Here is a 288358-nt window from a genome sequence, read left to right on the forward strand (position 1 = left end):
CCTCTTTAAAAAAAAATATGTGTAATCGGACTTTCAACAAGAGAAACTTGAGATCACATCGGGGAATGACAGTGCAGTGGCTTGGGGTTTAAGTGCCTTGGTCAGGTTTGATATGGAGTTAGCCCACATGCCTGGGCTTCGATGCATGCTGCTTGTGTGGTAGATGGCATTCTCCTTACTTATACAAACTTGCTGCCTGTGCTTAAAGGTGCCAATGTTTTTCCAATTGCTTGACGAAGGCTGCATTGAGCAGCTGAAACATTGCACTACTTCATTGCACATATGGGAGAATAAATCCATCTATTTAATATTTTCAATTTGGAGCGCTGCCTCTTTCTCTTGTTCTTGTCTGCACACTGTGGGGTCTTCAAGTCGGATTCCTGGAGGCCGGCACCCGTTTGCCCTGGAGACTTTGCTGTTCTGCTGTGCTGCCAATACTTATAAACCTTTGAATGTTTTTCCAACAATTTTGTGAAGCAGCTGACGCTCAACAGGGCAATGCATTTCTCCTTTAAAAGGATTCCCCGATTTGTGAGCCTATACTGGTGAGAGGCTTTTAAGGCTGGAGACACAAGGAGCACAGCCTGGGGATAGAATCCTTAGGCTGAGCTCACACGGGGCGGATACGCTGCGCAAAAGCACTCAGCGTATCTGCCCTGTGCGCCGCAGGAAATTCAGGGCCAAATATCCCGTTTTTCGCCAGGAATGTCCACTGCTAGCAGCCCGGCCTGTACTTGGCTGCAGCGGTAGCCACATGGGATGAAGCGTCATCCCAGGAGGCCGGCCCTCTGGCATCATCCAGACCGGCCTTCTGGGATGATATTTCATCCCATGTGACCGCCGCTACAGCCTGTGAGTGGCTGCAGCAGTCACATGGGATGAAACGTCATCCCAGGAGGCCTCACTGGAGGGAGACTTCTGGGTATAAGACTTCTTTTTTTTCAGAGTTGCTTTTTTTGCGGTGGAATCGCTGCAAACCCGCTGAAAAAAATGCAACAACTGCTATTTGTTGCAGCATTTACCACCCCATAGAAATCAATGGGGAAAACCCGCAACAAATAATTTGCATTTACGCAAATACAACTGACATGCTGCGGAATAAATTCCGCACTGCAGGTCAATTTTCGCGTGTTTTTTCCGCTCAGTATTTACACAGCGTTTGGATGTGATTTGTTTTATCTCATCCACTTTGCTGCTACTGTATTTTCTGTGGATTTTCCGCAACAAATTCTGTTGCGGAAAAAACACAGTATTTACGCAATGTGTGAACTGACCCTTATGTTCCTGACTCTAATTTATTAGCAGAGAACTTTACCAGTGCGCTACCTCCGCTGTCCAGAGCTGGCTGCAGATTTATTTCAACCTTTATTTCTTTCATCACATTCCCAGTGGCTCTGAAGTTTACATACACCAAGTTTTTTTAGTTTTTTTTTCCAATTCTATTTTTAGTAAAGTTTTTTACATCGTGTATCAAGACAAACAATCGAGCACAGAGCCAATTGCTGATCACGCAATGCCGCTTAAAAAAACAAATGATCTCTCAAAAGCCTGTGTAGGAAAGAAATATTATGTACCAATAACAGTAGTTGAACAAAAGAAAAATACAAAAAACAAAATTGTATAGACATAAATATTATATGGTACAGAGTACAAAATACAAAATGTGGTTGAGACCAGACTCCATAATGAAACATAATGAAAAGAAAGGGAACAAAATAAAAAGACGGAGGATTACCTCCAATCAAGGTGTCGTCTGTTTTGGAAGATTATGAGAAGTAGCAGGAAAGTAAATATGTAGAGGCAATAACCGTAGAATTAGAATACCCCAAAAAATATCATCATATGTCGATATATGAGTAGGTGAGAAGGGCATCATACAGGTTAGAAAAAAAGCAGTCTAGATAGCAAGAGAAGCAGTATGAAAAGTCCCAACCTGTACATTTTTATACTTAAAGGGGTTGTCCAGTCCCTAAAAATGTATAGCCTATCGTCAGGAAAGGCCATCAATAGCTGATTGGTCCGGGTTCGGCTCCCGGGACCCCCGCCGATCAGCTGTTTTGAAGGGGGTACGAGCGCTGTTTCCCCTTCATTTCTACTTGCTCATTGTGAATTGTTGACACGGATGTAGCGGCAATTCACAGGTATTGCAGCTCTTTCTCCCATTCACTTCAATGTGAAAATGCTGCAATACCTTTGAATCGCCTAATCTTGTGCAAAAATGGCGGCGTTCTATTCCAAGCGGGTCAGTATTTTAAACAAACTCTCTTGAATCTTAACACACCTCGAGAAACTGTGTAGAGTAGACAGGATGGATTTAAGTTCCAACTCTGTGAATTGCTTATCAAGTTCATTCTCCCATTCCCTTATATTGTGTGGTTTTGGCCAGAGTTCTGTAATAGAAATAGCGAGTAAATATGGGACATAGATTTGGCTCGAGGTGTAGTATCAGCAAGGAGGTTCTCCAACCAATTCAAATTGCCAAGTGGAGAAGGTATAAGACGCAGGAACCTCGTACAAGTTTGTCTAAAAGATAAACTATGCAAAAACGTTAGTTCCATATTGTCACCTCCAGGTAACAAAGAAGAGATGTCTCGAAGAGTACGTTGGGAACAAATGTCTTTAATAGGGGAACTGAGAAGTTGAGACCAGGCAGCTGTGATGTCCACTAATTCATCCGTACACCAAGACGGGATAATTTCAATTTGCATTAAAGGTGAGGGCATATCCAGTGGCGGATCCTCATATGGGCGGTTCGGGCGGCCGCCCGAGGCCCAAGGCTCCCAGGAAGAGGCTCTGGTAAGTGTGGGGTGTATAATGTAAGTCTATATAGTGTGTGCTGTGTGTGTATAGTGTTTATGGTGTGTATAATGTAAGTCTATAGTGTGTGTGTGTATATAGTGCAAGTCTATATAGTGTGCGCTGTATGTGTATAGTGTTTATGGTGTGTATAATGTAAGTCTATAGTGTGTGTGTGTATATAGTGCAAGTCTATATAGTGTGCGCTGTATGTGTATAGTGTTTATGGTGTGTATAATGTAAGTCTATATAGTGTGTGTGTGTGTGTGTGTGCGCGTGCGTGCGTGCGCGCAGTGGCGTAGCTATAGGGGTTGCAGCGGTCACAATTGCGACCGGGCCCCCAAAGCCAAAGGGCCTGTGGCCCCACGCACCACATCAATAAAAAGTTACTATAGTAACTCGGGCCGTGGGCCCGTTACTATAGTAACTGACAGTACTTACCTTCCTGGTTCCGGAATCACAGCGGAGGTCCTGACGTCACAGCGTTGTGCGCAGCACATGACGTCACAGCACTATGCGCCGCGCACCACATCGTGATCCTGGATAGAGTCAGGACAGAACTTCCACCGCGTCTGAAGAGGAGGGTAAGATTAATATCCCTGTCTGCTGAAGCTGATTGGCGGGGTCCGACTCCCAGGAGCCGGGCAATCAGCTGTTTTAAAGGGGCCGCAGCACTCGTACGACAGCTGCTTCCCTTTCATTCCGGTCACTTGCTCACACTGTGAATCCTTGTCGGTGATTCACAGTGTGAGCGAGTAAGGGAAATGAAGGTGAAGCAGCTCTCGTACGAGTAATGGCCAGCGGCGATTACTAAGGCGGTAATAATAAAGTTTAAAAAAATACAAGCACATAGAAATAATATTTTATTGAAATAAAAAAACACAACCCCCATTAACCATTTTATTGAGAATAAAAAAACAGTAATTGAAGTCGTCCTCAAATCCGAAGTAGTCCAACAACCGAACCTGTAAAAAAACACAAACACACAAAAATAATTAGTAACACATAAAAAAGCAAAACAATTATTATTCTTACCTTTCCTGGTCCAGCGCTGGAGCCGCAATGTCAGCGAGCTGGGCCCTATATCTAATCCAATCATGTGTGATACTGTCTGCTGAGCCACTGTATCTAATCCTATCATGTGTGATACTGTCTGCTGAGCTACTGTATCTAATCCCATCATGTGTGATACTGTCTGCTGGGCAATATCTCTAATCCTATCATGTGTAATACTGACTGCAGAGCCACTGTATCTACTCCTATAATGTGTGATACTGTCTGCTGAGCTGTGTATCTAATCCCATCATGTGTGAAACTGTCTGCTGGGCCTTATATCTAATCCTATCATGTGTGATACTGTCTGCTGAGCCAATGTATCTAATCCTATCGATAGTGTATAGGGTCGTAGTGCTATAGATATGCTATGCTGTCTCCTATACACACACACACATTTTTTTGTGGGGGGGGGGGGGGGTATATGTATTGGGGCTATTTCCCCTGACATTTTAAGTCTTTAGTGACGCCCCTGGCTGCTAGTGCTGCATTGTTGGGTCACTTAGGAGACCCAGCAATGCAGCTGAAAGCCGCGGACCGTCGGCCATGAGAAGTTTGCGGGTGGGGGGGGGGCCGAATAAGAACTTTTGCGTCGGGGCTACGTCCCTGTTGTGTGTGTGTGTGTGTGTGTGTGTGGTGCAAGTCTATATAGTGTGTGGTGTGATCTAGTGTGTGTATAATGTAAGTCTATATAGTGTAAGTGTGTATAGTGTACATAATGTATAGTGTGTGTATATAGTGTGTGGTGTGAGTGTGAATTGTATATAGTGTTTGTTTGGTGCATATAATGTAAGTCTATATAGTGTGTACAATGTAATTATATATAATGTGTAGTGTGAGTGTGAATTGTATATATTGTGTGTGATGTACAAAAACAAAAAAGTACATCTCAAAAAGCCTAAGGGCCAGTTCACACGTTGCGTAAATACTGCAGATTTTCCAGTGGCATCCGTCACCCATTGGTTAATTTCGTTTTATGTCATGAGAACTTCAATTCCAAATTATACACTGTGCACTCACATCTCTATAACAACTAGCTCACCCGATATAAGCAACGCATTACAGTATAATATCCATAGGATTAATAATATGTAATAATCACAGTACTCGTATATGTCCGTGAACTTTACCGGCTGACATAGGTCGGCTTATATAGGGATGACGGCAAAGGAGTCCATCCGGATGTCTGATACTAACAAGATTTTCTGGTGCCAGATGTGAAAAGTTATATGTGAAAGTCAGATCTCAGTTTTATGTTACTTACCGCATGATTTTGAGCAGGGACCATATAGCAGATCTCCTCTGATGCCTAGAAAGTAAAAAGAGACATTAAAGAACAACTCTACTGCGAAAATGAGAAACAAAATCTATTCCCTATATCTCATGTACACAGCGCCAATGCTCTGCTGCTATATCTGCTATTGAGTGTATCCGGGGTAGATAGAACAGTGTTAGGCCGAGTTCACACAAAGCCTAAGAATGGCGGATTTTCCGCAATGGATTTAGTTATGGAAAATCCACAGCAAATACAGTAGCAGCAGAGTGGATGAGATTTGAACAAACCTCATCCACACGCTGCGTAAATGCTGCATGGAAAAAAAAACGCCCAGAAATTGACCTGCAGTGCGTTTTTTAATCCGCAGCATGTCAATTGTATTTGCTAAATCGCTGATTTTTTTGTTGCGGGTTTTCCCTCGTTGAATTTAATGGGGTGGTAAAACCCGTAATAAATAGCAAATGTTGCGTTTTTTTGCGGCGCAAAAGAAGACTTTCTGCCTCAAAAAAACACAACTCAGAAAAAAAATAATCTTAGAATTACCAGGAATTCTGTGTTTCTTTGTCCAGGCCTGTCTACAGGGTTGATGTTTCATCCCATGTGACCGCTGCAGCCAATCACAGGCTGCAGCGGTCACATGGGATGAAACATCATCCCAGGAGGCTGGGCTACAGGACGGCAGAGGGACGTTTCGCCATGGCTTTGTAAGTATGAAACTTTTTTTCTGTGTTCTGCTGCGGACATTCCAGCTGAAAAACTGCACCACAATTTGGTGAGGCTTTTTGGCCAGAATTCCCTGCGGCGCCCAGGGCGGATACGCTGTGTGCTTTTACGCAGCGTATCCACCCTGTGTGAACATAGCCTTAGGCTATATTTCCACACACTTGTTTCAGCTTTTTTAAAACGCAAGTAGAAAATTACATGTATTTTAAGCATTTTTTAATGGCGCTTTTAAACGCGTTTTTGGTGCCATAATTTGCAACTTTTTGAGATTAGAAAACTAGTCCTTCATAAATTCCCCCCTTGTTTCTTGCCTCCTCGGTCGTGTGAGTCTAGCCTTACAATGTGATTGGAACATGTATGTTTGTGAAAAATCTAAATCATCTTGTGAAAGTTGCAAAAACTCACCAAAGTATCTTACTACTGGTCTAACCCGTTTACAAGTGAATCCACCATTTATCTGCCAGCAGGACTAGTTCTGTAGGGTTTTCAAACAGACCTACATTTCCCAGAATGCACCACATCAGTACAATGTGGTGTGCAGGCACTGAACCAGCAGGGGGCTGACATATGTGTTGAGGTAGGAAAGGCCTCAGCACCAGGCAGCTGATAAGGTATGTTGTTCTACATAAGTGACCGGCCGGTGTACTGTTTCAGGAGATTTTTCTGAAAGCTGCCATAATTGCAGTCCTGGCGTCAGTCAGCAGCAGGTAAAGCTGAAGTTTTGCTTGTTTGTCTTGAGTAACACACAGTGCATGATAAACCTGCATTAATGATTAACTCCTTCCAGGTCTCTCGGACAGCTGCAAGAGACTTGCTGAGGGATATACTGCTCCAGAAATGCTTCTCAGGACTCTGCTCCCGGTCTGTATGAGGGGGTTTTGCAGTGCTGGGACCCCCAGGTTTATGCACAAGCTGGCCAGCACTTCAAAACCTACCCTGGACATCTCAGGCATTTATCCTCCCATATCAACCCCCTTCAATGACCAGGAACAGGTGGACTATGACAAGCTGGAGGAGAATCTGCAAAAATATTCAAGCATCCCGTTCCGAGGTGAGTATTTTGTTGCGGTATTTGACTATTAAGCCCAGCGGTGCAACGTTACAGAACGGGAATTTGTAAATGCAATATACTGTAGCCATTTATTGGAAATTTTTGGAGTTTTCTGTGTCTTTGCAAACCACCATTATTTCTGTGGTATATTTTTTTTCTCCTATTGACAAACATTGTATTGAAAACTCTGCAAGACCCTTATGTTACCAACCGACAGCGATTTCTCCCAAATCCCCCATAAATATGTACGCTCAGATCTGGATGTGTTTATTTCAAGGCGGACAAGGGAGTAAGCCGCTGCCTGAGGTGTGTGCTGGGGGTGAACTTCCTGGGAGAGCGAAAGACACCAACATGCCCTCTGTTCCTGGAGAGCAAGTGTCGGGGAACTACATTGCTATATATACAGATGTGTGCATATATATACAATGTGTGTGTGTGTATATAATATATATGTATGTTTTGTTTTTTTTACGTCTGCTAGTGATTCGGGAGTGACTGGTCCGCTTAAAATTCATCCATAGACTGGATTGTTTTTAAATGGCTAAATAAACAAGAATTTCAAAAAGGATTTAAGAGGCTGCAATTGCTTTTTGTGTCTACATAATACTGACACATTATCTTTAATGATATGTATAATTGTACCGGTGGATCATGGTGAATTGTTTTCAGGGTGGGTCCTTAAAAAAACAACTCCTCTGCTAGGCCCAAAATACCCCAGTCCAACATTAAATATTACCGCACACTGATTACATAAGTGTCTTCTAGTGCCCATATAATGCCATCATACAGTGCCTGAATAATACCACAGATCGATCCATGTTGTGAGTTTTTGAAAAGCTAGAGGATATATAAAGTGGGCCAAACGGTAGTAAGGCCTTGAAGCAACTGCCCCTTTCGTCCTTGCTATAATCTGGCTCCAATATCACTAAAAGAACCACGTGTAGGTTTTGATTGAATATTTTTTGTTGTGATACTGTACAGTTAAAGAGGACATATCACTAGGTTATATAAGTTGAACTGCTTATCTGACCTGAGTAGCGCTGTCTCCCTGATTCCAGCGCTGTTTTTCTTTTTTTTTTCTGCATCCCTGTGTTCAGGAGATATGGCCCACTGTTGTAGTGGCTCCCTATATGCTAATTTGCTGGAGTTAGCCAACAGGACTTGAACTACCCTCAAGCTGCCTCGCCCTGATTGGTCAGCATCAGAGGCAGCGAAGCTAGCTCCACCCCGTTGGCTAACAACAGCAAATTAGCATATAGGGAGCCAAAAACAGTGGGCCATAATTCCGGAACAGAGGGGTTCAGGAAAAAAAGGAAAAACAGCGCTGGAATAAGGGAGACAGCGCTATTCAGGTCAGATAACCTGTTCAACTTATATGACCTAGTGACAAGTCTTCTTTAAAGGTAGCACCGCTTATCTCCTAATGTCAACCTTACCGAAGTCTGAGTATTTTCATCTACAGATATAGTTTCTTCTAATTTTTGCTCCCGCCATACGTGACTAAATAATAAACTGATACTGGGATGTGACCAAGATGAGGTTCATCATTATTTAAAGTGTATGAGTAAGCTGAGAACGGTTACATAATAACGACTATCCTCTGGATGACGGACATGACATAGCTTAGATCCCTTCATGGTATTAGGCATTGCATAATAGAATCACGCTGACAAATGAGGAATTAGCAGGGTGGTATTATCACGTTATCACTTTGTAGAAGTATAAATGTAGATTAGGGCTCTTGGCCAAATTTCATGTGCGTTTGATTTCAGATGGAGCTTCTTTATTATTTATTAATTACTTTCTCTTAAAAGATATGTAAACCTTTAAAGGGCAATTTTTTATTTTTATAAAAATGTCAATCAGTGTGATTAGCGCAACGTTCTAAATAGTTTTTATTAAAAATTAGTTTTGCTTTTTGAGATACAGCTGTTCTATATGCTCTATACAGAGCAGCTGTATCATTCTCTAGGACCTGAATCCGTCAGTCCCGTGAACCTGACGGGTTCAGTGACAGCGGGTCCTGCGTGTCTGACAGGCAGAATACACCTGTAATCTATCACATCTGAGTTATGAATTTAGATGTGATAGATTACAGGTGGAACCCGTCAGTCCCGCAGGATTTAGCGAAAGATACAGCTGCTCTGTATAGAGAATCCAGAGCATCTGTATCTTAAAAAGTAAAAATTATTTTGGATAAAAATTATATAGAAAGTTGCACTAATCACACTGATTGACCTTTTTATTAAAAAAAAATGCCTTTGAAAGGTTTACAAGGGTGTAATCACCGGTTGTGGATAAATAGGAAATTGGATTTCTACTAATGCTCGGAAAATGCAGGTCAAGATTTGACACGGTAAATGTTTTATTATTCTAAATCCGTCTAATCTGGCATTTGATAATCCAGAAAATCTTCTAATCCAGCACTTGTTTCTACCACAGAACTGTAATATGTGACATTTTACAAGCCCTAAAACACAAGCTGTCATAATAAATAGGATGTTCTATTAGCCAATCTAACAAGTGAGTTTTAATAATTTTTCTAAAATATTTCTATGACTTTCCAATAATCCAGGTCACATTGTTGCCGGACTAAAGTGATTTGACTGCATTAAGTGGTCGTGTAGACAGTGCATAACGTAATAGTCATGTTTCCTTTTTACAGGCATAGTTGTCCAAGGGTCAAATGGAGAGTATGCTTATTTGAGCAGGGAGGAGAGACTGGAGGTCGTGCACAGGGTTCGTCAGAAGCTCCCGAAGGAGAAGATTCTCATTGCAGGATCAGGATGTGAATGTATGTATCACATAACCTACAACCAAAGTGTATCCTATACCCCATATATGTTTAAAGGCGGCCGTAGCGGTAAACATTGCACTCATCTGACTGGAAGGAGGATGTGTAAGATACTTCCAAATCCCTTCGAGCCACAAGGCCCCGCAGTCGTTTAGTCCTTTCTACCGGCTATTAATATATAATCCCTCCTCAATTTAGTGCATAGAAATTTTGTAAGACCAGGTAGAACAAATCCCAGGAGCCCTCTAAAAGGGTGGGAAATGCTTTTTTGGCACCCAACACAAAGTTGACAAATTCCCCCAAAATTCCACCATAATAATTCTAGTCAAAATGCCCTACAACGATACATGTCACAGTTCCCCCATACGTGTTGGCAACAATGCTTCCATAAGGCTGGGTTCACACGAGCATGTTACGTCCGTAAAGGACGGAATGTATTTCGGCCGCAAGTTCCGGACCAAACACACTGCAGGGAGCCGGGCTCCTAGCATCATAGTTATGTACGACACTAGGAGTCCCTGCCTCTTCGTGTAACTACTGTCCCGTACAGAAAATATGATTACAGTACGGGACAGTTGTCCCACAGCGAGGCAGGGACTCCTAGCATCATACATAACTATGATGCTAGGGGCCCGGCTCCCTGCAGTGTGTTCGGTCCGGGACTTGCGGCCGAAATACATTCCGTCCTTTACGGACCGAACATGCTCGTGTGAATCCAGCCTAATAGTGCCAGCCACAGTACCTCCATAACAGTGCCAGCCAGACACAAGGCCCTATCAGTGTCCACCCCATTGCTCCTATATCAGTGCCACTAACAGTACCTTCATAAAAGTGTTGACTACAAGGCTTCAATAAGTACCTCCATAACTGTGCCAGACACGATGCCCTATGAGTGCCAGACACGATGCCCTTACAACAGTACCAGCCACAGTACCTCCATAAATGTTGACAACAATGCTTCCATAACCGTGCCAACCAATGCTCCCAAAGTAGCTCTATCCCTAATGCTCCTATAAGAGTACCAGCCGCATTGCTCCCATGACTGCGCATGAATCCTGTAAGACGAGGCCAAAAAAAAAATCCCTGAAGCCCTCTAGAAGAGGTCAGACATTTTTTTTTGGCCCCCAATACAAGCTAGACATAATTCCCCCCCCCCCATTTTTTTTTTCCCATAACAGTCCCCGATTATTTCAGCCAAAATGCTCTATAACACTAACAGCCCGCAGTGCCCCCATAACAGTACTAGCCACGATGCTCATATAACTGTACCAAAGATATTACCGCCATAATAATACCGGCCAGAGTGCCTCCATTACAGTGCCAACCAGTGTGAGCACTCCTGTGGAGCAAGTTGGAGGTGAGAATTGGGGTCCATCTTCCCAGGCAGGGGAGAAAGCAATGCCCCTTGCGTCTGCTTACCTTTCATCCTGTCCTGTCCCCGATAATGGTCCTAAAGAAAAATCACATGAAGTGTAAGTAATAGATCAACATAAATAATATCTGAACACGACCAATGAGTATATTACCGACTATGATTAGATTTGGTCCGTCCTGGTGCATCTACATTGACGTGGGTGGAAAAGAGCGTCAAAGATGTCACCACAGATCAGAGAATCCACATCATTGGGTGCTCCCAAGAACAAAGTGCAGATTTGATGTGTAAATGACATTATAATCTGAGGTTCCTTCATCATCTTCCCAGTCTTAATAGTCGCGCATTCATAAGGTTATAAGGGCATATTTATAATTTAGAAGACGATCTATGATTGGTTATTATAGGCAAAGCTGCTATTTTTAAAGGGAATATCTGGTTTAGAAACATTTTTATGTAGTTAATTGAGGGACTTTCATCTATTGCCAGAATGGTTACAAAGTCTCTTGATATGGAGGAACCAACTCGTCCAGGTATGACCTGGACAGCCCATTGATTTCAATGTGTAATGCTTAATTTCCCCTGTGGTGGCGCTGTAGGAGCATTAAACACTTGCTGCCAGATTTCCTCTTCATCTATTTACAATATTGCAGTGGCTATGGCCAACCTAATACTATGTCTATTTAATGAGACCCCAGAAGTATGTGAGCATACCAACATGCCTCTTTTTAGGGCCCAGCATGCCTCCTTGGAGCCCATCTGCTTAAGCCCTGCCCACGCAGAACAAAAGGATGTTAGGTGGTATATGTTTGCGTAGTGTGTGTGTTAACCCTCTTTATTTAGCTGCATTGATTGATCACAAACGTTATTTATCAGCTGTCAGGATTCAAACTCAGGAACTCTTGTGTCTTAGGCTCCATGCACACTACAGTATTTTTCATCAGTAATTACAGACCCATTAATTTCTATTGGCCACGGACACCTTTCAGTATTTTTACCAATAGGTGTCCGTGCTGAAAAAAAATCACAGAACCTGCCCTATTCTTGTCAGTAATTACGGCAAGGACTCTCCCATAGAAGTCTATGGGAGCTTCCGTAAATACGGACGGCTACTGATGTGCATCCATAAACCGTCCGTATATATGGATGGAATACGGATGCAATACGGACCATATTTACAGACACCCTTCCCTATATACGGATGAAATACGAATGCCTACTGATCCGTATACGGCCAAAAAAGGGCTGAAAAATCGGAAGCAGAACGCCTACAAACATCTGCCCAATGATTTCAATGGGAAATACGGCGTTCTGTTCTGACAGGGCTTTTTCTATGGCTCATTTTCAAAACACGGCGCGTAAAAAGACGCCCTGTAAAAAGAAGTGCATGTCACTTCTTGAGACGTTTTTGGAGCCGTTTTAAATTGACTATTGAAAAACCACTCCAAAAACGGAAAATGCAAGTTTGCTTAAAAAACAGCAGAAAATCACAAGCTGTTTTCCCTTGAAACAGCTCCCATATTTTCAGACGTTTTTTACTAAGTGTGTGAACATACCCTTAAGTTTCCTGCCTGTAGTCTAGTTCCTTGCTGCTTGTCTACAAACTGTTGCTGCTTAACTGTGTACCGAACTTGGACTGTTTCCTGATCACATCTCTGCTTTACATTACATACTGCTGCCGATCATCTTTGCACAGATCGTGGATTGTTTCCTGACCCTGTCTCTATCGCACAATACAAACTATTGCCGCTATCCTGTATACCGAACCTGGACTATTTTCTGACCACGTCTCTGCCTCAGGCTACAAACTGTTGCTGCTTATCTGTGTACTGAACCTGGACTGTTACTATTATCAACCTACTGCCTGTTCCTTTCAGCCACTGGACTCCGAATCTGCTACAGACCTTGACATCAGCCCTCTTACAATTCCATGCACTGTAGCAGGCACTATTCTCTTGGAGTAATTTATAGTCCTGTTCATCCTGATCTGCCTGGTTCATGCATAGAGTACCAGAAGATTGACACATGGTCAGAGAGAGACCAAGGGGAGGGGTGTAATTGTGCATAACATTGCAAATTTATTTGGCATTTCAAATTTCTGGAAAGCCAAGAGGGAAACCCAATGGGAATAGTATGGGTATGTTCATACGGAGTGTTTTCAGGCGTATTTCGGGGCGTTTACGCCTGAAAAAACAGATGCAGAACGCCTCCAAACATCTGCCCATTGATTTCAATGGGAAATACGGCATTATGTTCCGACGAGGCGTTTTTGGAGCCGTTTTTCATTGACTCTATAGAGAAAACAGCTCCAAAAACGGAAGTAAAAAACGCTACATATCTTCAGATGTTTTTGAGTTTACGTGTGAACATATCCTAATAGTGACTTCTAGTGAATGCCACCCACTATCTGTAGTCATGTGTGGGATAAAGCAGACATTTCTAGAAAACTAAAATACTTCATGACTCAGAGATTTATATTTCCATTTATTTTTAAATCCTATGGGGAAATGTTCTTTAAGGCATTTACAACTGTTTTTTGTTTACAGCTCCCATGCAGACCTATGTATTTCTAAGGTTACAGATTACAAACAAACCCTAACATATATTCTGTGTATTAGCAAGAAGTGTGGAACAGATGGAGTGGAGTATGATGGCAGGATTTGTTTGTAGTCTGTAACTATGTTAACACATAGGTCTACACAGGAGCTGTATAAACAAATTGGTTGGGAATTTTTAATGAAGACTATTTGCAAATTGCTTAATTTTTTTTTTTCTTATTTATTTGTTTTGGGTAGATTAATGGTTGGAGAGGTGAACATACCCTTTAAGTATTAAAAAATCCCATTTTGCTGTTTTTGTCCCAAAGTCTCATTTCTATGGTATTTCTAGATGTCTGCTCTTCTTCTAGTTCTGCTTTAAATATAGTTTAATGCTGTTTTTTGATATGTCTTTTTATGTTTTTTGCTTTCTCTATTCCAAGCCACACAGGCCACTATAGAAATGAGCTGTCGAATGGGGGAGGCCGGAGCAGAAGCCGTTCTTGTGGTGACACCGTGCTACTATCGAGGTAGAATGACAAGCTCTGCTCTGGTACATCATTACACTAAGGTATTGTCATTTTTACTTATTTTACAGTGCTGGGGGCATACCTATAGTGGGTGAGGAGGTCTCAGTGGTACCAGACTCCAATCAGGTGGACGGCGTAATCTGGCATTTTCGGTTCCAACATGATTGATAATTATCAGAAATTCTTGACCCAATTTTAATACTTTGTCTTCAGGTTTTATTGTTAATTATTAAAGGGGTTGTGTGAGATTGTATGGGCTGTGTTTGGTATTGCAGCATTCAAGTGAATGGGACAGCTGCAATACCAGACACAGCCCATGCACGAGGGTGGCACTGTTTTTGTTTTTATTAAAGAAAGCAGCCATTTTTATCTAATCTCCTACAACCCCTTTAAAAATTATTTGGAACCTCCCTTCACAACTCCTATATCCCTGTGTCGTGTATACCAGGAGGCAATGGTATCATGCAGTCATTTCACAAGATTGCCAAGCAAGATATCTGCCCTTGTATTAGTCATACATGTGGCAACCAAATTACATTTTTGTTGGGCCAGGATGGTAGATGATATACAGTTAGGTACACACTTTTGATTCTTTGGGGACAATTTTTTTTTTTTTTAAACAGATCTTAACAGTCCTGCATCAAATTTTCATCTAAAAAGACATTATAATACTTTGCTTCTATGTCATAAGTCCGTTGTGGATCTATTTCCCTATTTATGTCAAGGGTAATGGTTTGAAAAGCATTTTCTGCATTATTTGTAAAATGAGTCAAGCAAAAAAAAATAAAAATTAATCCGTCAACAGGAATACAGCATGCTATGTTTTTAGAGTCTGCTGAAAAAAAATGGATCAAGACGGACTGCAGGCAAAATGAAACGGAAAAAATGGACATAAGTTTAAATTCCATAGAATTAAATGAGAGCTGTTGACGGATCCGTTCCTTTAGTACACTTGTTCTTATTTTGAAATTTCAAGACTGTTTACACTATCTGGCCAAAAGTATGTGGACACCTAACCATCACACCTATATAAGCTTGTTGGATATCCCATTCCAAAACCATGAACGATAATATGGAGATGGACCCCTTTTGCCACTATAACAACCACCACTCCTATGGGAAGGCTTTCCACAACATTTTGGAGTATGTTTGTGGGGATTTGCGCCCATTCAATCAAAGAAGCAATTCTGAAGTCAGAAACTGGATTTGGGGGAGAACGTCTGGTTCACAGTTTCGGCTTTTGAAATTATCTCAAAGGTATTGTATGGGGTTTAGGTCAGGGCTCTGTTCAGCCACTCAACTTTCTTCACCCCAAACTCCTCACCCAATGTCTTTATGGAGTTCACTGTGTACATATGGGTACAGTCATGCTAGAAAATAAAAAAGCCAAACCGTTACCACAAAGCTGGAAGACTACAATTGTCTTTGTATGCTGTAGCATTAACATTACCCTTCACTGGAAATACAAGGTAAACCTGGAGAACAGCCCTACACCATTATCTCTCCTCCACAAAATATTACAGTAGTCACTATGCATTTCGGCAGGTAGAGCTCTCCTGGCATCCACCAAATCCAGATTCCTCCATCAGACTGCCAGATAGTGAGCCGTGATTCATCGCTCCAGAGAACACGCTGCTCCAGAATCTAGTGGTGGCTTTATATCACTTCAGCCGCCGCTTGATCTTAGAATTGTGTGCAGTGACCATGAAAACTCACTTCTTGAAGCTTTGGATTCACAGTTTGGGGGCTGTCACTTCCAGAGGTAGTTTGGATCTCTGTAGTAAGTGATATAAGAGAGGATAGGCGATTTATATGCGCCAAATGCTCCAGCACTCGATGGCCCCCTTTTGTGGGTTTACCTGGTCTACCGCTTCATGGCTGAGCTGTTGTTACTCCTGGACACTTTACAACAATAGCACTTACAGGTGACTGGGGGAGATCTAGCAGATAATAAAACTTACAGGTGACCGGTGCAGCTATTAATAAAACAAACAGGTGATTGGGGCAGATATAGCTGATCAGAAATTTTACAAACTGACTTGTGGCAAATGTAGGATCCTATGACCGTGCCATGTGTAAAGTCACAAAGCTCTTCAGTACCACCCCTACTATTAGCAATGTTTGTCTATGGAGATAGCATGTGTTATACACCTGTTTGCAATGGGTAAGACTGAAACACCTTAATTCAATAATTAGGAGGGGTGTCCACATACTTTTGGCCATATAGAGTATCCTAAGGAGAGTAGTGAATAGAGTTTATACGAGGGTAGGTATGTTCTTGTACAGTGCTTGGCAGGATTTTTCAAATCTCTTCATTTAAGGTTGCAGATTCTGCTCCTGTGCCCGTTATCCTCTACAGCGTGCCCGGGAACACGGGGCTGGACCTCCCTGTGGATGCTGTTGTTGCTTTGGCTGAACATCCGAACATCATCGGAATCAAGGATAGTGGAGGAGATGTAAGTCACTAACCTTACATCCATGCCAGATGATGTGTGTGGATGTGTCCTAATATGCAGCAGTGATCTCTAACCTGTAGCTCTCCAGCTGTTGCAATACTACAACTCCCAACATTCCCTGACAGCCTGAATATTTATATATTTTAATCTGATCATGACTTTTCCTTTAAAGGTGTTGTTTGGTTAAGAAAAGCCATTTTGAAATGCCCTATTAGGCCATTCTGCGTTTATAGAAGGGGATCCCTTATTCGTAACCTCCATCAATTAGCTTATCCAGTGGACATGCCATAAATGTGGAAACTTAGAAAACCCCTTTAAATACTTGCTGTCAGGATCCACCACAGATTGCTGAGGGTCTCAGCAGGGGGACACCCTATGAGCCGCTTCTTTTCAAAAGGCACTTCCAACAAAAAATGGATTATTCAAAGCTCACAACTGTTTTAGGGTCAATGCACACAATGCGTATTACGTTCACGTTTTTTCCGTGCTGCAAAGCCGCAGCGTAATACAGTACCAGCAGAGGCAATGAGATTCCAGGAGATCTCATGTACACGCTGCAGTATTTTTGTACACGTAAATTGACCTGCGGTGCGGATTTTAAAATCCGCAGCATGTCAATTTATCTTCCTAGTGCTGAGAAAAATCGCCCGTAATTTCAGACCCATTCGTTTCTATGGCCGACGGACACCTTCCTGTATATTTACGGGAAGGTGTCTGTGCTGTTGAAACTTGTGGAAAAAAATAGGACATGTCCAATTTTTTCATTTTACGGACCGTTCTCCCATACTTTATAATGGGAGCAGGGCACGTAAAAACGTCCGGCTGTCCACGCCCGGCCGTGCCCGTAATTAAGGTCCTGTGCATGGGGCCTAAATTCAGATGTCGCGGATTTATCATGGATTTCCAACACCTCATCCACATACAGCGGAAAAAAATCCACAGCTTGTCAATTCTGTCACAGAAATTCAGCCAATTTGTACCATGTATTTAAAGAGGCTCTGTCACCACATTATAAGTGCCCTATCTCCTACATAAGGAGATCGTCGCTGTAATGTAGGTGACAGTAATGCTTTTTATTTAAAAAAACAATCTATTTTCACCACTTTATTAGCGATTTTAGATTTATTCTAATGAGTTGCTTAATTCCCAAGTGGGCATGTTTTACTTTAGACCAAGTGGGCGTTGTACAGAGGAGTGTATGACGCTGACCAATCAGTGACCAATCCGCATCATGCACTCCTCTCCTTTCATTTAATCAGCACATAGGGATCCTGCTAGATCCTTATGTGCTGTCTTATACTAACACATTAACAATACTGAAGTGTTTAGACAGTGAATAGACATTCCACGGGATGTTTAGTCAAATCTCTGCACTTCGTTACTCTGTCTGTGGTGGTTACAGCAGAGGAAGCGTAATCTCGTTGTAACCTGTCATTTACTGTGTAATCTCGCGAGATTACGCTTCCTCTGCTGCCTGTAACTACCACAGACAGAGTAACGAAGTGCAGAGATTGTGAATAGACATCCCGTGGAATGTCTATTCACTGTCTAGCAGAAAAATAAATGGCGATAGCACTCTGCGAACACTAATGCCACCTAAGCCACTAAATATAAATAAATATGCATTACTGCTAAATCTACTTACAAATAGGGAGGTTCTTAGTGCACATTTTGATCAAAAAGTGTTTGCCCACCTGCCACGACAAGGCGACCTCTGTAAAGTGGGGACCTGCTCTACACATACACCCAGAACTGGGACTAAGCCTACATATATATCTGGGGATGGTAGGAACAAGCACTAAACTAATTAAAATCAGCCAGGGCACAATGGGAGGAGTGCAAGAACAAAAATGGAGGCAGTCACTAACCCCACATATATGGATCACATAAACACAACAAAAATTTGAACAGCACATTATTCACTGTCTAAACACTTCAGTATTGTTAATGTGTTAGTATAAGACAGCACATAAGGATCTAGCAGGATCCCTATGCGCTAAGTAAATGAATGGAGAGGAGTGCATGATGCTGATTGGTCAGCATCATACACTCCCCTGTACAACGCCCACTTGGTCTAAAGTAAAAACACGCCCACTTGGGCATTAAGCAACTCATTAGCATAAATCTAAAATCGCTAATAAAGTGGTGAAAATAGATCGTTTTTTTAAATAAAAAGCACTGCGGTCCCCTACATTATAGCGCCGATCTCCTTATGTAGGAGACAGGGCACTTATAATGTGGTGACAGAGCCTCTTTAAGTTGTCACCAGGCTTTCTCAGATTTCTGAGAATTGTAAATCTTCCTAGTTATGTAGTGACAAACCTGCTGAATTGCTGATTAACTCAGCAGATTTGCCATTTACGGTACTGGGCGACCCCCTGGATGAGCTGGCGGGCTAATTTAACCCTTCACTTGCACAAGTCAGTCATAATATTCTAGCCCTTTATCTTTGGAATAACTACTGAGATATTTATTATTGGCTACATCGGTCACATGTGCTGGGACATCATCGCTGCAGCAGGAAGTAGAGACCAACAGGGGACCGGGCAGTGTTGGTACAGGAGCGGTGAGGGGAGTATGGCTTTATTTTTAATCTGTGCACACTATTGTGAGCTGGTTTCATTGAATTTTTAATTTGCTGGACATCCCCTTTAAGTTGCTCGTCGTTTATAATTATTCTGTCCCTGCTGTAATGGAAATCTGCTCTCCATGCACTGACTTGCTGCTGAGGTTGCTTTGGGCTTGTGCTTATACACAGAAGCCAATCAGAAGAAACTGAGCTGCAGTGTAACGCATGGGGGACAGAGAAGCAATCTGGGCCTGTAAAGAAACAGAAGGTGGATCTCAGACTCCAACAGACATTGCAGCTAAACTGGAGTCACTGGTCATAGTTGTGACCTAATGGAGCAGAGCAAAAAAAAGCATTGGAGAAAATGAACAGCCGGTAAGCATAGATAGTGACTTACACAGGATTTTTAAGTCCACCACCGCACTCCCGCTTTAAGCCTGCCCTAATACTGAAGTGTTCCGTTTTATGGGGTAAAAATTCTTCCTGGTCTATAAACAGTAAAGTGTTAACTGACAACCTGAGTCTAAACAGACCGCGCTCACATGGGTAGAAGCTATTAAAGAACTCTTAAAAATTCTCTGACGCGTTTCATTTTTACACTCGGTCCAGGGTGCAAATATTGTAACCACAAATTACATTATCACCCGATATAACAAGATGTAGATGAGAACATGTCCTTGGTCTACAACGTGTCAGTGCAAATCGTTGTGCTCAATGCAAACCGCTTTTCTCTCACCTGCATGCTGTGCCGTCTCTGAAGACAGAAAGGAGAGAAAAACTTAATAAAAATTTTTTTATCTATTATTATTTCATGGTCATTCTCTGTGCCCATGGTGGCACAATCTGTTGAGAAAATGTATTCGACATGCTTCACAGTTTTTTTGGCTGGTTGACATTGTAAGGGTATGTTCACACGTCTTAACAAAATACGTCTGAAATTACGGAGCTGTTTTCAGGCAAAAACAGCTCATGAATTTCAGATGTTTTTTCACAGCGTCTTTTACGGACGTAATTGGAGCTGTTTTTCAATGGAGTCAATGAAAAACTGCTCCAAAAACTTCCAAAGAAGTGACATGCACTTCTTTGACCCGGACGTCTTTTTACGCGCCGTCTTTTGACAGCGACGCGTAAAATTATGCCTCATCTGAACAGAACACTGTAAAACCCATTGCAAGCAATGGGCAGATGTTTGCAGACGTATTAGAGCCGTCTTTTCAGGTGTAATTCGAGGCGTAAAATGCCCGAATTACGTCTGAAAATAGGCCGTGTGAACATACCCTTAGGCTGCGTTCACATCTGCATAGGGATTTCCATTTGTAACAGAAGCCAAAATTCTCCCCCAGATCCTTCATATAACAGAAATCATCAGCGGCCGACCGACCCCATTGACTTGGATTCCTTTAGGGTTCTGCTGTGGTGTCCTTCATTTTGGCGGAAAGATGTGTGCGGCGCTACTCCTATAGTCAAATCCGACAGGTTCTGACACTAGTGTAAGCAGAGCCTTATGCCCTGTTCACATGGAGTTTTTTTAACACTGTTTTTGCCGCGGCGGAAACCGCTGCAAAAAATGTCTGAAATTGCCTCCCATTGATTTCACAGGAAAATGCGACATGCCCTATCTTGAGGCGTTTTCCGCCTCAAAAACCCCATTGAAGTCAATGGGAGACAGAAAAAAACACCATTAACCGTTCACGTTTTTTTCCTTTGCCTGTTGTAGAAAGAGGTAAAAAAAACGCAGCAGAATTTGCATCAGAAAACGCCTGTGGTGCAAAATCACTTAAAAAAAACCTGAGCTAATTTTTCCAGGCAGAATTTTCTGCATGCAAAAAACTGTGTGAACAGGGCCTAACGCTTATTAAGATTTAAGTGGGTCTATGTGGGTTCATATACTTTCATGTTTCACATTTCAGCTGCCTGACCTATTGAGATATGGCTTTCAGCCAAGGGATATTTGTACTGCACCAGTACGTCTCGAGATCTGTTTTATAGAATTTTTTTGTTAAGCCCCCTGAGTACTTGTATTTTATTGCTTAGGACTCCAAGTATTAAGAATCCATTCATTTAGTCCCCGACGTCGGTGGTTCGTAAGAGAATCTTTAGAATCGGTTTCAGGGTTGATTCACGTCACCTATAAATATAAATTATTCTTAAAGTCGTCAGATTCTATTTGGCCGTTAACAATCACCTAAGGATTTCCCATTTCGATTGCAAATATTCAACTGTGCAGACCTTGGAACATCGTAATAAGTCAGATCTTTCTTGGCAAAATATCTGTGCATACGAGTCCTTAAAAGTCTCGTGGCTGGTACCCCCAGCCATCAGTCTTTTATGACAGGTAAAAAAAATAAAAAAATATTTTTTGGAACCGTGACGGACCAGAGAAAATGATGGATGCTGTAGTTCTATAGGACAAGCTTCACATGGGCTCTTCTAACTCGGGACCTTATGGTCCCTGTTGGGTATCACCACCGTTGTCAATGATGACAGAACCTGCATCCACTTAAGGTTCCCCAAGTCCTCTGGTTGGCCATTCTGAGCCTGACCCCTGTTAATTTAGACATGTGAACCCCTTAAGATGAATCTTCATTATTCCTCTATACATTGACACTCCTCATGGACAGTCACACCTTGTCCTGTGCAGTTACAGACAGGGACGGACTGGACTACATTGAGCCTACCATAGGAGATGAGACTGAGAACACACCATCAAGCTATACAGAACATGCGCACGTCCCCTTTAATTGCATCACAAACTCTGTCGGACCTCATGGGCCCTATTATGGCAGTGGCCATTATCATTTCAGGACCTGAACCCACCTAGGGATCCTCTTGTCCACTGGCAGGCCAGTTACACCCAGTTTGGGCCAGCCCCTTTAAGGATCAATGCTTCAATAATGAGTACATGTTGAATCATTCATCAAATCTGGGCTACATCTCTCTGCCTATGGCCATGTTGGACTGTGTTTTCTCAGGCCCACCGGAGGAATTGACTAAGTCCACCCTCTATCTGTATAGAGGTAATGCGGGTCCACTTTTAGGTCCATGTATCCTGTACTTATCATTGCACACGGGTCATATCATTAAGGACTAATATGGTATTTGTGAAATAACTCAAACGTGACTAAACCCCAGCTGCAAGCGATCTGCTTCATTGTCCTCTTCTGATGATGTCATCTGGTTTAGGACCTTATTGGTTCTGTTGTGTCTGGGCCCTGTTATAGCAATCCTTGGCCCACAATAGGTTCCTTTACTTGGCAAGTGTGGTCCCAGCCATAAAACCAGAGGCTTATATAGGTCAAGGAGATCTGAGGTGAGTCCTATGTAGCTGATGGGGACAGTGATGACGTCATAACTAATTTATTATAATAAATTGCATTCTAACTTTTCTATTTATGCTTCAGGTCACGCGTATGGGACTTATTATCCACAAAACCCAGCACCTGGGCTTCCAGGTGTTATCTGGATCTGCAGGCTTCCTTCTGGCTGGATACGTCATTGGTAGGTACTGATCAGTACATTGTAGAGTAACATTAGTTTTTCTAATACAGTTGGTATAAAATCCCGATGTGTTTGATCTTCTCTTCTTGCTCATTGAGTATGGCACTAGGGTAAAAGTGGGATGGAAAGGACAAGCATATAACTACAATGCTCATTAGAGTGATCTCATCAGCAGGAGAAGAGTCCGTTGAGTTTGTGGGTGGGAAGTGACTTATTCACTAATGTAATTATGTTAGTGAAGACTGGGAAGTATATAATGGTGGTGATTTGACATGAGGGGAAATGACAAAGTATGATGTCACAGCCTGAGAGTTAGCTAGTTAAAAGAGCCCCCTAGAAGCACAGAGCATTTCAGGAGACATGCTATTGTTGTTGGAGGCAGTGGGATTAGGTTGGCAAGCACAGGACTGAATGTGACGCGGTTTCAATGACTGTAGTCAGATGCTGCTCTAAATTCAGATGTCCAAATAGGTTTTTTTGGGCATTTTATCCTTTTAGTCCAGGAGCAGCAGTTTATTGCAAAACTAGGGCAGAATTAAAAGCTGCTTAGTATAAAACTCTATAAATCTGCAAACTCAAGTACACTTGGAAACAACATTTTCTTCTGGGAATAACACACCGTACATCACCTGGCTCTCTCACTCTTTCAGAACATTAAGCCATATGGTGGTTTTCTCACATTTATTCTTTTAGCTCAATGATAAAAACATTTTTAACGCATTTTCATTATGGAAGCTGTCAACTGAGTGCTTAATTAGAGGTAAAAAAACACATTTAGGTTTTTGCATAGTTCATTGCAGATGTACTGCTTTCGGGTTGCATTATTAAATAAGTTGTGCAGATTCAATAAAAGGGTCTTATATTCTCCAGAAACCGCACCACTTTTGTTTATAGGCTGTGTCTGGTATTGCAGCTCAGTCATTTAAATTCGGATGAGCTGCAATACCAGACACTGCCAATAGACACGAGTGGCGCTGTTTCTGGAAAAAAAAATTGTTTGTTTTTCTAATCTCAGATACCCCTTTGACTGACAAAATAATTATTGATACCCCAAACAGGCCATAGATGGAATGATACCCCGAAGTATATTTGCTACAACATGTTCATATTGTTGGAAATATAATACTCTTGCTTTGCCCCATTCCTTGAATGGAAATGAAGAAAAATTAATTGTAGGATCTACTGCTATCTGTCTACGAAGGTTTTAATACTAAGACAAAATTATTTGGTTTACTTACAATAATCTTTAGGTGTATGATGATCTTTAAAAGGGATTTTTTTGCATTTAACAATGATGGCCTATCCTTAGGGTAAACCAATAATTTTGGGATTATTATGGATAATGAAGGGCCCACAACCCTTTACTTTAGTATTAACATAGTGACACTCTTGTCCTTGTTGCTGTGTCTGGTACTGCAGGAAAGCCACAGTTTGAATAAGGTGTAATACCGCACGCAGCCACAAGGACTGCGCTGTGTTAATTACTGCAATGAAGTGGATTAAGAGTGTGCCAAAATGTATGGTCATCTCTCCATTAACAACCGTTGCTAGACTCTGACCTATGTGACATATCTGTTATTGAAAAACCCCTTTAAGCTGATTTCCCACAATATGGTTGTTGAATACTTTTATTATTGTAAAAATAAAATTCTTGTGAATTTTAAGCAACGAGTCCCAAAGACTGCAGATGTTTTCAAGGGGTTATCGGATACACCTCAAAAGCTCATAACTAGGATAAGCTTTGATTGCCCGATCAGTGGGGATCTGACCAATGGGAGGAGTGCTGTGTAGAAGGAAACTGAAAAGGGCTTGGCATTGCGCTTTACCTAGCACTGTTGCCCTAGTGGCCAAACCTCCATAGATCAGACGTATCTTAGCAATATGCCATCAATGTCTACAGCCGGAATACCCCTTTAAAGAAAAAAAATCATACTTTTCTCTCATGGGATCCATTTCCAGTTTTGCCTTTGTGAACCTGTAAATAGATCCAAAATCCTGAACTGATTCATTTGTTATTTTTCTTTCAGCCGGAGCTCAATTTTTTCGGATACAGAGCTGTAAATCTATGCATAGATATAATTAAAATGCTGACATTCTAGCAGCCTGTAGCCACCACTAGAGGGAGCTTAATGAATACTGTTTATACACTGACCTCAATAATCAGAAAAAAAGCATACCGTTAGCTCCTAAGCTCCCCCTAGTGGTGGCTGTAGGCAGTCAGAATTGTATCATTTACTCTGCCTATATGAAGATTTGCTTTAAAGGGTAACTATACGTTCAAAAAAACTTCTGACATGTCATAAGTTTTGATCAGTGGGGGTCTGAGCACTGAGACTTCCACCGATCGCAAAAACGAAGCAGCAGAAGAGCTCGAATGAGCGCTGAGCCGCTTAGTCTCTGATCTGCATTTCTCGGAAAGCTCAGCAATTGGTGTACGGGCTCAATGGAAAGTCTATGAGCCTATACACCAACTGCTGGGCTTTCCGCAAAAAGCTTATCAGAAATGAAGCTGCTCCGTTATGACGTGAGCGCTTCTGCTGCTTAGTTTTTGCGATCGGTGGGGGTCTCTGTGCTCGGACCCCCTCCGATCAAAACTTCTGACTATGATATGTCAGACGTTTTTTGAACGTTTAGTTGACCTTTAAGGCTAAAAATTCATGTTACATTATATTAATACTTTTATTTTTCTGATGTAAATATAACTAGGACTTGAGAGATACAAGATGGATGTTGGTTGGGGGCTCTGATGTTGTTACTATATAGAAGCAGCATTCATTGCCATTTTGGTAGAATTCTTAAAACTTTTTAAATTACTTCAGAATAATCATTCGGTTTCGATATTTCTAAAATCTAATGTTAAAAATGTCTTGTTGGACATTTCCATTTAATGTTAAACGATATTATCCGACGCTGGCAGGGTACAAGGAAAGGAACGCTGCATGCTGCTCTGAAACTTAGAAGCAGAGGAATAAAATGCCCAGAATGTGGGGAAGGGAAATGGAGCAGATCTCGGCTGTACAAGCATTTCACAGCGCGATTCCCCAGCACCAAAACCTTGATGTTACCCTGACACTGCTGCAAATAGCAGAACATGATGTTCCCGGAAAGTCTCCTGGGACATTAAGATCATTATAAGAATGGCATTGTATAAGTATGTGACCCCCATCGCTCCATCTCCAGGCAAGTGATCTGCACAGATTCCAGGAGACACAATGTCAGATTAATATGTGGGCATGCTATCCGTAGCATGGAATCCATGTAGTCACATTCACAGCTTGTAAGCATCAGGGTCACCTCTATACCACCAATAATGAAATGCATACTAGGAGCTGGGGTCGGCAACATCAGACACTGTACAATGTCACATCATCTGGAGTCACAATAGTCATACATGGATATCGTGTGTTCTGACTTTAAGAAACCACTCTAACAAAATGTGAATATTCTCCATGTTCTTCACCATAGGGGGCAGTATTGTAGTAGTTATATTCTTGTACATAGGGAACAGTATTATAGTAGTTATATTCTTGTATATAGGGGCAGTATTGTAGTAGTTATATTCTTGTATATAGTTGGTAGTATTATAGTAGTTATATTCTTGTATATAGGGGCAGTATTATAGTAGTTATATTCTTGTATATAGGGGCAGTATTATAGTAGTTATATTCTTGTATATAGGAGGCAGTATTATAGTAGTTATATTCTTGTATATAGGGGCAGTATTGTAGTAGTTATATTCTTGTACATAGGGGCAGTATTATAGTAGTTATATTCTTGTACATAGGGGCAGTATTATAGTAGTTATATTCTTGTATATAGGGGGCAGTATTATAGTAGATATATTCTTGTACATAGGGAACAGTATTATAGTAGTTATATTCTTGTACATAGGGAACAGTATTATAGTAGTTATATTCTTGTATATAAGGGCAGTATTATAGTAGTTATATTCTTTTTTTTTTTTTTTCTCAAATCTGTTTTTATTTGAAATACAAATCGTAACATACTGCGCATGGTATGTATGCCCTCGTCTGATACTATAGGTAATGCTGCTATGTTCTCATGGGCAGTATATTACGTAATCTGATTTGCTTGCAGCAGACGCAAAGAAAGTTTGTGAACACTCCACATGGAGTTAAAGTATTTGCTCTCCACTCTGTACAATTACTATGAAAACCACAAGGCTGCCCCCTCAGCCCAGCAATTATGTCTAATGAAGCGGAGCTAATGATCAGCTCATCTTCTGCAGAAAATCATTGCTTCTGTTATGTTTAGAGAGAAACTAATAATACCGGCTATAATACAGGCTCCATTAACTTCATAGTAAATTTTAAAAAGCATTATGTAGGTTTCGGCAATTTACATGACGTAGATTTCACGAATAGTCAATAATGCATTTTTTTAGGTTCTTACAGAACATTGCTGTTTCATGAGTCAGAATTTGCATTTGGCTCAGTGACTTTCACATTGGCTACAATCACATCTGCAGGTCATTAATTGGTCTTTTATGGTTTTCTTAGGCTGATTTTTTTTTTTAAAGGGACAGTGTACTGTATATTTCAATACAGGTCGATATAAACTGAAATCTCCTAAAATAGTATTAAAGGGGTTGTCCACGACAGGACAACTGGACCTATCCATTGAATAGGTCATCAGTATATGATCGGTGGGGATCCGACACCCGGACCCTGCACCAATCAGCTGCTCCGGCTGCCGGATGTTTTGAGTGGTATGCAGTAGTTGGAGCCGGAAGCAGTTGGCTCGGGTCAAGGAATAGCGGCTGAGCTGGAGTACTGCAGCTCTGCTCTTATTCAAGTGAATAGGAGGCAGAGCTGCCGATCGGCCGATATGTAGTGGTCAGAGCCATCTGCTTCCAGCTCAAACTACTGCATACCAGTCATAACATCGGGAGCAGCTGATCGGTGCGGAGTGCGGGTGTCGGACCCGCACCGATCATAAACTGATGACCTGTCCGGTCATGGACAACCCCTTTAACATTGACCGTAAATATCTGCCCTTGTACCACCCTCTTCTTTGAAGGTATTAAAAATTATATTCAGCTGGTTCTTAGTTATATTCGTATTGGAGACAACCAATATGGCCACTTCTAAAACTTCTATATGGGTTGTTATCCAGTTTTCCTGGAATCTTGAATAGCAAATGTACCTAGTTATGGAATCAGGAGATATGGAATATATTCCTTACTGACTAGGTAGATTTTCCATTGAGAAGTCTGAGAAAGTTGGATAGCATCCTTGGCAACTATACTAGTTGTCCAAGAAATGACTCAAAATAATTTTTAACAACTTGGCAGCAAAAGGTCACTCAAGGACAAACCCTTTTTCAATTGAAACTGATACGCCGATCAGCGGATTGCCACAGGCCAAGTTTTGAAGTTTTGTCAACCCATACACTTCTGCAGTGGCCACTACAGGTGAAATGTGGTATTACATGCCGTTCATTTAAATGAATAGCCAAGCATGTAAAACAAGGGAGGGCCGGGTCCACCAGAGGGAGCTGCTCTCTGCTCGAGTCAATAAAGGGGGTCCAGGAATTTCTTTGTTCTACTCTAGTTTTATTTGCACACTTTCACTATCGAAACCTAGTTACTTCCTCAAATGGGAATTAGATTTGGATCAAGTCATCCCAATCTAAGATTGGTACACGGCCATTCACTGGGTTAGATTTCTAAGAGTGCTAGCCATTGGGAAACTGCACATACAATTCTATTAAGATGATCTAGAACGCCTTCCCAAATTGCTAAAATTAATCCTTTTTATTCCCCTCTTTGTTGGCGCGAGTGTGGCCTCCCAGGTAACTATATGCACGTGTGATGGAACTGTCCACTAGTGTTTAACTTTTAGAAGGCCGTGTCCACTCTTATTAGTTCTGTAACATCTACCAAGATTACTCCCTGTGCTTTATTGGCCTTTCGGATATCCCCTCATCAATCCAACATGTAGTGGGTCATATCATCCTGGCCGCCAGATTGATGATCGCCAGGTCATGGAAATCTCCTGTCCCTTTAACAATTGATGAATTGATCAATTTGGTAAAATTTGATTATACCATGGAAAAAAATTGTAGCAGTACGACTTAATTTAGTTGAAAATTCTCAGCCGGGTGGTCTATTTGGTGTGACTACATGACATCCGGTATTTCCCCCTCCTGTTTTGTACCACTCTGAGTGAAGGGTGTCTCTCTAAACTGATTTAATATATTAATCCTAATTTCATGGGGTATGCTTGGCTCTACCTGTGTAATATAAATTATGGGCCTGTCGGTAGATGGTCTTCTTCATCATTCTATTTCAGCATTATCTCTTATTTGCATATTGGGAGTTATACCCTTTAGCAATAGCTATCTCAATTGTCTCCAATACTTCCAATCGCATATGGGTTTGTTTCTAACCATGGGATACGGTTTGTTTGCTATTATCTTGTTATCTTACAGTACGGTGTCCACCGTGTGATGCAGCGTTTACTGTGTGTCTTTTGCTTGGCCATGTTGGCCTCACTGTTTAAAATGTTGTATATGCAGCTATAAGATTCTTAATAAAGATTAAAATGTAAAAAAAAATAATAAAGGGGGTCCAGTGTGACGGGAACCCCCATTTTTCATAGGAGATGGCATCGTTTGTAAGCAACATTTCATATCCTGGCAGTCCTGCAGGGTTACTACTAGAAGTGCTCCTGCATGAATAAGAAGTGATTGTAGCACTGATAATGCAGAATGCAGTACTTTATGTACCCCTGTCATGAGTAGAGATGAGACAAAATGCAATGATTCCCCTCCAAAAGTGATTTGCTAACTGGCCTCAAAGGTGATTTGCTAGCTGGCGAACCTCCTATTATAGAACAGTGTTCCCCATATAAAATACTAGTGTACATCTTATAGCCTCCATAAGTTAAAGGGTAACTAAACTTTGAGAAAACTTTTGACGTATCATAGTGACATGTCAGAAGTTTTGATTGGTGGGGGCCTGAGCACTAAGACGCCCACGATCACTAAAATGAAGCGGCAAAAGCGTTTGGGTGAGCGCTCTGCTGCTTCATATCTGATCGGCTTTCCAATGGAAAGTCTGAGCCCATACTTCGCTTTATCCAAAAATAACCGGCACAGTGCTCATCCGTTGCTTCGTTTTTTAAATCGGTGTGGGTTTCAGTGCTGGCAGCCAGCTCCACATTTCAAAAATTGATGGGTGACAATGTAATACATAGTCACACCGGTTCACCACAGCAGCAACTCCTTTTTGTAGCATGATTATGGCAACAGCCACATGGACCATAATAACCTGTGAACAGGAGGGGACGCACTGACTGCTATGGGAGAGTTTTCTGAGCGTGGCCTGTGTGGAGGTCATTGTTCAAGGAGGGGGAGGGGGAGGATGGTAGCGGTGTCCATCAATATTGTCAATAATAGAGCCTGTGTTCTCCATATATAGGTGTTACCTGTCCGTGTAATCCTGCCTGTGATGATAACGAGATAACTGGTGAGAAGTGATCTCTACAGAACAGGAAGGATCAGTCTATTATGAATGGTGGATCCTCTGTTATCTATATAGAGGTGTTACTTGTCAGTGTAATCAGTGTGATGATAATGAGATGATGTAGAGAAGTGATCTCTACAGAACAAGAAGGGTTAGTTTATTGTGAGGCAGTTTTTACTCTGGCCAGTGAGCAAGATTTCAGGAATATTTTTTGATATAGATAACATGTAAAAAAAATTGTTTTAAAAAATCACTATTCCTACAGTTTGCATCCAATTTCAAACCATAATTTGCTTTCTGTGCTGCAGAGCAGCTGTCCTTGATGTTTTCCCTGAAAAAAGCCCTTTGGTTAAAATAAGAAATACAGACTATTGTTGCGTTTTGAGATTAAAAAAAAAATCATATTTGTTTGTTTTTAACTTACTTTTGAACCTTTGAATATTTGACTCGCTTTTGAACCTATGATCACAGGATCCACCATTCACAATAGACTGACCCTTCCTGTTCTGTAGAGATCACTTCTCAGCATCATCTCATTATCACAGGCAGAAATATACGGACAGGTAATAAATATATGTATAAATTTAGTTATTACCTGCCAGTGTATTTCTGCTTGTGATGATAATGAGATGATGCAGAGAAGTGATCTCTACAGAACAGGAAGGTTTCGTTTATTGTGAGGCTCAGTGGCCAGAGTGAAAACGGCAAGATTTCTGGAATATTTTTCGATCTAGAGAACATGTAAAAAAAACAAAAACATAAAAATTCTCTTGTTTAGCTCAACTACTGGTGCTTGAAACTCCATTATAACCCTGCCTCTTAATATCATACTATGACATCTTCCACCTCTCATGTACATGTAGCTCTGTTTTTTTTTATCCAACCTATTTCTACACGACTTGGAGATATTTAAAGCCGTTATACATGATTAGAAGAACATGGCTGCTTTCTTCCAAAAACAGTGTCACATCTGTCCATGTGTTATGCGTGGTACTGCAGCCTAGTTCCATTCACTTGAATGGAGCTGAACGGCAATTCCAGACACAACCCATAGACAAGTGTGGCGCTGTTTCTTAAAGAAAGCAGCAATTTTTTTCTTCTCCCATACAATGCCTTTAACATCCCATATATTGTCATGTGTTATCTCTTGCTCTCTACAGGTGCAGTCGGAGGGGTTTGTGCTCTTGCTAACGTCCTTGGTAGCCAATTGTGTGAACTGGAGAGTCTGTGTTTAAATAAGCAATGGCAGGAAGCAAGAAAGCTGCAGTATCGATTACTTGAACCAAATGCTGCTGTAAGTTTGTTTTCTTACATGTACAAAATTTGCAGTATGACCAAATTCTCTGATGCACCAGGAGACCATTACCACGGCTGCCCAAACACTGGAAAATAGACATGGTAGAAAATGAATGGGGGTATCACCCACTCTATATATTTCACATCCTTGTGAATATTTCAGATGTCCCTTTTAGATTGGTTAAGTCAAGATAAATTAAAGGAAAACTCTAAATGGAGAATAAGACAAGTAAACTTAATGCTAAATTCAGAATTGTCCTGGCTTCCTGTTACCATAGAGCAGTGCATTGTGGGAGCTTAGAAGACAGGCTTGCGCTTATTGCGTATGCACAGGATCCACACCAATTACTAGTACGGGGGTCCCGAGTCCCTTGATCCTCCTCACCAGCACTCTTGTAGCCAGTATTATCACTTTTATGCCTCATTTGACAGTTTCTGGTTTAAACGCCAAAACCTAATTTTAACGTTAGTCCTCAATTGCGCCATTATTAATAAATGCCGACCAGCGTCTCCTGTCCGGTTTATGCCTTCTAAAAACTTAGTCAATTTAAGATCTGTATATATGATGCTTGGTAATAAAATACCAGACAGAACCTTTCTTAGAACCAGGACAGTGCCCAGTTGGCAGCACAGCTGGCATTTCTTTAAGTAATGAGATGTGCAGCTGTCCTGGCCCCCGTCCAGGTAACCATGTAGCGGGAGTGTTTTGCTTGTTTAAGGAAGACCTGGCAAATTTACCAGGGTCATTGAGTCTGCTGGGAGGTAAGGAACCGCTAGAACAGGGATTAGTAATTACTGCTGAGAGAAACTTCCTCCATGTTTTATTAGAATCTAGATAATACCAAAAACGTTGTTACCAAATTACCCCAACGGCAAATGTGATTTTTTTTTTTTCACAGCCACCAATTACTTCAGACTTCTATTTTTTATTTTTGTAGTGCAAATAAAATGAAAAGGAGAGCAACTTTGCAAATAGTATTAAGAATGGTTTTGTGTCTACAGCTCTTATGGAGATCTATGTATCTCCATGGTTACAGACAACAAACAAACAAACTGTGTAGCCGGATGCTGCAGTCGCACTTCCTTCAATTTGCTCACTAGGGGACAGATCGATGGCAACATGATTGCAGGATAAGACTACACAGGATTAGTTTGTAGTCTGTTACCATGGAGACACACAAATCTACATAGGAACTGTAGAAACAAAATGATGGGAGATTGTTAATGAAGACCTATATTTTTTTCAGTACATATTTATATTGATCCAGTGCATTTTAGATGAATAAAAAAAAAATTGGTCGTGAAGGCGCCCCATCCCTTTTAGTCCATCAGCAGCCATGCAATGTGCAGGCAGCAGAAATGTTAGTGAGCTGTATCTAGTGACAATATGCACTACCAGCCCTTCCATTCTATACAGGAACAGGCAGTGCTTGTTGCTAGGCAAACATGCATACGTATTCAGGCACTAACTAGCAAGGAACAGAGATTTATTGGGGTACAATATCATTACAACGGGAAAAGTTAACGTTCCTCGGCGATTACACATTATTATGTTCAACTGCACAAAGACGGGACTAGAGAACTATGGCGCAGGAGCAGAACGGAATAAGGTTAGGCTCACACCAGCGCTGTTCCATCTGGTTTCTGTTGCTTTTTGGCACAATAATAGGAAAGTCTGCAGCGCAGTTCTTGCATAGTAGAAGCTTAGTAGCTGACTGCATACGGATTATACATAGAACTCTATAATAAAGCAGTATGCAGTAAGCTCCCCCTAGAGGTGGCCGGTGCCATCCAGAATATTGCGATTAAAATTTTTGTCTACGAAGGGGATTTAGAGCTCTGGATCAGAAAAACAAATCCTTAACCACTACACAGCTATATTAACCCCTTCCCGACACTTAACGTACATGTACATCATAGTCGGGAGGGGGGGATGTGTATGGAGCGGTGCCATGGGCTATATTACATCTGACACTTCGTTCTAATGCCCGAAAACAAAAATAACTACAATCCCAACCATTTAAATACCGCAGTCAATAGTGAACTGAGCACCTAAGCTGTAAGACAAAGGATGGGCCCTCTGTCACCCCGTCGGTCCTGACACGATCACGGTGTGCCGATAAGTTCTCATGGCAGTCTGCGGGCTCAATCAAGACCCCAGTTCTGCCATCATGGTCCTCCTATTAAGCCCTGCCTAATACAGAAGTATTGCAGTGTATTGTGCAAGCGTGCTCAAGTTCTCTGGGAATAAAAATAAATGTAGAAAATCTTTAAATAACGTTTTTAGGAATAAAAATGTTAAAAGTAAAAAAATAAGTTACCATTTTGCCCCTAAAGTAATGAAGCCATAAAAAAATATAATTGGTGTAGTTATGTCCATAAAAGTACAATACTATATTATTGTCCCGCATGGTGAACGCCATAAAAAACAAACACAAAACCAGCCAGAATTGCCTTACCTTCCAAAAAAAATTGAATAAAAAGTGATCAAAAAGTTACAAGTGCCACTACAAACTACAGCTCGTCCCCCCAAAAAAATCAATCCCTCACACAGCGTCATAAATGAAAAAATAAAAGTTATGGATCTCAGAATATTGTGACAGTTTTTTTTAACAAATTATTTAACTAGTATGTAAAAAGTAGTAAAACATGAAAAAAACTATATAAATATCTCCATTATTATATTCACCTGCAGAATAAAGTTAACACTGCGTTGGCTGGTCACCTTGAAACCCTATTATTCGTGGTCGGCTTCCCTTTAAGCCATATAACACTGGTACCTCTTAAAATATCAATGTTGGCAATAAAACTTCACTGCCATACGTGGGATTGTTAACATGTAGTAACAGCTGCTATCATGTCATGACTTGCTGTATAACATGGAGAGAGTCTATTATACCCAGCGCACTGTCATTAATATGACCGGAGAAATGTACTCTACATAAACCTCAACCAGTTTCACCAATCATAAGACGCTGCTTGAATTGTTCCCGAGTATTTATAGAACATGACTGAATGTAATTAATTGAAGTAACGTGAACGTATGGAAGGTCGGCTACATAATGGACATTTCACATTCCATTTGTGAATATATTACATGACAGATTTAAAAGGGACACTTAACTCTTGACCAATATTTATAAACCTGCATAAAATGTTGAGTAACGGTTTAAATATTTTTCTTTATTCATCTGATATTGATTTCAATTTACACAAAGTTTCCCCCTCTATTTACAGACAAAGTTAAATTCACAATTCTGCTGGATTCCTGTTACTACAAAGCAGTGTATTGGGGGAGCTCCAATGATAATGACATAGTTATACCTTGGCTGTTAGGTCACATGTCTGGCAGTGGGTGGAGCTAAACTGCTGTCTGTTTCCAAGGGCAACCAGCAGAATTTTGAAGCAACTATACATATATATTTATATAGATTTAAAAAAAAAATGATTTAAAATGTTATTAAAGGGGTTTCCCACCCACTAAAAAGGGCTGGCTTTTCCTCCGGATAAGCGATCAAAAGCTGATGGGTCGGGGTCCGACTTTCGTGATCCCCGTCGATCAGCTGTTTTGAAAGGGGGGCACACGCACACACGCACACACACACGCACACACGCACACACGCACACACACACGCACGCACGCACACGCGCACCATCATTGGATCAACGTAAACCAAGACCGCAGAAAACGGACGGCACAGGAGCTGCGCTGGATTTAAACACCTATACAGTTAATTAAGAAAAAAATGAACAGAAGAGAGCGACTCATATGAGTTTTTAAAGTTTGGTAGAAATTCTCTTTGTGATCACTATTTTGTCAAGGTAACAAAAATAAACACATCTGATGTTGAGTACCAACAGGCGATGCACAGAAAAGTCGCATCTGGGCCCTGGTCTCTGATGGGTCTCAAAGGCCCCTCTACCACATAAGCAGACCCTGGAGTTACAAATAGCAAATGGTAGACAGGGGCCCTGTTATAGATTGTGCACTGGTACCCAGGAGCCTTACGTGACACCACTGAATACCAACACATGTCCCGGAGCAGTTAAAATAAAAATTAACTTTTTAAAAAAAAAATATATATATATATATAATTTCCTTCTACCTCTCTTTCCCAGGTGACACGCAGGTTTGGGATCCCGGGCTTGAAGCAGGCCATGGAGTGGTTCGGATTCCATGGAGGCAATTGCCGTTCTCCTCTTGTACCACTGACTGAGCCGGAGCTGAAGGAACTGAGGAACGTTTTTACTAATAATGGATGGCTTTAGTTATACCATAAAATATCAAAAAGCAGAAACTTTACATTGAAATCCAAAGTAAATCAAATGCTTGTAAAAGAAAACGAAATAAAGAAAACACGATGCATAGAGTTTGAAAATCCACAGCATGCCCTAATGTCCACTCTGAATTTTTAAGCTGCGTGAGAATGGGGTTTTGTAAAACCCACATGATCTGTACTTTTGTTGCAGATTTTGAGTACGGAATCTGCGACAAAAATCTGCAACAAATCCATCACCTCTGAACATGGCCTGAGACAACTGACCACTGCTTTGTTCTTGATTGGTTCTACTATAGCCGGTTATAATCGCTCCTGATAGTCACACTTGCATTAATGGGGTTCTTTGTACTTTATTCTACAAAATATACTAGAATGTATCGTGCAGTGCTATTCTTATCGAAAATACTGGAACACTGATGAACCCTTTAAATTCAGCTGGCATAGCTCTCTATAAGGACTTTATTAACGTAAACCATGACTCTAGTATGAACATAGCCTTCATTCTAAGGGCTCATTCAGATGAGCGTATATGTAGTCCGTGTGACGGCCATTAAAACAACGGCCATTACACGGACACTTGTACTTCGTTGAAACAAGTCGTGTGAACGGCCCCATTGGAGTGTGTGAAGAGCCATGAAAAAAATAGGACGTCCTATTTTTTTTTGCGCTTCACGCACTCCTCCATAGGCTCTAGTCTATGGGGGATGTGGGATAACGCGAGCAGCTTGGACATGAAAAACTGCAGTTTTTCACGTCCGATGTTGGCTACGATCATCTGAATGTAGCCTTAGAGCTGACCTAAAATATAAAGATATGACATTTGCCATACTACAGGATGTAAATACAGGTGGGACAACCCAAAGACATTGCCAGTGGCAGCCCCAGTTACAGAAACTACGGTTGAGAAAAAATTATAAAATTATATATTCCCCCAATTGACTTTTCTGAGCTATAGTGGACAGACTGAAAATACATTAAAAGAAGCAAAAAAATAAAAATTAATAAATAAAAATCAAATAAAAGTAAACTCTGTCCCCCTAAATAAAAACTGCTTACTTATCAATCCTTGCCATACCACTGGCTTCAGCCCATATACCCAAAATTTTACATATAGGAACTACAGGTTGAAATAGATATGATCTTTGTATTTGCCATGATCTGTTTTACAATATAGTACTACTAGAAAAAATATCTAGAATTTAAATTCTAAGCCAATTAAAAAAAACAACACGTACCTGTCCTTAATCCCCTGGTAGATCCCTTAAAGTGTAACTAAACTTTAAAAAACAAAACAAAAAAACTTTTGCCATGTCATAGTGTCATGTCAGATGTTTTAATCGGTGGGGTCAGAGCACGGAGACCCTCATCAATCGCTAAAACACAGCGTCAGAAGTGCTCTGGTGAGCGCCATGCCGCTTAGCTTCTGATTGGCCTCCCCCAGAGCGGTGTACGGGCTCGATAGAAAGTCGGAGTCCGTACACCGCTCGCTCGGCATTCCTCAGGAAGCCAATCAGAAACGAAGTGGCACGGCACTGTCCCAATCGCCTCTGCCTCTTCGTTTTAGCGATCAGTGGGGGTCTTGGTGCTCCAGACCCCTACTGATCAAAACTTGACATGTCCTTGCCGGAGCTTAGATGAGCTACACAGAACTCAGCTGTGAAGTCACATGACTGTCAACAGGGTGGATCCAAACTGCAGTCTGTTTCCAAGGGCAACCAACAGAATTAGGACAGCAGCTCTATACGTGGAGAAAATGACATGGATTAACTTGAAATTGCTACTAAAACAGTAAAGTAAAGTATTTGCAAAGTTATTTAACAACTTACATAGATTTTTATACCGTGAAATGTTTTAATGGATACATATGCTTCTGTCTTGGTTATTGACTTAGACATAGAAGGTGATTAATCCTATGCAACAAATTTTATCATTGATACAAAACAGAATGTCAGGGTGAAACAAGGTACTGTATCATATTTAGTATCCAGAGCCACGTGTCTCTTTTAGTACTTTGCTCCACCACTGGGCTCTATGAATGAAATATGATTCAAACTGAAAAGAAGCGTCACCGAATCTGCTGGGTGTGATAACATTAGCATTTTTAAACATGTAGCTGCCACTATCCATTGCACATAAACTAAGGCGTAATGATTACATTACAGTGCGATGCATTGCTACAAAATATTTCTAGAATTAGCCGTGCCCTTCTACCAATTCATACCCAGGATGATTAGCGACAGGCTTGATCTCACATTAGCAGGGTGTATAAACTTACTCATCATGAAATTCCCGCTGGATGATTTATGCCATGTTTGTCAGATGGGGAAGCGGAGGTAAAAAAAACAAAAAAAACTGATATCCCGAGGGCTCCTGCTGTCGAATATATTCTGTACACACATCTTTTAAAACTGCAGTGAATGGAAATAGGAAATGTACTGGTTGGTTGCATCAGATTTTAGGCGCTATTAGGAAAGGTTCTTCCAATTCGTAAATAGTCAGGTTCCGATAAATCTATATGGGATAATGTAGCCCTTCCTGTAAACTATAAGATTAGAAGTCACCAAGGAGTTTATTGAACATATAAAAACCATAGGTCAAGTGCTTTCATACAGGTCCTGGAGCTCCAAGGTAATTTCTAATATTCTTAAAGGAACACTAAACCTACAAATTATTGATAAAAGTAGACAGGACATAAACGTGCCCGCATTCTTTGTTTGAGGAATGTGCAGAAAATCCTGCAGACTGACAAACAGTCTCGTAGAACACAGGTGATAATGTCCTTCTTATTTGTTCCACCTCTGGCTGGAAGATGGCTGAGGGGTGGGGCTTAGCTAAAGGGGCAGGGCTTTACATTCCTGGTTGCTTACGACAAAGCAGTGGGGGAGGGCTCCTGCTGCAGCCAGTTGCCATACACAGAATTGGGAGGAGGAGAGGGGAAAATGGCTGATCTCCTGAACATTTGGAAGTTTGATTGATTGCAATATGAAACTGAATAAGATCAATGGATAGCAGGGTGTCCCTTGTTGTCTGCCACAATGTGTCCCAAAAAGACAGCCAGATACAATATCCACTACTGTTAGCTACAATTTTCCCCAAAAGTCCACCCATTTCATATACAAGTAAAGCTAAGTTTACATCTGCATTGAGGCTCGATTAGGAGCCTCCGTCCCATATTCTGATAAAGAGTCCCAGACAAAATAGTGTAGCATGCAGCAGTATTTCGATGGACACTACGTCGGAACCCATTAAAGTCAATTGGTTCTGTCGGGCGCTGTTGTTATCCATCATGTGATGGATGCGGTACTCCATTTTCCTTCTGCTCCTACGATGGAACAGAGCAACAGAAATAGAGAACGGAGATATGAACAGAACCTTACGAGTTATCTTCCGTTGTAGTTACATGTGTATGTGCCAATATATGGTTGCTCTGTTCCTCCCCCATGCACCCGTCTTCCTCTCTCATGTAATTCCATGCAGACTCATACTTGGAGCGTCTCCCGGTAAGGCAATAATGCTATTCATGTAGGACTCACCCCTTAGGACCAGCCGAGGATCCACATGCCAGGGTGCGGATATGAACGAAAAAAAGAGTTTGAAGTGACAGACACCAGACAAGTGGAGGATTCTGTATGTGACTTTAATGCTTTTTCAAGTATAGAAGAATTCAGACATAAGACAACCAAGGCACAATTCTCGAAACAGACAGATCGTGTAGTGTATTTTAGACATTCAATAACTGTAAGTGAATTTTTAAGTACACACATAAATAAGCAAAAAGTGCTGAACACACACAAAATAAAGTTACACGATAAACATTTACATCCATATAGCTTTAAAATAACAGTGATCCCATTCGAAATACCACTGCTCCTGAGAAACTTTTGCTGGAGCTCAGATAATTTACTTTAACCCTAACCTTTTACCTCAATTCGGTTTCCCTCAATAAAGTTTGTGACCCAAATACCATGAGTGGCGCTACCAAACAGTATCCTCACCATCTACACCTGTGACAAGAACGTCCAACTTACATAAGTTGATGTGGAAATTAGGTCACTATTTGACCCTTTTGGCCCACACTTAACTAAACAATACTGGATATTATTCATACTTTATACAAAGTGGTTAAGCAGATATGGGTCTGTACAAGAAAAAGACTAGAGCTGGGATTGGATTCTTCATTGAGTGACACAGAAGATGCATGCAACATCTAAAGAGTGTTGGGCAACTTGAGTTGGATGATAAATACTATTGTGTGACTCAATGTATTCTTACCGCAATAGCTCCATGGACTTGGATGGTGCATGTCATTGTAGGTCCAAATACACCATATGTAGTCCAGTCCTATATATCATCACCCTACTGTGGTCTCTTAGCTGGGAACTCAGTTGTTTTGTAAGGGGTGGGACACCAAAAGAGGTGATTTTTAATGGACATCCGAGATCCAGGGCCATCATCTACAAGATGTGCAAAATGCCGGAAACCAAGATGATATTGAGTTTCTATGGATTCCTATTTCAGAACCATGAAGCAGCTGGGCAAAGACTCAAAGACAAACATCCAACATATGTGCGCAGATATTTTATGACATTCGAATTATTTTCTCACCCAAAAATTTTGGATCATGGCCATAACTAGAGTGACTGAACGTTTTCATTATTCTGGATTCGAAAATTTTCATTGATGGAAAACCATTTGAGTCAGGAAATCTTATTGTTGAGTGAATAACCTGTGGGCAGCTCATCTAAATATTGGCGCCTATTCACTTGAACAATGAGATGCATTTACATAAAAAGTGGTGAAACACCCAACAATGGCTGCATCCAAGGTGAAGAAGAAAAAGGAGAACTTTAGGAAGGACCTGTCACCAAGAGAGACCTCTTTAAAGGGGTTCTAAAAAAATTCAGGATAGACCATGCATGAGTAATCGTTGGGGGTCCCATGGGTTGGACAAAGGGGCAACAGCACTCCAGCCACTTCAATGTTTATCTAGGCACTACGGCTCATCCATGGGGCTGTGAATGGGGCTGAGCTACAGTACCAGGCATAGTCGTACGTAAGGTGTCTGGAGCCTGTCAGGTGGTTCCTCTCAGCCAATCAGCCAAGAGGGATGGACTTTTAAAAATGCAGCACACACTTCTTTTTGGGCATCTAAAATGGATTTCAAGACGCTTTAGGGATCTAAGATGCCAGTAATATAGTAAACTAAACAAGGCGAATACAATGCAAGTATTATAACTACTAAACATTGTCATCTGTTACAATGGGATATAATAGGTGGGGAGGTTTATTTGGACCAGCCAGACAAAAGAATCCTTTAGCGCTGAAATATATAAATGCCCATGTTTATAAAAACAATAACACCTTTAGTATATATGTTTGCAATTTGTTGGTATAGAAAGTTCTTGCTCGTAAATCAAGAAGACCTGACACTTAAGTAACATAGCAATATATTAATCAAGTCTTAGGCCGGATACAGACAAACGTGGGGAAACTCAGAAGTGAAAAACTGCAGTTTTTCACGTCCGAGTTGCACCCGTGCGGGTCCTGTTTTCACGGGTCCCCATAGACTTGAGTCTATCAAGGGATCCGTGAAAACAGAAGAATAGGACATGTTCTCTTTTTCAAAGGACCCTTCACACGGTCCGTTAAAACAACGGCCGTGTGAATGGCCCCATTGAAATACATTGTTTTAACGTATACTACGGTCGTCTGAATTCTGCCTTAAAGTGACGCACCACCTTATTACAACTTTTCCTTAAACCGCACCTATCATTAGAACTCTTTTTGCCAGGGGCGTATATATAGGGGGTGCAGAGGCAGCAGTTTTACCCAGGCCCTGGGTACCTAAAGGTCCCTCTGCCATATAATAAAACGTCAGTATTATAAATGGCACAATGGCACAGGTGGGGGGCTCCGTTATAAATTTTATTTCTGCGGTTTGCATTATTCAGTAGTACATATCTAGAAGGTGTATATATAAAGAATAACTGGAATCTTCCTCACCTTCCAGCATGCTGTAGTCACACTTTCCTTGCCTGCAGACTCTGTAAATATTCAGAAACCTCCTCAATAAAAATCCATCTAGAATAAAAGAGTAAATAGAAGAGAGGGAAGAGGGGTATGCAGCTGCAGTTTCTTTTTTTCTTTGTGTCTGCAAAACTGCATGCTGGCAGGTCGACAGACATCTGATTGGCTCCAAGTGTTAAGCACATTACTAGCATCACACAAAGAAGAGCCTGGCATCAGCAGTTATATTCAGCAGAATAAGGCGCATGTTAGTTTTATCACAGCGCTTACTAGGTCAGGAACTCTGGATAGATCCAAAAGAACCATTAATCCACAAACGCTAGGGAGCCCCTTCCACCCAGGTGAATTCCCGACGCATAAAATGATTGTATCCAAAGGGCCACATTTAATCAACATATGACAAAAGGCTGTTATACGCCAGGTTGGTACACCTCTTTTTCCGCTGTATAGAATAGCGTAGTAGACTACACTGTTCTATATAGCGGTATACGGTTTTATTTTTACAATGGAATGGGAGATGTATGCTACCGTATGCCAATGCAGTGGTATATGTCGCAGCCTTCTATAGGAGGCATACGTTGTTAAATTCTCCTGATGTATATCTCCGACGGAAGCATCAAAGCGTAATGTGAATAGGAATAGGATGACCAATAATGAACAATCCACCACCAAAGTAGGGAATAAACGCATATTACAAACTCAAATTCACTTTCCACAAATCATTCATCTGATCATATAGATTAGATACCTCCAGCTCCCCTAATCTCGAAGGGCTTGGGATTTGAGGGGTACATTAGAATAATCTGCAAAAACTGCACATGGCTCATTTGATCTCCTCCCTTGAGGTTGTCTAGCAGTGCCCCATACCCATTAGATTGTCAGTAGATCCTGCAGTTAAAGGCATTTTCCCAATATCCCCCAAAATCTGTAAGCATTTAGGAATACAATTTTTTTTTTATATACTTCCCATTAATAGGCATCAGTGACTTTGCATCCATAGGGACATGACATCCAAACAGCTGCCACTGGACGCTAGGGTCACATCGCAGGCCTGACAGGGACCTAACGTAAGTAGCGGAAAGCATATTACAACGGTTTGTTTTTTTTAAAATCGGTTTGGGAATTTTGCAGAAATGTTCGAACAGCGCCTTTAACCTAATGTCTATTTTGGGCCTTAGCAGTCTCCAAAATCCAATTTTAATTTTTAGTTAAAAAATGTTGGCTAGGTATAGGCTTTGCTGTCCAATAAAACGGAAGACTGAATATGTATGGAGCAGGTACTGCAACCCTCATCAGGAGATAACCCCATAGATGTAACCGTCTGTTATCGGCAGTCGTCAGCCAGCTACACTGTAATGTTTATGGGAAGAGTAAGGACAAGCATTACATTTACTGTAAAATTCAGCGACTGTCAATGTACAATGCAGTGAAATACATTCAACCTGTCCAACAGACATATGATGAGGAAGATTTTCAAATCCTTCCTATTGGCGGATCTGCCAATTGGCCGCCATATATGAAACCTAGCGCAGAAGAAAAACAGTAAGTGCAGAGCTGGTATTTAACTGGTTACCAATGACAACGCAATTGTTCTTCTTTGCAGCAATTTCGAGTTATTCCAACAATTTCTGCATTCCTATACAAAGCCGATTTCAAAATTCTGCTGGTTGCCCTTGGAAACAGACTGCAGTTTATCTCCATCATGCTGTCAGACATGTTATCTGAGCTCCCAGAATGCACTACTCCGTTAATGATTATCTATGGTTACCTTACAACCACTTGACCAACTGGCCTAGATACAAGTTTTTATACGGACTTGGAGAGGCCAACATGAAGTTTAAAGAGGAACTCCACTTTGGAGACACTTGTATACTAAATTATGAACATTGCTAGTATATTTTGAAGAGAACCTGTCACCAGGACAGGCCCCTATTTATTAGGGCATACTAAAGATGCCCTAATATGGCTGAAAAAGTCAACTGCGCTATTTATTCCGTCCAACAGTGACAGAAATTATTAGCTTGAGTTCAATGGTGAGGGAAACGGAAGCTGAGGTTCACGTTTGACTTTCCACTGAGGGGTTAATCCGACGGAAACCTCAGACGAAACCCCTCAGCGAAACGAACGCTGATGTGAACAGGCCCTAATTTAAAGGGATAATGTTTCCCTTAACTGCTGGAGTTATTTACAAATAGTCATGTGACCATGTGTCAAATAAAAAAACCTTGCAGTTTCTTCTCCCTTCTAAATAAAGATGCTGCAGTCCAGTTTCGGCTAGGGCCTCATGGTGACTTTGGCCGCGACACAGGACGTGCATCTAAAGCTTGCATATCGCAGCTATGTAAGTGAATGTGGTGGCTTTTGAACCCGCAGGATGCCACTGACACGACACTACAGTCACAAGAAGTCCAGCAGGTTTGGATTCCTTGTGGTTGGTGTCGCGGTTACTTGCAGGTTGCAAAACGACCACATTGACTTTCATTACCTGTAATGCAGGCCGGGCGACACAGCGATCTTTGGACCTGCGACCTGTGCTGCGCCAAAATCGCTGTGTAGCTCTAACCTAACGTCTTTAAGTTCGTAGTCTGCAACTCCATGCAACTATTTTAAAATTGTGGTACAAGGCAATGGAATCGTATCAAGACTTTCCGTTACCCGAGGCAAAAATTCAGTTTGCTGTATTGTATCTAAATACACTGGCCAAGGCAGAGTGGCTTGTTGGCATGCCCCCTGGTACCCAGTACCTGAAGCGAAACCCCCACCGCAGCTACGCCCCTGAATGGAGCTAGAATCGGCATCCAAAGTTGCTTGTAGCCATAGAATCAAACTTACTAAATAAAGAAAAATTTGGTACAATTGATTCTGCAACATGATCGTTGTCAGCTAACTTCGATATTCTGCCCGTCAAATGAGCGCTGATACAATGCAGCATGTTAATCGGCGCTCGTTTTCTCTATTCAAACAAAGCAATGATTGCAAGTATGAGGACGAGTGATCGCTAATACGATCGCTCGTCCCCATACATTTTGCATCTTTTTGGCAGCACATCCCGTTTACATAAGGAGATGTGCTACAGACTATCTACCATTTTTATGGCCGCATTAAAGATCCGATCAGCCGACAAATGAGTGTTTGCTCGTTCACCGATGGACCGCTGCCCAGTATACACAGGATGATGATCAGGAACGAACGTTCATACGAAAGCTCATTCATTCAATCATCGGCCCGTGTAAAAAGGCCGTACACTTTATAGTAAACCTGTTTAGCAAATAAAATACACGACCCCATACATACATTACCTGAACATTCTTCAAAACCCCATGCAAGAATTAGCGGTTTACCTGTAATATCTTGCTTCAAGAAGGTGCACTAACTTATTGCCGATAATAACAATGCACTGTGGATTATTTGTATGTGACGGATACTTATACAGTAAAGATATCTACTACGTCAATGGAGAAATCAAGGGTTTTCATAGAGAATATATAGCCCCTTGTATGGGGGCATTACACCTGGCACTGGTTAATGCCACCATATCCTCCCATCCCAGGTCGAGGGCACCTTGAACCTTGAGTCCGATCTCCTCGCCTTTGTACGCCATTGTTGTGATGTCTATGGAAAGGATGGTCCAGTACAAAATCCTACCACCCATGAAAAAGCAGGATGGTACATAACTGCACCTGGCCACACTCTTGCCAAGGACCCCATGGCCTCTGCAGGGACTGCTTCTATGGGACATAGACCACTGGGAGAAACAGGAGTCCATTTTTTCATCAAAAGACTTCCAAGGCAGTGAGGATATTGGAGTATTTAACTGCATCTTCTCTTCAATGATGAAATGTGTAGTCCTCAAAATATAAATGTCCATGCGAATAACTTTGTTACTGTGCAAAGACAGAAAAAAACCCTGTGAAGAGGATCTAAGGGATTTGTGTCAGAACATACTGCAGGAATTGTATTCATTGCAAGCTGCTGAAGCAGAGGTGGGCTTTTTGTCACTGGAGGAGGCACTGTATAAGTTCCATTGCACTTGGAAGGGTAAGCAGCAGCTTATTACATATAAGAAGACTCTGTCCCCATATTAAACAAACATATATATATATATATTCATATAGAGCTATTGCAATTCAGAGCGTAGAAGGCAGCAGTCAATCTGCTTTTACCAGCAAGCAGTGTAAACAAGCCAAAGGGAAAAAAAAAATCAAAAGGTGAGTGCACTTGTAGAATGTGATCGGTGACACGTCCGTCCTCGGAGAGTGACATCGTCCTCCTAGACTTGGTTGACAGCCAGGCAGCAGGACGCTTTGGAGGCACTTATAGCCTTCTGGATTACAGCTTGACATTTCTCTCTCTTTACCAGTTTATTGTTCTCAAAGACACCTTCGTTTCTTGGTATTCCGTGGGAACCATCGGAAAATGTCAAAAGGCCTGCGAGTGTGAAAAGCAAATAATGAGGCAGATTTCATGGTAAAGGGTGAAAATTGAAAAAAATATATATAAGTCTGAGGTTCTAAATTATAAAAGCAAAAAAGAATAATATATTACATGACAGGGATAAAAACCCCAAAAAACAACAAAACGAACAAGGGATTTCATGTCATGGTCAATGGACAAAAGCATGCGGACCCCATTGTGTGTTTAGTTCCAAACCCATGTTCATTACAGGTGTGGTCTCACAAAGACACCCCTTTTCTGATGGAAGTCGGGCTTCTAATACCCCCTGTAAACAGCCGATTTGAAGAATGTAGTATTACATGGTGGGGGGAGAAACAGAATGTGGGGAGAGGACTAGACAACAAGATAAGGAGATCCTTTCGTTACAAAACATCAGTGTAAATAAAAAGGCCCAATTAATGTCAAATCACATTTCTGATAATAAAAGTGAAAAACTGACAGGCAAGTTAAAGTGTATGTTCACAAATGCCAGAAGTCTAGCAAGCAAAATGGGGGAGCTGGAGGTCTTGATACTGGAAGAAAATATAGATATAGTTGGTGTTGCTGAAACATGGCTGGACTCTTCACATGACTGGGCTGTAAATCTACAGGGTTTTACACTTTTTCGGAAAGACAGGACAAATAGGAAAGGTGGTGGTGTATGTCTGTATGTGAGAAGTGATATGAAGGTGAGTGTGAAAGAGACAATAGTGGATGAATACTGTGAGGAGGTTGAAACCTTGTGGGTGGAATTACAAAGGGAGGTAAAAACTGAAAAAATGACTTTTGGTGTAATCTATAGACCCCCCCAATATAACTGAAGAGATAGAAGGTCAGCTATATAAACAGATGGAGCGGGCTGCACAGGCGGGTACTGTAGTGATAATGGGAGATTTTAATTTCCGGGATATTAATTGGTGTCATGGTTCAACTTCAACTGCAAAGGGGAGACATTTCCTCAACCTGTTGCAGGAAAATTTTATGGGCCAGTTTGTGGAAGACCCGACTAGAGATTAAGCTCTGTTGGATCTGGTAATTTCGAATAATGCAGATCTTGTTGGGAATGTCAATGTTCGTGAAAACCTCGGTAACAGTGATCACAATATAGTTACATTTTACCTATACTGTAAAAAACAAAACGCAGGCTGGGAGGGCAAAAACGTTTAATTTTAAGAAAGCCAATTTCCCCAGGATGAGGGCTGCAATTCAGGATATGGACTGGGAAGAACTAATGTCAAATAATGGAACAAATGATAAATGGGAGATTTTCAAATCTACTTTGAGTTATTATAGTGCAAAATTTATTCCTATAGGTAACAAGTATAAACGACTCAAATTAAACCCCACATGGCTTATACCTTCTGTGAAAGGGGCAATACATGACAAAAAAAGGGCATTTAAAAAATACAAATCTGAGGGTACAGCTGCAGCCTTTGTAAAATATAAAGATCTTAATAAAATCTGTAAAAAGGTAATAAAATTAGCAAAAATACAAAATGAAAGGCAGGTGGCCAAGGATAGTAAAACAAATCCCCAAAAATTCTTCAAGTATATAAATGCTAAAAAGCCAAGGTCTGAACATGTGGGAACCCTAGATAATGGTAATGGGGAGTTGATCACAGGGGATCAAGAGAAGGCAGAGTTACTAAATGGGTTCTTTAGCTCTGTATATAAAACAGAAGAAAGAGCAGCTGATGTAGCCGGTGCCAGTGCTGTTAATATATCAGCTGATATACTGAATTGGATGAATGTAGAGATGGTCCAGGCTAAATTAAATAAAATAAATGTGCACAAGGCCCCGGGACCAGATGGGTTACACCCTAGAGTTCTTAAAGAGCTTAGTTCAGTTATTTCTGTCCCCCTTTTCATAATATTCAGAGAATCTCTAGTGACTGGTATAGTGCCAAGGGACTGGCGCAGCGCAAATGTGGTGCCTATTTTCAAAAAGGGCTCTAGGTCTTCCCCGGGTAATTATAGACCAGTAAGCTTAACATCTATCATGGGGAAAATGTTTATGGGGCTATTGAGGGACTATATACAGGATTATGTGACAATAAATAGCATTATAAGTGACAGCCAGCACGGTTTTACTAAGGACAGAAGTTGTCAAACTAACCTAATCTGTTTTTATGAAGAGGTGAGCAGAAGTCTAGACAGAGGGGCCGCTGTGGATTTAGTGTTTTTGGACTTTGCAAAGGCATTTGACACTGTCCCCCATAGACGCCTAATGGGTAAATTAAGGACTATAGGTTTAGAAAATATAGTTTGTAATTGGATTGAGAATTGGCTCAAGGACCGTATCCAGAGGGTTGTGGTCAATGATTCCTACTCTGAATGGTCACCGGTTATAAGTGGTGTACCCCAGGGTTCAGTGCTGGGACCACTATTATTCAACTTATTTATTAATGATATAGAAGATGGGATTAATAGCACTATTTCTATTTTTGCAAATGACACCAAGCTATGAAATATAGTTCAGTCTATGGAAGATGTTCATGAATTGCAGGCAGATTTAAACAAACTAAGTGTTTGGGCGTCCACTTGGCAGATGAAGTTTAATGTAGATAAATGTAAAGTTATGCATCTGGGTACCAACAACCTGCAGGCATTATGTCCTAGGGGGAGCTACACTGGGGGAGTCACTTGTTGAGAAGGATCTGGGTGTAACAACCTGCATGCATCATATGTCCTAGGGGGAGCTACACTGGCGGAGTCACTTGTTGAGAAGGATCTGGGTGTTCTTGTAAATCATAAACTCAATAACAGCATGCAGTGTCAATCAGCTGCTTCAAAGGCCAGCAGGATATTGTCGTGTATTAAAAGAGGCATGGACTCACGGGACAGGGATGTAATAATGCCACTTTACAAAGCATTAGTGAGGCCTCATCTAGAATATGCTCAGTTCAGTTCTGGGCTCCAGTTCATAGAAAGGATGCCCTGGAGTTGGAAAAAATACAAAGAAGAGCAACGAAACTAATTAGGGGCATGGAGAATCTAAGTTATGAGGAAAGATTGAAAGAATTAAACCTATTTAGCCTTGAAAAAAGATGACTAAGGGGGGACATGATTAACTTATATAAATATATTAATGGCACATACAAAAAATATGGTGAAATCCGGTTCCTTGTAAAACCCCCTCAAAAAACAAGGGGGCACTCCCTCCGTCTGGAGAAAAAAAGGTTCAAGCTGCAGAGGCGACAAGGCTTCTTTACAGTGAGAACTGTGAATTTATGGAATAGCCTACCGCAGGAGCTGGTCACAGCAGGGACAGTAGATGGCTTTAAAAAAGGGTTAGATAATTTCCTAGAACAAAAAAATATTAGCTCCTATGTGTAGAAATTTTTCCTTCCCTTTTCCTGTCCCTTGGTTGAACTTGATGGACATGTGTCTTTTTTCAGCCGTACTAACTATGTAACTATGTAACATGGCAGCCATGAGTTTGCTACAGGGAGAATCTGGCTCTGGCTCATAGAGGGGGGTGCTGAACAGGACTAGATGCCAAGATCGCTACTAGATCCCATCGGCTTTCCTCAGTGTGTTGAACACGGACTGGACAACCTGTCTAAGATGCCCAAAGCAGGGATCTCAAGAGGTTGTCCAGGTTAGAAAATCCAGTTCCATATACCTTATTAGGGAATTCTGAGTTAATAGAGGGGAGGGGGGGGGGGGTGTCCGCTGTTTAGGATCCTCATCTCTTGGGCAGTGTGGAGAACGGTTACAAAAAGCGTCCCTCGCTCTGGAGGACTTGTCCTGTCCTGCATTACACAGACAACCCATTGATATGAATGGGCACTGTGTAATGCTTCATTTCCCCTGTGGTGGCGCTGCAGGGAAATTGAACACACTGTTAGATTTCCTAACAGACAACATCTGATCGCTGGCGGTGCCAGCAGAGAGACACGTTGCGATGAGCTTATTGTCAAGTTGGGTTTGTTCAAAACGGAGGACCCCTTTAAGAATGCGCACGGCCACACTTGAGCGCTGAAGTTTAGCACGATGGTTAATGCCTTCGCACAATTATTCACTCGTTTGCACTAAAGCGAAGTGCTCATCAGACCCGGAACCTACAGCATTATGATCTGCTTGGACACAGTGGCCAATTGGTTGTGCAAAGAAATATAAAGGCAGGATATTGTTTCATTTTAAGCCATTAATTGTGTGTACCCCCTTCCTCAAATGACACCCTAAGCAGCTGCCTACCCTGCCAACTCCTTGTCCCACCCATGGAGTTGTATTTGGGTTATATACAGTCCATGGCTCACATTAAGCTCTTCGAGTAGGGATGATAGGAGCTGAGGCTCGGAACTGAGCAGATCGCTGCAGTCCCTTCATTCTAGCTATCGGCGACATATCAGAAGTTACTCAATGACAGTGACCCTTTATTACAGAGTTGGTCCCTTGCTGCTATAACAACCACTCAATTAGGCCCCATGCACACGACAGTAAAATAGTCTGTAATTACGGGCCCATTCATTTCTATGGCCGACGGACACCTTCCTGAATATTTACGGGAAGGTGTCCGTGCTGTAGATTCTCGCTGAAAAAAATAGGACATGTCCTATTTTTTTTATTTTACGGACCGTGCTCCCATACTTTATAATGGGAGCACGGCCCGTAAACACGGACGGCCGTATGCGCCCGTAATTACAGGTCGTAATTACGGGCACAGTCGTGTCCTCCATGCAAGCATGCAATGAATAATTATTTTTTTACAAATAAATTCTGTAGGATGCTCTGTTGGGCCGGTCAGGCCTTGGGGCTAGTAGATAACTTGGATCTACCATCCTATATCATTTTTGCTCTGACTTTGCACTGACCAGCTTACCATAACCTTCAACACGGCCACCTTTAAATTCACCCTCATATTTCATCTGGTCGTATCTGGTGAATACACCCGCTCCTTGGAATTTTCCTTGAAGGAACTCCCCTTCGTACCTGATTAGTACACAGAAAAAAATAAAATGTGCATCATTAATGTATAATAGGCAAAAAAAAAATATTTTTTTTTAAAAAATGCTTGTGAAAAAACTTGATCCTATCCATGCAGCTCCGCGAGCAACACTGTTTTCACAACGCTCAAATTGGGATCCTAACCCACCTTGACCCTACCTGTGGATATGCCATAAATGTATGAGATGGAAGTAATCCTTTAAGGGTAAAAAAAATTGCTGAAAATCATTTTCCTATTGTAAGAATTCATGAAGAAGTCCTAATAAATGGGCAGGAGAGACAATGGGGCCTTAGTAATTAAAACAGTCTAAAAAATAAATAAAATTGGCCTTGTTGCCCATAGCAACCAATAACAGCGCAGCTTTCATCTCTCCAGAGTACTTTAAGAAGTGAAAGCTAAGCTCTGATTGGTCGCTATGGGCAACAAGGCCTGTTATCTGTTTTGACAAAGGAGGCCCAAATGTCTCCCTGAGGTTTACTGAAACAAACATCAAAGGGGCAAATTCACTCCAAGAATTTTTTTTTACTCTATTCATTAGCGTAGTCGACTACGCTTTTAATTCAAAGGAGTCCAACAAAGCACATAGGGAGAGATTTATCAAAACTGGTGCAAAGTAAAAGTATACTGGTTGCCCATAGCAACCAATCAGATTGGTTCTTTCATTTTCAAAAGGGCCTTTGAAAAAATGAGAGCTGGAATCTGATTGGTTGCTATGGGCAACTACTCCACTATTCCTTTGTACCAGTTTTGATCAATTTCTCCCATACTTTACACCACGTGGTTTATGTGTTTGTTTTTTTTTGCAATGAGAGTCTTTAGGAGACGTATGTGCGGGATACTGCATATATCTGGACAGTACGTTTGCTGCATAGTGAATGTTGTATATGTGAATGTGTAGACTATTGTACAAAGTGTTTGCTTAGCTATTGGGGTATGTTCACACGCTGTTTTCAGACGTTTTTTAGGGGCGTAAATGCCTGAAAAAACAGAAGCTGAAAGCCTCCAAACATCTGCCCATTGATAAAAATGGCGTTTCGTTCAGACGGGGTGTTTTTTTTACGCAGCCGTTTGAAAAAACAGCCCGTAAAAAGAAGTGCATGTCACTTCTTGAGCCGTTTTTTATTGTATCTATAGAAAAACAGCTCCAAAAACGGCTAAAAAAAACGAAACAAAAAACGCTTTAAAACGTCTTAGGGTATGTTCACACGAGGGCGTCCGTTACGGCTGAAATTACGTGGATGTTTCAGCCTGAAAACATCCCCGTAATTTCAGCCGTACCGGCATGTGCAGGCGCTTGAACGCCGCGTCAATTACGGCCGTAATTAGCGCTGCTATTCATTGGAGTCAATGAATAACGGCTCCAATTACGGCCAAAGAAGTGACAGGTCACTTCTTTGACGCGGGCGTCTATTTACGCGCCGTCATTTGACAGCGGCGCGTAAATATACGCCTCGTGTGAACAGACAAACGTCTGCCCATTGCTTTCAATGGGCAGATGTTTGTCAGCGCTATTGAGGCGCTATTTTCAGACGTAATTCGGGGCAAAAACGCCCGAATTACGTCCGTAAATAGGCCGTGTGAACATACCCTTAAAATCAGAGGCTTTTCCCTTGAAAACAGCTCCGTATTTTACAGCCGTTTTTACTTTAGCGTGTGAACATACCCTTACAATGCTCAAGTTCTTGTTTTCTTACCTTGAGCCATCTGGAAAGGTCAGAACCCCATAGCCGCTAAAAAGTCCATTCTCAAACTGTCCTACATAGATCTCTCCATCTGCAAATAATAACTGGCCAAGGCCGTGCCTCCGACCTGCGGGTGAAGAGCAGAGTGCGCATTTCGTTCCCTGTATATTTCTATGCACTTTTTTTTTTATCAGTCTATAACATCCTCGACATTAACGCTCTGTTCTATAAAAAAAAAAAAAAAGACTTCGGCCTCATCCACACGGCAAAGCACAGAGCCTGTATGGCAACACACACAGTCCTGTGTGACCCTGTACAACGGAGCAATACAACGCTCTGTGTGCTGCCGTGCAATACTCCATCACGTGCTACATATACGGAACTATTTTCTTCTAAAGGATAGAATACCTCTGTACATAGGGAGTCTGATGTAGCATGCCACGATTTATCTCTGTCACATTCGTACGAAATTAAAAAAAACAACCACATTTATATTGCTTTTATAAGATTGGAAGCAAGCAGAGGTACAGTAGGAGCCCGTAGGCTCATATGTGTGCCATATTACGGCTCGGTACAACTTGGAGGTTGTATGGATCTGCAATACGGCGATGTGCATGAGCCCGTAGGCTAGTATTATACGTTATTATTTTGCGGAGATCAGATTTGCGATCCAATTATAATTCTAGAATCTCATATCGGCAAATACAAAACATTGATCACAGATATTGGGAGGCCAGTCATCACTTATTCTGGTGACACGCAGTTTACATGTAGCGATCAATACAATACGGCCAATCTGATGACATACATTTTTTTAGAATGTTACCATGTTTACCAATTTCTACACAGCACCTGGTTGGTCATGAAAGTGTTTTGGGTAAAAAATGAAGGGAATTGGTTGGAGTCCCAGCGTTTGGAGCCTATTTGTCAATGTCCAATCAATTATCACGACAAACCTTTTCCGTACTCACTATTAGGGCATATGGATGTCATGGAGGGATGACAGCTGATCGCCAGGAGTTTCTGAAGTTAGATCGGGCAGGTACCAGCTGATCATCAGGCCCGCATCAATCTGAAAACCGGATGCCTTGATGATGCAACCTTTGAAAATTATTTTTTTGTTTTTTATTTTTTAATACAGTGTGATTGGTGCAACTTTCTAATTACTTTTTATTAAAAATGTTTTACTTTTTGAGATATAGCTGCTTTGTATCCTGTTTATAGAGTATCTGTATCCTGTGCTGAGACCTGAATCCGTCAGGTCAGCGGGACTAACGGGTTCAAGTCAGCGGGTCTCTGACACGCAGGACTCACCCGTTATCGATCACATCTAAGTTATGAACTTAGATGTGATCGGTAACAGCTCGATCCTACGTGTCTCGCTGTCACTGAACCCGTCAGTGCCGCTGACCTGATGGATACAGGTTTCAGAGCTAGATACAGCTGCTCTCTTACACAAGATACAAAGCCTCCTTTGCAGATTCCATCAGATGTGCAGGGAGCTATTTTGTCCGTTAAAATTTTGGAAACCATGACGGAAACCCACGGGTTCCGTCAGGCACCGTTGGTGTCTGTCATTTGACGGATCCATCGATTCTGTTATTTTCGATATTCTGTTACTAAGACGGAACATAATAACGGTAAAAATTAACGCAGATCTGAACAGAGCATGAGGCAGCATTTAAAGGAACAGTGTCATGGCAAATAATTTTTTTTATATGTTAAAGATGTTAGTGCTTTAATAAAAACGTTTTTATTCATTTGTGTGTTTGTGTTTTACTTTTTCTTATTTTTACACTTTTTCTTCCCTATGGGGGCTGCCATTTTTTGTTCCATTTCTGTGTGTGTCGATTAACGACACACACAGACATGGAGTACGGCAGCCACAGTCCCATAGGGACTGTGAACGGCTCCCGTCCCATTCACGTCCGTGTACGGCGTCTGTGTGGGAACTGCGCATGCGCCGCTCCCACACAGTCCTATTCGAAATTGGCGCCGTCCGGCGCCATTTTCCTGTGGACCGGAAGTCGCGGCCGGACTGTAATATTACTACTTCCGGTCGCGGCTTCCGGACTTGTGCACATGGAACAGCGACAGCAAAGGGAGCGGACGGGCCGGAGGGAGCCGCGGCGGCAGGAGCAGGTAAGCGATTTCAATGTATGTTAGTGTTTGTGTGTGTTTACTACTGTATGTAAACCTACTACACTGTGGGTTACCTCAAAAAATGGCGACACACAGTGTAGGAGGTTAAACCTTTCAAACCCCTCGTTTATCCCGGCACTAGCTAGGATAAAGGAGGGGGGATGCAGAGAGCTCACTAGAGCGAGAGCTTTTAACCCAATGTTGCAATGCTGCAATTTTGGGAACTAGCTCCAACTAGCTCCATCTAGTGACCAAAAATGGGTAGTATTATAAATTTTGAAAAAATTTATAATATTTCCTGACTCGCGAAAAAAATTAAAAAAATTTGAACAATGTTTAATCACCCACACACTAAATGTTTAAATTTTAAAAAAAAAACATGTTTTTGGGGCGACACCATGCCTTTAAGGAACATCGCAGTTTGTACAGTATTAATATTATTGAGTAAAAAACAATTGTGGGGGGAAAAAAAATTGGCATTGTTTTTGTTTTTCTTTTCTTTTTCCATATGCTCAAATTTATTGCACATGTTGTAGTGGTTATAAAGATACCAAATGTATGTAAGTTATTTATTTATTGTCACAGTGCCTAATAAACATTATTCATAAAAAAAATGTTCGTGCATTTGCTTTCCTAGTTCTTTTTGTAACCTATCCAATAAACTGGGATTTTTAGGATGTTAGGGCATAGTAACTGCAGGCAATATTATCCCGGTCTCTGACATCGTCAAGGTTTTCTCAGTTAAGTCAGTCACTAACTTTCTCTGATTCTGTAAGACAAGAAATCTGACGTCCGCGACAACTTGGGGTTGTCCAGGATTAGAAAAAAAGGTGTCGGTAATCTTCCAGAAACAGCGCCACACCTATCCATGGGTTGCGAGTGGTATTGTAGCTCAGCTCAATCAAAGTGAATGGGGCTAAGCTGCAATACCACACACAACCTGTGGGTAGGTGAGGCACTATTTTTAGAAGAAAGCGTCCATGTTTTTCTAATACTGTACCACCCCAGTTTAGCGCCAGCATGGATATTTACATATATGATCAGATGTGCGACTAGCTTAAAGGGTATGTTCACTTGAAGTATCTTTCTATGAAAGTGTTTTTAAAGAAGTAGGATCAGGGGTAAGTAAACTCCTCTTTTTATAAGATTTCCTAAATAGTTTATGTGAGTTTTGTGCAGAGAAAATACACAGTTATTAGTGGGGATCAAGCCATGCCCTACGTAAATGATACCCATGTTCGAAAGTTTGTGCAGTATTGTAACTGAGTCAGAGAGCTAGCCATGTGATCTGTCTTGTCCAATCAGTTACGAGAGAGTCTGTACCACCCATGAGGACCGTTTAAGTATGGGGTCTAATAGATGTATTATCCTCAAGGACTGTCTGCAGCTTCCTCCAGTGATTTTAGCTGCCGGACCATGGCGGTCAGTTGTTTGCCAGAGGGTCTGCATTCAGAAAAGGGGTTTTCCTACCGTGGTCCTCACACTTTCCTGTGATTTATACTTGCTGCTCCAAGGAAGGAACTACTAAGGTTATGTTCACATCATATTTATTAACCTACGTTTGACGTATAGGCTGGGAAAAGCTCCCGACGAATACGTAAAGCATCTCTGTCCTTAGAGATGTCCATATACACTAATACAAAAATGGTTGCATAGTGTGAGTATATGGAGCGCTCACACATTGTAGTGTACACCCGGTAAAAAGAGGAGGAAGGAGAAGGCGTAGAGTCGATAGCGACATCTGTGCAAAGTCCCAGCTTCATATTCAATAGGGGAAATGTATTAACTTTAGTGGCGCAAGCAAAGTTGCACATTTTGGTGCACGCCATATTTGCGCCTTTTTGGCGTAAATTATAGAGCTAATCTACGCCCGCTCATAGGAAAAGTAGATATCAATTTCTGATGCATGGATATTCGAAGATGCGTGCGCCTCTTAATAAATTTGGGTCATTTTACTCCAACGCACTTTAAAAATACTGGAGTATCAGGTTGGTCCTTACCTTCTCTCCATTCTCCATGGTATTCCTCCCCGGTGGAATATGTAAAGGAGCCTTTAATCAGTGTCATAACTCCAGGTGGTCACAGAGAATGATGAAAGCTGTCATAAAAAGAAGATGTCGTGATATACGCCAGTCCTCAGGATAGGCCATCAATATTTGATTGGTGAGGCTGCGACTCCCCGCCCCCCACTGATCTGCTGAAAGGGGCTACGGTGGGTATACCCAGTCACAGCGCCGCACAAATGGTTGTGGCTGTACCTGGTACTGCAGCTCAGACCTATAAAAAGTGAACAGGTCGGAGCTACAGTACCAGACGAACCAGCCGCAGCCCCTTCATTCAGCTGATCGGCCGGGATGCTGGGAGTTGGACCCCCACCGATTAAATATTAATGGCCTATCCTAAGTATAGGCTATTATTATTATAAACACATTTATTAACTTGTAACAGGGATACAATATTCCTTATAAAGCACACAGCTGCTGCAGAACCACTTTTTTACAGGAAACGGGAGCTTCAATTACTGAGTATAGAACATGAAATGCTTAGTCAAAATAAGAATCTGCAGCAGCAGTGCCATTCTAAGTGCACCACCTATACAGTGCCAACCACAATGGCTCATAACAGCCTCCCTATAGTGCCCACCTTTATGCTGCCATCTACAAAGCCCCTCACAAAGTGCCCACCACATACAAAGTTATCCAAAACCTCATACAAGTGCCCCTATACAGTGCCACACACAGGGACCAAACCCTTGGATGTCAAATAACTTACAATAAGTTACAGCTTGCCAGTCCATGTCTGCCAATGAATTAACAGGGACAACTATTCAAAATTACCCTGGCAGCCCGATATATATTCTAATAATTCTGACAATAACATGGAATTGCTATTTAAGCGATTCCACAAGAAATTACAACACAATACCCCAGTATGTTTAATGGAATACTAATTTTTGTGCAGTAAAGTAGCACCACCTAGTGTAATATTTGGGAAAAACGTTTAACAAAGCACGCATCTTACACAATATTTAAAGAAAGAAAAGAATGTACCATATCTTTTTGCATTCAGAGAATATTAAAGTAAACAAAAAAATCGTTAGTAGATTTGTAACAGAATATAAAAAGTAAAAAAAATAAAATAAAAAAAATCTCCTTCGAGCCGGAATCGAACCAGCGACCTAAGGATTGCTGCATCGGAACACCACTACAGTCCTCCGCTCTACCATCTGAGCTATCGAAGGAACCTGAAAGCGAGTCCTTCTCCAGGCTTTGTGTACGTACAAACGCATGAAACGTTTAATCTATTGAATTTGATTGACTTCAGTCTGATAAACTAATCACACCACTGCAATCCACACAGCAGCTATAGCTCATCATCTCCATTGATACTCATTGTTCCAAGCCCTTCAACACATAACTAGTGAATATACTGGAGTATCAGGTTGGAATATCGCTGGTTAATCGGTTTATCAAACATTTCAGGAAAAGGTGATTAATTATGGAAACAACTAACATATATGTGAAATCTCATGATAGTAAAAAAACGACTAATGAGTAAAAAAAATATCTGCGTTGGCCGGGAATCGAACCCGGGTCAACTGCTTGGAAGGCAGCTATGCTCACCACTATACCACCAACGCTTCACAGTCCCAACGCTTGCTTTGCTCCTTCCAGTAGGAGGATCTATGAGTCAGAATATGGCAAAATGGAAAGTGCCTTGTAGTGTTCAACAAATTATTACACCTCTTGCGTTCACTAGTTTTCAGAGAAAAGTAATTTGAAAAATTTGAGCAGGAAATAATGAAAAATAAATATTTGGAGAATGCGGGCATCGATCCCGCTACCTCTCGCATGCTAAGCGAGCGCTCTACCATTTGAGCTAATCCCCCGTTCTGGTAATGCTTTGCACTAAACCGCTTTGGAATACATCACTAAACTATACAAAACCCCAAAGACAGAAGTGACCAATCAGTTTCCACTTTGCATTTTTGTTATTCAGGTTAAGAAATGAAAGAGGATGTCTGATTGGTAGCTGTGTTGGCAAGGGCAACAAAGAGCCTTTTGTCTCTGTGACGAGTTTTGAGCCCTGAAGTTTGAATTGATAATTATTCTAAAAGGGTTTTGGTCAGTTGACCAAAAAAATAAACAATGCGCATTTATTCCCACAGCATAACAGCGTAAGCGGATAGCAACACAAAATACGTATCAATGTTGGACGTTTACTAAGGCTCTGTTCACATTATGTTTAAGTGTTCCGTCACGTGAAGATTTTCCGACACATACAGTTGACGGAAGGCCGCTGAATAAGCAATCTCCATAGGACCCCATAGTGAAAAAAAAAATGCTTTTTGAACTGTATTCCTCTGTTTAGTGTAGTCTACTATTCTATTCAGCAAAAAAAAAACAAAAAAAAAACAACACATTAAAAACAAAGGAATGCCGATGCATACTGGCCTGGCATATGCCAGAAGGACACATGGCTACTGAATTCGGCCCTATGGATACGTTCAACGTATGCACCACGATCTTTAATGAATCACATGCCGAATGTAGTTGACAAATGTGATATGAAAACAGCCAAAGGGCCTGTTCACATCAGCGTTGGCTTTCCGTTGGAGGTTTCCGTCGGTAGAACCCCTCAACAGAAAGGCAAACGGAAACCTTAGCTTCCGTTTTTCATCACCATTGATATCAATGATGACGGAAACATTGCTAATGGTTTCCGTTTGTCACCATTCTGGCTGGTTTCAGTTTTTGTGACGGAGTCAATAGCGCAGCCGACTTGGCTATTGATTCCGTCAAAAAAAAGGAAACCTGCCGGATGGTGACAAACGGAAACCATTAGCAATGTTTCCGTCATCATTGATATCAACGGTGATGAAAAACGGAAGCTAAGGTTTCCGTTTGCCTTTCTGTTGAGGGGTTCTCCCGACGGAAACCTCCGACGGAACCCCTCAACGGAAAACCAACGCTGATTCACATATTTGTTCGGGCTCTATTCTGACATTCCATCTTTCCAGAATAGAGCCCTGTTTCCGTTGCCATCACCATTGATTTCAATGGTGACGGATCTGGTGCCAATGGTTTCCGTTTGTCTCAGTTGTGCAAGGGTTCCGTCATTTTGATGGAATCAACAGCGTAGTCAAATGCGCTATTGAATCCGTCAAAACCGACGGAACCCTTGCACAACTGAGACAAACGGAAACCTTTAGCAATGTTTCCGTCACCATTGATATAAACTGTGAGGGAAACGGAAGCTTAGGTTTCCGTTTGCCTTTCCGTTGAGGGGTTAACCCAACGGAAACCTCAGACGGAACTCCTCAACGGAAGGGCAACGGTGATGTGAACACAGCCTAAACCTGGCGTTTTTTGACACAATAAAAAGGGGGTTACATGTTCAAAAACAAAAATTGGGGATCAACCGCCATATATTTGGTATTGAAGCTAGTAGTGCAATGTGAACACGGCCATATACTGTTGCCCCGACGACCAGACCACCGCAATCAACCCCTCTATTTTTGGACTGTATGGTCCATAACCGGAGGAGGGTGAATAAATTACTACTAAAAGTCCATGCTGAATTCATTGACGGGAAAGAGACTGTAGAAATGACCAGAACAGCGCGTTCGGCGTGGAGCTCGGAATTGGGAATTGGGATGCAGGACTCGTACATGAGGAGGTCTGATAAACGCTCACTCACGTCTGCATTTTTTAATGTGTTTTGACTGGTGCATGAAAAATGCATCGAAGACATAAAAATATCCAGCACGGGAATAAATGGAAAACTATCTGAGTGAAATAATGATCTGATTGAACGTTTTCTAATAATGTGATGATAATTATTAACCGGATAATTTTGGTGTCGTCTCGGCAAAGAAATGTTATTCTTCGTAAAACAAAAAGTTATACAATTTTCCCATACACTTTCTGTATCAATCCTTCATATTTTTAAAGATCTCTGCTTGCTGCTATTCAATAGGAGCCTTTATGCATACTTCAAGGGGATACAAATCTGTTCTGGTCATGTAATGGACACACACAGGTGCATGGCTCGTTACAAGACACAGCTCTGATAACAGTACTGTCACGAGCTGTGCACCTGTGTGATCATCACATAAGCAAGATAGAACTTATCATTATACAAATAAAAAAAAACAACACTTTATTTGCTGAAACTGGAAACCCCTTTTATGATTATCTCTATTATGAAAGTTTTTGTTTCCGACAGATGGGTGGGACAAGCTCTCTAGGTGCACAAAGTAGGTTATAATGATGCCCCCTGTCGCACTATAAGGTAGGGTTCCCACAGGTCAGATACGCTGCATAAAACCCACACAGCGTATCTGACCTGGAATCCGCAACACTTTCCGCCTGAAAAATTGCACCACATGCAGTTTTTTGGCCGGAATTTCCGCTGCGGCAGGCAGCGTAGAAGTAATAATGAAGAAAAAGGGCCATACTTACCTAGGCCGTTGTCATGGTGACCGTCCCTCCTTTGCCGTTCGGTCTTCCTGAATGACACTGCAGCGGTCACATGGGATGAGACATCATCCCAGGAGGCCGGATTGGAGGAAGCAGGGAGTTATGGGTAAATTTAAAAATAAAATTCTGAGTTGCGATTTTTGCGGCAGAATCGCTGCGATTCCACCGTAAAAGTCGCAATACTTGGCTTTCTGTTGCGTGTTTTGCATCCCCATTGAATTCAAGGGGGAAAACCCGCAACAGAAAAGCAACAAAAACTCACATGCTGTGGATTTAAATTCCGCATCACAGGTCACTTTATTAACGTTTTCACTGTGTGAGCACGAGACATTCAAAATCTCATTTTTTTTGTGCGGCAAACCCGCAGAGTAATACAGTACCAGCAAAGTAAACGAGATTGCAAGAAATCTCATCTACACGTTGTATTTTATTTTCTGCACTTAAATTGACCTGCGGTGCATATTTTAAAATCTGCAGCATGTCAATTTATCTTACGTTTCCGCTTGAGAATTGTATCTGACTAGTTTTAGAAAAACGCACCAAAATGTGCAGCATAAGGCTGAGTTCACACAAGGGGGAAACGCTGCATAAATGCATGCAGCGCATCCGCCCTGTGTGTCTCCCGGAAGGTCTGCTGCGAAGTAGCGGTCACATGGGACGAAGCGTCATCCCAGGAGGCCGGCCTGGAGAAAGAAATACAGTCTTCTGGGTAAGTATAAGATCTTTATTTATTTATTTTTTGAGTTGCGTTTTGTTGCGGAAAATCTGCAGTATTTATGCAACATGTGAACTGACCCTACAAACGCACCTAATTTCACAGCATCAAAATGTAAAAAAACGCACCTAAAAATGCATTAAAAAAACACACTACTAGGTGCAAAATTAACCTGCGGAACTACCTGTGGTTTTGATGAGGAGTTTCTTCACCAAATTCTGCAACGTGTGAATTGACCCTGAGGGTATGTTCACATGCACTGTTTTAAGACGTAATTCGGGTGTTTTACGCCTCGAATTACGCCTGAAAACACGCCCCTAATGCGCCTACAAACATCTGCCCATTGCTTTCAATGGGAATTTCAACGTTCTGTTCCCACGAGCCTTTATTTTAGGCGTCGCTATCAAAATACGGCGCGTAAAATTACGGCTCGTCAAAAGAAGTGCAGGGCACTTCTTGGGACGTTTTTGGAGGCGTTTTTCATTGACTCCATTGAAAAACAGCTCCAAAAACGGCCGTAAAAAACGCTGCGAAAAACGCGAGTTGTTAAAAAAACGTCTGAAAATCAGGAGCTGTTTTTGCCTGTAAACAGCTCCGTATTTTCAGACGTTTGTGGTCACTGCGTGCGAACATAGCCTAAAGGAAATCTCTGGTAGAATCATTTGCTAAAGTCATTATTCTTTAGGATTTTTTTTTTAAGCTGTACCATTTGCTAAGTGGCACCACAAATGGACAGAGGCAGAGGCCGGCAGGTAACACCGATTTGCCACAAATGTAATCTGTGTCTATAAATTGCAACAAAAAAAATAAGCAAGAAAAAAAAAAAAAATTGACTTCAATGATAAATAAAAATCAAGAATGTGTACAAGTGTAAACCCGGCTTTAAATACATTACAACAGACTATATATCCATTACTAGACGGGGCAATTTTCTTTACAGGAGCCATAAAATCTGCAGCTCAGGGAGACTTAAGTGTGATTAAGTCCAGACAGCCGGATGGGATGATTTAATCGTGTAATGGATCCTGCAGCCCACTCCTGCTGTATGATGTCAGCGAAAAATTGCCTCACTATTCCCAAGACACCACTCGTCTTAATAACAGTAAAGAATAGAAAGAGCAACCAACCCCACCTCTATAATACCGACTCCCCCCCCACCTCTATAATACCGACTCCCCCCCCACCTCTATAATACCGACTCCCCCCCCACCTCTATAATACCGACTCCCCCCCCACCTCTATAATACCGACTCCCCCCCCACCTCTATAATACCGACTCCCCCCCCACCTCTATAATACCGACTCCCCCCCCACCTCTATAATACCGACTCTCCCCCCACCTCTATAATACCGACTCTCCCCCCACCTCTATAATACCGACTCCCCCCCACCTCTATAATACCGACTCTCCCCCCACCTCTATAATACCGACTCTCCCCCCACCTCTATAATACCGACTCTCCCCCCACCTCTATAATACCGACTCTCCCCCCACCTCTATAATACCGACTCTCCCCCCACCTCTATAATACCGACTCTCCCCCCACCTCTATAATACCGACTCTCCCCCCACCTCTATAATACCGACTCTCCCCCCACCTCTATAATACCGACTCTCCCCCCACCTCTATAATACCGACTCCCCCCCACCTCTATAATACCGACTCTCCCCCCACCTCTATAATACCGACTCTCCCCCCACCTCTATAATACCGACTCTCCCCCCACCTCTATAATACCGACTCTCCCCCCACCTCTATAATACCGACTCTCCCCCCACCTCTATAATACCGACTCTCCCCCCACCTCTATAATACCGACTCTCCCCCCACCTCTATAATACCGACTCTCCCCCCACCTCTATAATACCGACTCTCCCCCCACCTCTATAATACCGACTCTCCCCCCACCTCTATAATACCGACTCTCCCCCCACCTCTATAATACCGACTCTCCCCCCACCTCTATAATACCGACTCTCCCCCCACCTCTATAATACCGACTCTCCCCCCACCTCTATAATACCGACTCTCCCCCCACCTCTATAATACGGACTCTCCCCCCACCTCTATAATACGGACTCTCCCCCCACCTCTATAATACGGACTCTCCCCCCACCTCTATAATACGGACTCTCCCGCCACCTCTATAATACGGACTCTCCCCCACCTCTATAATACTGACTCCCCCCCACCTCTATAATACTGACTCCCCCCCACCTCTATAATACTGACTCCCCCCCACCTCTATAATACTGACTCCCCCCCACCTCTATAATACTGACTCCCCCCCACCTCTATAAGGCCTCATTTACACGAGCGTGTGCGTTTTGCGCGCGCAAAAAAACGCTGCGTTTTGCGTGCGCAAAAGGCAATTGACAGCTCCGTGTGTCATCCGTGTATGATGCGCGGCTGCGTGATTTTCGCGCAGCCGCCATCATAGAGATGAGGCTAGTCGACGCCCGTCACTGTCCAAGGTGCTGAAAGAGCTAACTGATCGGCAGTAACTCTTTCAGCACCCTCGACAGTGAATGCCGATCACAATATACACCAACCTGTGAATAAAAAAAAGACGTTCACACTTACCATGAACTGCCTGCTTCCTCCAGTCCGGTCTCCCGGCCGTTGCCTTGGTGACGCGTCCCTCTCTTGTCATCCGGCCCCACCTCCCAGGATGACGCGGCAGGCCATGAGACCGCTGCAGCCTGTGATTGGCTGCAGCCTGTGCTTGGCCTGTGATTGGCTGCAGCTGTCACTTGGCCTGAATTGTCATCCCGGGAGGTCGGACTGGAGGAAGGAGCCGGGACTTATCGGTAAGTCAGAACTTCTGTTTTTTTTTACACGTATATGTATATTGTGATCGAAAGTCACTGTCCATGGTGCTGAAACAGTTTAAGTCTTTCAGCACCGTGGGCAGTGACTGTCTCCTGACATCGCGTACCCAAACATTTTTTGCCGGGTTCGGTTAAAACGAGTTCGGCCGAACCCGGTGAAGTTCGGTGCGCTCATCTCTAATTTGACACTCCGTTTGGATGTTTGTAACCAGAAAAGCACGTGGTGCTTTTCTGTTTACATTCATCCTTTTGACAGCTCTTGCGTGATTTTCGCGCATGCAACGCAGGACCGTCAGTGTGGCATGCGTTGTTTTCACGCACCCATTGAAGTCAATGGGTGCGTGTTGCGTGAAAAACGCAAGAATATAGAACATGTCGTGAGTTTTACGCAACGCACTCACGCAGCGCAAAATTCACGCATCGTCTAAACAGCCCCATAGACTATTATAGGTGCGTACGACACGCGTGAAAAGCACGCGCGTCGCACGCGCGTATAATACGCTCGTGTAAATGAGGCCTAATACGTACTCCCCCACCTCTATAATACGTACTCCCCCACCTCTATAATACTGACTCTCCCCCTCGACAAGGCTGATGATACAGTCACCACATGGACACGTTCTTTACATCTATTCACAACTCAAAAGATACAAAAATGCAGCAAAAAACAGCAAAGATACAAGACTTACTAAAATACCTGCAAGAAGATTTTTCGTACTTTTTTCTCTTCGCAGTCGACAACTATAACGAGCTGAATTATACATCGCTAAAAATATATTATTCACTTTACGCCACTAATGTTTTTTTGTTCTTTACAATTTTGGGACATTTAATAATAATTATTATTAGTATAAAATCATTTGTATTCTATTATTTTCCTTTCCAACTATATCGTTTTTTTTTTAACATTTCATTTTATTTTGGCTTTATTATTGCACTATAATGTACTGGTATATTTCTATAAGACTTTGTTCGCAGCTGCGTCAGTGTGTTCCGTTGTTCTGCTCCGTCAGAAATGAATGGGTACGTAATTACGGACGAAATCTACTGTAGTGTGCATGAGGCCTTAGGGTATATTCACACGAGCAGTTTTTCTGCGGTTTCTGCTATATGGTCGAAAACTGCTTTTCTTTTAGATTAGGGAATTGTATTTGCTGCACTTCCAAATACAGCGCCAATATCCGACTTGCATATCAGAGCATGTTGAGAGTTGTAGTTTCCGAACAGTTGGAGAGTCACAGGTTTAAAGGGGTTGTCCAGGATTAGAAAAAAACATGGCTGCGTTCTTTTAAAACAGTGCCACGCCTGTCCAGAGGTTGTGTGTGGAATTGCAACTATGTCGTATTAATTGCAATGGGGCTGAGCTGCAATACCGGACGCAAGCGTTGGACAGATGTGGCGCTGTTTTTGGAAGAAAGCAGTTTGCTGTAATGCTCAGATTCCTTTATAGGACGGTGTCCTCCAACTAAACACTAATGTAAGAAACACTAAACCCCGCTGTTCTGTGGACAGTGCATTTGCATGAAAAACAAAACCTCAGAGTTCTAAATTATTCCAATACCACAGACAGGGGCAAAGGTCAATGTGAAACGGAGAGCGGTAAATTATTTCAAGAGTGGGCCCTGGGGACACAGCGGACGATAGGACAGTCACACTCTCTATAATGTAGTGTATTGTGGCGAGTCTGGATTCCCCATGGACATTACTCTGAGTACAGTCACCTGTGTGTACAATTCATTCACAAAGAGCGTGCGATACAAAGTAACAAAGAACAAAACAAATGTCGTTCTCCACCAGTGACTCACAATCTTTTACCATGGCGGAGCCTCCTATCAATGACAACGTTACTAGCAGTGAACACAAAGCAACTACCACTAATATATATATATATATATCTCAGTCTCTCAGTCACCCACTCTCCACCAGGGGTAGGCATATGTGGCATCAGGTCATTCCTATAACAATGCCAGCTAACAGTGCGGCAACCAGCCACATCACTTCATAAAAGAGTAATGGCTAGCCACAGTATAGCTGCAGTCAGCCACAATTCCCCCATTACAGCTGCAGCCAGGTCAGAGTGCCTTCATAACTGCAGCCAACCACAGCACCACCGTAACAAGTGCAGTCAGTCACAGTGCCCCCACAACAAGTGCAGCCAGCCACGGTCCCCCGAGCATAATAGCTGCTGCAAGTCACGGTGCCCCATAACAAGTGCAGACAGCTAAAGACCCCTAGAAAAACTGCAGCCAACTAGTGTCCCCATAACTGCAGAAAGGCAGTGTCCCATAACAGCTGCAGCCAGTCACAGTGCCCCATAACAGCTGCTGCATGCAACAGTCCCCCCCCCCCAAAAAAAGTGGCAGCTATGCACGACCCCATAATGGTTGCAACTATACACAGTACCCCATAACGATTCCCAGACAGCCTCAGTGCCCCCATAACAGCTGTAACAAACTTGCATGTTAGGACTAACACAGAGCACCAGCAGTACAATCAGGCAGTAGTACTAGTACAGAATATCAACTGCACCACAAGTCAATGCACAAAAGAGACACGGCAGTAAATAGACCGACAGGTGTCCAGTATAGTAATAATGCAGCGCCGGGATGTGTGACATGAGAATAGACGCGAGCAGCACTCACTGTGGCCTTCAGGGCTCCCCATACACCTCGCTGCTCACTCACTGGCTCCGCTCCCAACACTGTCTGCAGTCCTGTCTCGTTTCCCCACCACCCCCGGTATCTGTCTGTCGGGCCTGATGGCTGTTGTCATGACAACACACATCATCGACGTCTATGATTGGACGGATACTGACATCTGCAAAGAAATGTAGCCGCCATGTTTACTGATGGAAAATATGAATGTGACAGTCATTTGTTTCAGCAACTTTTATTCATTTTCACACTACACAAAGACAGTTGAGTGGAGATGACCCAGATTTCTATATTTTATTACGTGTATTTTAAAAATAAGAAGTGAATTTCAATGTATTTTACAGACCGTACTTTAGAAAGGCTGAGCGGACATTTTTGAAAAGGGCAATACGTCATCAGGGCGCCTGAAAATACGCCTCCAAATGGTTTGACAGTTTCGTACAGAGAGAATGCGGGGAATGCTGCTTGCCACGCCTCCTTTTCCTACTATGAGTCCCGGAAGTGTCTTCAGTCGTCATGTCAACGGCCACCATCGACCGCTATGATTGGCCGAAAAGGTTTTCCCTCAGGAAACAAGGACAGAAGCCATATTTAATGCGGGAAAACAAATAAACGTGATATCCACTGTTTCTCTTACTAGTTATTACAACCTGCAAATAATGTAGAGTGTAAATGGCGGGATTATGAAATTTACAATATTTCCTGGAAAATATTAAATTAGTGTTTAGATATTTTAGGAACAGTGGGGTGAAACGTCTCGCCATTTTTGAAAAGGGCAATACGCCATCTATAGGATCCTTTTCAGTGTTTAGTCGTGACACTGGGCGGGGCTCGCTGGTTTTCCCGCCCTCTCCCGCTCCCATTGGCTCTCAATCCCGGAAGTTTCCTGCAGCAGTTGTGAGTCAGCTGGTTGTCACCTGTCTTGTCGCCGTTTTCTCCGTCTGTCACTGGTGGTGCCCGGGCACTTGTTCCCACCTCCTCTTTTGGTGTCTGTTTACACCATGGACGAGAGCAGCCCGCTGGTCTCTCCGGTGCGGGACCAGCCTGACTACACGTTCCAGTCACAGCCTACTCCGGTGTCACCGGCACCGCTAATCCCCGCCGCTCGCCTTCCTATCGTGCCTGGAGTAGTGGTCCGGATCCCGCAGCCCTCCCCGCAGTGCGTCTCGGCGCCTTCTACACCCGAATCCCCCTCAGAAAGTGAGAGGCAGCCGCTGCTGGAGCGGTCACATCACCGGGAGAAGAACTGCTTCCCTGATGACCCGGAGTTCGCTGAGGTGGTGAGGAGGGCGGAGAGGGCGATCAGCAGGGGCATCTTCCCGGAGAGGATCTACCAGGGCTCCAGCGGAAGCTACTTCGTCAAAGACGAGCAAGAGGTGAGGAGATGGGGCCCCTCCAACTGTAACTGGGGTCAGGGGCCCAGGATAATGGCTGTAGACGGGCCCCTATGTTCTCAAAAGTACACATGACTATTCTCCCCATCTCTGCTTGCGGTCAGTGAATGGGATCATGCTGAGGTGGATAACCTGTATTCACAGCTGAGAGTTTGTTACAATTGTATATAGTCTAGACAATCCCATGTGGACCAATTAGATTATCAGCAGCACAAATCTTTATCCTGTCTGAAGCAAGAGGTTTTCCGTCTCTAAATGTAAAAATAATATTTCCATTCACTCACTGCAAACAGAGATTCTCAAGGACATTTGATGCGGTATTGAAACGCAAAGTAGCTGCAGAACTGTTTTATACAAGGACTTTACACCTGTAGGATCGTATTGTAGTGAGCTCTATTCACTGCGTCCTTGACGTGTGACGTCATAGTCGCGCTCCCGTACAAATGATGGTAGAAGCTGCTCCGTCACAGCGCGTTATTTGTTTACTTTTATGAGAAGATAGAAAAATTGCACTAAAGTTGCATCATGTGATTCACAAGACCGCCTTGTGATCGCGGTCACATGACTAATTCCAGCGTAGCTTTGGCCTAAGACTCCTTGGCTGCACTGGTGATTGGATCGCAGACTGTGGAAAGGATCCGTGTCATGAAGCTGGATGTGGATGGGATACTTGGATTCTCCTTTAGCTGGTGGCACACGGTGGACCAGGGTTCTCCTTTAGCTGGTGGCACACGGTGGACCAGAGTTCTCCTTAAGCTGGTGTCACACGGTGGACCAGAGTTCTCCTTTAGCTGGTGGCACACGGTGGACCAGGGTTCTCCTTTAGCTGGTGGCACACGGTGGACCAGAGTTCTCCTTAAGCTGGTGTCACACGGTGGACCAGAGTTCTCCTTTAGCTGGTGTCACACGGTGGACCAGAGTTCTCCTTTAGCTGGCGTCACACGGTGGACCAGAGTTCTCCTTTAGCTGGCGTCACACGGTGGACCAGAGTTCTCCTTTAGCAGGCGTCACACGGTGGACCAGAGTTCTCCTTTAGCTGGTGTCACACGGTGGACCAGGGTTCTCCTTTAGCTGGTGGTACACGGTGGGCCTGGGTTCTCCTTTAGCTGTCGCCACACGGTGGACCAGGGTTCTCCTTTAGCTGGTGTCACACGGTGGGCCTGGGTTCTCCTTTAGGTGGCGGTACACGGTGGGCCTGGGTTCCCCTTTAGCTGGCGGCACACGGTGGACCAGGGTTCCCCTTTAGCTGGCGGCATACGGTTGACCAGGGTTCTCCTTTAGCTGGTGGACCAGGGTTCTCCTTTAGCTGGCGGTACACGGTGGACCAGAGTTCTCCTTAAGCTGGTGTCACACGGTGGACCAGAGTTCTCCTTTAGCTGGTGTCACACGGTGGACCAGAGTTCTCCTTTAGCTGGCGTCACACGGTGGACCAGAGTTCTCCTTTAGCTGGCGTCACACGGTGGACCAGAGTTCTCCTTTAGCTGGCGGCACACGGTGGACCAGGGTTCTCCTTTAGCTGGTGGTACACGGTGGGCCTGGGTTCTCCTTTAGCTGGTGGTACACGGTGGGCCTGGGTTCTCCTTTAGCTGTCGCCACACGGTGGACCAGGGTTCTCCTTTAGCTGGTGTCACACGGTGGGCCTGGGTTCTCCTTTAGGTGGCGGTACACGGTGGGCCTGGGTTCCCCTTTAGCTGGCGGCATACGGTTGACCAGGGTTCTCCTTTAGCTGGTGGACCAGGGTTCTCCTTTAGCTGGCGGTACACTGGGGACCTGTGTTTTTCTGTAGCTGGTAGTGCACAAGGTATCTGGGCTCTCCTTTTAACTAGCTGAGGACATATTGCTGGTCACCCATATATAGCTAAGGACGTCATGTCTGATCTCCCTTATACTGGCTGCACATGGCTGTGGAGGGGTTACTTGGGTTCTCCTTTAGCAGGCGCCACACTGGTGATCTGGGTTCTCCTTTAGCTGTCAACGCATAAGGTTCCTGGGCTCCCCTTTAACTAGCTAAGGACATTGCTGGTCACTCATATGTAGCTAAGGACGTCATGTTGGATCTCCCTTACACGGGGTCCTGGGTTCTCCTTTAGCTGGTGGCACACAGGGAACCTGAGTTCTCCTTTAACTTGCTGCAGACTCGGTACTTGAATGCAGAAAACATAAACCTCTGGCCCGTCCTAGGAGATGCAGTGATTTCTGCGGAGATCTATATTAGTTTTTCTGCTCTGGTTCCACAAGTCTTCTCGCCCAGTGTCACTCTATAATGTAACCTCACGTTATAGTAATGAGAGGATGATCTCGCCCGTCTGTTATCTGCAGTGCGGGTCAGGTTCTCGCACGTGGCCGGCCTTGGCAGTGAGATGATAGAAGTTGGCAAGTGTGCCCATGTCGCACAGATTTCACACATCTTCATATGGACTAATATACCGTACACGGCTCTCAACCGGACACCGATGAATGATAAAAGGGGAGGGGGGACTGCACCAAACCATAGCAACCGGCCCGAAATAATAGAGATGCAAATGTCAAATGCAAAAATGTCCTGTAAGTGTCACTGGGCCAGTTTCGGTATATCGTTTCTGACCTTAATAATAAACTAACCTGTGGGTGAGGTAGTGCAGTAAGAGGCGCTTTCTACCTTTTTAGATATGGAAATAAGCGCTCGTTCAGACAGAAAATGTCAAAAAGTAGCAAATTGTGCTTTATATCATTTCAATGTCAATTGACAGAAAACAAATGCAATATAATTGCCAAATGTGATTCAAATATATCACCCAATCCGAAGGTTAGTCCTGGAAATGTCCTGGTTAGAGTTCCTCCATAGTCTTCTCAGTTAGATCCAGGGCTTTAGCCGATAGCAGAGACACCACGTGTGGAGGGTCGGCGTCTGACAACACCTGTGCCACGTTTCGGGGACCGCCACTTTTCTCAAGCATCGGATGGGTCATATATTTGAATCACATTTGGCAATTGTATTGCATTTGTTTTCTGTCAATTGACCTTTAAAAGATATAGATCCCAATTTTCGACTTTTTGACATTTCTGTCTGAACGAGCGCTTGTTTCCTTATACACTACGCGTGTTTACCAGCGGGAAAGTACGGGTCGTATTATTGCAGCTCATACTTGCCGTCACACTGGCCCAGCTCCTCCAGGTCACAGGTAATACGTCTGAATGATAAATTATTATACTGGGAATTTCATAACTGACAATTCCTTATTTTTAAAAGTTGAAATTCATCTTGTTACAAGTCGGTCACGTCTCCCGACATGTAAATACTATATTCTCATGAAATAACAATTCTGGAGCATCTTTCTAAGGCCGGATTTACACGAGCGTGTGCGTTTTGCGCGTGCAAAAGGTACTTAACAGCTTCGTGAGTCAGCCCCGTATGATGCGCAGCTGCGATATTTTTGCGCAGCCACCATCATTCTGACACTGTTTGTATGTTTGTAAACAAAAAAAGCACGTGGTGCTTTTTCTATTTTCATTCATACCTTTTTCATTCGCTGTTGCGCGAATCACACGCAAGTGCTTCCGTGTGCTGCGCGTGATTTTCGCGCACCCATTGACTTTAATGGGTGCGTGATGCGCGAGCAACGCAGAAATATAGGACATGTCGTAAGTTTTACACAGCGGACACACGCTGCGTGAAAATCACGGACTGTCTGAACGGCCCCATTGACTAACATAGGTCCGTGCGAGGCGCGTGAAAATCACGCGCGTTGCACGGACGTATTATACGTTCGTCTGAATAAGCCCTAAGGGTCAGCTCACACACAGTTTTTTTTTGGTCTGATTTTGACGCGGAAACCACATCAAAATCCGTGCCAAATAATAGGCCAAATTGCGCCCCCATAGATTTCAATGGGAGGCACAGGTGTTGTGTTTTTTTTTTTTCCCCCCCCCTCGCGGCTTTTGGCCGCTTGCTGGAAAAAAAAAGCGGAATCCTCTTTCTTTTAGCAGTTTCTGGCTCTGACCGGTCATTGAAATCAATGGGTGGCAGAAAAAACCTGCGGCGCTCGTTTTTGCAGCGGTTTTGCACAGCGTTCAACGTCCACAGTCAAGAAAAGGCGCAAAAAAAGGGGGGAGGGGGAAGCGTCAAACTGCTAGTAATGAAAAAGAAGGAAGGAGTTTTGAGGCAATTTTTTTTTCCTGCCTGTCAGCAAGCTATGTATGAACTAAACCTTTGATCTTTACGTTGTATCGTTCCTCTGTTATTCCTCCTAGAAATGTAAGAATGCATTGATAACTGGTTGTTACCAGTTGGGGGTGTGTCCCTACGCAGACTGACACTGACCAATCAGGGATGACATTATCAGCCAAGGGGAATGCTAACACCTAGATGTCAGTTTATTCATATATTTCTAGGAGGAATAACAGAGGACTGAGTTCTAAGTAAAATTGCACCAGAATTGTGACTTTATGGGAAAATAAACGTCTCCTGGCAGCAGTTGTCGAGGAAGAAAAGGACGGGGATTTTTTTTTTTTCAAAGAGCCTGGTGCTTTGTTCCTGTGGGAGACGTCAGGTTTGCAGCGGTCCACATGTTAATTCACAGGACTCGGGTGTGATCGTGGCACATTGACATGACGTAGCTCCTTGTGTCTCGCTCATCCTCGTGCACTGGACACGAGTGTTTACAGGACGGCCACGAGGGCTTGTTTGACATTCCCAGGATTCTCGCATCTACCTTCTTGTTTGCTTCCTCGCCTGTCAATTAAGGATCAGTCACTGGATGCCTCATTCTGAATTATTTATTTCAAGATCCCAGTCACCTTAGACATAGGGGAAAGTAAGGACTCCAACTTTCCATAATAAGAGTGCGTTCACACAGAACAGAAATGCTGCAGATTTTGGCTTACTTCACAGTTTCTTGCAGGTAGAAAAAAATCTGCCAGAAAATTCTTTCAGGAATTTTGATGAAGATTTTGACCTGCTTGATCTTTTTCGCTGTGGTTTTTGCTGTGTTCTCCACCCGCGGCCATTGAGGACCGCGGACACAAAACGCAGCGAGAAACGCTCGGAAACGAGCGCCTCAGGTTTTTTTCTGCCTCCTGTTAATGTCAACGGGAGTTCAGGGGTGGAACCACGGCAAGATAGGACATGCCGCTTTTCGTCTGCAAGCGGCTAAAAGCCGCCCTGGAAAAAAAGCGCCTTCTGCTTCCCATTGAAGTCAATGGGGGGGCAGTTTCAGCCGTTTTCTGGCGCGGTTTCCACGTCAAAATCCGCTCCAAAAAACTCTGTGTGAACAAGGACTCTCCATTTGTGCACGGAAAATCTGCAGCAGTATACAGTAGCAGGCAAGTGAATGAGATTTTCAGAAATGTCATCCACACGCTGCAGAAATTGGCCTGCGGTGCAGACTTTTTAATCCTATCAATTTATGCTGCAGAATAGTTGCCGATTTCTTGCGGATTTCCCCTATTGGCTTCAATGGGGAAGTTAAAGAGGACCAGTCACCAGGTCATATAAATGGAACTGGTTGTATGACCTGAATAGCGCTGTTTCCCTAATTCCAGCGCTGATTTATTAATAATTTTTTTTTCCTTCCACCCCTCCCCCGGTTCAAAAGACCAATCAGCATGAGGCAGCCCCAGAGCGACCAGGTAACGTGCGATCTCGCGAGATATGTTTGTTCTAGCGAGATTACGCTGTTCCTGGCTGCTCTGAAGCTGCCTCGTGTTGATTGGTCAGAGGCAGGGAAGCTAGCTCCACCTCTGGAGAATGAGGGTAGTTCACGCCCTGTTGGGTAACTACAGCAAATTAAAGTATATAGGGCTCCAACGCAAGAGGGGAACGGGGTCCCAGGAGAAAAACCGCGCTTGAATCGGGGATACAGCGCCATTCAGGTCGGACAACCAGTTCAACTTATATGACCTGGTGACAGGTCCTCTTTAAAACCCACAATTAAATCTTAATGTTGCAGATTTTGCTGTGTTTCTGCATCAAAATCCACAAGTGCGGATTTTAAATGAATACATTTTTTGTAATTGTTGTTAGAAAATCCGTAGGGCACATCCGCACCGTTGGGTACTGTTTTCCATGCGCAAAATTTCCATTACGTGTGGACCTTATACAGCCCTGTCCTTGAGTTCTCAGCTCGACCTCCAACCTAGAACAGGCCGTGTATTACAGAGATGCAGCATTCCCTGTTATCAGCCGTCAGATGAACAGTCCCCACTATGTGATTATATTAGATTTGTTTGGCGTCAGATGTCTTTGAGGTTACAATTTAATGGGTTTAGATTATATTTTCGGATAATACAATAAAGTCTAGAGATGCTGTTTTTAGATGACCGTGATACAGATCCTAGTATATAGGGGCAGCATGGGACATCACTGGTGGATATACAGCGGGACCATATAAAGCCATGCCATTTGTACGTTATAAGATGTTCCACTTTTTAACTTTTAGTTCCTCCTTTTGTGTTTATAAATAGAAATAAACTGGAATGACTTTACAGATTACGGATCTTGAATGCCGATCGCCACTTGGGATCAGGAGGGAACTTTTTCCTTTTTAGGGCAGATTGGTTCATAATTTTTTTTTTTTTTTACCTTCCTCTGGTTAAATAGGGGTGAAACAAAGTTCTTTTAGTTTTCCCTTCCCTTTCTCCCATCCCTTGGTTGAACTTTATGGAAATGTCTTTGGGCAACCACTATGTAAATAAGACCTGGCTATGGTTCCGACCTCAGGATGGAGGGGGGGTTTCAGGGGGGTCTGTGTTTTGGATGATTGATTCTCCCAACCGGGAAGATCTACTCCACCAGTAACCTGCATGTTGTATGGAGGAGGGTGGGTTTAGTGCCCCAGTCTCATATTGCCCCGTGCAAAGGGTTTGGCGGCTCTTCAGACATCCTTGAATGAGGGCCTTCCAACCCCTTAGTTATAGGGGTGATGCTGAAGATTGAGCAACTCCTGAAGAGGATGGGAAGGTGAGCAGCTGTTCTTTTACCATTTGGCAGCCCTTCAGACCTCTGCCTTCACTCCAGGCTCTATCAGTACCTTATGTGAAGGTCCTCAATTGTAAGTCTGCCAGTCCCTAAGATGAAAGCCCTTGAGCAAGGGTCTTTCAGCCCTCTAGATGAAAGCCCTTAAGGGTCTGTAATCCCTGTAGTGGTGATGATATGTATTGTTGAATCTCCCAACCAGTCTTGAGATTAAATTACTATTCCAATAATATATCATGTAATCTGGTTCGAGATGAGTGTCTACCATATTGCCCACTGTCCAGGGTTTTCCAGCCCATTAGATGAAAGCCACCCCAGTAGACATTGTATTGTTGGTAGAACCCTCCAAAGGTATCCGGATCTAGCGACAAGTCTAATTTCTTGGGAAGTCGATGAAATTTGTTCTCGGTACTATCTGATATTTTTACGTCTTTGTATTTGGAGCTCCGTGGTACTTTTGTTTGCGCAGTCCTCTGAAACAAGAGTAACTCCGTGCCCCCTTCCACTCCTATCTCACTTCTGTCATTTCTAGGGTTCAGGAGTAAAAGTGCCTCGTGTCTCAGATTTCTATCGCCTACTTTCTCACCTTACCCATCCTCCGGTTTCACCTTTTACGCAGTTATCATCCTGTCTTATGTTGTTGGCTGTTTCGCTGTTGTGTTATCGCTATTCTGGATCTGCTGAGTCTCTATTTTCGTTTGTTCTATCAGACCTGATGGTTTCTTGTTATTGATTTTGGGTTGGTGCCTATCATCTTGGTCTGAACTGAAGCTCCGCTATCTACACCTCCAATTTAGAATAACAAACAGCAGTTTGGAAGCAGAGCTGTTTGTTTTCTGCGCTCTCCTTTTGCCATATAGAGGCTTCAGGTTCCGTCCCACGTTCTTTCCATTCACTCCATTTTTATTTTTTTATTAATAAGGGGAGTGGAGGTGACCGGTGACGGAAAACTTTGTTACATATGTCAATCAGTCCAGGCATCCACAATTTTGTATAATTAAGAATAATTAGTGACTAGCTGTGTGTATGTGTGTGTGTATATGTGTGTATATATATATATATATATATATATGAATAATAAAGCAGCACAGCTACAGCGGTGGGTGCAAACCTCCTGGGTTGAGGCTAAGAACCCTTGTAGATACAAAAAATCTGTCTCAATGGGATCTTTGTCAAGGCTTGACAAAGATCCCATTGAGCCGGATTGAAACGTTGCCTGCCTGTGGGGTGATTAAAACACATCACCTTTTTCACCTATTTGCTTGGAGTGCTGTCTGTCTTATTTGAATTTTTATATATATCTCACACAAGAAAATGGCGACAGCACACTGCGAACACTAATGCCACCTAAACCACTAAATATAAATAAATATGTATTACTGCTGAACCTACTTACAATAGGAAGGTTCTTAGTGCACATTTTGATCAAATTGTGTGAGCCCACCTGCCACGACAAGTCGACCTCTAAGGTGGGTCCCTAACGCTGCACATACACCCAGAACTGGGACTAAACCTACATATATCTGGGGATGGTTGGAACCAGCATTAAACTAATTAAAATCACCCAGGGCAGAATGGGAGGAAAGCAAGATCAAAAAATGGAGGCCCCCCCCCATATATGAATCACATAAACAACACAAAAGTTTGAGCCACACATTCCAACAAAATGTGTATACAGGTGTAAGAATATATGTATAAATTTGCAATCCCTGGCGGTTTTGCCCCTGTATACATGTGAAGTTGTGTCCAGCTCCCCCCCGGTGTGAAGATCGAGATGTGTCCCACCCCGGTGTGGAGAGTAAAGTATGTGGCAGAATGAGGTCTTATCGTATATTAGAAAGATGCAATTGCCGGGGCACCACTTTACTGAAGTGTGGAATACTTTCATTTCCAATACAATGTCAGTGGCCCCCTTACCCTTCAGGCCCCTGTGGGGCCACACATGCCAGCAGTCAGCATTTATATGTCTCTATATGTGATCCTCGCGTGTATGAAGAAGATGTTGACTGTGACCACTGACTTATCAGTCACGAGTCCGGCCGCTCATACTTCTACTATGAGTCTCCTGATTCTTCCATGCGGTTATTTTCTTACACAATAGGAAGCTTGTCTCTGAGGTTCAATAGTATGTTTTGTTTTTTTGGGCGGGTTTTTTTTTCTATTCCATTTTTTTTTTAAATGTGCATATCTAAATAATTCTTTTTTTTTTTTATTTATTTATTTATTTTTTAAATCCTGTCCCATCAATTAAGACCCTTCTTCTTCTTTTTTTATTTTTATTTTTTTTTTCTAATAAATAATTGTCCAGATATTCGGTTCCTATTATTATTCTAGCGCCATGTACTGAGATATTGTAGTTTTCATTGATTAATTGTGGCAGCCGTGTTTCCCTATAGTAGAAAAACCATAATAGAATTACCAAAATCTTACCAAAAGTAGGTAGAGCCTTAAAGGGTTTGTCCAGTGCCGCTCATTGGTCTTTGTCTGGTATTACAACATTCCAGTAAATGGGGCTGAGCTGCAATACCAGACACAGCCATTGGTCAAGAGTGGCGCTGTTTCTGAAAGAAAGTAGTTATACATTTTTTTTTTTTTTTTTAAATCTCATACAACCCTTTTCTCCAATTATTCTAAATATTATTTCTAGTAAATCCAGGATATATGTGCAGGTTGAGATCTGTAGGTTTTATCTGTATCCTGTAGAATGTGTTTTCCATCATTGCAGTAAATCTCTGCTGTGTGAGTTGGGGAATAGATTTTAGTGATTTATTTTCTAGGATAGAAAAACATGACTGATTTATTCTAGAAACAGCTCCACACCCGTCCATGGGTTGTGTCGGGTATTGTAGCCCAGCTCCATTGAATTGATTAGGACAGAGCTGCAATACCACACACGACCTGTGGACAGGTGGTGTGCTGTTTTGTTTTTTTTGAAGAAAGGAGCAATGACTTTTAAAAGGTTCATCAGAGGAATTTACTAATTTGGATCTCATCTGGGGCTTTCAGGTCTTGGATCTTTTATATCCCATTGGATAGTCAATACCACAGAATCATTATGAAAATTAGACCAGATTTTGGCATAAATGGCATCGCTAAACCCTAGCAAGTGATAACGTGTGACTTTTTAGCAGTGTAAAATTTGGGGAAAGTGGGCGTAGTATATAAGTCAAATTTATTATGTGGCATAAGAGGAAATTGCCGGCGTGGATTTCATTTTCTCACTGTTAAATATGTGGTTGATTTATTAAGAAGCGTGCGCCGTTTAACATGTCACTACAACTGCCGCCTCTCGTTCCTTAGAGACGCAGACAATTTTTTTTATTTTTTTATCATCTTAGTATTTTCCATCGTTGCATTCCATGAGCCATAACTGACTTTTTTTTTTATTTTTTTATGAGGACGAGTTGTAGTTTTTAAATGTATTGAATGTACCATATAATATATTAGGATACTGAAAAAAATCATCTTTGTGGGTTGGAGTGTGAAAAAAACCTGATTCCTGTTAACTTTGTTCTGCGGGTCAATACGATTACGGTGACGCAAAATTTACACAGAAAAAACAATTTGTTAAAAACAATTTTTTTTTTTTTTGCTTCGTCATATTCGGAGACCCATAACTTTATTTTTTTTATTATTATTAGTTTCGAAGGGCGAGCTGTAGTTTTTTTTTTCGGTACATACGCTTTTTTATTCACTTTTTTATTCCATTTTTTTTGGGAGCGAGATGATGAAAAAATAGCAATTCTTGCAATGTGAACTTGTTTTTCCTACAGCGTTCACCAGGCGGGTTAAGAAAGGACTACCTAATGTTTGCTACCGGTACCACATTTTCTGTTACTTATATAGCGCCAACATACTCCGCAGCGCTGTACAAAGGTCCACGCTTACTGTCCGCATTGGGGCTCACAATCTAACTTCCCTATCAGTATGTTTTTGGGGTACCACATGGGGCAGTCTAAATGAGCTCCTAAGGGTCTATTTACATGAGACCTTTTTTTTTTTTTTCTCGTGGTTTCAGAGTCCTGTCCATCCCTGATATATTTCCTACTCCTACATCTTAGGCTGGTGTAATTTCATATCCTCCCCTGTAATTCCTGACGGCTGCTCTGTCCGTGTTCTTGGCGGCGGAGTGATAATTCCGTTTTATTACATTGCTGGGGTGATTTGCAGGACTCCCCTATTTTTCATACTCATATATTTCGTTTATACGACCTTGGACGTAGAATATTTATTTAGGGTTGTGAGAATATTGCACAATCCCGTTTGACCTGTGGTCACTATGAGAAATCCCGCACTTGTATGGCTCCTGCCTGTTGTGGGATTTCACATGAACATGTTAATTGTATTTAGCACTTGGGTGATCTATACGTATGAGAGAACAGCGCTGTCTGGGTGTAACGCTCCGTTCACATATTTACTGACCACCTTTACAATAAGCATTGCTCCTCCGCACGCACCTCCTGCGAGAGCCGTCAATAGGCAACAGTGACCGTCATTGCCCGCAGCGAGGATTGCCGTGATGGAAATGGCCATAAGGCTAATAATATCTGATCGTGGGGGTCTGACTCTCGGCAGGTCTGTGGCCCCTTCATTCAGCTAATCGGCAGGGGTGCCAGAAGTTGGACCCCCCCACAATCCGCAATCGATGACCTGTCTTAAGGAAAGTCCATCAATGTTACAGTCCTGGAAAACCACTTTAACTACCAGTCTTCCATAGAGCCTGTACTACCCCGACCTACTGTCTCTTTACTGTCAGCTTGTTTTGGGTAGGGCTGTCTCTTACTGCATCTGACTCTACTTTGTATGTTCTGTTTTCTATATTGTATTCAAAATCTGTTCTGCACCATGGAAGATGACGAAACAACCCCTTTAATGTTTATTCATATGAAGCCAAGATTAAATGTTATCCCCTAACCACAGGATAGGTGCTAACATGATGATTGGTGGGGGTCTGACCACTTGGACCCCCACGATCACAACCGTGGTCCCGTTCCTCCAAATGAATGGAGCGGCAGGTCGAGGGTGCACACTGCCGCTCCGTTCACTGTCTATGAGACTGCCGGAGTACAGTGATCGGCTATCTCCGGCAATGCAATAGAGAATAAATGGAACAGCTGAGCTCATACCCAACCTGGCGCTCCATTCATTCAGAGGAATGGGAGCCCCGTTCTCGTGATCGGTGGGGGTCCCAGCAGTCAGATCCCCACAGATCAACATGTTATCACCTTTTCAATTTAATCTTGAGACAACCCCTTTAATGGTTTGTTTGAAAAAAATAAAAAAAAAGGTGAGAGAGCGCCACTCTTGTCTATGGGTTGTGTCTGGTATTGCAGCTCATATCCATTCAAGTGAATACTGCTAAACTGCAATACCAGACACAACCTATAGACAGATGTGGTGCTTTTTTGGGGGGAAAAAAAACAAAGATCCTTCTTTTTCATTTTTTATTTTTATTTTATTCTGTACAAACTATTTTATAATTTTGCTTTATGGACTTTTTTATTTGTTTTGGTTTTTTGCATTTTTGTTTCATCCCCTGTCAAGTGGATGCACTGAATTACAACACGGCGCACATGACGTTGGTTACATTAGGCATGTTTTCCGGTCTTATGATGAGAATGCTGAGGATTTTTATTTTAGGAAGTGGCCGTATTTGATGACTCATTTATACATGACATTCTCCTTTATCTTTCAGGAAATCATTGCAGTCTTCAAACCGAAAACTGAGGAACCATATGGTCAGCTTAACCCCAAGTGGACAAAGTGGCTACAGAAGCTGTGCTGTCCCTGCTTTTTTGGACGGGACTGTCTTGTTCTGAACCAGGGATATATGTCTGAGGCTGGAGCCAGTCTAGTAGACCAAAAACTGGAGCTAAATATTGTTCCTCGGACTAGGGTAATGCCACTCTTCAGCTAGACTTGGGTTATGGGTCCACCGTGGTATGAAGTAGTCTGCGATTTACAGTAAAATTGTGGCATTTACCATGACTTGCACAAGACTTCAATGTTTCCTTATGGGAAGGAAAATAGTATCATCACAAAAAAATAATCTGACCATTCCCTAATCTACATTCAGCCTGTCCTGATGGTTTTATCCCCTTAAATCAGTATTAGGCCTCATGCACACGACCGTATTTTTTCCCACCCGTAAATACGGGTCCGGTGTCACACGTATTTGACCCGTTTTGCACCAGTATTTACGAACCCGTGCCCGTAAATATGGGTCCGGTGTCACCCGTATTCCACCCGTATTTACGGGCACGTTTTTGGCGGCAAAATAGCACTGCACTAATCGGCAGCCCCTTCTCTCTATCAGTGCAGGATAGAGAGAAGGTACAGCCCTTTCTGTAATAAAAGTTAAAGAAATTCATACTTACCCGGCCGTTGTCTTGGTGACGCGTCCCTCTCTTCACATCCAGCCCGACATCCCTGGATGACGCGGCAGTCCATGTGACCGCTGCAGCCTGTGATTGACCTGTGATTGGCTGCAGCGGTCACATGGCCTGAAACGTCATCCAGGACGTCGGGCCGGATGTCGAGAGGGACGCGTCACCAAGGCAACGGGCGGGAGACCGGACTGGAGGAAGCAGGAAGTTCTCGGTAAGCATGAACGTCTTTTATTTTTATTTTTTACAGGTTTATACTGATCGGTAGTCACTGTCCAGGGTGCTGAAAGAGTTACTGCCGATCAGTTAACTCTTTCAGCTCCCTGGACTGTGACTATTTACTGACGTCGCTTAGCAACGCTGCCGTAATGACGGGTGCACACATGTAGCCACCCGTCATTACGAGAGCTCCATAGACTTCTATGGACTGTCCGTGCCGTTATTACGGCCTGAAATAGGACATGTTCTATCTTTTTCAACGGCACGGGCACCTTCCCGTGAGAAAACGGGAAGGCACCCGTCGCCAATAGAAGTCTATGAGCCCGTTATTACGGGTCGTAATTACGACCCGTAATAACGGGAGTTTTTACGGTCGTGTGCATGAGGCCTTAATATGTAACTTTTGGTATTGACTGCTTTGTGCTTACGTTTCTGCAATAGGATATGAGTATGGACATTAGGGCGATATCCAAGGGCCATTGGCCACAAGAGATTCAGTTTACCCGTCCAAAACTGCATGTTACAAGGGACTCCCGACAATAAACTGATCTCCAGCAATCCGCTGTAATCTGTGTGGAAATTAGGACACATGGTTTCAATTTCCCTGCAGCGCCACTGCAGGAGAAAATAAGCATTACAGAGTTCTCACTGAAATCAATGGACTGTCTGCAATGCGTGGATATGCCGGGTCCTACAGAGCAAGAGATGCTCTTTGTAGTGAGACCATGATCAAGCTAATAGGTGAGGGTCCTGAATAGGGAATAAACTCTCTAAACGCAAGCGCAGGGCATTTAAAGAAAAAATTAAATGTATCTTTAAAAAAATATAAATAAAAGATAAACTAATTCCGCTCAAACCTAATGCGGTAACCGAAGTGTTACAACAACCGTTATTTCCTAGGGCTCCTCACCACTCTCTGACAGCCCCGTCACAAAGTCTATTCTTTTTCATTCTAGAGACTCGATCTATTGATGTGGATTACTGTAACATTTCTAGACATTAAAGTTGGTCTTTGTGCTTTTTTGCAGGTTGTATTTTTATCCAGTGAAACGTTTAATTACAGCGCTATAGACCGAGTGAAGTCCAGGGGCAAGCGGCTGGCGTTGGAAAAAGTGCCAAAAGTTGGTCAGCGGTTTAATCGGATTGGATTGCCTCCCAAGGTACGGTAGGAGAGCCAATGACTTGTGTTGCAGCACTGAGCCTGTTCCATGCTGCCCAGTGGGGACTAACAAAAACCTGGATTACATCTGATTAAAGAGCTGCTCCATATTTTTTCTCTTTTTTTTTTTTTTTTCATGATTATATATATATATATATATATATATATATATATATATATATATATATATATATATAATCTTTACGTCGCTGTACTCGTTTCGGGACGGTAAATAGAACTTTTTTATTTTTTTTTATTTTTTTTTTGAGGAACGTCAACAATAGGCCTCTCTGTATGTTCAACCACTTAGATGCCGTGATCGCTGTTGACGGCGTCATCTAATGGGTTAAACGGCCAGGATCAGGGTTCTCTCTGATTCTGGCTTTCGAAGCAGGATATCTGCTCTATATTACAGCTGGCACCCGCTGCTGAAGGCGCGGGCACTGGCGCTGTACATTTACAGCATTGGGTTGGATAGGAAAATCCCGCATGCACCGTAAATATGTGGGAAGGGGTTAACGTAATTGATTCGATTACACCCAACATCTCGATGGCTACACTCTTTCTGTTCTGTGGAAAGAAACGTTAGAACAAAAGCAAAACAAACTACCATATTAAATATAGTCAAATTCCTTTAGTCCAGAATCGGATTGTCTAGGAAATATTAGCTTATTTGATGTTCTAGTTACTATATTATTCGTTTTTTCATGATGCTACCTATTAGATCCCATACGTGCTGGATTACAGTACGCTCAGACAGTGGTATGAAGGATAACAATTTTAGTTTTTTGTGGACGATTGTAGTGAGTAGGGATATTTTACTGCAAGATTGGGGAGAGGGCGACCTCTCCAAGGGAAGAAGTCGGCACCTGACTGCTTGCGGCATGATTTTGTGACTCGTGCCCTGACCCCACTAAACCATATCACTCTAAAGCACTGCAGCGTTTTATAGACATCATAGTTTTAATAAGTGCCAGGCTCAGGGAGAAGTGTCTGCTGGGCGGCTCCAATCTGCCATCTCCCCGCCCAGCTCAGTGAGATTGACAGGTCTCTTCCTATTTGTGTTGAAAACGGTGCTGTCGTGTCTCATACATCCTAGTAATAGAGACAGAGCAGAAATCATTGCCTCGTCTTTGAGTAAATGTTATATTGAGACTGTATATATCTATATTCTTATTATTATTTTTTTCCTGTAGGTTGGCTCCTTCCAGCTGTTTGTTAAAGGCTATAAGGATGCAGATTATTGGCTACGGAGGTTTGAGGCTGAACCACTTCCCGAAAATACCAATCGACAGCTACAGTTACAGTTCGAGAGGCTGGTGGTTTTAGATTACATCATCCGAAACACAGGTATATTGTCACTGTTGAACCCACAGAAGCCCATAACATAAGTGCAGGGCAAATATTTGTTGCATCAGACACTCTGTATTTAACAAAATCATTGAATAGTTAAGGAGCTGGATCACAACCCCTCACCCACTAAGCTGTGACACGTCTGCTTCACCCACCTGCACAGAACTAACTTCCATTGTAGTAATCTGTCTCTTCCACCAACCTTTGTGACCTCCCGGGCCGGTCCAAATAGAGACCTGATGCACAATCTACGCCCCCCCCCACTCCATGCAACTTTGCTGTTAATTCTTTAGTATGCTTGCATGGCCAATGAACTACCACCTCTTGCAGTTTTCACTCTGGCCACTGAGCCTCACAATAGACTGACCTTTCCTGTTCTGTAGAGATCACTTCCCAGCAATCATCTCATTATCATCAAAGGCAGGATTACATTGACCGGTAACACCTATATATAGATAATACAGGATCCACCATTCATAATAGACTGATCCTTCCTGTTCTGTAACAATCTCTTCTTAGCAGTCATCTCGTTACCTGTCAGTGTAACCCTGCCTGTGATGATAACACTTATGAATGGTGGATCCTGTGTTATTTATATATAATAGACTGATCCTTCCTGTTCTGTAGAGATCTCCGCTCAGCAGTCCTCTTATTATCACAGGCAAGATTTCACTGACAGGTAACGCCTATTTATAGATAACACTGGGTACAGCATTGACAATAGGTGATGGACACGGCTCCCCTTCTCTGCCTCCCCGCACAATGACCCCTACACAGGCCACAGGGCATGCCTAGAAAACTCTCCATAGAAGTCAATGGGTCCCCTCCTGTACACCGGTTCCTATGGTCCTTGTGGCTGCTGTAAAGCAGATCTCTAAATGCTGTTAACAGCAGCTCAGGCATGATGATTGTCGCCATAATCACGTATAGAAAGTCGACTACGCTATTGATTCTGTCAAAACGGAACCCCTGCACAACTGAGACAAACGGAAAGCATAGGGACCGGATCCGTCAACATTGTGTCAGTCAGGGTCCCATTCCGACAGAAATCTCAGATGGAACGTTGGAACGGGACCCTGGCGCAGATGTGAACGAAGCCTTACTTCATACATAGTCACAATAAAGATGCTATCTTAATAAAATGTCCCATAGCCCATTGAAATCCGTGAGCATCCATTTATTTCAGGATTTGCTGTCAGTCCTCCAGAGCCACGTGGGAACCCCTCCTCTTAGCTGATCATGCTCCAATATGACATAGGAGAAAATGTCTATTTCCCACTAGAAAGATTGTGAATATGCCATAAATATCGGTTAGTTGGGAGTCTGACCATTTGGATCCCCACTGATTTCCAGTTGTGCGGACACTTTACATTTCAAGTTAATGGGATTGAGCGTGGTCCTATCAATATGGCATAGGTGTCTTTTCTGGAAAAAAAAGCCCTTTAACTCTTTCTCTGCCGGGAAAAGTTTTCACACTTTTGATGTACACAAACAAAGCCTAAATTTAAAAAATCCTAAAATACCACCACACCTATATGTTTTCTGAAAGTATACATCTGGCACATTGTGAAAATGCCCCCCAGGACTTTACACACATGAGCGCCTTCATGCAATTTTGCATATAAGTGTAAGAAAATGCATAAAAATTCAGTTCTGGCTAGAAGTCTGATCCAAGCAGAGCCTGAGACACGCACCACCTCTTGGCCTCATACACACGACAGTAGCCGAGTGCACGGTTCGTAATTATGGTACGGACGGCCTGAGGACCAAGCACATGCAATATGTACATTGACTTTAAGGAGCCCAGACCGCAAATACTGCCCCTTATGGAGTTGATAACATGAAGAATAGTCCCTACATCCCCCCCCCTGGGGTCATTGGAAGGCTATACTTGGGAGAGATAACAGTAGCTGGCTGTGATCCTTCTTCCTGCTCTCACTCGCTGCTCCCTCCTCCTCTTCACAGACACAGAACCAGGAAGTAAAACTTTACACCCAGTCTTCAAACGAGTGCTGCGTCCCGAATATTACACCGAGAGCTGTGATCCTGGTATCATTTAAAAGCTACACCCTTATATTCTAGTTCAGCAAGAGTGTAAAGTTGTGGCGTATTACATACGTCTTTGGTAGCAAAGGGATTAAGAACACAATCTAGATTGGGTGCAGATATTGGTGGACAATCATTATACAACTCGCTGATGTTTGCATTTTCTTGTTTCTCTAGATCGAGGTAATGACAACTGGCTGATAAAGTATGACTATCCCATGGAGAATGCAGCTTCCAAGGTCAGTATGCGCAGGGATTTGCGCAGACGTTTATAGTATTTACCAAAGCTTCGGTTGAGTTATTTAACAATTTACTTCTCCTTAGGATTCTGATTGGGTCTTGGTTAAAGAACCCATCATCAAGATTGCTGCTATCGACAATGGTTTAGCCTTCCCACTCAAACATCCGGATTCCTGGAGAGCCTGTACGTTTGTACCTCTAATATCTTCTTTCTTCTTTGCAAATCTACTTAGAGATATTTATTGATTGTAAAACTTCACCTATTGAATATATATATATAACAAACATAAATAGTAACTATATAACGAATATAATAACTATTAACAGAATCCTAAAGTACATACTTTACTGCCGCTTCAATACTATTGATGTAACCAAGGATTCAGTATCCACTCATCAACAGCTGGTGCCATATAATGGATATAATATAGCTGTCAGCCGACTGCTTTTCCACAATACCCCCCCCCCTCCCCCCATTAGCGTACCTGCTCGGCCAGATAGGCGTGTTATTTTAAGGGGCAACGAGCGTCGATCGACGAGCTGTATTGTCAATCTGCACTAGTTTTAAAAGTGGTAAACATGGGGCTATCTGCCCACGTAAATCCACCTTTAGGCTGTCTGTGGGCTTCAGACGTGACTCTATCTCTCTTAAGGTGGAACGCCTCCTTAAATTGGTTGACCGGTTCAGTAAACCCATTTTCAAATACGGTACCCCATCAGGGAGTTCTGAATTAATAGAGGGGAGTTCCTGATTCAAGACCCCCATCAATAATCTGGAGTGGAGAGCCGCTGCATAGCGCATCTCTCTCCCTGGAGGACCCAGCATATCTCTGCATTACATTAATACACAGCGCTTCATTTTTCCACTGGAGGCACTTAAGGAAAATGTATCCCTTGTTGCTGGGTTACCCTGCAGATTTCAGCCAGACTCTGGGGGTCCCAGTCGCGGGATAACCTGAGACCAGCTAATCATTGGGTGACTCTTCTAAGAAGAAGGGATTGTCCAAAGCTTACAACTCCTGTAACTGGTTTCCCGAAGCCGTGGTTCATAAAGGGGGTTTCTGAGAAAGACAGACATTGTTTGTCTATCCTTAAACCTGCTGATTGGGGGTCGGACCCCCACCGATCGCACGTTTATTGCCAGTACTAAGGATAGGTGCATTAAGGATTTTTCCTTTTAAAGTCTAACTACAGGCAACAACTGATGTAGCATTAACCCAAACTGATGGAGCTCTGCTTTTTCTTAAAGTTTCACTGACCCGTGTTCTAGGCTGAAGCCTGTGCTGGCCAGGACAGGGGGCTATATTACGCCATACTGGGGAATGAATGATTTTGGGACACCTCTCCATAATTTTTCTCGCATTAGGGCAGTATATTCAGCAGACAGATCCGTTATAATGTCTTGTTGTGTTGCGTTTTGTTTTTTTTTCTCATTCTCCTCCTCAGATCCTTTTTACTGGGCATGGTTACCGCAAGCCAAAGTTCCATTTTCCCAGGAGATCAAAGAACTCATCCTCCCGAAAATCTCAGACCCCAATTTTGTCAAAGATTTGGAGGAAGATCTCTATGAGCTTTTTAAGGTGAGATAACCGCATTATATTACAGTTTGTTGTTTTTTTTTTTTCCATGTTTTTTATTTATTTATTTTTTTTAAATTTATTTAGGGAATTGTTCATTTGCATCCTCTTAGGCTGCCTGTACACATAGCGGTAGTGTGTCACGTGGCAAAACGGCACACGGTTGTATCACAAATTCACGCAGATTTGATCTGCAGTTTTTGGATGTACGGCTTGTAACCATGTGCTTTATCTGTTTAAGCCGGGCGGCCAGAAACAGCAGCAAATTGCCGTGAAAAAAACATGTGCGGTTTTGCCTCACGGTCCGTGGCTGCTACGTGTAGAGGAACCCTTTAAATGGACTCTACCTTCTCTCCAATTTCTGTTCAAGTTAATCTATTGTTCCCTGAGGAGCATATGGCTGTACGCAGCTTATCCTATAATACTGCTGCCCTTCTATAGTCTATGTACTTTTGTGTGTAGCGGCGCTTTAATATAGGGTCATAGAATGTACCTGGTTTCATATCTTTATACGAAAGGGTCATGAGAGCCCCTTTATAAAAAGGTGGATTGACAATCGGCTCTGGATTCAGAAACCCCCGGGAGTCAGCTGTTATTTGTAGGGGAAGCTGCGGCTGGCCATACATATCCTCTAAAGTGGCTCCTTCAGGGGAAATTTAGGATTTACATGGCGACTATTAAAATCAATCTGCCGGGAGCCTCTGATAGTTGGTGGTTGTTTGTTGTGGATCATAGATGGTGATCCCAATTAGGGGCCACTATATGATGTCCATATGCTCTACTAGGCCATAGGGAAAGCGGTTATCTCAGTGTGACACCCCTTGTAAATGTACGGTAATTTTTTTTTTATTAAAACTAATGAACAGAAATGAATGTGGTTCATTTTGTGGGTCCCATTTGGTATCTTAATGTGGAATCTACCAGCGTAAAAGAAAGTGTTTGTTGGGCCGGCAACAATATGAGCCTCTGTTCTGTGGACGTGACTGATTCCTTCCTACGCTTTGTACAATCTGCTACAGTTTAAAGGGAAAAATCATCTCTCAAAAGATTGTGGTTCTTCAGTAAGAAAAAATACTTTGTAAACAAGATTCAGCAGAAAAATAGGAGTCTACGTGGAGGCAAGAGAATCAATGATTTACCCCGTGTGCTGACACAGCTTGACATGCTTCATGATAAGTATGTGCACCCTAATCCCTGAATAATGCAGAGTGTCAAGGGTCAACTACTTTGTTCCTGAGTTGTCTGGGTCCTCTACATGGGTAACCGATACTGTGTGGTAACCACTAATTGCCTTTATTACAGTGCCCATAGGGTTTGTACACAGGGCGATGATCAGTAGAGATCGTTCGTATGAGTGCTCGTTCAGCCAATCCTCTGCCCAGGTAAAAGGGCCTTGTCTGGTTCTGGGATAGTGTCCATCGTTTTGATGGAAAATAGCGCTGCATGCAGAGTTATTTTTCCCATGAAATATGATGGAATCTGCCATGGAGGCTCTGACTGCAGTGTGAATAGAGCCTTGATCTAAAAAAGTTCGGAGTGGATACTCTACATTGTAATTATGGAGGTGACTTTAACCTCTCACTGTTTACAGTAATCATGGTGATGACATAATAACCAATTATTAATGTCTGTCTGCTACAGAAAGATCCAGGGTTTGACCGCGGACAGTTCCACAAGCAGATCGCAGTTATGAGGGGGCAGGTAAGTCATTTACCATTCCTCGATCCATCACAATGAGTCTTGAAGGACATTATGTTGACAGACGTCTTTAAAGTATACATAATTTTTCAGATGGCTTTTCAGAAAAATTACTCTATTTCACCATAACACTATTTCTGGGCTAATTTCTGGTGTGAGATATAACACTTACTAGCAGCTGCAGCAGCGTCTCTCTCTCTCACTCTGCTCATGCTCATTCCGGCCCCTTTCTTTTCCATAAACTTCTATGGGCGGCGGGTCTGTCTTTCTCTCACTGCTCCCCTCTCCATAGACTTCTATGGGCAGCATCTGTCTTCCCTGCTCCCCCTCTCCATAGATTACTATGGGCAGGCTGTAAGGAGACACACCACCATTACTTCTTGCAGTCCGTTCTCTCTGCTCTGTAAGGTGAGACGGATTTTGCTTGACAACGGGAGGTGGACAGCAGATTACAGTAAGGGAGACAACTAGTGGCAGTAACTTCACGCAGAATTTGCATGGATAAAACAATAAAACTTTAAACGTAAGTAAATTTACAAAGTTTATCTATGTCAAGTATACTATAAAATCAGCATAAGTTGTTTGAAAAGTTAGTGTTCATTTAACGTTATGAAGGCAAACCAGCGGGTGCTACTGCCGTTTGGAGCCCCAGAACATTGCATGCCTTGTATGTAAATGACGTGTGTCTCTTTTGCTGATTGAGAGCGACCACATGGCTGCATCCACCCTACCTAAGAAAGGTGTCATAGAATTTAGCCATGGGGCCCTCTAAGTCAGTCCGCCAAAGACCTTGTGTTATTGCAGGGGGCCATTCAGCAGATGCGGTAGCAGGTATCCTAATTTAAAGCGGTCTGTTACCAAGGTAGATTATTTTAAAAGGGGTTGTCTAGCCACACAACCCTTTTTCAAATGCCCTTTGGGGATCCACCGATTCAGCACACCCCACTATCTGCCAGTGGGGCTCTCACTGTGGAGGAGTTGGCCCATCTGTGCATTACACAGCCAGGATCATTGATTTCCAAGTGTGCACAGTGTATTGCTTTGTTCAAACCGTATCTACCTAGTAGTCTCTTGTGGACCTAGGAATATACAGTTGAACGTGTTGGTGTACCTCCAGTTACAGAAAACATCTGATATATTTATCATTGGGGGTCCGAGCACTGCGATCCCCACCATTCACTAGAACAAAGATACTGCAGCTTTTCATTAGTGTGTAGCTTTTTGTATCCTGCAGGATCTCCTAGAAAAGCCAAAGACCACTCTCCATCAGGATGTGAATCTTTTTGCTCTAAAGAGACTAGCTTTGTCATAAACTACCTCCAGTTATGTGAACGATTATCCTATGATCTATTTTATCACTCCATAGTGGAGATGATTTCATTACGAGTCACCGATCTATAGATATGTAATATAATCATGTGTGTGGTTTCTATACAGAGACTTATCCTGCACATTTATATTCCTGATCATATGAGGCAGCGTGTCACCATGTGACGAAGGTCACATGACCATGATCCATGCAGTCCGCTATCCGTTGTCTTTGATGTCATGGCTGCCTTAATGATGCCATCTGTTATATATAGGTTACTGGTTGAAACTAAATGCTGCCTAAATTGTCTTAAGTCATCCAATTTTGAACCTTTTTTTTTATTTTTTATATTCAATATCTATATTTTTATGCATAGGTGGCAGTATTATACTATATAGTGGCAGCAAAGATATATTGAGGCGGTGACAACTAGTTTTCAAAGCCAGAACTATGCCCAAAGGAGTTGTCACTTTCCTTGCCCCGACTCGTCTTCGAATCTCATACAAAACGCATTACCCAGCAGGGGGCGACAATGAGAGAGAGAGAGAGCTCCTCACACAGCCTTATGCCTGTATTGTATTGTAAATACCTTCCATAATTTTTTTTTTTTTTTACTTAGATCCTCAACTTGTCTCAGGCATTTAAGGATGAAAAGAGTCCTTTGCAGCTGGTCCAGACTCCACCTGTGATAGTGGAAACTGCACGGTCACATCAGAAGAGCACCAGCGAGTCCTATACACAGAGCTTCCAGAGCCGCAAGCCATTCTTTTCCTGGTGGTAATAACTGACGTCTGCTTTTTTCGGAAAGGCCAGAAAGGTGTCAATGTGCTGCTGTAAAGCCGCTTCTTGGACATCAAATGAGATGGTAAAAAAAACTTTGTGGGAAACTGACAAGTGGAGAGAAGGTTCAGTCTGGATGTTGGGAGCACTGTTATCAATGACTAATTCACTGCCATGGAATGTATATCCAAACTAAATACATTCCAGGTGCATGCATATGGCATTAGGGATACTATACAACACAGGGTGTAATATCACAAAATTCAAGAAACGTCCGTGAAGCTTTTCCCTTTACTTGTACTATTACCGAATCCACCCAAGAAGTGTAACCGAGTGCTAATAACCATGGGAAAACGTCCACACTACCTGATAATGTACTACGCCTAGTACCTGTGGCTCTCCTCATAGAATAGATTGCTGGAACTTCTAATTCCACGAGATCTGGAAGGTCACCTGCCTCTTCTATAAACCAAACTTGAAATAACCTGGGCATGCACGCTAGCCTTGCAATGAATTAGCTGGAGCTCAAGATACCACGTAGGTATTGATGTAACGTGTGCATGTTCTAGATTATTAAGCAGCATATTCTACAGACTGCCACCTAATGGATGCCAAGGTTATTGCACGCACTGGTAGTTGAGCAAGGAGGGATCTTGCTTTCCCAGCATCTTGCTCTGTTCGTGTGTATTTGGGAAATATACACAAAGACACGCTCATGATCCCTGCACTTGTTCCAAAGTTTAAGTTACGAAGCCCTCAGTGAGGGTTGTATTATATTTTTTTAAAGCTACAGATAGGACTGGTTGTGTTTTTAGCTTTCTCCATAAAATCTGCTATTATAATTTCGGCAAATCTTTGTGGATTTGTTAAGAAAGAAAATAGACTGTTGTTAAAATAACTAAATTTTTAACCAAATCCCTGTGGCAGATTAAATAAATGTTAAACGGTACAGGTGTTATCTGTCTTTATTGTGCTGACTGTGATTGTTGTGTGCATGAGGCATTAGAAACACCACTGTGTGCGCTGGTCAGGTCCTGTCCTATCTTTCCGAGGATCGAAAAGTCGGGTCTGTTTTCACAGATTTGCACTCTGTCGTATGCAATGCCCATAAGGGTCTACTCTCGTGCAGTCCTATTGCGTATTGACCACATTGTATGAACAGACCCTAAGGGCATGCCCACACGTGGCGCATTTCCTCCGCAACTGTCTGCATCAATGCCGCACAGAATCTGCGGACTTCATTGCGGAATTTAGAATCTCCATTGAAGTCAATGGAGAAATTCCGCCATGAGTCCGCAACCAGTCCGCCACAACTCCGCAACATCCATTGTATGCTGCGGACACCAAATTCCGCACCGCAGCCTATGCTCCGCAGCTGAATTTTCCGCATCGTCTAAACGAACCCTGCTAAATAGAAGTGGAAGTCAATGGAGAAACGGCTCCGCTGCGGATTAACGCTGCGGAGTGTCCGCAGCGGAATTCAAGAGCACTTCCGCCACGTGTGGCTTTGCCCTAAGGCCTCATGCACACGACTGTGCTTTTGGGTCTGCAATTTATCCACATTTTTGCAGATAAATTGCGGACCTAATTCAATTCTATGGCCCCACGCACGTGACTGTGGTTTTCAGGGATCTGTGCAGGGTCCGCAAATCCAGGCCTCAAAAATTCAGGACAAGTCATTTTACGGTCTGCATTTGCAGCTTGACTAAACTGATGACATCAAAATTTTTGTTGCAGATTTGTGAATCCTGATGACACACGGATGCACAATATAAGGTTATTGGACCGTAATTGATCCATGGTTCTGCGGCTCGCAAAACCACTACGGTCGTGTGCATGAGGTCTAGGATTCATAGTTAATAGATTTAACGCTGTGCAGTCTTAGGGTTTTCCTGTTTTATGCAGATAAAGCGGTCATTATATAATGAAAGTTCTGCAACTTTCTAATATACTGTGAGTTTTTCACCATCTTCAAGATCTCTGCTTGCTTTAAGTGAATAGGAACAGTCGTCTTTACACCCAAAGACTGAAAACTTGTACGGATATTATATTTAATTTATCTTACACCAGAAAACGCCTTTAATTTTACTAAGCAAATAATTTCCATTACTTTTTGCAATTATACTCAATACTGAGAGATTATACTGCAAAGTAAACCTAGGGCTACATCTTTTTGAAAGCATATCTTCAATTTTGAACATGCATTTTGTTTTTTATCTTCATAGGTGTTGGAGCTTTGTTTTTCTAAGGGTATGTTCACACGCTTAGCAAAAAACGTCTGAAAATACAGAGCTGTGTTCAATGGGCAGATGTTTGGAGGCGTTCTGTTTCAGATTTTTCGGGCGTTTACGGCCCGAAAAACGTCCGAAAATAGGCTGTGTGAATATAGCCCTATACAGAACTCCAAATTATAGAGGTAAATTATTAAAGTACTGAATGCCTGCAGCCACCACTAGGGGGAGCCTACTGTATACGGTTTTATTATTGAGTCAATGTATAAGTTGCATGCAGTTAACCCCCCCCCCCCCAGTGGTGGCTGCAGGCAGAATTTTATCATATATAGTATGTAGGAAAGCAGAGGATTTGGAACTCCGTATCGGAAAAACCAAGCTCACACTCCTATATCAGTGACAGACACTATACTATATCTCATTACATAGTGTGTCCACATTTGTTGTTCAGGCATTTGCTACGTCACAGGAGTGCCTGTTGTTGTGACCCCCCCCCCCCCCCCCCGATCTGTTTTCGGGGTCCGAATTACTACATAAAATAAATTACAAGTACGAACATATAGTGTGCTCACTTCAGTACGTTTTATTTGTTCCGTCCTGTAGATATCCTGTGTTAATGATTTGTATAGCAAGACCCCCCTGCACATGCCGCAGATTTTATGCTTGTTGCAGAAACAACCCTGTTCAGATGAAAGAAACTTATTTTCAGTCGCAGAAATTTCTGCAACAATATCTGCAGCGAGTCTAATATTGGAGAGGGGAATGACTCTACTGGATCCATCCAAAACTCTTCTCCGTGCCTACAGATTGTATTCAGTGCACTGGTCCTTGTCCTACAGCAAGGATCTATATACTGAATATAAATTGCAAGCAGAAGGAGCTGCATGCACAGGCCCTGCACAGCGTCACCCAGAGTCCCTACTGATCCGCCATTTACTGCACACCAGAATACCCGTCCTGCAAGCAGCTCCACGAATAACAAGGCTTAAAGTGCATGAAAGTGTATTCGATTTTGGCACAAATAAGTGTAGTAACCGGTAGTCGAGAGCACCAGGCCGCTATTTTCTGTAGAGGAATACTGACGGCTCGAGGCGCTGCTCCTGCTGACACGATGGCGCCTCCATTGTACAGACGTTCGTATGCTCCGTTAATACTTCTCTCAGTGCTTTTTTCTAGGTCAAATTATGTTGAGCAGAAGGTTCATAGGAAGCCAATAGAGATATATGGAGGGTACTCGGCAATGTAGGAGGCTATGACTTACTTACCAAGCGCTATTTATCCCTAGGGCTTTTTTTTTTTTTTTCTTTTAGTGATTTTACTTCCAGTTTATGCTTCATGCACACGGTTGTGTCTGTGATTAGACATGGACTGCCGTCTGGTCCGTAAAAAGCAAAATATAGGACGTGTCCCATCTTTTGCGGAGCCTTTCTACGGCACGGACACATTCCCGTAAATATACGTGAAGGTGTCTGTGGGCCATAGAAGTGAACGGGTCCGTAATTGGGGACGAAATCTACGGTCGTGTGCATGGGGCATTCTACCCGGGGCCAGATGGAAAATGTTTGTGAATGAAAATTCTGACTTCCCATGAATACATCTAAGGGATTCTCCAGGACTTGGGGTAGGCCATCAATGTTTGACCGGTGGGGGTCCAACTTGCAGGACCCGTGCCGATGAGCACAATGAAGGCCCTGTCCCCTCTTATTGTTTACGCAGCGACTCATCCGTGGGAGCGATTTTGTATCTGGTACTGCTGCTTGTCCCAATTACTCGAACGAGATTGAGTTGGAGTAGCCGATACGGCCACTCTTACGGATGAGCCGCTATGCCTGTGTAAACCATGAGGGGGGTGTGGCCCCTTCATAGTGGTGACTGGCTGGGGTCTCAGAGGTTGGACCCCCACTTGTCAAACATTGATTTTGTATCCTAAGCAAGTCCCTGAAAACCCCTCCAGCAATGGCTGCAGGCGCTAGGCATGTTTTTTTTAAAATTAATATCTAGATGTCTAATGGGGGAAATGTTAAATATTGAAAAAATGCCTGTAAAACATCACATTACTGTTGAGGTAGCACTTACTAAAACTGAATGTTAAACAGCGCCACTCTTGTCCATGGCAGCATCTGGTATTGCTGCTCAGCCCCTTTAAGAAATCCTGTACTATGACCCTATTAAAAAAAAAAAAAATCTCAAGTGTAATTGCTATGGCATTTTAAGCGCAAAGTAAAGAGTTAATTCCATTAACCCCAAAACCACCACCCCTTCCCCCCCACCCCCTAGGTCCAGAAAACAAAGCAGGCCGATACCATACATATGTCTTGTTTTTACTTTTCCTTGTTTTTTTTTTTTGCATTGTTTAAATCGGTCTACGTTCTGTATATAACTTTATGAAATGTAAAGTCAATCGTTAACATTGAGAAAATCCCACGCTTTTAGGGGGGATTCACACGAGCGTGTATTCAGTCCGTGCAGGCCGCGTGGTTTTCACGCGCCACGCATCGACCAATACAAGTCTATGGGGCAGTACAGACAGTCCGTGCTTTTTGCGCAGCGTTTGGTCGCTGCGTACAAAACGCGACAGGTTCAATAACTCTGCGTATTTCGCGCATCACGCACCCATTGAAGTCAATGGGTGCGTGAAAACCACGCAGGTTGCACGGAAGCACTTCCGTGCGAACCGACTGAAACAGCGCACCAGCTGTCAAAAGGATGAATGTAAACAGAAAAGCACCACGTGCTTTTCTGTTTCCGAACATCCAAACGGAGTGTCTTTGAGATGAGCGAACCCGGACAAGCGAACCGAACTTCACCGGGTTCGGCCGAACTCGGCAAAAAAATGTCCGGTATGCGACGTCAGGACATAGTCACTGTCCAGGGTGCTGAAAGAGTTAAACTGTTTCAGCACCATGGACAGTGACTACCGATCCCAAAAAACATGAACCTGTAAAAAAAAACGAAGTTCTGACTTACCGATAACTCCCGGCTTCTTCCTCCAGTCTGACCTCCCGGGATGACAATTCAGTCCAAGTGACAGCTGCAGCCAATCACAGGCCAAGCACAGGCTGCAGCGGTCACATGGACTGCCGCGTCATCCAGGGAGGTGGGGCCCGATGTCAAGAGAGGCGCGTCACCAAGGCAACGGCCGGGAGGGCAGATCTCGGTAAGTACGAACTTTTTTTCTTTTTTTTTTAACAGGTTGCTGTATATTGTTTTCGGCATTCACTGTCGAGGGTGCTGAAAGAGTTACTGCCGATCAGTTAGCTCTTTCAGCACCTTGGACAGTGACGGGCGTCGACTAGCCTCATCTCTATGATGGCGGCTGCGCGAAAATCACGCAGCCGCGCATCATACACGGATGACACACGCAGCTGTCAAATGTTTTTTGCGCGCGCAAAACGCAGCGTTGTTTGCGCGCGCAAAAACGCAATGTCCGTCTGTATCTGCCCTTAACCCCTTAATGACCGGGCCATTTTGCACGTTAATGACCAAGGATTATTTCTTGTTTTTTCACGGTCGCATTCCAAGAGTCGTAACTTTTTTTTTTATTCCGTCGACATAGCCGTATGAGGGCTTGTTTTTTGCGGGACGAGTTGTATTTTGTAATTGCACCATTTTTAGATGCTTATAATATATTGATTAACTTTTATTAACTTTATTTTAGTAGAGAATTGAAAATAAGCAGCTATTTTAGCATTAATTTTCACGTTATAAATTTACTCCGTTTACTATGCAGCGTAAATAACATGTTAACTTTAGTCTATGGGTCGGCACGATTACGGGGATACCAAATATGTAAAGGTTTTATGTTTTCCTAAGTTTGCACAATAAAAAGCCTTTTAGAAAAAAATTACTTGTTTTTGCATCGCCGCGTTCCAAGAGCCGTAACGTTTTTATTTTTCCGTCGATGTGGCCGTACGTGGGCTTGATTTTTGCGGGACAATGTGTAGTTTTCATTAGTACTATTTTGGGGTACATAGGACTTATAGATTAACTTTTATTTTTTATGGGGGGAATGGGAGAAAAGAGAATTTTGCCGTTGTTTTTTGCGTTTTCTTTGGACGCCGTTCATCCGGCAGTTTAATTAATGTGTTCATTTTATTGGTCAAGTTGTTACGATCGCGGGGATACCATATATGTGTATGTGTGATTTGTTTTGACAGTTTTACTAAATAAAACCACTTTTTCGGCCAAAAAAGTAGTTTTATTTGACTTTGACTGTAATTTTTTTTTTTTTTCCACAAACTTTATTTAACTGATTGTCATTTTTTTTTTAAGTCCCATCAGGACACTTCACTATGCGATGTGCCGATCGCATATATAATGCTTTGGTATACTTAGTATACCGAAGCATTATTGCCTGTCCGTGTAAAACTGACAGGCAACCTATTAGGCGATGCCAGAGGCATGACCTAACAGGCAGATGCTGAAGACAGACCTGGGGGTCTTTGTTAGACCCCCGGCTGTCATGGAAACCCGACGGCGACCCCCGATTTGTTTGCGGGGGTGCCGATCGGGTGACAGAGGGAGCTCCCTCCCTCTGTCAAACACATTAGATGCCGCTGTCACTATTGACAGCGGCATTTAATGGGTTAAACTGCCGGAATCGGAGCGTGCTTTGATTCCGGCAGTTGCAGCAGGAGCCAGGCTGTGTATAACAGCCGTGCTCCTGCCGCTGATCGCATGGGTACGCTGTCAATACCCGCGCGATCACAGGACGGATATATCCGTCCGTCTTGCGCGAACTAGCAGCTGCTGAGGACGGATATATCCGTCCTTCGGCGTTAAGAGGGGACGTTCCCGCAAAGTGTGGGGCAACCTTTTGTAAAAAAATAAATTTTTTTTTTTTACATAAACGTAAATATTTGACTTTATTATTCTGCATCTTTTATATGGTGTTCGTTCATTGATTATGTGGCTGCGGTGTGTCAGAGCATTTCAAAAACTTATTTGGACTTTTAAGGGCTTATTTAGACGAACGTATAATAGGTCTGTGCAACGCGCGTGGTTTTCACGCGCCTCGCACGGACCTATGTTAGTCTATGGGGCCGTGCAGACTGTCCGTGAGCTTCACGCAGCGTGTGTCCGCTGCGTAAAACTAACGACATGTCCGATATTTGTGCGTTGTGCGGGAAAATCGCCCGCAGCACTTCCATGGGACGCGCGTGATTCACGCAACAGCAGTAAAAAGTATGAATGAAAATAGAAAATCACGCAGCCACGCATCATACATGGCTGACACACGGAGCTGTTAAGTACCTTTTGCGCGCGCAAAACGCACACGCTCGTGTAAATCCGGCCTTAAGTTTGTGATTTTAGGAGGAAGTGCTGAGATGTGTCCAGAGTCGTCCTCTTGTGTGAAGTATTTATATCCTATTCAGTTATTAGTTCTCTCTTGCTACAGGTCAGCAGATGCTGTGGGAACAGAACAGACGAGCGTGGCGCGGTTTTTCGGACGGAATTTCCGCTGCGTAAGAAAAGTGCTCATACTCACCCCCTCCCTCTTTTGACAGCCGCTCCAGCCTATTATGATGTTGCAGGCCATGTGACGCCTGTGATTGGCTGCAGCAGTCACATGGTATGAAACCTCATCCCAGGAGGCTGGACTGCAGGAAGGAGGGGGGCATTCTCGGTAAGTATGATTTTTCCTTTTTTTTTTTTCCTCGGTGTGATTATGCCGCAAAATTTACAACACTTGGCTTTTACTTGTGGGTTTTGCATCCACATTGCATTCAAAAGGGAAAACCCGCAACAGAGAATCAGCAAAAAACGCAGCATAAATTGACATGCTGTGGAATTAAATTCTGCACCGCAGGTCAATTTATTAACGTTTATGCTGCGCTTTTTTTCCCGCAGTGTGGGCATGAGACTTTTTCTAAATACAGTACCAGCAAAGTAAATCAGATTTCAATTAATCTCATGTACACCTTACAGAATTTTTGCACATAAACGGAGTAGCGATGCAAATGTTAAAATCTGCAGCGTGTCAATTTATCTTGCATTTCCATCTCCGAATTGTATCTGACAAGTTTATGAAAAGACGCATAAAATGTGCACTTGTTTCAAAATTTAAAATCCATAGTTAAGAATGAAATATGATGATCCTGTTCACACTGTAGATTTTGCGTGCCGAAACCAAAATTGGATCTAGGAGAGATCATTTAAGAACTTCCTTTATATATTTATTCTCTTTTCAATCCTGGTTTTGGCTTAAAAAATACCTTTAGAATCTGCAGCAAATCTGCACTGTGTGAACAAGGCCTTAGTGCAGATTTTCTGCATCAAATTCCACAACATCTGCCTGTAGCCTCCCAGTTATAATAGAAACAGCCTGGCCCATGGACGGAATACAGCTGAGCTACAATACCAGACTGGACGAGAGTGTCAGTTTCTGAAACATACTAGAAAATCCCTTTAGCATTTGTAACCCTGGAAGCTGATGATAGTGTCGATGGCTCAGTATCCAGAATAACCCTAATGTGAACGAAGTTACATGGAGTTCCACTCATTGATCAACTAGAACATTGAAACAGCTTGTCTAATATTGTGTAGGTCACACTTGTGCTGCCAAAACGGCTCTGACCCGTCGATGCATGGACTCCCCAGGACCTCCGACTGTTCCTGTGCTATCTGGCACCGAATCTTTAAGTCTTTTCACAGTTCAAACATCCGGCTAAAATCCACGCTGCAAAAAGTAAGCCTTAGGTTCTGTTCACATCTGCGTTGGGATCCCGTTATGACGGTACGTTGGAGCTTTCCGTCAGAACCCTGAACAAACGGAAAACAGGTTTCCATCACCCATGGTTTCCGTTAGTGTCTGTTGTGCACCGGATCTGTCGGTTTGACGGAAGCAATAGCGTAGTCGTCCGTCAGAACGGGACCCCAACGCAGATGTGAACGAAGCCTTATTTGACCGCACGGCACTCTACCGGCCAGTGTGAAGAAATTGCTTCTAATAGGCATTTACTTTTCTTCCCTGCAGTCTTGGTTCTGCTCATTGGTTGCACCATTCTGCCCCATGTGAATACATCCCAAAAGCAGAACTGATTGATACTCCATTATAAAGCTTCACTAGTCGCATGAACATGCACTAATTTTTATTGCGCAAGCAAAAGATGCTTTCCTAACACTTGATTTCATAAGAAAAGTTAATATTTCACTATGAACATTATATGGGGACATCATTACTTATACAGTGTATTTCTATGTATCAGCATGGACCTCCGTTTCTTCATTCAAGCATACTATATACTTGTCCCCCCTCCTCGTGTCTCATGAGTAGATCTCTTCCCATGGCAATGAGCGTAAGATCTGAAATCATCGTAATTCCATTAATAATCAGTAGAGAGATCCTTATATCAGGGGGCGGACAAGACACTAGCAGCCAATTAGATCCCACCAAGAGCCAATCTGTCTAGAGGGACATAGCCATAGGAATGGTCCTAGAGTTCAATAGACTATTCAAGGGTTAGGGGTATGTTCACACGCTTAGGCCTTATTTACACGAGCGTGTGCGTTTTGCGTGCGCAAATGGCACTTAACAGCTCCATGTGTCATCAGTGTATGATGCGTGGCTGCGTGATTTTCACGCAGCCATCATTATGACACTCCGTTTGGATGTTTGTAAACAGAAAAGCACGTGGTGCTTTTCTGTTTACATTCAGAGTTTGACAGCTGTTGCGCGAATCACGCAGTTCGCACGGAAGTGCTTCCGTGCGACCTGCATGGTTTTCACGGACCCATTGACTTCCATGGGTGCGTGATGCGGGAAAAACACAGAAATATAGAACATGTCGTGAGTTTTACGCAGCGGACTCACGCTGCACAAAACTCACGGACTGTCTGCACGACCCCATAGACTAAAATAGGTGCGTGAAAAGCACGCGCGTATATTACGCTCGTGTAAATCAGGCCTTAGGCTGGATTCACACGAGCATGTTCGGTCCGTAATGGATGGAACGTATTTCGGCCGCAAGTCCCGGACCGAACACACAGCAGGGAGCCGGGCTCCTAGCATCATAGTTATGTACGATGCTAGGAGTCCCTGCCTCGCTGCGGGACAACTGTCCCGTACTGTAATCATGTTTTCAGTACGGGACAGTAGTTCCACGGAGAGGCAGGGACTCCTAGCGTCGTACATAACTATGATGCTAGGAGCCTGGCTCCCTGCAGTGTGTTCGGTCCGGGACTTGCAGCTGAAATACGTTCTGTCCATTACGGACGTAATGTTCTCGTGTGAATCCAGCCTAACAAAAAAACGGCTGAAAATACGGAGCATTTTTTAAAGGAAAACAGCTCCTGATTTTTAGCCGTTTTCTGCTGTTTCTTTTACGCCCGTTTTTTCAGCTGTTTTGTCAATGAAAAACGGCACCAAAAGAGTCTCAAGATGTGACATGCACTTTTTACAGGGCGTCTTTTTATGCTCCGTTATTTGAAAGAGGCGTAAAAGAACGCCCCATCTGAACAGAACGCCGTATTTCCCATTGAAATCAATAGGCAGATGTTTGTGGGAGTTCTGCTTCCGATTTTCAGCCGTTTTGCGGGGCGTTTACAGTCCGAAAAACGTCTGAAAATAGCCCGTGTGAACATACCCTAAGTGTCCGTAGTAAACCCTGCCTGATACATCGTGACATAAATCCATAATAAGAAGGTAAATAGTGTTCTGCTCTGGCAGCTCTCTCATTATTTCCTACATCGGCGTGTAATAAATACCATAAATAACTGGCCGGATGGTTAGGCGTGATGCATGTTACTCTCCGGAATGTAAAGTTACTCTACTGAAGCCTTGTTTTGGAGTGTTAAATATATTGTATCTGTAGTGCAAAAATCCACAAGAGGCAGCCGGCCCGCCACGGTGACAGTCGGCTGCTTTTTCTTGCGTAGCAGTTTTATGGTTTGTGCCTGAGCGGCGGTTACATAGTCTTCGCACAGTTCATCGTTTTATTTGGTGCAGGTAGTTTGAGATTTGTCTCTTCTGTTGCTGGTTTAGTTTATTCTTTGTTCTCTGGATTCCAGATGTTTTCTTGGTTTCGGAGGGTGACGGCCGGTCTTGGGTATCACTGACGGGCTGGGCGGGATCCTCTTCTTCAGAAGTCCCATCTTCCTTAATGCTGTGAGGGAATAAAAGGAGACACTAGTCAGATAAAACAGCCCTTACATGTAGGTTTGTGGTAGTCATTCTGTCATATAGGTCTTCTGCCATAGAGGACATAACGTGCCCTGTGGTGGTGCCCGCTACTGTGTCCTGCTGACAACACGTCCTGTGTCTTGTCTAGTCATGTCGTAGGGACATTGTTTCAAGGATGTGTCTTTTATATATTTTGCCATTATTTTATTTCTTTGGCAATACCTCAAGTAACACCAGCTTTAATAAATGAGTACTTCTGACCATATAGGCTTTGTAGACTCGTGGCAAAACCTGAAGTGGATCATAAGGGTAAGTTAGGACATGGTGAAACTTTTCCCTTTTCCATTGCAAAGGGAAAAATGTGCGGCAAAACTGCAACATAGAGGGCATGATGTGGATTTAAAAATCTGCAGAATGATCTAAAATACAGGGAGATTTTTTTCCTGCCATGGCTCAGGCTCCAGAATCCCCTGGCGATCAGCTGTCATTGGGTGAAGTTGTGCACAGCCACACATGAATGGCCAACCATGTAATGCACGGACGGGCAGGGGCCACCCGAGATCCCCCTCTATGAGCCATAATGAAGAGAACCCATTCTGAATGGCTGCCAGGTAAGGCTAGATTCACACATCGCGTTTTTGTTGCAGATTTTTGAGCCCAGGACAGAAGCGGTTTCAGTAGGAATGGAAAATATAAAAAACAACTTCTCCTTCCTCCTGGATCTACTTCTGATTTTGTCTCAATCTTCATCAAAATCTGCACCAAATATGCGATGTGTAAATCCAGCCTAATACTACGTTTCCCCTGCAGCGAAATGTCTTGCCAGGGACTGCTTATCCAGGCAAAAATCAGCCATTTGCCAGGGGTGCCGGGAGCGCAACCCCTTTAAGTCACCCCATCGATCCGGAGAACAAAGATGCCTAGCTGATATGGCAGGGTCACTCTCCATTTAAGTCAATAGGAAATAAGTGAGTGCGCTGTTTCTGTATCTTCCATAGACTATAATAGGGGGTGACCGTCTCCTTTTGTCGACCACAATGGACTCAGAAAGGAGCCTTACCAGAGTTTACTGAACTTCTGCACAGACAGTCCTCCAATTCCATCACCGCTCAGTTTTGGATGTGATGAATGAAACCCCTTGTTCCTCTTCTTTCTCCGGAGCTTGATCAAAGCTTCTGCGATGCGCCTGTCTCCGGCATAATTGTAAATGATCTGAGCTCGTTCATCCGCACACTCATCCCCGCTGGTACGGAAGAGTGTCTGTATCTGCAGGAGGTCAATGTCTTTGAAAATGTTGGCGGAGGCCTTTTTCCTGGTCCGTGGTTCTGGGGCCTGCCATGCTGCTGGAGGGGAACTGACCACAGATGCTGGCGTGCCCATGATAGAACTGCCTGGCCAACACTGCAAGAGAGAAAATACATATATAAGATGCTCAGAAATCAATTTTTGGGTCCAATTGTGGAGTATGATCCATCCACCACCCACATATCCGTGCAGAATAAAAAAGTTTCACTTCTCTGTTCTAACTAGTTCTGTTTTTTTTGCCATAGCCAGGTGTGTTTCCAGCTGCGTTACCTTAGCAAGGAGGGTCACACGCACGTTGTGAGGATAATTTAATGAATGTAGTCCCTAAAAAGCAGTTATGGTGCATTCACATGTGCCACGATTTTGGAAAATCACAGCAAAAAAAATAAATAAAAAGCCAGTTACCCTTTATTTTTTTGTCACGCAGCCATACAATAAGAACGTCTACAATTAGAAACAACCCAACAGGTTCTGCCACTGAAGCTAATTTCTGGGTGCATCGGTTACCTGCCTCCTGGGATTTGTCCAGCCCTAACTTTAAACCATTGATGGCATATCCATCTACAGGGACACTGTGTCTGGTACTGCTGTTTAACCCATTCCTGGCTGCCTTTTTAAAAGCATAAGTTATGGCTGCTGAAAGGCACAGGCACAAAAAGAAAGAAAACTTAGCTGGTCATTATGGGGTTAAGGTTTTGGCAAAATCGGCCTACCATCTAATGTGTATGGGCGCCTCGCGACCTGTCGATGGGGGGGGGGGGGGAGGATTGGGTAGTTGGAGGATTCTGGCAGCAGCTTACTCCCTTCTCCCAATCCAGAATACACGTATGCTCAGCCAAACCAAGAGTGAACGTGTAGAGGGGGTTGGGGCGGGAAATAGAGAGGAATAGCGTACAACCCAACCGACCACCGAAGAGCTGGTGTAAGGTAAGTGTAACATGTCTATTAAGCTGTACCAAATTTATCATACAAAAATCGTTACTGTCATAAATTTGGTGCAGTTTTCTGCCGTCTAAATTTAAGACTCAATTTATTTGTAATTTTTTTTTTAACTTTCTTGGTGGCAGCCATAGTGGAGTCGCACACTTCCTTCCTGTGTTGCCTATATGGACAGCGCAGCAGGGTGTGCTTTATGGCAGCTGCAATAAATGGAAGTTAAAGGGGTTGTCCACGAATGCACAACTGATGACCTATCCGCAGTGGGTATGATCCTGGGGGCCTGACACCCAGACCCTGCACGATCAGCTGCTCCGGTCGTGGAGAAGCGGCCGAGCTGCAGTACTGCAACACGGCCACTATGTATGGGTACTGAATACCCTTCACAACATCTGGTGCCCGGAGACAGCCGATCGGTACGGGTCCGGGTGTCTGACCCGCACAGATCATATACTGATGACCTATCCTGCGAATAGTTTACCAGTTGTCTGTTCGTGGACAACCCCTTTAATGGACATTAAGTAATGTTAAGAGATAATTAGCATATGTTCAGACATGGCGGATTCTGCACTGAAAAAGCTGCAACAAATTTACAGTAGCGGATTTTTTCTATGTGGATTTGAGGGCAGACCCTGCAAAAATCTCTGCAGCAGAACAGAACCCCAGAGGAGAGCAGGAGTGAATGTTCATCTTGCATCATCTGCATGTTCTCCCCGAGTTTCTCCTAAGCACTTTTGTTTTATACTAAGAGGTTAATTGGCTTTCTATTAAATTGGCCTCTAGCGTGTAGGAGAAGGGGGAATAAGACTGAGACCCCGGGGACAGAAAATGGCTAACACGAAACAAAACAAAAACCCACAAAAACAAACTGTTGGCATTGAGGCAGCGTTTCTATGGTTTGGTTTATGTCTCTGAGCTGTGGTTGCCAGTACAGGATGTTACCCGTCCCGCATGATGTCACATTACGAGGGTACACATGACCGTGATATACAGTCACACGACCGCATTACCACTGAGTGATTGGCAGGAGTGATAACGAACCTTCCTGCTGCCGAGCTACACAAATCCTGGCTAACACTTCCTGCTGTATCTGTCATAATCAGGCATCGCACATCCTGCCCTGGCACCGTGCCAGTCTCATGATCCTGGGCTCAGCCCGTGTGAGTCACATCATTATTACACTCTGCACAAATAATCATACATCTGGGTTGGACCGAATAATCGTACATACACAGCACAGTCTATATCACCCTACAGGACGGTATGTGCCCCATGTTCTCTAATGGGACTTGTGGGGTGGAACAGAGGTAACTCTGTCCTATCTGCTGTATTCAGTGCCACTGTACGATGAAGTTCTGCAGCTTTCTAAATATATTTTGTGTTTCAATTTCTCACCATTTTTAAGATCTCTGCTTGCTGTGAGTGAATGAGGACAATCGTTTATATCAAGACGCTGAAAACCTGTACTAAGACTTCTCACACAGCTGAGGGTTTGTATCCAGTTCAGACAAGAGTACATCAGCAGCACAAATATTTCCCCTGACATGATTGTTTGCTACAATGTACATTTTTATTTAGGGAAAAGGTAAGGAGGGATAAGAGTTGTGGTTCCTATGGAAAATTATAAATAGTAGTGAAAATAATAAACAAATTTTATTAAAAGATTGTATAGAAATTTTTACAATTGTCCAATGTAGGTCAAATTTAATTGCAGTGCAGATGACCCCCTGTCCTACACCATGAGGGCACAATTTACCCTATGAATAATTGACTATCAATTGTTACTGTCGTACAATAACATAGCCAGACCAACCTGTTCTCGTTTGATGAGGTTGGTAAGTATATTGCTCTGTGGTGAGCTATGTGAGAATCTGATAACAGTGGCCCTTATTCCAAGTGTGCTGTATTGCATGCACTGAGTGTATCGATGCTTGCTGTTAATTAATAGATACTATATCAGTGTCTTAAAGTCCTCAAGGTATAAATGCGAGAGACGACAGGCAGTAGCACGATAAAGTATCGGGCTGAAAAAATGTAGCATTCACCGCTGATGGAACTCAGTGTGCGCCTACCAGCGGGATCACCTGGCGGCCCACACTGAAATGGTATACACCGCTATGGGTCATTTCTATGGCACAAACACATCGGTAAATATATGGAAAGTTGTCAGTGGCCAATAGAAATTAATGGGTCCACAATTTCATCCGTAATTACGGATGAAAACTACGGTTGTGTCAACGGGGCCTAAGTAATGTGGGCTGTTTAGCATTTTCTAGACTGGATACAATTGTAGCAAATCCTCAGCTGTGAAGAGTATCAGGTCTGTATGGGGAATATTCCACTATATGAATAGACATCAGGAGTGAGGGGTGAAGCTGTAGCGTCGGCTTCTATCTTCTTATACTAAATACAAACAACTCCTGACGAACGCTGGAAATAAACATTTGTATGACACGCGGTTAGAGCGCTGTGTGACGACCGTTCAGATTTCAGCTGTCATATTAACCAGCGCGGTGTCTGTTACGACAGCAAAGAAGAGTCTCACGGGTCATGACATCCCCCAGCGACCGACCGATGTGCTGACAAGTCTGTGACGTCAGTGCCAGAGATAAGAGGCTGCACCTAGGTCTGCTCCTGCTGTGTTTGTTCTTACTGCAGTGTAACTGCAAGGTCTTTAAAGGGGAAATCCAGCCTTTGATATTGTAAGCGCGTATTCAGACGATGCTGTTGAAATTGTATTAAAAAAAAGAAAACTGCAAGCGATTTTATAGCAATTTCGATGCGGTTGCCGTTTTTACAGGTGAAATATGTTAAGTGTTTAGCACCTGTGAAAACCGCACCAAATCGCTATAAGGGCTAGTTCACAAAGACTATTATTGGCGCGGTTTTTAGTAAGGAAACCGCGTCGGAAACGGCGCTGTTGACATAGATGGGAGGCAGAGAAAGACGTTTTTGCAGCGTTTTTTTGCCCGCGGCGCAGCAAAAAACGCGGCAAAGAGTGCAGGCAGGTCAAAAGTCATTAATGAACTTAGAGGCAGATTTTTCCGCCTGCAAAAAAACTCAGTGTGAACAGGGCCTAAAACTAAACGCTGCTTTTTTATGTGGTATCTATCGCACCGTTTGAATACACACTTAGGGCTCGTCCACACACAACGGAATTGCTGCATAAAATTTCTGCAGCAATTCTGTGGAAAAACGCAGACATTCCGCTGCAGCAAAAACGTACCATTTCCTGCATGTTTTTGCGGCAGAAAATGGTGCGTATTTTGCTACGTTTTTTCACAATGCCGGGTGACAAAAACGCAGCAAATCCGTCCACTTTCCATAGCAAGAATTTACGTGCTGCGGTACGAAAAATACGAACCGCAGATCAATTTCTGCTTGGAATTTTTACGCAGCGCGGATGAGATTTGTTGGATCTCCCCCACTTTGCTGCTACTGTATTCTGCTGCGTATTTTCCATCTGAAATTCCAGAAGGAAAAAAAACGCAGCAATCCGCAGCGTGGAGACGAGCCCTTGGATGTAAAAGGCGCGAATTTTGCTGTGGATACTTTACAGGTCTGTATGACTTTTTTTGATGCCACGGGGAGCGTCTGAAAACAATTGGCGCCGCCGCTAAAAATCTACGACAATATATTAAACCAGTGGTCTGCAGCTTATTAGAGCATGCTGGGAGTTGTAGTTCCACTGGTACTTGTTCTTCCGTGATAGAGATTTTCTCCTCCGACATCACCATGAAGCTCGGATGGCGGGGGTCAAGCGCAATTTTTCTTAATTAAGCACCTATAGATAAATTGTTTGACATTTACGTATGTGACGCGCGCACCATTGATAAATCTGACGTAACCTAAATATAACACTAGGTCGGAAAACGTTAATTAGTCGCACTCGGTGCAAATCCAAACCCTCCGGCCGTATTACAGATACGTAATTCAGTTGCGTGCATGAAGCCTAAATAAAGAATAAAGCAATAACCGCAGATTTCGTGTTAACCCTTCGTGTGCACATCTGCGTTCAGTGTACTCTGCTCAGTCATAGCAGAACGTAAATACAGGAAGCGCCGGATCCGTTGCATGACGGATGCCAACGGCACCCAACGTAACCTATCGACTTTAATGGGCTCCGTCGGGTTCCCGCCATGGTGGCTGTTGCTTTACCGGACCAAAAAAAAACCCTGCAGCGTGCTCCACTATTTTGTCCGCCATTTTTTTTTACTGGATCGGCTGACTGAGCTTTGTGCGATCTTTATACGCTCTCCTGTCAACATCCTATAATACAGAAAATCTGATAATCCGGCACTTATTATTGCAGGATTAATTTTACTTTACACTGGATACACAACAACTCCCTGCAAGTACAGTCATGGCATGCTGGGAGTTGTAGTTTCACAAAAGCTGGGTTGGAGACCACCGCTGTGCACCAGACATCTGGATAGTGAAGCTGCCCTTACACGGACATAGTGTGGAATAGCAGAGCAACACAGTACACACTACACAACGCCTGGGAAACTTGCTTGTATACTAATCATGAGTAGTGTTGCTCTGTTCTGCGTCTGTTGACATTTATGGACAATTCCTTTAAATGTGTATGAGATATATGATGTAATGTGTCTGTACATAGGGGGACACGATACCGTATATGTGTGACATCCATGCTACAGACCTCACGTCACACATGTAATATCACGACATAAGCCGCACCTACCCGTCCAGACATACGGCACAGCGCGGATCAGCGGGCAGGAGCCAGGGACATGACGATCTCCTCTGCACACACCGGCGGTGTCTACCGCTCAGGCCCTGCACGTAACCCCGCCCCGCACCAGGTGGGTGACGCGAGGACACGGTTCAGCCAATCAGCGCACTCAGGGGGCGTGGTCTTGAATTGGCGGGATACGTGGCTCGCAGCTATTGACGTCATGAGGGTGAGCTGAGGAGATTGTGTGAGGTGAACGGTTTGTCCCCCTCCCCTCAGCCGTGCGCACCGCAGCCACAGCCCGGCCTGACTGAGCCACATGGCACCTTCTCTGTGGTGATAACAGCGCAGTATCAGAGGGGTTGTTGACGCAGCAATGTATATTTTAATAAAGTATACAGACTTCCACCGACAGCAGCACAACAAATGCCAGTAAAGAATATGGCCGCCATAACGGTAGTGACCCCCATAAAGGTAGTGACCCCACTTATCCTAGAGTTATGAATAGCAAATGTCCCTTTCGTGCAGCTCTAGTCTGGGCTCAAATGTCACCGGAAAATTGTGTTAGTTTTTTTGTTGCGACTTATTTTTTTATTTTTTTTCGCTGTGCCAAAATGGTGCGGTTCTGCTTTTATATTCGCGGCACAAAAATAAGTTAGGCTCTGTTCACACCTGCGTTGGGGGTCCCGTTCTGACATTCCGTCTGAGTTTTCCATCAAAGGAGACCCTGACACCGACGGGAACCTGAGGTCGTAGTCGACTACGCTATTGATTCCGTCGGAAAACCGGAAACAAGCCGGAATGGTGACGAACGGAAAGCATTAGCGATGTTTCCGTCACCATTGAGATCAATGGTGACTGAAACGAAACCTCCGACGGAACCCCGGAATGGAAGTGAACGGTGATGTGAACAGGCCCTAACACAGTAATTGATTTGTAACTGCAAACTGCGCAGAAAAACAACCAACAATTTCTCTTGCAAAAAAAAAAAAAGGCACCATATAACCCCGTCAATGAAAAAATAAAAATGTTATGGCTGCTAAAAGGCAAAAATGAAAAACTTTAGCTGGTAATTAAAGGATTTATGTGGGGACCAAAATGTATTATCGGTGTAGTCCCTGCAGTATGTGAGTACACCCGCCAATATACATTCCGGTCCCCCGTCGCGCTGATTCTGAGATTTTCATCGATTATTATGGCGCTGTCGGGGGAGCGGAAGTCTAGTTGCACAGTCTTCTTTGATGATAATACGACTCTTCGCCATGTGACTGTCCCCGCTGTACTCCATGTAATCGCTGTACTACTGCTTATACATAGAGTACAGCGGGGCCAGTCACATGACGAAGAGTCGTATTATCATCAAAGAAGACTGCAACTAAACTTCCGCTCCCCCGGCAGCGCCATAATAATTATGAAAATCTCAGAATCAGCGCGACGGGGGACATATTGTCGGAGGGACTACACTGATAATAAGTTTTGGTGCCCACATAACCCCTTTAAGGCCTTTTCAGTTCTGGTCATTAAGTGGTTAAAGGGAAAATTCAGTCAAAATGCTCTCGAAACGTCTCGAAAGATCTAAGGGTATGTGCACACACACTAATTACGTCCATAATTGACGGACGTATTTCGGCTGCAAGTCCCGGACCGAACACAGTGCAGGGAGCCGGGCTCCTAGCATCATACTTATGTACGACGCTAGGAGTCCCTGCCTCGCTGCAGGACAACTGTCCCGTACTGAAAACATGATTACAGTACGGGACACTTGTCCTGCAGCGAGGCAGGGACTCCTAGCATCGTACACAAGTATGGTAGGAGCCCGGCTCCCTGCACTGTGTTCGGTCCGGGACTTGCGGCCGAAATACGTCCGTCAATTACGGACGTAATTAGTGTGTGTGCACATACCCTAAGGCTATGTTCACACGCTAAAGTAAAAACGGCTGTAAAATACGGAGCTGTTTTTAAGGGAAAACAGCCTCTGATTTTCAGCCGTTTTTAGGGTATGGTCACACGGCTAAGGCTGGGTTCACACGACCTATTTTCAGACGTAAACGAGGCGTATTATGCCTCGTTTTACGTCTGAAAATAGGGCTACAATACGTGGGCAAACATCTGCCCATTCATTTGAATGGGTTTGCCGACGTACTGTGCAGACAACCTGTCATTTACGCGTCGTCGTTTGACAGCTGTCAAACGACGACGTGTAAAAATACAACCTCGTCAAAAGAAGTGCAGGACACTTATATACATTATATGCGGGACACTTATATACATTATATGCGGGACACATACATTATATGCAGGACACTTATATACATTACATGCGGGACACTTATATACATTACATGCGGGACACTTATATACATTATATGCAGGACACTTATATACATTATATGCAGGACACTTCTATACATTATATGCAGGGCACTTATATACATTATATGCAGGACACTTATATACATTATATGCGGGACACTTATATACATTATATGCGGGACACTTATATACATTATATGCGGGACACTTCTATACATTATATGCGGGACACTTCTATACATTATATGCAGGGCACTTCTATACATTATATGCAGGGCACTTATATACATTATATGCGGGACACTTATATACATTATATGCGGGACACTTATATACATTATATGCGGGACACTTATATGCATTATATGCGGGACACTTATATACATTATATGCGGGACACTTATATACATTATATGCGGGACACTTATATACATTATATGCGGGACACTTATATGCAGGACACTTATATACATTATATGCGGGACACTTATATACATTATATGCGGGACACTTATATACATTATATGCGGGACACTTATATACATTATATGCGGGACACTTATATACATTATATGCGGGACACTTATATACATTATATGCGGGACACTTATATACATTATATGCGGGACACTTATATGCATTATATGCGGGACACTTCTATACATTATATGCAGGACACTTATATACATTATATGCGGGACACTTATATACATTATATGCGGGACACTTATATACATTATATGCAGGACACTTATATACATTATATGCGGGACACTTATATGCAGGACACTTATATACATTATATGCGGGACACTAATACATTATATGCGGGACACTTATATACATTATATGCGGGACACTTATATACATTATATGCAGGACACTTATATACATTATATGCGGGACACTTATATACATTATATGCGGGACACTTATATACATTATATGCGGGACACTTATATACATTATATGCAGGACACTTATATACATTATATGCAGGCCACTTATATACATTATATGCGGGACACTTATATATACATTATATGCGGGACACTTATATACATTATATGCAAGGCACTTATATACATTATATGCGGGACACTTCTATACATTATATGCGGGACACTTATATACATTATATGCGGGACACTTATATACATTATATGCGGGACATTTATATACATTATATGCGGGACACTTATATACATTATATGCGGGACACTTATATACATTATATGCAGGACACTTATATACATTATATGCAGGGCACTTCTTTCAGATGTAATTTGAATTGAATTGAACTCAATGAAGCACAGCTCAAAATTTACGGCTGTCAGAGAAGCCTCGCAAAATCCGAGGAGGAGCGTTTCGTCTTAAACGAGGCAGCTGGTTTCTCCTGAAAACAGTCTGTAATTTCAGCCGTAAATGCCTGCTATCGTGTGCACATACCCTTAGCAAAATACGTCTGAAAATACGGAGCTGTTTTCAGGCGAAAACAGCTCCTGATTTTCAGACGTTTTTGTAGCAACTCGCGTTTTTCGTAGCGTATACAGAGTCAATGAAAAACCGCTCCAAAAACGTCCCAAGAAGTGACATGCACTTTTTCGGGGGCGTCTTTTTACGCGCCGTATTTTGACAGCGACGCGTAAAATTACACCTCGTGGGAACAGAACACCGTAAATCCCATTGAAAGCAATGGGCAGATGTTTGTAGGCGTAATGGAGCCGTTTTTTCAGGCGTAATTCGAGGCGTATAACACAGTGCATGTGAACATACTGTCAAAAATATTTTTGATATCTTTATATGTGAACCTAAAAGTGCTATGTATTATCTACTTCTATGGACAGTTGTCACTGGAGCTCACAGATCTGCTGACACAAGAACCTACAGGGGGGGATGGCTATTCTATTTCAAGTCGTTTAGTTTATGACTTTGCATTCAGCTGTTACAAAGGCAACGTGAGAAAACGTGATGACATTGTATTTCTTATGGCTAAAGATATGTACTAAAGAGGGGATGGGAAGACTGCATATTACCACATTTAGAATGCTCATGCTTTGTAAGTATGAGGTTACCACCTACTCTCATTTTCCTATAAATAAAGATGGATCGCCCCCTGGGGGCAGAGACTGTTTTGAACACAAACCCATGCGTGTCATTGTCTCTCTGGCCGGCCACTCTGAACCTCCAGGAGAGAGAATATCATTAAATTTGAAACTCATAGACAAATGCAGAAAATGTCCGAAGTTATCTGACATACTAAATTCTGCAGCAACATTACCCTTAGGCCTCATTTACATGAGCGTGTGCGTTTTGCGCAGGCAAAAAAATGCAGCGTTTTGCGTGCGCAAAAGGCACTTGACAGCTCCGTGTGTCATCAGTGTATGATGCGCGGCTGCGTGATTTTCGCGCAGCCGCCATCATAGAGATAAGGCTAGTCGACGTCAGTCACTGTCCAGGGTGCTGAAAGAGTTAACTGATCGGCAGTAACTCTTTCAGCACCCTCGACAGTGAATTCCGATCACCATATCGAGTAACCTGTTTAAAAAAAAAGAGGTTCGTACTTAGCGAGAACTTCCCGGCCGTTGCCTTGGTGACGCGTCCTTGGTGACGCGCCTCTCTTGACATCTGGCCCCACCTCCCTGGATGACGCGGCAGTCCATGTGACTGCTGCAGCCTGTGCTTGGCTTATGATTGGCTGCAGCTGTCACTTGGACTGAATTGTCATACCGGGAGGTCAGACTGGAGGAAGAAGCCGGGAGTTATCGGTAAGTCAGAACTTTTTTTTTTTTTACACGTTCACGTATATTGGGATCGGAAGTCACTGTCTAGGGTGCTGAAACAGTTTAACTCTTTCAGCACCCTGAACTGTCTCCTGCCGGGTTCGGTCAAAACGAGTTCGGCCGAACCCGGTGAAGTTCGGTTCGGTCATCTCTAAGACACTCCGTTCGGATGTTTGTAAACAGAAAAGCACGCGAATCACGCAGTTCGCACGGAAGTGCTTCCGTGCGACCTTCGTGGTTTTCACGCACCCATTGACTTCAATGGGTGCGTGATGCGCGAAAAACGCAGATTTTTAGAACATGTCGTGAGTTTTTTTCAGCGCACTCACGCTGAGCAAAACTCACGGACTGTCTGCATGCCCCCATAGACTTGTATAGGTCCGTGCGACCCGCGTGAAAAGCACGCGAGTCTCACGGACGTATATCACGTTCGTGTAAATGAGGCCTTAGGGTATGTTCACACGTTTACGGCCGAAATTACGGGGCTGTTTTCAGGAGAAAACAGCCCCGTCATTTCAGCCGTAACTGCATGTGCAGGCGCTTGAACGCCGCGTCCATTACGGACGTAATTGGCGCTGCTCTTCATTGGAGTCCATGAATAACGGCTCCAATTACGTCCCAAGAAGTGACAGGACACTTCTTTGGCGCGGGCGTCTATTTACGCGCCGTCTTTTGACAGCGATGCGTAAATATACGCCTCGTGTGAACAGACAAACGTCAGCCCATTGCTTTCAATGGGCAGATGTTTGTCAACGCATTCAAGCCGTAATTTCGGACGTAATTCCAGGCGTAAAACACCCGAATTACGTCCGTAATTTGGCCGTGTGAACATACCCTTAAAGTTAAGGGTATGTGCACACACACTAATTACGTCCGTAATTGACGGACGTATTTCGGCCGCAAGTACCGGACCGAACACAGTGCAGGGAGCCGGGCTCCTACCATCATACTTGTGTACGATGCTAGGAGTCCCTGCCTCGCTGCAGGACAACTGTCCCGTACTGTAATCATGTTTTCAGTACGGGACAGTTGTCCTGCAGCGAGGCAGGGACTCCTAGCGTCGTACATAAGTATGATGCTAGGAGCCCGGCTCCCTGCACTGTGTTCGGTCCGGTACTTGCGGCCGAAATACGTCCGTCAATTACGGACGTAATTAGTGTGTGTGCACATACCCTAAACGTTATTCGATGTGTTTTTTGGAGCTGTTTTTCTATTGACCCAATGGAAAGCGGTTCAAGAAGTGACATGCACTTCTTTTTACGGGGCGTTTTTTCAAATGGCCACATAAAATTGCCCCGTCTGAACAAAATGCAGTTTTCCCATTGAAATCAATGGGCAGATGTTTGGAGGCGTTCAGCTTCCGTTTTTCCAGGCGTTTATGCCCTGAAAACACTACGTGTGAACACACCCTAAGGGTATGTTCACACGCATGTGGTTTCAGACGTAATTCGGGCGTTTTACGCCTCGAATTACGCCTAAAAAAACGCCACTAATACGCCTGCAAACGTCTGCCCATTGCTTTCAATGGGAATTACGATGTTTTGTTCCCACAAGCCTTTATTTTACGGCTCGTCAAAAGAAGTGCAGGACACTCCTTGTGATGGTTTTGGAGCCGTTTTTCATCAACTCCATTGAAAAACAGCCGTAAAAAACGCTGCGAAAACATTGCTCAAAAAACGTCTGAAAATCAGGAGCTATTTTCCCTTGAAAACAGCTCTGTATTTTAAGACGTTTTTTGTTAAGCGTGTGAACATAGCCTGATTGGTAAAGTTTGTCGTCTCTGAACAAACACTGATTCACATAATTAAAAGGGCTGTAATAAGTGCTCACACATGGTGTTTTTATACAAATGTCAGAAAAATATTTTCCTGTCATTTTTGTGAACAAAAATTATTTCCAGTTCTATAAAAAACAAAAACACAGCCAGAACATTTTTTTTCCTGCGCAGTTTGGTTTACAAATAAATTACTGTGTAATTTATGTAATGTTTTTTTGCGGCCTGAATATAGAAAAAAATGATTTTTCAGCGCTGTTTCTTTGATAATTTTTTATCCCTTTTCATGTTTCACGCTAAATAACCTGTTAAATTAATTCTTCAGGTTATTACAGTCATGTGGATACCTAACTTGTGTAGGTTGTTTTGTTTTTATGTGAGGTATGGGCAATACAATATATTTTATACTAAATAATGACTTTTTTGTGGACATATTTTTATTATTTGTTTTTGTTACATTTCTTACATTTTAGTAACTTTATTTTATACTTCTAATGTCTTAGGCCCCATGCACACGAACGTGCTTTTTCGGCCGCAATTCCCCCGAAAATCCACGGCAGAATTGCGGCCCCATTCATTCCTATGGGGCCATGCACACGACCGTGGTTTCCACGGTCCGTGCATGGCCCAGGAGCCTGAACCGCTGAAAGAACGGGCATGTCTTATTACGGCCGTATTCTGCGGTCCAGGCTCGTAGCAAATATTGGCCACGGTCATGTGCACGGCCCACAATTTGCGAGCGGCTTGCGGGTGACACTCCGCCCCCGGCCGACGCCGAAAATCACGGCTGTCCACATGGCCACGGTCGTGTGCATGAGGCCTTAGTATACTCCTGTCTGCTAATACATGATACACTATGACACAGGCTGCCGGTAGAGTCAGGGTATGTTCACACGGCCTATTTTCGGCAGTTTTTTGGGCTGTAAACGGCCGAAAAATCAGAAGCAGGACCGACGGAGCAGGAGCCGTTTTCCATAGACTATTGAAAAAAGCTCCAAAAACGGCCATAAAAAATGCCGCGAAAAACACCGCTGAAAATCGCGAGTGGCACAAAAAACGTCTGAAAATCCGTATTTTCAGACATTTCTGGTCACTGCGTGTGAACATACCCTCAGGGTACAGTCACTCGCTTGACAAAAAATGGCTGTAACATACAGAGCTGTTTTCAAGGGAAAACAGCCTCTGATTCTCAGCCGTTTTTTATACATCAGGCGTTTTTTGATGCGTTTTTAAGGCCGTTTTTGGAGCTGTTTTTCTATTGAGACAATGAAAACCGGCTCAAGAAGTGATATGCACTTCTTTTTTACGGGGCGTTTTTTTACGCGCAATTTTAAAAAAATGGCCGCGTAAAAAACGCCCCATGGTAACGGAAAGCCATTTCTCCCATTGAAATCAATGAACAGTTGTTTGGAGGTGTTCAGCCCCCGTATTTTCATTCGTTTTTCGGTTCGTTTACGGTCTGAAAATAGGCCGTGTGAACATACCCTAACACATTAGTAGCTTACACAACAGACAGCACTGGGGTCCTTTCTAGCTCCCAGGGCTGACTGCAGAGGATTTCCCCAGTCTCTGGAATCCCGATGACGCAATAGCAGAGGAGAGTCCCGGACTGCGGCGATCAAAGGGTTTAACAGCTAGGGTCAGAGTTTCCTCTGATCCCAGCTGCATTCAGTAGGCTTCTCTAAGCGCAGGAAATGTTAGTTAGGCCCTGTTCACACAGTGTGTGTTTGACGTGTATTTTGGTGCATTTTATGCGCCGAAATACGCATCTAAAAATGCTTGATTAAGATTCTGATTCAAATCCATGGGAAAGTGTGTAGTTAGTACATACAGCATTTTTTTTTTTTTAACAAGGTATATTTAAAAACGTCATGTAAAAAAAAAAAGCTTCAGGTCAATTATTTGATGCGTAAAACACGTCATAAATGCGTCAAATGTTCACATAGTCAATGGGAGTCCTAATTGCACACCAAAAAACGTGCAAGTAGCACACACAAAACGCCTCATAAAACACGCTGAAAACTAGTAAAAAACGCCTGTATTTTAAAAAGGGCTTCACAAGAAACGCTAGCGTATTTGACACATTTAGGGTATGTTCACACGAGGGCGTCCGTTACGGCTGAAATTACGGGGATGTTTCAGCCTGAAAACATCCCCGTAATTTCAGCCGTAACGGCATGTGCAGGCGCTTGAACGCCGCGTCAATTACGGGCGTAATTGGCGCTGCTATTCATTGGAGTCAATGAATAACGGCTCCAATTACGGCCAAAGAAGTGACAGGTCACTTCTTTGACGCGGGCGTCTATTTACGCGCCGTCTTTTGACAGCGGCGCGTAAATTACGCCTCGTGTGAACAGACAAACGTCTGCCCATTGCTTTCAATGGCCAGATGTTTGTCAACGCTATTGAGGCGCTATTTTCAGATGTAATTCGGGGCAAAAACGCCCGAATTACGTACGTAAATAGGCCGTGTGAACAAACCCTTACACATCAGGTTTTTTTAGCACCACGTGAACAGGCCCTAACAGCTCCTGCTTAGAGAATGAGCGCTCATAAGCCATTTCTAGAGCGACTCCAAGGGTATGTTCACACGTAGTCAACAAAAACGTCTGAAAATCCAGAGCTGTTTTCAAGGGAAAACAGACCCTGCTTTTCAGACGTTTTTTTACCAACTCGCATTTTTCACGCCGTTTTCGCGGTGTTTTTTACGTCCGTTTTTGGAGCTGTTTTCATTGGAGTCTATGAGAAAACAGCTCCAAAAACGTCCAAAGAAGTGTCCTGCACTTCTTTTGACGAGGCTGTATTTTTATGCGTCGTCGTTTGACAGCTGTCAAACGACGACTCGTAAATAACAGGTCGTCTGCACAGTACGTCGGCAAACCCATTCAAATGAATGGGCAGATGTTTGCCGACGTATTGTAGCCCTATTTTCAGACGTAAAACGAGGCATAATATGCCTCGTATACGTCTGAAATTTGGCCGTGTGAACATACCCCAAAAGACGTCACTGGATTTCAGACCTGCACGGCTCACCGTCAAAAGACAGTGGGCGGTTGGGAAGGTGTTAAGAAAATTCCTTCCTAGTTAAATTGGCACCAGTGAAAAAATCAAGACCATTTATCTTTTCACCTGTGAGACACTGACAAATGAGGACGTAACGGGTTCATTCTGTTCTTTGAGTGACTGAGATCATTATTTATTTTGAAAGTCGTACAGCAAATACAGTCCTGTCAGAAGCAGTGCTGAAGATGAACTGCAACTCCCATGTCAACAACTGCTGAAGATGAACAGATGAACTACAACTCCCATGTCAACAGCTACTGACAGCACATCTATAAAATGTAAGTCTTTTACATTCTTGTTAATTTTTTCCAATTTCATTTTGGGTTCTTTAAAGTTCAACTAAACTTTTAAAAAGTTTTTGATAAGTCACAGTGACATGTCATAAGTTTTAATTGGTGGGGGTCCAAGCAATGAGACCCCCACGATCGCTAAAATGAAGGGGCGGATGCGCTCGTTTGAGCGCCGTGTCGCTTCGTTTCTGATCGGCTTTCCTTGGAGTGGTGAACGGACTCCTATACTTTCTATCGAGCCCCGTACACCGCTCCGAGGAAAGCCAATCGGAAACAAAGCGGCCCAGTACTCATCGAGCGCTTCTCCCGCTTTGTTTTAGCTATAGTGGGGGTCTCAGTGTCTGGACCCCCATCGATCAAAACCTACCTGTAGCCCTTGGCGGTTGTGGGGTAACACCATTAAGCTAGGGCTACACGGCGACTTATTAAATGCGATGTCCTGTCACACGTTTTTATGCAACATTGCATCGCAGAGAATGAAAACATTGTTGGATTTTCTTTTTGATTGCGATATGGCGGTTGCATGTACACTTGCAATTTTGTGCAATCCCATTAAAATACCTTACACACGATATTGCACTGAGATCTAAGGCATTGAAGCTCTGGCCTTATAGTAGAGGGGCAATATGTAAACAACCAAGCGAATCCGTATCTGACTGATATTCCATAAATGTCACTAAGCAAGCTGTTGAATTAAATTATATAATTCAGACTGCCTGCAGCCAGCACATATGGGGCAATTTACAGTACAATACACGTGAATAGGGTGGAAATATCAAAGTACACTTTTTAAATCCAGCATCTGTGCATTGTGGCCTTTACCAACATGCAAAATTCAGTACAGCAGGCCCCGCGGTTCACGTGAACCATAGGGTTTCAGGTTTTCGCATTATGGCCATAAAAATGACTTATTTGAATACGCCCTAAGGCAGGGGTCTCAAACTCGGCCGGGTAAGTGGGCCGCATATAGAAAAAATGGGAAGTTGACGGGCCGCATTACTTTCAAATTTGATACAATACAAAATTATTGTTAATCAATTAGTTATTTGAACTACTATAACACTATATTACTAGAATAATAGCGCTAGGTTTAAAATTTGAGATATTTCTCCACGTGCTTATTTCAACAATCCAGCTTTCCAGTTTAAGTGTCGCCAAATGCAGTCCGGCGGCTCAGTTAGCACACATGTCAAGATTGGGCAGCCCCTTTTTAGATAGTGCCGCAGTGCCCTCTGTGGATGCTGCCGCAGTGCCCTCTGTGGATAATGCAACACACCCCTAGATAAGGCCACAGTGCCCTCTGTAGATAAGGCCACAGTGCCCTCTGTAGATAAGGCCACAGTGCCCTCTGTAGATAAGGCCACAGTGCCCTCTGTAGATAAGGCCACAGTGCCCTCTGTAGATAAGGCCACAGTGCCCTCTGTAGATAAGGCCACAGTGCCCTCTGTAGATAATGCAACACACCCCTAGATAATGCCAGTGTCCTCTTCAGATACTGTCACACCCCCACTTGGAGATAACACCACAGTGCCCTCTGTAGAGGCTGCCACAGTGCCCTCTGTAGAGGCTGCCACAGTGCCTTCTGTAGAGGCTGCCACAGTGCCCTCTGTAGAGGCTGCCACAGTGCCCTCTGTAGAGGCTGCCACAGTGCCCTCTGTAGAGGCTGCCACAGTGCCCTCTGTAGAGGCTGCCACAGTGCCTTCTGTAGAGGCTGCCACAGTGCCCTCTGTAGAGGCTGCCACAGTGCCCTCTGTAGAGGCTGCCACAGTGCCCTCTGTAGAGGCTGCCACAGTGCCTTCTGTAGAGGCTGCCACAGTGCCCTCTGTAGAGGCTGCCACAGTGCCCTCTGTAGAGGCTGCCACAGTGCCCTCTGTAGAGGCTGCCACAGTGCCCTCTGTAGAGGCTGCCAAAGTACCCTCTGTAGAGGCTGCCCCAGTGCCCTCTGTAGAGGCTGCCCCAGTGCCCTCTGTAGAGGCTGCCCCAGTGCCCTCTGTAGAGGCTGCCCAAGTGCCCTCTGTAGAGGCTGCCCCAGTGCCCTCTGTAGAGGCTGCCCCAGTGCCCTCTGTAGAGGCTGCCCCAGTGATGTCAGGGGCTTGCCCAGAGCTGGAGTCCCAGGCAGAGCGCTAGTAGGCTCCAGCTGTGCTCCTGACATCACTGGGACTCCGGCTCTGGGGAAGCCCCAGACATCGCTGTTCATATGTGGACAGCGATGTCAGGGAATTCCACAGAGTCCAGGAGCAGAGCCGACACCAGCGCTCTGCTCCGCTCTGGGAAAGACCCTGACACACTGTCCATATATGGGCAGCGATGTCAGGGAATTCCACAGAGTCCCGGAGCAGAGCCGACACCAGCGCTCTGCTCGGGACTCCGGCTCTGGGGTAGCCCCAGACATCGCTGTTCATATGTGAACAGCGATGTCAGGGAATTCCACAGAGTCCAGGAGCAGAGCCGACACCAGGGCTCTGCTCCGCTCTGGGCAAGACCCTGACACACTGTCCATATATGGGCAGCGATGTCAGGGAATTCCACAGAGTCCCGGAGCAGAGCCGACACCAGCGCTCTGCTCGGGACTCCGGCTCTGGGGAAGCCCCAGACATCGCTGTTCATATGTGAACAGCGATGTCAGGGAATTCCACAGAGTCCCGGAGCAGAGCCGACACCAGCGCTCTGCTCGGGACTCCGGCTCTGGGGAAGCCCCAGACATCGCTGTTCATATGTGGACAGCGATGTCAGGGAATTCCAGAGTCTCGGAGCAGAGCCGATACTAGCGGCTCTGTGTCCCGCGGGCCGCAGATGATAGCCCCAGGGGCCGCATGCGGCCCGCGGGCCGCGTACTTGAGACCCCTGCCCTAAGGGAAGAAAAAATAAACACTCAACCGCACAATGATGCATATGTATAAAAACTAGCTGGAGTTGAAAATTTTTACATCTATCTAAAAAAAAATGCATTCTTTTTTATGTATTCCCTTGTGCCGGCAGATTTCAGTTTGGGGGTGTTGTCCTATGTAATGCAAATTTATGAAGCGCATGCAACATTTTCTAATTGGGAATTTGACGTGCATCTTATATCGTAAAGATTACGCAGCAAAATCTATGAATAAAAGTATATATATATATATATTTTTTTTAAATGTGTCCTATTGTTCACATTAGGGCTCATGCACGTGGATCCTGTATGGCGGCACGTAAAAACCTTAAAAAGTACTGGAGTATGGTGCCTTAGAACCGAATTTAGGCCTTATTCAGACCGCCGTGTACAGTCCAATAATATACAAGCTATGTGTCGGCCACATAATCCAGGCCGACTACAGTTCAGGGAGGCGGGCTCCTAGCATCATACTTATGTATAATGCTAGGAGTCCCTGCCTCCTTGCGGGAATAATGTCCCGTACTGAAAACATGATTACAGTATGGGGCAGTATTCCCGGTCAGAGGCAGGGGCTCCTAGCATTATACATAAGTATGATGCTAGGAGCCTGCCTCCCCGAACTGCGGTCGGTCCAGGAAATATGACATACGGTCCGTATATCACAGACCGAACACTACCATCTTATAGAGATTTTCCTCCTTTGAAAGATTTCTGTAGAAATTCGACAGAAAATACCTCTGTATGAAATCAGATCCATAGACTTCTTTGGCTGCTGTATTAGGACTACGAACAACTCAGAGTTTGTACGAAGACATAATACAACCTCGTGTGTGATGTCTAAGTAGTATAAATATTGGTGTGTTCGTACCACCTGTAAACGGTTAAAATCCTATTAAATTGCATGCTTTGTAAGGCGCATGATCCAGATCCTAGGTTCTCAACCTATGATGCCCCTGTGGGACATGCCATGTCAATAGGAGGGCATTTGCACTGTGCTCAGGCTGTGTTTTGGGGGTACTTTGAAGTAATATGTTTGAGTAGATGGTACTTGGCTGAGAAACGCTAATCTAGATGTTTGCATGCGTCACAACAAAACCTCATAATTCAGCACTCCATGACATTAGTTTATACAGTAGTATATAAACTAAAGCAAACGCTTATATACACAAAATCCTCACAAAATTGGTGGATGGCTCCCCCTGCAGGAAATTTGAGGAATAAATCTACAGAATTTTACCTTAGTGACCTATTTTTGGATAAAGTTTTGTTTTTTGTCACCATTTAGAAAGGGTACATTCACATGTTTAAAACCTGCTGTTTTTACTACGATCGTGATTTTATCAAAATGCTGTGATTTACTTCCACTTGAACCAGTTTTGATAAACCTCTCTATGTTGTAGAGTGTTTGCCCAGTGCAGCCAATTAGATTTCTTATTTAACTTCAAAAGAGTCCGAAAAATAAGGTTAAAATCTAATTGGTTGCTTTGGGCAACTTCCACTTTTTCAAATGCAAACTTTTAGCCATTCAGTTTGAAATTATGTGACTGCGGTGGTAAAATACTGCGACAGCAAAAATTTGCAGCGGTGTTATTCATGGGGAAAACACTTTCTAAGGCTTATGGTGGTCATAATTGTGAATATCCAAAATCCAGATGTTAGGCTTCGTTCACATCTGCGTCAGGGTCCCGTTCCGTCGGAGCTTCCCGTCAGAACGGGACCCTGACTGAAACAAACGGAAATCATAGGTTTCCGTTTGCATCACCATTGATTTCAATGGGGACGGATCTGGTGCCAATGGTTTCCATTGTGTCTGTTGTGCAAGGGCTCCGTCGTTCTGACGGAATGAATAGCGCAGTCCTTGCACAACTGAGACAAACGGAAACCATTGGAACCGGATCCGTCACCTTTTAAATCAATGCTGATGCAAACGGATACCTATGGTTTCTGTTTGTCTCAGTCAGAGTTCCGTTCTGACATGAAGCTCGGACGGAACCCCTGAACCGAGCCCTGACGCAGATGTGAACGAAGCCTAAGTTGGTAGTAACAAAGCACACTGCAGTTAAAATTATTGTAGTAGCAAAATATGGCCAACATGAAGTATATACATACACAAATAATTGATGGTAACAAAAGAGAGACCAGACCACTGCGGATCCGATGCTGGGTTTCACCGAGGCTTCGTCACCCCGGAAAAGGTTAACAGGAATGTTGTGGGATGTATGGATATAATCTCTCAGTAGCAAGTGACTGCTAGACCTTTGGGTATATGAAAATGACCGGGATGCCACCTACTGCCAGAGTCACTTATTAATAAATCCTGGATTCCACCAGCTATTCATTAACTCTGTCTGTGCACAGGATATTTGCAATGCGCTCACTAGGGTGGAGAAGAATAAACCTTCCAGATTGGGGTTTTGTCCATCAAAGTGACAATGACAGGAATCGTGTCCTTAGTGCCCAGGCTCTGATATTCTAATGGGGCCACAACAGGGCTTGTAAGGCACGAGGTCCAGCATCAGACGATCCCATGTGAAGGCTGACCACAGAGGGGTCATTTGTTGCTGGGGTGTGTCACTTGGAGGGATGCGTGACACGCAGTAAAATAGGACATGTTCTATTTCTTCACGGACCCTTCACACGCTCCGTTGAAACATTTGTGTGAACGGCCCCGTTTAAATACTTGAGGCTGTGTGACGGCCATTGTTTTAACGGCCGTCACACGGAAGTGATACACACTCGTCTGAATGAGCCCTTAGTCCTGAATGTGCAATAGTATCAGTGGAATTTACAATACATTTCAAAATGGAATTGCATAATCATCCTGTATGTCTGTCGGATTTGCCCCCACAATCCTTTTCCTCTATTAAACAATCCCTTTTTTGTTGGAAGGGTCCTCTGATGAGAAGTTCAATATGTTCAGATTCCACACCGGAAATCTACAAATATTTAGGGTATGTTCACACGGGCTACTTTCAGCCGATTTTTTTCGGGCTGTATACGTTCCAGTTAGGACACGCTGCGTGATTTTAATTGCTGTTTGTTTTTTTGTTTTTTTCTTCGTTCCACTCCACATAGTTTTTCAGTACAACAAATGGTGGCACTAAAAACTACAACTTGTCCTGCAAAAAAAACAAGCCCTCATACAGCTACGGAAAAATAAAATAGTTACGGCTCTTAGAATGCACGGAGGAGAAACTAAAAAGCTAAAAATGGTTGCGGAAGGAAAGGGTTAAAATGTCTGGTAAATTTTATGAGCAAAATAATCCCATACAAGTGCAGATACTATTCTTGTGTTGACTAAAAAATCACTCCTGAGGTCACTAGTTGTGTGTACTTCTGCTTGCTATCGTGATTCCCAGCCGCTGACATCCTTTCACAAGCTTATAACGCTGCGGTGAGGAAAGGGTGTGCAACAGCTTCACATAGCAAACAGCTCACTGTACAGCCTCTACATCCAGATGTTAACGTCCTAGGGAAGTTGTATGTACAGTGATGTCAGCAGAGGAAGAAGAAGCATTAGGTTACATGATGGGACTGCCCACACCCTACATCTGAACAAGCTCCAAGCAAGACTGGGATCTTCTCTGAATTGTAAGGAAATAATCGCAGTTACTGCCTCCTGCATTTGCACACAGGACAGTGATTTTACATAGCTGCTCCTGGGATTAAACATTTGTGCTTAGTTCATAGCTACAATGTCTGACCAAGCGACCAGGAGTTCTCTGAGTGCCAACAAGACCTTCCTTAAAAGTTTCCCTGGGGTGCTGAGAGTTCTGCAACTGGCCAGTGGGGCCGCTCTGTGGATCACGATTGCCTCCAGCTATTACAGCGGTGCTGTCCATTTCGCCTTGTTTGTGGCTGTGTTTTTCTGGCTCGTAACTCTGCTCTTGTATTTCCTCACTCTGCTGGACAAGCAGGACCTGGTGCCATTCCTAGGAGGTGAACCCTGGCTTCTCACCAATCTCCTCTATGACGCCCTGGCTACACTTTCGCACATTGCTGCCACCATCGTTATGGCCATCTACACAGACCAGCGCTCCTATTGCACCCTGGGTGGCTACGTGCACAGTTGTCCATACAATACCTATTTGGCGGCCTCTATATTTGCAAGCCTGTGCAGCCTCTTGTATCTGCTCACTACTGTCTACTTCTGCTGCAAGAAATGCAAGGGAGAGCAAAGCGTTGTTTAGGGGCACGATGACGACTACTACTGGAGCCAGAGAATAGTCCTAGGATTCAAAGAAAGTGACAGTATTTTGGACGAATGACTTATTTTGTAACAATTTATTACACTTGACCATTATGTTTCATTTCGATGTTGTATTTTAGGTACATGCTTTGTACTGTGCAAATGTTACATTATTAGCTGTGTTGCTGTATGTCTGAATATAACAAATGCACAAGCCATATGGGAATGTTTTCTTATGTTCTGGGTTTGTTTTTAGTAAAGAACACCCTTTTCCTTTGGGATGTGTCCTGAAGGAGCTTTTGGACTCTTGATGTTCTACTGCTTTATTTAACCCGTTAGTGACCACCCCATAGTGTTATTACGGCAGCCACTAATGGGCTTTATTCTGATGCATAGGGCTTTTTACGGCGCTGTAGAGGAATAAATAAACAGAGCAGGGAGCCGTTAATTCTCCCTGCTCTCAGCTACCAGAGGAGCTGAGGGCTTGGGGCATCCCTGCTCTAACGGGTGAGATCTATATCCGTATCGATCTCACCCGTTTAACCCCTCAGATGCGGTGCTCAATAGCGAGCGCCGCATCTGGGTTGTTTTGGAGAGAGGGAGGGAGCTTCCTCTCATCCCATCGGCACCCGGCGATAAGATCGCCGCCAGTGTTTTCTATGGCAGCCGGGGGACCTAATAAAGGCCCCCAGGTCTGCCTGTAGTGTATGCCTGCTATGTCATGCCAGAAGCATGGCCTGGCAGATGCCTGTCCGTTTTACACGAACAGGCATAATACACTGCAATACAGAAGTATTGCAGTGTATTTTAAATGCAATCGGACTATCGCATAGTGAAGTCCCTTAGTGGGACTAGTAAAAAAGTTAAAAAAAGAGTTAAAAAAAACCCAAAATCAAACCCACTTTTTCCCCTAACAAACTGCTTTATTAAAAAATAAAGTAGAAAATTTACACATATTTAGTATCGCCGCGTCCGTAACGACCCCAACTATAAAGTTATTACATCATTTAACCCGCACGGTGAACGTCGTAAATAATAAAATAAAAAACAATGCAAAAATTGCTGTTTTCTTTGAATCCTGCCTCAAAAATTTTTTTTATAAAAAGTCGCATCTACTCCAAAATGGTACCGATTTAAAAACTACAAGTCGTCCCGCAGAAAAAAAAGCCCTCATACGACTGCATCGGCAGAAAAATAAAAAGTTATGGCTCTTCAATTATGGAGACACAAAAACAAATAATTTTTAAAAAAATTTGTTTTTACTATGTAAATGTAGTAAAACATAAAAAATCGCAACAACCCGCTGAATAAAGTTAGATTTTATTTATACCACACGGTAAATGGCGTAATTTAGAACGCAAAAAAGTGTGGCGAAATTGCAGCTTCTTTTTGGATCGGGGGGATAAAAGTTAATAAAAGTTAATCAATCAATTATATGTACCCCAAAATGGTGCTATTGAAAATAACAACTTGTCCCGCAAAAAACAGGACCGTATACAGCTATGTTGACGGAAAAGTTATAGCTCTTGGAATGAGACGATGGAAAAACGTAAAAAATAGCTTGGTCATTAAGGTCTAAAATAGGCCGGTCAGGGGAGCTGCCACTTTATTTTTTTTTGGGGAAACCTTGCAAGGATTGTATATGTCATTAAAGGGGTTCTCCACTTTTTTTTTTTTACACATTTAATTTATAGAATAGGTGATCATACAGATTTCTAATATACATGTATTTAAAATTCTGCTCACATATCTATCTTATATCCGTGCAGATGTCTCTGTCCTAAAAAATATATATAAAAAAAATATGGTATAGCCCACAGATTTGTCCATAAAGAAGCACCCATAGGATAACTGAATAGACAGTCATGTGACCCCTGGCATTCAGGTAACACTGTCCCAGGTATATAACCGGTAAATAGTAGATTATTGAGGAGCAGAAGTTATAAAGTGTTTCTACCTACGGCAACATCTTATCATTATGTCTGTCATGACTGTGAGGAGCAGCTCCTACATTCTTCTTGTCGCACGTGTGTGCGTGTCTTTATTTTTTTGTTTTATTTTTTTTAAATTTTACTTTATTAACAATGTGACAACATCCCCTAGAGACAGTGAATACAGGCAGTGAATCAATTGTTTATCATTATTTCACCATTGGTCCTGTTCACTTAGCCCTTGTTGCCCCAACACATTGTGTGTGTGATGGGTCACATGACTGATGCCATGTCTAGTCATTTAAAGGGGTTTTTCACGTTCTGACAACTGATGATCCATACACCGGATAGGTCATCAGTATATGATAGGTGTGTGTCTGACACCCGGGCCCCGCACTAATCCGCCGCTCTGGCTGCCTTCGGGCAGCAGATGTTTTGAACGGTATGGAGTAGTTGGAGACAGAAGTAGATGGCTCAGACTACTGCATAGCGGCCGTTTGACAGAACTGCAGCTCTGCTCCTATTCACCTGAATAGGAGCAGAGCTGCAGCTCGGCCGCTATTCTTTGACTGGAGCCATCTGCTTCCGGCAATATCGTCCGGTGCTCAGAGGCAGCTGGAGTGGCGGATCGGTCCAGATGTCTGACAAGGACCGATCATATACTGATGACCTATCCGGTGGATGGATCATCAGTTGTCAGAACATGGAAAACCACTTTTAAGTTAGCCTGTGGATACATTACCCAGGACTAACCTGTGGGCTATACCATTCCACTGTCACAGGGACTTAATGTACTATAAGAAATGTATGTGAGCAGAATTTCTAATACATGTATATGTATGATTTCCTATTCTACAAATAAGAAAAAAAAAAAAAGATTTAACAACGCCTTTTAATAGTATGAACATATTTAAAGTGTAATCCTCTTTGTATTTTTTGCATAGAAGGGTGTGAGAATTGTGTGCTTTAGATTTGAGACCCTGCCAGCAGCCACTTCTTTTATATGTATAATTCCAATTAGGGATGCACGGTGCATCGAAACTTCGATACTGTGCATCCCTAAACGGTTCGATACCGCTATTTCCTGTATTTCGATACTGAGCTGCGCAGCCGCACAGCTCAGTATAGTAATACATAAATGTATGAGAGCGAAGCTGCGGCTGTGTAATTCAGCCACAGCCCCGCTCCTGAGTCATGATAAGTTCGCGGGGTCAGGATGATGCGATGCGGCCGGCGCTGCACTAATGAGCGGCGGCACTGGAGACAGAACATGGCGGGCGCTCTACAAAACACCCCCATGTTCTGTCCTCAGTGCCTGAACTGCCGCTCATTAGTGCAGCGCCAGCCGCACCTCCTCATACTGACCGCGCGCGCACTTCCTGTCAGGAGCGGGGCAATGGCTGTATTACACAGCCGCAGCCCCGCTCTATAACGGCGGAGATCAACCTCTCATCTCCGCCGTTATTCCCCTGAATGCTGCGATCACAGCGGACTGCAGCATTCAGGAGAAAATGAGAAGGGGGGATGCCCCTGGATCGAGTCACAGGGAATTCCTGTGACGCGATCGAGGGCCATACCATATATGGGCAGACAGCCCAGGGTCTATTGACAGACCCCAGGGCTGTCTTACCATATTTCCTGTTGTTAGGACATACCCAAGTATGTCCTAACAACTGGCTGTGTGCTATCTGTCCACAGGCTAATGTACTGGCACATATCTGATATATGTCAGTACATTAAAGTTTAAAAATAAAGTAAAAACAAAGTATTGTTAAATTTAAAAAAAAACACACATTCACCTTTTTTACAATAAACATTAAAATAAGTCTCAATACATAAATTATACACATTCAGTAATGGCGCGCACAACAATTTTTTTGCATCATTTATGATGTGTACGCTGTAAAAAAATGAAATAAACACTGCTTTCATTCACTTATTAATGTGAGGCGCGAGGTGCGATGAATTTAACCTCCATGTTCCTCACATTAATAGTAATTAACCCCATCATGTACCTCACACATTAACCCATTATGACTGAGAAACATGATGGGATTAATTACTATTAATGTGAGGCGCGTTCAAAATTCATCATCACACCTCGCGCCTCACATCAGAAAACTGAAGATTTTTTTTTTTAAATTACTGTTGGCAAAGTATCGAAATTGGTATCGAAATCGCAATACTAAACGAAGTATCGGTATCTAAGTCCAAATTCTGGTATCGTGACATCCCTAATTCCAATGCCGTGTACATGGACCCTCATATTCCAGACCCATAGGACCTCTGCGTGCTGCTATATGGTAAATCTATGCAGGACCATATTCTCTCCTATGCTTCTTGGAGAGCATACCTCTGTAAGGCTAGATTCAGATAGGCGTTGCGCATCCCGGTCATGAAAAACTGCAGTTTTTTACGTCCGAGGTGCATCCATGCTCTGCGCTGCGGGACGCGATATCACGCATCCCCCATAGACTAGAGGCTATGGAGGGATGCATGAAGTGTGAAAAAAATAGGAATTGTTCTATTTTCTCATGGACCCTTCACACGGCCTGTTGAAACAACGGCCGTGTGAACGGCCACATTGAATTATATAGGTCCGTGTGACGGCCGTTTAACATGTTCGTCTAAATAAGGCCTAATACGACAAGCGAAGGAGTATGTCACAACTATTCTTTTTAGCAGATTCACATGGAATCTGTGAGAAAACAAACCTACAGGCAAAATTTGGAGGCACATGGATATACAGTATGGGCTCATAGCAGGTTATGGGTATTCGTCATCTGTGTAATATGGATTCTGAATGAGTTCTTAGGCTCACAATTTCCACTTGCACAAAAGGGGTTATGTCATCTCTACGATATGCCGTAAATGTCTGATCAGTGGAGGTCTGACCACTGTGACCCCCGCTGATTGCTAGAAGGAGCTGACCGCAACGCTAGGAAAGCGCTGTGCCTCATTGCTTCCTGTTGGCTCTGCATGGATTTTCTTGGAAGCTGCATGGTTGGCCCATTATATTCAAAGGTCAAAAAATGCACTGACTGAACATTGATGACATAGCCTGACAATATGCTATCGATGATTGTACTGAGGCAATGGCTATAACTGCCTCGACTAACTGTAAGTGAATATAAGAAGCTGAATAGTCCTAGTGTTACCTCTCCAGAGTCTCCCAGTGTTTATGGATTCATTACTTTGGTACCCATTGTGTATTTGCAAAATGTAGCTAGGGATATATCAACGTTAGGCCTTATTCACTAGAGTGTATTTCACGTCCGTGTTACGCGCGTTAAAACAACGGACGTCACACGGACCTATGCAATTCAATGGGGCCATTCAGACATGCAGTGTTTTTCAGGCAGTGTGTGTACGCTGCATGAAACTCACTGCATGTCCTATTGTCCTATACTTGTGCATTTTTTGCACATCACGCACCCATTAAAGTTAATGGGTGCGTGAAAATAACGGATAGCACACAGACGCACATCCGTCTGCCATGTGTTTTTCACGCAACAGTTGCTAAAGAAATGATGAGGAAAAAAAAAACGTCTTCAGTTTATTTTGCTGATGTAAAAAACACGTGACGTACGGATGACATACGAGCGTAAAAAACGCAGACACGCACTGTACACAGATGTCACCCGGAACTGCAATGCAAGAAAACGCTGCGTTTTTTTGCGCACAATACTGACACGTTCGTGTGAAAAAGGGCCTGTTCACATCACCGTTCTTTTCCAGTTTTCCGACTCCGCTATTGATTCCGCCGTTAAAACGGAAACCTGCCGGAATGGTGACGAACGGAAACCATTAGCAATGTTTCCGTCACCATTGATATCAATGGTAACGGAAGCTGTGGTTTCAGTTTCACTTTCCGTTGCGGGATTCACCCGACGGAAACCTACGGAACGGAGAGCCGACGATGATGTGAACAGGCCCTAAGGCTGTTGTATGTAGCTGGAAATACAAGGTGACCGATTCTTGTTTTTTTTGCTTTACTGAATGCTAAGGGCTTGTCCACATGTAACGGAATTGCTTCAGAAATCTTTTGTGGAAAAACCGTACCGTTTTTACTGCAGAAAATGGTGCGGAATTTGCTGCGTTTTTCTCTATGCAATTCTGTCCTCTTTCCGCAGCAGGAATTGACTTGCTGCGGTCTGAAAAATATGCACTGTAGATAAATTTTGGGACGGAAATTTTACGCAGCGTGTGGATGAGATTTGTTAGATCTCACACACTTTGATGCTATTGTATTCTGCTGCTTACTTTCCATCCGCAATTCTGGACAGAAAATACGCAGCAATTCTGTTACGTGTGGACAAGCCCTTTAAACTTTTGCAGTTTTATAACACAAATCTATCCACTAAGCTGGGCGGCATGTTGATTTACACATGCATGTCCATGCAACCAATCCCGTAAGAACAAAGTACCTCTAACGACGTTGTATGTTTGTGTATCCATATGCAAACCCAGCATGTCTGTACAGCCGCACCCTACGAGTTCTCCGCTTAGGGGTTAGTACCCCCTTGAGGTGTCTGCAAAATCAGTCCTTAATATGCGATTGCAGAGTTAGCACAATTATGATTACAACACTTCTATTTACTTGTATGAAAAAATATTTTTATTTACATAAGCTGATGTGATGTTTGTATAAGGCCTCGTTCACATCTGTGTTGGAGGCTCCGTTAGGGGCCTACGTCACAAATCCGGCCTGGATTACCAGAGACAATAGCACGGACACCCCGAAGGAACCTGTTAATGTGTTCCCTCGGCCGCCGGCGGATTCCGTTGTGCAACGAAACCATGTGAGTTTTCCCGCAGTGTCCGTTGCATGAAACTCACTGCATGTCCTGTTTTCACGCACCTAGTCACACATTGAAGTCCATGGGTGAGTTAAAACCACGGACAGCACACGGACGTGTTTCACGCATCAATTAAATTGAAAAAAAAAGTGCTTGCAAGTGCTTGAAGAGCACATTCTACACACAAAGCACACTGATGTTAAAACGCAACGCACACTGACGTGTCACGCTCGTGTGAATGTAGCCTTAAACCGAATTCAGATGACAGCGGTATATGTCAGTGTGACGGTCATTAATAGAACGGCCGTCACATGGACGCATGTATTTCAATGGGGTCATTCACACAGCCGTTGTTTCAACGGACTGTCAAGGGTCCGTTGAAAAATAGAACATGTCCTATTTTGTTCTGTTTGCACGGACCTCTCGATAGACTCAATCTATGGTGATCCGTGAAAACAGGACCAACTTAGACGTAAAAAACTGTTGTTTTTCACATCAGTTTCCCCACGTTTGTCTGAATTTCAGCCTGAAAGGGGTTTTCCCACGAGGGACATTTATGACATATCCACAGGCTATGTCAAAAATGTAAGATCGATACGGGTCCCACCTCTCTCTAGAACTGGGCACCCTAAACCCCGTTCTAGGTTTTTGTGCTCTCGCTGCCTCCCAGCTACTTCCTTATTACATGATCGGGAGTTATGGAAACAGCGTAACTCGCTGAGCTACACTGTTTCCGTAACTACCATTCAGTTCTCTGGGGCTCAGCGAGCTACACTGTTTTCTCCTTCATGATTGGAAATCAGCCGGAACACAAAGAGGTAGAACAGGGTTTATGGGGCCCCGTTCTAGAGATAGGTGCGGGTCCTAGAGGTCTGACATTTGTGACATATCCTGTGGATATCAGAAAAAAGGAGATTTTTGAAGCAGCACTAGTCCCGAGTATGGTGCGGTGCACGCTGTCAAGCCAGGCAAACCAACTCCAGCACGATGTATATCCAAAGAAGTAGTAGGACAACAGCACACGTCTTCAAATCATCAAAGTGGTTTTATTGTCAAGACATCCACAAACGACAAGCAACGTTTCGACCCATAGTGAGTGAAGGGTCTTTGTCAAGCCTAACATTATGTCTAAAAACATCGTTATAAATGGGTGAATACAAATGATCACATGGCCCATTCCAACCAGTGAACATCGTGAATCTGGTCTCCCAGGTGAAGCATACATTAGTCTTAATGACATCCATCAAATAGTTATATAATCTTCAAAAACGTGCAAAACTACAATGTGTAATACATCTTTAATACATCATCCTCAATAATATATCAATCATTGTTATTACAATAGAAAAGTGAAGGAGGAAAGTTTCACCACACTCCAGGTTCCAGCTACGATCACAGAGCTCTGCTGTGCATGCTCAGCAATCAATCATCTCTGCTGTGAAAAAAATAAAATAAAGACCAGCGTTCGATCAAAAAATAGTAATCAAAGTATGTATAAATATACGACATCCACAGTCATAACAGGAATCCATCATACTGCAGCTCCATATCTGTATATTTTGAGGCAAAATTAATTCAATAATTAAAAACGCCTTCACTCTGTTTAAGTCACATGTGAACAGGGCAGAGGGAGGGAGAAGGGATCAGGTTCATATTACTTCATGATATCAATCACTAGAAGTTAAATATAAGACATCCTCAGTCATAACAAGAATCCATCATACTGCAGCTCCATATCTGTATATTTAGAGGCAAAATTAATTCAATAATTAAAAAAGCGCCTTCACTCTGTTTAAGTCGCATGTGAACAGGGCAGACGGAGGGAGAAGGGATCAGGTTCATATTACTACATGATATCAATCCCTAGGAGTTAAAGTCATCAAATACTATTTAGTGTTAAACCGCCTACATAAATCGGATCACCGAAGTGATTCAAAAACTTTCTAGGGAATGCTTGTAACTACTGTCCAACAAATCATGTTGGACAATTATACCGCACAAAACACGAGATTTATATAATGATGATAAAAACGCCTTCACTCCGTGATGTTAAGTCACATGTGAACAGGGCAGACGGAGGGAGAAGGGATCAGGTTCATATTACTACATGATATCAATCACTAAAAGTTAGTGTCATCAAATACTCTTTAGTGTTAATTCGCCTACATAAATCGAATCACTAACAGTGATTAAAAGACTTTCTAGGGAATGCTCGTAATATCTGTCCGACAAATCATGTCGGACACCTATACCGCACAGAACACGAGATTTATATAATGATGATAGAACATCAACCATAGCCCACCCAATCAAAAAACCTCTATACTCAAAAACATTGCATAAAAAAATATATATACAGATGGATGCCAACATGAGAGGAACCGCTATAATCTACATTCTGATCATAAATCCGCTGGCGTGTGGTGAATAAACCTCCATCACGAACATGCTCAAATCTGTAAGAAATATTTCAAAATTATCAAGACCCTCAGGAATACAAGACGATGAAAAAAAATAGATGCTACACAATGTGTCAGAAATCACCCATCAAGTGTACAATATTACAATTAAAAAAATGTTAAAAACAGCAATGGGATTTCAGAGTCCAGGAATTATCTTGTATTCTAGATTCAAACCTTTGGGGTATAGGGAATCTAACTCAAAGATCCAACGTAATTCTTTCTTTTTCAATAGCTTCTGTCTATCCCCTCCCCTCCTGAGTATCGGGACACAATCTATTACCCTAAATCTCAATTGATTTAACTGATGATTCTTTTCAATAAAATGCCTTGGTAATGGAAGTTCCATCATTTTCTTTCTGATTGTACTTTTATGCTTATTAATTCTCAATTTAATAGGCATAGTTGTCTCTCCTATGTAAATCAATGAGCAAGGACATGTAATCATATATACAACGAAATCTGAATTGCATGTAAATCTATGTCTGATATTAAAGACCCTCCCCGTATGTGGATGCTGAAAACTATTCCCTTTCACAATATTATTGCAATTGCAGCAATTCAGACAGGGAAAATTACCATTTTTGGGGGGGCAAAGTAGTAATTGTGTGTTTTTCTTTCTACTACCCACGTCTGACTTAACCAGTGTGTCTCTAATATTCTTAGTCCTCCGATATGACATAATAGGTGGTATTCTCAACGTGTCAATCTCATTATGTCCCTTGGACACTATAGGCCAATTCTTTCGCAGAATATTACCTATGCGACCACTCAAATTACCAAAAGTTGATATGAATGGTATACGTTCAACTTGTACACCCTTAATATTAGATTCCAAACCATTGTCTAGTCTATCCTTATGTTGCTGTACAAGCTTCCTAGGATAACCTCTCTTCTTAAATTTATTACACATCTGAGTCAACCTAATTTGTTTCTGTGTAGTATCTGACACAATCCTATCTACCCTCAATAATTGACTCCATGGTAACGACTCAATCATGTGTCTAGGATGGTTACTACTATATAAAAGGAGATTATTTCTGTCTGTGGGTTTCACAAATAAATCTGTGGAAAATACTCCGTCTTTCCATTGTACCAAAGTGTCCAAAAATTGTAATTCTCGATCAGAACAAACCATGGTAAATTGAAGAGCTGGAATATGAGTGTTAAGTTCTAACAAAAACTGATCAAGACCCAACCTATCACCTTCCCATATGACAAAAATGTCATCAATAAATCTCCACCAGCAGCGGATGTGATCCATATGTGGTAAAACTTTCCTCCTTCACTTTTCTATTGTAATAACAATGATTGATATATTATTGAGGATGATGTATTAAAGATGTATTACACATTGTAGTTTTGCACGTTTTTGAAGATTATATAACTATTTGATGGATGTCATTAAGACTAATGTATGCTTCACCTGGGAGACCAGATTCACGATGTTCACTGGTTGGAATGGGCCATGTGATCATTTGTATTCACCCATTTATAACGATGTTTTTAGACATAATGTTAGGCTTGACAAAGACCCTTCACTCACTATGGGTCGAAACGTTGCTTGTCGTTTGTGGATGTCTTGACAATAAAACCACTTTGATGATTTGAAGACGTGTGCTGTTGTCCTACTACTTCTTTGGATATCCTGTGGATATGTCATAAATGTCCCTCTCGGGAAAACCCTTTTAAGCTGATAATCATACAATCAGACAGGGAACTGACAAATAACCTGATATTAAGTTACTGAGTTGATATTTCATCAGGGAAGGAGGGATGGGGAAATGGTATGTGTGTAACTCCAGCTTTATATCCGCTCCATAAAAGAATGAAATGTACAAATCAGTCAGTCTGGAGCAGAAGCTTCTTATAGGTTGCCAGTAGTGTCCTGTATACAGCCATCACTTGTGGCAGATGGAGGAACAACTGGCAACAAATCTATAGAACATAATAAAATGTAAATAGAATAGTGCACTCATTCAGCAAAATATTCTCCCCAGGGCATTGCAACATAATAGGCTAATTCACTCTGACTAATATATAGGGTTCAATAGGTCACACTTGAAGTGGGAGATCAATTTTAATTTGAAAGTGGTCTCCATCACACATTTTTATTTTCCTTTTTAGATAATAAACAATTTGTTATAGCCCCAGCAGTTAATGGAAACCCCTTCTTCACACACCTTTTTTATTTATTTATTTTGTAGTTACATTTTTTTTATTGTGATTTGTGGGAATTCTTTCCTTCGCTTCGTTCACATCTGCGTTGTGCCTTCCACTCTAGCGGATCCGTCAGAGGACCACGAGAACGGAAGTAAACATTTCAGTAAAAAAAAAACCACTGATTTCAATGGGCTTTGTTTTTGCATCAGTTGTGCTCCGGCTCCGTTCCACCAGGTTTCTGTTTTTTTGACTAAAGCAATTGCGTAGTCTGCTACGCTACTGTTTCCATAAAAAATTATGGAAACCTGGCGTAAAGGACCTTTCCATTTTTGTTTTTTCTTGTGGTTTTTTTTAACATTGAAGTCCATAAATGACAGATACAAACTAATATGCCATCCGTTTGTATCGGTACGGCTTCGGTCAATTCTGCGTCGGGGCTCGATTTATGGATTCCATCGGACGTTTCAGTAAGGGGAACCATGAATGGAACACTGACTGAAAAAAACGGAAACCATAGGTTTTCGTTAGCATCACCATTGATTTCAGTGGTGACGGATCCGGTGCAAATGGTTTCCGTTTTGTCACCGTTGTTTAAGGGGTCCGTCGTTTTGACGGAATCAATACTGTATTAGACTGCGCTATTCATTCCGTCAAAATGAAGGAACCCTTAAACAACAGTGACAAACGGAAACCATTTGCACTGGATCCGTCACTGTTGAAATCAATGGTGATGCAAACGGAAACCTATGGTTTCCATTTGTTTCAGTCAGGGTTTCGTTCATGGGTTCCCCTGACGGAAAGGTCCGATTTGAACCCATGAACGGAGCCTTATGCATTACGTTTAACGGATACGTTTTTTTTTCTGGACATACGCAGACTAAAGATGTAAGCAAGAAAGATGCAAAGATAAAAATGGATCCATTAAAACTAATGACAAACTGGCACAGACTGAAAGAAAAGAGTTTGTTTTTTTGACGGATCCGATAAACTGAGCAGTCAAAAAAAACAAAACATTTTACCTTACGTTGCATTCAGTCTGGCATCAGTTAGTCAGTCCGTCTTTTTAAAAAAAAATAATAATAATAATTTCAACGGATCTGCTAAAACGGATGCCACACCGCAGATGTGAACGAAGCTTTATACATTACATTTATAACCTGCAGTTTTCAAGTCCTATAGTGAAGCCTATGGGAAAACCGCTGGAAAGAGCGAAATGCTCAGAGCATGCTGCCTTTTGAATAAAATTCCACTGATCCAAAGATAAAAAACCCCCCCACAAAAGTGGAGATGGGGGTCATCCCCTCATGAATACAGCGGACTCCTAACTATAAACCTGCTGTATACTTTCATTGCTTGTTTTAGCCATACGGCGCAATATTATTTTATTTGTTTGATCTTTTTGTGCCATCTGGGCTAATCATAGAGCCAACCTGTCCCTGTAATATGCTACCATTACATAGGGCAGCATATTCAGCTGACCTGCTTTAGGCCTCATGCATACATCCTTCACCATTTTCAGGTCCGTTTAAAACAGATCCGTGTGTCCGTTGTGACGTCCGTGTAGTTTCCATTGCCACTCCTCGTCCGTTCCGTTTTAAACGGATGCTGTGCTTCCGTTTGTCTTCCGTTTTTAAACGGTCTGTTAAAATCCATCTTGTGTGTTGAATGCAGGGGACTTTGGCACGCCCTGCCGTTGCTTAGCAACGTATCCGTGAAAAACGGATGGCACACGGTTGCCGTCCATGTGCCTTCCGTTTTTTTGATGGACCCATAGACTTCAATGGGCCCCACGACGGTCACTGAACTACGGACAAAAGTAGGACATGCACTACTTTTGACGGAACGGAACTGTCAAAACAATTGAAGTGTGCATCGCCCCATAGAAATGAATGTGTCAGGGTGCTATCAGTTAAAAAAAAAAACGATAGCACCCTGAAGAAAATAACTGAAGTGGGCATGATGCCTCAAAGTGGTTGTCCAGGAATGGGGCGGTTTTTCATACTGATTTCCCCCCCCCACCACCAATTTGTATATGATCATTGGGGTCTGACACCCGCTCCGGCTGCCTCCGGGCATCGGGAGTATTGCAGTGGTCATTGCCGGAAGCAAATGGCTCAACTGCAACTGTGCTCCTATTCACTTGATGTCACCCGACAGCCTTTTGGCAATCGGGTGACATTGTTTTCAGATCCCCCACAATAGCATTGCCTGTACATAATTATTTTTTTTTGTTCCTGTGCTCTTTCTCAATATCATGTGATTTTTTTCCTAAATGTTTTAATTCTGAATCAGATGATTTAATCATGCAGCAATGTGGAGGAACTGTCCCTTCTAGATTATGAAATTATGTTTTTTGTTCTTAAGCCACTGTTCTCTTGTGTGATGTTTCCAGTCAATGCCACTAAATCTGTCTGAAAGAAATGTATTGTGGAAACTTACAAGAGAAGCCAGAGACTCCAAGCAATGCATTTAGTATTCGTTGCTAAGGGAAATCTGCAAAACAATTAGAAAAACAGTGAATGAAGTCAGCAGCTGATATAAGTGAAGTTTATACAAGAGTTGCTTGTATGGGAACATTCCTGGAGGTTCAGAACTGGAGATTTGTGAGGTAAAATAGCAATTATGGGAGCAGAGAGAGAGTCTTTATGGACTTCCTGACAGTCATCCCTTTGAAGAACACTACAATCTGCCTCTTCCCAGCCTAAAATAGCTCCTGGGCATCTAAAGATATTCAACAGTATATAGAGATCAGATTGAATGTTTAAAGTGTAACTAAACTTTCAACAAACTTCTGACATGCCCTAGTGTCCAAGCGCTGAGACCCCCACCGATTGCTAAAACAAAACGGCAATCAGTTTTTCTCGGAAAGCCGATGTAACAGTGTACAGACTCAATAGAAATTCTGAGTCCGTACACCAACTGCTCTGCTTTCCGAAAAAAGCTGATCAGAAACTGAGCGCTCCCCCGAGCATTTCTGCCTCTTCATTTTAGCGATCGGTGGGGGTCTCAGTGCTCAGACTCCCAGCGATCAATACTTCTGACGTCACTGTGACATATCAGAAGTTTGAGAGTTTAGTTACCCTTTTAATGTCCCTCTAACATGAAATGTTTTTCTTTTGCACCTTGTAAATATGACAAGTTTGCCATATTTGCCCAGAGCATTTTTCATGTTTATATCATTCATAGGAAAAATAAATTATTTGTGAGCAAAGAGTTAGGCTGGGTTCACACGACCTATTTTCAGACGTAAACGAGGCGTATTATGCCTCGATTTACGCCTGAAAATACGGCTCCAATACGTCGGCAAACATCTGCCCATTCATTTGAATGGGTTTGCCGACGTACTGTGCCGGCGACCTGTAATTTACGCGTCGTCGTTTGACAGCTGTCAAATGACGACGCGTAAAATTACTGCCTCGTCAAAGAAGTGCAGGACACTTCTTTGGACGTTTTTGGAGCCGTTTTCTCATAGACTCCAATGAAAACAGCTCCAAAAACGGACGTAAAAAACGCCGCGAAAAACGCGAGTTGCTCAAAAAACGTCTGAAAATCAGGGGCTGTTTTCCCTTGAAAACAGCTCTGTATTTTCAGACGTTTTTGGTCACTACGCGTGCACATACCCTTAGATGGCTGTTAGCCGAACACTGGTTTGGCCAATAGCTGTCTCTCCCAGCTACCCCATAAACTTTCACACTTGGATCAGCCATGCATTTTAGCATCCTCATTACTGATGCAACACTCGGGGACCCCCTCCCCCCATAATTCTACTGAACTGAAGATGGCTCAACAGTCACTCAATTCTTTAGAAAACAAAACTCTTTCTGTATTTGCCATAAACCAAGTTTGGAAATTGCACAAGCACGACCAATGCTCCTTGTGGAAACTGGCAAACTGGCAGACTGTCAACCTTAGGCTATGTGCAAATCACGTTTTTGGCCTACATTTAACGTATATGCCGGGAAAAGCTCCTGATGTATACAAACAACGGCTGTGATGGATACCCTAACAGAGGTATCTGTCACCATAAATGTATACGTCACAAACTCTCATGACCCTGTTCATATACGTTAAACAGATACCATAAAAAGTCTAGAGGTGACAGATGCCACTAATGGGAATCCGTTTAACGCATATGTCATGAAAGGCTATTGAAAGTCCATAACGTATTACATTAAGCGTATGTTTGTGACGTGTGTCATATGTAAGTCGGTAGATTTCCGTGACTGGAGGAATATCACTGCAGTGCTATTCTTTGCATCAAAAGAATGGAACCCCCGACGGACTCCTAGTGTCACTGGGGTCCTTCGGGTGTCGGTGGTATATGGCATTGCACCGTGGCTTCCATTATAAATGGAAGCCAAGACGCAGATGTGAAAAGAGCCTAATGGGCAAATTCCTGCTGCCCAAAGTTAGTAAATGGCTGATGGGTGTAAAGGGTACATCCCTAGGGTAAGGGGGTTTATCGTCTTTCTCAGGCCCCAGCACAGTATTTCTGCTAACGTACATATGCAGATTACACTGATAAATCCTGTACTTACACGCCATGTCATATGCTTATACAGTACACGCTCAGCTAACATATAGGACATTACTAATGTTGAGGAAGTCATGGCTCAAAATATATTCGACTGCAAATTTAGACGAGTGTTCCAACAGACATTCACTCTGGGAATTTATCCAGATCATAGGTTATATCGATATATATCGGAGAGAAGAAAGACACAGACATTGCTAGTATGCTCAAAAATACTCCTGAGGTTTATTACCAAAAACAAATACAATAATATCTTCAAAAGGGGAATAGGCTTGATTTCAGCCAATCATTTACAATATAACAATAACTCTGACTCCGCCAATAGCATACGAGAATATATCATATTGAGCCAATTACAGAAATACAATATGTTTCAAATATAATATTATTATAATTTCCATTTTGCTTACGTCCGACTTGCACCTGCTCTATTTGGCCTCTAAATGGAAAAGTGTGGGAGTTTATTTGAAAATATGTGTGCGAATAATGAAATAGAGACAAATTAATTAGTAACGTGATAACTTCATTTCTGGGCGTTCAGCCAGACTACCAATTTATCAAAGTTACAGAAGCTAACTTTCAGAGATGATATATTTCTGAAATTGCAGGTGGAATAGAAATTACATCTCTGCATGATCCGGCATCCTGCTTAATGATTCATAATTTAATTCAATACAGAGAATATAAGCAAATGGACCATCCATCACACAAGATTTGGCACTGGGGTCAAAACCATACGGCTGGGAGATGACACCAGACTAGGAAAAATATCACTATCACTTGGGTCAGGAAAATAAAGCGGAGATATGGCAGTACAGCCGGCACCTTATCGCTGCCACTTAACATCTTTTTAAGCTGAAATGTTTTATTATTTAACAGCCATGTTTAGAGTACATCCTTTCTGCCAGGGTAGGTTATAGACCATTCATTTTCAATATATCTGCTTGCAGTTACTGAATGAGAACCTCCATCGCTTATTTCCTGAAGATAAAAATCTGTCCTGGTTATGTGACTTTCACACATGTGCTTGTCTCATTACAGTGCGTATAGACCGTATATGGCGGCACACTGAGTTTCTATGTTCTGCCATATGGTGCCTTCCTGTGAAATGCTTCTAGAAGTGAATAGCTAGCATGGCATGTGTTGTGTTGGTACATGCCACAATTTTGTTTTCTCATATTCCGTATAAGATATATGGAAGTACAGCATAGACGCTTTAGCAATCTATATACACCATATTACAGATCTATAATATGACAGTGTGCATCTTAGAATGGTATGGAATATCACTAGGATATGTTATAACATTTTGAATGGTGGGTATTTCAAGTATGGGACCCCCACCGCTTTAGCATTTCTCCTGCACAGCAGTGCTCCCTGGGGCTTGGTTGTAGTTTCCTGCACAGTTGATGGTCGGGAACATCTTTGTAAAGGGAAAATCTGTGAAAAAGGCCTAGCGTGTAACTAGTTCTGCAGTCCCTTCCTTCATTCTGAGGATTGGTGGGGATCCTGGCAGTCAAACCCTCCACCAATTAGGAAAGAATGGCATATCCTAGCAATATGCCATTACTTTCTATAGTGGGAAAGTGCATTTATTAATAGTAAATATTACAATATAGCAGCTAGGCAAAAGTTTAAAAACCTAGGCAGAGTTTCTTTGGCAATCCTCACTGACCTTACTAAGAAACTTTGTCTTGGCCGCCATTTTCTCAAAAGAACATTTGTTTTCCGCAATGGCATAGACAGCAAAGGTCCTTTTACATGGCACGACGTGGGCAGTGTAAACTTGCGCCGATCAACGAGACAGCTCGTTGATCGGCTCTCGTCTGCTCCTTTCACAAGAAGCTATGTATGGGGACGAGCGCTTGTTACTACAATCGCTCGTCGCCATACATTTATATCATGTCAGTAGCAGATCTCTCTGTTTACACAGGGAGATGTGCTGACGACAATGATAATATTTTCAGCATTTAAAACTATACAATCCGCTGATGAATGAGCGTTTGCTGTATAAACAGGGCAATTATCGAGTACGAGCGTTCTGTGAACGCTCATTTGTCCAATTATTGGCTGGTGTGAAGTTTTTAGTCTACAGACTATCATGGTCACAACCCTGGCTGCCTCGTTAAGATTTCTATATTCATTGCACGGTGCATCGTTTTGGTCATGTCTGTGAATAGATGAATGTTGTGTTATCTCCTCCGTTTTTCTTTTATGAACTTACCCATACCTCCCAACTTTTAAGTATCGCAAAGAGAGACAATCTCTTTGGGGCAATTTTGTCCCTTTAAGCCACGCCTCTAACCCCACCCAAATACACCCGGTTCAACCCACACACTATCATGCTCTCATAGTACCTCCCCACAGTATAATGCCCCCATAGAACCCCCACATAGTATAATACCAAATAGCTTCCCCCATACAGCATAATGCCCCCAAATATGCACCCATACAGCATAATTTCCCCCAGAGCTGCGCCAAAACAGGAGCCACCATGCAGTACAATGTGCCATAGATAGTGCCAATGCCCTGTAGACTGCCACAATGCCCACATAGATGGGGCTAGTGGCCACATACCAACAGTGCCCACATAGTGCCACAGTGCCCATGTATAGTGCTACAGTGCCCACATATAAAGTGCCAGTGCCCACAGTACCCATGTAGATGGTGCCCATATAGTGCCACAGTGTCCATGTAGATAGTGCCACACCCCCTTGAAGATGGCACCACCCTGCCTGTAGATAGCGCTAACACCCCTGTAGATAGCTCCATTGGGGCTCCCTCTAGGAGAGTAATCCCCAACCAGAGCATCGGCCACTCTGTGGCCAGGGATTCCGCTCCAGGAGGAGCCCCTGACGTCACTGTACATATATGGATGGTGACACCAGGGGCTTGTCCAGTAGGGGAATCCCCGGCCAGAGCATCGGCAATGCTCTGGCTGGGGATTCCGCTCCTGGAGGAGCCACTGACGTCACTGACCGTGATGTCAAGGGCTTTCCCGGGCCAGAGAGCTTACGCTGCTCTGTCCTGGGACTCCATAGTTGAGTGCTAAAGCAGGGAGCTGACTGAGACGCGGATACAGTTGAAACCGGGACATACCATCGGCTGCCCGAGACAGCGGGACACCGCATTGAATCCGGGACTGTCCCGCTAAATACGGGACGGTTGGGAGGTATGACTTGCCTAATGTTGGAGCCTCTTGTATTTTTCATGGTTTGCCAATAAAGGTATTATTTTTATAATTCTTGTGTCCCTGTTGACATAAATATTTACCCTGTGAGATTTGCCTGCAAACAAACAAAAATCACTTGTTACTTTTATTGTGGTGGAGGCAGCAGTTACTGGCATTGTTCGATGACGAGATACTGCTATTATCATTATTGCTATATAAAATCATAATAACGGTGCAGAGTCATCCTCTTATGAAATGTATTCTGTGTTGTCAATTGGTTTGGAGAAGATAAATGCTATTATTTTCATGTCATATTCTCCTGATTCAGAGCTGAGACACGGAGAGGTGTGGAGCCATCTGTTGGCAAGCGAGGCATAATCATGGGATATGCCAGAAAATGACTCAATATTATTTAATGTTGGCAAGGCACGGAAGGAGGCCACTTCCTTAGAGGGCCCCTGTGGATTTTTTAGGGCCGTTTTTTTGGTTTTGACTATTGAAAGAAAACTATACTATAAAGGTGTAGGAAGTTTTATTTACATATACAGTTTGTAATGTCTCAATTTCACGTTGTACACATTCAGATCTAGCAGAGCTGAGTTTTTTTGGAGGCATTTCGGAGGTACAGCAAATGCCCCATTCACTTCTATGGGAGCCCAATTATGGCTCTGTACAAAACTGCTGCCGTCTGCAAAAGGCCTTAATATGGAAAACTACAAAGAACATGTACTGCCTAATCTCCCCTGTGGTGACGCTGCGAGATATTGAACCATTACTGTAAGTTTTCAACCACAGATTACTGCTAATTGCTGGGGGTCCCAGCATGGGACACTGTGATCTGCTTATTGTCAAGGGACCCTTCTAACAAGTAGGCATTGTACAAAGCAGAGAACCCCTTTAAAGAGGCTCTATCACCAGATTATAAATGCTAGCTCTCCTACATAATCTGATTTGCGCTGTAATGTAGATAACTGCAGTGGTTTTTATTTTGAAAAACGATCATTTTTGAGCAAGTTATGAGCTAGTTTATATTTATGCTAATGAGTTCCTCAATGGACAACTGGGCGTGTTTTTACTTTTTACCAAGTGGGTGTTGTACAGAGGAGTGTATGAGGCTGACCAATCAGTGACCAATCAGTGTCCTACACTTCTCATTGTTCCAGCCCAGCATGATCCACAGCACAGTGTGATTGTGCAGTGAAAGAAGCTGGGCTGGAACAATGAGAAGTGTATGACGCTGATTAGTCACTGATTGGTCAGCCTCATACACTCCACCCAGTTGGTAAAAAGTAAAAACACGCCCAGTTGTCCATTGAGAAACTCATTAGCATAAATCTAAACTAGCTCATAACTTGCTCAAGAATGATCGTTTTTCAAAATAAAAACCACTGCCATTATCTACATTACAGCGCCGATCAGATTGTGTAGGAGATAGGGCACTTATAATCTGATGACAGAGCCTCTTTAATAACAAATTTAGCCCTTGTAATCTGTGTAAATCTTGTTGTGCTAATATTGGCCATTTAAAGAGCAATCTTAAGAGACCACGTAGATTGAAGATACGATGCAAGAAATGTATTCTTCATACAGTTAACTTTTTTTCTATTTACACCCACAATTCTCTTCATTCTTTGCTTCTTGAACCATGAGCAGAATGCCAAAACTACTGTGACAATTACACGGCAGAACGGTAGTAGAGGGGGAACAGGGGAAAGGGTGTATATAGGGCATATAGGGTTTATGGATGGCTAATTCGAGCTTTCGTTACACTAAGATAAGATTTAAAAGACGAGAACATCTCGACTTTTTTTTAAAATTTTTTTTTATTTCTGCTTCCCTGTAGGCCAATAATCTGCTAACAAACCTGTAAAATAATAAGGGGAATTGAAATCCAATAGAATAGCATTTCGACCCAAAATAAAAATATTACCAGTAAATGTAAGTTACGTGAAAAGTTGGCAAAACTGGTATTTCCAAAATTGACAAACTGAACCAAGACCATCCGAGGTTAGACCTGGCAGAGTTCATGCCCCACGATAAGGGCTTGTTCACATCTGTGTTGCTGTATCACAGATCCCCTCCAAAATGTTAGAAACCTCAGTAGAACAACAGAAACCCGATGGAACCAAGTCAATGGGTCCCGTCGGGTACCAATAGTGTTTGTCATGCAACGGAACCAGCGTTTCCGGTATTTTCATTGTTCTGCTCCTCTGATGGAGCAGAACAACGGCAACACCGAATGCAGCTGTGAACCGTCCCTAATAAAGGTTTAGGGCAGGCAACGATCTAAAGGCAGTCAGGAAGCGGTACAGGTCAAATCCTAAACAATAAACACCTTCACAAAGAGAAACCACTATTTGGTCAGGCATCCTTTTTGGTCAGGCATCCTTTTTGGTCAGGCATCCTTTTTGGTCAGTCCTCCTTTTTGGTCAGTCCTCCTTTTTGGTCAGTCCTCCTTTTTGGTCAGGCCTCCTTTTTTTAGTCCGGCTGTGTTATCGAGAAAAAGGGAAGATTCACGGCGCCACCATAGTGCAGATAAAAAGGATCACCGGATTAAAAAAAGGGGGGATGAGGTATATGCTCACCTTGACAGGTTGTGCTTGGTCATGCACAACACTGATGCGTGCAGTGGTATTAAGAGATTAGCTGCTGCCAAGGTCCGATCCGGGAGACCCGACGATGTTACCGCCAAGATATTGAAGAAAAAGACCTGAAAAATTTGACCTATAAACGGCGCTGCTATAATAAAATTGGAAAGGTCGATGAATGTAGATATCGTTTTCGGTCAGGCATCCTTTTTGGTCAGGCATCCTTTTTGGTCAGGCATCCTTTTTGGTCAGGCATCGTGTGGCAAAATCAAAGGTACTCCGCCATCGGCTGAACACCAAAAGCTGACATGTGCCTTTTAAGATGTTGCTTGGGGAGCACGCAGCTAAGGACATCCCGGCAGTGGTGAGACAAAGAGAGAGACATAGACCACAAAGGTAGGCATAGTGGCTGACGGCCCGTTATAACAACTAGGCATAACTGCTTTACGTCTCTTTCTGGGGGAGCTCCAGTGGTTATCCTATTGGTTGTTCTCCAGATACAGAGAGAACTAAGAGTCAAATAGAATTTTTTTTTTTTTTTACAGGTATTGACAGAAGATGTTCTGTAATTACTGGATGTTTTATTAATTTCCTGCTAACTATGCCTTGTGAGGTTTTGAGAAAATTGTTTATAGGCCTCAGTGTTTTGCTCTTGCTACAATCCATACATTTATTCCATCACATCGTGCAGCGCTTACCTTTTTTTTTATTTTTATGGAAATATAATGGATTTTTGTAATGTAACTAATAATTAAATAAAAGAAAATGGTTTGTTAGGTAGGTGGGTATATGGAATTAGACTGGGTGGCATGATAATGGCTTGGCACTTAGTATCGGGTCTCCTCCAATTGATCTGTGCCACTGTGTTCTGCTCTGCGGTCGTTCTTATTGCAATTCTTTCTCTTCAGCTGCTGCACACTGAGACTTTTGCACTGCTCTTCCACCTCTTCATGGCTAATTCACTCTGATGATGTAAGATGGTGACTGGTGTTTAATGGAGTGCGCAGACTTGGACGGCTTCCTTCACTTTCTATCCAGTAACACTTCCTCCCTTGTGCCTCGCTCCATGTGAGATGGACTTGCGGAAAATGGATTTTTAATGTATGAATGAAAAGCCATCCGTAATTTATGAGATGGGGAAATGAGGGAGTGTGATCGTTTCACTAGCCGCAGCTTAGAAAAGACTGAGCTAATGGAGATTGTGAATGCCATCGGGATGGATGAGGGAGAGGGGCACATCTTTTCCAGCGCTTTAACACCTGAAATTACATCATACATTTCTATACCTATATATTTACTAGTTGAAATATACTGTACATACTTTTCAGTAGGCCAACATTTCGGTATTAAAAATCATTTTTGAAATTGGAAATAATCTAATTTTCTGAAACACTAAATATTGTATTTTCATTAACCGTTCGCCATAATCGTCAACATTAAAAGGAAAAAAAAATGCTGGAAATAGATCACTCTGTGTGTAATGAATCTATATAATATAGGAGTTTCACTTTTTTAATTAAATTACTGAAATAAATTAACTTTTTGATGATAATTAATTGAAAAGGACTAGTATATGAGATACTAGAAAAATTACCCAGCACTGCCCAGGTATAACGTATCGGTCTGTCTGTTTTGTGTGTTCATTGGATTTGTTCCAAGTGTAAGGGGGGATTCACACGAGCGTGTATTCGGTCCGTGCGGGCCGTGTGGTTTTCACGCGCCACGCATCGACCAATACAAGTCTATGGGGCAGTACAGACAGTCCGTGCTTTTTGCGCAGCGTTTGTTCGCTGCGTACAAAACGCGACAGGTTCAATAACTCTGCGTATTTCGCGCATCACGCACCCATTGAAGTCAATGGGTGCGTGAAAACCACGCAGGTTGCACGGAAGCACTTCCGTGCGAACCGACTGAAACAGCGCACCACCTGTCAAAAGGATGAATGTAAACATGCTTTTCTGTTTCCGAACATCCAAACGGAGTGTCTTTGAGATGAGCGAACCCGGACAAGCGAACCGAACTTCACCGGGTTCGGCCGAACCCGGCAAAAAAATGTCTGGTAAGCGACGTCAGGACATAGTCACTGTCCAGGGTGCTGAAAGAGTTAAACTGTTTCAGCACCATGGACAGTGACTACCGATCCCAATAAATATGAACCTGTAAAAAAAAAACGAAGTTCTGACTTACCGATAACTCCCGGCTTCTTCCTCCAGTCTGACCTCCCGGGATGACAATTCAGTCCAAGTGACAGCTGCAGCCAATCACAGGCCAAGCACAGGCTGCAGCGGTCACATGGACTGCCGCGTCATCCAGGGAGGTGGAGCCCGATGTCAAGAGAGGCGCGTCACCAAGGACGCGTCACCAAGGCAACGGCCGGGAGGGCAGATCTCGGTAAGTACCAACTTTTTCTTTTTTTTTAACAGGTTGCTGTATATTGTGTTCGGCATTCACTGTCGAGGGTGCTGAAAGAGTTACTGCCGATCAGTTAGCTCTTTCAGCACCTTGGACAGTGACGGGCGTCGACTAGCCTCATCTCTATGATGGTGGCTGCGCGAAAATCACGCAGCCGCGCATCATACACGGATGACACACGCAGCTGTCAAATGGTTTTTGCGCGCAAAACGCCGCATTGTTTGCGCGCGCAAAAACTCAACGTCCGTCTGTATCTGCCCTAACTAGGAGGCCAATTCATGCCCTCGTATTTTCTTGGTTTACAGGGAAATTTCTAGTAGCCCTATATACCTCGGCAATTACACACTGTTTATTTTAATTTCCTAAATACCTAACAGCTAAACTGGTAGGAAATGGAGTGATAAGATTGTGACAGAGCCTGTTGATTAACAACATTGGCAGTTTTATTACCAGTTGGCCATAGACTATGGTTGGATCATAATTGAAAACCGCATCCTGCGTGAAAGCCCACTCATTAGCACGCTGAACATGATGTGCTCTATCAACTTGCTTTCTGTCCTGGGTTCGGGCAGGAGTCTCTGCGCTTCTGAGAGCCACCTGTCTGATCTGTTGCTAAGAGAGCCTAAGTTTGCTGAGGAGTTTCAGCAGCTCGAGCAGCAGTATGACGCATTTTATCAGCTTGCAGTTGGGCAAGAGGAGTCCCTGCAGCTGGTAATGAATTTTGCAGTAATATGATTTGGTAGCTATGGGTAACTGCTCCCCTGTACTTTCCCATCTAGGATTGTCTGTAAAGTGCACTACCTGCTACTGCCAGATAAAAACGTCTTTACTATAAAAACGAATGTCTGTATTCACTTTTATAGCATTGGATCGTTATCATGTGATAATGGCTGATAACAGAGAACAAAAGCAAGGTCGGGACCTTTACGAAAACCTTCCTGAACACCCAATGTACCTATGCGCCAAATTTGGGGTCAAATAGTTCAGGTGTTTGGATGCCTATAGAGGACGACAAACAGACATTCGCTATAATGGCTGATAACACAGAACAACGTCAAAGTTGGGACATTTACAAAAACCTTCCCGGACACCCGATGTACCTATGTGCCAAATTTGGGGTCAAATGGTTCAAGCGTTCGGATTCCTATAGAGGACAGACATTCACTTTTATAATATAGAATAGCCGGGTTCCCCAGCTTCACACTGGTCCGTTTGTTTGTTGTTTGTGTGTGTGGTTAAAAACGTAATTTCCTACTGATATGAAGCCAAAATATCCAATAAAGTCCAAGTGCAGGCTCCTTTTTGGAGGCAGGACTGGTCTGAAAGGGGTTAAATTTATGAGAATGCTGAAATCCACGGGCTTGGTTTCGTTGAGAGATTTCAGCAGCAGCCATGCGCTTTGCCACAGGAGTCTTTCGTCTAAGTGCAGGGTTCCTTTTTGGAGGCATGACTGTTATGAAGGGGTTCAATTCATGAGAATGCTCAAATCCAGTATAGGTGCAGTTCCTTTACAGAGAGTAACACGTAGAGTAAAGAAAAATGGCTTGGTTGTTATGGAAACCTGCTCTAAAACTGTGTGTATGTGAGTGAGGCTAAGAATGAAGGACCTGCGAGCTTCTATTGGCTAATACAGGTCATCTGATGTGATATGGACGAAAGTCCTTGATGTTGAAGCCAGTGGTGCCATATTTGCTTTTGTGAACCTGTCGAACGGTAGGTCCTAGAGAGCTGAAACCCGGGCTAAACCTTGCGCGTGACTTACTAATGTGCCAAATTTGGTGCAGATTGGTCCAGTCGTTTGGCCGTGCATAAAGAACAGATAACAGGAATTCATTTTTAGACATATAGGTGTGTTCTCAAACCTTATTTACAATGATATCATTGTCTTATTTTTTCTGGAAGTGTAGCATGAAACTTATTGGCTTTGATATCAAGTTTGCGCCAGGAAACCCTTCTAACCCTTAGGCGTCAAGTTTTGTTCACACTGTATAGACCATATCAGTTGTCTAGCGATACAGCTACTACATTATTGTTCAATTATCATAAAGCGCCATCACACCCCTGTACTGCCCCTTTATATTATTGGTGCCTTCTTACATGGCAGAGGGGCCCCTCAGGAAACTGAGTCCAGGTGTGACTGTACCCTCTGCACTACCTCCTAACAAAACTACTGTTGTAATGCCGGCGGCAGGCCCCGCATATGACAGCAGTCCCTGCCGCCAAATCTCGTACCTTATTCGGCGGTTTCTGCCTCCACGAGGCCGCCGAAGTCATCTGAAGCTCAGGGCAGCCGGATTCCTAGTGTGCGTTCTCTGGCTGCCTCTTAAAGGCCTAGTGCGTGACATTCAAAAGTTACCCAACCACACCTGCTGCTTCCCAGGACTACTTAATCACCTTTACCATCACCCAAGTGCCTGAGCAACGTTGTACTAACCTGGTGTTAACCTTCGAAGGTTCCGTGACCTGTGTCCGTAACCAGTCCTGTGTCCGTGTCCAGTCCAGCATCCGTAACCAGCCTGCTTCCAGTAATCCGGCACCAGCTTGTATCCGCTACTTGCAATCGGAGTCCACCAAGGTACCATCTACATGTGACTGTCTTACACCTGTCTGGCCAGCAGCTACTTCGTTATAGCGGAGTAGCCCAGTGGTTGCACAACCCCTGTGGACGTTACAACTGTTTTAATATAAATTGTGAACTTCAACTTTATGCAGTCAGGGACATAGCAATAGGGGCTGCAGAAATAGCAGTAGCACAAGTGCCCTGGTGCCTGAGCGGGGCAAAAGTCTTTCTGGTCTAAAAGAAAACTCTATTATAAATGGCACATATTGGTAGGGGGCGTTACAGATTTTACTTTGGGGCCCAGAATCTTTAAGTAACACCCGTAGACCGCCTATATACAAGACATCTAAAGCCCTAGACTTCCAAACAGGGATTCATCACCTGTTAGAAAATGGACTACCGGGTGTTACCATTCCCCTTGTCAACAGGGAGTTTCTCTAAACAGTCTGAGGGTAAGGCCACACGGTGCGTCATTGACGCGGTTTTGTTGCGTTTGAAAACCGCATGCGGTCAACTGCATGCGTTTTTTCGTCTGTAATGCTGCAGTTCTGTTGCGTTTTTTTTACGCACATAGTTTATGGACATAGTTTTCACTGGTGTTGGAGTTTGTTAGGTGCTTCCTGTATATTGTTCATTACAAGGCATTTCAGAACTGTTAGCAAAAACGCAAGCAGTTCAGCAACAACATTGGCAGCGCAGTCATTAACCACATGGGGTTGGACATTATGAAGATGCAGTCAACTGCACAAAAAACACATTGTAATATAATAGCAGCAGTCTGTCCATAACAAACATTTCACCATTGACTTCTATTGAAAAATGACTTAATGCGGTTTAAAAACGCAACATAAACGCAACGTGGCTGCACCGTGTGGACTTACCCTGACACTGCCAGCACTGATTGGACTGTGCAGAGACATGCCCGATCGACAAGGGGAATGAAACACCCAGTTGTCAATTTTATTCATACATTTCCAGGAAGAATAACAGAGGAATGGTAAAACACAGAGCGCTAAGAAAAGATGATCCAGAATGGTTGTTACATGGGGAATACAAGTATTTACTAAAACAGACAATGGAGGTGACAGATCTTCTTTAACATCAGGGGTGTAGCTGTTGGGGGTGCAGAGATAGCAGTCACCCCCATGCCCAGGTGCCTTAGGGGGTTCAAAGCTTCTCTGGAACGTAAGACATTGTTATGAATATTTTATTCTGGACCGTTTTCCTGGAGGTCCTCTATTCTTCGAAGTAAACTATTCTTTTCTGTAAATGTCTGAAAATCCACAATGTTTAATTATTCAGCAAACCCTTTCGCTGCCACAATTTTCACACTTTTGAAATACATATTTAATCCTGAATTATAGAATTTAAAAAATATTTATATCTTCATACCCAAATATTTTCTGAAAGTAGACAGCACAAGTTTACAAGATTGGGCGCCTTCATGCAATTTTGCATCAAAGTGTAACTTTAAAAAAACAAATGGATAAAAAATAGTAATGTTTGGCTAAAAGTCTGAATCAAACAGAGCCTAAAAATAAAAAAAAACAGGTGCAGATTTCATACATTTCACTTATGTTTACCTGCACATATCTTCACATAATCGCCAGAAGAGATCAAAATATATCAGAGATCTGGATGCTGGTAAACCTTTATGTCTTGTAATCGACAAATAGTCCAAATGGGCAAAGGGGGTGATTAGATGTGCAAGTGCTTGTCTTTTACACCCCTGTAGTAAGTAAAAAAAAAAGATTCTCCTAAGGCCTCATGCACGCGACCGTAAGGGTTTTTAACTGTCTGTAAATACTTATCCGCAAATACGGATGCACATCTGTAGCCCTCTGCAATTACAGAAGCGCCCATAGACTTCTATTGGCGAGTCCGTACCGCAATTGTGGACAAGAATAGGACATGTTCTATATTTTGCAGATCGTGTTTACGGCATGGAAACACATCCGTAAATCTAGTGAAAGGTGTCCCTGGCCTGTAGAAATGGATGGGTCCGCAATTTCATCCGTAATTACGCAGTAATACGCGAAACGCAGTATTATGCGAAACGCAGTAAAAAACACTGGAAATTCGCAGGTGCACGTATACTTTGCTTTAATTGTTTGACACTAATTCCACACATAAAACCGCTTAGGAAAAAACATTTCCGCAGCAATATGTGCATCAAAGACACACTATGTGCTGTGGATTGCTGTGACTGAATTACTTGTCTTTCTGAGATTCTGCTGCTGATTTTCCGTTGGGAACATATCCTAAAAATGACAATACAAGATCACATATCCTGTCTGATTGGTAAGGGGGATGATCACCTGAAGATAAGTTTCTATATCATTCCCCTGGGGTCCCTGGAAGGTTGTACAGGGGAGAGATGACCGTAAAAGGGTGTGATTTCTCTTGCTGCACACCCCCCCTTACAGAGACACAGAACCAGGAAGATTAGCTTTTCATCCTACTCCACGACTTCAATCAAGTGCTACTCCCTGAATATTGCACCTAGAATATTGAGTCTATTGCACTTTAGTCCCTAAGCTCTAGTCCCTATGTTCTAGCTACGGCAATCGTTTAAAGAGGCTCTGTCACCAGATTTTGCAACCCCTATCTGCTATTGCAGCAGATCGGCGCTGCAATGTAGATTACAGTAACGTTTTTATTTTTAAAAAACAAGCGTTTTTGGCCAAGTTATGACCATTTTTGTATTTATGCAAATGAGGCTTGCAAAAGTCCAAGTGGGCGTGTATTATGTGCGTACATCGGGGCGTTTTTACTACTTTTACTAGCTGGGCGTTCTGACGAGAAGTATCATCCACCTCTCTTCAGAACGCCCAGCTTCTGGCAGTGCAGACACACAGCGTGTTCTCGAGAGATCACGCTGTGACGTCACTCACTTCCTGCCCCAGGTCCTGCATCGTGTCGGCCACATCGGCACCAGAGGCTACAGTTGATTCTGCAGCAGCATCAGCGTTTGCAGGTAAATAGCTACATCGACTTACCTGCAAACGCCGATGCTGCTGCAGAATCAACTGTAGCCTCTGGTCCCGATGTGTCCTCGCTCGTCCGACACGATGCAGGACCTGGGGCAGGAAGTGAGTGACGACACAGCGTGATCTCTCGAGAACACGGCTGTGTCTGCACTGCCAGAAGCTGGGCGTTCTGAAGAGAAGTGGATGATACTTCTCGTCAGAACGCCCAGCTAGTAAAAGTAGTAAAAACGCCCAGATGTACGCACATAATACACGGCCACTTGGACTTTTACTTTAAACACGCCCACTTGCACTTTTGCAAGCCTCATTTGCATAAATACAAAAATGGTCATAACTTGGCCAAAAATGCTCGTTTTTTAAAAATAAAAACGTTACTGTAATCTACATTGCAGCGCCTATCTGCTGCAATAGCAGATAGGGGTTGCAAAATCTGGTGACCGAGCCTCTTTAAGGTGCAGTCACACGTGTTCTAATTTCCTGTAGCGGAAATCTAAACCATGGGTGGAAACAAGATCTACAACGCATCATGGTTTAAATTTCTGTGCAGAATTACGCGGGTAAAATCTGCATTAAATATTGCACTTTTTTTCATGCTTTTTTAGATGCGGATCTTAAATTTTGATGTGGAAAAATGTGCGGATTTTATGCAGATTTTCTTTTATTTTTATTTAACCTTGTCCGATACAGCTCTGAGACCAAACACAAGATAACGGACATACTGCAGATTTTAAAATTCGCTCTACAGGTCAATGCAATATACGTGCAGAAAATTTCTGCAACCGGTAGATAAGATTACTTTGCTGGTGCTGTATTACGCTTTGGATATACCGCTGGAATATCCGCGTGGCAACAACAGCACGCAATATGCGTCGTGTGCATGTGGCCTAAGAGTTTTCCCCATCTTTCCTGACGTATTAGAGACACACCTTCAAGTGTAACCTAATATTCAGCTGCTTACATTAGACTGGCTGATGTCTAACCTGCTCTGTTAAAATAATAAATTGTGTTTCTTATTAAATTTTGTAGTTAAATGGAATTCTATCCATCTCTTCTCGGATTTCAGAAGGGAAAGGCTCCTCCGTCACAAATTGAATTCTGTCTGTAAGCAATACACTGAGCGATCATTCTGAGGCAGCTACTGAACCCAAGACTCCGGAACAGGCCATTCATTTTCTGTAATATCATTTTAAACACCGCTCTGTTTTTAATCTCCACTTCATGTTAGTTATGTTTCATTTTCTTAAACATGAAAAACAGCTGGAATATATACCTAACAGGAAGGGTTTATAGAGTAACAAGGAGTAGTAATGCTAGGAGACCCCAATGTGCATTCCCACCAGTTATCCACACTACTGAAACCTACATTTCTTTTTAAAAGACACTATAAGATGATTTCTGTTCTGATAGATAAAGTCTTCGGCCTCATGCACACGGCCCGTGATTATGGCATGGACAGCCATGGAGTGCCATTCGCTGGCCGTCTGCAATCACTGACCGTGCACACAGAAGATGTGCACTTATTTCAATGGGACAAAATGACTTGCCCTGTGTTTTTACGGTCTGCGATTGCGGCCCCCACACGGTACGTGTAAACTACGGTCGTGTGCATGGGCCCATAGAAATGAGTGGGTCCGCAATTCATCTGCATTTTTGCGGATGAATTGCGGACGCAAAAACACGTTTTTGTGCGTGATGCCAAAGGCCTTATGCACTTGCAGGCCTGGCCTAAGTTCAGACATGGTAGAATTGACAATTTAGGACTTGTTCACACGGCAGAATTTTTACGGGTGATTCCGCTGCAAAATTCTGCCTCCCATTCATTTCAATGGGAGGTGGACGCTTTTTTTTTTCCTGCTAGCTGATTATTTTTCAGCTGGAGAACAAAAGTAATATCCTGCCAGATCAACGGGCGGATTCCGCCCAAACCTCCCATTGAAGTGAACGGGAGTAGGAATCTTCCTGCCGACGGCAAGGATAATTCTGCTGCGGATTTTGCGGTGGGACTCGCCAAGCAAAATCCTCTGTGTGAACATAGCCTCGCTGTACAATACATGTGGATGGGGTCCATCTATCTGGAATACAGAGCATGGTCATTATGTTACAGAAATTGTGCGGATTATCCCTGCGGATTTCACCCTTTGCAAAGCAGAAAGCAAAATCTGCAGAAAATCCACATATAACACCATATCTGCCCCCCGACTTTAGGTGTCTGCGACCTGTATGGTGCACACAGGACATATCACTTTCAACTACAAAGGGTGGCGCTACTACATGCACTAATGGCCTGGGCACCTGGATCTTGCACCTTGATCCCACACTATAAAAAGGCAGCTACGTTCACTAGGTAATTGATTGGGCGGTGTGATTTTGAAAATCCTGTGATTGGCTGCCGTGGTCACATGAGCTGCGGCGTCATCCAGGGAGGGCGTACCGGATGTCAAAGGAGGGACGCGTCATCTTAGCAACTGCCACGTTAAGTATAAACTTTTTTTTTTTTGTGTGAAGTTTGTCAAACTAAATGTACTGTGGGTTCCAGGTCGGATATGCTGTGTCGTTGTTACGCATCGTATCCAACCCGTGGGAACCCGGCCTTGGGGTTAGGGCTACACGTAGACTTTTTATTGCTCCCTACAAAAAAATCGCTAGGAAATCTCCCCCCATTAAAATACTTTGAGTAGCTTCAAAATATCTACAGTGCGCTCGGCCTAGTCTGCATGTGTATGAATGAGTCAGTAAGAATAGCTGTCGGAAAGGTGTATTGGCTCCTAAACAGTAGTGTCGGAACAATAAGACGGATTAAGCAGTACTTTCCCACTTTTCCCATCTAAATTGGCCCTGGCAACCAGCAAAAAAATAATAGACAAAAGAATAGATAAAAACAAATTCAAAATAATGGAAAACTTGTCCAGAGGAGGGTTTCATCATATAAGGCTATGGGGCTTGTTCACACAGCCTATTTTCAGCCGTTTTTCAGGCCGCACACGCCCAGAAAAATGGCTGAAAATACGGAGGCTGAACGCATCCAAACATCTGCCCATTGATTTCAATGGGAAAAACTGTTTTCGTTCCAACAAGGTGTTATTTTACGCGGCCGTTTGAAAAAACAGCGCGTAAAAAGAAGTGCATTTCACTTCTTGAGCCGGTTTTGGAGCCGTTTTTCATTGGGTCAATAAAAAAACAGCTCCATAATTGGCTGAAAAAAAACGCTTGTGGTCTAAAAAATGGCTGAAAATCAGAGTCGGTTTTCCCTTGAAAACATCTCCGCATTTTTCAGCTGTTTTTTTGTTTAGCGTGTGAACATACCCTAAGGGGATGTTCACACGGCTTCGCAAAATGTCTGAAAATACGGAGCTGTTTTCAGGTGAAAACCGCTCCTGATTTTCAGACGTTTTTGTAACTACTCGCGTTTTTCGCTGCGTATTTTACGGACGTTATTGGAGCTGTTTTTCAATGGAAAAATGGCTCTAAAAACGTCCCAAGAGGTGACATGCACTTTTTCGCGGGCGTCTTTTTACGCGCCGTATTTTGACAGCGACGCATAAAATAAAACCTTGTGGGAACAGAACACCGTAAAACCCATTGAAAGCAATGGGCAGATGTTTGTAGGCGTAATGGAGCCGTTTTTTCAGGCGTAATTCGAGGCCTAAAATGCCCGAATTACGTCTGAAAACACTGCGTGTGAACATACCCTGCCCGTGGCGTAATTCTCTGATCTCTCCTGTTAGCTGAATCGCCTAGGCTGCTCATAACAATATATTATGGAACAGTTGATATTGCAATTCCCTAATATTTCGGCCAATGCATCCAAATGTGGAGGTACACGAAATGCATCAACTAATTCAATCGTGTCTGCTTTTCATGTAAACAAGTAGTTTGTATTTGGGTGAAGACTTTTCCTACTGGCTTTCATTCCCTGCCTCTTATTTTGCAGCTCTCCCGCCTCTGAAAGTACTTGTGCCTAACTATAGATTTTGTGCCCAGCTCTGTGTGTAATGCATTCTGTAGTTCCCACAAATGCCCCTTTTATCGCTCTCTTCTGACAGGGTGTGGCTCGCCATTTATAAATGGATTTTGGCAATGATGCAAGGAGTCTGAGAAGATTGTGAATTCCTGACCATATTCACTATGTTATTGTGAATGTTGGAGGCAGATGTGGAAAACCACTAACGGAGAAATCCTATACCATTTACATTTACAAGAATTCAGACGTTGTGCTTTCGAATTTTTTAACATTTGTAGTTTCTTCACATTTTTCTTTTTTTTACCAAGTTCTCAATGTTAAACCTACCCTATCTGTTTTAAAGAGAACCTGCATTATGTTTTATTTGCTTTTGTCTATAATAAATTATGCAAAAAAAGGGCATTCTTATACTAATCTGGTCTTTCCCAAGTGGACATTTGACTGAGAACATAATTATTGACCGTCTACTACAGTTATGATCAATTCCCAGCTGTTAGGATTATCAACAAGACTGCTGCTAATCAATGAGTTCTGTTATCTTTGTTTGGGCATTGCTAGGCAATACCTTTGGTCGGAGTCTGGATTTGGTCTTTATTTAGCTTTGCCTGGTTAACTAGGGCAAAGTGCTTTTCTTGGGCTTATATATACTTCAGGCCTGGATTACTCACTGCTGGTTATACGGTTTCTGGCATGTTCTAAACGCTTTCCAGATTCTAGTTGGTGAGTTTATTCTTGTCTATGTTTTGTTTGTACTGTGGGACCTGTTGGTTCTCTGAGAGATCTACTTTTTCTATTGTGGTTTTATGTGTATCCTGGGATCAGTAGTTCCACTGGGTTGTTTGCCTTTCCTGTGCGTTTGGTCTGCTGCCAAGCTGTTGTCTTACCCTGCTGTTGGATAGTATTCAGATCGAGTGAGTGCTCTTCATTCTTATCGACTGTCTATTCGTCTGTTATCTGTTATCTGCTTGCATGTTATTCATCTGACATCCACTCCACTTATGCATCATCTTTATCTTCTACTACCTTCAGGGTAAGGCCACACGGTGCGTTTATGTTGCGTTTTTAAACCGTAGCAAGTCATTTTTCAATAGAAGTCAATGGTGAAATTTTTCTTATGGACAGACTGCTGCTATTATATTACAATGTGTTTTTAGTGCAGTTAACTGCATCTTCATAATGTCCGACCGCATGCATTTAATGACCGCGCTGCCAAAATTGTTGCTGAACCGCTTGCGTTTTTGCTAACCGTTCTTTGCATTGTAATGAACTATATAGGGGAAGCACCTAACAAACTTCAACACGGGTAAAAATTATTTCCTTTAAAAACGCAAGACAACTGCAGCATTACAGAGACAAAAACGCATGCAGTTGACTGCATGCGGTTTTCAAACGCAACAAAACCGCGTCAACGACGCACTGTGTGGCCTTACCCTTAGTGTTCGGTTCCGCTCATCCACTGGTGAGTTACTTGTGCCTTTTTGTTCTCTGTGAGGGTATGTGCACACATAGTGTTTTCAGCTGTTTTTCAGGCCATAAACGTCCCGAAAAATGGCTAAAAAATCAGAAGCAGAACGCCTATAAACATCTTCCCATTGATTTCATTGGGAAATACTGCGTTCTGTTATGACGGGACGTTTTTTTTACGCCTCATTTTCAGACAACAGCGCATAAAAAAATAAACGCCCCGCGAAAAAGAAGTGCATGTAACTTCTTGAGACGTTTTTGGAGCCGTTTTTCAGTGACTCCTAAAACGGCAGTAAAAAAAGCAGCGAAAAACGTGAGTGGCTAAAAATACGCCTGAAAATCAAGAGCTGTTTTCCCTTGAAAGACCGAAAGTCCCCCGAAGTTCTCCATGACAAACCTCAGACTTCCGGCATCTGCGCAGTTCAATAAAAATGATAGGAGCGCTGGTCACGCTTGCGCACAAGCTCGACCGGTGCGCAATTCATTTCTATGGAGCTGCAGACAGACCCCGGAAGTCCAAGGTCTGTCATGGAGAACTTCGGGGGATTTTCGGTCCCCCGTTCTTATCGATCACACATGCATCCCCTATCCTGTGGATAGGGGATGTATGTCTTTTGTAGGAACAACCCCTTCAGTGGCGTCGCGCTGTAGCAGCCATAGCGGCTGCTAGCGGAGCATCCGCCCATCCGTAGCAGTCGCTACGGCTGCTACTGCGGTAGTTACGCCACTGACTGAATTCCATTGTGGAAATTCCACAGCGTTTACACCACATGGGAATCCAGCCTTAGCAGGCTAGGAGTCTAATATACTGTGAGTGATTTGGTTGTCACACTATAGAGCTGGTGGTCAGATGATCTATATACATGTTTTTTTTATTTAATTTTTTCTTATCCTGTCCTGCCTGGGGTTCTGGGGTTAACTGCAGTGCGGATGGGATTACAATAAAACTGTGTTTTTTGACAAAAGGACCAATACTCATAAATGTCTCACTGTTCACTTTTTGGGTATACTGCAATTTCTTCTTTCTAGAATTGGTCTCCAATGTGCACTTCCAGGCAACCAATTTTATGCTGCAGTTTCTTAATCACACTCCATTGTAAAGGAAGCAAAGTTAACTATATTTCAAAGCAAAAAAAAAATCTGGCATTTATTGTTCCATGCTTATGTAAATGAGGAGCCCAATAAACAGCAATATTTTATATATTGAGCACCACAAAACAAATGTCTTAACCCAAAGTATCTAGTCCTGTCTGGTTGTTTTAACTGAACATTGCAGCATTAACGCTGCAACAGAGCAGGATCGTAACCTGGCTAAAAGAGACCACTAGCACCAGCCTCCACCAAATGTCATCCCTGGTGAATCGTAGCACTAGCTGCGTATTCTTTTCATTATTGTATAGCAGTAGTGTATGGGCAGTATGGCACTTTTTAGGGTATGTTCACATTCTGAGTCAAAAACGGCTGAAAATACGGAACGGTTTTCAAGGGAATACAGCTCCTGATTTTCAGACGTTTTTTAAGCCACTCGCGATTTTCGCAACGATTTTCGTGGCATTTTTGGAGCTGTTTTCAAGAGTCAATGAAAAATAGCTCCAAAAACGTCTGTCCTGCACTTCTTTTTCGCAGACGTTTTTTTACGCGGCCGATTTTCAAATCCGCTGCAAAATAAAACGGCCCATCGGAACAGAAAGCCGTTTTTTCCATTGCAATCAATGGGCAGATATTTGGAGGCGTTCTGCTCCCGATTTTATGGCCGTTTGCGGCCCGAAAATATCCCGTGTGAACATACCCTCATATGTTACGTACAAGGACTTGTAATGGTGCCATTTACTACAGCAACGGATGTTGCGCGAGAGCGATACACAGTCTTATATGCTTGTTTTATATACTTTGTTCCCGAGCAATCCAAATTATCTGATGAAGGCCTATGTGGGCCGAAAACGTTTATATAATAAGTGGATTTAAAAATAAAATTTAGAACTATTTCACCGCAAACTTGAGTGCCAAGTCCTTGTATGTTTACTATTAAGGAGTGGAATCCTACTCTAGCACCACCGTATACCAGAGGGCTGTACATTCCCTAGATACTTTGATATGTTAAACATATGGCACTACTATAGAAGCTACGCTGTTTCCGTAAGTCCCATAGTAATGAACGGCCGTTACGGAAGGAGTGTAGCATGCGAATTACGCTGTTTCCGTAAGTACCATTAAGTTCTATCGGACTTACGGATACAGCGTAGCTCATCGAGATACTGTTTTCCTATTCATGGTCGGAAATTATGGCAGAACACAGAGCGGTGGAACGGGGTTTTGGGGGTCCCGTTCCAGAGATAGGTGCGGGTCCCAGAGTTTATTTTTTTTTTTTTTTTCGCATAAACGATAAGATCAGGCGATAAACGAGCGTTTCCCCATTCATCGGCTGATAGTTGCTCTGTTTACACAGGGCAATTGACCGGTAATGAGCGTTTTATATGAACGCTAGTTTTCCTGATCATTGGCCTGTGTAAAAGAGCCTTTAGTATACAGACCCTCACATTTGAGGTCATATTGCATTTTTTCTGCCACAATTTTAACAAAATTTTGGCAAAAAATGCTGTGATATTGCATCAGAAACTGTGATATGACAGCTTATTAGCACCCACTAGTATCCCCAGCTGCCAGAAGCCTGCGTGCCACATACAGGGGACAGTAGGTCGCACGTAGTTGCTAGCTACTGGGTTAGGGACATGCAGTCTGAGTTATTAAGGAAGTTATTTTGCTAAAAAAAAATGTGTATGTATGTATATATATATATATATATATATCTCTTTATCATATTTTCTAGTCCAGCATTTAAGTGCAGAGCTCCGATCAAGTGAAATAGCTGTAGGGGGTGCAGAGTTTGCAGATGGATCTGTCCCAAAATTCATTTGTAATCACACAAGTTGTTTGTTTGGTTATGTCCAGTGTAAACGTTGCTATGTCATATGAACAGCAGGGGGCAGCATTGTGCCAGTTACGGCAGCTGTAGACATTTGCACATTTGGCCGCTGTTCGTTTTGTGAGTGACCTATAAAAGATTAGTTTCTAGCTATTTTTTGTTTCCCTTCTTTTTAATTTTTTTTTATTATTTGTGCTAAGGAAAACCAAATAAGTTGTGTCGCCGTTAAGATCAAATAAAGGCAGTGATGCTAAAAAGCGGTTGGAAAACAGTTACAATTATAAATGTCAGTTTAATAGCGGCGATTTATGTTTTTTATAAAATAGTCGTTTGACTTACATTTTATAATCAGAAGGTCGCAAAGACGAGAGTCCGCAGATAGGAACAGACAATGCGAAGGAGAGAATTATGACCTCATAACTAATGGAAATAATAAAAGAGTAAGGTAAAAGAAAAATACATCATGTTTAGAATACAAATCATGTAATTACGGGGTTAGAGGTCTAATTGTACCTTTTTATCCTTTTTATTAATTGCTGGGATATTTTTGCCCTGTTTTTTTTTTTTTTTTACTCCATGCTGTTGAACAGCTATAACGTTTTCTTATCACAATGAATAGGGCTTTATTTTTGTACTATTTTTAATACAAATGAACAATACATTTTAGTGTTGTTATAGTTATGAGATGCCAATTGTCTCTCTCCTCACTGCCAGCACCGGATTCTCCAAAGTGGCGCCTTGCTACATCTTAAAGGGACAGGCCTCTATCAGTTGGTCAGTGCTCAGGCTGTGGCTTATCACTTCTGATTTTATATGAACCAGCTCTGAACTGCCACATCTTTCCTGAGAAACAAGATTCCTTGGTTTCTGTCCATTTGTGAAGGTGTTTGCTATTTTGGATAGGACCCAGACTGTTTCCTGACTCTGCCTTGGGATCGCTACCTGCCATGACCTATCAGTCTATCGTGTTGCATGAACTCTGCCACCCTGACCTAATATTTGTACCACCACCCTCCTGTTTATTGATTTTTGGTACCTCGCAATCGGAATCTACCCTGGGGTCACAACCTGGGGATATCCTGGACAAAGCCCCTGTGAGGGGCTTTTTTAAGGTGAAGATTGCAAAATGCTTCAGACTTCACCCCGCGGTTTAGACCTAGCTAAACTTAAGGGTATGTTCACACGAGGTCATTACGTCCGTAATTGACGGACGTATTTCAGCCGCAAATCCCAGACCGAACACAGTGCAGGGAGCCAGGCTCCTAGCATCATAGTTATGTACGATGCTAGGAGTCCCTGCCTCTCCGTGGAAGTACGGTCATGTACTGAAAACATGATTACAGTACGGGACAGTTGTCCGGCAGCGAGGCAGGGACTCCTAGCGTCGTACATAACTATGATGCTAGGAGCCCGGCTCCCTGCACTGTGTTCGGTCTGGTACTTGCGGCCGAAATACGTCCGTCAATTACGGACGTAATGACCTCATGTGAACATACCCTAATAGTGTCTTTCCCTAGGCCTGAAAATGACCAGAATATTAGTGATAATATTCTGATCAGTTTCTCCCGCAGCTCTGATCCCCAGTGATCAGCTGTGATATATGGCAACAAATTATCAACTACCACATGGAAAATGAGGTACTGCATGGTGCCCATCAATAGGCTATCCAAGTAACGCATGGAGGGTCATGCGAATGGATAGTTTTCCTTCAAAGAAGAAAATAGTTACTGAGAGGTTCACATTCAGGGCCTCTGATTTGAAGATAGACCGGTAGCGAAAATGGCCCAGTTCGTCTATCAGAGGGGGGAGGTATGTGGCTGAGTAACATAAGGCCAGACGTCGTCAGCATATACTGACTGTTGTCATCTCTTGGCCCACTGGTAATCCTCTTCACATTTCGGTTATCTATGATGAAGGAAAGGAGGTGCTGCATTACTAATACATATAAGGGGGCAAGGGGCAGCCCTGTCTAGTGTTATTTGTGATGGAAGATGGGGCTAATAAAGGGCCATTAATCTTTTGGCTGGCCGAGGATTAGGGTATACGGCGATAATACTACTCCTGAAGTTGTCTCCGAGCCTGTGCTTTTTTAAGAGCATAGTACAAGGATGACCAGCTTACATGGTCCAAAGCCTTTACAGCAAGGAAAGAATCATTAAAGTGTAGCTAAACGTTGGACAAACTTCTGACCGTTCATAGTGACATGTCAGAAGTTTTGATTGGTGGGGGTCCAAGCACTGAGACCCCCACCAATCGCTAGAACAAAGCAGCTGAAGCACTCGTGTGAGCGCTCAGCCGCTTCTTGTCTGGTCGGCTTTTTCCAGAAATAAATGTATAGTTGTACGGACTCAATAGAAAGTCTGAGCCCGTACTCCGATACATCGGCTTTCCGGAAAAAGCCGAACAGACACGAAGCGTTTGTCAAATGTAAAGCTACACTTGAACTGAATATTGTCAGATCTTCTATAATGTTCAGAGTTTTTAGGGTGTTGAAGCTGACCTCTCTCCTCGGCACAAAGCTAACTTGAACCAAATGGACACATTTATGAAGAGGTTGGCCAATTTTTATTGGCCAATATTTTTGCATATATTTTAACCCCTTCCCGTCGTAAACAACTTTCAGATTTTAACTTTAGTTTTTTCCTCCCCACCTTCCAAAAGCCATAACTTCTTTATTTTTCCGTTGATATAGTCCTATGAGGGCTTTGCGGGACGAGTTGGTTTTTCACGGCACCATTTATTGTGCCATATAATGTACTAGGAGATGGGAAAAAAATTATTTGTGGGGTAGAAAATGAAAAAAACAGCGATTCTGACATTGTTTTTTGCGCTTCGTTTTTACGGAATTCACTGTGCAATTAAAACAACATAGTTTTTTTTTCTATGTTTTACTACTTTTACAAGTAGAGCCATAACTTTTTTAATTTTCCGTCGATTTAAGTGGTATTAGGGCTTGTTTTTTGCGGGACAAGCTCTAGTTTTTAATTATACCATTTTGGGGTACATGCGACGTTTTGATCACTCTTTATTCCAATTTTTTGGGGCGGATGAGGTGACCAAAAAATAGTGATTCTGGCGTTTACAATATATATATATATATATATTTTTTTATGGCGTTCACCGTGCATAATGATATATTGTAATAGTTCAGACTTTTACGGATGCGGTGATACCAATTATGTTTTTATTTATTTTTTTACTATGCTCTAGGGGGAAAATGTTTTTTTTTTACACAAAAAAAAACCCTTTATTTTACAAATCTTTACTTTTTTTTTTTTATTAGTCCCCCAAGGGGACTTCAGCCAGCGATTGTTGGATCGCTTGCACGATATACTGCAATACTAATGTATATCGTCTTTCTGACTGGCTTCTATTAAGCCCTGGCCAGGTCTGAGTAGGAGCACAAAGATGGCGGACCTGGGGGCCATCATTGGGCCCCCAGGCAGCCATAACAACCATCGCCACCTCGCGATTTCATTGCGGGAGCGCGATGAGCTACTAGAGGGGGTCACCCCCCTCTTTCTAACGATTTAAATGCCGCGGTCACTATTGACCGCGGAATTTAACGAGATAAACGAGCGGGATCGTGCTCGAGCACGATCCCGCTCGTTACTGTGAAGTGTCGGCTGTAACATACAGCCAACACCCGCATCGTATGGAGCAGGTTCACTCCGTGAGCCCGTCCCATACTTCCCCTACACTGCGATGACCTATCCATACGTCAAATGTCGGGAAGGGGTTAATTTGGCACTGCACGACTTTCAATCTGTAAACCTGGGTGGCTGTGTATGGCGGCGTCTCTACCCCTAACTCACTGCCTTGAATTGCAATGGCAGCACTCAGGCCTAGATGGCTTCATTAGTGCTCCTTGCCACTTGTTTCTACCTACAGCTCACCAGCATACTGGCTGTGTTTGGGCCTGCTTGCTCACACATACACAGAGCATGCCCCTCGGACTGTCTCTGTAGACATAATGCACCCCTCCCACTTCCTCCTTTTTATATCTCTCTGCTAGCGCCATCTAGTGGCCAAAGTCAAATATTACACCAGATACACATGCAAAACAGACAATGGAACAGTTTCTATAAAAAGTATACATTCAGTCCTTTCATGTAAGGCTGCAATAAAAACAAAGGGCTAAAAGGCGTGCCAATCGGGTAAAATCTGGTGGGCAAGTGTGGAGAAAAATGGTGTGTATAGTTTGAACTCCCCTTTTGTGAGTTGTGCATGTACAGGCACAACTCTGATGATAGCATGGATTGTCTGCTGCTTATCTGGCGATCTTCCGGTGGTTCATTGCAGAGCGATGTGGAGAAAATAATCGCTCCTAACGTAGCACTGCTGTCAGTGGTAGAAAATAAGCCAAGCGGTCTATATAAAACAGTATCTTTTTTTTCCACAATGATTTCAAAATCTACAACTATTTCTTCTTCAGGTCCATACAAATGCAGGTTTTCAAAATGGGGATGATTAAGTAATGGAGAATGACCCTATACTACGGCATGGGTTTAAAGGTGAATGACCCGGTACTAATAGAGCATGGGTTCAAAGGTGCAAAGGGTATATTGTTAATACACCCACAGAACTTCATTCTTCTACAAACGGCCGTGTTACTGCTGTTAAAAAAAAATGACCATCACACGAGCATTTTTTACTGTCGTGTGAATATAGCCTTACAAGCGACTCATCCCTTTATAAACCTATTACAACGATTTCAATGATTTCACACTAATGTTTTTACATTTCAGGAAAACATAACAAATTAATCAAACTCAATAAAACGTCAAAAAAACTAGCAGCAGGGGCAAACCTGCAATAATCTGTAAATTGCTATATATGTATTTTCTAATCAGTGTCCAACTTCAAGAGGAGCTGATCCAGCAGCAGCAATCATTGTCTTCACACCTTTCAACCTGCATAGAAGTAGGGAATTCTAGGGGAAAAAAACAGCCTCCAGGCTTCTAGATGTTCTTGATGTTGGATTTCATCTAGCTTCTTTTTGAGCCCTGTAGGAGATAGGCCATGGATTGTATTTAATGTCACATTCTAGTTCTTACAGTAATTAATTGGGCACAAACACTGTTTTTATTGCAAAGACATTTTGAGGAACATGAAATCCAGTGTTAGAATGTGCGGTTTCCAGGATTTTTTTTTTTTTTACTTTTTACATTGATGGCAATTTTTGCAATGGGACCCCTATCATCCAGCTTACCGGAGAGAAACCCTCAATATATTTAAGTAATTAGTATATCCAGCTTTAAAAATGTATTTATTTATTTGAGGAATATGAGATGGGAACCATTATGCATTTGTTGTCTGGTGCCTCATTCTTGTGCACTGTCGGATGGTTAAGGCCCCATGCACACGACAGTAGTTTTTATCCGCAATTCCGGATCCATAATTACGGGTAAACTAGTGACATTCATTTCTATCGGCCACGGACACCTTACCGTATATTTACGAGTGTGTCCGGTACATAGAAATAAGCTGCAAAAACCAGTACGTGTCCTATTTCTCGAATTTACGGACCGTGCGCCTATACTTTTTAGGCTACATTCACATGAGTGTGACAGATTTACGCGAGTAAAAAACACACGTAAATGTGGACCGTGTGCGTTGCGTTAATGCATCTGTGCTTTGTGAATGGTATGTGGTTTTCACGCACTCGCAAAGCACTTTTTTTTTGTAATGAAGTTGATGCGCAAATCACACACTGCACACGATTGTGCAGCAGTGTGCTGTGCGTGGTTTTCACACACCCATTGACTTCAATAGGCACGTAGGTGCTTGAAAACGCACCAATATAGGACATGCAATGGATTCACGCATGTGTGAACGGCCCCATGGAAATCAATGGGTCCGTGTGCTGTGCGTGATTTCCATGCTCCGCACACGGACAACTTTTACGCTCATCTGAATGAGCCCTTACTGTGAACACGTAATGCAAATGCGGATGACACTGTGGGGCCGTCTGTGCAGTATTTACTGACTGTAAATACTGCACGGACGTGGGCATGGGGCCTAACTCCACAGTGCACATAATTCCCTGTCATTTATTAGAACAAGATACAGGATTTGACACTTTTCAGGAGTTTCATATGTTTATAACAAGCTGCAGTCCCCAATTTATTAGGGTTTGGTTATATCTGCTCTATGCATGTATTTAATCTGAAGCTGAAATAGACACTGTTGTTTCCTGGCCTTATGATCAAACGTCTTGTGTTTGGCGTTTTATCCTTTTTGTTTTTTTTACAGCTGTTTACAAGCTCCACCTGATAAAGGCTACGTTCAGACATAGCGGAAATGCTGCAGATTTTACGTCCGGATTTGTGGATGGAAAATCTGCAACGTATTACATTAGCAGCAATATGGATGAGATTTTAAAAATCTCATCCATGCTGCAGAAAATTTCTGTGCAGCAATGTACCTGCGGTGCAGATTTTTTAATTTGCAGCATGTCCATTTATGCTGCGGATTGGTTGCACATTTTGTTGCGGAATTTCTTAGTTGAGCTCAATGCAGAATTGAAATTCCACAACAAATAGCAAGTGTTGTGATTTTTTGGTTGAAAATTCGAAGCAAAAATCACAAGTAAGAAGTGCCACTTTAAAATGAAAAAGTCCATACTCCCTTCCCTCTGGTCTTCCATAGTGACTCTTCACTCCTCCCTGGGCTGGTGTCTGTCCTGGTATGACGTTTCATGTAATGTGACCGCTGCAGCCAATCATAAACTGTAACTGTCACATGGGAGAAAGCTCAGACGGAAGCCACGAACAGAGTCCCAACGCAGATGTGAACGATACCTGATGCTAAACAGTGTAAAAAAAAAATCGTTCAAAACAATGCTGAAATTGCTGTTTGTTTTTTTTCATTCCCCCCCCAAAAAAATTATAAAAAAGTTAATCAATACATTATATGTACCCCAAAATAATGTCAGTGAAAAATACAACTCGTCCCGCAAAAAAAAAGTGACCGCTTTATATAGCTATGTCAACAGAAAAATTAAATGTATGTCTCTTGGAATAAAAAATAAATAAATGCTTAGTCCTAAAGGCCCAAAATAGACCGCATCCTTAATGGGTTAAGGGCTTTTTATTTTGTAAGAATTCTTCTGTGAAAATACACCTAGTAACTTGTGATAGCGTTAAGATCCATTATCTACACTCCAATTGACGGTGTGCTATGGGGCCCCTACTTTGTGAGGTAATTCACAGCGGTAAGGATGGTGTGAGATACAGTGTGACTTTGGTTTGTGAAATGTTCTGCAGTCATTGTGTGGCCTCTAGATACTGGATCTCCACTTCATATCAGAACTGTACCATTTGAGACGCCTTATTTTTCTGACTTATTCCTGTTCATGCTTGTATCCTTTAGGCCTCCTTCAAACACAGAATTTGTTGCAATTTAAACTGCATAACTTCTAAAAATGCCAGCATTATTAAAATGTAACGTGTTTCGTTTTTTTTACCCGGAGCATGTTGTGTTTGGAAAAGAACGCCACTAACCACAAATTGCCTCAAAAATGCCACACACCAAAACGTAGTTGTATGTAGTGCTTTTTAGCTTTTACTATAGACTTTAATGTAACATCCGGCCGTACGTACGTACAAACAAAGCAAAAAAAATATGCTTTTTATGCCACGAAAAATGCAGCAAAATGCTCTGTGTGGATCCAGCCTTAGGCCAGGATCTCACACACAGTTTTTATTCCGTTTTTGGCTTAGTTTTTTTGAGCCAAAGCCAAAAGTGGATCCAAAAGGAAGGAAAGGTAAAAAAAGGAGATGCATCACTGTTTTCTTTATATGTCCACTCCTGTGTTTGGCTAGAAAATCGGAGCTAAAAACTGCATTGTGTGTGATTCTGGCCTTAGAGTTGAGTTGTAAAACTCATCTGTTTCATCATAGAAAACCTGACTATTTTACGTCGGAGTTCAATCAGTATTGTGTCACTGCGTTCAGTTTTTGTTTTTTTACATCTGTACAGGTTCGCACCGTCCATGAGGCAAAATAAGCTTCTTGCCTCAGACGGCGGCCTGTTGCCCCTATGAGGGGGCGGCGGTGCCACCGAAACCAGCCGCCGCCACTCCCTCCTGCACTAATTGTACCTTTGTCTATATAGACGCAGATACAATTACGTGCATAAGCGCTGAATGGCCGGGCACGTTCCATGCCCAACCATTTAACGCCTTACAATGACGCTGATTGGCAAGCAAAAATGACTTGCCCAGCCAATCGACGCCTTTCAATGATGCTAGTGGTGCGATGACTCTTCCGTTGTTGAAAGGCGCTGATTGGCGGGACAAGTCATTCTGCTCTGCCATTCGGCGCATTTCCACAACTCAAGAGCAAGTCTGCATTGCCACCGGATGGCGCGGGAACAGGATCATTGAGTATGTAAGAGTTTTATTAGAAAAAAAAAATACAAGTGGCATTATCTATAGGGGGGTCTATATGTGGGGATGTGGAGCATTATCTACAGAGGGAACTATATGTAGGGCACTATCTACAGGGGGCTATATGAAGGGCACTGTCTACAGGGATAGGCAATATGTGATGGACTATCTACAGAGGTGGGCTATATGTGGAGCACTATTTATAGGGGAGCTATATGTAGGACAGCACGGTGGCTCGGTGGTTAGCACTATTGCCTTGCAGCGCTAGAGTCCATATGTGGGCACTATCTACAGGGGGTGGGGCACTATCTACAGAGGCTATATGGGGGCACTATCTACAGGGGGCACGGTGTGTGTGTGTGCGTGGGACACCGTGCATGGTACTATTATAATCAGGGACACCGTGTATGGCGCCATTATAATTAGAGGTGCAGCGTTTGGCGCTATTCTATTTAGGGCCGTTAAGAATTTTATCTTCGTTTATAGGTGCAGAAATGTTTGAATAGTGAGAAGCTGAAGACATCTGAGCGGCAAACTGCAGAAATGGGTTGCGGCCGGGAGAAGTCATCATAGAGGTCTGGACCAGATGGCGAAGAAAAGAGAAAAATAACTAGTATCTGAGATGTCACCGGTGAGTCACTTAATGTGAATGTTTATTCTGCCTCTAATCCGTAATGTTGGCGCTGTATGATCTGCAGTGAGATGATTGGTGGTTTGATTATAATATGATTTTTTTTTGTGTGAAACAGCAACTCCCAGCATAGCTTTACCATTGTTTGGGCCATGTTGGGAGCTGTAGTTTTACTCCGTACAGGGGCTGCACTAAATTGAGCTGTATTTGTTCTTGTGCTGTATATGTGTACTGAGCTTGGTTCTGGTGCTGTATATACACTACCGTTCAAAAGTTTAGGGTCACTTAGAAATTTCCTTATTTTTGCAAGAAAAGCACATTTTTTTTCAATGAAGATAACATTAAATTAATCAGAAATACACTCTATACATTGTTAATGTGCTAAATGACTATTCTAGCTGCAAACGTCTGGTTTTTAATGCAATATCTACATAGATGTATAGAGGCCCATTTCCAGCAACCATCACTCCAGTGTTCTAATGGTACATTGTGTTTGCTAACTGTGTTAAAAGGCTAATGGATGACTAGAAAACACTTCAAAACCCTTGTGCAATTATGTTAGCACCGCTGTAAACAGTTTTGCTGTTTAGAGAAGCTATAAAACTGATCTTCCTTTGAGCTAGTTGCGAATCTGGAGCATTACATTTGTGGGTTCGATTTAAACTCTCAAAATGGCTAGAAAAAGAGAGCTTTCATGCGAAACTCGACAGTCTATTCTTGTTCTTAGAAATGAAGGCTATTCCATGTGAGAAATTGCCAAGAAACTTTAGACTTCCTACAACGGTGTGTACTACTCCCTTCAGAGGACAGCACAAACAGGCTCTAACCAGAGTAGAAAGAGAAGTGGGAGGGCCCGCTGCACAACTGAGCAACAAGACAAGTACATTAGAGTCCCTAGTTTGAGAAATAGATGCCTCACAGGTCCTCAACTGGCAGCTTCATTAAATAGTACCCGCAAAACGCCAGCGTCAACGTCTACAGTGAAGACGCGACTCCGGGATGCTGGCCTTCAGGGCAGAGTGGCAAAGAAAAAGCCATATCTGAGACTGGCTAATAAAAGGAAAAGATTAATATGGGCAAAAGCACAAAGACATTGGAAAAAAGTGTTGTGTGCTTTTGCCCATTTTAATCTTTTCCTTTTATTAGCCAGTCTCAGATATGGCTTTTTCTTTGCTACTCAGCCCTGAAGGCCAGCATCCCGGAGTCGCCTCTTCACTGTTGTAATGACGGGGGTAGGGAAACAGACAAGTGAGCCCTAATCTACCCGCCACTCAGTCCCTGCCTACTTGCAACGACCCGCCCTAGGCGACGGGGTACAACTGGGCGACGGTCCCTACGCTCAATAAGTGCACGACAGACAAACAGACAAGGGTACACAGAAGCTAAGGGGAAAAGGGGCAGTTTCCCACGGCAACACCGTGAGCAACAAGAGTAGTAAACGAGCCGGGTCAAACCAGGAGTGTACGAGGTACCAAACGCAGAGCAGGAGAGTAGTGAACAAGCCGAGTCAAACCAGGAGTGTACGAGGTACCAAACGCAGAGCAGGAGAGTAGTCAGTAAGCCGGGGTCAATATGAAGCAAGGACAAATAGTTCAAGAAGCTGCAGCAGGGCCAGGAAACCAAAAGAGAAGAATCACAAGCAAGGAGGAACAGGAAGGGCAGGTATAAATAGACAGAGGGCGGGAGCTAGCTCCGTCTGGCCAGGCTGTGATAGGCTCTCCCACTCCTAAGCCTGCCACCCTGAGTGGTGGAAGATGGAGTCAGTCTCACAGAGATAGAAGCAGGTGCAGACTGATTACCTATGGGCACTGACACAGAAGCTGTGCCTGGCAGGTCCTTTACAACTGTAGACGTTGACACTGGCGTTTTGCGGGTACTATTTAATGAAGCTGCCAGTTGAGGACCTGTGAGGCATCTATTTCTCAAACTAGAGACTCTAATGTACTTGTCTTGTTGCTCAGTTGTGCAGCAGGCCCTCCCACTTCTCTTTCTACTCTGGTTAGAGCCTGTTTGTGCTGTCCTCTGAAGGGAGTAGTACACACCGTTGTAGGAAATCTTCAGTTTCTTGGCAATTTCTCGCATGGAATAGCCTTCATTTCTAAGAACAAGAATAGACTGTCGAGTTTCACATGAAAGCTCTCTTTTTCTAGCCATTTTGAGAGTTTATTCGAACCCACAAATGTAATGCTCCAGATTCTCAGCTAGCTCAAAGGAAGGTCAGTTTTATAGCTCCACTAAACAGCAAAACTGTTTACAGTGGTGCTAACATAATTGCACAAGGGTTTTCAAGTGTTTTCTAATCATCCATTAGCCTTCTAACACAGTTAGCAAACACAATGTACCATTAGAACACTGGAGTGATGGTTGCTGGAAATGGGCCTCTATACACCTATGTAGATATTGCATTAAAAACCAGACGTTTGCAGCTAGAATAGTCATTTAGCACATTAACAATGTATAGAGTGTATTTCTGATTAATTTAATGTTCTCTTCATTGAAAAAAACTGTGCTTTTCTTGCAAAAATAAGGAAATTTCTAAGTGACCCTAAACTTTTGAACGGTAGTGTATGTACTGAGCTTGGGTCTGGTGCTGTATTTATGTACTGAGCATGGCTCTGGGACTGTATTTATGTACTGAGCTTGGTTCTGGTGCTGTATATATGTATGTCAGAGCTTGGTTTTGGTGCAGTAATTATATAGGATACATTTATAATCACAAAATTGCAGGGCAGTTCCCTTGAAAACCGCTCTATATTTTCAGACTTTTTGGATTTTGTGTGTGCACATACCCTTACGGATGTAGCCATCTTTATCTTGACTGTGACAACTTGTTGCAGCATGGTATCACACTACAAAGGCCATTGAAAAGTCAAGTTAAATTGTAACAAAACGTTCGACAAACTTCTGACATGTCAGAAGTTTTGATTGGTGGGGGTCCGAGCACAGCGCTCAGCCGTTTCGTTTCTGTTCGGCTTTTTCCGGTAATCAATGTTCAATACTTCTGTAAAGGATCTGCCAGACACAGCTTCTGTGTCGACGCCCGTGGGTAATCAGTCTGCACCTGCTCCTAAGTCTGAGAAAGTGACACGATCTTCTACCAGTCAGGCTGGGAGGCTGAGGAGTGGGAGAGCCTATCACAGCCTGGACAGACGGAGCTAGCTCCCGCCCCCTGTCTATTTATACCTTCATTTCCTGCTCCTCCTTTTCCTGTGATTATTTTCTGTTTCCTGGCTCTGCTGCTCCTGCCATGATTATTGACCTTGCTTCATTTTTGACCCTGGCTTTACTGACTACGCTCCTGCTCTGCGATTTGTACCTCGTGCACTCCTGGTTTGACTCTGCTCGTTCACTACTCTTGTTGCTCACTGTGTTGCCGTTGGCAACTGCCCCATTTCCCTTAGCTTCTGTGTACCTTTGTCTGTTGTGCACTTATTGAGCGTAGGGACCGTCGCCCAGTTGTACGCCGTCGCCTAGGACGGCCCGTTGCAAGTAGGCAGAGACTGAGTGGCGGGTAGATTAGGGCTCACCTGTATGTCTCCCTACCCCGTCATTACAAATGGCTGAGACTTATGGGGGGGGGGTGGGGTTGCCTATAGTGACCTTTCAAACTACTTCTGATTCTTTGAAGATTTGGAAGCTACATGCCTGCGCACATCGCTGGGTGCACTTATCACATGAACACATACCATTGCAGGCTTTTCAGTCCTTTGTGCCACATGTAGCTTTGTTGACCTGGGAGACGCTGGGTATAACAGTCCTTTCTGACCTGTATGAAGGAGGGCAAATGCGGTCTTTTGAGCAGTTAGTGCTGGAGTATGGCTTGACTCGTAGCATGTTTTACCAGTATCTTCAGATACAACATATGTTTCAATCAAGATCTGTCCCTGTTGAACCTACTAATCTTTCCTCCTATCCTAATTTTTAGTTTAAATGGCAAGGACACACTAAGGGTCTTTCCTGTAGTTATGATCTTCTCTTGAATAGGAAGAACTCGGGTTAATCTGCTCACGTGCTGAGATCTGCACGAGAGTTGGGAGCTACGTTTTCTATTGAACAATGGTTGAAAGCCTCTAGTTGGATTATTCGACATTGTAAATGTGTTAATCATATAGAACTCTCCTGTAAAATTCATCTTGGATGGTATCTGACTGTCCAGATTTGCACGTATTTTTACTGGCAGTTCTAATAGCTGCTGGCGGGGCTGTGGTTCTCTTGGCTCCACTCCTACATATGTGGTGGTCCTGTTCCACGGTTGGAGTTCTGTGGAAGGAGGTTTTTCGCCTGCTCTTAGACCTTACATGTATATCTTTTCCGTATAGTCCGGTCTTGGCCATCCTTGATATTGGGTTGGAAGAGGTTCTTACTGACTTTCGAGTCCTAGTGCAGCATGTCTTCATTGCCACCAGAATGGCTATTGCCAAATCATGGAAGTCTCCCATTTCTCCTTCCTTGTCAGAAGTGATAGGTAGGGTGAATGAATGTTACCTGTCACCATGAAACCCCTCTGTTCATAAAAGGACTTTATGTTCTTGGGAGCTATGTGTAAAGTAAAAATATTATGTCTAATGACTTGATTTCTTTGTAATTCTAAATTTATTTTATTTTTATGTACATAGCACAGCAATGTTGTTTTAGGTTTGTGTATGTTTTTTGTGTATTTTCTGATGCTATCACATGTGTGTACTTCTCCTTTGGGTCAGTGTTCCTTGGACCGTGATTTGGTTTATACTGTTGGAAAAAGTTGTAAAATTTCAATAACAATCTATTGATTTTAAAAAAAATAAAAAAAATGATGGCTACATCTGTATGTCTCAAAAATTATATTTATTTGATTCTCAGGATAAATGGCAGAGGCTATATGTGCAACGTCACGTTTCGGTCGTAAGACCTTCGTCGGGCACTAGAAAAATATGTACATATAATTATAGCATATCATGAGTTTGGAGAGCTGTCACATAATTCACATCATAACATCACATAATATGTCATATATACACTAGATGTAGTATAGAATATATAGTTGGGTCAATCTTAACATAGTTATTTTTTACAAAAATAAGGCTATGAAATTGACAAGAAGATTAAAAACAATGGGAGGAAACAGTTGCATATATCCCAGGTACATTCACCACACTGGGGGGTGCGTCAGATGACTATAGGGAGATAGCTGATGTTCTAGGTAGTCGTATACATTCAGGTATGTATAATTTCGTGAGCATATTGGATAGGCAGGGTACCACTTGTCAATGATGATCTACGTAACTTGTTAAGGCATAAATATGAATACAGCGGGATGGTAGAGGAGAGCTTATTCTGGTGGAGTAGCAATAAGGGAAGCAAGGGATGCACATGTCTATATGGAACACATGATTGTGTAATCATGAGTACAGTCATTGAGCGCCTCCAGGTGGTGGTCCCTTAAAAGGACATTCTGGAGGTACATTTTATAAACCATAACCAGAGGCGTAGCTAGGTTCTCCTGCACCCGGGGCAAAGATTCAGATTGGCGCCCCCCCCCCAACTTATTTCCTGACATCTCCTTCCCCCTCGCCATGTTTTCTTTCCCTACCAATCAATGAGATGTAATTTTTTGTTCACAATTTTTTTTAATGTAACTTGGGTATAAAAGCATTTCTACATTTTACAAGCAATATAGTTCTATAATGTAATTAACATAAAAATAAATTAAAAGAAAATAAATTAAAGAGGCCACACACAGGCCCCCTTGTAAATAGTGCCACACAGCCCCCGTTGTACTTAGTGCCACACTCCTCCCCCCTTGTACTTAGCGCCACACTGTGAACAGAGCGTTAGCCTACCGATACCACTCTCCGCTCTGCCTGGTGTGACTTACCGGAGAAGCCGAGGAGGTCATGCGGCACAGGCAGCGGTGGAGTTCCTTCTGACTAGGCTTGGTGACAGCCAGGGCCGGCCTTAGTTTGGATGGCGCCCTGTGCGGGACTCTCTATTGCCGCCCCCTACACAAACCAAAAATGAACCACATATATGGACACGCTGGAACATATATACTGTACATACATAAAGATAGATATTTAGACATACAGGCAAATATACATACACACATTCTGGAATACATACATACAGGTATATATATATATATATATATATATATATATATATATATATATATATAGACGTACAGACACATATATACACACACACACACACACACACGCATATAAATACACAGACAGGAACATATACAAATACATAAAAGGCACAAATATACAAGCACAAAGACACATTCACAAACAGACCCATATATATGCACACAGGCACATATGTACACAGCACAGATAATGTAGTAGATGTTACCTGCAGTCCTATGTAACACAGATAACACAGCGGTAACTCTCTAAATACAGATAGTAGTGTTACCTGCAGTCCTATGTAACACCACAGATAACACACAGTGATAACTCTCTGAGTACAGATAATGTAGTAGCTGTTGCCTGCAGTCCTATGTAACACCACAGATAACACATTGTAGCAGAGCTGAGATTCTAATTTAGCACAATGTGTTATCTGTGGTGTTACATAGGACTGCAGGCAACAGCTACTACATTATCTGTAATCAGAGTTATCACTTTGTTATCTGTGGTGTTACATAGGACTGCAGGTAACACTACTACATTATCTGTACTCAGAGAGATATCACTGTGTTATCTGTGGTGTTACATTGGACTGCAGGTAACATCTACTACATTATCTGTACTGTGTAGCAGAGCTGAGATTGTAATTTAGCACACAGTACAGATAATGTAGTAGATGTTACCTGCAGTCCTATGTAACACTACAGATAGCACAGAGATATCTCTCTGAGTACAGATAATATAGTAGTGTTACCTGCAGTCCTATGTAACACCACAGATAACACAGTGATAACGCTCTGAGTACAGATAATGTAGTAGATGTAAGAGACAAACACATGCAGACACACACACACACACACACACACACACACACACTCACCATGTTTCCTTGCTGACAGGTCAGGGCGGGCTGTGTGTGGGCGGAGCTTCCTCTCTGCTTCTCGACAGAGCACAGGCAGATGCAGGAAGGCTGCAGCATGGGAGTGGACCTGTCCCCTGACCTGAGTCATCTGACCTCATGTCACTGACGTGAGGTCAGGTGACTGGACTGGTCCACTCCCTGGCCGTCACAGACCCCAGTCAGAACGCCGTAATGTCCTGGCTCTTCCTAAGCTGCTGCAGGTGTCCCACATACGCTCTTCGGCGCCCCCCCTTCCCTATCCTCCGGGTTGCGCCCCTGAATAAACTCTGATGATATCTTCCTTACCTGAGCCGTACTGGGGACTGGATCAATCTGAATCTATCATACGTTGTAGCGCTGCTATGAACCGTAATCGGCGGCTTACCGCTCTTCATGGGCGCTGATAATCCCTGGTCACTTCCTGGTTTTAAGTGCTGTGAGGGGGGGCGTGTCTAGTTGGGTGGAACGCATCGGTCAAGATGGCCGTGCGTTCCACCGCGTTAGCAAGGCGTGGAACTATCTCAAATGCAGGGAGATCGCTGCCTCCTTGTTGGGCACATTAAAGATATCAAAAGCCATGTTGTGGACTGGATAGTAGAAGGACTTTTAGGTGGGGGTCTTAACCATAAATGACTCTATTTTACGAAATGTTCAGCAGAGTAATGCTGAATTGTACTATGGCGCCATCTTGTGTATGTGCCTGGTAGTACAGTTTTAGACAGTGCAATTTTCAGTATTAGGTAGATAATGAACTGGTTGGCTCTAGTACGCCCTGTTGTAAAAGGATACCGTGTCAATAGAGATGGTACGTAGGTAGTTGGAGTAAGGATCCCTTGTAGTACATGCAGGCTCAGATGGAATCATCGAGTCTGGGATAAAAACAGATGCAGGTTGTGTTAATGTCAATTATAGAATAACTGTATAATACATTTATACCTGGACAATGGGATATATATAGAATCAGGAAGGGTGACAGATTGAGATGGATAAACAGAGTTACAGTTGAGGTATAACATCTTGGTTAACTAGCTAGTAGGTGGTGGAACGTCAAGTTTTCTAATATAGTTTATAGGAAGCTGCTGATCTCGTACTCCCTATTGAGACCCCTTGGTTCTAGTGTCTGGAGTTTATGTATCCAGTAGGCCTCTCTGCGTTTCAGTAGGTTGATCCTGTCGCCCCCTCTTCTATGTGCAGGAACATGTTCAATGACTTGGAACATGAGTTGGGAAATATTGTGTTTGTGATGGGCAAAGTGTGCAGGGATGGGAAGTAGTATTTTGCCTATCTAATATTGGACTTGTGTTGGCTGATTCTGTCTTTAATCCGTTGTGTGGTCTCACCTACGTAGGCTAACCCACAGGGACATTTGATCATCTAGACCACGTAATTGGTGTTGCAATCGAAATATTCTAATCGGAATACTCTGACCGGATGATGGATGGTGGATCTTATCCCCTATATGGGAACATTGGAGACAGCTTCTGCAGGGGAAGGTACCCCTCTTAGGTGTGCTCAGGAACGTCTGTCTGGATATTTTTCGTGATGATCCAACATCTGCCCTGACAATCTTGTCTCTTAGATATTTTTTTATTTTTTAAACAGGGTAAGAAGGGGGATTTAAATTCCATGATTTGTGGGTAGGCTTCTTGTAGTAGGGGCCAATGCTTCCTGCTGACGTGATGGATCTTATAGGTACATGGGTGATAGACATGCACGAAGGGGATGCGTTTTGGTTTGGCCTGGGTGTGGGGAACACTCTGTGTTTGGGCTGACTCTAAGACTCTACTGGGATAGCCTCTTTCTAAAAACTTCTTAGTCATGTTCTCAGTTCTCTCTCTCAGCAGTGATGGGTTATCTACAATACGGTTTACCTGTGTATACTGCGATCTAGGTAGAGAATTTCTGGTTGCCAGTGGATGGCAGCTGGAGTAGTGCAGGAGGCCATTCTTGTCTGTCTCTTTGGTGTAAAGATCGCTGCTGAGTTTGCCATGTGTATCTTTCATAATGGTTGTGTCGAGGAAGTTGATTTTAAATATGTCATGGCTCAGAGTAAATTGTAACTCTGGCCAGATGCTGTTCAGATATGTCGTGAAGTTGAGAAGGCTAGTGGTTGTGCCTTCCCAGAGGCAAAAGATGTAATCTATATACCTTTTCCACATTCGGGCGTGTTCTCTGAAGAGGTTGTTAGGGTAGATGTAATTTTCTTCCAGATGGGCCATGTAGCAATTGGCGTATGGGGGGGGGGGGGGCAACATTAGAGCCCATTGCCGTGCCTTGTAATCGTATGTAGAATTGGTCCTCAAAGAGGAAGAAGTTATCAGTCAGTGCAAGATTGAGTAGGTCGTCACAGAGGTTTATGACGACGTCCGGATTTGTATTCGTATTAGTTAGTATTTCGTGTACTGCTCTTCTGCCCTTAGTGTGTTCGATAGAAATGTATAGGCTACAGACATCTAATGTTACCAGAATGGTCTCCGTGGATACTTTGTCTAGTCTTCTGATATGTGCAAGAAATTCTGTGGTGTCTAGCAGATATGATTTTGTTTTCCTGACTAGAGGTGTAAGTATTTTTTCTAAGAATTTGGAGATAGGTGAAAAGATAGAATCAGTGGATGCAACTATTGGTCGGCCTGGGGGTTTATCAAGTCTTTTGTGGATTTTAGGGAGAACATAGAATACCGGTGTGATTGGATGTCTATTAGTTAGGAATGATGCTGTCTCCTGATCTATGGTACCTTTGGCTACGTATCTATCCAGAATGTCGGTGGCCCTAGTCATGATTCTACTTGTTGGGTCATGGTCAATGGGTTTATAGACTGATGTGTCACTCAGCTGTCTATACACTTCCTCCATATATGTGTTCCTATCCATGACGGCTATAGCCCCGCCTTTATCTGCGGGTTTGATAATTAGATCCCTATCATTGGTAAGGGAGAGTAGGGCTTGCCTCTCAACATTGTCCATGTTGGTCTGGCATTTGAAGAGGCCTAGATCAAAGTCGTGGCGGAAAATCTCCACGTCTCTCTGGACCAGTCCAATGAATGTTTCCAATGGGGGTGAATTTTTTGGGGGAGCGAACAAACTTTTGTTCCTCAGACCCAGTTCTTTCGAGGTGATCGTGGAGGTCACACTCGTCGTTATAGGACCCTCCGGTCCTCGGGTTTCCCCCTTGCTGGAAAAAAAGACCCGTAGACGCAAGGTTCTGTAGAAGCGGTTTAGATCCATGTCCAGCTGGAATCGATCATACCTATAAGTAGTGCAGAAGGAAAGGCCCATCTGTAGCAGGAGGAGTTCAGCTGGACTTAGTGATTTGGAAGAAATATTCACTACCAGTGACTGTGGGGTTCTAGTCATACCTGTGACCTTGTTGTCATCAGTCGACTTGCGTCTTCTGGTGCCGCCTCTCCTCGTCCTCTTCTTGGGCGTCTGCCCCTGCGTTGGTCTAAAAAATGGTGTCTGCCTTGGTTTGAGTAGCCAGGATAGTGGTAGCCCGATCCAGACTGTCATGAGCCCGATGACTGGTATGGTGTACTGCGTTGTGGTCGTGTAGATGTAAATCCCTCTTGCCATCTGTACACTCTATTCCTCAGATAGTCTTCTTGGTCTCTTTGAAATTTGCTTCTCTTGAGAGCTTCAACCTCGCTAAGATGGGTACTGAGATTCGTTCTCAGTTTGTTGTCAAACTCAGTGAACTCTGAAGTGGATAGGGTAGCTTTCAATTGCTGTTCAGAGGCTGTGATTTTCTCCTGAAGCTCTGCGATGTTCTTTTGTAAGTATGATACGGTGAGTGTCATAAGGTCAAAGGAGCATTTGTTGAGAATGTGTTCGAATTGCGTACAGTAATCCTGATCTTCTTTGAAGATAGTTGGCTTGATTGGTACGCGTAGTCCTCGGAGAATGCGTTGGACTTTGATATACTCGGCCAATGTGGCACTGTGTAGCTCCTGGTTGATGAGTTTCCTCTTATTCCTCTCGTGATCTCTATTCCGGATTTCTGTTGGTGGGATCTGGATCTGGTGAAACACAATCAAGGTGTGCCGACTACAATTCTTAACCTACATCCGGGTTGGGACCCTACCTCGAGCACCCAAAGATACCGGTGCTATCTGAACACAACCATACATCTGTATGTCTATTAGTAGCGATTGACAGGAGTCGTCACACATGTTTATTTGTGCCTGGAGACGACGTGATTGTTTTTCTTAACAGGTGCACTTACAAAAACTGATATTTAATCATGACTGTAATGACGGTGTAAGGAAACAGACAAGTGAGCCCTAATCTACCCGCCACTCAGTCTCTGCCTACTTGCAACAACCCGCCCTAGGCGACGGGGTACTACTGGGCGACTGTCCCTACGCTCAATAAGTGCCCGACAGACAAACAGACAAGGGTACACAGAAGCAAGGGAAAAGGGGCAGTTGCCCACGGCAACACCGCAAGCAACAAGAGTGGTGAACGAGCCGAGTCAAACCAGGAGTGTACGAGGTACCAAACGCAGAGCAGGAGAGTAGTCAGTAAGCCAGGGTCGATATGAAGCAGGGTCAAATGGTTAGAGAAGCTGCAGCAGGGCCAGGAAACAAAACAAGAATCACAAGCAAGGAGGAACAGGAAAGGCAGGTATAAATAGACAGAGGGCGGGAGCTAGCTCCGTCTGGCCAGGCTGTGATAGGCTCTCCCACTCCTAAGCCTGCCAATCCTGAGTGGTGGAAGATGGAGTCAGTCTCACAGACATAGAAGCAGGTGCCTGCTGATTACCTATGGGCGTGGATACAGACGCTGTGCCTGGCAGATCCTTAACAATGACAGATGGCAAGTATAAGGGGATTCAAATGGCACAGTTTTGATAATTACGCTATCAAACAAACAAAGCCAGAATCAATTGTTGCTGTGCTTTGTGTCGGGGTAATTTAGGACAACTGGATGGAACAAAATTTATCAACCGTAAAAAGCTGCGATGCTGAGGCCGTGATGGCAGATACAATGTGGGATGTTCTTAGAATACTCCTGTATTGTGAATCCACTGCATCACACACACAGGAGGACTCATTTATAGGTATCAAAAGAAATTCATTTGTTTTCCTACAGCGTCTCGTTCTATCCAAGCCGGCATGAATGAGAGGCGGACAAGAAGAGCTGCCAGTTAGTAAAGTCTGCACAATGCCTAGCTCCCTGGTATAGAGTTTCTTATGAAACAGATGCCACTTTTCTAGGAAGTATAAATACCACTGACATGACGTTGTGGACGGTGATTCAACACTACGCACAATAATTAGATACGTGGGACGATGCAAAACTATCAAAAATAAACCCTATAAAGCTGCGTGTCGTGGTATAGGCTTTTGAAAGTGGAAAGGGTGTACCTTCTGGACTGAAATTACACTGCATGATGTGCTGGTATTTTATGTCTGTATTTTCGGTCTGTCTTGTAACCGCAATTTTGTTTTATAAAACCAGAAATTAATCCAAGCAGAGGAAAATGGGAAAACATTCTCGAATTTTAGAAGGCACTAGGGTTGGCACTGCTTTTAGGGCAGTGTAGCTACCCATCTATAACAAACAGTCTTCCCATGTGCAAATGTTTGTTGGTATCGGGAGTATATGCGAGGAGGGTGGTAATATGATAAACTACCCCCCTTTATTTCTCAGTTCTCGCTAATAAAACTGTGGGGAGTTTACCGCATGTACATTTAAAAAGCTCCCATTGACTTCAATAAGAACTTTATAATTCTGTATGCAGGGATCTACCCCTAGTGGTGGCTTCAGGTAATCAGAAGTGTAACATTTAACCCCTTTACTACCTTGGACCACTAGGGATGTTCCTATTAAAGGGGTAATGTCCCCGCAGAGATTTATGGCATATCCACAGGATGCATCATAAATCTCTTAAAGGTGTGTTTCCTACAGGTGGGACCAAAATCTACCTCCCGAACGGAGGTCCCTTGTCCCCCGAACTGCCTGGTGAGCAGGTGTACAACAGGACGTGATATGAGCTACGCGGTTTACGTAACTACCATAAAAGTGAATGAGAGTTACGGAAACCGCATAGTTTACATCTTGTTGTGCACCTACACACCACCTGGATGCGGCAGGCTCTTCTGGGGGTCGGGACCCCCTTTCAGGAAATAGAGGCGAGTCCCAGTGTTTATGTATACTGTGTTGACAGAACCCTTTTAACCCCTTTGATATCCTAGACCACCAAAGATAATACCACTACACGCTGCTAACATTATTGTATATGGAGGGCACTCAGCTGGCACAGTTTATAGGGGGCACTCTGCTAGCGCTATTGTTTCTGAGGGATCTGCTGGCTACCATGGCGCAATTCATTAATGCAGGCTGTTAATGGGGACACTCTGGCTGTCTTTTATATGGGCATGTTATTTGTATACTTATATCTTGATTTATTTGTATGGTAGCACGTGCATAACCATACTCCTGCAATCACCTGACTAAATCCTGCATATGCCCCTGGTAAGTATGGATTTAAAAATATAATAGAAATGCATTTGATGCATGTCCGTTTAATGGAACCTTATGTCTTAAGTGTTCTTTTGGGTTCTTCCTTAATGCCGACTTTAGATTATTTTTTTTCTGTTGCTCTTTTCCTGACATTGCTCATAGGTTGGATGTCAGCCCTTCTGTTATAGGTGCACATGTTTTATGGAACAGTCTACAAACGGTCAGAAATATCCCAATTATAAAATAGCTGAAGACCGCGATAAGGATTGGGAGCCTTTGTGTCTCATTATGAAATAAGCCTTAGGAAGGTGCGCATCTGGTATGCATTGAGCGGCTTTCACAGATACTTAAAATAATTAATTGAGCATTTGAAAATACTAATCCTAAATGCTGTCCTCTCCTGATATCCACTATAGCCTATTGGGGGATAAGCTGGTGGACATGGATTTTGTTCCGTTTAGTAAAGTTCATACCGGTTTGCAGAACTTAAAGGGATTTTCCATTTTAGAAATTTATGGCATATCCACATGATACGCCAAAAAATGGGTTTAATAAATGGGGTCTCCCACCTACAAGAACCCCAAGATGCTCCAGGTAATCCAACACTGAACTAACCTAGGGCACCAAAATCCTAGCACCAGCTGAGTGCCTCAATCCAAAGCACAGTCATGGGAAAGGGGGATCCTATAGGTGAATTGGGCTGTCCGGTTGGTTCTGTCACTGGATATCAGAGGAAACCAAATCAATTACGATATATCTTGGCATTTAAATCCTATTTGGCTAATTTTCTGGGTGAATTGACATTCATCGTGCTTTGTGCAGTATTTTTTATTCTATGTAAACTCCGCCCACAACTACAGGTGCCAGTGTGCCTTCATTAAAGTGTCAGTGACCCCCAATAACAATGCCTGCAGACTTCTTCCATAAATGATACCATACCTCCCAATATTTGCATCTCCCTTCCTGCAAAAAAATTGGATGGTTGGGAGGTATGAACAATACTGCCAGCAGAGTGACCACCACAACAGTGCCTGCAGATTCTCACACCCCACTATTAAAGTGTTCCTTCCTGAACAGTAGCCAGAATAGTGTTCGCCTTCACTAAACTATAAAATTAAATAATCTATTGACTGCCATCAGGCACCACAAAGAGAAGCTCACTGCATACAGATTTTCCACAGCTCTCACTGAAGTCAATATGAGAGTTGTAAGCCTGGATTAGGCATCGTTTACATCTGCGTCAGGGTCCCATTCTGGCATTCGGTCTGAGCTTTCTGTCAGAATGGAACCCTGACTGAAACAAACGGAAACCATAGGTTTCTGTTTGCATCACCATTAATTTCAATGGTGACGGACCCGATGCAAATGGTTTCTGTTTGTCTCTGTTGTGCAAAGGTTCTGTCATTTTGACAGAATGAATCCCGTAGTCGACTGCGCTATTCATTTTGTCAAAACGATGGAACCCTTGCACAACAGAGACAAATGGAAACCATTTGCACCTATGGTTTCCGTTTCTTTCAGTCAGGGCTCCGTCCATGGGTTCCCCTGACAGAAAGCTTAGACGGAACCCATGAACGGAGCCCTGACGCAGATGTGAATGAAGCCTTAACACTTTTTTTTTTTTAAATTTATTTATATTTTTTGCAGAAAATTTCCATGTCTTTCAATAGGAAATCATCAACCAAAACAAAGAAATTGCTTCTAAAAACGCAACAAAAACGCAGTGTGAGCCCAGCCTAAATATGCTGCAAGCTCCCCCTAGTGGAAGCTCATAGTGCCAGCACTCGCAGACCATCCAAGTTTTTTTCCTTTTAATTCTATCCATTGCAACACTAAGGCCTCATGCACACAATCATAATTTTTATCCGCAATTACAGACCCATTCATTTCTATCGGCCACGGACGCCTTCCTGTATATATACGTGTGTGTGTCCGAGCCGTAGACATGAACCGCAAAAATAAGACATGTCCTATTTTTTGCATTTACGGACCGTAAATACTGCACGGTTGTGTGCATGAGGCCTTACCTGTGTAACGTATATAGCACTTTTCATCCTGCGCTCACGGGTTCATGAATTGACGTCTATAATTGACCAAATTACTGTGACATAAATGCAGGCAAAGCCGTAGTAATAATAATAATCTTTATTTATATAGCGCCAACATATTACGCAGCACTTTACATATTAGAGGGAACATAAACAGACAATATCAGACATTACATAGTGACAAAGCTAATTTACAATTCAGACAGGAGGATTGAGGACCCTGCTCGCAAGAATTTACAATCTATGAGGAAATAAGGGAGACACAAAGTGTAAAAGTGTTTGTTCAGCACAATGGTCCAGCCATCTTTTATACACATGGGGTGGTAACATAAAGCTGCATGAGCCGGTCACCAGCCAGTATCCGTGTATGACGGACAAGAAATACAGTACGGTGCAAGGAGTGTGAGGGAATCTCATTCTGATGACTAATGGGGCCAAGGAAAGGAGTCGGATAAGGGAATGTTATAGGCCTGTCTAAAAAGATGTAGAGAAGAAGCATGAAAGGAATGTAATTCTGCGAAGAATTGCTGATGTTTCTACCATTCATGGTCTAGGTGACAAACCGTATGGGCACTGTAATGGGTGCGCTCCGTGGTTGAAACATTAAAAAAAATAAAATAAAATCTACCCTGGATAATGGATAGAGTATTAATACGTCAACTGAGTGGTCAACTGAAGGACTTACTTTTAACAAAAAAAAATTGCATTTCGGGTGAAATTCTGTATCTTAAATCTGCCTGCTACATAACAAAGCATATGCTAACTAAAGTGTTCCTGTATCTAGGTGTACGCCGCCAGCATTCTGGTTTTCTCTTTCATCACAAAACATGTTTGATATTGCAGGGAATCTTATTTCTAGATGATGTATGAACAGTTTCTCTTGCCCTGATTACACAAGATAAATCAAAAGTCAGGAACCACTCCAATATCTGTCAGCCGCTGAAAATTCGACTGACTGATTGAACCCCCTCTGTCATCCTGAATACAGCTTGAAGGTTTCAATGGAAAAAAGAGGTCATGCGATATGCTCCCAGATTTACCAAGGTTTGTAATAATGCTTTGGAGATTCACATCTTCCTAAAATATCCAAGACTGTTCTAATCTCATTGAAAAGAGCTCCAGGCTTTAATTTTTTTTATAAAAGACCATTTCCAAGGCGGTAGAGCTGCAGGGGGTTGTGTGCTTGGGGGTCCTTTTAATAAAGAACACTATGGAAATAATGTAGACTTTTATGTTTAGTATAGGGCCTGAGGGGGCGATGCAAAGAGAGAATCCTGTGTCATGCACTGCCCCCTCATGCTCTTCACTAGGATAATCCAAGCAGAACCGATGACGTGTGCTATGCCCTCGCACTTCAGGAAAACCTATTTCTTGTATACTGAGACTTTCTTTGCATTCCTGAAGTAAATTGGAAACCATGCATTCATCGTGTAAACGTCACATGGCGTCTATCCATGGCTGTGAAAACTTATTTCATGTTCTAGCTCACAATGCATCTGAAATACTGTGAATAAATCGCTCTAAAAGGGGTATTCCCAGGATATGCTGACAGCTCCCTCTTCCATTGTATCCAAGGACCTACAGCAGGCGTCCCAGGACAGCGCCCAAAATCTGTGACTGTACCGCTGTATCCGGGACAATTGAAAGGTCTTTACCCCCAACACTTATGACTGATATCTCCATTTGGTATTTCTTTCTGCTCATCAGTTGTCACTAATGGGTTTTTCTGGGGCACTGATTTGCAACCTGTGGCTCTTCAGCTACTGCAAAACTACAACTCTCTTATTGGATGCAGGGATTTGTAGTTTCCCAGTAGTTGGAGATCCACAGGATTTAGAGCACTGCTCTATGGTTTACGTCTTGAAAGGGAAAGTCCATCACGTATGTGGACTACAATCGGCGTATCTACCGGAAAAGCTCCCAGTGCATACACCGAATGTATCCGTAGGGCCTGATTCACTCGGCAGATGCACCAGCAGTTTTTCTTAGGCTATTCTGTTCATAACATTAAAATAGGAAAACTGTCTGTACTCGGTGGTTTTCCAAAAATGAAACAAAATGTATTTCATTTGTATCCCATCCCAGACACATACCCCACATAATAAGAAAAAAAATTATATTGTAGCTTACGCGTTTTGAGCACACCATTATATTGTACCGTACGCGTTTCTAACAGTGTGGATGGTTTTTCAGATTTTAAAGAGGCTCTGTAACCAGATTATCAAATCCCTATCTCCTATTGAATGTGATCGGCGCTGCAATGTAGATAACCGCTGTTGTTAGTTGTTTTTTTGAAAAACGATCATTTTTGCCCAGGTTATGAGCAATTTTATATTTATGCAAATTAGCTCTTCAATGGACAACTGGGCGTGTTTTCTCGTTTTACCAACTGGGCGTGTATTGTGTTTTTACGAACTGGGCGTTGTGAATAGAATTGTATGACGCTGACAAATCAGCGTCATGCACTTCTCATCGCTCCCACCCAGCTTCTTTCACTGCAGACACAGCGTGACGTCACCCACAGGTCCTTCAACATTGTCATCGGACAAAGAAGACACATCGGCGCCAGGCGTCCAAAAGGTTAATATGCTCGTCTCTAGGGAGTTTACTATGCTTACCTGCACATGGTGATGCTGCTGCAAATTCAACTGTACCCTCTGACGCCTGGAGCTGATGTGTCTTCTCTCTTCCGACGTCAAGGTTGAAGGACCTGTGCGTGACCTCATCGTTCCCACCCAGCTTCTTTCACTTCAGACACACAGCATACCGCCCAGTTGGTAAAAACACAATACACGCCCAGTTGGAAATAAGAGAAAACACGCCCAGTTGTCAATTGAAAAGCTAATTTGCATAAATATAAAATTGTTCATAACTTGGGCAAAAATGATTAAAAAAAACAACTTTGCTGTTATCTACATTGCAGCGCCGATCACATGCAATAGGACATAGGGGTTTGATCATCTGGTGACAGAGCCTCTTTAAAGCTCCAACGGAAGAGAGTCCTGCACCTGAGAGTCTATTTAAGCTGGAGTTTGGAAAGTCTGGAGACTGAGTTAGCTAAACACTCTTTATTTCTCACATATGTTTATTCTATACATAAGAATGCTGTTAAAAAAACAAAATACACATAAACAGTGGCAAATGTTGCAGCCTTCTTTCGGACATATATTTCCCACAGAAGACTCAAATGCCATGCAAACAGAGCCTAAAGGCCTTTTTACACCCTACCAAATTATCCGTCAAATGAGCATTCACAGAACGCTCGTTCCCGATAATAGCCCTTCAACAGCTGTTTGCATCGCTTTAAACGCCATAATTATTATTGTAGTCGGGAGCACATCTCCCTGTGTGAACAGGGAGACGTGCTGCCAACATGATAGAAATGTAAGGGGATCATACATACATAGCTCCTTGTGAAAGGAACAAACTAGCGGCAATCAACAAGCTGTCTTGTTGATCGGTGATCGTTTACACGGGCCGTGTAATATCACCTTAAGGGCTTATTCAGATGAACGTGATATACGTCCGTGCAACGCGCGTGATTTTCACGCGCCTCGCACGGACTTAGGTTAGTCTATGGGGCCGTGCAGACAGTCCGTGATTTTCACGCAGCATGTGTCCGCTGCGTAAAACTCACGAAATGTCCTATATTTGTGCGTTTTTCGCGCATCACGCACCCATTGAAGTCAATGGGTGCGTGAAAATCACGCCCCGCACACGGAAGCACTTCCGTGGGACGCACGTGATTCGCGCAACAGCAATAAAAACTATGAATGAAAAACGAAAAGCACCACGTGCTTTTCTGTTTACAAACATAAAAAACAGAGTGTAATAATGATGGCAGCTGCGCGAAAATCACGCAGCCACGCATCATACGCTGCTTACACACGGAGCTGTTATGTACCTTTTGCGTGCGCAAAACGCTGCGTTTTTTGCGTGCGCAAAATGCACACGCTCGTGTAAATCCGCCCTAACTGTTTCTACACCCACAATACAACGTATTACAGAAATAGGATATCATTCTGAATTTAGCTTTGGATTTGAACCGAGAGAAATGAGATCATGCCACTTAATTTAGCACAAGATGAGTAAAGAAAAGTATTAGCAGTTACTCAACATTTTATGTAGATTTATACTGCGAAATGTTAAGTGTGGAGGTACACTTTGTTACGGAATTTGTGATTCCTGTATATATCAGATTTATGGACTTGACCATTGGTCATGTAAGGTAGCAGGATTAATAGCGTCAGATCACAAAGTTTACAGCGAGTGATAAAATGCAATGAATCCATCTCCAATATGGAGTCACAGATCAATGACATTAAAACCCCTGGTTCGCTTCCCAGAAAAAGCCATTTGAATCTGTAAATTAAATCAAACCAAGCTATACTATAGCAGAGCGATACTTAAAGGCCCCCCCCCCCCCCCCGTAAAATTAGACATTTACACACCTTAAATAACCACTTTCTAAACACAGAGGTCCGTGTAAAAGCAAAAAAAAAAAGGCACAAGGTAGAACATGTGGTAAATTGTTGCAGAATCTTAAATAATAGTTAAATGGGTTGTCCAGGTTGGGGGGTGTTTTTCATACTGATGACCTATCCACAGATCCGACACTTGGACCCCGCACCGATCAGCTGTTCTGGTGCCTCCGGGCAACAGAGGCCATGCAGTGGTCGGTGCCGAAAGCAGAAGGCCCCGGTCAAAGTATAGCGGCCATACTGCAGCTCTGCTCCTATTCAAGCGAATAGGAGCAGAGCTGCAGTAATCCAGCACGGCCGCTATACAGCGGTCGGAGCCATCTGCTGCCGGTACCGACCACTGCATAGCTTCCGGCACCCGGAGGTAGCCGGTACGGCTGATCGGTGCAGGCTCTGTGTGTCTGACCCCCACCGATCATATACTGATGACCTATCCTGTGGATAGGTCTTCCGTATATACAATTGCGGCGGCAATGTAATGCTTGGGACGATTTTCCTTTTGGCTTCTGGCATTCATTTGGATGTTAGGCCTAGTTCACATCACGATAAATGGCCTAAGTTTGACATATACCAGGAAAAACTCCCAACATATATGTTAAACGTGAGCTGTGACAGATTCCTAATAGTGGCATCCATCACCATAGACTATAATGGTATAAGTTAAATAGATAGATCATGATCTCTCATGACCCTGTTCATGACGTATATGTTAAATGCATGCCATTATAGTCTATGTTATCCCCCAGGGAAGGGTTTATAAAGAAAAAATAAATATCTACAACATTTATAAAAAAAAACAAACAAGAACATTATTTCTCTTCTATCTACAGACTTACATCTAATGATACTACAATTAAATACATGACACATTCCCTTTGAAAACAAATACCAGGCTAACCCATTTTTCTGTGCTCTGATTGGATGCTATGGGTAACGCAGCTAGTATTGATAAATGATGTCCGCGGCATAATTTGCTAAGATGTATTACTTTTATTGTTTATACCTCCTGCTAGGCCGGGTTCGCAGTAGCATAAATACTGCAGATTTTCCACAACGGATTTCGGTGCGAGAAAGCTGCAGCTTAATAGATTAGCAGCAGAGTGGATGCGATTGTAACAAATCGTATCCACACGCTGTGTAAATAATAAGTGGAAGAAAAACACTCAAATTGACCTGCAGTTAGTTTTTTTTAATCTGCAGCATGTCAAATGTATTTGCGTAACTTGCTTTTTTTGTTGCGGATTTTCCCCATTGAAGTCAATGGGGAGGTAAAACCTGCTACAAATAGCAAATGTTGCGATTTTTTTTCTGCGGAAAAGCTGCAATTCCGCCGCAAAAATTGCAACTCGGAGAGAAAAATCCTACACTTACCCAGAATTCTGTGCTTCTCCATCCAGGCCCGCCTCCTGGGATGACATTTCATCCCATGTGACTGCTGCAGCCAATCACAGGCTGCAGTGGCCACATGGGATGAAGCATCATCCCATGGAGGCCGGGCTGCAGGACATCAGAGGAATTCGTTGCCATGGCTACGGGTAAGTATGACACTTCTTTTTTTTTTTTTTTTTTTTTTTTTTTTTATGTGTGGTTTTCTGCAGCAGACATTCCGGCTGGAAAACTGCACCACAATTTTGTGTGGTTTTTCGGCCGTAATTCCCTGCGGTGACCAATACGGATACGCTTTGTGCTTTTACGCAGCGCATCCACCCTGTGTGAACATACCCCTATATTCCATGTATAAAAGCACTGTTGTAGTTTTCGTAGGTTAATCATTTTCCTTTCTCACAGATAAAAATGGATTGCAAGGGCTGTACGCTAAGGGTATGTTCACACAGCTTATTTTCGGGCCGTAAACGGCCAAAAAATCGGATGCAGAACGCCTCCAAACATCTGCCCATTGATTTCAATCGGTAAAACGGCATTCTGTTCCGACGGGGCGTTTTTCTAAGCGGCCATTTTGAAAAACGCGTAAAAAAACGCCCATGAAAAAGAAGTACATGTCACTTCTTGAGCCGTTTTTGGAGCCATTTTTCAATAACTCTATAGAAAAACCGCTCCAAAAACGGCCATCGAAAAACGTCAGCTGCTCAAAAAACGGCTGAAAATCAGGATCTGTTTTCCCATGAAAACCGCTCCGTATTTTCAGATGCTTTTGCTAAGCGTGTGAACATACTCTAATACTCCAAATTGAAGATATTTATTACCAGTTATTTTATATAGCACCAACTCCTACCACAGCACAGTACAAAGGACAGTTCTTCACGTCCGTTCCTATTCCCAGTAGAGTTAACAATCTAAAGTATGAAGAACATTCAATATCTTTCTCGTCTTCTGCTCAGCAAATTGATTTAAATTCACTTTTCAGATATGAAATGTGACACATCTGGGTCATGCGAAGGTCTAAATGTCGGTTTCTTTTTGTCAAGTAACATCCGGCTTAGGTTGATACCGTCATAGATCTTTATTCTTCTGTGGAGACTATAATTAATTATTTACTGTATGTTTAGAAAATCTTCTTGGGTTTATGCATTTATTACATCTAAAAATGGTTGTAACATCTGCACTTGTCAGAAACCAAAGGCTTGTACCAAAGGTTTGTACGGAGATCCTACATGAGGTTACCAGCTGACAGATGTAAAGTTAGGGTTGTGATCGCAACAACTGCAACGTATAGTTATTTTGACATAGTAGGCTAAATCGAATACTTGGAGGGGTACAGTTATCAAAGTTTTGAAATTTAAATCTGGGATCTGGCTGCTATTGACAACTGCGCTATATAGTATATCGTGACTCTAATATCCGTCTAGTGGGCATAGATGGCAAAGGGGTCTTTATTAGGCCCCCAGGTTGCCATGACGACTATGGGCCCCCCGTGATTGCACTGTGAGGGGGGACGCGATGGCACGTGGCAGTGAAATGAATGGGCAGATGTTTGGAGGCGTTCTGCTTCCAATTTTTCAGTATTCACTAAAACAGACACGTCAGTAGATCTGACATGTACTCTTCAACAAGTTCCATTAACCCTCTATTTTACACCAACTTTTTATCTGAAACCGTTTAATGGCGAGAAAAATGTAGATACAGCAAGTATTTCCCAGACCGAACACAGTGCAGGGAGCCGGGCTCCTCGCATCATAGTTATTTATGACACTAGGTGTCCCGGCCTCCCCGCGGGAATATTGTCCCGTAATCAAAACATGTTAACTATGATTCTAGGAGCCCGGGTCCCTGAACTGTGGACGGTCCGGGAAATGCGGCAGATATGATGTCCGTATATCACGGACTGAACACGGCCATCTGAACAAGGCCCTACTAGGAACCAGTTTAGAACGGATTGGTCCGACAGTATTAGCTCATCCGTAACCCATGTTGATGTTCTGTTAGGAGTTTTTTTCTTTTAGGGTATGCTATTTTAGAATAACCTAGTGAAAATAAAGAAAAATAAAAAAAGAGGGAAAACAGCTTGACAGCACTCCAGGGAAATTATTAAAATCAAAATAACAACCTAAAAGCTAACAGAACTCTGCACATGTATCACTCTACAAAATCGGGAACATTTCAGTTAGTAATGAATGCATTAGGCTGTGTTTGCATTTACAACAAGGCTTGCATTTTTGATGGATCGTAACTTTAACGGGATCCGACAGTTTCTACTTTATAGAATAGCGTAGCAGACTACTATTCTGCCCTCCAAAAGTAACGGAAAGCTAACAAAACCGCAAGAAAAAAAATCCCATTGAAATCAATGGGGCAATTAAAAGGAAACTTTTAGATACATTTGTCTGTAACAAAAACAAACAGAACGTAACGAAAAATTATCATGGTGGATACCCCCTTCTCCAGCGGGATGGATCTGTACAGTCTTTTATGAGGCTTGTCTTAGGTTTGCAAATTTAAAGGGATTGTTTTTTTTTACTGGTTAGAATTGTCTGATCACGAAGTCATTGCTGGGCTTTTTTCCGTTCGCTGCCATAGCCCTGTATGTAAATACTCTGGCCCTGGCTGGTAAGCAAGCGTCTCGGCACATGCCCCTTCAGCACCTTCCTCTGCCTGGCAGACCCATTATACAGACTTATCAACAGATCCATCATATCAGCTATGTCTCCTGCAAAAACTAGTGCAAGGGAAATATAGCGCAGTTGTCAATCTGCCCATTGATTTCAATGGAAAAAACTGCATTTCGTTCCCACGGGCGTTTTTTTTTTTTTACACACTGTTTGTGAAAACGACACGTAAAAAAAGAAGTGCAGGTCACTCCTTGAGCCGTTTTTCATTGTCTCAATAGAAAATCAGCTCCAAAAAATGCCTGATGCACAAGAAAAGGCTGTAAATCAGAGGCTGTTTTCCCTTGAGAACAGCTCTGTATCTTACAGCCGCTTTTACTTTAGCGTGTAAACATACCCTAAGAAGTGACGCTGCTGCTACTTGCACTGATGGCATAAAGAAATCCTGCAAAAATGGTAACTAAAAGCTCATTTGGCAGCCAGTATTTCATATTTAGAGAGGGGGAAAAAAAATCACTACAATCGCACATTTACTTTTCACCAGGTACATCTGCTTAAAAAATATTTAGCACCTCAGTAATATGAGAGACTGCAAAATCGCTCCTAAAAGTGGGGAGGTGTTACTTCTGTAAATCCAGGGCAGCGGCACCATATTCCGTAGCATCGCTATACCCAGATTTGTAGCACCACATATTTCCTTAACATTTTCACTGCCGGAACAAATTTCACACATTTCATATATTTACTGAATGTAGACACATGGCACATTGTGAAAATGGCAACTAGAACTTTACACTAAGGGACTCCTTCATGCAATTTTGCATCAAAGTGTAACATTTGGTAAAAAATTCATGTTTGTGCAGTAGTTAACCCAAGCAGATGCACACCTCCTCCTAAAAATAAAAATCGAAGATTTAGACATAGGTGAATGTATGGACTCCTGTACGAACGTGTACACGAACTCAACATAATCGCCGGAACTGAAAAGGAGGGATAATGTGAAGAGAAGCGCATGTAGATTTCTCATCTTCTCACCCCTTCAGTAAATGGGCCCCCCCATAATGGGACCACCGCCCCCCCCTTAATGTGACAATCCAAGAATTTCTGTCCTCTCTCATTGGTAAGAGGGGTGATCACGTGCAGCCACTGCAGGGCATATCTGGACTAAGAGAGGGACCTGAAAGCTGGGCTATCAATACTATCAGGAGACTGGTACCTCTGATTCAATGGCAGTATGAGGGTATATATGCCAGGAGTGTTTTGTCAGGTAGTATGTGATGGAGGTAGATCCGCAATAAGGGAAACCTGTGATGCATATGTAAAACTCCGGACACGGAGTTCAAAAAGCACATTAAAAGAACAACTTCCACTGAACATTTACACAGTGTTATTTTGCACGTAGCAGAAACCGCAAGCTGCTTAAAGGGAACCTGTCACCAACATTTCACCTATTAAACCAGCAATACCTGGTGGTAGAGGGTGAAAAATTATTTATATATAACCTATAATTATCTTCTTAGTCGGCTCTGTAGCTTTAGTATTTAGCTTTTTAGTGTTCCCACATCATATGCTAATGAGCATGAGTCAAATCTTCGTTCGAAAAGAGTCATATCTTCATTCCTCGGGTCTTTCTGAGTTTACCCCGCCTCCTTACTTTTCATTGACAGCTCCTCGCCTTCCCCCAGCACTCAAAATCCTGCACTTGTGCATTGATGTCCTCTTCTGGGGTGAGCGCGCAAAGGAACGCCGATTTATTACCATAAAAAGCGCAAAATGATTGCAGACCGTTATTTACAGTTGGAGGAGGAGTTTAGAAGAGAGGATAACGGCAATGAGCTTTAGATAGCAGCGGCCAGCGAGCGATAAGTAAAGTTCAATAGGTGAAATGCTGGTGACAGGTTCCCTTTAACTGGTTGCCGACACAGGACGAGTATGCTCGTCCTGAGCGGCGAGCACTTCGCGCATTAGTGTGACAGCCGTCTGTGCGCGCGATCGAGAGCGGGGCAACGGCTGTAATACACAGCCACGGCCCCGCTCTGACAGCGGAGAGGAGAGAAACATCTTCTCTCCGCTGTTAACCCTTTGAACGCCGCGATGACAGCTGATCGCGGCGTTCAAGGAGAGGGGACTGCACATTGATCGCGTCACAGAAAATAACTGACGCGATCAAAGCCCGCAACTCGTATGGCCAGACAGCCCAGGGTCCAGTGAAGGACCCCAGGGCTGTGTGAACATATTTCCTGTTGTTAGGGCATACTGAGGTATGCCTTAACAACTCCCTGTGTACGATCAGTAACAGGCTAATGTACTGGCATATAGATATATGCCAGTACATTACAGTTACAAAATAAAAATCAAAATTATAAATCCCTTTATGGGATTAAAAAAAAAAGTTAAATGAATGTGAAAAAAAATAATGGTAAATAAATAAATAAAAAGTAAATAAAATACACAGAAATACACATTTTTTATAATAAATAAACTTTTTAAAATATAAAAGTCCCAAAACATGAAATAATCTAGACATATTTGGTATCGCCACGACCGTAACAACCTGTACAACAAATGTATAACATTATTTATGATGATCAGTGTATGGTGCAAAAAAAAATAAATATTAAAACTGCTGCGCAACTGCTTTTTTTCTGCATTTTAATCTAATTAAAAATGTATAGAAATTAAACGATAATGTATTTGTACCAAAAAATGGTACGTACATAAAGTACAACTCGTCCCGCAAAAAACAAAGTCTCATACAACTACGTCGTACAAAAAATAAAAGCGTTATGAGCGTCGGGATGCAAAGAGGGAAATGTAAAAAAAATTGCTCTGTCCTCAAGGCTAAAATTGGCCGTGTCCTTAAGGGGTTAAAGAGAAACTTTCACCTCCCCATACATGTGCAGCTGAGTGCAGAATGTAATGTGCAGGGCTTCACAAACCCTGGAGCACTTTAAAAAAAATTCTACTCTCCTCCGTTATTTAGATATCGGTGCCGTTATATTTGGCGCCCGATATTTAAATAACCCCCTGAATGGTCAATGTGGCGTGTAATGACAAGGGGGGTGTAACATCACTATGACACTGTCCAATCAGCTACGGACAGTGACACAGCAAGAGCTGGAGAGAGTAGAGCGGGTATGCGCACGCACGTTCTCACTCTTCAGCTCTCGGCAGACAAGAACAAGACTGCGATCTCTTGCGAGAGATCACACATGTCACTGTAACGGACAGTAGAAGAGCTAAAGAGAGGAGAGTGCAGGAATTCTGAGGCAAATTTTGAATCGCCAGTGAGAGGTCCCCCCCCCCCTTTTTTTATTTTTTATCCCTTCAATCCATTGCAAGAAACGCTCAAAACGATCGCCACAGGTTTTTTCTGCTTCCCATTGATTTGAATGGGAGGTCAGAGGTGGAAGCTGTTTAAAGAAAGATTGTTTTTTTTCCACAAACAGCCAAAAGCCGCCCAGGGGAAAAAAGCCTATGCTTCCCATTAAAATCAATGGTGGCCAATTTAGGTTGTTTCTTGGTGTTGATTCAGACATGGTTTCCGCATCAAAATAAGGCCAAAAAAAACGTTTCTTGCTAAAAACTCAGCTCTATACTGTCGATACTTTGAGTGAAGCTACAACCTGTGGGGTGTGTAGACAGTGGATTTATCCTCGCTGTTTCCTCAACTGGTATCATTGAGGTTATGGACTCTCTGGGAAAATATCAGCAAAATATTAAGTAGGTTCTGTACGTTTTTTGTTTTATCTATTGTCTATCTAGCATTGTCTATATTCAGTTATTAGACTAGTTTTATTGTTTACTAAGACTGTTGTTCTGTCATAGAAGCAAAACAACGAAAAACTGGAGCCAAAAGACGGCCATTGTAATGGAAATCCGACGGAACCCATAACTGTTAATGAGTAACTGTCGAGCAAAAACGACGGAAACTGCGACCAATGCAGATGTGAACAGAGCCTACAGTAAGTCAACAGTGTGTGTGTGTGTGGGTGTGCAACTTTTTGTTCCCTACAATCCAAAAAGTAACTTGCGATAAAACATGGATAGAAGAATCGTCTCAATAAACACAGTAAGACTCTGAGGTCTTTTATCTTTCAAACCTATGGAGCACCGATACTAGCCAGACTTACAGCAGCTTGAAGGAATATTGTAAGTTCTCACCGCTCCAGGTGATTTCTGAACAGCGTTTAAGTCCTCTGGTCCCTGTCACACTCTCTCTGTCTTCCATTATCACCTTAAAACTTGTTATAAAAGCGCATTAACACAACTGAAGTTTTCTTGTGGAATCAATATGTTGATGCATCTTTTAAATTTTTTATCTAGTATGACAATAAAAGACAGGGAAACGCTTTTGACTCTGGTTCCACACAGTCTTTGTGTTCTTCTGTCCCAAAAATGTTCTCAACAGGGCTGTTAAGGTGTGCGCGTAAATCTAATACACCGCCATCCTGTCTCTCTGACAATTCGTCAATAAGGTCTCATGCACATGACTGTGCAGTATTTACGGTCAGTAAATACTGCACGAACGAGCCACTGAATGTCCTCCACATTTGCGGACCGTGCTCACACTAATAAGTATAGGGGCATGGTCCGTAAATGCAAAAAATAGGGCATGTTCTATTTTTTGCGTCTCATTTCTATGGCCCAGATACACACACGTAAATATATGGGTCTCTGGCCGATAGAAATGAATGTGTCAGTATTTTATCCACAAATACGGATCCGTAACAGTATATTAAGACAACGGTCATGTGCATGAGGCCTTAAACATTGTCAATAGCCCAGTCCATACATGCAATCCAATATACCATACAAAACTACTTTTAAGATGGCAGTGGGCCCCTGTGCAGCTGCACAAGTTGCACCACCAATCGTATGTCCGCCCCTGTCGGCAGCTGTAGACGCCTCGACAGAGACAAGAAGTGTTCTCTCGAACACCAGAGTGGGACTGATACCAGAGCACTTGAATGCTGTTCGTAAGTCAGCGGGAGTGGTGAGAACCTTGCAGTATTCCATCAAGCTGCTATATGTTTTCGGCTACTTTGTTATCGTTGCTCTATAGGTTCGAGCATGAAAAGCGCTCCGAGTCCCACTGTGTTTATTTAACTGTGAAACTTTTTACATTGCAAGACACAGTTTTTTTGCAGGCAGGAAGAACCTGTCTCAGAATTTCTTCAGGAATTTTGAGTCAGATTTTAACCTGCCTTCGCTTTTTTGCTACAGTTTTCAAAGGGTCTTTCGCCCACGGCCATGAAACCAATGCAGAGACCACGGCCAAAAAACGCCACGAAGAATGCTTTGAAACGAGTGCCGCAGGTTTTTTTCTGCCTCCCGGGGAAAAAAAACGCCTCTGCCTCCCATTTAAATCAATGGGGGGCAATTTTGTCAGTTTTTTCAGACATGGTTTCCGTGTCAAATTCAGCGTAAAAAAACTCTTTGTGTACAGGGCCTTAGACTTAAAGAATGCCCTACATTGTTTAATGCAAATATTGGCAACAATGATTCTTCTATTATAATAATATAGGCATTAGAGCAGCGCATGGAGCTGTTGTTCTGTCCCAGATCGGTAACCTGGGTCTAAATAATTTATTCAATGACCTAGTATGCAAAGTAGATGAATGGTTATTCATGTGTTGTGTATTCTATTGGGCCATTTATAAAACAACGTATGCATTGATTTATGGGTCGTCTTCACAGATCCTCAACTAGGGGTACTGGTTTGTCCTTAAATTATCATTTTCTGTGAAGTTTTGATTTAGCCAAATGATTTCTTTTTTGTGGGCATTATGTAATACTACTTTTCTCCTCCAGTGGCGCTGTAGGGAAATGTAACACTTCCTGACAGAATACCAGATAGCAGCTGATCGCTGGTGGTTCCTGCAGCAGGACAATCTGTCCACTTGTTAGAAAGTTCCTCCAATGATAACCTGTTCGCAATCTCTTTATCTCTTCAATTACCATTTAAAAAAAGTTCTTAACCGAGTCAAATGGGTTAGTAAAATATAGCTAATTTCTTCCAAAAATAGCGGCAAAACTGTCCATAGGTTGTGTCCGGTATTGCAGCTTGATTTAAATGGGGATATGTAATGCTTCACTTCCCCTGTGGTGACCCTGCAGGGCAAATCAACACACAGATAACTGATCGCTGCGGGTTCCAGTAGTCGTCTAGGCATGGATCGCTCTCCCCTATATCACTGCATAACCAGGCAGATTTGTAATTAAGGAGTCTGGGAAAATGGGAGCTGTCATGGTGGCTATATTGGGTATTCACCTGCTTTCTCAGGTATAGATACAGTTAATAAATAGTTAAAGAAAATTTTTTTTGTCCTTAACACAATCCTCACATGACTCTCTCTAAAATCCAGACTAATATTATGATTTGCTATTATTTATTATTGTTAGGCTATGTTCACACAGAGTTTTTTTGCAGGCGGAATTTCTGCCTCAAAATTCCGTTTGGAAGTTTGAGGCAGATTTTCCTCTCCCTGCACGCCGATTTTCGTGGCGTTTTTCGCCTGCGGCCATTGAGTGCCGCGGGCATAAAACGCAGCGAAATACACTTTCTCTGCCTCCCATTGAAGTTAATGGTAGGTCAGAGGCGTAAACGCCCGAAGATAGGGCATGTCGCTTCTTTTTCCCGCGAGGCGGTTTTACCGCTCGCGGGAAAAAGACGCCTCCGCCTCCCATTGAAATCAATGGGAGGCATTTACCGGCCGTTTTTTACGAGTTTTTTTGGCACGGTTTTCGCGTCAAAAAACTCTGTGTGAACTTAGCCTTATTATTATTTATTATTATTCGTAATTTGGCTCTGAATTTATGTGGCAGGATCCTTTTTGTCACAAAATACGGCTGGATAAGCAGTATAATGAAAAATACAACATCTTTATTAGATACAGAATATAAAATGGAGCGACAAACCCATGGCGCATGGATCCCCACACGTAAATACTAAAAACCTCCTATAGAAAGAAATGCAGAGGTAAATACAGCAAAAGTGCAAGTGACTGAACAATAAATGCAGCAGCCCTATATTGACAAGTGTCGAGCTAGGCCCCATGCACACATTCCTGCCCGTAATTACGTCCTGAGATTGCAGCCAAAGTATGGGAGCATGGCCTGTAAAATGCAAAAGATCGGACACGTTCCATAATTTTCAGAAAATTTCTACGGCACGGACGCCCATCCGTAGCGATACGGAAAGGTGTCCGCGGCCAATTGAACTGATTTGGTCCATAATTGCGGACGTATTACCGTCCGCAATTACGCAGAGTTTTTACAGTCGTGTGCATGGGGCCTTCGGGAAAACCATTCAACTAGACAGGCACAAAAAGCAGGACAGAATACAGACTAAAATAGAGGGACCCTGATATCCAACATGTTTCGCCACCTGCTTCGTCCGGGGGTCTTCGTCCGAGGATCCTTTTTGTCTATAATCGGCTTCAGTTATCCTGAAGATATTTTTCCTCGTGTGTATGAGAAACAGTTAATTGTAACAAGACATTGTTTGATCAACATTTGCTTATTTCAGCAGGTTTAGGGATTTGATTTCCTAACATAAGATATCTTTTATGTCAACAAGACGCTGCGACCCAGTCAGCCATTTATTAAATTGCTTCCATGCTTTGTATTCCCTGCAGCGACGTGCATGTAGGTATTATCCTCACACAAGGACACGTTACTGTAAGATTCACTACAAAATTGTCTCTTCTTGAAATTCAAGGCATTGATGTATTAAGAAAGCCAAACACTAGTGACAAGCGAATACTTTCCCAACAGAAATGTATTTAAAAGGGTTATTCCCATGTCAGACATTTATGGCATATTCACTGGATATGAAAGCATATAGAGGTGGCTGCATGTACTCAACTCTTTCAGTTTTGTTCTATGGGAGTTACGGAAAGAGCCGAACAAGTTTATGCTCTACCTGGGTGCAGCGGCTGGACAGGTATTGGGGTTCCCCTGTTCCCAACATACAGTAGGTGCGGGTCCCTGAGGTGGGACCTGCATCTATCAGATATTTATGGCATATGTTGAAGTTCATTCTGTTTTACACAGAAATTACGCTGGTGTATTTCACTTCTTTTTTTTTTGCATTTCTTTTTTTACGAAGATGATGTGGTCAGATGTTAGTTTAAGGTCTATAGTGAAATATCAGAGCGCCTACAATACATACATACATAGTGTTTTGTTTGTTTTTTGCTTATTTGTAGCAGCTTTGGAGTCGGTGATTATTTTTATCAAAACGCTGCATGCTCTAGTTATCCAATATAGAGAGAAAACTGCAGCACTCTAAAGTTAAAAAAACAAAACCCTTGTGTCTTTATTTACTCAAGTCCATCATGCAACGTTTCAATCCCTTCTGTTTTTTTTTTAGCAATGTTTATAATGCAATATCTGTGACATGACATTCTTCAATATTTAAAGGGTAACTAAACGTTTGACAAACTTCTGACATGTCAGAAGTTTGAACGTTTAGGTACCCTTTAACAATCTATTTAAAGAGGCTCTGTCACCAGATTATAGGTGCCCTATCTCCTACATAATCTGATCGGCGCTGTAATGTAGATAACAACAGTGGTTTTTATTTTGAAAAAACGATCATTTTTGAGCAAGTTATGAGCTAGTTTAGATTTATGCTAATGAGTTTCTCAATGGACAACTGGGCGTGTTTTTACTTTTTACCAACTGGGCGTTGTACAGAGGAATGTATGACGCTGACCAATCAGTGACCAATCAGTGTCCTACACTTCTCATTGTTCCAGCCCAGCATGATCCACAGCACAGTGTGATTGTGCAGTGAAAGGAGCTGGGCTGGAACAATGAGTAGTGTATGACGCTGATTAGTCACTGATTGGTCAGCGTCATACACTCCTCTGTACAACACCCAGTTGGTAAAAAGTAAAAATACGCCCAGTTGTCCATTGAGAAACTCATTAGCATAAATCTAAACTAGCTCATAACTTTTTTCAAAAATGATCGTTTTTCAAAATAAAAACCACTGCTGTTAGATTGTTAAAGGGTACCTAAACGTTCAAACTTCTGACATGTCAGAAGTTTGTCAAACGTTTAGTTACCCTTTAAATATCTACATTACAGCGCCGATCAGATTATGTAGGAGATAGGGCATTTATAATCTGGTGACAGAGCCTCTTTAAAACACATTTATAACAGGTCATTTTAAAATTCAGTATAGGTAATACAGAATTAAGAGGCCATAAAGAAGGGCTTAATTAGTTTAGAGTAAATTCTAATCTATCAATGCTGTTTTAAGGCCCTTTTACACGGGCCAATTATCGGGCAATGAGTGATCGTTGTAAACAGGGCAACGATCAGCCGATGAATGAGCAAATGCTCTTTCATCGACTGATCGTATCGTTTATGTAACATGAAATATTATCGTTTTCGGCAGCACATCTCCCTGTGTAAACCGGACGAGCGATCGTAGTAACGAGGCTCGTCCCCATACATGGCTCCTACTGAAAGTAGCAAATGAGCGCCAATCAATGAGCAGTCTCGTTCATCGGTGCTCGTTTAGACCGCCCATGTCGTGCTGTGTAACAGAACCCTTAGTGTCTGGTAGTGGGGACTGCACGTAAGCGGGAGTGAGTGATCTTATCGTTGCCAGATATCGGGCACATATATTTCAATAATCTCCATAAATTACTATAGACTTTTTAGTCTTGAGTTCTTCTTTGAATCTACCTTTGCCACGCATAGCTTCCATGATGTCTGTACTTCCTTCTCTTCATATTTACTTTTTATTTTTTTACTTCCTATCTTGCCCTGACAATACAATAACTTTAGGGGATCTGGTTTAGGCTACATCTAAGCGTTAACGCTGTGATTCTGCTGCAAATTACGGGTCACACTATCACTTTATTTCCATATAGCAAAAAAGGTTGCGATCTTGCGATCGATGCAAAAAAAATTCTGATTATGTTGGAAATTTTTGCTTGAGACTGTTTTTCCCCCACTTGGAAACAATGAAGTAGAGTGTGATTTCTCAAATAAAAGAATGTAAAGTCAGCATTTGTGTGTTGTGTGTGTTGTGTTGTGTTTTTTTAGTTCTTAATTTGCAGCAGTCTCTGCATATTAAGGTGCAATTACAGAGTGGGCTATCTTTGAACATCTGCGGCCTTTATATATTTATATATACTGTACATCAAAGTCAACTTTTCCCAGCAGCATGAAAAGTGGAGTGGCGTTAATAAGAACGGTAAATGGCAGCTCTTCTGAAATGATAAATGAGCCGCACATGTTTACTATAATCTCAGAGATAAGGCCGGTTTTTAGATAAAGATGCATGATCAAGAGGCTTGACCTTCAGAAGGATTGCATTTTTACATGTTCGTTGCAGTCTCAAGAGAAAAAAAAAGTGAAATCTACCATAGAGCCTCTTTAAAAAGATAAGAATGGTTCTCTGTCACAAGGAGAATACTTTTATTAATGAAGTTTATCCTACTGTGACTCCGAGCTCTTAATCTTGGGGTAGATTCTGGAACTGGTCTGAAGTCTGAACCATATGGATCTTTTTCCATGTTGTATTAGAATAACCATTTTTGGACATTTTGTTGTTACCCCATGTTACTCACTTCTGTCCGATCCAGCGCAGCTTTCCCTCTCGCGGTCGCCAGCTTTTTGCTCACTTTTCCGTGGCAACCGGCTCATTATGATGAAGTCACACCTGGCGTTAGATTTAATCTTTTCATTGCCAAAGATGTATGTAATATGTCATGACTTTAAATTCTAGCTGCCGCTAGAATACAATATCTATAGGCGTAGATATTTAAAGCCCAGAATCTTAGCTTTCAGATTACATCAATTAATTACCTAGGTGAATTATTTGTCACGTAGCAATTGTTTGAAGATTGGGAAGCAGCATAAAAAGTTTTACTACTTTGCTCTGTGTCTGTGGAGGGGAAGCTGCAAGTGAGAAAAGGAAGAAAGATCACGGCCTGAAACTGCCATCTCTCCACCTTTTTATAGCTTTCCAGTGACCCCAAGGGGGTATACTAGATCTTTTCTTCATGTTATCACCCCTCTTACCAGAAGGCGTAGCTAGGGGTTTAGCACAGGGGGGGACGACATATCTGAGTGGGCCCTAACCCAGTGGGCCCCCCTAATGCATATTTACAACTGAGGAGGCGCAATGTAATTATACCAGCCATCATCCCTGTATATAACCCCATCATCCCTGTATATCCCAGCCAACATTCCTGTATATACCAGCCATCGTTCCTGTGTATAACCACCATCATCCCTGTATATACCAGCCATCACCCTAGTTTATAACCCCCATCTTACCTGTATATACTAGCCAGGCTGGTATATAAACAGGGATGATGGCTGGTATATACAGGAATGATGCGGTTATATACAGTGATGATGGCTGGTATACACAGGGATGATGGGGGTTAATGCAGGGATGATGGCGGGACTACCCATCATCCCTGTATATACCAACCATCATTCCTTTATATAAACCCCATGACCCCTGTATATACCAGCCAGGCTGGTATTTACAGGGATGATGGGGGTTATAAACAAGGATGATAGCTGGTACATACAGGGATGATGGCTGGTACATACAGGGATGAAGGTGGTTATATGCAGTGATCATGTCTGGACCAGCCATTATCCATGTATATAACCCCCATCATCCCTGTATGTAATCCCCAACATCCCTGTATATACCAGCCATCATTCCTGTATACAACCCCCATCATCCCTATAAATACCAGCCTGGCTGGTATATACAGGGATGATGGGGTTTATATACAGGAATGATGGCTGGTATATGCACGGGTGATGGTGGTTATATGCAGGGATGATGGGTAGTCCAGCCATCATCCCTTTATACAAACCCCATCATCCCTGTATCCATTCATTTATTGAGGAGGGGTGCTTGACCACACTCTCCTAACATGCAGGCGTCTTCTGCTCCTCTCTGGCGGGCAGCATTAGAGGTGTGCTCTGCTCTAGCAGACGTGCCTAGCATGCGACACGTCTGCTAGATTGAAGAGTATTGTGGCGTTCGTTCCGATTCTAGCTTTTCTGCTGCCCGAGGCAAAAATGTAAATGTCGCCCCCAGACTTTGATTCACATCCCCCTGGCACGCCCAGGGTGTGTGTCCAAGTAGTACAAAGCAATGGCGTATCCGAGAAAGTTGGAGGAGACTGGTAGTGATGTATAACAGCCAGGGGGATGTCCGTCAAGCATGGAAAGGTGGGTTTGAAGGCAGGACTATGTGACTCTTCAGGATATCGTCACTGCCTCATGACCCATTGAGTAATTCGCATGTAGTGTGCGCCGTTTTAAAAGTTGATTTTATATATTTTGCTGCATCTGAAAAAAACATACCGGGGAATGTTTGGAAATCTGGTCAGATCATGCATTACCACATGGTGGAGGTTCAAGGGGTTAAAACTACATGACAAGTTCCCATTAAATATACACTGAATTGAAAACAATTCCATCTGCCCTGCAATTTTTCTATTATAAATATATTCTATACAATTACAGCATCAGAACCAAGCTCTGACATATACAGCACCAGAACAAAGCTCAATACATATATACAGCACCAGAGCCCAGCTCATTACATATATACAGCTCCAGAACAAAGCTCAGTACATATATACAGCACCAGAACAAACCTCAGTACATATATACAGCCCCGGAACAAAGCTCAGTACATAAATACAACACCAGAACCAATCTCAATACATATATTCAACACCAGAACCAAGCTCATTACATAAATACAACACCAGCACAAATACAACTCAATTTAGTGCAACCCCTGCCGTATAGGTTTGTACGGCGTAAAAGTACTGCACCCTGCATGTCCCAAACAATGGTAAGGATATGCTGGGAGATGCGGTTTCACAAAAAAAATAATCATACTACCCATCATCTCTCTGCAGATCATACAGTGACTACAGTACTGACTAGAGGCAGAATAAACATTTACATTAAGTGACTTCCCAGGGACGTCTTTTCAGATTCTAGTTGTTCTTTTTCTCTTTTCTTCTCCATCCGGTCTAGACCTCTATGATGACTTCTCCCGGCCACAGCTCATTTCTAAAGTTTGCTGCTCAGATGTCTTCAGCTTCTCACTTTTGAAACATTTTTGCACGTTTAAACAAAGATTAAAATATTCATGTCGGCACACACTGTACCCCTAAATATAACCATTCTATACACTGCAGGTCAAATTAGAATAGCACCATACACTGTGTCCCTGATTATAATAGCACCATACACTGTGTCCCACACACACACACACAGTGCTCCCTGTAGATAGTGCCCCCATAGAGCCCCCTGTTGATAGTACCCACATACAGACACCTGTAGATAGTGCCCCACATATAGCTCTTTCGGTAGATAGCGCTCTACATATACCCCCCTGTAGATAGCGCTCTACATCTGGAATAGCCCCCCTGTAGATAGTGCCCCACATATAGCGCCCCCTGTAGATAGTGCCCTACATATAGCCTCCCCTGTATATAAATCCACTCACACTTTTAAGTGAAAAAAAGCAAACTTTACATACTCCCCTTGATCTTGTTCCCACACTGTCCTGCGTCAATGCAGGCCTGCTCTCTTCTGAGCAGGTCTGCTGGGGCTGAACGACGCAAGCGGCACGATGACTTCGTCCCGCCGCTTGCGTTGTTGAAAAGCGCTGATTAGCAGGGCAGAATGACTTTCCCCGACAATCAGCGCCTTTCAACAACTGAAGCGCTAGCGTAGTTGACAGGCGATGTTTGGCGGGGCAAGTCATTCAGCGTCAATGTTAGGCACTAAATGGTCCGTGCCCGGCCACTCAACGCTTATGCATGTAATTGTATCTTCGTCCTATAGACGCAGGTTCAATTAGCGCAATCGGGGGTGGCGGTGACTGGTTTCCGTTGCGCCAATGCCCCCTCAGAGTGACAGCAGGCCGCCCTGTGTGGCGTGGCCGCGGCCAGGGCTGGCTCCAGGTTTATGTGGGCCCTTGACCAGACTTAGTACGCCCCTTTTGCGGGGGATTTCACGGCAGTAGTAAAATGGCAGAAAACATCACTTTGTTCCCCCATATAGACGTTAGGCCCTGTTTATGCCCCCATAAATTTAGTTCCCACTGTAGATAGTACCACAGAGCCCCCACCTCCCTGGTAGCGCCACAGAGCCCCCACCTCCCTGGTAGTGCCACAGAGCCCCCACCTCCCAAGTAGTGCCACAGAGCCCCCACCTCCCAGGTAGTGCCACACAGCCCGGGACTCCTCTCGTCCTGACATCACTGTCCATGTATGGACAGTGATGCCATGACGACGGCAGCAAAAGCACCTGGCTGCCAAGTGGGCCCCCCCAAGGGTAGTGGACCCCAGCACTTGTCCGGGTTCGCCAGGTGCTGACACCGGCTCTGGCCGCGGCGGTCATGGTGAGGCCAGCGGGAGTGGCGGTAACAACGGTGGCGGTGGTGGGCCCGGGGCCACTGCCCCCCCCCTGCTAGCTACGCTACTGCCTCTTACCAATGAGAGAGGATATGTGCTCTCTGTGTCAATAGGAGGGTCTTCTATTGTGAGCAGTTGCACATTTACTCACCCACTGTGACTAATCAGGACATTTGTTGACTCTGTTACTGGGATGTTTACTGGATCGTGGAGACCTTTTGGTCTGTCAGTTCAGGTTAATATGTGTATGAATACGTAGGCATAAGTGACGTATATGTACTCTGCACATCTTGTACTTTTATTTTTAGGACACATTGTGCAACTTAGGCTATACTTGGCTCAGACCTTTAGCTACAAACATGACATTTTATGCATTTTTCACAAAACTTTACCGTTTAATGCAAAATTGCCTGAAGGCGCCCATGAGTCTAAAGTTCTGGGTGGCATTTTCACAATGTGCCAGGTGTCAAAACAAATATATGGGTATGGTATAATAGGGTTTTAGACTAATTTATATTGCTCATGGTTTGGCTGTGCTGCACTGAAAGCATATAAGCAGCTAGATAGATACACCGTAGAATCAGCACATTGATGGTGTGTGTCCAATTTGTTGAAAGAGTTAGGCTAGATTTACACGAGCGTGACCTATTTAGGTGTGTAAAAAACATGTTTAAATCTGTCCGTGTGCGTTGTGTTTTACATACGTGTGCTTTATGAGTGACGTGTTTTCATGCACTCGCAAACGCAGCTTTTTTTTTTTTCAATGTAATTGATGCGTAAAACACGAATGTGCGTCCATGTGCTGTCCGTGATTTTCATGCACCCATTGACTTCAATGGGCAGCTAGGTTTTTTTAAATCAAACCAGTTTTTATTGATAGTACAACATACATTATAAATCTCATGTATATCTAGTCAATTCCAACAATCAATACATTTTCAGTTTTGTACAGAATATTCAGTTACATTTAACATAACTCCCCCTTCCCTCCAACCGAACTCCCCCCCCCCCCCCCGCAGTATCTCCTTCTTTCCCTGGCTCGTACATTTTCTCTCCCGCATCATACTAATATATTCATAAGCGATCTCCTGATCATGTCCCCTCAATCTGCCTCCTACCTCCCTGCCGTACCATAGTTATGTATCCACTTTCCCCATTGTTTATCATATTTGTGCATTGCCCCACGTTTCAGATATATCCGATGTTCTAACGACACCGTGTGATTAACATATCCTACCAGTTCAGACACCTCCGGGGGATCCGCGTTCAACCAATATTTTGCTATCAGCTTCCTAGCATGGTATAAAACTTTTTTAATAGCCAGTAATTCAGCCCCATTTCCTCCCTCCTCCCCCATACAACCCAACATAAAGATCTTAGGTTCCAACGGGAAATCCCTCCCATATACTCTCGCTACCATGCCTCCAACCTCCTTCCAGTAGTCATTCAGCATCGGACAGTCCCAGAACATATGCTTTATGTCTGCCCCATCAAACGAACACCTGGGACACTCCTTCGTTGGCCTAAGCCGCATTTGCCATAACACCTTAGGTGTCCTATACACCCTATGCAGGAGAAAAAGTTGTGACCGCCTATGTGCTACATTAATGGACAGCATTTTGGGCGATTCGAGTATCTCCTCCCACTCTTCATCTGTTATAGTCCCCACATCTTCTTCCCATTTGCGTCTGATCTCCCCCATCGGATCTCCAAGGAATTTGGAAAGTAATGTACTATATATCACAGAGATAATCCCCTTAGTGTCCTTTGCCCCCAATACCTGTTCCATCGCTCCCATAGTGGAGCAGCTCAAGTCCACCGACCTACCCTGGGCCTGTGCTGCGTGACGCAACTGGAGATACTGATAGAACATCCGATGTGGGAGCCCAAACTCCTCCTGCAATTGTGAGAACAATTTGAGACTTCCTCCCTCATACAACTGGTATACATATCTGACCCCTGCTTGTTCCCATTCCTGGAAGCCAGCCAAGATACTAAATTCCCATAGGTATGGATTGTCCCATAGAGGCATATAGTTGGAGCACCCTGTAACGCCCAATATTTTCTTGCATTCCCACCAGATCCTATGTATCAATAGCAAGGTTGGTTTCCCTTTCGCCTCCCTCCGCAACTTATGAGACTCCATGGCCTCTAGTATATCCGTGCATTGACTCAAATAATACACCAGTTTCCCACTAGAGTCCCACTCTTCCCTATTCTTCCAACCTTTAAAGTGTTGCACTTGGGCTGCTAGATAATATATCCACGCATTTGGAATAGCCAATCCTCCCTGGTCTGTTGGTAATTGTAGTTTTTCCAATTTAATCCTGGGGATCCCCCTTTTCCACACCAAGTCCCTAAACAGATTATGTATTCTCCTGAACCAGTACTTAGGCAACCACACTGGGGCATTATGCACAACATAAAGAACCTGAGGCATCAGAATCATTTTAATCAGGTTTGCTCTTCCTAGCGCTGAAAGTGGTAGTCCTAGCCATATTCTAGTCTTTTCTTTTAGTTTGTCCAGTAATGGTTTTACATTCAGTGCGACAAAATCCTGCACCCTCGCCGAGACCTTAATCCCCAGATATTTAAATTCCTTAACACAAGGTATATCAATTCCCCCCCCCTGCAGTGGCCCCTCTAATGACTTGAGTGGCAATAATGCCGACTTACTCCAATTAATTTGCAACCCTGAAAATTTACCAAACCGTTCCAATACGGTCATTATCATAGGCAGTGATCGATCTATCTCTCCCAGGAATAGCAAAATATCATCCGCATATAGTGCAATGCGTTCCTCCAGGTCCCCACATCGAAACCCTTCTATACCCGGATGTTGCCTTACTATGTTTGCCAGAGGTTCGATCGCTATAGCGAATAGTAACGGGGAAAGTGGACATCCCTGACGTGTCCCCCTCCCTAATCTAAAAGAGTCTGACATCCTTCCATTGGCTCTGATTCTAGCCACCGGTTCCTTATACAACAATTTTACCCATGTTATAAAATTTCTCCCAAAACCAAACTGCTCCAAAACAGCCCACAGATACCCCCATTCCACGCTGTCAAATGCCTTGGCAGCGTCTAAGGACAGCACTGCTCTACACTGCGTATCTGCAGCATCTGTCTGCAAATTCAAGAATAATCTCCGTATATTAATCGCTGTAGATCTTGATGGCATGAATCCCGACTGATCCGGGCCCACTACTTTAGTTACCACTCTTGTCACCCTGTTAGCCAGAGCCTTTGCCAGAATTTTAACATCAGCGGGCAGCAGGGATATTGGTCTATAGGAATCTGGCTTTGTTCGATCTTTCCCGTCCTTGGGAATGACCAATATTGCTGCTTCGTACATAGTCTGCGGTAATCGCCCCCTGGTAAAACTATCTTGGAACACCTCCAACAACTCTGGCAGAAGCTCCCCCCCATATGTTTTGTACAGCTCAGTGGGTATTCCATCCATCCCTGGAGCCTTTTCATTTGCCATAGAACTCACCGCTTCCTGCAGTTCCTCCAAAGTAATTGGCTCCTCAAGCCACTCTCTCTCCTCCTCCCCCAGAGTAACCCACGTCTTTTCCGCCAAATAGTCTGTCAGAAGATCTTCTGGATAATCTACCCTCGTGCGATACAGCTCAGTATAAAAGGACTTCAACACTCCCAGTATATCCCCTGTTTCTCCCACCAGTGTCCCGTCTTTATCCTGCAATTGGTGGATGAACGCACCCTCCCGCTGAGGCCTAGCCATATTTGCCAACAATCTACTCGTCATTTCTCCCTCCTCATAGTATTTTTGTTGCAAAAACAACCTTTTATTAGCTGCTTGTTCCAGCTGATGTTCCTTTAGTAGTTTTTGGGCGACCTTCCACTGGGCCAAAGTTTCTACTGTACTATTAGCAATATGATTCTCCTCAGTTAACGTCACCCTTTCCCTCAGATGTTCTCCCACCTGTCTTGATTTATTCTTTATGATCGTGATCTCCCGAATATACACCCCCCTTATATTTGCTTTTATAGCGTCCCATAGGATATCTATAGGAACCGTACCTTTATTAAACTCAAAGTACTCCTGCAGGCTCGTATTTATTATCTCCTCCCCCACTAGGTGTATCCAGAACGGATTTAGCCTCCAGTGCAGTCTTAGCCCCTTCATCTGTGGGCTGGTTCGAACCTTCAGTATCATCGGGGAGTGATCAGACAATGACCTTGGTAGATATTCCACCCCTTCCACCCCCTCAATCCCTAACCCGTTACTAAACATCAGATCTATTCTGGATAATGACCCATAGGTAGATGACACATAAGAATATTGCGTAGTAGAGGGCCATTTTGCCCGCCAAATATCTGTATATCCAACCTCCGTCATGTATTTCCCAAACCGCGTCAGAGCAGCCTCTCCTACCCCCCCCCCCCTTTGGAAATTTATCGCACCTTTTATCCATTACGTAGTTGAAATCTCCCATTAGTATAGTCGGAACCATAGGCCAACTAGCCAACCTCTCCAACACTTCTCTTATTGGAACCACAGAGTATGGGGGAGGTACATATAGTACCACAATTATACATTCCCAGTTAAACAGTTTACAATGTACCCCTACATATCTGCCCTCTCCATCTCTAAAGGAAGCCAAACAGCAAAAAGGTACATCCCTATGAACCAGGAGACTAACCCCCCTCGAGTATGTGGAGTGAAAGGAGTGGAAGCTGTGCCTAATCCAAGCCCTATGTGCCTGTTGCACAGTATCAGCGGTAAGATGCGTTTCCTGTAGTCCCATCACTCCAGCAGACTGTCCTTTCAGGAAATCGAATATAGCTCGCCGTTTTGTTGCCTCCCCCATACCTCTCACATTCCATGACAAAAGATTTACCCTACCCCCCATCTAGCCATTTCTTTTAACTGACAGTGGCAATTACCGTTGAATCCAGTGTTAATCAGAGCATACTGCATTTCAAACTCCCTTTCCCTCCAAAACATTTTCCCCCCTCCACCCACTTCCCTAACCCACCCAACTTTACATAAACTTACCCTCCAAAGAGGGCCCGGGCTGGCGAAGAAACCTCCACCAATGTGACTATTCAGCTTCCCATTCACATTGCAGAAATACATCTCTTCCCGCAATATAAACTTAAGAACCTCAAACCTCCCGCCACCTTACCACAATAGACATATAGCATTTCTGTGACTCAAATACCTGATGCTTCAATTAAACTGACATCTCTGTCTCCTCCTCTCACCATTATAGACATATAAACTGCAGACCCACATTAGAACAACAAATAAATGCAGAAAACAGTGCCTTATTCCTCTGCGCAGCTCATCCTTCTCTTTTTTTCATAAAAATCAGAGTCCCCCTTTCAGCCCTCCACCTGATGATCACGCCGCATCTTCCCCTCGATCCTGACGAAGGCGATCTTCGTGACTATCCAGCCATCTCAGCGCATCTTTTGAGTTCTCAAAAAATTGTACGGATCCCAGCGCCGCAACCCGAAGCTTCGCCGGGTACAGCATTGAATATTGAACACGCAGATTCCTCAGTCGTCGTTTAATATCCATAAATTGCATCCTTCTTTTCTGAACCTCTGCAGAAAAATCTGGGTAAAATGACACTTTCACACCATTCACCCGTATATCTTGCTTTTCCCGGGCTTGCCGAAGAATTAAATCTCTGTCTTTATAATGAAGCAACTTTACCAACACAGGCCTTGGCGGCCGTCCAGGTGGGCCAGGGCGAGTTGGTACTCTATGGGCTCTTTCCACCGCAAACAGTGGGGTCAGCGACTCCTTACCAAACACCTCCAATAGCCATTTTTCAAAAAATGAATCCGGGTTGGACCCTTCTACTTTTTCAGGAATCCCCACCATCCTCACATTGTTTCGACGTAGGCGATTTTCCAGATCATCAGCTTTAGATAACTGGTAATTAACATCCACAGCTACCGCATTTACATCCCTCCTCATGGGCAGCATTCTGTCTTCCAATTCGCTGACCCTGCCTTCCACCGCTGTTGTTCGTTCCGAAACTTTCTGTAAATCGTGACGTATGATGGAGATATCCTCCTTAATTCCGCCCACCTGGCAGGTAAGTTTAGATAGCGTGGAATTACACAGGCTCACCGCCGAAAAAACATCCGCCAGCGTGGGTCCCGGCTTATTCAAGCTATGCGAGCCTCGATCCAGCCCTCCTCCTGAGCTGCCTGCAGCATCTTCTCCATTCTCTTCCTCCTCTGACTCCATCTGTGCCCTCAGCGGTTCATACCTAGACCCTGAGTGGCCTGTCTGCTTTTTCCCTCCGTCTGACATCTCTCCATCAGCAGCTGCCTTCATGGGCATCTTTCTGGCAAAACGCTCCAGCCGGGATGCCGCCGCCCCTCTCAAGTCCCTGCTCTCTGCCATCATGCACGTGTCGGCGCCATCTTGTAAGCGCAGCTCACCTTCCTCTGCCGCCTTAGACTTTCTGGAACGGGTCATTACAGCCTCCAACAGCTCCAAAGTCGTGTCCACAGATTCTCCTCCTTCTCCCCTCTCCGCACAGGTATGTCTCCGTTAGGATAATTCAGCCACAGGATATGTACCAGGATATCGGCAGCGGGGGCTCCGGTTCCTGCGTCCGCTCACATATGCCGCTAAGCCACGCCCCCCAATGGGCAGCTAGGTTCGTGAAAATGTACCAGTATAGGACATGCAATGAGCTTCACGCGATGGACACTCACGCATGTGTGAATAGCCCCATTGAAATCAATGGACCCTTGTGTTGTGCATTGTTTCAACACGCAGTACACGGATGAGATTCACGCTCGTATGAATGAGCCCTAAGCAGATTATAGGAAAGCAGACTATTACCCTGTAGAGGATTTTTTCCCTTTACACCGATAGAAAGTTAGTAGGATTCTATCCTCTCTGATTCTACCCTCTTAAGGATTATTGAGCACTATCTAGCTTGAAGTTACAACATAGAATGTCCTAACGCATTGCAATTGTCCTATATCACCATGGGTAGGCTTAACAATTTTTTGGCATGGTTTGCAGATAGAGGTGCACAGCATTGATATCAGCCATGTGTGTCTTTGTATGACTAGACACCCATATTCACACTATGCAGAACCATATGAGGGTGAGAATACTTGTTGCCCTACAAGCAAGTGCGTAACTGTAGGGGTGCAGAGGCAGCAATAGCAGTCCCTAGTTTCTGAGCGAGCCCAGACACTCTGCCACATAAGACACCAGTATTCGAAATGCTATTCCTGGTGTGGTTTTGCTCAACCTCATCTGTCTTTTGCTACAATTTTGAGATAATCGTGGCATAAAAACCACCAAACTGGCTCATGTGAATATATCAACTGCAGTGTTAATAGTAAAGGGTAAGGGTGTGTGTACACAACCTTTTTTCAGACATAATGAGGTGTTTTATGCCTCAAATTACGCCTAAAAAGACTGCTCCAATACGTCGGCAAACATCTGCCCATTGCATGCAATGGGTCTTACGACGTTCTGTGCAGATGAGCTGTAATTTTACGTGTCGCTCTTCAAAAGACGGCGCGTAAAATTATGCCTGTGTCAGAAGTGCAGGACACTTCTTGGGACGTAATTGGAGCAGTTTTTCATTGATTCCATTGAAAAACACCTCCAATTATGTCCGTAATGGACGCCGCGAAAAACGCGTGCACTTGTAATAACGTCTTAAATTCAGGAGCTGTTTTCTCCTGAAAACAGCTCCGTAATTTCAGACGTATTTTGCGCTGTCGTGTGAGCATACCCTAAAACTGCTGCTGCCTTGCTGCGGCCAGTACACTGTACAGAGCAGGGGATTGCGTACAGGAGTTATATACGGCTTAGTTCACATCTAGCATAAAATTTTGTGTTTTTTTGTGGAAAATATGCAATATCCAGATGTTACATGTAAGTAAACGGATTGTTTGAAAACCGCACATTTTAGGGCTTGATTTTTTTTCTATTTATTTTTTTTACTATCCTATATGTCACGTGTAAAAAAAGCAAAAAAAAACAACTTTGAGATTGTTCTAGGAACATTTATTGTAACCGTTACAATCGATACAAAACAACAACAAAGCCAAATGTACTAAAATTCACTTCTGTCGCGTTCTTTGGCCACCGACAACAGTTGTGAACCTTGCCATAGACTTGCCCTAGATCGCTAGTCTGCCCAAACCATTAAAAAAAGGAAAAGGCAGCTGAAGATTGTAACTTCTTTTCCCCACGACCACAACAGGCACATATGGGCCATTTAACCCTTAGGCTCCATGCACACGAACGTGCTTTTGCGGCCGCAATTCCCCCGAAAATCCATGGCAGAATTGCGGCCCCATTCATTCCTAGGGACCACGACCGTTGTTTCCAAGGTCCGTGCATGGCCCAGGAGCCCGGACCGCAGAAAGAACGTGCAAGTCTTATTACGGCCGTGTTCTGCGGTCCAGGCTCATGGCAAATAAAATAGCGATTTGCGGGTGACAATCCACCCCCGGCCGACCCGAAAATCACGGACGTGCACATGGCTACAGTCGTGTGCATGCGGCCTTAGCCCAGATTCACACGAACTAGTGAAAAACTGCAGTTTTTCACGTCCGAGTTGCACCTGTTCGGGCCCGTTTTTACGGAACCCCTTAGTCTATCGAGGGATCCGTGAAAACGGAACAAAATAAGACCTGTTCAATTTTTCAACAGACCCTTCACATGGTCTGTTGAAACAACGGCCGTGTAAACGGCCCCATAAGAACTATTATGAGAGAAATTCCATATCCATTACTTTCCCTACCTATGCCGGCTTCTACATACTTAAATAACCAATGAAAAGCCATTAAAGGTATTAACACGTTTTATCAGATTGGTTCCCAATCGCTTACTTTTGAAAATCAAACACATATATCTAAATGGCATAGAGATCTGAACGGCTAATTTTCAAGACCAGTGGTTAAGAGCATTCTCCATCTCTCTTAAAGGGGTTGTCCCAAGTTGATAAATGGAGCTATAAAGCTCCCCCATGTAAAAATAAGAAGAATTCTAATTACCTGTCCGTCGTCCAGCGATGTAGTTTTCTTGCTATTCTTGATTGAAGTTGCGGTCGGTCCCTCTTTGTATCCTGCTCGTTACCTAGGTTCCCGGCCACCGCTATTTACCTTTAGCAGAGGATGTCATTTGCTCGTGAACGCGCATCTCGGCGCTTCTCGGCGCATGCGCAGAAGATGCAGTGGAAGAAACCCGTCGCAAGGAGAAGTCTGCGCTCCGCTAAAGGTAAGTGTGTATATGTTTGTGTGTGTCTGTGTTTGTGTATATATGGGTGTGTTTGTGTATATGTGTTTGTGTATATGTGTGTGTGTGTGTGTGTTTATGTGTGAGTGTATATATGGCTGTATTTGTGTGTATGTGTATATGTTTGTGTATATTTTTGTGTGTGTGTGTGTGTCTATATGGGTGTGTTTGTGTATATGTTTGTGTGTGTGTGTGTTTTTGTATATGTGTGGGTTTGTGTATGTGTTTGTGTATATATGGGTGTGTTTGTGTACATATGTTTGTGTGTATATGTGTATATGTTTGTGTGTATATGGGTGTGTTTGTGTATATATGGGTGTGTTTGTGTATATGTTTGTGTACATGTGTTTGTGTATATGTGTGTGTTTGTGTGTGTGTATATATGGGTGTGTTTGTGTGTGTGTATATATGGGTGTGTTTGTGCATATGTGTATATGTTTGTGTGTATATGTTTCTGTATTTTTGTATATGTATATTTGTGTGTTTGTGTATATATGGGTGTGTTTGTGTACATGTGTTTGTGTATAGGTTTGTGTGTATATGTGTGTTTTTTGGAGTTTATGTGTGTGTGTTTGTGTATATATGGGTGTGTTTGTGCATGTGTATATGTTTGTGTGTATATGTTTGTGTGTTTTTGTATATGTGTGTTTGTGTATATATGGGTGTGTTTGTGTATATATGTGTGTGTTTGTGTATATATGGGTGTTTGTGTACATGTGTTTGTGTATATGTTTGTGTGTATATGTGTGTGTTTGTGTGTGTTTGTGTATATGTGTGTGTGTTTGTGTATATGTGTGTGTGTTTGTGTATATGTGTGTGTGTGTTTTTGTGTATATATGGGTGTTTGTGTACATGTGTTTGTGTACATGTGTTTGTGTATATGTTTGTGTGTATATGTGTGTGTTTGTGTATATGTTTGTGTGTGTGTGTGTATATGTGTGTGTTTGTGTATATGTTTGTGTGTATGTGTTTATGTGTGTGTTTGTGTAATATATGGGTGTGTGTTTATATGTGTTTGTGTATATGTTTGTGTGTGGTTGTTTGTGTGTGTGTGTAGGAGAGTATAAGTATCGGTATTGTTCACATTGATAACTTTTTTTAAATGTTGTTGCAGATTTTGATGTACCAATTGGACTACGTCTTCGATTCGTTGGACTACTGCGTAGATCTACGTTTTTTGAAAATTTTAATAAAATGGTTAACGAGGGTTTTGTTGGGGATTTCTTATTTCAATAAAAATAAATTGTCTTTGTGTTTTTTTTTTCAAACTTTATTAGTGCCTAGATAATGGTAGTTGGCTGATTGACAGCGTCCATTATTAAGGCGGTACTTAGTGTTAGCCGGTGCAGAGGCTAGCACTAACCACCCATTATTACCCCGGTACCCACCACCACCAGGGGTGCCGGGAAGAGCTTGGTACGATCCAGTACCCGACCATCTGTTGTGATGGTCGGGTACTGGGGCGGCCGTAGGCTGGTATGAGGCTGGGAAGGGCCAAAAACAGTGGACCTTCCCACCCTTGTAATGCTAGGCTGCTGCTGCTGTGTTGTATCGGGCTGGTTATAAAAATGTGGGGGATCCCCACGTCATTTTAAAAAAAAAAATTTAACAATAGACGTTGGGTCCCCCACATTTTTAATAACCAGCCATATACAAGGCCGCAGCAGCCTGGCATTACACGGGTGGGAGGGGCCACTGGTTTAGTACATTCCCAGGCTAATAACACTGTGTTTTTTGTGGCTGGTTATGATAAATTGGGTGGAACCCCATGTCTTTTTAATAAAAATAATAAATAAATAATAAAAAAAAATGACGTGGGGTCCCCCCCATTTTTATAACCAGCCAGATACAACACAGCAGCAGCAGCAGCCTAGCATTACAAGGGTGGGAAGGTCCACTGGTTTTGGCCCTTCCGAGCCTCATAATACCAGCCTGTGGCCGTCCCAGAGCCCGACCATCACAATAGATGGTCGGGTACTGGATCGTACCCAGCTCTTCCCGACACCCCTGGTGGTGGTGGGTACCGGGCTAATAATGGTGTTTAGTGTTAGCCTCTGTACCGGCTAACACTAAGCCTCCCCTTAGTAATGGACCTTGTCACTCCGACAGCGGCCATTACTAAAGTGATAGTAATAAAACTTGAAAATAAAACACAAAGATATAGATAAAATATTATATTGAAATAAAGCACCCCCAACACAACCCTCATTAACCATTTTATTGATGAAAAAAAAAAAGCGTCATCTAAGTAGTCCTCGAAACCGACGTAGTCCAAACACCAAACCTGTAAAAAAATCAAAAATATCAAAAAAAAAATGAAATAAAACATGTCGTAGGCTTAGTTTCACTTTCATGTGTGATACTGACTGTTATACCATGTATAGAAGCCTGCGGCAAAGTTGGCTTAGATACAGGGCGCCAGCAGACAGTATCATACATGGCCATACAGACATTTATACAAACAAACATACATACATACATACATGCAAACATACATGCACATATAGACATACATACAAGCAAATATACATGCAAGCAAACATACATGCAAGCAAACATACATACATGCAAGCAAACATACATGCATGCAAACATACATACATGCAAACACACATACATGCAAACACACATGCACATATACACATACAAACATGACAACATACATACAAGAAAACATACATACAAGCAAACATACATACATACAAGAAAACATACATACATACAAGCAAACATACATACATACATGCAAACATACATGCACATATACACATACAAACATGACAACATACATACAAGAAAACATACATACAAGCAAACATACATACATACAAGAAAACATACATACATACAAGCAAACATACATACATGCAAACATACATACATACATGCAAACATACATACATGCAAACATACATGCACATATACACATACATGCACATATACACATACAAACATGACAACATACATACAAAAAAACATACATACATGCAAACATACATACATGAAAACAACATACATACATGTAAACATACATGCACATACATACACATACAAATATGACAACATACATACAAGCAAACATACATACAAGCAAACATACATACATACATACATGCAAACATACATACATACAAACAAACAAACATGAAAACATACATACATACATACATGCAAACATACACATACATGCACATATACACATACAAACATGACAACATACATACATACAAGCAAACATACATACATGCAAACATACATACATACATACATGCAAACATACATACATACATGCAAAGATACATACATGCATAGATAGATACATACATACATGCAAATATACATACTTGCATTCAACCATACATACAAACATGTACATATATACATACATGCAAATATACATACATGAAAACTTACATACATGCAAACATACCTACATGAAAACATACATACATGAAAACATACACACATACAAACATGACAACATACATACAAGAAAACATACATACATACATGGAAACATACATACATGCAAACATACATGCACATATACACATACATACATGAAAACATACATACAAACATACATGCATGCAAACATACATACATGAAAACATACATGCACATATACACATACAAACATGACAACATACAAACAAGAAAACATACATACATACACATATACACATACATGACAACATGCATACAAAAATAAACTCACCTAAGACGTTCCCACGAAGAGCTGAACGGTCCCGTCACTTTTCTTCTCCCATTCGCAATAACATAGCGGTGGGCGCAGATGACGTAATCACGTGGGCCTGATATGATTACGTCATCTGCGCCACAACGCATTGTTACTATGAATGCGAGCGGCGCCAAGAAGAAGGAAGATGGCAAGTGACGGGACCGTTCAGAGAACGTCTTAGGTGAATTTATTTTTTTTATATATTTTTAGTTCGCCGGGTGCTGATGCAGCATCGGTACGGCGGCTACAAACATTAAATGTAGTGACAGGGTTGGGGGGGGGAGAAGTTGTTTGCCAAAACGGCGTGAATGTAGTGTAGTGTAGTGTAGGGTTGATGACATTCACGGGAAGTTCGTCTCAATCGGGCTTACCATGCTCGCTTGAGACGAACATTCTCCCGATGTTGCTAGAACTACAGTATCTAGCAACATCGGGAGCGTGCACACTGCAGAGCGGAGCGGCTTGATTGACATCAAGCCGCTCACGCCCCTTTTTAGAAAAGATAACCAGCACTTTCTGAGTTATCAAGTGTAAAAAAAAAGGCACTTAGGAAATGAATTTTTTTAATTTTTTAACAGCAAATGTTTTAAAATTCATTTCCTGCTTAGAATGTTTAAAAAAAAAAATTTGAGTCAACTTGGGACAACCCCTTTAAGTCCTCTTCCTGTACTAATCATCAAGAATTATATTATAAAATATTCTATAGATGGTATCTCACTCCATATAAACTTTCCAGAATATATAATAATGCATTCCCCCAATGTTGGAGAAGTTGTAACCATTTGGGATCCATACTTCACATATTTTGGGAATGTCCTTTATTATTAACCTTTTTGGCAATCAATTAGCGCACTACTAAATGAGATTACAACTCAAAATATCAACCTTACGCCGGAACTTGGGTTACTACGGCTTGGAATTGATGTTATTCCCAAACCATTCCAAATTGTAATATGTCATATTTTAATATCTGCCACATCAGCTGTAGCGTTCAGATGGAAAACATGTAACATCCCGACCATCACAGACATCATTAAAAAAGTCAATACAAACTATCAATATGAATATATTTATGCCTGTAGCATACAAAGACATGACCGGTTCTGTAAACATTGGATGTGTTGGAATAAGGGTATGTTCACACGCAGTGACCAAAAACGGCTGAAAATACGGAGCTATTTTTCAGACGTTTTTGTAGCAACTTGCGTTTTTCGCTGCGTATTTTACGGCTGTTATTGGAGCTGTTTTTCAATGGAGTCAATGAAAAACTGCTTCAAAAACGTCCCAAGAAGTGACATGCACTTCTTTTTCGCAGGTTTGTTTTTACACGCCGATGTTTGTAGGCGTAATGGAGCCGTTTTTTCAGGCGTAATTCGAGGCGTAAAACGCCGAATTATGTCTGAAAACACTGCGTGTGAACATACCCTAACTCTGCATATGCCGTACCACTCCCTTTCTAGTGGGAGCTCGTACGTTGTCTGTTGTATACATTTTTTTTTCTTTATGGTGACCTGTATATGTTCTTCACAACATTTATTTTATTTATCTTTTATTATCCATATTATTTTGAATCTCATTTTCTCAAAATGTTAAAACTCATAGGAATTAACTATTTAATTATTATTTGAGACTTTATTTACTTCTACCTGCGAGTAGAACTGTTGACCTATATTTTCTGATGTCTCAACTGTTTAACAAAGACATATTGAAATAGAAATACATGTATCAGTGTGACGGCCGATGTTTTAACGGCTGTCACACGGACGTATACTACAGTTGTCTGAATGCAGCCTTAGGCGCTGCATTGGTTTGTACATCAAAATATCTTATTGGTAGAGATTTACTAAGCAAAAACGCATAAGCATTCTTGAGTACAAGGCTTGCTCCAAATTTATTATGTGTTTTTAGGTACTATTTAGTCCGGGAGTTAAAAAAAATTATAGAAAAGGGGAGTGACTAAGATGAGTTGTAAAAATGTGCTGCTGTTTTTGTTTTTTGACACACAACATTGCTGTCTATGTAAGGCTTTATTCACATCTGCGTCGGGACTCCGTTCATGGGTTCCGTTGGACCTTTCCGTCAGGGGATCCCATGATCGGAATCCAAACTGAAACATAGGTTTCCGTTTGCATCGCCATTGATTTCAATAGTGACGGATCCGGTGCAAATGGTTTCCGTTTGTCACCGTTGTGTAAGGATTCCGTTGTTTTGTTGGAATCCATACCATAGTCGACTTCGCTATTGATTTCGTCAAAACAACAGAACCCTTGCACAACTGAGACAAACAGAAATCATTTGCATCGGATATGTCAACATTGAAATCGATGGTGATGCAAACGGAAACCTATGTTTCAGTTTGGACTCCGTTCATGGGTTCCCCTGACGGAAAGCTCCGACAGAACCCATGAACAGCGCCCCGATGCAGATGAGAAAGAAGCCTAAGTTAGACCCTTTTCTCTGCATTACATCATGTCTAACATGCCTAACGAGTTGTGATGCATTAATCATACCACGTGCAGTACATTTATCAAGTTGGCACCATGTGTTCCGTTTTTACCGACTTGTAACAATAGTGTAATATAGTGGATGCATTTACGTCTCCCCCACTAGGTTAAGACTATGCTGACTTCTATGGAGGTGACAATTATGGATACATATATTTCCATAGCTTATACACAACCTTTAGGGGCACTTCTCTGTGCTAGATGAGCAGGAGAGATAAAGTCAGACAAGAATGACAGATGAACAAGAGATTTCAGTAAATTGCAGCATGAGACAGCGGAAGAAAGAGCAGAGGTGAAGGAGACTTCAGTACTGTACTGCTCATTCAGAGAAGGAGGCATTGATTGATGAGGGATGAAAATGATGCTACAGGGTGAAGGATGGAAAGGTTGTGATGACCTCCTCTCAGCAGACACGGTCGCCGTATTAACCTTTTCACTCCTGCCAGGCGATAACACTGGTCGCTGTGTTTCTTAGAGCAAAGTCAATTATTCTTCCAGGAGGTAGGAAGATCTGAAGTGAATGATAATACATTTCATTTGTTTAATCTGCCATGATTTCACAATTTGCTCATCATTTGCTTCTCTAATATAATCGTTTGCACAGTTATTTTATACAGAACTAGACAAATATTGATTTTAGGATTGGATAATTTCACCTGAATTAAATTTTTTTTTTATACGTTTGTATGCAGATGTAGCAGAGACCAATTTGCTCGGAATGGAAAGGCTCACTTCGCCAACCTAATCTTGCTTACCATGGAGGACTTTCTGCAGGCCACTCCTGCAGCCTAGCGTCTCGCCCTTGAAAGCTGTCATGCCCATCACTCTGGATGGCCCTCGTTTTCGCACAGATGGTTAATTTAACTCTAGTGTAATACCACATATGGCACTCCATGATATTACAATGAGGCAGACATCTCGATCTATTGTGAAATATGATCGAAGGAAGTTCTAAACTTTTTGTTCTGGCACCCCCCCCCCACCCCAATAACTTTCCGGTCTTTCAAGATTCAAAGCGTAGTCTTGTGTAGAAGATCAGTGTCCAACAGGAGAAAATTACAACATCTACATGGCTTGATCTGAAGATTTAACCCCTTAATGGCCAGGCCATTTTGTGTGTTAATGACCAAGGATTATTATTTTTTTTTTCACGGTCGCATTCCAAGAGTCGTAAGTTTTTTTTTAATTACGTCGACATAGCCGTATAAGGGCTTGTTTTTTGCGGGACGAGATGTATTTTGTAATTGCATCATTTTTAGATGCTTATAATATATCGATTAACTTTTATTAACTTTATTTTAGGAGAGAATTGAAAATAAGCAGCTATTCCAGCATTGATTTTCACGTTATACATTTACGCCGTTTACTGTGCTGCGTAAATAACATGTTAACTTTAGTCTATGGGTCGGAACGATTAAGGGGATACCAAATATGTAAAGGTTTTATGTTTTCTTACGTTTGCGCAATAAAAACCCTTTTAGAAAAAAATTACTTGTTTTTGCATCGCCGCATTCCAAGAGACGTAACTTTTTTATTTTTCCGTCAAAGTGGCCGTATGTGGGCTTTATTTTTGCGGGCCATGGTGTAGTTTTCATTAGTACTATTTTGGGGTACATAGGACTTACAGATTAACTTTTATTTATTTTTTTATGGGGGGAATGGGAGAAAAGAGAGAATTTTGCTATTGTTTTTTGCTTTTTTTTTGGACACCAATTCATCCGGCGGTTTAATTAATGTGTTCATTTTAGTGTTAAAGTCGTTACGATCGCTTGGATACCATATATGTGCATGTGTTATTTGTTTTGACACTTTTACTAAATAAAACCACTTTTTGGGCAAAAACTGCTTTACGTTTTTTTTTTTAGTCCCACCTAGGGACTTCACTATGCGATCTTCTGATCGTATATATAATGCTTTGGTATACTTAGTATACCAAAGCATTAATGCCTGTCAGTGTAAAACTGACAGGCAATCTATTAGGCCATTCCTCCGGCATTTGCTGAAGGCAGACCTGGGGGCCTTTGTTGGACCCCCAGCTGCCATGGAAACCAGATGGCGCCCCGCAATTTCTTTTAATGGGTTAAACAGCCGGAATCGGAGCTCGCTTCGATTGCGACAGGAGCCAAGCTGTGTATAACAGCCGTGCTCCTGCCGCTGATCATGTACACTGGCAGTACCCACGCGATCAGAGGACGGATATATCCGTCCTTCGTCGTAAAGGGGTTAAGATTAAAGTGGTTTACTAATTTAGAAAACCTGCTTTCAAATACCCTATCATAGCATTCAGAGTTCATCGGGGGGGGGGGGGGGGGGGGTCTTCTATTCCTAAAAGGATACAAAGCACTGGAGGATCCAACTTGTCTGTGCATCACATAGACTGCCCGTATAGCTCAATAGGAATTGTGTAATTCTCAATTTCACCTGTAGGGGAATTGAACACTTGCTGCCCAACAGATTAAGGGCTCATTTACACGAGCGTGTTATACGTCCGTGCGACGCGCGTGATTTTCACGCACGTTGCAGGGACCTATATTAGTCTATGGGGCCGTGCAGACAGGTGCGTGATTTTCACGCAGCGTATTTCCGCTGCGTGAAACGCACGACATGTCCTATATTTGTGCGCTGTTCACGCATCACGCACCTGAAGTTAATGGGTGCGTGAAAACCACACATGTCACACGGAAGCACTTCTGTGGGACGCGCGTGATTCGCGCAACAGCACTGTAAAGGATGAATGAAAACAGAAAAGCACCACGTGCTTTTCTGTTTACAAACATCCAAACGGAGTGTCATAATGATGGCGGCTGCGTGAAAATCACGCAGCCGCGCATCATACGCTGATGACACACGGAGCTGATAAGTGCCTTTTGCGCACGCAAAACCCCGCGTTTTTGCGTGCGAAAAACGCACACGCTCGTGTAAACTTGGCCTAAAGCTGATCGCTGGAGGTTCTTAGCAGCAGGACACCCTGTGAACAGCTTATCATTGGGCAAACCTTGTAAAAAAAAAAATAAAAAGCGGTATGAGGAGCAGAGATTGATTTGCCCTGAGGCCTTTGGGGTCGAGGGGCAGACCGCTGCAGTGGTACTATAAATGGACAATGTAGAGCACCACTCTCATCCATGGGTTGTGTCCATATTTAAGTGAATAGAGCTAATCTGCAATCCCCGACACAGCCTATGAACAAGAGTGGCGCTGTTTCTGGGGGGGAAAAAAAAGTAGAAAATATGTATATATACATTTTTATTTGATTTTTTCTATTCTCGTACAAACCTTTTTAAAGATCTTCTCTACATAGAATTTGAATAATTATCTGTGCAACTCCTATGATGATCCTGACCATGTCTAGCACCACTTCCGTCATTATTTTACAGGGACATTTTGACAGGATGGATGGTAAAGCAACAGTAGCATGGGAAGATAGTAAATCGAACAAGAACTCTTTTCAGTAAAGGCCACGGCATTTTCTCTGAAATGTCTTTGGTAATTGTTTTCAGGTATTGACAATCCAACCGATGTTAAGACGTAATAATCTCCTAGCGGTCAGTGCTATCAAAATCAATTACAGGCTGCTTAAATCAATTGCATGCATCATGTGAAAAACGCATTATTGATTCCATTGCATTTACCTCTGCGCATTACTGATGTTGGGTTGTTGAAAGGCCCCAGATCTCCAATGTGCTTTGTTGTGGATCATTGTAAGATTTACTTTACTGCTGGTACTTTTCATGTAATCCTATTGTCATAGCCAGACTTGTGTTATACCTGATTGTATCCCAAAACATTGGACATATGCAGGGCTGGTTTTTAGGGGGTGGCAAACTAGGCAATTTTCCTAGGGCCCCCGTTTTCTAAAGGACTCCCAAGGACTGGACTCCCAGAAGCAACCTGAGAATGGAGCATGTAAACATTACCATTAGTTCCTTCACTGTTTTAGGTATTGAATGTCCGTGTTAAGGTGCATACACACACAGCAGATTCCTTTGCAAAAGTTTTCCGCAACTGAAAATCTGTCTTATTTTGACATTATCTTTTGTGTGGGAAATATATGGCAGTGTAAGGCTACGTTCACGACACATCCGAGCCTTCAGTCAGACGTATACATCGGGATTATTGCCTGACCTATATCTCTGAAGAAAGGCTCTGACTTATGCCACTGCATAGACCGTGACATACGACGCTCCTAGGCTCCCATGTTAAAGAATGTATGCCGCATGATATGTTTTTTTGCAGGATGACTGCAAGAAACTGTATTCCAGTTCGCTTTTCAATGCAGAAAAAAAAGGTATACCGACATGTACCAGCTCAACAGAAGCTTGAAAGACCTTCTTTTGGCCTCCGCCGGGTGAATGGAGCCTATGCAGTGGCGTAGCTATAAGGGTCGCAGCGGCCTGCCAGAACGGTGACAAACTGAAACCTTTAGCAACCTTTCCGTCACCATTGAGATCAATGGTGAGGGAAATGGAAGCTGAGGTTTCAGTTCACCTTTCCGTTGAGGGGTTTATCCGACGGAAATCTCAGATGGAACCCTGTCAACGGAAGGGCAGCGGTGCTAATGTTTTTGTTTTTTTGTGTTGTTTTTTTTACAGGTTTGGTCGTTGGACTACGTCGGATTCGAGGACTACTTCGATTATGGCTTTTTTTTTATTCTCATCAATAAAATCGTTAATGAGGGTTGTGTGGTGTTTTTTTATTTCAATGAACCTATTTTTTCTATGTCTTTGTATTTTTTTTAAACTTTATTACTACCGCCCTAGTAATGGCCGCTGACTGATTGACAGCATCCATTACTAAGGCGGGGCTTAGTGTTAGTCGGTGCAGAGCCCTTTTTCTATCTTTTTTTTTTAAATTGTATTTCAATCTGTCACCCTTTGAGCTCAATGATGATTTTTCTCAGTAAACCCACTACAAAAAAAGCTCCAATGTGAACGCACGCTCATATAAATGTTGCTATTTTTTTAAGATCGCAATGTTCCTTCCATAAACTCTAAAGGAGTGCCCTATGTATATGTCCCATTACAGTATTTTAAGAAGATGGAGAGGGTGTCCCTCCTATAGACGGCTCTTAATAAAATCCAAGCACAATTCTTGGTTCTGGTTCCTTAGAACCACCAGGATCCATTTAATTTAGAAGTTTCTTGCAAGAGGATTTTGTAGTGAGTCTGATTTTTTTTTATTTTATTTTTGGTTTTAATGGTGCTTCTCCTGAGTTTCTCGTTTGGGCCTTCAAGGCTTCTTAAAGACTTTATTCATAGTTTCTGTGAAAAAATATCTGAAACCTCCGCAAACTAGTCTGGTAGCAGGGTCGAACTGGCCTACCAGAGTACCAGAGGATCTTCCAGGGGGCCCTCACACAATAATAAACCCCTAAAACAACTGGGCCCCAAAATCCAGCAGAATATTGTAATGACGGGGGTGGGGAGACAGACAAGTGAGCCCTAATCTGCCCACCACTCAGTCCCTGCCTACTTGCAACGACCCGCCCTAGGCGACGGGGTACAACTGGGCGACGGTCCCTACGCTCAATAAGTGCACGACAGACAAGGGTACACAGAGCTAGGGGGAGAAAGGGGCAGTTGCCCACGGCAACACCGTGAGCAACAAGAGAAGTGAACAAGCCGAGTCAAACCAGGAGAGTACGAGGTGCCAAACGCAGAGCAGAAGAGTAGTAAACAAGCCGAGTCAAACCAGGAGAGTAGTCAGCAAGCCGGGGTCAATATGAAGCAAGGACAATGGTACAAGAAGCTGCAGCAGGGCCGGGAAACCAAACGAGAAGAATCACAAGCAAAGGAGGAAGAGGAAAGGCAGGTATAAATAGACAGAGGGCGGGAGCTAGCTCCGTCTGGCCAGGCTGTGATAGGTTCTCCCACTCCTAAGCCTGCCACCCTGAGTGGTGGAAGATGGAGTCAGTCTCACAGACATAGAAGCAGGTGCAGACTGATTATCTATGGGCGTTAACCCCGAAGCTGTGCCTGGCAGATCCTTTGCAAATATAGCCCTATTTGGAGATGACCTTGGAGCTAATACTTGTCACTCAGGTCTATTTCTTATGGGATGATTCACAAATAACTTCCTAGATCTTATTGATGATGTGTCCTGTGTGTACAATGATTACAGGATTACGATGCAATTAACTCCTTAATGACCGCCCACCGTCTTTTTACAACATGCGGTGCAGGTGCTTATTCTACAGCAGGGGTCTCAAGCACGCGGCCCGCGGGCCGCATTCGGCCCTTGGGGCTGTCATCTGCGGCCCGCGGGACACAGCCGCTAATATCGGCTCTGCTCCGAGACTCTGGAATTCCCTGACATCGCTGTCCACATATGAACAGCGATGTCTGGGGCTTCCCCAGAGCCGGAGTCCCGGGCAGAGCGCTAGTACAGGCTCTGCTCTGGGACTCTGTGGAGTTCCCTGACATCACTGCCCATATATGGACAGTGTGTCAGGGTCTTCCCCAGAGCGGAGTCCCGGGCAGAGCGCTAGTATCGGCTCTGCTCCGGGACTCTGTGGAATTCCCTGACATCGCTGCTCATATATGGACAGTTTGTCAGGGTCTTCCCCAGAGCGTTAGTACAGGCTCTGCTCTGGGACTCTGTGGAATTCCCTGACATCGCTGCCCATATATGAACAGTGTGTCAGGGTCTTCCCCAGAGCGGAGTCCCGGGCAGAGCGCTAGTACAGGCTCTGCTCTGGGACTCTGTGGAATTCCCTGACATCGCTGCCCATATATGGACAGTGTGTCAGGGTCTTCCCCAGAGCGGAGTCCCGGGCAGAGCGCTATTATCGGCTCTGCTCCGGGACTCTGATGAAGCCTCTGACATCGCTGTCCATACATCGACAATGATGTCAGGGGCTTCCCCAGAGCAGGAATCCCAGTGATGTCAGGAGCACAGTTGGAGTCCAAGGAAGAGCCTGCTAGCGCTCTGCCCGGGACTCCAGCTCTGGGGTTGCCCCTGACATCTCTGTCCATATATGGACAGTGATGTCAGGAGCAGAGCTGGAATCCCAGGCAGAGTGCCAGAAGCGGCTCTGCTCCGGGACTCCAGCTCTGGGCAAGCCCCTGACATCACTGTGGTAGCATCCGCGGAGGGCACTGCGGCAGCATCCGCGGAGGGCACTGCGGCAGCATCCGCGGAGGGCACTGCGGCAGCATCCGCGGAGGGCACTGCGGCAGCTTCCGCGGAGGGCACTGCGGCAGCTATCTAAAAAGGGGCTGCCCAATCTTGACATGTGTGCTAACTGAGCCACCGGACTTAGCGACACTTAAATTGGAAAGCTGGATTGTTGAAATAAGCACGTGGAGAAATATCTCAAATTTTAAACCTAGCGGTATTATTATAGTAATATAGTGTTCTAGTAGTTCAAATAACTAATTGATTAACAATAATTTTGTATTGTATCAAATTTGAAAGTAATGCGTCCCGTCAATTTCCCATTTTTTCTATATGCGGCCCACTTACCCGGCCGAGTTTGAGACCCCTGGTCTACAGCAACGTCCTTTGGCTTTGCTGTAGAAGAGGCTGGTGAGCGCTACTGTGGGCGCTCATCCCCTTAGCAGGAGCTGTAACTTACAGCTCCTGAACTTATAGAAGCCTGCTGAATACAGCTAGGGTCTGAAAACATTCCGACCCCAGCTGTTTAACCCTTTGAATCGCGGTCTGTGATCGAGGCATGATCAAAGGGGACTTACCTTTTTGATCGCGTCACCGAAAATCCCAGTGACGCGATCAAAGACCGGGGAATCCCTCTGCTGTCAGCCCTGGAGATTTAGATAGGACCCCAGGGGGCTGTCTGTTCAGTTTGCCTCCTGTTCAGCAGCCAGTGTCATAGTGTCACACTGTAATGGATTAGCTTACAAGAGTATGCTAATACATTATAATTAAAATATAAAGTTATCCTTTAATGTGATTAAAAAAAGTAACAAAAAAATAAATAAAAGAATGTCCTAAAAAAAAGTTATTTTGCATAAAATATATTTTATTGCCCGCACATTACATAAAACAAAAAACCTACACATATCAGGTATGTACACGACCGTAATAACCTGAAGAATTAATTTAACAGGTTATTTAGAGTGAAACCTGAACAGGATAAAAAAATAAACAAACAAAATTATGCAAAGTATAATTTTTTTCAAATATTCACGCCAAAAAAATTAATTATATAACTTACATAGTGATTTTTTTTTTTTCAACCCCCAAACTGTGCAAAAAACATAAAATGATTTCTCCCGCATAAAACAAGGCCTCATACGGCCACGTCCATGAAAAAATAAAAAAGTTATGGCTGCTGAAAGGCAGAGGCAAAAACAGAAAAATGTTGCTGGTCATTAAGGCCTTTTCAGGCCCAGTCATTAAGAGGTTAAAAGTGGATGCAAACATGGTCTGTACAGATGGAGGGTGGGACCTCAGAGTCATTTCCTCCAGTGGGCCCCAAGAACCCCTTGTTCTCTGTGATCTGAGAATTGGCATTTGCCTTTCGGGACTCGTAAAAACCTGGATGACCACTTCTATGGGAGCTAAAGAAATGGCTGAATATATTTTTGAACAACTTGACAAAAGATTCCGCGTCTTCTATTTACTGATGAGTCTTAATTATAATTTTGTAGCCAAGTAAGTAGTATCACGTAACTTGTAGCTTCAGAGCAGGAATAATTGAGTAACTTTTCATGAAATATATCATCAACATAATATCACTGGTAATTCTAGAGCTATAAAACAAAAATGCTGGAATTACTGAAAAATCAAGTGCTCGTTGAAAGCCACATATTAAACAAGCGCTGAACATCACCTCCGGGAGCACGGAATGGTTTCTGCTTTATCTACTGACGTATCTTGATCATGAATGATGATAAATAAATAAGTGAACAAGCAACTTGGGGAAAGAATAAAAAATGGCTACATAACATCCTATGTATCATTTATTCAGCTGCTTTACCCCTGTGTGTATCTGTATTACATCCGTTTTTTTGCGGTCTGCATTGCGGCGCTAATGTTAATCAATGAGGCTGTTCACATGGGTGTATAAAATATACGCATGCACTGCATGCACTATTTTCATCCGTATTGTGGATGGAAAATGGCAATTGTAGTTTATGGAGAGTGATTAAAAAACGGATGCGAGGAATTTGGGCAATGCTCGGGATATAAAGTCAATATAGCTAAGAGCGAACTGCTGGAGTTGGGCAAGCCATTGCCTAAGACCTTTTGGCAATCTTTGGGTTGCGGGATATCACCGGTTGAGCATTGCATTACTTATGTGGGTATCAAAATAGGGAGGGTACCAGACACTCTGTATGGCTTAAATTATACCCCGTTAATTAAAAAAATACAAGCGGAACTCACTAGATGGGGCCAATTGCCGTTGTCCCTCCTGGGAAGATGCCATCTGATCAAGATGGTTAGTTTCCCTAGATTGCTATACCCCTTTCAAACACTACCTCTCTTACTGAAGCATGTGGATGTCTCGAAACTGACGGCTTCATTCACTAAATTTATATGGGCAGGAAAAAGATCGCGCATTGCGCTCACCAAGTTCATGATGGGTAAACAAGAAGGGGGTGTGAACTTTCCGAATGTCAGGGGTTATAACGTGGTCTGTCTTCTGCGCCATGTAGTAGATTGGCTTCATGAAACGAGCAATTTTTCCAACTTGGATTTGGAAAGGGAGTATGCCTCACCCTGGAACCTGAAAGCTTTGTTACATTGTAGAATTGCTTCTCTTCCGTGCCGTCTCAAAACCTCCATTGTATTGAGAGATACAGTTCTAGCTTGGAAAGTGGTACGTAAGCAGTTTGGGTTACCTCACCTAGTATCGAAATATATGCCGTTGAGCGGCCATCCGGAGTTTTTACCGGGAATGGACAAGGGGGACGGAATTGCCTCATGGGGGAGGGTAGGCATTGGTAACGCAGGGGATCTTATGCACACAGAGGAAAAGAGGTGGTTAACTGGGGAGGAAATCAACACTAAACTTAGACCCATAGCAGGTAGGGTCAATTTTTTGCAAGTACTTCAGGTACGAGCATTTTGTACCTCCAGGCTCAGGGATTTGAGTAAGGAAGCTACTTCGCACACTCTGGATGAGGTCATAGGTCCAACAACTGGGCGGGCGACCATTTCAGGAATGTATAGAGCATTGAGAGATGGCTTTGTTCGTCCGCAATTAAGGACTAGTTTTAAAAGCTGGGAACGATGGACTCAGGATCCAGGTATAGGAGAGATCATACTGGGGGGTTGGGAAACGGTACGGAAGAGTGTGATAAATGAGAGCTGGAGGGAAACCTATTTTAAGTTGATGCATGCGGCTATATATGGCTTTAATATCTTGCCCTCACAATCTTTCCCTGACCGCATTACAAGTTGTCCTAAGTACAAAACACCACTGACGAGCTTGTGGCATGGAGTATGGGGGTGTGTACATATGAAACGATTTTGGGGAATGGTACAGAAATATATTAAGGATCATTGGAAAACGAATCTCCCAATGACGCCTCAAGCGCTACTTTTCCATCAGGCGCGGAAGAGGGTGCTAGAGGAGTGAGATCACCTCCAGTGTTGGTGCACACGATTTTACTGGTAGCTTTGAGATGCCTCCTGAGTCACTGGTTAGAGGCAGACACGCCGGGGTTAGAGTTGATTGTGTCACGGCTGAAACAGTTATTGGTTCTTGAGAGGGTGGAGGTGGAAAGGCGGAAGGAAACGGAAACCAAGAAGCTATTTGATAAGTGGCAAACATTCATAGAATCGCAATGTACAGCAGCCGAAATAGCGGAAATTGTTAGGCCCTTCCAGTACACAAAGTGGTACTGCACACAGCTCTTGGCAGGCACTTTAGGGGGGTTGCAACTTTGAACCGGCTGGGGGAGAAAGGATAAGTAGAAACTCATTGATGATCTAGGTCGTGCCGGGGTTGGGGGAGTCATGTTCTCGGTCCATCTGAAGATCGACAATTATGCCATGTTTTTATGTTTATGTGTTTATATGTTATGTTGAATTTAATTCAAAGTTAATTCCATGACAGTTGAGTGCTGCGCACTCATGATGTAACTCTTACGTGAAATGTATGTAAGAAAATGTGAAAACTGACAATAAAAAGGATATTTAAAAAAAACCAAAAAAACGGATGCGTACGTATGTGAGCTGTATTGCATCCGTTTTTCAAAGAGGCTGTGTTATGTCATTCAATTATCTCCCTAGAAGACAGCTTATCAGTAGTACAGATCTGTAATACTGATGAAATACTGATGCATTATCATCCATAATACATCTGTATTATGGATCCGTATTAGGCACTTTTACAACTCCGCTCATCTGAAAGAGACCTAATGCCATGTTCACAGGGCATATTTTAAGGCGCATCTCACAGTTTAAAATGCTCGTATTATACTCCGAAATATAGTTGAAATACGACACTGAATTAAAAAATGCTTTGTAAAAATATGCTTCGTAAAATGCCACTTCTTGATGCGTTTTACAAGCTGATTTTTCCCATTGAGGCTTAAAAAAAAAACTATTCGAAAATATGCTTCAAAAACGCTTGCAAAAATCCAAAACACTGAAAATCAACTCCAAAAACACCTGGATTCGGAGGCTGTTTTCTCGAAATCTTCCTTGTATTTTTCAGCCTGAACAAATGCCGTGTGAACATGGCCTAAGGCTGAGTTCACACTACGGAGCCTCTGTTGGCAGTTCCATCATATTTGGCAGGAAGAATAGCTCAGAATGCATCCTTATTAAAATGATGGACACCACGACAGAACCCTGACAGACCCCAACATAGTCAATAAGGGTCCATTGGGCACCGTCAGTGTCTGTTGTGTGGCGGATCCAGCACCGCCGTCATGGTTTCCATTACAATGGAGACCATGACGGCGGTGTAAACACAGCCATATAGGGAATCCTCCTCCCTCTCAGACTTGATAATAGTAATATTCCCCTGAAAACCTTCAGACAATGTGCAACAAATTAAAACTTTTTATTTTTTAAAGTTTTTTTTTCTTTTATAAATTAAAGCCTCCCTGAACATTTTCTGCTTCTAGTGTCTGTTCTATTTGTTGCCTTCTTTATTGGTCTACTTGTCACATAGTTTTCGTTAAGCTGTGTTTTGTTAAAAAATAATGACTATTCCACAATACAAAACATATGACATTTTAAAGACTGTCACCAGTTTATTAATTCCCTATCTCCTAACGAATCTAATAGGCGCTTCTTTGCTGATAACTAGTGTGATTTTTTTTTAACCCCTTAATGACCGGGCCTGAAAAGGTTTTAATGACCAGCTACATTTTTTAGTTTTAACCTCTGCATTTCAGCAGCCACAACTTTTTTATTTTTTCATTGACGTGGCTGTATGAAGCCTTGTTTTATGCGGGGGAAATCGTATTATTTTTTTTCATAGTTTGGAGGTAGAAAAATTATTTTTACGGCATGAATATAAGAAAAAGCGGTACTCATCATCGTTTTTCTTGTTTGTTTTTTTATCCCTTTCATGTTTCACGCTAAATAATCCGTTAGATTAATTCTTCAGGTTATTACGGCCGTTTAGATACCTAATATGTGTAGGTTGTTTGTTTATGTTTAGTGTAGGGGCAATAAAATATATTTTATGCAAAATAATAGTGGCAGCACATAGTGTGCACTAACAGCAGGCTTGCTGAAGAGACAGCCCTTGGGTCCTTTGTAGGTCCCCAGGGCTGACTGCAGAGGGATTCCCCGGTGTTTGATCACGTCACCGGATTTCCGATGACTAGATCAAAACGGGCAGTTCCCTTTTGATCTTGCCGCGGTCACAGACTGCAGCTGTAAAGGATCTGCCAGGCACAGCTTCGGGGTTAACGCCCATAGATAATCAGTCTGCACCTGCTTCTATGTCTGTGAGACTGACTCCATCTTCCACCACTCAGGGTGGCAGGCTTAGGAGTGGGAGAACCTATCACAGCCTGGCCAGATGGAGCTAGCTCCCGCCCTCTGTCTATTTATACCTGCCTTTCCTGTTCCTCCTTTGCTTGTGATTCTTCTCGTTTGGTTTCCTTGCCCTGCTGCAGCTTCTTGTACCATTGTCCTTGCTTCATATTGACCCCGGCTTGCTGACTACTCTCCTGCTCTGCGTTTGGTACCTCGTACACTCCTGGTTTGACTCGGCTTGTTTACTACTCTTCTGCTCTGCGTTTGGCACCTCGTACTCTCCTGGTTTGACTCGGCTTGTTCACTTCTCTTGTTGCTCACGGTTTTGCCGTGGGCAACTGCCCCTTTCTCCCCCTAGCTCTGTGTACCCTTGTCTGTTTGTCTGTCGTGCACTTATTGAGCGTAGGGACCGTCGCCCAGTTGTACCCCGTCGCCTAGGGCGGGTCGTTGCAAGTAGGCAGGGACTAGTGGTTATGAGCATTTTTCTGAATATGCTAATGTGGCTCTAATAGCCACATAGGAGGTGGCTCTTTCTTTTCACTCTGGGCGGTGTAATTTTTTCTGCATGACGCTGTCCAATCCGCCTACAGCTTCTCCCCCTTCCCTGCCCAGCAACACTGTGTGATCATATAGTATACAGCTTCCATTTCCTACTGTGTAGTCAACTGGCAATATCTCTGGTTGTGTCACATCTAATACTGATCCTGGTGTCATATGAAAGATTAGAATCTCCTCTTTCATGTGCCATCAGAATGGCACTGTTCTAGGTGGTCCACAGCCTTAGATATAGCGATATAGCTGTTTTGATGTGATCCCCCTTCCCTCTAGACTGTGTCTCATACTGTTTGTGAAGCAGCTTCATGCTGATTGGACAGCGTCAGAGGCTGTGATGTAGCTCCACCTTAGGAGAATCACTGCTGGTACCTCCCACTTGTCTAATAAAGGCTAATTTACATATTTAGAAAAAAAGCTCATAACTTTTTGGGACACAATTTTCACTATTATTATCAGTGTGAAAGCGCCTATCAGATTAGCTAGGAGATGGGGCATTACTAAAGTAATGACAGAGCCTCTTTAAAGGCTTATACCGATGACAACCATGTATGGTATATCACTAAGTAGGAGTCCCATCAGGAGAACGGGGATCCCGTGTCCCCTATTGTACCTTTTGAGACTGGCAGAACCTGTACACAATGGGGAGGAGAATTAGGGCAGAGTCGGCTGTGCATTTTACATGGCATGCTCTTGTATAGGCTTCTGCTACCTTTTTGCGCTCTAGCTTGTGCAGCCATGTCTATGTTGATTTAGGATAAATGTGCAGAGAAAATCAACAATTCTGTTGAATATGAGCTGCATAGATACAAAATAACCAGATCACATGCACCAGCAAAGATGGCTACAAAATATCAGCATCCATTTTTAACCGGTATAAAAGTAAACTTATGTCACAAAGTCACCCAGGCTTCATAGAAATGCATAGTCTACAACTCTTGTGAAGATAGCACCCAGCACTGTCCTACACATAAGCAGGGATAGTGGTATAGGAGTGGGCAGGTGGAATGACTATGTTGTGATAATAATAAATATTCTGCAGAGAATTATCGACTAGAACTCTTCATGCTTTTAAAGTTTTGGGAACGCGTTCTGCTCTTTTGTACGGTTTAAAAAAAACAGTATCCTTGAGAGCCGAGGAGCGTGACCGGATTGATCTGCACTGTAAATGACTCTGCAGCTTGCGAGGTGCTATTATTGTAGATATTGATTCATTTTAAGAGCAATCTAGTTCCTAAAATGACAGCGTAAACTGGAACCTTGGACGTTCTCGCAGGCCTGCACATTGTGCGTAAGCGGTGAATTACGTCATCCTCTCGACTGAAAGGATATGTTGTTTTCTAACCTTGTAGTAGAGGAAGTCATGACAGCAAGGAAGCATGAAGTGTCCTCTAGAGCAGTGTTTCTCTATGATTATAAACCAAGTACCCCCTACTGTATGAAATGACATCAAAGTACCCACAAGACTAAGATCATTCACTCTGATAAACCTATTAGGCTTCGTTCACATCTGCGTCAGGTCTCCGTTCGTGGGTTCCGTTGGAGCTATTTGTCAGGGGAACCCATGAACGGAGTCCAAAATGAGAAAAACGGAAAACCATAGGTTTCTGTTTACATCACCGTTGATTTCAATGGTGACGGATCTGGTGCAAATGGTTTCCGTTAGTCACCGTTGTTTAACCCCTTAGTGACCAGCCCATTTTAGGCCCTAATGACCAAGCTATTTTATTCGTTTTTCTATAGTCGCATTCAAAGAGCTATAACGTTTTTATTTTTTCGTCTACATAGCTGTATGAGGACTTGTTTTTTGCGGGATTAGTTGTGCTTTTTAATGGCACCATTTTTGGGTACATATAATTTTTATATTAACTTTTATTAACCTTTTTGTGGGGGATTATAAAAAAAAACTGAAATTCCGCCATTGTTCTATGCGTTTTTAAATTGACGCCGTTCACTATGCGACGTAAATAACATGTTACCTTTATTCTATGGGTCGGTACGATTACGGCGATACCACATATGTAGAGGTTTTTTTATGTTTTACGACTTTTGCACAATAAAAACACTTTTGAACTAAAATTATTTGTTTTTGCATCGTCTCTTTCCAAGAGCCGTAATTTTTTTATTTTTCCATCAATGTAGTGATTTTTTGGGCTTGTTTTTTTGCGGGATGAGACGTACTTTTGATTGGTACTGTTTTGGGGTGCATGGGACTTATTGATTCATTTTTATTATGACTTTTTTGGGGGGCAATGGAAAAAAATTGCAATTTCGCCATGGTTTTTTGCGTTTTTTTTTTACGGTGTTCACTTTGCGGTTTAAATTACCTATTAACTTTATTAATGGAGTCATTACGGTCGCGGCGATACCACATATGTGTACTTTTTTTTTTTTTTTTTACACTTTTACTAAATAAAACCACTTTTTATGGAAAAAAATGGTTTTATTTATTTTTTTACTGTACTTTTTATTAATAATCTTTATTTCACTTTGATGACTTATTTTATCAGTCCCACTAGGGGACTTTACTGTGCGATGTTCCGATCGCTGCTATAATGCTTTGGTATACTTCGTATACCAGAGCATTATTGCCTGTCAGTGTAAATCTGACAGGCAATCTGTTAGGACGTGCCTCCGGCGCGTCCTAACAGGAATATGTCCAGGGCAGACCTGGGGGCTTTTATCAGGCCCCCGGCTGCCATGACACCCCATCGGAGACCCGCGATTTCATTTGCGGGCCGCCGATGAGTGACAGAGGGAGCGCACTCCCTCTGTAAACAAAGTTAAATGCCGCGGTCGCTATTGACGGCGGCATTTAACGGGTTAAACGGCCGCGATCGAAGTAAACTTCGATCGCGGGCATTGGAGCAGGAGCTCAGCTGTCATCAGACAGCAGAGCCCCGGCTCCTGCCTGCACGGGAGACCCGTGCAGGACTTAGACTAGGCTGACGTGAAAAGGCGTCAGCCTAGCCTAAAGCCCATTAGTGAATCACGTAAAAAGGCGTATTGGTGGTCACTAAGGGGTTAAGGGTTCTGCAGTTTTGACTGAATCAATACCTTAGTCGACTGCGCTATTCATTCTGTCAAACGACGGAAACCCTTACACAATAGTGACAAACCGAAACCATCTGCATCGGATCAGTCATCATTGAAATCATTGGTGATGCAAACGGAAACCTATGGTTTTCCGCTTGTTTCAGTTTGGATTCCATTCATGGGTTCCCCTGACAGAAAGCTCAGACAGAAGCCATGAATGGAGTCCCAATGCAGATGTCAACAAAGCCTTAAAGGCACAGCTGAGTATAGATCAGGTAACCCCTATAGACATGGCATGTACCACCAGGGGTACACTTCCCTCAGATTGAGAATCTAAACTCTGGAGAATTGTAATTGTTTTATATGCAAAAAAAAATAATTAAAATATCCAATCTTTCTAACCATCGCCATCCTACAATTAAAAATTAATTTAAATCCCTTTTAATTAAGGAAATGTACATAAACCTATTACAGGGTCACCAGGCTGAGTGCACTCTATTCCTGATATATAATACATCTGTCTACTCCACACTTCGTGCTCCGGAATGATGGATTATCTGAAGTAAGTGCAATTGTTTCCATTTTAATTGGTGGTTTTGTCTGTATGGTAATTTCTCTGTCTTTTCATGAAAAGAGAGAAGTTTGGCAGAGCAAATTGGATTTCCCATGAGGGGTTTTCATACCAAATTGAGAGAGTGCAGCAGCTGGATTGTCCTGTGCATTATTACAGTAGTTCAGTTTGTCTTGTCCTGTCTGTTCTATTTCAAGGTGGTATTCTATAATTTCTGCTTTGTGACATCCCGCCAGATAACTGCTGGGCTGGAAGAAACCCTACATAGAATGAAATAACCATATATAAGCCGACTCTAACATCCACAACAAAAACCTTTTATTACAAAGTATTAAAGCCTAAATGGATTGTATGAGATTAGGGTCCACCCCCCCCCCCTCCGAAATAGCACCACCCTTGTCCATTAGCGGTGTCTGGTTTTGCAACTCAGCCCCCATTTAATTGAATTCTGCAATACTAAACAAATCCCAACTTAAAAAAGGTGGCTACTTTAGAAAAAAACATATTCATATACCCTATCAGGGAATTCTGAGTTAATAGAGATCATAACTGCTCGCTGGGGGTCACAGCAAGGTGACGCTTTGTGATCAAATTATTGTCAGGGATCTTATTTTTTAACTATTAGGGATTGTCCAAAGCTGAAAACCCATTTAAAGGGTAACTAAACTTTTCCAAAAACTTTTGACGTCATTGTGTCGAAGTACTGAGACCCACAACGATGGGTAAAACGAAGCGGCAGTAGCGCTGCTTTGTTTCAGCTTCGTTTCTTTTTTTTTAAAATAAGAAATTGAAAAAAACGACGTAGGTTCCCCCTATTCTTCATAACCAGCCAGCTACAATAAAGCAGCAGCCTAACATTACCAAGATGGGAAGGGCCACGGCTTTTGTCCTTCCTCAGCCTAATAGCAGCCTGGGGTCGCCCCGGTGTCCGACCATCGCTTCAGATGGTCAGGTACTGAATCATGCCCGGCTCTTCCCGGTACCACTGGTGGCCTACCGGGGTAATAATGGGGGATTAGTACTAGCCTTTTTACTGGCTAACATTAAGCCCCAGCCTTTGTAATGGACGCTGTCAGCCAGCGGCCATTACTGAGGCGGTAATAAAGTATTAAAAAAATACAGAGACATATAAAAAAAATTTTTGAAATAAAAAATCCCTCATGCAACACTCTTTATTAAAAAAAACGTAGATCATCGGAGTAGTCTAATGAATCTACGACTTAGTCCAAACGGTCCAGCGAAACCTACCAAAAAAAGATAAGTTAGCAATATGAAAAAAGATTTTGTTTCGATTTACAAGTGTGAATGATCCAATTGAGGTTGGCTACTTGGATTTCTTATGATTTATTTTTTCTTTCCGGGGGTGGCGTTAAATTAAAGCTAGAATCGGCCCTGCCCACACTACATCTCATTGTTAGGGTATGTGCACACACACTAATTACATCTGTAATTGACGGACGTATTTCGGCCGCAAGTACCGGACCGAACACAGTTCAGGGAGCCGGGCTCCTAGCATCATACTTATGTACGATGCTAGGAGTCCCTACCTCGCTGCAGGACAAGTGTCCCGTACTGTAATCATGTTTTCAGTACGGGACAGTTGTCCTGCAGCGAGGCAGGGACTCCTAGCATCGTACATAAGTATGATGCTAGGAGCCCGGCTCCCTGCACTGTGTTCGGTCCGGTACTTGCGGCCGAAATACGTCCGTCAATTACAGACGTAATTAGTGTGTGTGCACATACCCTTAAAAGAAAAACAGTCCACCCATAGGCACATGTGGGATGGGTTGTATGATCTACATACATAAAATGAACAGTTGGCACCTGTTTTATAGAGGTGAAGCCGGTACCAGTAAAAATAAGACAAACATATCCAAATGTCATGAATACTGGGAGACTGGAAAGAGAGACCCAGAATGTGTGCCAGAGTAGAAGTGGCAGTGTTAGGCAGACTATGGATGCCATGGTGAGATCTGTGGAATCCACATTTTAGCATATTTGCCTACTATTTTGCATTGTCCAGGAGTCTTCTGAAATAGGCAAGATCTTCTAGGCAGCACGAGTTTCACCTATCCACAGTTGATAAAACCATGCCAGCACTATACCGGCATTGTATGAGGAGGCACACTGTTGCTACTGTTAATGTGGAACACTGCTGGTATTATTGTTTAATAAAGAAGCACTCCACACTTTATTTTTTTTATCCCCCCCCCCCATTTGTACATTGGTGTTTCAGTGGGGTGCTGTGTGCAGAAATACTTACCGATCCGTGCATCACGTCGTTTTCAGGGTCCAGCGCCGCTTACGTGATCTTCATTCTGACCTGGTCTGAAATCCCTGTGCTTTTGAGACAACGGGAACTCAGGCTCTCAATTAATTCCTATGGGAGCCAGAACGAGGCACGAACGAAGAAGAGTCTGAGTTCCGGTTTTCTCAAAAGCACAGGGATTCCAGACCAGGTCAGAACGAAGATCACGTGGGCGGCGCTGGACCCGAAAAGTATGTGATGCACGGATCAGTAAGGGTTTCTGCACACAGCACCCCACTGAAACACCAATGTACAAATGGAGGAGGAAATAAAAAAAAACATAAAAAAATGTGGAGTGCTTCTTTTAACCCCTTAATGACCGGGCCATTTTGCACATTCATGACCAAGGATTATTTTTTGCTTTTTCATGGTTGCATTCCAAGAGTCGTAACTGTTTTTGTATTCCGTCTATATAGCCGTATAAGGGCTTGTTTTTTGCGGGACGAGTTGTATTTTGTAATTGTACCATTTTTAGATACTTATAATATATCGATTAACTTTTATTAACTTTATTTTAGGAGAGAATTGAAAATAAGCAGCTATTCCAGCATTAATTTTCACGTTACAAATTTACGCCGTTTACTAAGCAGCGTAAATAACATGTTCACTTTATTCTATGGGTCGGCACGATTACGGGGATACCAAATATGTAAAGGTTTTATATGTTTTCCTACGTTTGCACAACAAAAAGCCTTTTAGAAAAAAATTACTTGTTTTTGCATCGCCGCATTCCAAGAGCCGTAACGCTTTTATTTTTCCGTCGATGTGGTCGTATGTGGGCTTGATTTTTGCGGGCCAATGTGTCGTTTTCATTAGTACTATTTTGGGGTACATAGGACTTATAGATTAATTTTTATTTCATTTTTTATTGGGGGAATGGGAGAAAAGAGAGAATTTTGCCGTTGTTTTTTGAGTTTTTTTTGGATGCCGTTCATCCGGCGGTTTAATTAATGTGTTCATTTTATTGTTCAAGTCGTTACGATCGCGGGGATACCATATATGTGTATGTGTTATTTGTTTTGACACTTTTACTAAATAAAACCACTTTTTGGGCAAAAAAAGTCGTTTTATTTGATTTTCACTGTAATTATTATTTTTATTCACCAACTTTATTTAACTGATTGAGATTTTTTTTAGTCCCACCAGGGGACTTCACTATGCGATATGCCGATCGCATATATAATGCTTTGGTATACTTAGTATGCCAAAGCATTATTGCCTGTCAGTGTAAAACCGACAGGCAATCTGTTAGATCATGCCTCCGACATCGCCTAACAGGCAGATGCTGAAGGCAGACCTGGGGGTCTTTGTTAGACCCCCCGTTGCCATGGAAACCCGACGGCGACCCGCGATTTGTTTGCGGGGGCGCCGTTGGGGTGACAGAGGGAGCTCCCTCCCTCTGTCAAACACATTAGATGCCGCTGTCACTATTGACAGCGGCATTTTATGGGTTAAACTGCCGGAATCGGAGCGCGCTTCGATTCCGGCAGTTGCAGCAGGAGCCAGGCTGTATATAACAGCCGTGCTCCTGCCGCTGGTCGCGTGGGTACAGTCTCAGTACCCGCGCCATCACAGGACGGATATATCCGTCCTCCTGCGCGAACTAGCAGCTGCAGAGGACGGATATATCCGTCCTTCGGCGTTAAGAGTTTAAGGGTAATTTGATGTCACTGTTGTTTATGTCGTGTTGTGCTGACGCTGTTCATTGATGGCACTGTTAACGGGGGCACCCGGACTGTGTTGTTAGTTTAGGCACTTAGTTATGGGGCTGTGACATGCATTTATATATATTGAAAAAAAATTCTAGTTATTGATCCTAGAAAATGAAAAAACATACAAGTGTGTGCTTTACATTACGTCCTTCTTCCAAAGGTTCATTGATTTCTTCAGTGGGATATATGTGCGTTGACCAGGATTGCCAATCTGATTCTTTTTTCAGGACGATTGATCCAAAAATAACGGACGGCCAACATTTTTTACGGACAAATGAGTATATCATAATGAATCATAAAGATTATAAGTAATTTCTATAGATTTGAATAGTGATCTGAACTTATCAGCAGCATGTAATGTAACCTCTGAAATTATTATAATTACAATCCAACATCTGCACAAGTTCCTAAAAATTCAATAAATCAGACACATCAATTTTTTAAATGCAGCCAGTTTTATTACAGGCATCCAATGCCATCAACAAGCTGGAACACCGATGTCCGTCAATGTGAAGTTAAATATTTTAGGATGTTTTTCTAGCCCAGCGGCGCTGCCCAAATCTGATCCAGGCACTGTAGACATCCGATGGCTCTGGTGTCCCATTCCTTGTAGTGAAAGATGATCACTTTTCTATGGTGGTATTGTGGTCACCTTTTATCTTATAGTTGATCACACATCTCCCAGTGGCCCACCTACAATCTGATTTATTGACCACAGCGTTTCTTTAGCAGTTCACTCAGTGTGGTCATAAATGCAGTGTGCTCCAGCTTTGGTATTTCCCTCCAGACAACTGGTTCCTGGGCCACAACGTTCTCCAGATCTGCGCTCTGTGCGGTGGTTGTTGCACTTTGCTCTTTCACAGCAGCATCTGCTTTTTGGGCCTCGTTTGTTAGCTCTTTTTTCGATGCGGTGGCAAATGCACTCAACTCTAACTTCGGAGCAGCTGGTATCTGGGCCATATCATTTTTAATCTCTTTCTTCGGTGCGGTCATAAATGCACTCGGCTCTAGTTTTGGAGCAGCTGGTATCTGAGCCACATCGTCTTTTAGATCTTTCTTCGGTGCGGTCATAAATGCGCACGGCTCTAGTTTTGGAGCAGCTGGTATCTGAGCCACATCGATTTTTAGATCTTTCTTTGGTGCGGTCATAAATGCACTCAGCTCTAGTTTTGGAGCAGCTGGTATCTGGGCCATATCATTTTTAATATCTTTCTTCGGTGCGGTCATAAATGCGCACGGCTCTAGCTTTGGAGCAGCTGGTATCTGAGCCACATCGATTTTTTGATTTTTCTTTGGTGCAGTGGTAAATGCGCACGGCTCTAGCTTAGGAGCAGTTGGTATCTGAGCCACATCGATTTTTAGGTTTTTCTTTGGTGCGGTGGTAAATGCACTCAGCTCTAGCTTCGGAGCAGCTGGTATCTGAGCCACATCGGTTTTTAAATCTTTCTTTGGTGCTTTCATAAATGCACTCGGCTCTAGCTTCGGAGCAGCTGGTATCTGGGCCACATCATCTTTTAGCTTTTCCTTTGGTGAGCTGGTATTTGCAGTCGGCTTTTCCACAACAACTTCCTTCAGCTCATCCTCCATTGGCTCTTGGTGCAATTTGTAACTGTTGTTTTTACCACAGCATTTCTTTAGGAATCTATTTAGTGCAGTCATAAATGCACTCGGCTCTAGCTTCGGGGCAGCTGGTATGTGGGCCACATTGTTTTTTAGATCCTCGCTCGAAGCAGTGATTTTTACACTCGGCTCTTTCTTTGGAGCAGCCGGCTTCTCCACAACAACTTCCTTTAGCTCGCCCTCTGCTGGGTCCTGACGCACGAAATGGTGCAATTTGTAGATAAAATATATCAGGGCCCCAATCACAGCGAACAGGAAGGTGTCAATTACTGCCACAGCGGTGTAACCAAGGATTTCCTCCAGGGTGGCAGCTGGCAGGGGCACGGTAGGGGTGGTCACTGTCCGGAAATGAATAATAAATAATAGTTAGACATTACATACATACAGTATACCACATTGTAAACATGCTGGGGATTGTAGTGTCACAACAGTTGGATAGTCTCAAGTTGGAGACCACCTTTGCAGATCATTGCCTTATACTTAGTAACAAAACCCCCCCCAATTAGAAAATTTCCATTACCTGCTGATATTCTAGTGACCTGACCCTGTACATCACACGGGGTGACCGTCAGCAAAATCAGTAGCAAAACTCTTACATCCATCATCATCTCCTTAATCAAAACCATCAAATATCTCCAGCACATCTGTAGCGTGCGAGCGGGTGACAGGAGGAGCGATGGGAAAGGCGCAGGCCCGCAATTTTGTCAGCCGGCTCTCAGTGTGGATCACGATGGCCAACAGGCCTTTCCTTTCTCTCAGGGCCCGCTCACAGCTAGTGATGAGGGGGTTTGCACTGGTTACTGAGGATGGCAGTCTCTTGATTATCCCCCCGGGACACTCCCTGTGTTTGCTCCTGTCCTGATGGTGTTTTGGGGTGTCCTTGGTGTTATGGGTGCAAAATAAGACCGGAGGCTGGAGAGTGGCAGTTTACAGGCTCAGCTCGCGGCACAATTTACTGAAGTTTTCCACATAACATGGCGGTTACTTTCTTCCATATGACTTGGAGGCGCATTTCTTACTATAGACTCTATCCTTATAATACGATGAATCGCCGGATACAGGAGCGGGGGCCCTCTCTCTCTGCTCTCCTTGTGGCTTCCTACCCTCGTCAATTCAGGGGGACGATAAGATATCTGTCCATAAATGCAGCTTTCTGCTCCTGTGTATTGGCTCTCAGCCTGTCAGTAAGGGTAGTAAACATGTATAGGTGAAGGATGGGACTCACCAACTTAGTAAGGTGACATTAATCACTGTCCACAGAATGGATTCCTGTTACTCTCAATAGATGTCAGAAGATTTCCTTCTCTTAAGACTGTTTCTTATTTGCTGCGAGCTTTACTATGGCCTGATATTGTAGGCAGCCTGTCTCTGGATCCTAGATGGATGGACCCAGGTACCACTCCCCTCCTCTCCAACCGAGTCCAACTCCCTGTCACTCTTGTTCCAACTAACTGCCACTGGACCCCCTCTATGTCCTAAGCTCCTCCCACCTTCTGGAAACTTCCCAGTCTAAGCCCCTCCTGCATAGGCTGTAACGCAGTGCATTGTAACTTCACATTTGTTATTTTAAAGTGACAGTACCTAAAAGTGCAAAAATGTCATAAAATATATATACAACACATTATCTCACAAGTAATGTCTTGGGGACATTACACATCTAAATCGCAATAGTTATATAATTCTGCAACTTTCTAATATGTTTTTCAAGATCTCCGCTTGCTGGCAGTGAATGGGAGCATTCTTGCTTACATTCAGAGGCTGAAAACTGTAGAGACCGAATATGTCTCAAAGCTGAGGGTTTGTTACAGTTTTATTCCGTGCAGACAATCCTCTGTGAGGTAAATACAGCAGCAGCACAAATTTCCCTCCCGTTCTGACAGTTTATTACATTAGGTCAGTGCGTGTAAATAAATAAGGTCTGTAGCTGTGGCTCAGTTCTCTATAATACACAATGCAGCTGCTAAAGAACCTCTTCTTAAAGTGAGAGGGAGTATTAGGGTATGTGCACACACAAAATCAAAAACGTCTGAAAATACGGAGCTGTTTTCAAGTGAAAACAGCTCCTCATTTTCAGACGTTTTTTATTCAAAGTCACGTCTTTCGCTGTGTTTTTAACTGCCGTTTTTAGAGCTGTTTTTCTATAGAGTCTATGAAAAACGGCTGAAGAAGTGACTTGTACTTCTTTTTCTCGGCCGTTTTTTTACGCTGCCATTTTAGAAAACGTCCCGTCGGAACAGAACGTCGTTTTTCCCATTGAAATCAATAGGCAGATGTTTGGAGGCGTTCTGCTTCCGGTTTTTCAGAAGTGTTTCATGACGTATACGGCCTGAAAAATGGCTGAAAACACTCTGTGTGAACATACCCTAACATGTCAATCATTAGCGGGCACAGAAGAAACTTCCTGCAAAAGCCATGTGAGACAGACAGGATAAGATGGGCAGCGCCTATGTAGCGCCACTGATCTCTTGTAACAGAACCCCCCCCCCCCCCACGTATAAATGCACATTACCTGCTGTTCTTCTAGTGACCAGACCTTCTACATCACATGGGGCGACAGTCAGCAAAATTAGCAGCAAAACTCTCACATCCATCATCATCATCATAATCATCTCCTTCTTCAAAACCCTCAACTGTCCCCAGCACATCCTTCCCATTATGTAGGGCTGGACAGGGCTTTGTGATGTCACTGGTATTGTGATGTCACTAACAGTTCTAGGTACTGATGATGTCGTCATCTGGGTGGGGCCTGAGTGACAGACAATGTATGCAGGGATCATGTGACTTTGCCCTCATGTTTTGAAAATCTAGCAGCAGTGGTCACAGGGCAGACCTTGGAGCACTGCTACTCCATTAACTCCCTAGATGCCGCCGTCAATAGTAATTGCAGCATCTAGGGGGTTAGACAGAGCGACGGGGCTCCCTCTGACATATACCAAAGCATTATAATAGTGATCAGAAAATCGCATTGTGGGACAAAATAAAAACAATTGATTTGAATAAAGTTTATTACAGAAAAGTATAACTAATAAAACCATTTTATTCCATGCAAAGTAATTTTGTTTTCAATAGGTGGTGAAAAAAAAGACACATATATAGTATCGCTGCAATTATAACTACCCATGTAATATAATTAACCAGTTATTTAATATGCACTGTTGACAAAAGTAAAAAAAAATGCGAAAAACTATGGCAAAATTTATTTTATTTTCCATTTTCTCCTTTTATTTATTTTTTATAAAAGCGAATCAATTTATATCTTCCCTGAAAATGTCGCTATTGAAAAAAATATAACTCATCCTGCAAAAAACAAGCCCACATACGACTTGGATGATGCAAAGATAAAAAAGTTATTGGCTCTCTCAATGCAGTGATGCAAAAATTAAAACCATTTCTGCCACAATTGGCTCGGTAATGTAGGGGGGTAAACCCTGAGGTAATGAAGTGGTTAAGCAAAGAATACACAGAAAAGTTCTTTTTTTTTTCCAGATGAATCCAAAAAATTTGATTCTTTTGAAGTCAAATCTGCACATTGAGCAGTTTCCACTTTTAAAGGGTAACTAAACGTTTGACAAACTTCTGACCTGTCATAGTGAGACCCCCACCTATCGCTAAAACGAAGAAGCAGAAGCGCTTGTGTGAGCGCTCAGCCTTCTTGTCTGTTCGGCTTTTTCCGGAAATCAATGTATCGGGGTACGGGCTCAATAGAAAGTCTTTGAGCCCGTACACCGATACATTGATCTCCAGAAAAAGCCGAACAGAAACGAAGCTGCTGAGCGCTCACACGAGCACTTCTGCCATTTCATTTTAGCGTTTGGTGGGGGTCTCAGTGCTCGGACACCCACCAATCAAAACTTCTGACGTGTCACTATGACCTGTCAGACGTTTGTCAAACGTTTAGTTACCCTTTAACAGCCAAGTGGTATTTGATTTCCGTTTATCTTTAAAATTCGCTATTGAGTAAATCCCCAAGGTTGGGTACTCTTTTGGCCACCAAACTTGGGTTAACACCCACTATTTTACGGATTTCTTCACGAAGAGTCAGATGACACCAATTCTTTTAAAGTATTTCCTTCTCAAGGCTACCGAAATTAGTGATTAGGCGGGTATGGGTGTTTTGATGTCTTTTGCTATTTTTGCTGCTATATATCATGTATATCTTTTTCCATGAAACTTTGTTTTTTTCTGATCATATCCTAAAAGGTCAGGGCGTAAATAATTATAATAACTGGTCGGGGTGTATATATCTTGCAAAGCAGGCGGAGCGCCAACGTCCTATCCGCTGAACCTGTGCATTGTGAGGTCCACTCTAGCCGCCTCAGTGATTCGAAAGGAATGAGTGCCATACTGATTTTGGGGCGCACCGCATAGTACTAGACACCGTGAAAAATTGTAAGGGGACTCCCATCCAGATGTACTAAAAATTGCGAGAGGTGAGGACGAATGTTGAAGTAGGTCAGGAGTGAATGCACAGGGCAAACTGGGCCTAGGACTGCTCGTAAAAGTATCCAAACACCATGTCCAAAATTGTCCGTTTTAGAGCGACATACCCGTACACGGGCTGTCTCTGTGTTCACCATAACATCTGTGTGAAGCAAGGCACCTATCTTATTCTTAGAGTAGGGTAACCGTTCACTGATGCGGAAGGCTCCAAAGAAAGCCAGGGTAAAACTAAGTGAAAATAACGTACTCTCATAAGGAAACACGCATACTGTTTCATAGGCAGTAATTAACTGGCACAGCAATTTATAAGAGACAGGGCGCCTACATTTCGTTTTTACGTGTGTTTTCTTCCAACCTTTTAACCCCTTCCCTCTTTAGCCACTTTTGACCTTCCTGACAGAGCCTCATTTTTCAAATCTGACATGTTTCACTTTATGTGCTAATAACTTCGGAATGCTTTCACCTATCCAAGCGATTCTGAGATTGTTTTCTCGTGACACATTGGACTTTATGGTACTGGCTAAATTTGCTCGATACATTCAGTATTTAAATGTGAAAAACACAAAAATTTTGCGGAAAATTGCAAAAATTTGCATTTTTCTAAATTTAAATGTATCTGCTTGTAAGACAGGCAGTTATACCACACATAATAGTCGCTAATTAACATCCCCCATATGTCTACTTTAGATTGGCATCGTTTTTTGAACATCCTTTTATTTTTCTAGGACGTTACGAGGCTTAGAACTTTAGCAGCAATTTCTCACATTTTCAAGAAAATTTCAAAAGGCTATTTGTACAGGGGTCAGTTCAGTTGTTTAGTGGCTTTTATGGCCTAATATATTAGAAACCTCCAAAAAGTCACCCCATTTAAAAAACGTCACCCCTCAAAGTATTCAAAACAGCATTTAGAAAGTTTCTTAACCCTTTAGACGTGTCACAGGAATTAAACCAAACTAGAGGTGACATTTACAAATTTAATTTTTTGTTGTTGCAGAAATTCATTTTTAATTCATTTTTTTGTAACACAAAGTTTTACCAGAGAAACGCAACTCAATATTTATTGCCCAGGTTCTGCAGTTTTAGGAAATATCCCACATGTGGCTCTAGTGCGCTACTGGACTGAAGCACCGGCCTCAGAAGCAAAGGAGCACCTAGTGGATTTTGGACACTCCTTTCTATTAGAATATATTTTAGGCACCATGTCCGCTTTGAAGAGCTCTTGTGGTATCAAAACAGTGGAAACCCCCCAAAAGTGACCCCATTTGGGAAACTACACCCCTCGAGGAATTTATTTAGGGGTATAGTAAGCATTTTGACCGGACAGTTTTTTTGCAGACATTTTTGGAAGTAGGCCATGAAAATGAAAACCTACATTCAAAGCACCACAACATTTGTAGAGCAATTTCTCCCGAGTAAAACAGTACCCCACATGTGGTCATAAACGGCTGTTTGGACACACGGCAGGGCTTAGAAGGGAAAGAGTGTCATTTGGCTTTTGGATCTCAAATTTAGCAGGAATGGTTTTCGGAGGCCATGTCAAATTTGCAAAGCCCCTGAGGGACCAAATCCGTGGAAACCCCCCCACAAGTGGCCCCATTTTGGAAACTGCACCCCTTCTGGAAATTATCTAGGGGTATAGTGAGCATTTTAACGCCGCAGGTTTTTTGCAGAAATTATTGGAAGTAGGCCATGAAAATGAAAATCTACATTCTTTCAAAGAAAATGTAGGTTTAGCTAAGTTTTTCTAATTTCCACAAGCACTAAAGGAGAAAAAGCACCGCAAAATTTGTAAAGTAATTTCTCCCGAATAAAGTAGTACCCCACATGTGGTAATAAACGGCTGTTTGGACATACGGCAGGGCTCAAAAGGGAAAGAGCGCCATTTGGCTTTTGTAGCTCAAATTTAGCAGGAATGGTTTGCGGAGGCCATGTCATATTTGCAGAGCCCCTGAAGAATTCATCTACGGGTGTAGTGATCATTTTGACCCCACAGGTGTTTCATAGAATTTATTAGAATTGGGCAGTGAAAATAAAAACAATCGCTTTTCTTCAATAAGATGTAGCTTTAGCTCAAAATTTTTCATTTTTTCAACAAATAAAGGAAAAAAAGAACCCCAACATTTGTAAAGCAACTTCTCCCGAGTACGGCAATACCCCATATGTGGTCATAAACTGTTGTTTGGGCCCACGGCACGGATCAGAAGAGAAGGAGCGCCATTTGGCTTTTGGAGCACAGATTTTGGCTGGATTGGTTTCTTGACACCATGTCGCGTTTGCAAAGCCCCTAAGGTACCAGTACAGTGGAAACTACCCAAAAGGGACTCCATTTGTGATACTACACCCCTTGAGGAATTAATCTAGGTGTGTAGTGAGCATTTTGACTCCGCAGCTGTTTCATAGATTTTATTTGAATTGGGCAGTGAAAATATAAATTACATTTTTTTCCAATAAGACGTAGCTTTAGTGCAAAAAAATTTCATTTTCTCAAAAATTAAATCCGAAAAAGAACCCCAACATTTGTTAAGCAATTTCTCCTGAGTATGGCAATACCCCATATGTGGTTATAAACTAATTTTTGGGCACACGGCAGGGCTCAGAAAGGAAGGAGTGCCATTTGGCTTTCGGACTACAGATTTTGCTGGATTGGTTTCTGGTCGCTATGTAGCATTTGCAAAACCCCTGTGGGACCAAAATAGTGGAAACCCCCCAAAAGTGACCCCCTTTTTGGAAACTAAACCCCTCAATGTATTCACCTAGGGGTGTAGTGAGCATGTTAACCCCGCAGGTGTTTTGCATAAATTAGTATGTACTCGATATTGCAGAGTAAAAATTGGATTTTTCAATAGATATGCCAATATGTGGTGCCCAGCTTGTGCCACCATAACAAGACCGCTCTCATTATTATGCAGTGTTTCCTGGTTTTAGAATCACCCTACATGGGACCCTAACCTTTTGCCTGGACATTTGACATGTCTTAGGAGTGAGAGAATACCATTCGAAATTGAGGCCTAATTTGTCGATAAACACAGAATTGGTTCACAATTGCAGAGGCTCAGATGGGAAATAATAAAAGAAACCCCCCAGAAGTGACCCCATTTTAGAAACTAAACCCGTCAAGGCATTTATTAAGGGGTGTATTGAGCATTTTCACCCCACAGGTCTTTTTCATAAATAAATGCGCTGCGAATGATGCAAAGTAAAAATTAAAATTTTTCCCCAGAATTGCAAATTCAGTGGCAAGTATGTCGTGCCCAGCTTATGCCACTGTAGACACACACCCCAAAAATTGTTAAAAGGGTTCTCCAGGGTATGGCGGTGCCATATATGTGGAAGTAAACTGCTGTTTGAGCACACTGTAGGGCTCAGATGGCTGGGAGCGCCATTTGGCTTTTGGAGTGTGGATTTTGCTTGGTGGTGGTTTTGTTTGGAGTTTTACTGGTGTTTCAGTTTATAATGTGGGGCATATGTAAGCTGGGCAGAGTACATCAGGGTCATAGTCAGGGGGTATAATAATGGGGTAAACAATAAAATAATCCATAGATGTATGTTACTCTGTGAAGCAATCCTTTCTGCACAGGCCGGTGTCGCACTGATTAACGGTGTCTTTACTTATCCCCCTTTTGGTCCACACTCCGCACCTTTGCAATTTGGGGAATTTTGCTAGGAAGTGTTGTCCTGGTATAATACGGGCACCCTCGCTTCTAGCAGATATGTTTGGGGCCCCCCCCCCCTTCCTGGTTCCCTATAAATCGCCTCATGAAACAGACTAAATGTTCCCCTCTGATCTGCACAACTGCATTTTTTTTCTTCCTGACTTATGGAAGCCTTAATGCGACTTTTTGATCACTTTTTATCCTATTTTTTGAGCGGCAAGGTGACCAAAAACTGCAATTCTGGCATCGTTTTTTAGTTTTTTTTTTATACAGCGTTCACCATGCGTTATAAATTAGATGTTGAGGGCGTGGCCTGGACATGGAACTGGTGAGACGCGTGGTGTAAGAGCTCCTGCTCCCAAACCCGATTAACAGCGTCAATTTGCGACACACATCGCACTAATGCGAAGGGGATCACGCACCAAACCCCCCGACACCCGCAAGAAGCGATCAGACAAGAACGAGGAGCGGCATACCTCATTATTTCGCGGACTCAGGCCTGCCTGCATCTCCGGCCCGGCTTTCCAAGATGGCGGACCGCACTGGCACCTCAGGGACGCCGCCTCGGGGAACGGCAACTCCTCCAGACTAGCCGCAGGATAGAGCGTTGGAACCTCAGAGGGGTGAGTCAGCCTCTAACCCGATATTACACCGTAGTATGAGCCCTGAGCTGCAGGCATTAACGACACAAATGGCGGCCATACCCACTAAAAAAAGATATGGAGGGCTACATTTCCCGCCTTGAAGCGGTATGCTAAAACGATATCCGTTCCCTAAAAGAGGACATTACACATATTAATGAATCGGTGGAAGCTATTGAAGTGCAAACACAGGAGCTGCAGCAGCATCAGGCCTCCCAACAAATTTTATTGGATCAACACTCTGCACATATACAAATGCTGTTTGATATGACGGATGATGCAGAGAACAGAAATAGTAGAAACAATATTAGAGTCAGGGGTATCCCAGAAGCTACGGGGCCCCAGGACTTCATTCACACGTTGCAGGGGATATTTAACATGCTGCTGGAAAGACCTGCGGATTCTCCGGTGGAAATTGATAGAGCGCACCGCACCCTGGGCCCAAAAAGCACGGATTTGGCCAGACCGCGTGATGTGGTGTGTAGAATCCACTATTTCCAACTTAAGGAATCTATCATGAGGCAAGCCCGTAACAGGGGTACACTGGACTTTGACGGGGCTCCGGTGCAATTACTGGCGGATCTTTCTCGTTCCACTTTAGCAAAAAGGAGAGCCCTACGACCCCTACTTGTCGCACTTAGGGAAAAAGATATCCAGTATTCATGGGGATACCCCTTTCAACTGCAAGTTCGCTTGGGATCTTCCTTGTACACAGTCTATTCACCGGAAGATATTCCTGATTTCCTCGCGGCACTAGATCTCCCACAGATTTCCATCCCAGAGTGGCCGTATTTTCCTCCCATGCCACAACTCACACCAAGACGAAATCACCGGATGGATCACTCCTCGACCCCTGTGAGACGCAGAAGAGTTCAGGGCCCAGGAGTTCCCGCTCATGACTCTCAGGAATCTTGAGATTGCTCCGTTGATGAGTCGCCGGTGGCTTTTATGGAGTCTTACTGAGTTATACAGCGGTTAAGACAGCCATGATCGTATATGTTGGACTCAGTTCCACGGGTCCCGAGAAATTGCCCCCCCTGCCAGACATATTACAAGACTGGCCTGCCCGGCAGAACTGTTTAGATGAAGCACAGATGGTGGCTACCTCGACGTCGGGCCTGACCAGGTCAAGATTGCTGGAATAAGATGCTGGAACATTACGCTCCGCTGACAAGGAGTGGTTGGGGTTACTTTTTTACTGTTTTATGTTCTAACATGCTGCATTGGAGGGGTGGGGGAAGGGGACTGCATTGGGGATTTATGTGTGCATTACAGATTAGAACAAGCAACAAGTAAGGGATCAGGGATGCATTCCTCCTCTCTGACAAGGGGTCAATTGGGGCTATAGGGATCATATCGCATCATGTCCGCAGACTGTGGTGGGAGGGAGATGATGGAGCTAATGGCATATAAATAGATCCAGCGTGATAGGTTCGGGAGTGACACACCAAGCCCCCCCCCCCCACCAGGATGAGAACCTGAGAATCTAGTCGGGATTATATAAATGGCGGTATAGTCGGAATGGCAGTGGATATATGTACCTATATGGTAAGGAGAACCTTTTAGACACAATACAGGTTATAGTAACTAAGGGGCAGATTCCCTTAAAAAAAGATCAATGACGCTAGGCCTATAAGAGTCAGTTACGGGTTGTTGGTTCATTGTTGTGTGATAAGGTGATAATATACATGTGTGTCCATACAAGAAGTCGGGCATTTGGGAGTTGGTTGGGAGTTTCCTTCTTCCATAGTCCAGTCAAACCCACACTTAGGGCGTGTTCGGTTGAACACTTTACTTTAATTTCTTTCCCCTAAACAGAGTAGTTTTGGGGCCGGATCACTGTCTGTAGTGAATCCATTAGTTCATTTACTCTTTCTTTTCCTGTCTCCTCTTACCCTTCCTCCTCTTTCCCAGATGGAGCCTTTAAAATGTTGCTCATTAAATGTTCGGGGATTCAATACCCTGCAAAAACGCACGCAAATTCTACATCATATGCATAAACAACGTGTTCAGATTTTACTTTTGCAGGAGACTCATTTCAGGACCGACCATGTACCCACTCTGAAACATCGATACTATACGCAGTGGTTCCATAGTACCAACCCTGACGAGAAATCCAGAGGAGTGAGTATAGCTATACATAAATCTCTTCCGGTCTCGGTTGTTGCTACCCAATATGATACTCAGGGGCGTTATGTATTTTTGAAGCTTCGAATATGTGAGCGACTGTTCACTGTGGCGAACTTGTATATTCCTAATCATGACCAGGTGCGCGTATGCAGGAGTTACTTAACGGAACTCTCCAAATTTGCAGAAGGCCTATTGGTAACTGCAGGAGACTTTAATTTCACAATGGACAGGGTTGCAGACTCCTCCTCGGGCAGATCCTCGGTTCCCGCTTCTCAGTTGGCTTCCCTTAAATCTAAACTGTTTGGTATGCAAATGGTGGACATTTGGCGGATCCTCAACCCCCAAACACGGGATTACACTTTCTATTCTCCAGTACATGACATGTACAGCAGGATAGATTTGTTTCTTATTAGTCACCATCTACTTTCCTGGTCCCCGAAGTCTCAGATTGGAACTATGATTTGGGCGGATCATGCGCCGGTTTACTTGTCTCTTATCTTCCCAGATACTAAACAGCGGGAATGGCACTGGCGGTTGAACCCCCATCTTTTACGGGATGCGGTTTGCCAAACGGCAATTAACAAATCCATCTCAGAGTTTCTGGAGCATCATGAGGAAGACTCCACCCCTCTGCCGGTTCAGTGGGAGGCGTTGAAAAGTGTATTAAGAGGTATATTTATACAGCAAGGCTCGAGATTGAAGAGGGAACGGGCTTTCAAAATTGATAAGCTCTTGTCCCAGATACAGACATTAGAGACCACTCACAAGCAGTCCCAGCACCCCCAGACTTTAGCAGAGCTACTAGAAGCTCGAAATTCGTTGAGGAATTTATTAGATCAGGCGCATGCGTCGTTTCGAGACCGGATGAGGCGTTTCGCATATGAACATTCTAACAAATGCGGGAAGGCATTAGCTAATTCATTACACCCACGGACCCCTCAATCCTTTATACCGGCGATTAAAACAACACAGGGTGAGGTCAAACATAAGCCAGAAGACATTGTTAACACATTTAAGGACTACTATCAGGCCCTATACAACCTCATGGGGCCTTTGGCGGACATGTCTCCAAGTACCCTTCAACAGAGGATTGATTCCTATATTGAACAGACGGCGCTGCCGACTTTGGAGGAGACCGAGACGGCCTCACTAGCGGAGGCCTTCTCGGAATCTGAAATACAGGCAATCATAAAGTCAGCTCCAGCGGGTAAAAGTCCGGGTCCGGATGGATTCCCGGCATCCTTTTACAAAACCTTTGTTAATAAACTTCTCCCCTATATGACTAAGGTTTATAATGCAGTTACAACCTCCGTGCCATTCACTCCGCAAACGTTGGCGGCAACCATCACTGTGATCCCCAAACCAGGGAAAGATCCCTCGGCATGTTCTAATTACCGTCCAATCTCCCTGATAAATGTAGATGTAAAACATTATTCTAAGGCTATTGCAAATAGACTAGCCCCACTTCTACCACGTTGTATTCACGGAGATCAGGCGGGATTTGTTCGACATAGAGAGGCTAGGGATAACACCAATAAAACTACTCTCTTAATCTCCTACGTCCAGAAAAAGTCGCTACCCACATGTTTAATATCGGTTGATGCGGAAAAAGCCTTCGATCGGGTACACTGGGGGTTCCTGAAGTCGGCGTTGAGCCAGGTTGGGATCGGCCCCATTATGCTAGATAAGATACTGTCCCTATACCAGACACCTACTGCAAGGGTTAGGGCAAACGGAATACTTTCCACAACATTCTCGATTGCTAACGGCACTAGACAGGGATGCCCCCTGTCACCATTACTTTATGTCATCACGATGGAGCACTTAGCTGTGGCTATACGTAATTCCCCAGACATAACAGGGATAGGAATAGGTAGAGATTGTCATAAATTGGCCCTATATGCGGATGATCTCTTGCTCTTCGTGACAAACCCGGTGATCTCCCTACCAGTACTTATTAGAGAATTTGAAGTATTTGGCCAGGTCAGCAACTTTAAAGTAAATTATACGAAAACTGAAGCACTCAACATCTCCTTATCTGCTGAGACACTGGAGCTCCTAAAGTCATCCTTTAATTTTAAATGGCAGGCGAGGTCAATCAAATATTTGGGAGTTCAGATTCCCAGGGATCTGGTGGATCTATTCACTCTCAATTATCAGCCGTTACTACAAGCCACTCTCAAAAATCTACTGTCATATGATCGAGCGCAGCTCTCATGGTTTGGCCGCATCAATGCAATCAAAATGGACATCCTCCCTCGGTTTTTATATCTGTTTCAGGCTCTCCCAGTATTAATCCCCGGAACATTTTTTTTTTTTGAAATTCTTTATTTTTGCTGACCTATGAGGTCCATTTTATAACAAGAAGGAAAACATACAACAAGGTAATGTACATTCAGAATACATAATCCAAAGGCAAATGTACAGAAAAAACAATAAGCACATTGTTATCTAATGGCGTACTGAATGAAAAAGAGGGAATAACGACAAGGGAACACGAATCAATAAAGAGCGGATGGAGCTAAGCTCCCAGACAAGAGAATGAAGAAAGAAGGGGAGAGCGGAAAGAAGAAGGAGAGGGGGGGGAGGAAACCCCCCACAGCATCCCACAGACCAGGATGTTGTTGCGGCCGATTAAAAGGATGCGGTTCTCAGATAATGTCTTTATAGGAGTTCAAATCCTGAAAAACCAACCATTCGGCCCAAGTTTGGCAGAACCTGGAGCTTGAGTCATTGATAACGGATGTCAAGTCTTCCATATGCATGATGTCGTTAACCTGTGAAACCCAGAGGGATAATGTTGGAGGAGATGGATCCTTCCATCTTAATGGGATGCAATGACGAGCTGCCATCACTAGAAAGTGAAGCAGGGAACGCTTATACTTGTTCGCTGGAATGTCGCAGTGATGGAGAAGAAAAAGGGCCGCATCCATAGTTACATTTGTATTTGTAACTTCCATTATCACCCTCTTTACACCTTCCCAAAATGGGGTAAGGAGAGGACATGACCAGAAGGTGTGGAGGAGGGTACCACTGTCTTGCCCACATCTCCAGCACAAAGGGGACACTGTGGGGAAGATGTTATGTAGGCGGGCTGGGGTCCTATACCAACGTGAGAGTAGTTTGAAGCTTGCCTCTTGGTATCTTGAGCAGATGGAGGTTTTTTGAGCCATAAGGAATATACGCTGCCCCTGTGCGGGGGAGAAGGATATTCCCAGGTCCTCTTCCCATTTTGACATGTATATAGGATTGGGCCTATCTGGGGGGTCCATGAGAATTCTGTAAATAGCGGACAATGTATGTCTAATCAGGTCAGAGCCTGTGCAGAGGGTCTCTAGTGGAGTTTTTCCCTCCTGGTAGGACCTAGGGGCTGGGATAGACGTTAAAAAGTGTCGCAGTTGCATTGAACGCCATTGTCCCAACGGAGGAAGGTCAGCAATCTGGGCCAGTTCGGCAACAGACAGCCATTCACCCTCCTTTAATAACCGATCTGCACGATAACATCCCAAGGATTGCCATATACGGAAAACTGTGTCCGTCAAGCCAGTGGGAAAGGATGGATTGCCCAGTATCGGAAACATAGAGGAAGGGACTGGCAAGCAAGATGCCCTTACCGAGGGGAGAGAACAGCATACTAATGTTGGGCCTATAGTAGGGTGATGATGGAGATGTCTGAGTTGGCTATGGTGCAGCCATGGAAGGGCCGATATTGGAATAGAGTAAAAACTCTGCTCCAAAGACACCCAAGACTTAACGGTCGCATGTCTGCACCAATCAACTACCCGAGCAAGATGAGATGCAATGTAGTAAGTGCGGACATCAGGTAATGATAGACCCCCCGATACCCTAGATCGGCATAATAACGCGCGGGACAGACGTGGAGTCTTACCATTCCATACAAACTTAATCTGAAGAGAATTGACCATTTTAAATAACTGTGTTGGGATGGCTATGGGAAGGGTTTGAAATAAATATAGTAGCCTAGGGAGAGCATTCATTTTGAAGATGTTACAGCGGCCCAACCAAGTAAAGGTACCTTTGGCCCATCTGGCACAATCTACCTTAAGCTCAGCAAGGAGTGGAGGAAAATTTAGTTGGAAGAGATCTCTCCGGTCTGCTGTTAGGCGAACCCCAAGATATTTCAACGCTGTTGGGTTCCATTTAAAACTGAAAGATTGTTTTAAGGTTGTGGAAAGATGAGGTGAAAGAGAGATATTCAGGGCCTCGGACTTAGAGAAATTAATTTTAACCCCTTAAGGACGCAGCCTAGTTTGGGCCTTAAGGCTCAGAGCCCATTTTTCAAATCTGACATATTTCACTTTATGTGGTAATAACGTCGGAATGCTTAAACCTATCCAAGCGATTCTGAGATTGTTTTCTCGTGACACTTTGGGCTTCATGTTCGTGGTAAAATTTAGTCGATATATTCAGTCTTTATTTGTGAAAAATTGCAAAATTTAGAGAAAATTTACAAAAAATAGCATTTTTCAGAATTTAAATGCATCTGCTTGAAAAACAGACGGTTATATCACCCAAAATAGTTACTAGTTCACATTTCCCATATGTCTACTTTAGATTGGCATCGGTTTTTGAACATTATTTTATTTTTCTTGGACGTTACAAGGCTTAGAACATAAACAGCAATTTCTCATATTCTTAAGAAAATTTCAAAAGCCTTTTTTTGAAGGTGCCAGTTCAGTTCTGAAGTGGATTTGAGGGGCCTATGTATTAGAAACCCCCATAAAACACCCCATTTTAAAAACTAGACCCCTCAAAGTATTCAAAACAGCATATAGAAAGTTTTTTAACCCTTCAGGCATTTCACAGGAATTAAAGCAAAGTGGAAATGAAATTTGCAAATTTCATTTTTTCTGCTGAATTTCAATTTTATTCAATTTTTTTTTAGTAACAGAGAAGGTTTTACCAGAGAAATACTACTAAATATGTATTGTCCAGATTCTGCAGTTTTTAGAAATGTCCCACATGTGTGTCTACTGCGCTCGTGGAATAAAACACAAGCCCTAGAAGCAAAGAAGCACCTAGTGCATTTTGAGGCCTCTTTTTTTTAGAATATATTTTAGGCAGCATGCCAGGTTTGAAGAGGTGTTGAGGTATCAAAACAATGGAAACCCACCAGAAGTGACCCCATTTTGGAAATTACACCCCTCAAGGAATTCATTTATGGTTTTTGTTATCATTTTGACCGCACAGTTTTTTCACAGCACCTATTTGAATTGGGCTGTGAAATGAAAAAAATGATATTTTTTCCAATAAGATGTCATTTTTGATCAAAATTTCTTATTTTCACAGGGAACAACATACCCGATTTTGTTGCCCAATTTGTCCTTAGTGCGGCAATACCCCATTTGTGGTGATAAACTGCCGTTTGGGCCCATGGGAGGGCTCAGAAGGAAAGGAGCGCTATGTGTTTGTTGGAGTCCAGATTTTGCTGGATTGGTTTTCGGGTGCCATGTCGCATTTGCAGAGGCCCAGAGGTATCAAAACAATGGAAACCCACCAGAAGTGACCCCATTTTGGAAACTACACCCCTCAAGGAATTCATTTATGGTTTTTGTTATCATTTTGACCGCACAGTTTTTTCACAGCACCTATTTGGATTGGGCTGTGAAATGAAAAAAATGATATTTTTTACAATAAGATGTCATTTTTGATCAAAATTTCTTATTTTCACAAGGAACAACATACCCCATTTTGTTGCCCAATTTGTCCTTAGTGCGGCAATACCCCATTTGTGGTGATAAACTGCTGTTTGGGCCCATGGGAGGGCTCAGAAGAAAAGGACCACCATTTGGCCTACTGGAGCTTTTCTGGTGCTAAGTCATGTATGCAGAAGCCCCTGAGGTACCAGTACAGTTGAAACCCCCGAGAAGTGACCCCATTTTAAAAACTACACCCCTTAAGACATTCATCTAGAGGTGTAGTGAGCATTTTGACCCCACAGGTACTGTGTAAAAGGTAATGCGCAGCAGATGGTGCAGTGTGAGATTTGCAATTTAATATATATATATGCCATTTCAGTGTCCAATATATTGTGCCCAGCATGCGCCACCGGAGATATACACCCCTTAAATTGTAATGTGGGTTCTCCTGGGTACGGCAATACCCTACATGTGGCTGTTATCAGCTGCCTGGGCATACGGCAGGGCTCAGAAGGGAAAGATGAGGGGGGTAAGCTGTGCGGAGTGCATCAGGGTAAATTAAAAATCAAGGGATGTATGATACATTTTAAAACAATCTTTTATACAGAGCCCTGGTTTTTCGGGACACGTGTCACATTGGTATATTGTGTTCTTCCTTATCCCCCTCTTATAGCAGACTCTGCACCTCTTTTGACTCTTTCCCTTTCCACCGGTTTGGGGAACTTCTCCTGGAAAGTGTTGCCCTGGTACGATGCGTGTGGCCCCGCTTCCAGAAGTACTGGGTGCCCCCCTTCCTGTTCCCTAAAGATTAGATCTTGAAATTCCAGGAAAGTTCCCCTCTGGCCTGCACATCGACGTAGCACGTACGCATTGTACAAAGCCATCTGTATGATGTGCCCGGCCAGCTTCTTATACCACACCGCATGGCGCTGTAGGGCTTCAGGACTTGATTTGACAAGTCCATCCCTCCCATGTACCTATTGTAGTCCAGGATGCAGTCTGGTTTGGGGTGGCCTTTCCTTCATATATCCTAAATCTGTAGGTATACCCTGATGCACTCTCACAGCTTATACATCTTCACGCCATACCTTGCCCTCTTACCTGGCAGGTACTGGCGGAATTGAACCCTCCCTTTAAAATGTACCAGGGACTCATCAATAGAAATACACTTCTCGGGGGTGTATGCTTGGGAAAACCGGGCACTGAAACGGTCTAATAGGGATCTCCGTTTATACAAACGGTCAAAACTGGGGTCATCTCGGGGTGGGCACGGCTCATTATCAGTATAATGTAAGAAGCAAAGTATTGCCTCATTTATTTATTGTTTTAGGTTCCAGTTCATTTCTGAAGTTGCTTTGAGGGGCCCATATATTAGAAACCCCTATCAAACACCCCATTTTAGAAACTAGACCCCTCAAAGTATTCACAACAGCATTTAGAAAGTTTATGAACCCTTTAGGTGTTTCACAGAAATTTAGAGCAAAGTAGAGGTGAAATTTACTCTTTTTATACCATTTTTTTTATAACACAAAAGGATTTATCAGAGAAACGCAACTTAATACGTATTGCCCAGATTCTGCAGTTTAGAGAAATATCCCACATGTGGCCCTCGGGCGGTAATGGACTGAAGCCCCGGCCTCCGAAGCAAAGGAGCACCTAGCGGATTTTGAGCCCTCTTTTTTATTAGGCACCATGTCCGGTTTGAAGAGGTCTTGTGGTGCCAAAACATTGGAAACCCCCCAAAAGTGACCCCAATTTGGAAACTAGACCCCTTGAGGAATGCATTGTAGTTTTCTTGGGGTGCATGCGGCTTTTTGATCAGTTTTTATTCCATTTTTAGGTGGCGTGGTGACTAATAAACAGCAATTCTACTATTGTTTTTGTATACTTTTTTTTTTTACAGCGTTCACCGTGCGCTATAAATGATATATTCACTTTATTCTGCGGGGCGATACGATCACGTCGATACCAGATGTTTATAGTTTTTTTTTATGTCTTATGACGTTTGCACAATAAAATACGTTTTGTAAACAATCATTCACTTTTTGTGTTACCTTATTCTAAGAGCCATAACGTTTTTATTTTTCAATCAATAAAGCCGTGCGAGGACTTATTTTTTGCGTAACGAACTGTAGTTTCCATCAGTATCATTTTTAGGTAGATGCGACTTTTTGATCTCTTTTTATTCCATTTTTTGGGAGGTGAAGTGACCAAACAATTGTGATTGTGGTTCGGTTTATTAATATTTTTTTTTACGGCATTCACCGTGCGGGATAAATAACAAATTAATTTTGTAGTTCAGGCCGTTACGGACGCGGCGATACCAATTATGTATAGTTTATTTGTTTGTTTATATATTTTTATTAATAATAAAGGAGTGATAAGGGAAAAAGTGGGACTTTTACTTTTATTACTTTTAAAACTTTTATTTTCTTATTTTTACACATCTTTTTTTAACTTTTTTTTAACTTTATTACTTTGTCCCACTAGGGGACTTGAGGGCAGGAGGCCCTGATCGCTATTCTAATACACTGCACTACATGCGTAGTGCAGTGTATTAGAACTGTCAGCTACTCACTGACAGCAAGCATAGTGGGTCCTGACGTTGTCAGGACCCACTAGGCTTCCGTCTATGGCATAGCCGGACGCCATTGTTTGGTGTCCGGTTGCCATAGTCACCATCGCCGGCCGCTATCGTGTAGCAGGCCGGCGATGGCGGATTAACCCCTAAGAAGCCGCGATCGCTATTGAACGCGGCTTCTGAGGGGTTAATCGGCGGGGGAGCTCCGCGATCGGTCCCGGCACATTGAGCAGTGATAGTCTGCTGTCGGAAACAGCAGCTATCACAGCTCATGAACGCGCCCCGCGCGAACGGCGCCGTGTTTACTCCATGACCTACTATTAGGTCACTGAGCGCGAACGCTACAGTTAGCATGACCTAATAGTAGGTCATGGAGCGTTAAGGGGTTAAAGTTGGATAAGCTTGAAAACCGTTGGAATTCCCGCATGAGATTAGGAAGGGAGACAGTTGGATTTGTCAGGAAAAATAGCAGATCGTCTGCATAGGCCGCCACCTTGTTAGTTGAGGTATTAGTTTCTAGTCCCTTCACATCCGCGTTTGCACGTATATGGCGTAAAAGGGGTTCTAGTGTCAATATAAATATCAAGGGTGAGAGGGGGCAACCCTGTCTAGTGCCATTGTGTATAGCAAATTCGTCTGAGAGAAGGCCATTTACTCGAACTCGGGCGGATGGGCATGAATAAAGCGACATTATCCATCCCAGCATATGTGAACCCAGGCCCAGACGTGAGAGGGTTTCTTCCATAAAGGTCCAGTTAACTTTATCAAATGCTTTTTCCGCATCTGTAGATAGAAGCATAAGAGGTATATTGGAGATTTTAGCCTTGTGGATCAGATTGATGGCTCTAGTTGTGTTGTCTCGTGCCTCTCTACCTGCCATGAACCCTGCCTGGTCAGTATGTACGATTCCTCCAATCAGTGGAGCGAGACGATCCGCTAGAATTTTAGCAAACAATTTGATATCTGTATTGAGGAGGGATATGGGTCTGTAACTGGCACATTGTGTGGGGTCTTTACCCGGTTTGGGGATCACCGCGATATGTGCCCTGAGGGCGTCAGGAGGGATCGGGGAGGAGGCCGAATATGAATTAAAGGAGGCTAGAAAATATGGGCCCAGGGACGTCATAAACTTTTTATAGTATTGAATTGTAAACCCGTCTGGGCCAGGCGCCTTACCTGTTCTGGAATGTTTTAGAGCGTATGAAAGTTCTTGTGTGGTAAGTGGTTCTTCCAGGCTAGTAATGTGGTCTTCAGAAAGGGCAGGTAGACCAGAATCCGCGATATATTTAGAAATTTTAGACCTGAATTCACTGGATGTCACAGACGGATTGGTAGAGTCAGTATTATATAGGGCAGCGTAGAAATCCCGGAATGCGGAAGCTATGTCCAACGGCAAACGATGCCGTGTTTGTGAGGGGGATACTATGGAGGGAATGTAATTCTGGGTTTGTTGGGTCCGCAGTGCTCTAGCCAGAGACCTACTACTTTTGTTGCCATATTCGTAATAGTGACGCTTACATTTAGAAAGCGTAGCCTTGGCTCGAGCCATCAGTAAGGTTCGCAGTTCCTCTCTTTTACGGAGGAGGGCAACCCTACACTCCGGGTCATGGGAACGTTTATGTGAGATCTCAAGTACTTCAATTTCAGACAGCAAGCGGACCGTGGCCACCGCCCTTTCCTTTTTCCGACGTGCACCATGTTTAATAAATATACCCCTGATTACGCATTTATGCGCCTCCCAGATAATGCGAGGGTTAATGGTCTCTGTGGCATTAGTTGCGAAGTAGTCAGTAATATTACGTTGGATATCAGCAGTAACCACTGAATCCGAGAGAAGCGTTGGGTTCAGTTTCCACTGAGATTGGCGGTATAGAGGGGAATGCAGAGAGAGGGTCAAGGTGACTAATGCATGGTCTGAAAAGGAAATCGAGTCAATGTCGGCCGCGCGTATAGAATGTAGCGAGTGGTGTTTGACGAAAAATAGATCAATTCTGGAATACTTGTCGTGTACTGCGGAGTAAAATGAAAAGTCCCTATCTGCTGGGTGTAGGAGACGCCATGTGTCCACTAATTGGTGTTCGTGAAATGATTTCATAATGCGGCGCAGATGTGCCCTCGAGAATGAAGAAGAACCTACAGACGTGTCTAGTGCAGGGTCCAACGCAACATTGAAATCCCCTCCCAGGACAATGGTACCCTCCCCAAACTCCTCCAGGGCATTCAGAAAGCCAACAAGGGCTGTGCATTGACCAAAGTTGGGTAGGTAAAAAGAGGCAAAAGTGTATACTTGAGAGTCAATAACTCCTTTGATCAAGAGCATTCGTCCCACTTCATCACTGCGAGACCCCCTGAACTCCCAAGGAAGAGATCTAGAGATCAAAATGCTTGTCCCCCTGGATTTCGTGTCCGGAGAAAGACTATGATATGCATTGGGGAACCATGCGTTAGAGAGTTTAAAAAGTTTTTGCTGACATAGGTGCGTCTCTTGGAGGAACGCCACCTGTATATTTTTGCCTTTCAGCAAATTGAAAAGTATGGATCGTTTTCCAGGACTGTGTAACCCCTTGACATTTAATGAGCCAATAGTCAGGTCCGTTTGTGTATGCTGCGACATATTTGTCCTGGGCTGCGGTGGAGGGGGAGGGGGAGGTGGAGGGGAAAGCAAGGTAAAGAGCAAGAGGAGGACAGATAAAGATAGGAGAGAAAGAGAATAAGACGATACACAAGAAAGAGGCCCGCAGGCCGACTCCTATACGGTGTAAGAACCTGTAAAGGAAGGTTGTTAAATTTGTGGGGACCTGGAAAACCATGGGGGGGGGGGAACCCCGCACCGCATACATAATCATCAAGCAGTAAACCATTTCTTCCATCGCCTGCCATTGGGGAGGCGACGGAGGCACAATCATTAGTAGAACCGACGTGTAACTCTCAGCTACTACTAGCCAAGGGAGGTCAACCCAAAACCTGTGCTAATGGCCAAGACCTCTGATGAACAACCTATAACAATGTCACATCCTTCTATTTAAATATACAAGGCTGCTATAGCCGGCTATCAACCAGAAATTCGACCTCTTAGCTGCTAAGAGGATTTGAGATTTAACGCGCAACTGATGTATGCCCGGCAAACATCACATTTTAAAATTATCAGATAAAACGCCTTAACAGAATCATATGGAACTCCCCATATCCCGCATCGCAAACCTTTGTCTAATATATTTAACCAGCAAAAGGGTGCGGGTGGGGGAGGTATCAGTATGCTAAATGCCACCAGCGCTGCAGATGATAACACATCCTCTAAACAACTTCAGACCCAGACACCTCATGTGGCGATCTACAATTGACTTTTAAACTAATACGGTATAAGCAGCATATATTTCCTGAGGGCTAAGTGAGGGCCCCTTGCGGCCATTCTATCTATTCACGAAACCTGAGTATCCTATGAAAAACTAGGCAAAACACTTATTTGCAAAAAAGCCCTGCTAGATAACCATCAAAACATTATGTGCGCAAAATAACATTTGACGACCTTAAGTCCCTTGAGCAGCAATGCTTACGGCGGCCTAGCAACACATTGACAACTAAAAGGATATTTGCAGGAAAGTCCTCTTTAAGCCTCAGGCGGGACCCGGCGGGAGAGGTCGATTAACGGCAAATGTGGTGCACCCGGGATGGATCTGCTTCGTATGGGCTGATTAGACCTGTTGAGGCGACGACGTTGAGGTTGTTCAATTCTGTCCAGGGCTAGCCAATCCGGGACTGGGAACGGCTCGATCTGTAGAAATCGAAATAGGCCCTCAAGATCCGAGGAGTGGCGTAGGAGATAGAAGCCAGAGTTGTTCTTCACAACAACATGGAACGGGTGTCCCCATCTATAAGTGGCGCCTGCGGACTTGATTTTTTCAAGCAGAGGATGTAGGAGCCGTCTCATATAGAGTGTCCGTGGGGAGACATCAGGGTATATAGTAACCGTACTTCCTTCAACTGAGACCGGTCCATGTGACCATGCCCCCCGGATAATTGCATCTTTATCGGTATAATAGTGAAGGCGACATAACACGTCGCGGGGAGAGGACAAATCGAGCGGGCCTGGGCGCGAAACTCTATGAATTCGATCTAGGAGAAAAGTCGCATCTGATGGTCGGTTAGTGAGCTTGTTGAATATAATAGATACTCTAGACATCAGCTCATCTCGTGGGCCGAGGTCTGGAAGGCCCTTCAGACGTACATTGTTTCTGCGTCCTCTGTTCTCCTGGTCATCTAGTTGAAGCGCCAGGGATTGCAAATGTGTTCTAGTATCCGTGGCAGCTTTTTCCAACGCAGTTACTCTAGAGTCAATGGCCGACATAGTATTCTCAGATGTAAGCGCCCTAGAATCTAGTCTGTCCACATCCTGACGCAGGTCAGTTATATCTTGCTGATGTGCCTGCTCAACCCTGGATACCAAAGAGTCAAGATCCTGTCGGGTGGGGAGGGCTTGTATCATCTCCCTCAGTAGTTGTAGGTCAGCATGTAAGCCCGATGGCCCAGCCTGAACTTCAGGGGCATATGTGTGTGGTATAATGGCGGGCAAATCTCTCACTGATGGCATGTTGAGGGGAGAGACAAGGCTTACCGCATCCTGAGAGCTGCAGCAGGGAGGACTCGTATCAGCAGACGTGGCCGCTTGTGCTGACTGCCATAGGGGAGCAGGAGGAGAAGGAGCCAGAGTGCTTGAGGTCGGAAGTGGCGGCAATGCGTCCGCCATTGCTGCTCGTTCGTCCGCGGCCGCTTGTGAGGAGGAAAGAAAGCGTTCCATGCTCTTGCAACGGCCAGAGGAGCGAGGTAAGGACCGGGAAGTTCGAGGGCAGGTTCCCCTTCGTTTTCCTGGCATCGCCTGCCGGTTTTACCCGGGAAAGATGGCTGTTCTTCAGCTGCTAGTGCGGAGCTCCCCCAAAACGCGTGCTCACAGCTCCATAGCTAAGCCACGCCCCCCGGAACATTTTTTAAGGCATTGGAGAAAGCTTTTCGGAAATTTGTGTGGGGCACATTGAGGCCACGCCTTAATATGAAGTCACTATCCCGTCCAAAACTGAAGGGGGGAGCAGGACTCCCGGACTTGGTCACTTACCATCAGGCCGCAGTACTCGCAAGGGTGGTGGACTGGTTCCATAATGGACCCAAGAAACAATGGGTAGGGATTGAACAATCCATAGTCGCGCTCTCACTTAGATCACTGCCATGGATTCTTCCTGGTTATAGGCCGGCACTTGCCACCCTGCCCCTGCTGACCCAGCACTACCTCACTCTATGGGACAGACTGATGGTTAGAAAGGGTCTTTCACATAGACCCGGGCTCCTTAGCCCGCTGTTTGATAACCCAGAATTTTTACCAGCCGTCAATAAGAAAGAGTTTATGATTTGGTCCTCTTCTGAAAACACGAGATTATGTCAGGTACTCTCGGAGGGGGAGAAGCTCCCTTCCTGGTCTGAGTTGCGAGGGACTTGCCCGGGGAGGAAGCTTTCCTGGATGGAGCATGCCCAATTGTCCACCTTTTTACACTCGGCGCTACCGGGTGGGATACATATCGGCACTAGCACTGCGTTTGAGTCGTTGTTGCTTCAAACTGAGCCTCCGGATCGGGTGATATCTAACCTGTATACCTTACTTTCAGAGGCCGGTGACGACCAGCCTCCTGCATACGTCGGCACATGGGAGCGAGAACTAGGAGTAGTCATGTCACAGGCTGAGTGGGATCGAATATTTTTTCTGTCTCACAAAATGCCGGTGGCATGTCAGGCACAGGAAAAAAACGTCAAAATCCTGACTAGATGGTACCGTTGCCCACAGAATCTGAACAGAATGTACCCTGAGGTGTCAGATTTGTGTTGGAGATGCGGGACCGAGACCGGAACAATGTTGCACATCTGGTGGTCATGTCACGTTTTGCAGACCTTCTGGAAAGCGATTTTTGAAATCTATACAGAAGTGGAAGGTACACAGCTGGTACCCACTCCTCAAATGGCTTTGCTATCTCTAATTCCGGGCCCTCTGCCGAGTATTAGAAAGGGGCTGCTAAGGCATTTCCTGACTGCGGCACGGACAGTTATTCCTAGACATTGGAAGTCCACCGTGCCGCCCTCGGTTGTGGAATGGGTAGTGGAGATGGGCTCTTTATGTCGAATGGAATCTCTGGTTGCAGAGGACAGTGATCGCATTGGTGCGGTTCTTTCTCTGTGGAGTACATGGTCGTCCTTCAAATCTGGTCCACACGTTGCTAAATGGCTAGGCGGAACCCCCTCATAGAGGGGTCGGTCAGATGCAGTCTGCTGAATTGGGGGCTCCTGTCTGGGAGAAGGGAACCTTTTCTTTCTATTTCTTTCTATTTCCGGGTTTTTTCCCTATCTCTCTTCTTTCCTTTCTCCTTCCTCCCTCCTTTAGTGGGAATGGAAGGATAACACACACCTTACGCAAAGATTTTATTATATTTTTATAAAGAAACTTTATCAAATAGAGATAATGCATATATTCTGAGAAGTGAATTTGGGGGTAAGGTGTGTGGGTAATATGTGGAAACATGTTAACATCTTACCTGAGAGAAATATAGATAATGCAAAATAACATGTATGTATACTGAAATGTTTTTCTTGAGTTTGTTTGCTCTGTACTTGTTGAAATTCTTAATAAAAATTCAGATTATGAAAAAATAAATAAATTAGATGTTAGCTTTATTCTGCGGGTCAGTACGATTCCGGCGATACCCAATTTATAGCACTTTTTTATGTTTTACAACTTTTTGCACAATAAAATTACTTTTGGAAAAGGAATGTATTTTTTCTGTCGCCATGTTGAGAACCATAACTTTTTAATTTTTTAGTCGACGGAGCTGTATGAGGGCTTGCTTTTTGCGAGATGAGCTATAGTTTTTATAGGCACCATTTTTGGACATGCGACTTTTTGATCACTTTTTATTTCAATGTTTGTAGGGCAAAGTGACCAAAAAACAGAAATTCTGGCATCATTTTTTACGGTTTGTTTTTTACGCCGTTCACCGCGTGGAATAAATAACTTAATATTTTTATAGTTTAGGTCGTTATGCTCGCGGCGATACCAAATATGTATGGTTTATTTTGTTTTTTTCAATAATAAAGGACTTGATAAGGGAAAAAGGGGTTTTATTTTATTACTTAAAATTTTGATTATATTTTTTACAACTTTTATTCACATTTTTTTTCACTTTTTTTTTTACACTTTACTTTAGTCCCACTAGGGGACTTGAAGGTCCAACTGTCAGATTTTTTTTCTAATAGTGCAATGTATTAGATCTGTCAGTCATTCACTGACAGCAAGCCGATTAGGCTTCGCCTCCAAGCGGAGCCTAATCGGCTTCCGTAATGGCAAACAGGAGGCCATTGTTAGGTCTCCTGGTGTCATAATGGCAGTCGTGCGATTGGAGGGCACAGCTGACGATCTGCTAGCAACCACAAAGATGCAGCGATCGGATCCAATCGCTGCATCTGAGGGGTTAATGGCAGGGATCGGAGCTAGCTCCGGTTCCTGCCATTACAAGTGGATGTCAGCTGTAACATACAGCTGATATCCACCGCTGATGACGCCGGCTCATCTCCTGAGCCGGCGCCATCTTGCCGGCGGCTAGGGAAGCCTTTCAGGCTCCACCTCTGGGCGGGGGCTGAAAGTTTTCTGTGCTAGGCACACCGGGAGGCCAGTATTAGGCCTCCGGTTGCCATTGCAGCCACCGACACCCCGGCGATTTCATTGCTGAGGTGTCGATGAGCTGCAAACTCCTTAAATGTAGCTATCGGTTTTGACGGCTGCATTTAAGGGGTTAATGGCGGGTATCGAAGCTAACTTCGGTCCCCGCCGTTACAGCAGGATGTTAGCTGTCAGATAGAGCTGACATCCGGGGATGATGACACCGACTCAGGTTCTGAGCCGGTGCCATTCATTTGTCGTAAGTATACGACATTTTGCGGGAAGCACTGGCTTTCCATGTCGTATACTTACGACATGTCGGGAAGGGGTTAAAGCCTGAATTATTAGGAAACATTTAGTAACATTTTTCCATCCTAATAATTTGAAGTAGAATGAAATCCCCAATAAATGCCTTTGGGCAACTAAACATGACGCACCTGAAATATGTAATGCAAGCAAGTACTCAATTGTAACCTCCCCACGTAAATCATCCGAAGAAGAGACGTTCCTACCCTTCACCATTTGCTACCATGCCAAACAGGCCTTACCATGCCTTGTCCAAGTATCGGGGGCTAAAGATGAGCTCAGCAGCGACATAAGCTGAGGTCCACCAGCTCCCATCAGTGCTCCAGGCATAGGCGGCTGTTGATCACTGCCTTGTGAAGCAAAGATCGGAGCACCTGCCACTGAAAATGTGAACATAGTTAGTGACCACCTTACAAGTAACTTTATATATGGTAGAGTTTACTGACAAGGTGGAAATACATAAAACTATTAACGCAAGCTCTGCAGTATATGTCCATTACCATCTACCTTTTACTTTTTTTATTTTTATTTTTTACTTATGCAGGATGGATGAATGAAAATACTGGACCAAAATATGTGAGGCTGCTGCCATATTATGGAACTTGTCTGGCTAAAGACCCCTCGCGGTTACGCTCACTGGGGTCTTCTGCGTCACCTGGAGCATTTTGTTTCGAATTAGGTTTGTAGGTTGGACGAGCGCATTGAGACACTGCATGTGAACCCCCACATGCTGAACATTCATGCTTGTGGTTACACAAGCCTGCAAATTTACAATGTCCCTTGTTAAATAACCAGCAGGGACCGGGCCTTCGGACGGCTATTGACCCTTGTGCCAGTACTCCCGCGGAGCTAGCAGCCGTTGCTGAAAATGGGGTTATCTTTTGAGACATCATCAGCGGTAACTACACATCTGTGGACTTGACCCCCCAAAAAATATCCGGTTGTACTGCTAAGCGCCGTCTGAAATCCTCATCATAGCGCCACCATGCAGAACCGCCATGTGATTAATATGCACCATATATGCTATCCATATATATATATATAAAAAGTTCAGCACACCGTTCCGGGCATTGTTGGCCCATCACGCAGCCCATTACAGAAAAGGCCTGCAACCAATTATTCATGGTTTTTGCGACTCGTAGTTTACGATCATACGGCTTAGCATCAACCACTCTCCTTTCTTTATCTACAGTATGTTGATCAACTGATACTAGTGACCATGTATCGATGTATTGATTCTTCCAAAGTTTTGTTGTAGTCTCATCGTCCAGATGAGCCCCCAGGGGACTAATACCGCCAAAAAAATAATCTTTATTCAGCCCCGCCATTACTGGTGGTGGATTTTGCTCCACTGGTGTAGCCACCGGAGATGATATAGGAGGGGATAATTTAACCAAAAGCGTTTTAAGTGCTGATACAATCTCAGAATCATTGACCCCGGGTCTCCATGCCCTCGTATATGAAAACTCACCAGATCCAGAAGAAACCGCTTATAATGGAACGTCTGGAGGAGCCGTTGTCGTCATCTGCTCCTGGGAAGGAGCAGGCCTCACCGAAGATTTTGCAGGATCAGGGGTCCTGGACCCCAGGCTAAGGACCCTGGAACGACGTGTAGGCTCCTGCCTCTTACGTTTTTTGAGCGAAACTCTGCCAGACTCCTCAGATGCGCTGGAAGACACTTCTGATGTTGAAGGTGAGCGGCATCTTGAGGATCTGGAGCGACCTCATCTTTCCGTTAACCTGGAATTGTGTCGGGAGTGGCGCCTACGGTACCCAGCGGAAACCATGGTGACTACGCCTTCTGGATCCCCGGGAGGACGATGAAGAAGGAGATCTATGTCTCCCGGAAGGTAGTCTATCATATTTTTCCGGCCCTCGATGGGTTAATGGTGTTACCGGCACCTGATTGGTTAAGATAGGGCTGGCAGGAGGCAGACATGCTGGAGCAATGACCTGCTGTAAAACAGCAGTTAGGGTTACCACATTGGTGCCCAGTGGATCCCCAGTATCTGCAATCCCCACTGAGGGTAATTGTATCTCAGGAGGGGAGGACCTCAGAGTCAGAGGAGCTACTTGCGTGACCTTCCATAATGGCTGCTGCGGCCGTTAGTGTTGGGCGGGAAGGAAGCGCTAGAGGGGTGGGTGGAGCTACCATGCGCGCGCTGCTCAACTGCTGTAAAGCAGGGGACATTAGGTTGCCGGCTTCCGCGGCCTCGCCGCCGGGTAAGAAGGGGCTGGAGCGCTGGGACTAAGACACTCTAGGGGGGGCGAGTCTGGCGCGCCGTGCGCCTATTACCCATGGCGTTGCTCATTACCTCTGACTGTAGGGGAGCAGAGGTGTGAGAGGAGGCGAGTTCCGCAAGGAACTGATTCAGCCAGCCCTCTGCTCGGGTTAATATACGAGACCTGAGAGCCTCAATAAGATTCTCATCGTCTGATGCCATGGGAAAGCTCTCTCTGGACAGGGCAGGGGATAATCCAAACTCTCCTCCAGGTTTCTCAGAAATTGGAAGATTATAATGGGCGTGAGCCATATAAGCCATTTGCTAGTGGGCAGGACACACAGCCACAGCGACTTTCTATTGGCCACTATATGGCCAGTACCATATTTGTTTTGGGACAGAGGGGAGACAGTTATTGTTCCTCGTGTACATTAGTACAAGAGAGAAGAGGGGGGTACACCACGCGCTGCAGCTGCCCAGCCTTGAACTTTTCACACCCAGCTCCGCTTACAGTCAGACTGCACCCTCCCTAATTGGTTGGATGCCCTCAAATTCTGTACATGGTCATCTAATGGACACACAAGTGCAGGGCTCGTTACAGGGTCATGTGATGGAGAAACGGGTCCTGACATCAATAGAAGACACAGTTCTGATACACATACTGTAACGATCCCAGCACTCGTGAGTCCATCACATGACCATGTAACGTGCTCTGCACCGTTGTGTCTATCATATAACCATGTAACGAGCTGTGCACCTGTGTATCCATCATATGACCATGTAACGTGCTCTGCACCGTTGTGTCCATCATATAACCATGTAACGAGCTGTGCACCTGTGTGTCCATCATATAACGTGCTCTGCACCGGTGTGTCCATCACATGACAATGGACAAAATTTTATCCACTGGAAGTAAACAATGAATGTTCATACTGAATAACAACAAGCAGAGATCATAACCCCTTAATACCGAAGGTATTTTAAACCTTAGTGAATTTTCGCAGTTTTGCTATTCACAGATGTAAGGGCTTATTCAGACGAACGTGATATACGTCCGTGCAACGCGTGTGATTTTAACGCGCCTCGCACGGACCTATATTAGTCTATGGAGCCGTGCAGACAGTCCGTGATTTTTATGCAGCGTGAGTCCGCTGCGTAAAAAACTCACGACATGTCCGTTCTTTGTGCGTATTTCACGCATCACGCACCCATTGAAGTCAATGGGTGCGTGATAATCACGCGCACTACACGGAAGCACTTCCGTGGGGCGCTCGTGATTCGCGCAACAGCAGTAAAACTATGAATGTAAACAGAAAAGCACCACGTGCTTTTCTGTTTACAAACATCCAAACGGAGTGTCATAATGATGGCGGCTGCGCGAAAAATCATGCAGCCACGCATCATACGGGGCTGACACACGGAGCTGTCAAGTGCCTTTTGCGCACGCAAAACTGCGCGTTTTTTTGCGTGCGCAAAACGCACACGCTCACGCTCGTGTGAATCCGGCCTAACTCTGTTTGTGTTTTATGTAATCGATGTGAATTTTGCACTGTTTTCTTGGGACATGTAGTGCTTCCTTTTTGTGGTATATATGTATAGGTAACATTTTTGTTACTTTTTTTTAGTCGTGGAAAGACAGAAAAAAAAGAAAAATTTAGGTTTTTCATCATTTAAAATGGAACAGTTTGAAAATAAAAGTAATTGTATCACACAAATGTATTGAAATATATTTTTTCATTTATCCTGATCATAAGGACATCTGACTTGGAGGTGTAGTTTATTTTTTTTGACCAGAAATATAGTATAAAACACAAGTGCCCCTTTTTTCATTTGCGCACTAAAATGTCTTAATTTATTTTGTTACACCATGGTATTAATGTATGGGTAATGGACTTGAAGTCCAATAAATAATGGTAAAAAAACATTATGTTCTAAAAACTAGACACCCCAAATTCTATTTCTAGCGGTTCAATTTCTGTTTTAAACCTTCACACTTTTTACAGAATTTGCCCAAACTAGGGCCAAAAAAATGTAAATTGGATTATTTTTTTTTTTTTTTACAAAAGTGTCACTTTTCTTAAGCCATTTCGAAATACTATATGACATACTGGTAATAGTGACACCTTTCCACATTCTGCTATTTCTGCTGTGTACGGTGATACCACATATGTGTGTCTAATCTATTATATGGACCCGTTATAGGGCATATCATAGAAGGAGTCCATTTTGGCTTTTGGAGGCCTTTTCTCGCCAGAGCTGATTTTAGGGAACCACGCTGTATTTGCCGTGGTACTGCAGGTCATTTTGACAAGTATAAATGTCCTGCTAATATTCATCTAGGGGTATAGTGAGTATTTTTAATAGGCGGAAGGAAATAAAAAATAGTTTTTTCCAGAAAATACAGTATTGCTGCATTTTTACAGTGAAACATTATCCAATAAGCAACCCTCCCTTTTGGTTCTCCCTACAAATTCAGTGTGAAAGTAAATGAGTTAATAATGTGGGACTGTATGATAAATTTCAAAGCATGGATAGTTACAGAGACCAGGATTACAGGGACATGTAGGGCAATACAATCGTGTGTCCCTTCGTATGCCATTTTTGCCGCACACTCTGCATCGCTTTTGGGGGTATTGTTTTTTTTCAGTAGCAGGCACAGGGTTTAAAAAGTGACGTTCCACAAGCCGTCGGACATCTTCTGCCTCATGGCTGAGTCTGGGGTCAGGGGACTCAAATAAAAAGTGTTCAATTATGTTCTCCAGAAATGTAAAAAAAGTACTTTGCCCATTTGATATTTTGTACAGCACAAAGCCGTTGAATGCTGCCATCTGAATAAGGTGGATAGCCACCTTTTTATACCAGGCGCGGGATTTTTTTTGCACCAGGTATGGCTGTAAAACCTGGTCAGACAAATCCACTGCCCCCATGAATTTATTATAGTCTGTGATGCAGACTGGCTTCTCTTTATCAGAGGTGGCACCACGTTCCCTCACTGTCACTTTTGTGTCTGTGTGAACAGTGCTTAGCATGAACACATCCTTGCGGTCATTAAATTTTATTGCAAGAAGGTTTCCACTGCAAAGACCACTTGATTCCCCCCTTCTCCAGGCATTTTCTCACCAACTCCTGTGGCAAGCCCATTCTGTTTTTGCGGATTGTTCCGCAAGCCCCTGTGTCTGCAGCATGCAGGTGCTTGTACAAGGGGACGCTGGTATAGAAGTTATCATTGTACAACTGATAACCCTTATTCAGCAGAGGCTGCATCAAGTCCCAGACTATTTTGCCACTGCATCCTAGCACACTGGGACATCCTGGGGGGGTTGATATCACGGTCTTTGCCTTCATAAATTATAAAGGCAGATGTGTAGCCTGTACCGCTCTCACAGAGCTTGTAGATTTTTACCCCATATTTTGCTCTCTTTGAGGGGATGTACTGGCGGTATGAGAGCCTGCCTGTGTAACTCCTGGTGATTGTCATTAAAATGAAGGTAGCGCATTAGCACTTCATATCTGCTTTTGGGCACAACGGCTGGAAAAACAGGTGTGGCATGTGTAGGGCTTGTTGCCCAATATGACCAGATTGAGGGCTTTTCCACTAACCCCACGTTGAGGATGAGCCCCAAAATTGTTTTAAGTTCGCCAGTATTTGTGGGGTGCCACTGCTTTGCATAGCAGGACGTTGGCTTTTCAGCAAAGAATTGGCGAGCATACAGACTCGTTTGGTTAACAACCAGCTCCAATAGTTCATCTGTAATGAATATTTTTTAAAAAATTGAGGGCTGTAAAATTTTCCACATTAATATTTATCCCTGGTGTGGCAATAAATTCTGGGATATTAGGGGAAAATGACTCTGTGGGTACCCACTCAATATATTCTGGGGGAATAGAGTAGGCCGTGTTTTGTGGTACTTCTGCGACATGCCCTGTGCTTGTGGACTCTGCAGCGACACTTGCATTTGCAGAAAGCTTATCACTGTCGTCAATATCACTGGTAGACAACGTTTCTACCTCGGACGCGGTTTCTGTATCTCTTTCATCAGAGTTTGAAATTAGCATGGAATATGCCTCTTCCACCGTGAACCTTCTATGGGCTATTCTAATTACACACACGTACAACAAAGACTAACCAGACGCACACGCAGACACGTTTATTATTTTTATTTTAGTTTGTTTTTTTCACAGACAAAAATACATGGACGTCACAAAAGCACGCTTCACAAAAAACTGATGTTGAACAAACACGTAGATTCGAAAACTTTTTTTTTTTTACATATATTTTTTTTTTACACAAAAAAATACAGACGTCACACACGTACGCTACACAAAAACCCTAGGCTAACCCCAAACTAAATCTAGGCTAACCCTAGACTAAATCTAGAATAGAACCTAGAATAACCCTAGACTAACCCTAAGGATAACCCTAGCCTAGGTATACAATTGAAGTTTATATAAAGTTTATATATTAGATTTTCATTAATTTAGTGTCATTGATTCACAGTAAAATTCTCTCTCCGTCTCTTCTCATACAAAGTAACAAGTGTGAGGAGAGACAGAGAGACAGGGAGGAGAAATACTTTGTTTACATTTTGTGATCACTGTTATTGGCCTCCGATCATCACTCTGAAGCCTTAGGCTGTTTCTAACAGCCTTGGCTTCAGAGGCAGAATATGCGATGCCCGCGAAAACCACTCCGATCCGGGCCCCCTCCCTCCCAAAACACTCAGATGCGGTTCTCGCTATTGAGCGCCGCATCTGAGGGGTTAAATATGATCGGAGACCACTGCTAGTGGTCTCCGATCGTTGCCCTGAAGCCCGAGGCTATTACCAGGAGCCCGGTCTTCAGGAGATCCCTGCACGATGCCAGAAAAGTTCTTCTGAAGTGCCGACGTGAAAAGGCAGCGCTTCAGAAAAACTACACCAAACAACCGACATAAAAACACTACACGCGGGTCGTTAAGTGGTTAAAAGCTGTGCAGAATTAATACAGAAGTTTTATTGGAAAATTGTATAACTATTAATTATACAAAAAAATAAAATTTATTTGCTAAAAGTGGACAACTCCTTTTTAATGTATCACCAAGGTTACTGCAACCGAAATTCCGCAACAAATACCCGGTTTTACGCCATTCACACCGTGAAAATTTATATGCGAATGCAATTAAGGGCCTGTTCACATCAGAGTTGCCCTTCCTTTTGTCAGGTCCGTATTTCACACCGAATAACCACCTCTGTAAATTGAAAGCTGAAGGCATGCCATGAAAGAAGTAAACCAGCCAAATATGTTTGGTACACAACTTCTCTCTGTCAGCCAGGAGGAAGCCTGAAAACTTTTTATTCAGAACAAAGAAACACAGAAAGAGACACATGCCTCCTCCCCAGAGATGTGGGAGTGCCCAAGCCCCCACCAGTTTCTCAGCTGTAACTTCTCAGACTCACTCTTCTTGCATTCCAGGGGGCGGTGTCTTCCATAGGTGTGTCCGACATGAACAAAGAACTTGTTATATATATCAGTATATTACACAAAGAACTGAAATGTATATACATATGTGTGAGGATAATATTTTTCAAACAATATACATAGTAATGATCCCTGACACTTTGAGGGGTTCCGTCGGAGGTTTCCGTCAGGTTAACCCCTCAGCGGAGAGCCAAACGTTGCACATTTAGCAAAACTTTGTATGTTGGTTGACCAACATAAATTTTGCTTCAAGACTTTGAGTAGTTTCTCTGACTATTAGGGTATGTTCACACAGGGCTAATACGCTGCGTAACAGCATGCAGCGCATACGTCCTAGAACCCGCAGGGAATTCCGGCCGAAAATCCGCACCAAATTGTGGTGCAGATTTTCGGGCAGAAAACGTACTGGAAAAGAAGCCAATACAGATGTAGCCAAGTTTATCTTGAACCTGATAACTTGCTGTAGCGTGATATCACACAACAAAAGCCATTAAAAAAGTCAAAATAAAAGATCTTGCCGTTGTGTATTTAATGCGTTAAAAGTCAAGATAAAGAAGGCTACATCTGTACTTACCCCCCCCCCCCCCAGTGTTATTATCGTGACATGCCCCTCTATTCTCTTTCTACCTCTGTTAAATTTTCGCCTCCGGCAGCAGAAAAGCTAGAATCGGCCCTGCTAATACTATATCTCATTGATAAAAGAAAAACCCCTCCTTTCTGGGCACTGGACCTCAAGTTTCCCTTGAGGCACAGTCCACACATAGGCACATGTGGGATGGGTTGTATGGTCTGCATAGATAAAATGAACAGTTGCCACCTGTTTTATAGAGGTGAAGCCGGTACCAGTAAAAATAAAATAAACATCAAAATGTCATGAATACTGGGAGACTGGAAAGAGAGACCCAGAATGTGTGCCAGAGTAGAAGTGGCAGTGTTAGGCTGGGTTCACACGTGGCGGAATTTCACTTAAATTCCGCTGCGGACACTCCGCAGCGTTAATCCGCAGCGGAGCCGTTTGTCCATTGACTTACACTTTAATTTAGCAGTGTTCGTTTAGACGAGGCGTAAAATTCAGCTGCGGAGCATAGACTGCGGAGCGGAATTTGGTGTCCGCAGCATGCTCTGTCTGTTGCGTAGCAGTGGCGGACTCATGGCGGAATTTCTCCATTGACTTCAATGGAGATTCTAAGTTCCGCAATGAAGTCCGCAGCTGTCATGCACATGTTATGTGTGCTGCGGATCCGTCTTGCTTTTTTAACTTGACATTTCTTCATTCTGGCTGGACCTATGTATTTCTAGGTCTACAGCCAGACTGAGGAAGTCAATGGGGCTCCCGTAATGACGGGAGCGTTGCTAGGAGACGTCTGTAAATAGTCACTGTCCAGGGTGCTGAAAGAGTTAAGCGATCGGCAGTAACTGTTTCTGCACCCGGGACAGTGACTACCGATCCCAATATACATGTATCTGTAAAAAAAAATGAAGTTCATACTTACCGAGAACTCCCTGCTTCTGTCTCCAGTCCGGCCTCCCAGGATGACGTTTCAGTCTAAGTGACGGCTGCAGCCAATCACAGGCTAATAACAGGCTGCAGCGGTCACATGGACTGCCGCGTCAT

General features: G+C 43.1%; 5 protein-coding genes and 2 non-coding genes across 16 annotated transcripts; 3 read left to right on the plus strand and 4 right to left on the minus strand.

Moving 5' to 3' along the window:
* Positions 1–6369: 6369 nt before the first annotated feature.
* Positions 6370–35828, plus strand: HOGA1 (4-hydroxy-2-oxoglutarate aldolase 1). Of its 2 annotated transcripts, none has more exons than XM_075842362.1 (8): positions 6370–6459; positions 6636–6899; positions 9565–9693; positions 14046–14173; positions 16454–16588; positions 22559–22655; positions 31305–31438; positions 35560–35828. In XM_075842362.1, exons 2-8 carry the CDS (start codon positions 6686–6688, stop codon positions 35707–35709), a joined length of 987 nt encoding a protein of 328 aa, XP_075698477.1. In that variant the 5' UTR covers positions 6370–6459; positions 6636–6685; the 3' UTR covers positions 35710–35828. The 2 variants fall into 2 exon arrangements, with proteins under 2 accessions (XP_075698477.1, XP_075698476.1); XM_075842361.1 differs by having other exon boundaries at positions 6377–6555.
* Positions 35829–39341: 3513 nt separating this feature from the next.
* Positions 39342–67752, minus strand: MORN4 (MORN repeat containing 4). The gene is made up of 5 exons (XM_075843049.1): positions 67629–67752; positions 56957–57054; positions 52827–52941; positions 51007–51116; positions 39342–46175 (listed from the first exon to the last, which is right to left on the minus strand). The coding sequence occupies exons 2-5, from the start codon at positions 57021–57023 to the stop codon at positions 46018–46020; spliced, it is 450 nt and encodes a 149-aa protein (XP_075699164.1). The 5' UTR covers positions 57024–57054; positions 67629–67752; the 3' UTR covers positions 39342–46017.
* TRNAG-UCC (transfer RNA glycine (anticodon UCC)) lies at positions 58525–58596 on the minus strand. The gene has a single exon. It is a non-coding gene; the product is annotated as a tRNA-Gly (tRNA).
* Positions 58773–58845, minus strand: TRNAA-AGC (transfer RNA alanine (anticodon AGC)). Its single transcript has one exon. It is a non-coding gene; the product is annotated as a tRNA-Ala (tRNA).
* Positions 67753–68353: 601 nt separating the features above from the next.
* On the plus strand, positions 68354–93702 carry PI4K2A (phosphatidylinositol 4-kinase type 2 alpha). Its single transcript, XM_075843050.1, has 9 exons — positions 68354–69016; positions 81682–81882; positions 83620–83751; positions 84947–85100; positions 87327–87388; positions 87474–87573; positions 88836–88969; positions 90608–90667; positions 92593–93702. Exons 1-9 carry the CDS (start codon positions 68642–68644, stop codon positions 92752–92754), a joined length of 1380 nt encoding a protein of 459 aa, XP_075699165.1. The 5' UTR covers positions 68354–68641; the 3' UTR covers positions 92755–93702.
* Positions 93703–103161: 9459 nt separating this feature from the next.
* Positions 103162–126320, minus strand: AVPI1 (arginine vasopressin induced 1). 3 transcript variants are annotated; one of them, XM_075843056.1, is made up of 3 exons: positions 126244–126320; positions 105166–105506; positions 103162–104088 (listed from the first exon to the last, which is right to left on the minus strand). In XM_075843056.1, exons 2-3 carry the CDS (start codon positions 105483–105485, stop codon positions 103911–103913), a joined length of 498 nt encoding a protein of 165 aa, XP_075699171.1. In that variant the 5' UTR covers positions 105486–105506; positions 126244–126320; the 3' UTR covers positions 103162–103910. The 3 variants fall into 3 exon arrangements, with proteins under 3 accessions (XP_075699171.1, XP_075699169.1, XP_075699170.1); XM_075843054.1 differs by lacking the exon at positions 126244–126320 and adding an exon at positions 111052–111183; XM_075843055.1 differs by lacking the exon at positions 126244–126320 and adding an exon at positions 111048–111183.
* Positions 111278–232732, plus strand: MARVELD1 (MARVEL domain containing 1). Of its 7 annotated transcripts, none has more exons than XR_012851195.1 (5): positions 111278–111516; positions 121121–121253; positions 191670–191870; positions 203140–203276; positions 232632–232732. XR_012851195.1 is itself a non-coding variant. In XM_075843057.1 (4 exons), exon 4 carries the CDS (start codon positions 127830–127832, stop codon positions 128322–128324), a length of 495 nt encoding a protein of 164 aa, XP_075699172.1. In that variant the 5' UTR covers positions 111278–111516; positions 121121–121253; positions 127024–127085; positions 127210–127829; the 3' UTR covers positions 128325–128632. The 7 variants fall into 7 exon arrangements, 1 of the variants encoding a protein (XP_075699172.1); XR_012851193.1 differs by lacking the exon at positions 232632–232732 and adding an exon at positions 229950–231076; XR_012851194.1 differs by lacking the exon at positions 232632–232732 and adding an exon at positions 205126–205630.
* The last annotated feature ends 55626 nt before the right edge of the window (positions 232733–288358 follow it).

The sequence above is a fragment of the Rhinoderma darwinii genome, chromosome 11 (assembly GCF_050947455.1).
Source record: "Rhinoderma darwinii isolate aRhiDar2 chromosome 11, aRhiDar2.hap1, whole genome shotgun sequence".
NCBI lineage: Eukaryota > Metazoa > Chordata > Amphibia > Anura > Rhinodermatidae > Rhinoderma > Rhinoderma darwinii.

Coding starts and splice junctions, on each gene's coding strand:
- HOGA1 (XM_075842362.1), top strand. CDS start 6,686: ATGCTTCTCAGGACTCTGCTCCCGGTCTGTATGAGGGGGTTTTGCAGT. Junction 22,656..31,304: donor TCTGGCTGGATACGTCATTG/GTAGGTACTGAT, acceptor TGCTCTCTACAG/GTGCAGTCGGAGGGGTTTGT. Junction 31,439..35,559: donor TACTTGAACCAAATGCTGCT/GTAAGTTTGTTT, acceptor TCTCTTTCCCAG/GTGACACGCAGGTTTGGGAT.
- MORN4 (XM_075843049.1), bottom strand. CDS start 57,023: ATGACACTGATTAAAGGCTCCTTTACATATTCCACCGGGGAGGAATAC. Junction 52,942..56,956: donor CCATGGAGAATGGAGAGAAG/GTAAGGACCAAC, acceptor CTTCACCCGCAG/GTCGGAGGCACGGCCTTGGC. Junction 46,176..51,006: donor TGGCCGTGTTGAAGGTTATG/GTAAGCTGGTCA, acceptor TCACACTCGCAG/GCCTTTTGACATTTTCCGAT.
- PI4K2A (XM_075843050.1), top strand. CDS start 68,642: ATGGACGAGAGCAGCCCGCTGGTCTCTCCGGTGCGGGACCAGCCTGAC. Junction 83,752..84,946: donor GGATTGGATTGCCTCCCAAG/GTACGGTAGGAG, acceptor TTTTTCCTGTAG/GTTGGCTCCTTCCAGCTGTT. Junction 87,574..88,835: donor TCCGGATTCCTGGAGAGCCT/GTACGTTTGTAC, acceptor TCTCCTCCTCAG/ATCCTTTTTACTGGGCATGG.
- AVPI1 (XM_075843054.1), bottom strand. Junction 104,089..105,165: donor CAGAAGTTCAGTAAACTCTG/GTAAGGCTCCTT, acceptor ATTCCCTCACAG/CATTAAGGAAGATGGGACTT.
- MARVELD1 (XM_075843057.1), top strand. CDS start 127,830: ATGTCTGACCAAGCGACCAGGAGTTCTCTGAGTGCCAACAAGACCTTC.